Genomic DNA, 274,667 nt, shown 5'->3' on the forward strand with positions numbered 1-274,667 from the left:
GAAAGTTTATTTTTGACTTATGAGTTTGAATGTCCCTATGGTATCTTTTGCCTCTCTTTTCATAGACACTAATATACTGCTTTAATTTTTTTAAGGGTGTCCACGTCTATTGCATAATAGAAAAAATGAAGTAAGTGAGTTCTGATAATCAATTTTCTACTTCTTCTATAGAAAATGAAGGGTGCGCCTGCTATTTTGATTTTAGTTGGTAAGGATTTTCCCCCAACACCATTAAGCAAGATATTTGGAAAGTTTATTTTTGACTTATGAGTTTGAATGTCCCTATGGTATCTTTTGCCTCTCTTTTCATAGACACTAATAAACTGCTTTAATTTTTTTAAGGGTGTCCACGTCGACGAATGTTTCCAAGACCAAGGAGCTTTCCTATATCATGTATACAGATTTAAGGATATCAACAAAGATATAATCGGCTTTTTTATACATGCTATAATACTGTATAATAAATCACTGAATGGATAATGTTTTTTATTAACAAGAGTGCACACGCTGAAATGTCTCGCCTACTATACTGACCATTGATTTTATGTTGATAGTCCTACATATAAAGTTTTACTACAAGTATCACATTAACATTTATGATCCAAGAAAATGAGGCCAAGGTCAGATAAACCAAGCCTGAAATACATTTACACTTTTAATACAATCATTCCATACACAGAATATAGATGACCTATTGCTTATAGTATAAAAGAAACAGACAAAACCATGGAAATTCTATACTGACCAATGAACCATGGAAATTAAGTCAAGGTCAGATGAACCCTGCCAGACAGACATGTACACCTTAAAATCATTCAATGCATTAAATATAGTTGACCAATTGTTTAAAGTATCTAGGAAACAAAGTACTAGTAAACCAGGAAAACTGAACATTGACCAATCAACAATGAAAATGAGGTGAAGGACAGATGATACCTGCCAGACAGACATATACACCTTACAATCATTCCATACACCAAATATAGTTGACCTATTGCTTAAAGTTTAAGAAAAACAGACCAAAACACAAAAACTTAACATAAGCAATGGACCATGAAAATAAGGTCAAGGTCAAATAAAACCTGCCAGACTGACATGTACATCATAAAATATTTCCATACACCAAATATAGTTGACCTTTTGCATACAATATTAGAAAAAGACCAAAACACAAAAATTAACATTGAGCAATGAACTGTGAAAATGAGGTCAAGGTCAAATAAAACCTGCCAGACTGACATGTACATCGTAAAATATTTACAGGATAAGAAAAACAGACCAAACACAAAAACTTAACATTGAGCAATGAACCGTGAAAATGAGGTCAAGGTCAAATAAAACCTGCCAGACTGACATGTACATCGTAAAATATTTCCATACACCAAATATAGTTGACCTACTGCATACAGTATTAGAAAAACAGACCAAAACACAAAAACTTAACATTGAGCATTGAACCGTGAAAATGAGGTCAAGGTCAAATAAAACCTTCCAGACTGACATGTACATTGTAAAATATTTCCATACACCAAATATAGTTGACCTATTGCATACAGTATTAGAAAAACAGACCAAAAAACAAAAATTAAACTATGACCATTGAACCATGAAAATGAGGTCAAGGTCAGATGACACCTGCCAGTTGGATTGTACACCTTACAATCATTATATACACCAAACATAGTAGACCTATTGCTTATAGTATCTGAGATATTGACTTGACCACTAAAACTTAACCTTGTTCACTGATCCATGAAATGAGGTTGAGGTCAAGTGAAAACTGTCTGACAGACATGAGGACCTTGCAAAGTACGCACATACCAGATATAGTTATTTTATTACTCATAATATGAGAGAAATTAACATCACAAAAAATCTTCACTTTTTTTTCAAGCAGTCACTGAACCATGAAAATGAGGTCAAGGACAATGGACATATGACAGACAGAAACTTCATATCATAAGGCATCTATAAACAAAGTATGAAGCATCCAGGTCTTCTACCCTCTGAAATATTAAGCTTTTAAGTTAGTTAACGCCACCGCGGATCACTATCCCTATGTCGAGCTTTCTGCGACAAAAATTGTCTGCTCTGAACTACTGTCAAATCTTTAGATATTCTCTTCTAGTTAAAACCTTTTTAGGCTCTGCCTTTTTCGGAAATATGACCTTATGATATTCCAGTAATTTGTGAAACTTAAAGTGTGGTTTACATAAATGCCAACCTAACTTGTACTTCGTAGTAAAAGTTGCAGAGTCGGTTTCACTCACCTGGTTTTTATGCTCAATGTCAAGAATTGGACAATCCAAATTATTAAAGCCTCTACATCTGCTATTCAAAAATTCAGTCGATCTTTTATAGTTTCCTAGATAGTAGGTAAAATCACTATTTACTATTTACTAGTTTCTGTCAAAACACAAACAAGAGTGATCATGCTGAAATGTCTCGCCTGCTTTACTAGCCATGATTGATTTTATGTTTATGGTCCTAAAGATAAAGTTTTACTACAAGAATCACATAAACTTGACATTATCAATGAAAATGAGGTCAAGGTCAGACAACAAAATATGACAGACATGTACACCTTACAACAATCTTTTCATTCACCAAATATAGTTGACGACCTATTGCTTATAGTATACATGAAACAGACCAAACAATGAAAACGTAATATTGTCTAATGAAACATGAAAATGAGGCCAAGGTCAGATGAACCCTACATGACAGACATGTACACCTTGCAATCATTCCATGCATCAAATAAAGTTAACCTATTGCTTATAATATCTAAGAAACAGACTAAATAAGGAAAACTTAACTTTGACGAATGAACCATGCAAATGAAGTAAAGGTCAGATGAACCCTGCCAGGCAAACTTGTACATATTACAATCATTCCACACAACAACATTTATGTGATCTATTGCTATAGTTTCTGAAAAAAAAAACAATATAGGAAAATATTTCTGAAATTCAGGAATTAATTATAACTGTTCCGATGTAAGATAATGCAAAAGAAGTAAATCGGAAAGTCCGGCTTTTTTGCAATTTTTCAAAAATCTCCACCATTGGAAACCCATACCACATGGCTAATATGATGTTCTGTCGTGATGTTAGAAAGTCCATTAAACTTAAGAAAAGCACTTTGTTTTGTAATTTGTGATTTAGATAAAGAGAATAAAATGCTTCGCTGTGCGAAGCTTGATACGACCGCAGAGGTCAAACCCTGAACAGTTGGGGCAAGTATGGACACAACATTCAAGCTTGATACAGCTCTGAATTTGGATTGTGATTAAATATTTGACACAGCATAGGTTTCTGAAACAGAAAGAATGTGGTCTAAGAACTTCATTTTTTTTAATTTACCTATTATGGTCCAATGTCCAAATTCAAAATACATGGTTAGATTCAGCATATCAAAGAACCCCATATATTCAATTTTTGTTGAAATCAAACAAAGTTCAATTTTGGACCCCAACTTGGACAAACTTGAAAACTGGTCCCATAATCAAAAATCTAAACACATGTTTAGATTCAGCATATCAAAGTACCCCAAGAATTCAATTTTTGTTAAAATCAAACTTAGTTTAATTTTGGACCCTGTGGACCTTAATGTAGACCAATTTAAAAAACGGGACCCAAAATTAAAAATCTAAAAACACGGTTAGATTTGGCATATCAAAGAACCCCAATAATTCAATTTTTGATGAAATCAAACAAAGTTTAATTTTGGACCCTTTTGACCTCAATATGAACCAATTTGATAGCGGACCCACAAATAAAAAATCTAAATACATGGTAAGATTCAGCATATCAAAGAACCCCATATATTCAATTTTTGTTGAAATCAAACAAAGTTTAATTTTGGACCCCAATTTGGACCAACTTGAAAACTGGGCCAAAAATCTAAAATCTAAATACATGTTTAGATTCAGCATATCAAAGAACCCCATATATTCAATTTTTGTTGAAATCAAACAAAGTTTAATTTTGGACCCCAACTTGGACAAACTTGATAACTGGGCCCATAATCAAAAATCTTAACACATGTTTAGATTCAGCATATCAAAGAACCCCAAGAATTCAATTTTTGTTAAAATCAAACTAAGTTTAATTTTGGACCCTTTGGACCTAATGTAGACCAATTTAAAAAACGGGACCCAAAATTAAAAATCTAAATACATGGTTAGATTTGGCATATCAAAGAACCCCAATAATTCAATTTTTGATGAAATCAAACAAAGTTTAATTTTGGACCCTTTTGACCTCAATATGAACCAATTTGATAGCGGGCCCACAAATAAAAAATCTAAATTCATGGAAAGATTCAGCATATCAAAGAACCCCATATATTCAATTTTTGTTGAAATCAAACAAAGTTTGATTTTGGACCCCAATTTGGACCAACTTGAAAACTGGGCCAAAAATCTAAAATCTAAATACATGTTTAGATTCAGCATATCAAAGAACCCCATATATTCAATTTTTGTTGAAATCAAACAAAGTTTAATTTTGGACCCCAACTTGGACCAACTTGAAAACTGGGCCCATAATCAAAAACCTAAACACATGTTTAGATTCAGCATGTCAAAGAACCCCAAGAATCCAATTTTTGTTAAAATCAAACTAAGTTTAATTTTGGACCCTTTGGACCTTAATGTAGACCAATTTAAAAAACGGGACCCAAAATTAAAAATCTAAATACACGGTTAGATTTGACATATCAAAGAACCCCAATAATTCAATTTTTGATGAAATCAAACAAAGTTTAATTTTGGACCCTTTTGACCTCAATATTAACCAATTTGATAGCGGGGTCCACAAATAAAAAATCTAAATACATGGTTAGATTCAGCATATCAAAGAACCCCATATATTCAATTGTTGTTGAAATCAAACAAAGTTTAATTTTGGACCCCAATTTGGACCAACTTGAAAACTGGGCCAAAAATCAAAAATCTAAATACATGTTTAGATTCAGCATATCAAAGAACCCCATATAATTAATTTTTGTTGAAATCAAACAAAGTTTAATTTTGGACCTTAATGTAGACCAATTTGAAAACTGGACCAAAAATTAAAAATCTAAATACACGGTTAGAATTGGCATAACAAATAAATAAACGTGGTCAAAGATTTTACAAATCTAATGCACCATACTGGTCTTCCTTTATAAATATGCATTTCTTTAAACATAATTCAAAAGCAGTGCAAGGGAAGTAACCAAAACGTTGTTTTTTGGATTACCTCCCTTACACTGTTTTAAATTATCTTAATTGTTCATTAACCATTACTTTATACATAATTTAAAAGCAGTGTAAGGGAGATAATTTCAATGATGTATTTGATTTATCTCCCTTACACTGCTTTAAATTATGTTTTGTACTTAAGTATTGTCCATTAATGAGGACAACCTTGTTTTTCCCCCTTTTTTGCCCCTAATTCTTAAACGGTTTGAGCAATAACCCCCCCCAAAGCAAATCCTAACCATCCCTTTGTGGTATGGAAACTTGTAGTATAATTTCAGAGAGATCCATACACCGTTCCACAGTTATTGTCTGGAAACTAGAAAATGCTTATTTTTTGCCCCTTTTTGGCCCCTAATTCCTTAACTGTTGGTACCATAACCCCCAAAATCAATCCCCACCTTCCTTTTATGGTATTGAACCTTATGGTAAAATTTCATAGAGATCCATTCACTTAAACTAAAGTTAGAGTGCGAAAACTAATGCGTCTTCGGACGACGACGCCGGACGAAGACGACGACGCCAACGTCATACCAATTTACAACCACAAAAATTTTTTAGCGGTCGTATAAAAACTAGAAATAGCAAAAATTATCAGCAAAAAAACAAAGATCAACAAATAATCTGACATGAACAAAATTGTCAGTGGACTCCTTATAGAAATTATTATTTTTGAATGATGATCTTTTTTGCTATTTAATTATAGCCTTTCTCTATATAATTAGCAAAAAAACATTGTTAAATACGTTTCAAGGACAATAACTTTTTTAAAAAATTTCCCTCAAGATATGGTCATAATCTCAATTCAAATTTCCAATGGAGTTTGCAACCATAATTACCCATTTAAATACATCATAAAATTCTTAAAATAGAAAAGACATACATAATCATGGCTAAAATTAATATTCCTTAATCAGCATTTTTAATAGTAACTTCTAAAAATAAATTGATAGTAAATCACCCCAAGACAATACAACATTTCTTTAAACATAATTTAAAAGCAATGTAAGGGAGGTAATCCAAACATAACAATGTACTTTTAAGTAATTGTCCATTAACCAGGAAACCCTTGTTTTCCCCTTATTCCTAAACATTTTGAGCCATAACCCCCCAAAGCCAATCCTAACCATTCCTTTGTGGTATGGAAACTTGTGGTCTAATTTCAGAGAGATCCATACACCTTTCCAAGTTATTGTCTGGAAACTAGAAAAATGCTTATTTGGGCCCCTTTTTGGCCCGTAATTCCTAAACTGTTAGGACCATAACCCCCAAAATCAATCCCAACCTTCCTTTTGTGGTTATAAACCTTGTGTTCAAATTTCATAGATTTCTATTAACATATACTAAAGTTATTGTCCGGAAACCAAATGTCTTCAGACGACGACGTGATACCAATATTTTTGCGGTCATATAAAAATGAGTAGAATCAAATGTAATTGGCGGTTATGCATAATTTGCTATAAAATGTTGGTCACTGAAAATTTTTAATTGCAACAGGAAAGGGGAAAAATGTTCTTTTTTAGGCAGTATATGTGCAATCGCTGTCTTCATGGCATATTTGACTCAATTTCCTTCGATAATTTGAAGGAATTGTATAAATCAGCATGCATTGCTTATTACTTACTTAAATGACAAAAAGAAACCTGCTTCTGGTGCCTCACATGAACCTGAGGCTGATGCTGCTTTTCAAAAGCTAACAGAAAGCATTTTTTCTAGGTCATTCTTGCTAGATACATATTGTTCCTTTCTTCCAGAAAAAAATTATAGCATGTATACAACTTTCCTCGGAGTTCAGTATTTTTGTGATTTTACTTTTTTTTTCAAACTGCAAGTACAAACTAGAAAATCATTATGGACGACAAAGACAAACTCCAAGTGATGGCATAAGCTCACATGGCCCAAATTATTTTTAACTAGGTATGGTAATTGCTGAACACTAATAAAGGCAAATTGAAAAAGATATATTATCATTGCTGAAGAATTTTATTTCTAACATGGGAATCCATGAACTTCAAAACATAATTACATGAGGTCCAAACCCTATTTAAACTGATCATATCCGTTAAAACAAATTCCAGGTTACAATACATTATCTTATCACACTTATGTATAATCATCGTTGATTGGCACAATCTAGCACTTATTTCCATAACAAATATCTTTATGTTAATCATTCTTAATAAAAATGTTAGTATTTCATATGCTATAATAATTACGATTTTGATCTCATAATTCTAAAAAATTTACAAACCAACTTTTTTTTTAATATTTTGTCTTTGCTAGTATTAAAAAATAAACAAGGGTATGAAAACAGTTACAACCTTATACATGTACATCTATTCTATTTTTTTTTGAACTTTTACCATGTGATAATATCAAGTTATAAAAACATGTTTAATGTACAAATTGATATTCTATTTATTAACAATTAACTTTTTTACTTGATGTAATGGACTATTTCCAGGAATTTTAATCCTGGGAGATTCAGACTCCAGAACTAGCCAAACTTAAATCCCTTTCCAAGAAACCATGAGAGTTCATTAGGTGCTTATTTTATATTGCAATCCCACTATCATTAGACTTAGAATCACTGTATTTTGATCCCTGTCTTATTTCTGTTTGTCTTTATTATACAATGTAATATCAAAACTTGTACTCTTCTAAATAAAAAAAATATCTTATCACAAAATTCAATTCTTAAAATTAATACATAATAACCTTTTAAATACAGACTTACTTATGGAAAACAAAACATATCATACAACAACACAATGTATAAATGAAATGACACTTCAAAGGTCAACAAATATGAATTTCAAAAGTGCAAAGTTTTAACATGATAAACTATTCATACCAACAAAATAAATCTGAACACGTAATTCTGGCTTTGTGGATTTTCTTTAAAAATTCATTGTAATCACACAATATCTGACAATTTTATGCATTAAAATGCATAAAACATACAGAAATATATAACCTGACCAAAAATTTGATTATTTTCCCAATTATCCTAACCACAAGTAATACACTCTTTTCTAGTGACCATTAGTTGACACAGAACATAATTTCCGTTTTAGAGAACAATTTTGTCTTGGTCTTTATTACTAGAGTGTCATGGGTTATTTTTTAATGGAATGTAAAACAAATCGTTAATTTAATGAGACAAATGTGAGGTGCATCTAATTAAAATGGTCCTAGAGAAGAACAATAGTATGATGTATAAAGATTTAACAAATAAAAATACAATGCAAATAAACACATGCAAACATTTAGTCTCTTATGGGGGAAAAAAACTTGTTTTTAAGTAAGAAGGCATATTTTTCAATTATTTCTCATATTGATTTAATAAATTCACATACTTATAATGTAAAATCAGAAATTATTGTGAGCATTTATTATTGCGATTTTGACATGATCAACCAAAATTTAGATTAATTATTGTGATTTCAGGAAAAATTGCATACAGATATATGTAACAGATATCAAAAATGTAATTCTCAACCAGTTGCATTATTCGCATTAATAAATTACAGTATATAATTATTAATTCAAAGAAGTTGTCTTTATAAGTAACTTCTCAATCAAGTCATTTCTTCAACATTTGAAAATTGTGTAATTCTATGACTTTTAACATCCTCATCTAAATACATGTCAAACATGTTATAAAGTAGATTGAAACATAAACAACAATAGCACTATATAAAACCAAATATACTGATTTACATCACAATCACCTAGAATCTTCTTAAGGATGTTCGCTCCTCTGTTCCAAAATAACCAGCTTTTTAAAAGACTGTTATAAATTCATAGTATAAATAAGGGAACTTAAAAAGCATAAAAAATGAAAGGTCTGTGTCCTTGTTTTTTCATTTCTTCTTTTTATAGATATAACCAGTTGAAAATTTGGTGGGAAATGATTCTCTCTATATTGTTCATACATTTAACATTGGTACCTTTTATCTTCCTAAAACTATGAAAAAATAAAAAAGATATTATAAGATTTAAATAAAAGAAGAATGTGTCTGAGGACATGAATGCTCCCACTCAAGCCTTGCAACGATAATGGGACGGACGAACAGAAAGATGGAAGGACGGAAAGACCGACGGTCAAGGGTCACACTCAATGCCCCCGTCGCGAGGATAAAAAATGGCTTTTTAAACTATACGTCATAAAATTATGGAAAGAAAAGTTGGGGTTGGCAGGAATTATTTTATTGGCTTTACAAACTAGAGGATTCTGAATTTCTAATAAAAAGTCAAAAACAAGAGTAGCAAACATCCTTATAATTGAAATTTTTATCTTAAATTGCATTTTCAAAGGAAACACCTTATATTTTCTATGGAAACAGTTGTTCTGTCATATATACCTACTTAAGGTAGCACAATACAAATATTTTTTTACTTCCAATCTCCAACCTTTAAAATGATGTTACTTTCTTATGACTGCATACAAATTAATAAAAGAGGTATATATAGATAGATAAAAGATTAATCTTTTAAATGAATGCAATATTTTTGTTATGCAATCATTATGTGATCAATTATTATGCAATTAATGGCAAAATCTTGGTCAGTTCACTTGAATGAATTTAGCTCTGACATCTCTATAACTACACAAGAAATTTTAACGTTATCTTAATCAACACAGCAGGAGCTACAAAAGGGTGTCTCAAATTATCGCTATCATATTCCATTCTCTCATAAATCTGTAATTAGTGTAAACATCCTTACCACATAAAAGTAGAGATTATTTGATTAGGTGTAAAATTTGATCTATACATTCTATCCAAAATCTGAGACACCCTTTTGTAGATAATGGCTCTAGGAACAACATATTATAAAATCAACCCTCTCGGGGTATCCATGAAGAAGCTAATTTCAATTGAAAGTGGAAATTTCTTGTAAAATTTTGTAGACACAGTTAAAACTATAATTAATTACATAATTGTTGTATAATACTAACATTGCATTAATTTGAAAGAGTAATCTGTTAGCTATCCATAAATACCACTTTTATAAATTTTCAAGCATTATAAAGAAAGTTACAGCATTTTAAAACTGGGGAGTTGAAGGTATAAAATCTTTGTATTGTGCTACCTTAAGTATTCTACAATCTCAAAACATACTGAAGTTTGAATAACAAGGTTTTGTGTATGTACATCAAGTGAAAACAATTTCACAAATAAACATAATAAAAAAAAATAAACAAGAGTGCACACGCTGAAATGTCTCACCTGCTTTACTGACCATTGATTTTATGTTGAAAGTCTTAAAGATAAAAGTTTAACTAAAATTATCACAGAAACTCAGGTCAGATAAATGCTGTCAGACAGACATATACACCTTAAAAATTTTTCATACACAAAATATAGTTGACCTATTGTTTATGATAATTGAAAAATAGACCAAAACAAAAAAAAACTTAGAACATTGACCAATGAACCATGAAAATGAGGTTAAGGTCAGATGATATCAACCCAAGACATATACACCTTACAATCATTCCATACACCTAATATAGTTGACCTATTGCTTATAGTACTTGAAAAACAGACCAATACACAGAAACTTAAAATTGACCAATGAACCATGAAAATGAGGTCAAGGACATATGATACCTGCCAGACAGATATGTACAACTTATGAACTTTCCATACACCAAATATAATTGACCTATTGCTAATAGTACTTGAAAAATGAGGTCAAGGGCATTGGACATATGACAGACGGAAACTTCGTAACATAAGGTATCTGCATACAAGATATGAAGCATCCAGGTCTTCTGCCTTCTGAAATATAAAGCTTTATATAATAGTTTACGCCACCTCCGCCGGATAGTAATATCTATGTCTCGCATGGCGAGACAAAAAAGAAGAATTGAAAATCTAAATGTTTGCAGTAGTTACATAGAATCCTCTTAGAAATTAAACATGATCTGATAACAATCTGTTCATTAATATGATGTATTTACTTGTGAAGTCTTCAAAATGACAACAACATGATGCTGTGCTTCTTCTGAAATCATAATAATTACTTTAATAGTTATGTTACTATTACAGAAAGAATATCATATGGCTTTTTCAATATCACACCTATATCAACCCAAAATTCTTTGTTTGATGTTGCCTCCCCGTGCCTTGAATGGTTTGGTAGGTAGGTAGGGAAATTTTTTTTTTTTGGCCAACAACATAAGTTCATAAGTTACATGTTTTAGACAAAAAAAACGACATTAGAGCAGGAAAAAATCTTTAAAAAAAACTTGAACTAATTTGTCTCATAAAATTTTTCTGGTTGGCTGCTTTTTAGGTGGGTGGGTAGGCAACATCAAACAAAAAAACGACATTAGAGCAGGAAAAAATCTTTAAAAAAAACTTGAACTAATTTGTCTCATAAAATTTTTCTGGTTGGCTGCTTTTTAGGTGGGTGGGTAGGCAACATCAAACAATCTAAATTTCATTTTTAGCCTTATGTCCAGAACTGTCATCTGTGATGTCATTGTACCAATATCAATATAAAATTCATAAATCTCACCTAAACTGGCCTTTATACACATACTTTTTGGGTGAATTTGGATATGAGCAAAAGTGTCATCCAAAAAAAAGATATGTCAATCATACCTATTTTGGAGAGGCTGTTGATTATGTCTATATATTACATATTGAACCCCCCTAAAATGAAGTTATCTTTAAAGCTTTTCCTTAAGCACAAGAAGTTTGAAGGCATAAAAAAGTGACATCTGACAGGTTAATGTCTTGTGAAGGATTTTATTTTGATAGATTTAATACTTTCTGTTTTGTTTAATTCATGGGACGGACATTTACCTTACTATAAACTACGGTAGTAAACATGTTACCAGGAAAATGTTGTACTTTCATTTCTATTCAGAACGAGAACATGTTAATGTAATATGAAATTTAGCCCTGCTTTGTACTAGACCGACACACTGAGCTGAATTTTTAACGTACTAGTTCACAACAATCCGCAGGAAGACATGTCACCTTACCCGGACACATTATTCTGACTCGGAGCTAACCAGTCTTTGCTCTTACTCCTTAATGCCAAGTGCTTAGCGGAGAAGCAGCAAATAGATATAAGAAGATGTGGTATGAGTGCCAACGAGACAACTCTCCATCCAAGTCACAATTTGTAAAAGTAAACCATTATAGGTCAAAGTACGACCTTCAAATACCAATTTTAAAGTCTTTGGTTTGACCTGGCCGGGGTTCGATCCACTACCTCCCGCACTCTAGGCAAACACGCTACCAGGAGACCACCAATGCGATCATTCAGAATTGAAGATAAGAATATTGTACATAGGAATTGTTCTTATTTGTCAAAATTTCGCAATGTACATTCAATGCTAGAAATGAACTCCCTGAAAATTCACCATCCCTTTATATTGCATTGTCAATCTTTGTTAATCTTGAAATATAAACTAAACTATAAGATAGCCTTAATAACACAATTATATATACAATGAACTGTTGACACAGAGATTTGTCTCGCCTCTTTGAAATTTTGATAGAATAATGCAAATATTGAATCCAAATGGCAATATTTAGTCATATAAACTACTGTATGCAAAACATCTAAAGTCAATGAACCATGGCTTAAGGTGCAGGACCAAATAATCTCCATGGAAATGAGAAATGCCAATGCTTATAAAACTGCATACCAAATACCATTAACTTATGATAAGTAGTTCCCTAAACACTAACCTAAACACCAACTTTAACTTGTAAACAATGTAAAAATTTCAAAATCAATGAACCTTGATAAGGGGTGGGCCAAATAATCTCCATGGAAAAGAAGACTTTCAAATGCTAATACTATCATTGACTATACATGAGTGGTTCCTCTTAAACTGATCTAATCACTAACTTTAACATGTAAACTATGCAAAACATTTCAAGTCAATAGACCATGACTGAAGGGTTGGAGCCAAATGATCTTCATGGAAATGAGATGTGCCAATGCTTATGCATCTGCATACCAAATATCATTAACCTACCACTAGTGATTCCCTTAACCTGACCTAATCACAAACTACATGTACTGTAAATTCAGAAATTATTGCGATGTTTTTATTATTACGAAAATGCGACAGGGTAATAATCGCAATAATTTAAACTCGCATTTTGAAATTTTTTTATATGAATTAAACAGGATTTTTCTCAATATCGCAAAAATTAAAATTGCATTTTAGTCTAAAATAACAACATCACAATAATAAATGCACGCAATAATTTCTGAATTTAAAGTAATACATGCTAAGTAGGCAAAAGTTTCAAAGTCAATAGACCATGACTGAGGGGGGTGGGGCCAAATTATCTCCATGGAAATGAAATGTGCCGATGCTTATACAACCGCATACAAAATATCATTGACCTACCACTTATGGTTCCCACGAAAACTGACCTAATCACAAAATAATACATTGAAGCTGCCAACGCTGTCAGAAACAGCATACCTAAGTCTTGCTTTTTCACTGTCAAGGCGAGACAAAAATGATGTGATATTCTTAATGCTTGTCCACAGATCTTTGGTACTGACATTTGTATGAAGTTATTAGCCAGTATAATGCCTTATAAAGCAAGCTGACTGTATGTATAATTAGTATATATTGTTTACCTGTTATAATGGTACATGACTAAACAAATATGAGACAGATTCTCCATTGTGTGTTCTTCTCACAGCCTCAGCTAGAATGATGGATATATCTATACACTGAAGAAAAACACAAATAAGTTTAAACAAGCATTCTGAGAGTATTGCATGGCAATACATAGTCCCCTACCGGGTAAAAATTCATTATACTGGAACAAAATGCTAACTTGTTATATAACTTGTCATGGTGTAAAACTGTAAACAATAAGAAAATATCAAGTCAATATCTTCAAGCATGACTAAAAACAGTGTGGAAAACTGATTAAATGAGTGAATTTTTCAAATCTAAGGACCATAACTCTGCACAAAATTATCAGACCGAAACAAAATTTCAAACTTGATCTGTATAACTTGTCATGATAAAACTCTATACCTATTATCAATCAATATCTTCAAGCATGATGAAAAAAAATGTGGAAAACACTATAACATTAGATATAATTAATAGTTCTCGAAAATTAGATATGATGTAATACAGTGTATATCTATTTTCAAATTATAATCAAATATAATTAATAGTTCCAAATATTTTTTCTTTTCTTTTGTCACAAACTAATATAGATTTGTAACTTATCTATAAAATGAAACTAATATAGATTTGTAACTTATCTATAAAATGTCAACAATTTTTATCTACACAATGTAATGTAATATATACATTAATAAAAATAGATTATTATCTAATTAAAGGATTTCACTTCATAATTTTATATATATATATATATAGCATTCAGAAAATTAGTTTATACAAAATAACAAACAAACCTGCCAAAAAATTCTTCAAATAATTTACCAAAGAATGTCTTTTAAAAAATGAGTTATCTCCCTTTGTACAGAAATATGGTTTAACATAGTATTCTAACATTAGATATGGTCCAGAGTTATGGTCCATAACTCTGGACTAAATCATCAGACCAGAACAAAATTCGAACTTGATCTATAACTTGTCATGGCAAAACTATATACCAAATATCAAATCAATATCTTCAAGAACTAAGAAAAAAAGTGTGGAAAGCTGATTTGCCGGACTGACGGATGGACAGATGGACGGACAGACAGACGGACAGAGTGCAAACCTAAAGTCCCCTTCGACTTCGTTGGTAGGGGACTAATAAAAACAAAATATGTGTACACTCATGACAGCCTCAAGCCCTCAACTCAAATAATTGATATATCTGTACTCTGACATAACTGACATACAACCAAAAATCTGTTTCACTTTTTGACTATCTTACAATTTTAATGCATGAATCTATTATGAGTTTATTTACCTAGAGTTATTGATATATATGTGTGCTCAAGTATAACCAAATGGTGTCACATTCTTGACATAAGCTTGAATACTGGATATTAAGCTATACATGTACACAAAATTGACTGATATTTATCTTGAAAACTATATGAGGATAATGAATGGGAATTATAATAATATATTCATGTAAAATATTCAGATAACTACCCTACCTGTCATGCCTGTTATGACTACTAAAATAAAAGGTAGAGATACCTTATGGGGTATTTTTTTATTATTGTGAAAATTACATTGGGACATGTGTCACAAAACCATAAACTCACATTTTTAATTTTGATACTGTGGATTCATTTATTTTCGTGGGTACCAATTTTTGTGGATTGAGGAAAAAATGTCTTTTCGTGGATATTTGATTTCATAGTTTTGTCAAATATTGCCTACAAGCCTATAGAAAAATTTTTCTTCATTGGACATTTGAATTCGTGGTTCACATTCACAAATGAAATCAATGAAAAATTGGTATCCAACAAATAGTAATGAATCCACCAGGCATGGGGTAATGCAAATTTGTAATTGTAATGCATGATAATGCATTACATTTTTCCAAGTAATTGCATGTAATGTGTAATGCAGCAATTTGTGCATTACATGTAATTGTAATATAATGCATTACTTTAGCAAAAAGTTGTGTAATTTCATGCATTACATGGCATTACATGTCATTACTTTTTTCACATACTACATCTTTAACATATTGTTGGAGTTTTAACTAAACCAAATTTAAGATTTCTTGATTAACTAAGAATATGTTAATCATTAGAATATATTCTTTATTTCATCTTATTTCATACATTTTCCTGCATAAAAAGATTGATATTTGAAAAGCATAGCTGTATTGTTGTCATAAGATCAAATAATATCTTTGTTTTGCTTAAATAAAAGATAATTAAACTTTGTTATAAAACACTAATTAGTTTGTTTAACAATCAATATGTTCACCATTTAGACAATTGTTCATTAATTAAGGTCTATGTTTATTTTATAATTAGGGAAGTAATTCACAGTAATTAAATATTTCGTTTAAAATTAAAAAAAAAAACAACAAAAAATATATTTATAAAAGTAAAGTCAACATTAAGTTAAAATAATTAAAAATTGTAAAAGTCAAATTAAATAGACTTTTTACATGTATACTTATATTCAATTCATGGAACAGTTACTGCATATGCTACAATCTTTTGTGATTTCTAGTTGTTTTTCAAAATGTTTAATTTTTCTATTCACTAATAACATTTTCAAATGTAATGTGTAATTCAAGGCATTACTTTGCAAAAGTAATTGTAATATAATGCATTACTTTGATAAATGCATGTAATTGTTATTGTAATATAATGCATGGTTTGGTCAAAGTAATTGTAATATAATGCATTACATTGCAATGTAATTCGCCCCATGCCTGGAATCCACAGTAGCTTAATTTGAGTGTAGCATTTGTGTCCAGTGCTCAACAATCAAAAATACTAAAGCACACACAACTTTCTTTATTTAGAGATTATTACAAACTCACAAAGTAACAATCAGCAAAATTTGTTTCACACATATACAACAAGCACAGATTTGAATAGTTTACAAATGGTTGTATGTTGCGGTGACTGTTTGTGAATTGTTGACCTTAACACACTATGTAACTCTAGAGCCAACAAGCCTACTCTAAATTGAAGAGTTTTCAAGGTTTTTCAAGAATAGAAATCTGTTCAAAAAGGAATCAAAATTAAACAATTATTTTTCTAATTTTATACTGTACATGTGTACCTGAATTTTTGGTGCTTGTTTTTGCCTTTCTTCCTGAGGTATTGTATTGGTTACAACTACAGCTTCAAACACAGATTCATTGATGCGTGTAATGGCTGGACCAGAAAATATTCCATGTGTACAGATGGCATATACTTTGCTGGCTCCAGCTTCTATCAATCTAAAAACAATCAGAAAAACCTAATGATTATACCCTTGGTCAATACTGATGACTATTTTGTAGTTAATATATGTGCACGACATTTTAAAGATACAAGTTTTAAGCAAACAGAAATTAGAGCATTTAAGAAACTGAAAGCATGAAATGCAGTATATGATCTGAATTCCTCCAAAAATGCTAAAATCATCATTGATACCTTTATCTAACGAGAATAATTTCTTGAAGAAATAACGGGAAGAGCAACTTAAACCCAATCATGCTTATAAAATGTACACAGATTTTACATTTCTGTCTTGGGTCCGTGTTTTACTTTGTCAAGTCAACATCCAGTTCTACGAAAAAGTGCTTTTAAAAAAACGAAAGTAAAGTTTTTAACAACGTAATTTTGCACAAATAAAGAGTCTTAGGCAGATATTAATATGCTGATGTTGCCCACTTCGATTGATGTACTGTCAAATGTACTGTCAATTTAACAGTTTATGTCAGAACATCGATTTCATATCAAAGTCAAGTTTAACATCGTTTTTATGTCAATCATTGTTTATATGAATCAACTGAGTACCATTATTTTCTTTTGTTACGAAGTCTTAAGGGATTAAAATCTGCATACCATAAGACATACAATGTCCGGTTGGCTCAAATATTTTTTGGAAGCCCTGGACATAACCAGATGAAGCTTGTTGCTGTATATCAAGAAAGCTACGACTTGTAGTTGCTGGGAAAAATTGAACAGAAATGTGATACAGCGCTAATTGAGCAACTCTCTCCTTTGGAGCTGTATAAATTTTTTTACAAAACTGTTAATCTATTTAACTAAGATGATCAAACATCAAATGAATGTCTAAACATCACTTTTTTATGTGTACTTATTATATTAACCATTAAGAAACCTTGGTATAAGGTCAGGAAAATCAAGCACTGGAATATTGTATCAACTCGGTAATATATACTCTAATAATAATATATGCAAGTGCTGCTTAAATGTTCATAAAAAAGCTTCTATCCAACTTTCATATCATTCAATGAAGGTTTGACAAAGTAATTGATGTTTTAATAAAGAACAAGAAATGATTGTAACAGGATGCTGTTACGAAGTCTCCCAAACGAAGCTCCCATAATTCGTAATTCCAAGGGTCGCCTGACATTGGGCAACGTCCAGTGAAAATTGGTTTGGTCCAGTAAAGTTATATGCATTAGTGATACCTGGGGACTAACCTTGTATATCATTCAAATCATCTTGGCATGACAAACCAGAATATATATGGTTTAGGGGTGGGGATCTCGACCATTTACAAGATACAAGAACATTGGGGGTGGGGGGAACCCCTGGGGACTGACCCTATACGTCATTCGAATGTTCGTTACATGACGATCAGGAATATATATGGTCTAGGGGTAGGGATCTCAACCATTTACAAGATATTGGAACATTGGGGGTGGGGGGAACCCCTGGGGACTGACCCTATACGTCATTCAAATGTTCGAGACATGACAAATAGGAATATATATGGTTTAGGGGTGGGGATCTCAACCATTTACAAGATATTAGAACTTTCTCAAATGGCAGGGGGTCAGGATGACCCCTGGGGACTAACCCTGTATATCATTCAAACCATCTTCGCATGACAAACCAAAATATATATGGTTTAGGGGTTGGGATCTTGACCACTTACAAGATATTAGAACTTTCTTAAATGGCAAGGGGTGGGGGTGACCCCTGGGGACTAACCCTGTATTTCATTTGATGTGCTTTATCATGACAAACCAGAATATATATGGTTTAGGGGTGGGAATCTCAACCATTTACAAAATATTAGAACTTTCTCAAATGGCAAGGGGTCAGGATGACCCCTGGTGACTAACCCTGTATATCATTCAAACCATCTTAGCATGACAAACCAAAATATATATGGTTTAAAGGTGGGGATCTTGACCACTTACAAGGTATTAGAACTTTCTTAAATGGCAGGGGGTGGGGGTGACCCCTGGGGACTAACCCTGTATTTCATTTGATGTGCTTTATCATGACAAACCAGAATATATATGGTTTAGGGGTGGGGATCTCGACCATTTACAAGATATTAGAACTTTCTCAAATGGCAGGGGGTCAGGATGACCCCTGAGGACTAACCCTGTATATCATTAAAACCATCTTAGCATGACAAACCAAAATATATATGGTTTAGGGGTGGGGATCTTGACCACTTACAAGGTATTAGAACTTTCTTAAATGGCAGGGGGTGGGGGTGACCCCTGGGGACTAACCCTGTATTTCATTTAATGGGCTTTATCATTTAGAACATTTTCAATTAAAAAGATTGTGTCTATCACAAATGGTTTTCATTTTCAATTAAAAAGATTGTGTCTATCACAAATGGTTTTCAATTTATAATCATTTGAAAATTTAAAAAAATAAAATCCCATAGGGTTCTATAGTAAAACCCTCTTTTCTTTTTGCCCCTCAAAGTACCCCGTTATAAACCCCATTGCACAAACAAAACCCTGATTGCACCACTAGACATGTTAGTCTAACATATTGTGAAACCCTAAGTTAATCTGACAAGCGGTTTTGGAGAACGGGTGCGGACAAGTTCAAATTTAAAAGCGGCGGAAGAAGAAGAAGAAGAAGAATAAGTCTTCCCAAACTTCGTTTGGGAACCTTAATGAATGGGGAATGTGTCCAAGGGACACAGAAGATGCCCACGCTTGCAAATAACGTTATAAAGGGACAAAACTCAAGAACTGTAAAAGTGACGCTACCCACAGTTGTACTTGATCTGAGTTTTGTGGTAGTAAGCATTGTGTATACGTTTCATAACATTTAGTTGAGGCAAACTTAAGTTAGAGATCAGAAACGAAAAATTCAGCAATTTTTCCATTTGTAAAGGGGCATAACTCTAGAACGGTACAAGTGACACCTCCAAAATTCGAACTTGATCTGTGTTTTGTTGTAATTAAGCATTGGGTATAAGTTTCATAACATTTGGTTGAGGCAAACTTTATTCTATTCTTTAACCCAACCATATTTGGTTTTGTTTCATTTAATTTACATTTGTATATATAGTTTTTTGTAATTATGACTAACAGATTCAGTAATAAACTTTCATGTTTGCAACCAAGAAACACATTCTCTTTGTTAAGAACAAAGTTTACAAAAAAAAGTTTTACTGCATTTGAAAAAGACTGCCACAATTGAAAAGTTATTGGGCATTCAAAAAAAAGGTGTTCGATGGTTTCTTCACCAAGTTTACAAAAAGTACACATCTTGGTGTCTTTTAATTTAATTTTGTATAAAATTAGATGCTGAAACATAAATTTTTACACAAGGATCAAACCATTTGTAGCAGTTTTTTATTGGGAATTTTTGAAATTTTTCAAAGATCATTTTTCATGGAAAAGTTTTTCTCTGCAAGTCCTATTCCAAATGCATGCTCATCCCTATTCCCAGTTTCTAAATGTAGTTTTTTTGTTTGTTAGTTTTTTCAAAGACATTATATTTTGCACTATAAATAAATGTCCTATAGTAATTATCTTACAACCTACTTTTCAGCAGCATGACAGAATGTACCACAAGTATCAGCCATATCATCCAACAAAATAGCTACTTGGTCCTTCACATCACCAACGAGCACCATTGATGCCACCTCATTGGCTCTTTTACGTTCTTTGTGAATCAAAGCAAAGTCAACATTGAGACGATCTGCCATAGAAGTTACCCTGTAAAAATAAATGGCTTCTAAATTATTCGTAAAAAAATCAATTACAAACACAAGCGACAGAGACTGATGAATATAGCATTCAGCCAATTTATTATTTTAATTTTTGTGATCATTCAATAATTTGAAGAAAATGTGTAATGGTTCAGTGTTCTTTACTAGAGTCATTTTATTGAAAAAGCAGCTTAAAACAACAGCAGCAGGTGGGGTAACTTTTTCATCATCCCTTATAATGCTATTCATATAACAAAAAAAACTGGAATGCATTAAAAGTTCTTGTTTGTGCTATTAAATGCAGTACTGGCAGTTTATCATATACAATAGTTGATATATATATGATGCTATTTCCCCAAATCCTACCTTTTTGCACCTCCAGCATCAGGGGAAACTATACAACTGTTTCTCCAATCTTGAATATTTTCTTTAATCCATTTAATGACAGCTGGCTCTGCATATAAATTGTCAACTGGAATGTCAAAGAAACCCTGTAAAGAAAATGATAAAACAAGTAAAATAAAAGAAGAATGCGTCTGACGACACGAATGCCCCCTCTCAAGCTTGCTTTTCAAACGAAAATAGGATTGACAGAAAGACAGAAGGTCAAGGGTAACACTTAATGCCCCCTTCCCCTTGCGGCAAGGGCATAAAAATTTCACATCTTTTCAAGAGAAGAAAGTACTGGAGTTTGATATGCACTATATTTCACCATATCTACAGATAATTTAAAAGTTCTGTTCTGTACTTTTTTTTATTATTTTAATAAAATGCTTGGCAGAGCGAAAATAAATGAAAAAAATTTAAATTTCATAAATTTTGAAGAAAAAAATATGAACCCCCAAAAAAAATTTGAAAAAATAAATGTGGACACAGATGATGCCCCCGCTTGCATATCATATAGTTATAAAGAGACATAACTGAAGAAAGGTAAAAGTGACGCTACCCAAATTTGAACTTGATCTGAGTTTTGTGGTAATAAGCATTGTGTGTAAGTCTCGTAACATTTGGTTGAGGCTAACTTAAGTAGAGAAAAAGAAACTAAAAATTCAGAAATATTTCTATTTGTAAACACGCATAACTCTAGAACGGTTGTGTATAAGTTTTAATACATTTGGTTGAGACAAACTAAATAAAGTTAGAGAACGGAAACGAAAAATTCAGCAATTTTTATGTTTATAAAGGGACATAACTCAAGAATGGTAAAAGTGTCGCCACCAAATTTCGTACTTAATCTGTATTATGTAGTAATAAGCATTGTGTATAAGTTTCATAACATTTGGTTGAGGCAATCTAAAGTTAGAAAACGGAAACAAAAAATTTGTACTTGATCTTAGTTTTGTTGAATTGAATATTGTGTATAGGCTTCATAATGTTTGGTTAGGGCAAACTTAAGTTACAGAATGGAAACTAAAAATTTTTGCAATCTTTCGATTTATAAAGGGGCATAACTCAATAATGGTTAAAGTGACGCCACCACAATTCAAACTTGATCTGTGTTTTGTGGTACTAAGCATTGTGTATAAGTTACATAACATTTGGTTGAGGCAAACTTGTTAGAGAAAGGAAACTAAAAATTTTGCAATTTTTCCATTTATAAAGGGGCATAACTCTAGAACGGTTAAAGTGACGCTACCAAAATTCAAACTTGATCTGTGTTTTGTGGTAATAAGCATTGTGTATAAGTTTCCTAACATTTGGTTGAGGCAAACTCAAGTTAGAGAACGGAAACCAATTTTGGGACGTACATACGCACGTACAGACGGACAAGGGTAAAACTTAATGCCCCCCCGCTATGGCGGGGGCATAAAAAAAAATCCTCACCCAAACTTTTTGAAACCCCCCTCAATTTTTTTTTGAAATTTTGAAGATTATTTTCTCTTCAGGAAAAATGTACAATTTCAGAGACTAATTCCTAAACTGTTGGTACCATCACCCCAAAAATCAAACCCAACCTTCCTTTAGTAGTATTGAACCTTCTGGTAAAATTTCTTAGAGATCCATTCAATTAAACTAAAGTTATTGTCCGGAAACCAAATGTGTCTTCGGACAACGACGGCGACAACGATGACATGATAGCATTATACGAACGCAAATTTTTTGCGGTCGTATAAAAATAATCTTATAAACAAATACACCCACATGTCATAATGACCCCTTAAACATAGTCCCTCTTTTCATATTTGCCATAAGCAATCACCAATAAATGTTACAAAAAATGTGTCCAACCTGAATCTGAGAAGCATGTAAGTCCATAGTGATGATGTGATCTGCACCTGCTACTGACAACATATTGGCTACCAACTTGGCAGATATAGGAGCTCTGCTCTGAAATACAAGGATAAATGCATACACAATGAAAGTTAATATCATAGCATGAGTAACTTTTTTGTAGTTTCAAATTTTTTTCATCATAAAATTGAGAATGGAAATGGGGAATGTGTCATAGAGACAACAACCCGACCATAGAATAGACAACAGCCGAAGGCCACCAATGGGTCTTCAATGCAGCAAGAAACTCCCGCACTTTTTCATGGCTTTTTTGTCGGTGTTAATACTATTCTATGTATTTTTCAGCATTAAAGGTTGTAATACCATTCCATATTATATTTGAGATTAGGAGTATATATATGTACCAGTTATCAGGTTATCTGCATATTGATATTTTACAATATAAAAATGATGAAAATCTGATGATCAATTTATCGGATTATATATGTCCAGGTCAAAGTTATTTAGGCTGAGTTAACGCATTTGATGTCACAAAGCCATGATATGCAATTTTATGAAGAGCTGAGCAGATAGATACAGACAGTGGGAACACCGATACACCCAAATACAAACCAATAACAAGGATTCATGTGAAATTGTCTCAACAGTAATTATACCATATACCATACAATGTCTAAGTATAGTGTCTCTTAGACACAGACACAGCCTTTAAACACTTGGTGATCACAGTAAACCAAATGTTGTTAAACAGTGTTGTACAAAACAAAAAGACTACATGTTGAAATATCATTGAGCTACAAGATGCTCCTGGGAAATGGATCTAAATGTTAAACTTAACAACAGGCATTTTACCAAAAAATCAGAAATACAGGTACAGGCCATTGTGACCAAACTTTTGCTGAATGGGGCCTCCATAACAGGACTACTATAGTGATGGAAAAAACCTTAATATATTTTTATAATTATTTATTAGTACAGCATTATTTCTTAATGTTTCAGTTTCACAAATTACTATATTGTACTAGTTATACATGACTTTTTTTCATGTTATTATCAAATTATTATAAATATCTGTAAAACTTGTCATGAAATTGCTTCATAATATAAGTTCCAAGTGGAAGAAATATTCTGTAATGTTATTTCCACTGGAACAAATAATTCAGTATTTAATATAGAATACTTGTTCCAACATAACAAGATATTATAGCATTGTCTATAACAAAATTTCCAGAGGAACTTCTGTTAGGTGACACAAATATTCGTTAACAAAACTGACCATTTAATGTAGCAGGTACATAAAAACTGTCCACTAGATAATATTTGTCTTCTCAATTCATAATGAAGTACAGGTAAGTGATATATTATTTCGTTCACTTTAACTTTGGGAGAAAAAACCTTTATAACTTAACATAGTCTTTGAATGAGTTTCCCATTTCCATGACTACCATTTTTTTTTAAATTTTGCTACCATCCTTCATCCTTATAATGATAAAATAAAGATCTTTCACATTTCAAAGGGGGTCTCATTCGGGGGGGGGGGGGGGGGGGGGGGGGGGGGTCTGATCCCGGATCCCTCTTATTGTTTTGTCAGAATCCTGTATCCCGTTTAGCATTGTAATAATTGCGCTTGTAATTTCACATGTCCCGCCCAACTTCGTTTCCCTTTTTCACGCAAAATAATTTGACTTTTCATGTGTCACGCTTACAAAAAATCTGTCAATCCCGCATCACACTTACAACTCAATGAGACCCACTTCAAATCAATCTTTCAACTGTCTCCTAATCCGATTGGGATGATTATCCTTTTTCAATGGTCAAACTGGAAAGTAAAATATCACTTCACGAATGGGTCATCTAAAATGGTAATCTCATCACAAAACAAGTATGTGGTTAGAATGTTAAAATTTTCAACCATTTATCAAAGTCATTTAAAAAATTTTGTCACTTTATTAGACTTTTTGAACGATGTTCATAGAATGCCAGGAAATAATTCATTTAAGTATTCCATTCAATGGAAATACTACTACAAGGATAATCTTCTACTTTCCCAGAATGAATAAATATGATTGATTGTTACTGTTGACACCACTTTCATCACTCTTCACTATTCCATGGCAGCCGGTTTATATTAGTAAAGAAAACCTGAGTACCCAGGTATCTCACTAAGGATTTTTGGCAGGCAAGTCCAAGGACTTGTCATTTTTGGCCATGGCGAGTCCCAACAGTCAGAAGAAGAAATTTGATTGCAATATAATTTATTAATTCAGTCTCCATGACAAAATAGAGCAAGGAAATGACATTAAATTTAGATTACTTTATAACTTTTGCTATATAATTAAGATAAGTGTGCTTAGTTGATACAACATTTTTCAATCTTGATGCATCTTTGGACTCACCAGTTTTGAAAATGATGAGTCCAGGCAAATTTTGATGAGTCCAGGACTCATGGACTTGCCTTAGCTAGAACCCTGGTACCCATAGAGAACCACTGACCATTGGGCAGGAAAAAGGTCAATCATTTTAGACAAAAGTTTTTTAAGTCTAAAGCACATTTCCACACAGCAGATCTAAGTGTTGACAGGCTGAAGCTAGTAAGCACAGTAGATATACTACCGGTACTTAGACAACTCAGGCACCCAGGCCCAAATAAATACACTGTATGTTCAGAACTTATAGTAATGAAAAACTGATTTATTCCTTCCATTTGAATTAAACTTTTCAGAAGTAATAAAATGCTCCACTAGGCGCAGCTTGATACGACCGCAGAGGTCAAACCCTGAACAGTTGGGGCAAGTATGGACACAACATTCAAGCTTGATACAGCTCTGAATTTGGATTGTGATTAAATATTTGATACAGCATAGGTTTCTGACACAGAATGAATGTGGTCTAAGGACTTAAAAAATTTTAATTTACCTATTCAAACCATATCATTATTATTTGCTTTTATATATAAATCAGAAATAACCAATTTAAAATGGAAAATTTTAAAGAAAAAAAAAGGAAAAAAAGGGGAAAAAAAATCCCCCCCTAAATTTTTTGAACCCCCTTATGATTCATCACCCCCAAACTCAATCCCAGCCTTCCCTTTGTGGTATGGTACCTTGCAGTACAATTTCAGAGAGATCCATACACTTGAACACAAGTTATTGTCTGGAAACTAGAAAAATGCTTGTTTTTTGGCCCCTTTTTGGCCCCAAATTCCTAAATGTTTAGGGCAATTACCCCCAAACTCAAACCCAGCTTTCCCTTTGTGACATAGTACTTTGTAGTACAATTTCATAAAGATCCATACACTTACACACAAGTTATTGTCCTGAAACTAGAAAAATGCTTGTTTTTTGCCCCTTTTTGGCCTCTAATTCCTAAAATTTTGATGCAATTACCCCCAAAATCAACCCCAGCCTTCCCTTTGTGGTATGGTACCTTGCAGTACAATGTAAGAGAGATCCATACACTTGAACACAAGTTATTGTCTGGAAACTAGAAAAATGCTTATTTTTGGCCCCTAATTCCTAAACGTTTTGGGCAATTACCCCCAACTCAATTCCAGCTTTCCCTTTGTGATATGGAACCTTGTAGTACAATTTCAGAAAGATCCATATACTTACACACAAGTTATTGTCATGAAACTAGAAAAATGCTTGTTTTTTACCCCTTTTTTGGCCCCCATAGCTAATTCCTAAAACTTTAAGGCAATTACCCCCAAACTCAATTCCAGCTTTCCCTTCGTGATATGGAACCTTGTAGTACAATTTCAGAAAGATCCATACACTTACACACAAGTTATTGTCATGAAACTAGAAAAATGCTTGTTTTTTGCCCCTTTTTGGCCCCTAATTCCTAAAACTTTAAGGCAATTACCCCCAAAATCAATCCCAGCATTCCCTTTGTGATATGGAACCTTGTGGTACAATGTCAGAGAGATCCATACTCTAACACACAAGTTATGTCTGGAAGTTACAAAAATGCTTATTTTTGGCCCCTAATTCCTAAACTGTTGGTACCATAACCCCCAAAATCAATCCCAACCTTCCTTTTGTGGTATTGAACTTTACGGTAAAATTTCATAGAGATCCATCCACTTAAACTAAAGTTAGAGTGCGAAAACCAATGTGTCTTCGGACGATGACGACGACGCCAATGTCATACCAATATACGACCACAAAATGTTTTTGCGGTCGTATAAAAATTAACACTGAATTTAAAATTCATACTTTATCTTTTTTATCCTGTCTTGCGTATGGGAAACATGGAATGAGAGCTGTGACACGACATGCAGATGCTATCTTACAGGCATTTATCATGATCAACAATTCCATCAACATATCATTCACCTCGTCACAACCACTCTGTACAATGTACACATCTTCTCCACGGACAGATTCTCCGATCTCAACACTGAAAAAAAAGGAAAAATAAATACTGCTACACCATGGACAGATTTTTAAATCTCAACAGTTACACTGTGGAAAAAAAGGGTAAAATAAATACTGTTTCTGAACAGACAGATTCTCCTATCTAAACACTGAAAAAAATAAATTAAATATGGCTTCTTGACAGACATTTTCTAATCTCAACACTTGAAACAAAAAGGATAAAGTAAATACAGCTTCCCAACAGACAAATTCTCTAATCTCAACAATAGAGAAAAAAGCATTAAATTAATACTGCTTCACAAAAGACATATTCTCTAATCTCAACACTTAGAAAAAAGGATAAAATAAATACAACTTCTCAACAGACAGATTCTCAAATCTCAACACTGGAAAACTAGAGGCTCTAAAGAGCCTGTGTCCCTCACCTAGGTCTATGAGCATCTTCAACAATGGACCTTCTCATACATTGTGGATTAGAATATAATTCATGACAAAATCTTTTTTTTGTGTTGATCTTGTATTGCTGATGATTATTTCTGTTTGCAGTTTCTCTCTATTTTCTTTAGATTTTACCCCAAACACAAAAAAGGTAAAAAAAAAAAAATCAATTGAGGCAATCATTCCTGTTAACATGGTTAAGAGTAAACCAATAATTCGGCAAATTTGTTTACTGATTCGTAGATCTTGTCTTGCTGATCGTTTTTGCTATTTTCAAAAAGTGTTTATCTATCTTTTATAGTTTTTAAGATAGTAGTCAAAAGAGTAAAATATTGATACAAGAGTGCACACGCTGAAATGTCTCGCCTTCTTTACTAATCATTGATATTATGTTGATAGTCCTAAATATAAAGCTTTATTACAACTGTCACATAAACTTAACATTAACCAAGTAAACTAAACATTGACCAATGAACCATGAAAATGAGGTCAAGGTCAGATGAACCATGCTAGGCAGGCATGTACAGCTAACAATTCTTCCATACAACAAATATAGTTGACCTATTGCTTATAGTTTAAGAAAAACAGACCAAAACACAAAAACTTAACTATAACCACTGAACCATGAAAATGAGGTCAAGGTCAGATGACACCTGCCAGTTGGACATGTACACCTTACAGTCCTTCCATACACCGAATATACTAGACCTATTGCTTATAGTATCTGAGATATGGACTTGACCACCAAAACTTAACCTTGTTCACTGATCCATGAAATGAGGTCGAGGTCAAGTGAAAACTGTCTGACGGGCATGAGGACCTTGCAAGGTACGCACATACCAAATATAGTTGAACTATTGCACATAGTATTAGAAAAAAAGACCAAAACTCAAAAACTTAACTTTGACCACTGAACCATGAAAATGAGGACAAGGTCAGATGACACCTGCCCGCTAGACATGTACACCTTACAATCATTCCATACACCAAATACAGTAGACCTATGGCATACAGTATAAGAAAAACAGACCAAAACACAAAAACTTAACTATAACCACTGAACCATGAAAATGAGGTCAAGGTCAGATGACACCTGCCAGTTGGACATGTACACCTTAGTCCTTCCATACACCGAATATACTAGACCTATTGCTTATAGTATCTGAGATATGGACTTGACCACCAAAACTTAACCTTGTTCACTGATCCATGAAATGAGGTCGAGGTCAAGTGAAAACTGTCTGACGGGCATGAGGACCTTGCAAGGTACGCACATACCAAATATAGTTATCCTATTACTTATAATAAGAGAGAATCTAACATTACAAAAAATCTGAACTTTTTTTTCAAGTAGTCACTGAACCATGAAAATGAGGTCAAGGACATTGGACATGTGACTGACGGAAACTTCGTAACATGAGGCATCCATATACAAAGTATGAAGCATCCAGACCTTCCACCTTCTAAAATATAAAGCTTTTAAGAAGTTAGCTAACGCCGCCGCCGCCGGATCACTATCCCTATGTCGAGCTTTCTGCGACAAAAGTCGCAGGCTCGACAAAAAATCGTCATTAAAGAGCAAGTCCTCCTACAAGAGGTCGACTGATGATTTTGGCTATTTGACTTATTTGTAGATCAAGTCTTGCTGATCAATTTTGGTGATTTAATTTTCTATCTACACATGCATCTATATGTATTGTAGTGTTTTCAGATATTAGGCAAAAACGCAAAAAATTAATAATAATCATCATTAAAGGGCATATCTTATTATAGTTTTTCAGATATTAGTCATACATGAAAAAAATTGGTAAAATTCGTCATCTTAGGGCAATAACTCCTATCAGAAATCATCTGACAGATTGAAGTAAATAGACAATATGTAGATCTCCTAATTCCGAAAATTTTTGCCTCAGACAGATTTTCTCCATTCATATTGGTTTTCAAGATAATAGACCAAACTTGCATTTTACCCCTGTTCTATTTTTAGCCATGTCGGCCATGTTGGTTGGCAGACGAGGTCATCAGACACAATTTTCAAACTTGATACCATAATTATGATTGTGGCCAAGTTTGGTTAAATTTGGCCCAGAAGTTTCAAAGGAGAAGATTTTTGTAAAAGTTAACGACATTGGACTCAAAGTGATGAGAAAAGCTCACTTGGCCTTTTAGGCAAGGTGAGCTAAAAAGGATTAAATTAATACTGCTTCTCAAAAGACAGATTCACCAATCTAAACACTGGAAAAAAGGATAAAATAAATACTGCTTCTCCATGAACAGATTCTCCAATCTCAATGATATGCTAGAAAAAAGGATAAAATAAATACAACTTCTCAACAGACAGATTCTCTAAACTCGACACAGAAAAAAAAAAACAAAATAAATACTGCGTCTCCAAGAAAGAAGGATAAAAAATAAATGTGGATAGTGTCCACATGTGGACACAGATGATGCCCCTGCTTGCATATCATATAGTTATAAAGGGACATAACTGAAGAACGGTAAAAGTGACGCTACCCAAATTTGAACTTGATCTGAGTTTTGTGGTAATAAGCATTGTGTGTAAGTCTCATAACATTTGGTTGAGGCTAACTTAAGTAGAGAACAGGAACTAGAAATTTAGCAATTTTTCTATTTGTAAACACGCATAACTCTAAAACGGATGTGTATAAGTTTTATAACATTTGGTTGAGACAAACTAAAAAATTCAGCAATTTCTATGTTTATAAAGGGACATAACTCAAGAATGGTAAAAGTGTTGCCACCAAATTTTGTACTTAATCTGTATTATGTAGTAATAAGCATTGTGTATAAGTTTCATAACATTTGGTTGAGGCAAACTAAAGTTAGAAAACAGAAACAAAAAATTTGTACTTGATCATAATTTTGTGGTAATGAATATTGTGTATAGGTTTCATAATGTTTGGTTGGGGCAAACTTAAGTTACAAAATGGAAACTACAAATTTTGCAATCTTTCGATTCATAAAGGGGCATAACTCAATAATGGTTAAAGTGACACTACCCAAATTCAACTTGATCTGTGTTTTATCAGTGGAAGTCAAAATTAAACAATGCATTGTATAAAGCATTGATTGTAGTTGATTCAACTATAATCATGGACAAAGGAAGATAACTCCAATTTTAAGAATTACTTGATATTAAGAAGAAAATAAAAATTTTGCAATTTTTCCATTTTTAAAAGGGCATAACTCTAGAACGGTTAATGTGACGCCACCAAAATTCAAACTCGATCTGTGTTTTGTGGTAATGAGCATTGTGTATAAGTTTCATAACATTTGGTTGAGGCAAACTTAAGTAATACAGTCAGGGGTACTACTTGAACAAGTAATTTTTATTTACTTGAAGAAGTAATTATAATATACTTATATAAGTAAATTTGAAGGATACTTATACAAGTGTATTTTATTTACTTGTATAAGTAAATTATTTTTTGGCCTAGTTATGTCCCTTAGACATTCAGATTTTTTTACTTATACTAGTAAAAAAGTCATCCTATCTTCTTTTCTTGAATTCTTAGAACTTCTTTGCTCTAACAGAATTTTGAATTGTCTGTCCTTTGCAGATGGCTTTACTATTCATTTAAGTGTAATTTCATGGACAATGAAAATCTCATTTGTCTGTTATCTTTAGAACACTGCTCATTTACAAGCCCCCAAGGAGCAATTTTTGAAGGCCTTGCGCAAATACTTAAGATCTTTGCTCAATCAGTTTCTTTGTTGAATTAATGAGATGAAACATTGAACTCTTATCAAAAATTATGAGCTAACCTGAGAAAAATTGTTAAAGGCATGATTTTACATCTCAAAACTTGAAAATTTTTGTGGGATTGTAAAAAAAATTTACTTATACAAGTAAATTTTTTAGAAAATTAAGGGGAGATTATTCTAACAATATAATTAACTTGTATAAGTATATTTTATTTACTTCTTCAAGTAAATAAAGATTACTTGTACAAGTAGTACCCCTGACTAAGAGAACAGAAACTAAACATTTTGCAATTTTTCCATTTATAAAGGGACATAACTCTCGAACGGTTAAAGTGGCGCAACCAAAATTCAAACTTGATCTGTTTTTTGTGGTAATAAGCATTGTGTATAAGTTTCATAACATTTGGTTGAGGCAAACTTAAGTTAGAGAACGGAAACTAAAAATTTTGTAATTTTTCCATTTATAAAGGGACATAACTCTAGAACGGTTAAAGTGACGCCACCAAAATTCAGTCTTGATCTGTGTTTTGTGGTAATAAGCATTGTGTATAAGTTTCATAACATTTGGTTGAGGCAAACTCAAGTTAGAGAACGGAAACCAACTTTGGGACGTACAGACGGACAAGGGTAAAACTTAATGCCCCCACCGCTACGGCGGGGCATAAAAATAGGCTTCTCAACTGATTTCATTTTAATCTGTTCCTACACAGTTTTTTGCTTTTTTCTGTGGCTTTGACTTTCACTTTTGTACACAACTGTTTCCTGCATTTTGTAGTGCAAAATATTTATTTCCATCTTATCCAATGCTTTGTTATTTATTTTCAGCTCAAACCGACGTGAATATTCATTTGCAAAATCCTCCTGGCCCACTTAAAAAAGCTAACTGTTGTCTTATCAAATTTGTATTGACCAGTTTTAGCAGGTATTTACCACAGGCCTTGTCAATATACTGGTATTGACAGGTTTTTTGACAACCTTGAATTGGTCACCCACAAGTTTTTTTCCCTGTAAGCATGGTAGCCACAGGTCCAAGTCACGCTTTCATGTTGATCTGTTCCCAAGTCAAACCGTCCCAAGTAGATCTGGCCCCAATTTAAAAAATATTTATAAGGGATGAAAATATATAAATATATAAATGAATTGTAATACATAACTTTTATGGATTTTATTATAATATAAAAGGTGGACGGTAAAAAAGTGTGCCCTCAACGATTATTTAAATATACAATTTTCATAAGATGAGACATTTATTGGAATATTTTTTTTGTCAAATATTTATATTAAGATTTCATATAGAAATATAATATTATTTTGATATGATGAAATATTTGAATTCAAATCAATCATGCCAGTTTATCACATAATTATGATTACGCAGTATAAACAATTATGTTGATAATGTTTCTATAAATTTTATGAATCATGATTTTGATTGATTTAAGTGATTACGAATGGTGTTACTTTGGTTTATAATCCTCAGACAATTATTGAATAAACAAACCAATTATAGACATTGATTTGATTTACACAAGTCATTATGATGATTGCATACATGTTTGTAAATATCTATTTATCTCTTCAATGTGTGAAATAAATAAAAAGAATTTGTTTCCATTATATTCCAAGTTATCATGGAAAAAACTTCATACATGTAATTCTATTTACATGCAGATGCTGCTTTACAAACAAAACCAATCATTCTCCTTTTCGTATAGATTTTAAAACAAGAGTGCACCCACTGAAATGTCTCGCCTTCTTTACTAATCATTGATATTATGTTGATAGTCCTAAATATAAAGCTTTATTACAACTGTCACATAAACTTAACATTAACCAAGTAAACTAAACATTGACCAATGAACCATGAAAATGAGGTCAAGGTCAGATGAACCATGCTAGGCAGGCATGTACAGCTAACAATTCTTCCATACAACAAATAGAGTTGACCTATTGCTTATAGTTTAAGAAAAACAGACCAAAACACAAAAACTTAACACTGAGCAATGAACCTTGAAAATGAGGTCAAGGTCAAATAAAACCTGCGTGACTGCCAAATAGATCATAAAATATTTCCATACACCAAATATAGTTGAACTATTGCATATAGTATAAGAAAAACAGACCAAAACACAAAAACTTAACTATAACCACTGAACCATGAAAATGAGGTCAAGGTCAGATGACACCTGCCAGTTGGACATGTACACCTTACAGTCCTTCCATACACCGAATATACTAGACCTATTGCTTATAGTATCTGAGATATGGACTTGACCACCAAAACTTAACCTTGTTCATTGATCCATGAAATGAGGTCGAGGTCAAGTGAAAACTGTCTGACGGGCATGAGGACCTTGCAAGGTACGCACATACCAAATATAGTTGAACTATTGCACATAGTATTAGAAAAAAAGACCAAAACTCAAAAACTTAACTTTGACCACTGAACCATGAAAATGAGGTCAAGGTCAGATGACACATGCCCACTAGACATGTACACCTTACAATCATTCCATACACCAAATATAGTAGACCTATGGCATACAGTATAAGAAAAACAGACAAAAACACAAAAACTTAACTATAACCACTGAACCATGAAAATGAGGTCAAGGTCAGATGACACCTGCCAGTTGGACATGTACACCTTACAGTCCTTCCATACACCGAATATACTAGACCTATTGCTTATAGTATCTGAGATATGGACTTGACCACCAAAACTTAACCTTGTTCATTGATCCATGAAATGAGGTCGAGGTCAAGTGAAAACTGTCTGACGGGCATGAGGACCTTGCAAGGTACGCACATACCAAATATAGTTGAACTATTGCACATAGTATTAGAAAAAAAGACCAAAACTCAAAAACTTAACTTTGACCACTGAACCATGAAAATGAGGTCAAGGTCAAATGACACCTGCCCGCTAGACATGTAAACCTTACAATCATTCCATACACCAAATATAGTAGACCTATGGCATACAGTATAAGAAAAACAGACCAAAACACAAAAACTTAACTATAACCACTGAACCATGAAAATGAGGTCAAGGTCAGATGACACCTGCCAGTTGGACATGTACACCTTACAGTCCTTCCATACACCGAATATACTAGACCTATTACTTATAGTATCTGAGATATGGACTTGACCACCAAAACTTAACCTTGTTCACTGATCCATGAAATGAGGTCGAGGTCAAGTGAAAACTGTCTGACGGGCATGAGGACCTTGCAAGGTACGCACATACCAAATATAGTTATCCTATTACTTATAATAAGAGAGAATCTAACATTACAAAAAATCTGAACTTTTTTTTCAAGTAGTCACTGAACCATGAAAATGAGGTCAAGGACATTGGACATGTGACTGACGGAAACTTCGTAACATGAGGCATCCATATACAAAGTATGAAGCATCCAGACCTTCCACCTTCTAAAATATAAAGCTTTTAAGAAGTTAGCTAACGCCGCCACCGCCGCCGGATCACTATCCCTATGTCGAGCTTTCTGCGACAAAAGTCGCAGGCTCGACAATAAAAATCATCAGAATGTTACTTCAATATTATGCATACTTTGTGCAATTTCCATTTACCCTGAATCAAATATGTCACCAATTCCTCCGATTTATTCATTATTTCATAGACCTTATCGCTACATTAATGTATTTTGAAATCTGCACCGCTTGACCCAAGAATCTGCGCCTCTTGAACCATTGACGTCATACAACAATCACTTTTCCATTGTGGCGTCAGATATTTTCTATTGTGACATCAAAATTTTACAGGAACTTTCGTGATGTTCAGTAATGGCGGACAAATAGCGATAAGGTGTATTATATATCGGGCTGGATCAACATGGGACAAAACAACTTGGGAATGATTGACTTGGGGACGGAACGACCTGATGCCTAAGCCACTAGCATGACTAGGCCACATAGTTATATAATGCGGATTATGCCAAGTATAAAACATGCAAAATCCAATAGTTTCAGAGCTCATTATGTTGCACCTGTCTCATATCAGAAGTATCAACATGAAAACATAATTTTCAATTAATGTCACTATTCAGATCAAAAGACTCTGCCAGCGGCAGTGCCCCATGGCTTCAACATAAAATCACTCATGATCACCTGCATTCTCCGTTGCTGAATTTCTTGGTAACAACTTTGCCTTGTTCTATTCCAAGACGATCGCATATTTTCTGTGCAAGATCAACATGAGAACTTCCACTAAAAACCTTAATGTTAGGCATTCTACCGAAGTCTTTCAAGCTTTTTGATTCAGAAATTTGTTTACGAATACCCAACATTAAACACGTTCGGCCTCACTATGCATGTGAGTATTATCGTTTCTGTGCTTGACTGTTACCTGGTTACGGGCGTTACTGTAAAACGTGAACTTGATTTGGACAACTTGACCCCTTAATTTGACCTTATGTGACCCATATATTTTAAAGAAACGTAGAAAAATAGTTAACCTTAATGAAACATAAGTGGAATCATATATCATTCCTATTAATTCTGTTGTAAAAAATATTAAATGCAAAAATTTCCGTGTATAAAGTAAAAATTTCAGTTTTGTATTCAATGCGCAACTTTCCATGTGCTCACTTCCGGAACAAGCACTGTTGAAAAAAACATAGAAAGTGTTACTCATCCCGTTAAGAATTTCATTCTATTGATTTATTTGCCCCTTACTTGTAATATATGTAACATTTTGTCTTGTAAATATGGCTAATATTGCTGCTGCTCGAATACAAAGAGAATTCAAAGAAGTGGTTAAAAGTGAAGAGGTACAGACTGAGACTGCTATGTTATCTGCAGAAATATTCAGGGCTATATTAAACTGCAGATTTATTTCGTTGTCACACTAACTCCAAAAGCCAAACTTGGTCATGTTATGTTTTCAAATCTAGAACAAGATATATACCGATTTCATCTTGGGCTATTCATTTCCTGTGTGACAAAGAGTTGAAAGACATTATGAAAGATGTTTATTAGTTTAAACAGGTGGGGGAATATATCCTATTTATTGTGAAATATCCTAATTGATGGGTCCAAATTATAATAAACAGCGATAAAAATTAGAATTTTATATTTCATGTACAAGTAATTGGCCGTCTTGGCACACATATTCATTTTAATGCAAGGATTACGTTTTGCTTTGCAAGTGTCGCAAAAAGTTGTTAATTCCATCATCTGATGATATTTTTGCATCACTATTATCCCTAGGTCAAAGTTCATGCTTGACTAACTAATAAAATTGATAGTAGACAGGGGCGGAGCCAGGATTTTGGAAAGGGGGGGCGTAGTATTTAAAGTTTGCCGAGCAGAGCGAGGCGAAATTTTTTTTAGACCTTTTTGGGGCTAAAAAACATAAAATAACTGTAAAATGCACATTTTTAACGGTTCCTGACGTGGGGCATGTATATTTTATAGTTAAAGTGTAAGCTAGGGTTGGACACTTTTGATGCCGCATTCTCCCCATTAATTAAAATTGAGAATGGAAATGGGGAGTGTGTCAAAGAGACAACAACCCGACCATAGAGCAGACAACAGCCGAAGGCCACCAATAGGTCTTCAATGCAGCGAGAAACTCCCGCACCTGGAGGTGTCCTTCAGCTAGCCCCTAATTGTCTATTATAAAATGATTGAATGGATCCAAAGCTATGTACTAATATATTTGATGTGGGATTTGTCAGTAAAAAATGGACATGGAAAATTCTCGTTTGTTGTATGGTTAGTTAGCATAACCTCACAGATTTCTTTTGTAAACATGTATGATGATATACGGCTATTCAATGAAGTTTATAATACGACCGACACGAACAAAGACAAACAAGCATTTTTTATCCAAATGTTTGGTTGAAATGTTTCACCCAACAAGGGAAGTGAGGGATCCCAAATCAACCAAAGGCTACGAATGAGTCTGAAAATCAAATGACAACGAAGTTGTGAATGACGGTCGACAAATGGAGACATAAAGGCCACACCCAGCAGGCAGGTTGCAGTTGGGCCTTGAAAAAAGTATTCAGTATATCAGTTCGGCGAAACAGACATTTCGGTCAGATATGGGATTTACATGCAAACCCCCAAAAAAATTTACGCCCGTTTTTTTAATCACCATGTTCATTTAATGCTGAATAATTCTATTGGATTTTTTTTTCTGATAGCAAAAAAGGGGACACGAGAATTGTTTTCAATACAGATACGGCCAGAATTTTTGTTTAAGGCAAAAATCAGGGTCAAAAATGTTTCACTAAAATATCTCAGACTGCCCTATAAAATCAAATGGTCCGTACCTTAGACTTTAATCTATCTAGAGCTTACTGACTAGGGATCACTATTCAGCAATGTTATTAATTGGCTGGGGCGTCTGGGGTTAAACATATTTTCGAAGGTAAATAATATTGCTGTGGAATTTTTTTTTCATGAGAGTGTAATAGAGTATTACTTTCTGTTGAGTGGAATTGTGAAATAGAAGTCAATACGTGGTTCTTGTTCAATCCTGTGTCGCTTTGAAAGAGTCATGCTTGTCATCCTCCGCCGTAAGCAATGTGTTACTGTAATTTGAATTTCAAAATGACTGAGTGACGTTTTTTTCGACGTACTGATCAACTCCACCGTAGCGAATCACATGACTTTGACATAATCAATAATATATTACAGTAAATACGAGCGAAAAATATCTTTATAAGTAAAGAATAGTCGCATAAAAATTAAATACACGGCCGGGTAATGGCAAAGTTCACGAAGTCTAGTCTGATTAATCATTTTACAAAAAAAAAAAAAAAAAAGTTCAAGTAAAGGGGGGGGGGGCATACGCCCTCTACGCCCCCCTCTGGATCCGCCACTGGTAGAAACTAATATATATAGGAAAATTGTGTCGTCAATATCTGCAATAATGCATGTGCCTAATATGAGGGTAGGAATGCCCTTTACCGTCAGGCGTCAAACGGTCATTTTCCGCTACCGTTAGCATCAAATTGTTTAAAATTTACTGTGATTCGTCAAAATATCCTTATGATTCGTCAGAGGTCTCAAATAATCATCGTTACCGTTATTTTTGGAAAAAATTTAACGTGATTCGTCAAAATCAGTTGATTTTTTTATTGTCTTAAAGAAAGTACATTTTATCATCATGCACCAAAAATTACCATTAACGTCATTTGGCAAGAATCTTTACCATTATTCGTCATGAAGGTACCCCGATTACGACCCTCTAATATGAGGCCTATGAAAGAATACGGGTCCGTTCGCCCAAAACCATGTTGCTCCCATTCACGTTAGCCCCCTTCCATGCTTGCACCCTGGGTTCCTCCACACCGGACAAAGTCATCAAACCCTAAGATACTCATGAATATCCTATTAATTAACAGCAGATTTATATTATATATAAACATTAGTTGTTAAAAAATTCCCAGCATAATATCTGGTGAAAAAGTAACTGAATTACGATAACGTATCCGATGTTGGTCCTATTGTAAGGAATTTCATATATGACGTCATTTTCAATGGTAGCCTTTATTCCCCTCGTTTATAAAGTAAAGTTTAATTAAGAACATAATAGTTTATACCTACATGTAGAAAACAACGAATATACAAAGTCGGCTTATCATTTATCGATCTGTGGTGACCTTGATTCATGTTCGCGCTGGGTCTGCTAACCTGGATACATATTTTATTTTGTAGTCAATATCATGTCACAAAAATGGCAGTATTTTGATTTATTTAAAAAAGATCCAAGTATTAAATTTCTATTGTTAAAGTGGAAAGTTTCTTTTCCCTGCCACTAGGCAACTGGGGCAGTAATGTTTACCCTTGTCCATCAGTACAGACATTTGTACATACTACATCCATCTGTATGTCCAAAAATTAGTTTCCCCATTCTCTTCACTTTAGTTTGCAATAACCAAATGTTATGAAACTTGTACGTACACAATGGTTTTTACCACCAAATACAGATCAAATTTGAATTTAATTGGCTTAACTTTCACAGTCCACAAGTTATGTCCCTTTGAATAAAGAAAAATTACTGAATTTAATGTTTCTTTGCCCCCTGCGACTATATATATACATGTAGGCAAGAGAGGGGTAGTAATGTTACCCTTGTCCATCAGTACGTCTGTATGTACTACGTCCATCTGTATGTACAATAATTTCCAGTCTCTAACTTTAGTTTGCCTGAACCAAATGTTATGAAACTTATACACAATGGTTATTACCACCAAACACAGATAAACTCAAATTTGGATGGCATCACTTTCATCGTCCACGAGTTATGTCGCTTTACATAAATAAAAATTGCTGAATTTACTGTTTCTGCACTCTTTCTTTACTTTGCCTCAACAAAATTATATGAAACTTCAACACAATGCTTATTACCACCAAACACAGATCAAGAATTTGGGTGGCATCACTTTCACTGTTCTGGAGTTATGTCCGCAGTTAATACAAAAATTTCACAATTTGCTGTTTCCACACTCTAACTTAACTTTGCCTGAACCAAATGTTATGAAATTTATTCAAAATGCTATTACCACCAAACACAGATCCAGTTCGAATTTGCATGATTTGGCTGTCGTCACTTTCACCATTTGTGAGTTACAGTGTATAAATAAGAAGATGTGGTCCCTGTAAATGGAAAATTGCTGAATTTACTGTTTCTGCACTCTAACTTTACTTTGCCTCAATCAAATGTTATGAAACTTACACATAATTGTAATTACCACCAAACAGTTTTCACAGGTCAAGTTCAAATTTGGTTGGTCACTTTCACTGTTCTTGAGTTACATGTATGTCCCCTTAAAGATGCTGAATTTTTTGTACATTTACAAGCGGTGGGCATCTGCGTCCAATGGACACATATTTGTTTTATTTTTTCAGTTTCACATACACTTCTGTGCAGGTGGACATTGATAATTAGTAGATTTAAATCATTTTACCTTCTTAGTTACAGATATAACCAAATATGTTTTTTTCTTTTTCAATCCAGGTGGAGCGGTGTAAAATAAAAGTAGCACTCAAAAATGATATGTATAATGAGTTAGAAGGGACGATAGCAGGACCTCCCGATACACCTTATGCTGGGGGAACATTTAAACTAGAAATAAAAATACCAGAAACATATCCATTTAATCCTCCAAAGGTAAGCTGAAATGTTTACTATTTAAAATTGCAATTGGTAAATTGTAAAACATGTTCATCTTGATTCTTGATTCTTCCAATTTATAAATTTACTAGACGACTGGTTAACATAAGTTACAATACTGGTACATGTACCTGAAATTTTATTATTTGAGAAATTTACTTTGTAAATTCATTCAGAGCTGTTGTTAAATATAAAATTAAGAAGATGTGGTATGATTTCCAATTAAACAACACTCCACCAGAGACCAAATGACAGAAGCTAAAAACCATAAGACACCATGCAGCCATAAACAATGAGCAAAACCCATACTGCTTAATAAGCTGTAAAATGCCCCAAAATGACAAATGTAAAACAATTCAAACAAGAAAACTAACAACCTAAAGTCTTTTTTAAACTTAAGTTTAATTATGTTATGATATTATTTTTACAGGTAAAATTTACTACAAGAATATGGCACCCAAATATAAGTTCAGTCACAGGAGCTATTTGTTTAGATATTTTAAAAGATCAGTGGTAAGTATTTGTGATTAATAGACCTTTCTCCAAGAGTGGTCCTTTTATGATAATATACAAAAAGCGTTTGACTTACATGTACATGTAAAGGTGATTATGTTTTCTGTGCCTTTTTCCATTATATCGTCGTTTGACTGATTGTATCAAGTTAATGTTTTTGGTTAAGTAGTTTACCATGAAGTTGTGGTCACTCTGAACTCAATCACATGTCCATTATGATGTGAACTTTTAGATTATATCCCAAAGTACATTTTTGACCCAAATTCAAGGTTCAATGAACATTGAAATGTGATAGTGTAAAACCATAACATTCTCAGGTTAAAGTTTTCAGATAAGTGTGTTTACCATTGAGTTGTTTTCATATCAACTTGAAATTTAGTACAGATGTTCTTTATTTTGTGAACTTCAAAAATTTTATACCAAATTGCATTTTTTTATTCAATTTTACACAGTTGCGTACCCCTTCATGTCATTAGGTCACGTTTAAAAATTGCCTCAGGTCACCACAACATTTTTCAGCAAACTATACAGAACTGATTCTTGGTTTTGGACGTTTTAAAAGGTCACAAGTCCTTTTAAATGAGACATCTGGTTGCAAGGTCACATGCTAAACTCCCAAGGTCGTAGGTCAGATTTGATTATGTTGGAACCACAGCCGGCAAGGTGTTCTATGAACACATATTCTTATTTTCTTTTATTAAAGATTTAAACCCCTAAGTTTTATTCTGAAGGAATCTAATTTTTTGCAGGGCTGCTGCTATGACATTAAGAACAGTTTTATTATCGTTACAAGCTTTATTAGCTGCAGCAGAACCTGATGATCCACAGGATGCAGTTGTAGCCAAACAATATAAAGATTGTCCAGAAATTTTTATAAAAACAGCCAGACATTGGACAAATATATATGCCGGTGGTTTGTATATATATCTTTTTCAAATTTAAAAGTGACTAGATCGAGATATAAACTATTGGAAATAATGTCAATGCTCATGTGAATATTAAGTGTGCTGTGCTGGTGAATCAAGTTCTCAGATCTGCAAGTTCAGATATTAATATCCCTTGCTACCAGATTACTTTCTTTGTTATCTGTATCCCCTTCTTATTGATTTTTCATTAAAAACAAAATTTTATAAAGTTTCATTTCCTTAATACTTTGATAAGTTTTTGATAACATACAACTATATATAGATATTTTAAGTATCATATCAGATTAATTAAACACTACTTAACTATTTGCATTTCACAGTTATTGACAAGTTAAATTTTTTTAAACATGTACCATGAAAACAATACTCAGATAATATGATTTAATTGATCATGAAAATTAACTGATGTATCTTAAATAGTCCTGCATCAAAAGAAGGTCACTATGACTTACATTTTGATCATGATAAGTTAAGTACTCATTGCTTTGGTAAAGCTTATTATCAGAGTTGAGTTCTTTGATACTTAATAAACTATTGGTTTTGAGGTGGGCTTATATTTATGACACCATAATGGGAACTTGTAACTATAATGGTTACTGGCATTTTTTTACATGCTTCAACCAATATGGTAGGGCTTACAACCCAGTTGAAATTAAAGGGGAATCACTAATGGTAATTCAATGATATTTGATTTGTAATTGTTCAGCATTAACACATCTCTATTTTTACCCCACCCCCTTAGTCATGGTCTATTGCCTTTGAAACATTTACATAGTTGACATACTTAAAGTATGTGATTACGTCAGTTTTAAGGGAACCACTAATGGTAAGTCAATGATATTTAATATGTAGTTGTATTAGTATAATCACATTTCATTTCCACGAAGATTATAAGCCTCGGTCCCCTAGTCATTGTTCATTGATTTTGATCAATTAGAAAAGATGCAAGATCTCCTCTGTCTGTCCATTCTTCATAAAAGTATCACAAGTTCTCGTACTGTTTACATAGAAATGGAATGAAACTTGGCAAAATTTACCATCTGTAGTTGTGCACGGCAATATTTTTTTAATAAGCCTATGGTGAATTGGTTATTAAAAATAAAGATAAAAGAGTTCTGGTATACTGAAACAATAATATGCATATTCAGGAAGAGCATATTTACAGGGATTGAATCTCAATGTATACTGCAACCATTTCAAGTCATATGAAACGAGTTACAGTTGTTAAAATGATTTGTTGCTTTAATTTTGTTTTTATGCCCCTGCCGAAGCGGAGGGGGCATTAAGTTTTACCCTTGTCCGTCTGTACGTGCGTCCGTCCGTACGTCCCAAAATTGGTTTCCGTTCTCTAACTTGAGTTTGCCTCAACCAAATGTTATGAAACTTATACACAATGCTAATTACCACAAAACACAGATCTAGTATGAATTTTGGTGGCGTCACTTTAACAGTTCTAGAGTAATGCCCCTTTATAAATGGAAAAATTGCAAAATTTTTAGTTTCCGTTTTCTAACTTAAGTTTGCCTCAACCAAATGTTATGAAACTTATACACAATGCTTATTTCCACAAAACACAGATCAAGTTTGAAATTTGGTGGCGTCACTTTAATTGTTCTAGAGTTATGCCCCTTTAGAAATGGAAAAATTGCAAAATTTTTATTTTCTTCTAAATATCAAGCAATTTTTAAAATTAGAGTTATCTTCCTTTGTCCGTGATTATAGTTGAATCAACTACAATCAATGCTTTATACAATGCAATGTTTAATTTTGACTTCCACTGATAAAACACAGATCAAGTTGAATTTGGGTAGTGTCACTTTAACCATTATTGAGTTATGCCCCTTTATAAATCGAAAGATTGCAAAATTTTTAATTTCCATTCTGTAACTTAAGTTTGCCCCAACCAAACATTATGAAACCTATACACAATATTCATTACCACAAAATTATGATCAAGTACAAATTTTTTGTTTCCGTTTTCTAACTTTAGTTTGCCTCAACCAAATGTTATGAAACTTATACACAATGCTTATTACTACACAATACAGATTAAGTACAATATTTGGTGGCGACACTTTAACTGTTCTTGAGTTATGTCCCTTTATAAACATAAAAATTGCTGAATTTTTATACGCCCGTTTACGGGACGTATTATGGTATACCGTTGTCCGTCCGTCGTCAACATGTCGGACATTAATTCAAATACACTTTAACCAATATGCATGAAACTTTAGTAAATTGTTTATATCTATTGATGTGAGCTCCCTTTCGTTTTTTATAAATTTTGGATTACCGTTTTTCGAGTTTTGGGGTTTTATTCATTAAAAAAGGGGGGATTTTCCAGTTTTCGGACAATAACTCGAAAACAATTTCACCAATTTGCATGAAACTTTTGTAAATTGTTTATATCTATTGACATGAGCTCACTTTTGTTTTTTTTTAAAATTTCAGATTTACCGTTTCCAAGTTTTGGGGTTTTATTCATTAAAAAAGGGGGGATTTTCCAGTTTTCGGACAATAACTCAAAAACAATTTCACCAATTTGCAAGAAACTTTGGTGAATTGTTTATTTCTATCGACATGAGCTCCCTTTTAATTTTTATAAATTTTAGACCATACGTTTCCGATTTATGGGTTTTTTTTTCATTACAAAAAGGGGGATTTTCCAGTTTTCGGACAATAACTCAAAAATGCTGAAAGCATTTTTTATGAAACTTTCATAAATTGTTTACATCTATTGATGTAAGCTCCCTTTTGATTTTTATAAATTTTCGATTATACGTTTCCGAGTTATAAGATTTTATTTGTTTATAGTCTGACAACAGATTTACTAAGTATTGCGCAACAGCACAGTGTATTGTACAACAGCAAGAAATCTTTAATTGAATATAAATTTAATTCATATAACCAATTTCAAGTTCTTTGACTACATTTATTCAGAAACCTATAATATGTCAAATATTTAATTACAATCCAAATTCAGACCTGTATCAAGCTTGAATATTGTGTCCATTTTTGCCCCAACTGTTCAGGGTTGGACCTCTGCAGGCGTATCCAGCTGCGCTCAGCGAAGCAGTTTATTTAGTTTGTCTCAACCAAATGTTATAAAACTTATACACAAACGTTCTAGAGTTATGCGTGTTTACAAATAGCAAAATTGCTGAATTTTTAGTTTCTGTTCTCTACTTAAGTTAGCCTCAACCAAATGTTATGAGACTTACACACAATACTTGTTACCACAAAACTCAGATCAAGTTCAAATTTGGGTAGCATCACTTTTACCGTTCTTCAGTTATGTCCCTTTATAACTATTATGATATGCAAGCGGGGGCATCATCTGTGTCCACATGTGGACACTATCCACATTTATTTAAGCATCAGTTATTACTATTTACCTTCCAGTGCACGTTTATTTACATTCTTTCATTCACGGTTTTTCCCCTTGCACTTGTGCTGTGTGGTGGCCAAAGTTCTAACGAGAGATCTTGTAGTTAAGGTCACTTCATACGTGGAAATATTGGTGAATCAGTGTACGGGAAGACAATAATTCAATAGCAGTACATTTATGAAGATTTTGATAATATAAAGGATTTTCTTTTACAAGAAAGTTTGCGTACACTTGTTATATAGTGAAACTTATCCATTCAAGTATATAAAACATATTCAACTTTTTTTTTTAATTTCAAGGTTTCATATGACTTTAAAGAGAGTTCCAAGCCTTCAAAGTATTTCTTTATAAGGGATTATACTTGATTATGGAATTGTACAATTGCTTGTCTTGTTGGATTATAATCGATATCAGAACATCACTATTTTCAATGATAGTAGAGAGTGATATAAACAGCAAAAATATGATAGAAAACAGAAACTTATTTAAGTACTGTAAATTCAGAAATTATTGCGTGCATTTATTATTGCGATTTTGTCATTTTAAACTAAATTGCGATTTAAATTTTTGCGATATTGAGAAAAATCCTGCTTAATTCAAATAAAAAATTTCAAAATGCGAGTTTAAATTATTGCGAATATAACCCTGTCGCATTTTTCGCAATAATAAAAACATCGCAATAATTTCTGAATTTACAGTAAACAAAAACAAAATGAAATGTTGTATGTTATATGAAATTATACGTTTTTTGTAGGTCCCCATAGAGAATTGGATTTAGAAAATAAAATTACACAAGTAATGGGAATGGGATTTGATGAGGTAAATATTATGTAGAAAGTGCTATTACTTTTGAATTGGCAATGGGGGTTCTGTTCAATAAATGTGAAAGCCCCTAAGTTTTCAGTTCTTAAATTCAGTTATAAATAAAAATAAATGTGGGGATACACCAATAAGACAAACAACAAATATAACCAAAAGACATCTAGAGGGCAACAACAGACAGGTGTCTATACAATATGTCATACTCTAAATCATTGATTTTATGAAAAGTGGTATGTTATGAACGTTAAATTACTCAGTGATATCTTTGTGTGAACGTAACGTACCTGGCAAGTTTTGACAGTAGCCAATTTTGTGTCACAAAATTCCACCAATTTGTGGCATACAAATGTTTTCATATTTGTTGTTATTTTTATGCCCCCGTCGTAGTGGAGTGGGCATTAAGTTTTACCCTTGTTCGTCCGTACGTACGTACGTCCGTCCCAAAGTTGGTTTCCGTTCTCTAACTTTAGTTTGCCTCAACCAAATGTTATGTAACTTATACACAATGCTTATTACCACAAAACACAGATCAAGTTTGAATTTTGGTAGTGTCACTTTAATTGTTCTAGAGTTATGCCCCTTTACAAATGGAAAAATTGCTGAATTTTTCGTTTCTGTTCTCCAACTTTAGTTTGCCTCAACCAAATGTTATGAAACTTATACACAATGCTTATTACAACAAAACTCAGATCAATTACAAATTTGGGTAGCGTCACTTTTACAGTTTTTGAGTTATGTCCCTTTATAACCTTAAATGCAAGTGGTGGCATCAGTGTTTTCCATTCGGCATTTAAGCCAGGTGTGCCGACCACCTTCTTTTGAAAGCCGATCCACCTTTCCATTTTAGGAGGTGGTCAGCTTTTTTTTTTCAAATTCTGTATTTTTTTCGGTTCTGCACCGTAAAAGTTTAAATACTAATCGCGTCTCGCTGTTTGTTTTCATTGACAAAAATGGCGGATCGTCAAATTTCAATGTTTTCTTTTATTAATCGTGGGAAGAGAAAGGCAGATGACGATGGTGATAAGGAAAATTCTAGGCCAAATAAGTCAACTAAAACGGATAGTTGTATTGTAATTGTTGAATTTGAAAAAAAAGTATCAAAACAGCGGAAAAGGCACGCAAGCGATCGCGAAGATGAACAGGTTGGGAACAATCCCCCAAATGAGAGATATCCCTTAAATGAGGGACTGTCTGTCTGGCAAGAGGTCATGTTAATACTGTTGAAGAAAAGAAAAGAGAGAAACTTAGATTTTTTAACTTAAAAGTGGGAAAAATCGTTATGTTGGAACAACTTTTTTAAAAGAGGGTCCCATTATTTTTAATGTCATAATGATAAAGATAGAAGTCCAGGAATATTACAAAATTATTGGACATGTTTTGACCATATAATACAAAATAGATGTATAGTTCTTTGGGAAAGTTTCTGTAAATAAAATAAATATGTGTTCATTTGTATCTCGTGAAATGTACCCCTCATAAATGGGATATTTATTACATTGAGAGGTTACCCCTCATTTGAGGGGTTGTTCCCAAGCTGATAAATATGAATAGGACTTTAAATGGCTAATCAGCACAGAAGGAGGATATTTCTGTTCTGTGTGCCAAAAATACAACACTAAAGCGAGGAACAGGACAGAAACTTGGATCGATAAGCAATGCATATGCAGGAGAAGGGAGTCCTGCAAAAGCCATATCTGCTATCCGGGATGCGAAAAACTAATTTGTCAAATGAAAGGCTAGCAGTGATAGCAGAAGAATGGTTCAATTTTATTAAATGTGAATACAATACTAATCCTTCTTTTTGTGTCCCCAAAAACAGTAAAATTAAACCAGGTTGGAAATGTTAAAACAAAAAAAAAACCAACCGGTTGCAAGTGATTTTTTCATAACACCCACCTTACCTTAGTGAAAAATGGAGAACACTGGGCATCATCTGTGTCCCATGGACACCATTCACCATTTATTTCTACATTTCCTTAGTAACTTGTATTTATATGCTTTGTATTGCTGATTGGTGTCAAGACAAAATCATACCTGCTTTCTAAATTATCCTATATTTATGTACTTGCTGACAGTACTACACATGATTAACCTTGAATATTAGCAACCTATTTCTTGCACGCAACATTATTGTGTGATTTGGCATATAAAAAGGTGATTTGCCATGGAAAACATGATTTTGATTTAAATTTCGAACTGAGCATCAGAGAATATAGGTAAATATTTTGACATACAAACACATATACCAAAAAAACCTTTGAAACATAATTATTGTACTTCTATTTATTGTATTGAATTAATGATAATATTATTTCTATTTCCTGAAAATAATTTAGTTATTATTTTGTAAGAAAATAGAAAATTAACATGGATGTGTATTTATACATCTCATAAACCATTCGAAAAGAATACAAATTTAGTTATGTTTTAATTTGTTGATACAAAATCGATGTTAGTGCCAATGTAAACAATATTCATTGCTATAAGCAATAAATCTACTATATTTTGTGTATGGAATGCTTGTAAGGCCAAAAATAGAATTAGAATTATTTCATGTTGCCTACCTACCCGAAAAATTTTATGACACAAATCGTTTCAATTTTTTTATGGCCCGCATCAAAGTTGTTGGGGCCATATTGTTTTACCCTTATCCGTCATTCTGTCATTCTGCAACAAACATTTTTACAGATTTTTTTTCTAAACGCTTTCACATATTGAGCTGATTTTTAGCATGTGAGTCTACTACAACCATTTAGACTGAGTTTACATTTTGCTTTTTTGCAAACAAGGCCATTCGTGTCATTCAGACACATCTCTTTTTTAAAAAAATGTCATGCTCTCATGTCGTTTTCTTGTCTTAAACATGTAACTTATGTTGTTTGCCAAAAAAAACAAAATCCCAACCGACCTACCCAACCATATAAGGCATGGGAAGGCAACATCTACAAAATATTTGTTAAGGGTGGCCTAAGGTGAACATGTCTGTCTGACAAGGTTCATCAGATGTACCGCCTTGATGGAGACATACATGTATGTATGCTTCTTCTGGCATCGGCGGCAGTATCATCGTCAACAATGTATTAGTTTGTGATAAGGTCTAGTTTATGGTGAACTGCTAGTGGAAGATCAGTGATATTTAGTATGCAGTAGTCTTAGCATTCCCAGTCTCATTTCCAAGGAGATTATTTTGCCCTGCCCCCTCAGTCATGGTCTATATTGACTTTGAAACTTTTGCTTAGTTTACATGTATTAGTTTGTGATTAGGTCAGTTTATGGGGAACCACTAGTGGTAGGTCAATGATATTTGGTATGCAGTTGTATAAGCATTAGCACATCTATTTTCCATGGAGAATATTTGGTCCTTACCCCTTGTTAATGGTCTATTGACTTTGAAACTTTTGCTTAGTTTACATATATTAGTTTGTGATAAGATCAGTTTAAGATGAACCACTAATGTTAAGTCAATGATATTTGGTATGCAAATGTATTGGCATTTGCAATTCTCATTTCCAAGGAGATTATATAGCACCACCCACTCATCATGGTTCATTGACTTTGAAATTTTTACATAGTGTACAAGTTAATGTTTGTGTTTAGGTTTGTTTAATGGGAACGACTTATGATAAGTCAATGGTATTTGGTATGCAGTTGTATTAGCATTGGCATATCTCATTTCCATGGAGATTGTTGAGCCCTGTACCTGCAGTCATAGTTCATTGACTTTGAATATTTGCATAACTTCCATGATAAAGTATTGCTATTTTAATTTCAACATTTGCATGATCAAAATAACAAAAAGGTGAGACATATCTCTGTGATTACAGTTTATTTCATTTTTAATATAACAAAAACTAGGTCACTATGACCTCAAATTCACATGCTACCTATTCAGTGCAAAAACACAACAGTTTACTAATACTGCTTGTTCTCTGAGAAACAAATGAGTTCAAATTTCAGTTTTTATACGACCGCAAAAATTTTTAATTTTTTGGTCGTATATTGGTATGACGTTGGCGTCGTCGTCGTCGTCGTCGTCGTTGTCGTCGTCGTCGTCGTCGTCCGGCGTCGTCCGAAGACACATTGGTTTTCGCACTCTAACTTTAGTTTAAGTGAATGGATCTCCATGAAATTTCACCATAAGGTTCAATACCACGAAAGGAAGGTTGGGATTGATTTTGGGGGTTATGGTACCAACAGTTAAGGAATTAGGGGCCAAAAAGGGGCCAAAAATAAGCATTTTTGTAACTTTCAGACAACAACTTGTGTGTAAATGTATGGATCTCTCTGACATTGTACCACAAGGTTCCATATCACAAAGGGAAGGCTGTAATTGATTTTGGGGGTAATTGCCTCAAAATTTTAGGAATTAGGGGCCAAAAAAGGGGCAAAAAACAAGCATTTTTCTAGTTTCATGACAATAACTTGTGTGTAAGTGTTTGGATATTTCTGAAATTGTACTACAAGGTTCCATATCACAAAGGGAAAGCTGGAATTGAGTTTGGGGGTAATTGCCCGAAACGTTTAGGAATTGGGGGCCAAAAAGGGGCCAAAAATAAGCATTTTTCTAGTTTCCAGACAATAACTTGTGTTCAAGTGTATGGATCTCTCTGAAATTGTACTGCAAGGTACCATACCACAAAGGGAAGGCTGGGATTGAGTTTGGGGGTGATGAATCATAAGGGGGTTCAAAAAATTTTGGGGGGGGGGGATTTTTTTTTTTTTTTTTTTCTTTTTTTCTTTTTTTTTTTCTTTTAAAATTTTCCATTTTAAGTTGGTTATTTCTGATTTATATTTAAAAGCAAATAATAATGATAGGGTAGGAGATACACACCAAACAGGATGTGTAAATTATTATATAATAAGTATTGTGCAATAGCAAGAAATTTTCAATTGCACAGTATTGCACTATAGCAAGAAATCTTCAATTGCACAGTATTGCGCAATAGCAAGAAATCTTCAATTGCACAGTATTGCGCAATAGCAAGAAATATCCAATAGCACAATATTGCGCAATAGCAAGAAATTGTCAATTGTACAGTATTGCGCAATAGCAAGAAATATTCAATTGCACAGTATTGTGCAAAAGAAGATACTTCGTATAAATTGCTTATTTCTTGATCAATTTCAATGGGGTTTTATTCTTGAATTCTTGGGGTTCTTTAATATGCTGAATCTAACCGTGTATTAAGTTTTTGGATTTTGGGCCCCGTTTTTAAATTGGTCCACATTGAGGTTCAAAGGGTCCAAAATTTAACTTTGTTTGATTTCATCAAAAATTGAATTATTGGGGTTCTTTGATATGCCAAATCTAACCGTGTAATAAGATTTTTAATTTTGGGTCCCGTTTTTTAAATTGGTCTACATTAAGGTCCAAAGGGTCCAAAATTAAACTTAGTTTGATTTTAACAAAAATTGAATTTTTGGGGTTCTTTGATATGCTGAATCTAAACATGTGTTTAGATTTTTGATTATGGGCCCAGTTTTCAAGTTGGTCCAAGTTGGGTCCAAAATTAAACTTTGTTTGATTTCAACAAAAATTGAATATATGGGGTTCTTTGATATGCTGAATCTAAACATGTATTTAGATTTTAGATTTTTGGCCCAGTTTTCAAGTTGGTCCAAATTGGGGTCCAAAATTAAACTTTGTTTGATTTCAACAAAAATTGAATATATGGGGTTCTTTGATATGCTGAATCTTACCATGTATTTAGATTTTTTATTTGTGGGCCCGCTATCAAATTGGTTCATATTGAGGTCAAAAGGGTCCAAAATTAAACTTTGTTTGATTTCATCAAAAATTGAATTACTGGGGTTCTTTGATATGCCAAATCTAACCGTGTATTTAGATTTTAATTTTGGGTCCTGTTTTTTAAATTGGTCTACATTAAGGTCCAAAGGGTCCAAAATTAAACTTAGTTTGATTTTAACAAAAATTGAATTTTTGGGGTTCTTTGATATGCTGAATCTAAACATGTGTTTAGATTTTTGATTATGGGACCAGTTTTCAAGTTGGTCCAAGTTGGGGTCCAAAATTAAACTTTGTTTGATTTCAACAAAAATTGAATATATGGGGTTCTTTGATATGCTGAATCTAAACATGTATTTAGATTTTAGATTTTTGGCCCAGTTTTCAAGTTGGTCCAAATTGGGGTCCAAAATTAAACTTTGTTTGATTTCAACAAAAATTGAATATATGGGGTTCTTTGATATGCTGAATCTTACCATGTATTTAGATTTTTTATTTGTGGGCCCGCTATCAAATTGGTTCATATTGAGGTCAAAAGGGTCCAAAATTAAACTATGTTTGATTTCATCAAAAATTTAATTATTGGGGTTCTTTGATATGCCAAATCTAACCGTGTTTTTAGATTTTTAATTTTGGGTCCCGTTTTTTAAATTTGTCTACATTAAGGTCCAAAGGGTCCAAAATTAAACTTAGTTTGATTTTAACAAAAATTGAATTCTTCGGGTACTTTGATATGCTGATTCTAAACATGTGTTTAGATTTTTGATTATGGGACCAGTTTTCAAGTTTGTCCAAGTTGGGGTCCAAAATTAAACTTTGTTTGATTTCAACAAAAATTGAATATATGGGGTTCTTTGATATGCTGAATCTAACCATGTATTTTGATTTTGGACATTGGACCATAATAGGTAAATTAAAAAAATTGAAGTTCTTAGACCACATTCTTTCTGTGTCAGAAACCTATGCTGTGTCAAATATTTAATCACAATCCAAATTCAGAGCTGTATCAAGCTTGAATGTTGTGTCCATACTTGCCCCAACTGTTCAGGGTTCGACCTCTGCGGTCGTATCAAGCTGCGCCCAGCGAAGCATTTTATTTATCACTTGACTGACACAAAACCTTTCTTCTTATAAGAAAAGAGATCTTCGATCAACATGAAACAAAAAAATAATGTGTACCGGTTTAAAAATGTCTATCATATTTGCCTACTATCTAACTTAGAATGATAAAGTTGCAATACAAGATTAATAAAAACTACAATTTGCTATGGTGAAGTAAGCAGTAAGTCTTGCTTAGTGTATACAATTATGTATTTATTCATAAACATTAAAATAAACGAAACACATGTGCTTTATGCCACATTAAAGTTATGAATTTTCTAATCTTTTTCAGGGCAAAGCTAGAGTAGCACTATCGTCACATAATTGGGATATAGAAAGAGCGACAGAGAATTTACTCAGCTAATATTCATGTGTTATAGACATTTTAACAAATCTACGTCCTTTTGTTATTTATGTTGATGATGAAACTCATATGTGATATTGTTATGCTGGAGGGCAAGGAGAAGGGTAACGCCAATACTATGGATGACTTCATTGTTATAAATCGACCATTTGTCAGCAAAATCAATAGTTATCATTCTGTACGGATGTAAATCAACAGGCTGTTCCAAAATTATTCATGGTAGGGTGATGGAAGGCACTCAATTATTTGTGGGCAATTGCATTTTCTTAGAATATGTAAAAGTTAAACGTAAAAAAAAATTTTACATTATGGGTAGTTATTGTCTAAAGAAAGTGCCTCTCATGCCCCCCTCCCCCCATGAGTTTAATTCTGGAACGGCCCCTAAAGGGATTTTCAATGATTCATAATTTTTTTTTGTTATGGGCTATATTTATAATGGCTTCTGAAGTTGTCTAATGCACATGATGTACAAAGATGATAATGCTTGTAATATAAAAGTTTTATTTTTCTTTATAATTTCTGTCTTGATGTTAAAGAAGAAAGTTCCATTTGAGGTCAACTTGGCCAGTAAATTGTTTTACTAAATTTCCTTACATTGCCGAATTGAATATTGAAAATCTATGCACTTGGAAAAACGCTGCAGTTTTTTGTTAAAAGTATTTCCATTTCACAATTAATACAGCCATGCAACAACATCAAATTAAATTAGATGACAAATTATTTCAAAATCTTGACTGTTTGATTCTTACATTCTGTGAAACAATAAAGGGCCTAAATCATGCCCAAAAAGAGGAAATGTGTTTTCTGTTTATTACCTGGAGGCATGTGCTCTATGTTAAGTCAACCACAAGGAACTTTGTGTATTATTGCTGAAAATTGTTTACCAATCTTCCTTATGATATTACTTCAATTATGTTACAGGCCAAATGTATCATTACGTTTAAGTTTATACTAACATTTTCTGAAAATTTTTATTTTGACATGTGATTAAATGTTATTAAAGTGTGAAAATTGTGATTAATAATTGTATCATACAAGTTTTGGTGAATTTGCAGGCCCAAGAAAACTAAAAAATGTACCATCTCCTTTTTAAAAAAATGACAATAGTTATTGACCTTGGTATGAACTTGTAAAATGTTAATTTTTTTCAAAATTTGATTAAAAGAAAATTATATAAAGTTTTTTTAATAAAATTTATTACTATAAACACAGTTTCTCAGATTTGCTTTGAAAGTTATTGACCTTTTTAACATTGCACAAAAATTTCGATGCAATCTCTGAAATTACTAAGAAGATACGAAAGGGATATGGTAGAGGAATCAGGAAACTTTTCTTTGCATAGGAAGTAGAATTACAAAATAAGGGAGATAACTGACATGACAAAGTAGTATTAACCTATAACTCTGGTCTTGCCCTCCATAATATCACCTCATTGTATGTTATACCTACTTATATCATGTGATCAAATATCATTATGTCAACAGAGACTTATGGCTTGTATGATTACTGTTTTATTGAAGTTTAAAATTGATTGTTTTTGTTAGAACATTATATTACATTGATCTCCACAGACCGACATTTAAATTGTTTGCACACAAAAAATCTATGACTACATCATGTAATATTAGATTACTAGACTAACTTGTTCATGGCTTTTGACTGATTGTTGTTTTTTTGTTTAAAGAACAAAAGTTTTCATTGTCATCATTATGGAACTATTTGAACATTATTTTAGTGTTTCGCCTAGTATGAATTATAATATTAAGGCTTAGATGAGGAAAATAGAATATTGTTCGGTAAGAAAGAAATGATGTCAGTTCAGTTTCCACCAATTGTGAATACAGAGTAGCCTCCCCTGATGATATGATTTAGATTTATTGTTATACCTGTTTAAGGATCAGACAGGCAGTGTATATATAATAGGAAATGAATTGACATTATAGGCTAGGAATGTGTTTCACCTAAAAACTTGAAAATTGGATTGGTTTCAATGTTAGTAACATTTTTTCTTCCAAACCTCTTTATTTGAACTAAGGCATCTTTAATATGTGTAGATATTGAATATATAGTCAAAATCTATGGAAAAAAATTGAGGTAATCTGTCTGAAAGTTTTTCCATTGCAGAGTTTGCAAAGGACTAAGATTTGAAAACCATTGAAAGTTGATCTTATCAGTAAAATGAGATTTTTCTGGACTAAATTTAAATTAAAATTAAGAATATTTTATAGTTATATGATAATGAATCAGTTAAGAGGGTCTGTTTTGGGTCACTTCATCATATTTTTCCTATTTGCATATATTTCATTCTTATTCTTATAAAATATATATCAGTTTTTAAAATTTGCATATATGGCAAAATCTGTTTGCATTATATAATCAATGCACTAACATTTGCTTAAAAAATCCTTGACAAGTAGGGAAGCAGATTTGTGATAGTGAATATACAATTCTTTGTATAGAATGAAAACACAAAAAAAATTTTTTTTTAATAAACTTTTTTATGCTCCACTTATTAAGTAATATATAAATATTTGTAAGATTAAATAGGGAAGAATCCATATTTATACCCAAAACATTTTTCAGTTTCAAATTGAAGAGGTCATTGGGAATTGTTATTCAAATAAAGCCTGTGATTTTAATGTCTTGAATGGATGATTGTGAAGTATGACTGTACTCTTAGATGCAACAAAATGGTAACCAATCTTACAGATCTCTTGTTATTTAAACTGTCTTAAAGTATTTATAAGTCCATCGTAGAAGGGATTTATTATGGTATACTGTTGTCTGTCTGTCCTTCCAGGTATCAGACCACTATGTTACTTTCTATGTTAAATTCACCAATTTCAGGTGTTCATAGCTATTTTGTGTTCAGTTTAAATAAAGTGACGGTATTATTATGTCAAAACAATACCTTGTCTGGCTTGTGCTGAAAATTGAACATTCCTTTAACTTCGTATAAAAGCCCACTGGTTCTGTGAAGGCAGGAAATACAAACACAGGTACTAATCACCTGAGAAACACGCAAAAAATACCCTTCTATTTCAATTTCATATAACTTTTATATTATTGAAATTAATCATTTAAAATGGGTTCAATAGTGATCCCAGGTCCTTAATCTTTCATTTCATACCAAAATTACCCAAATATTTTACATAATTATTTTCAAAGTTCCAGCTATGCGTAGGAACTATTTTGTCTGAAATGTGTACTACTTTCTTACATGTTATTCTTGACCAGGCCCTGAATTAGTGGTTTTGTACCTGTACAGGTCATACAAAAGCAAGAGAATTATTTGATCGAATTTCATGTAACTAGTATTAAATGTTTGAATTGGTGGAAAAGGTCCCTTTTGTTTTTGTTTTTTTTTTAGGTTTAGTCATTCCAGAGTTACAGGATATAAGGCAATATTTCACATAAAGTGCACTAACTCGAGTATATGATTGAATTATTTAAAACTTAACACTGTTGTTGGAATTGGTAATGTTAGGTCACTTTCAGTTCTGAAAATTATCTGGTTTGTTATTCAAGAGTCAATGAACTTTACCAATCAGATTCAAGTAAATTTTTCTGCAGAGCCATTTTACTGACTTCCTATTAAATGTCTTCTACAGTATTCCATATTATTCTTGTGCGTAAGATGGGTGTACCATGTTCTCCAGGTGCAGCTGTTTATTCAGTATTACTAGATTGTAATCACAACTTTAAAACATTTCTGTGTTTTGAACTGGTGTTTACTGGAACTAAATTGAACAATACCAGAACCAAATGAACATGAAAATATTTAAAATCATTAGAAATAAATGGTATTTGTTCTTTTGTCCTTTTAACTTTTTTGATTGAATGGTCACTGATGAGTCTTTTGTAGACAAAACGTGCGTCTGGCGCACAAAATTATAAGCCTGATATCTTTGACGAGTTTTTATAGTTACAATATGTAATCTTTATGAGATAAAATAAGTTATTCTCACATGTTAGATATTTGGCATATGAATGGCTGTGGGTCAGTATATAAGTAGAAATCTGCTAAATCATCAAGTGATTGGGATTAAATATAGGTTTAGATAAAATAGAAACTATGTTTTAAAGCCATTCTATGTTAATGGATATTTACCAGAAGTAATGTCAAATTTCACCATAATTATTTAGACATGTAATTGATTAAATTATTAACAGATGTTAAATTCAACTGAGCAGTAATTTTGCAGTTGTAAATAGATTTTAAGTAACATGTTGAGCTTTATCTAAATATATTTAATGTATAACACAATTATTAATTTGCAAGACCATTGCAGGAGCATGGAAAATGAAATTGAGATGAGTACTGTAAATTCAGAAATTATTGCGAAGTTTTTATTAATGCGAATAATGCGACTCGGTTAGTATTGCAATAATAAGAACTCGCATTTAGATAGCTAAACCATTGATCTATATGTAGATTTTTCTATAATCGCAATAATTGAACTCGCATTCTTGTCCATTTTTGAAAAATCGCAATAATAAACGCACGCAATAATATCTGAATTTAAAGAAACACCTGTACTAATTTCCATTCTTTCTTTAGATTTAAAGTTTTGAAAGAAAACAATATAAAATGTTTGCAATTATTAGAAACGAAAAAAACCTTACTAGCACAGCCAAATAGTCTACCTCATTTTAGATCATGTCTAATTGTCAAGTAGTAGAAACATAAGATAGAGAAAATGTAAAGAAACCTTACTGTCTCTTTTTTACAATCAAAAGCTGCATTTATTAACATAAGTCAATGAAAAGTCAAACTTTCCATTCCACAAAACTTGTATGACCTAATAGAAATTCAAATTTTCAAATTCATAAGAACTAAAAAAATAACAATGATAAAAATTCTAGATTATGGCAGTAATGACAAATTTAAGTTGCTGAGACAGAGTTTATAATCCTGCTTGAATATATTTATGTCATAAAATGTTGCTATATTAGAAGCATCATTTCTTGATTATATCTGAACCCTTTTTTCTTGTGTCCTAAACCAACTAGATAGCGAATTTCACGCAAGGCTTATGTCAGCATCAAAGGTTCTGCAATTTGTAGATGTGAAATACGAATTTGACCTTGACATTTGCAATTAAACTCTGCATCAGGTTTTAGTCCCAAAAAATTATGAAAATGGAAAACCACTCATTTTCTAATTCACTTTCGAAAAAGAAAGAGTGGTAATACAGGCATTTTAAGTCATTTTGAAATGCTATCACTTGGATGTGTGAATTAGTTTGAAAAAGATACTATTTAGACAAGTATTTAAATCCTGAGGTCTTGACTTCATTTTTGTTTGTTTGTAATATAATTATGTTTGCTTCATTGTGTATATTCCTGAATGAATGACATCTCACTGGGCACAAGGTTTGTTTTAATTTTAGATTTCCTTGAAAACATACCTGAATTATGATTATGGAATGTGAAAGAATCATTATAAATTTCCCTATATATTGATTTTTTTTAATATAATTTATTACAGAAGCTGTTTATAGACAATTTAATCTTATTTCCAGAACATTACAAAATTCTGTGTAATTTACGAAATATCCTTTTTTATTTAGCTACAAAAAGTTCAGTTCACACAGAGAAAAGCACTTAAAACCAGCATATGATGTAAATCAGTCGTTTATTAAATAAACTTTTTTTATCAAGCTGAAAATCTTATTCTTTTCATTAAAAGTAGACGAAGAGTTTTCTTTCTGAATTTTTGAAATCATGTCATATTTGGACACTATTAACAGCCTTGAGGAAAATGATTATTGAATTTTTAAAAAAAATCGAAATTTGGTTCATGCTTTAAATAGGACTTTTTTGTGTTATTTTTTTGGAAGATAATCGTTTAAAATAATGAACATATACAGCAGTTCATAAAGGGACAGGGAAACAGCTGCCAGTGTTAGACAGCACATTACCAATGACACAATAAAGTTAATAAGATTTGATCATACAAGAAATTCAATTACAGCACTAGAGAGCCCTTTTTGTTTTTGAGTGGATTATAACAAACTGTTTGACCTCGGAAGATACCAAATGGATATTCAAACTCACAAGTCAAAGACAAACTGACAACGCCACGGGAAAAAAGGAAAAGCGACAAAAAGACAAACTGACAACGCCATGGGAAAAAAGGAAAAGCGACAAAAAGACAAACTGACAACGTCATGGGAAAAAAGGAAAAGCGACAAAAAGACCAACAACAGTCTACAAAACATAACATACAAAACTAAAAACTGTGATTGTGCAACACTTAAACCCCACCAAAAATAGGGTGTCATTTTTAAACTGATAAATACAGAAATACTACAGCAACCCACTGATTTAAAACTACCAACAGGAAGTCATCATAAAAGTTCACTGATGAACAGTCATATACACAACTGTATACCCAGGGGCTGATCCAGCCATTTATAAAAGGGGGGTTCCTAACCCAGGATAAAGGGGGGGTTCCAACTATATGTCCCCATTCAAATGCATTGATCATCAAAAAAAAAGGGGGGGTTCCATTCCCCGGAACCCCCCCCCCCTGGATCAGCCACTGATACCTTTCATCACAATGAAACTAATTTTAAACTCATCTGGCCTAAATTGTCAGGATGAGCTATTGCCTTCATTTGGTGTCTATTGTCATCTGCTGATTGTATGTTAATCTTTCAACATTTTAAACAGGTTTTCCAAAGGAATAATCCTGTTATTAAAATGGTGAAGAACCCCAGGCTGCCAACAGTTTCAGTGCAATAACTAATATGAACTGTTCAACCAATTTTTTTGGAAGTTAATATGTGGTTACTGATGACAAAATGGAGATCAAGTTCAATATTAACTTTTTTCACTTTTACTGTTCATTAAACATGAACTAAGATAGCTAGAAAATAGACACAGAAAGTGGTAGGTCAAATAAGCCTGAAAGTGCCCTACATTAGAATACATCAAGTTCATTCTTACAAGGTGCCTTCTTAAATTCAATAAAGGGTACCTTCTAAATACAAAAAACCTAATTTGCTGTCAATTTGACAGCTCATTTCTTGTATAAAGTTTAATCCTTTCTAAATCTACAGAGCTGATGTGGACAAAACTGGATAGAAATACTGTAATTGAGGTCAAAGTATCTCATTTCTGTCTAATCAAATAAAAAACATGGCTCCATTGGCAATTATTTGTTTTCATTGGTCAATTTTCAAATTCTTTTCTGTAACTGCAAGGCCAAATATTTTGAAACATTACAGGAATGATGATTTTGAGACCTTTTACAGTGATTCCTCATGTGATTATAATTTGCCGACATGATGACAAAGTGGCACATATGATCATCCCATTGAACCCTAGTGAACATCACATTCTGAAACATGGATAAACTGAAAAAAGTGACCAGAAAAATGTATAAAAACTCTATATTTTCCTTTCAACCCCTCTCTAGTAAAAAATGGCAGCCAAAGGCAAAAATAGATTCTAATTTGTCAATTTTCAATTTTATTCCACTTGGAAACTGCATGGCTAATTTAAATAAACATTTTCTTATTCTGTACTTTCCAGTTCTCAGAGGAATCCCCAATTCTCTTTTTAAGCTCACCTGGCCTAAAAGGCCATGCAAGCTTTTGCAGTTCATTTGCATCTGTTGTCTGTCTGTTCTTAGACGCTGGGAAACTTTTTCAAAGATCTCCTCTGAAACCACATGACCAATTGTGACCAAAATTTGGCTAAATGATCCTTAGGATATCTAGTATAAAGTTTGTGTTTTTTATGCCCCCGCTGTAGCAGAGGGGGCATTAAGTTTTACCCTTGCCCGTCTGTACGTCCGTAAGTACATCCCAAAGCTGGTTTCCGTTCTCTAACTTTAGTTTGCCTCAACCAAATGTTATGAAACTTATACACAATGCTTATTACCACAAATTACAGATCAAGTTTGAATTTTGGTGGCGTCACTTTAACCGTTCTAGAGTTATGCCCCTTTACAAATGGAAAAATTGCTGAATTTTTCGTTTCCGTTCTCTTACTTAAGTTGGCCGCAACCAAATGTTTTGAAACTTATACACAATGCTAATTACCACAAAATACAGATCAAGTTTGAATTTTGGTGGCGTCACTTTAACCGTTCTAGAGTTATGTGCCCCTTTACAAATTTTCCTTCCGTTCTCTAACTTTAGTTTGCCTTAACCAAATGCTACGAAACTTATACACAATGCTTATTACCACAAAATACAGATCAAGTTTGAATTTTGGGGTGTCATTTTTAATTCTTGTCCATCGATAATCATAATCGCCATGGTTAAAAATAGAACAAATGGGTAAGATGCAGTTTTTTGCAAATTAAGATTTTTCTGCCACGAAATTTTCGAACCAATCTGACAACCTTTTTTGGAATTATTGCCCTTGAAATAAAAATAAATTTTACGAAATTTCTGTTTAGGGTTATTATCTTGAAAACTATTAAGGATAAAGAGAAAAATTTACGAGCAAAAATGTTCCGAAAGTTAAGGAATACAAAAAAGACAACTGACCAAAAATGTAAATTGATCTCTTATAGGAGTTATTGACCTTGAAAGACAATTTTATTAAATTTTCAATTTTTTGCAGAAATTATGAAAGAAACTTGAAGGGGCAAAAATTTTCTGCAAAGTAAGATCTACTAATAAGTTAACATGACCAAAATCTTAAACTTTATTGGAGTTATTGCCCTTGAAAGATTTTTTGGAGAAAGTTTGATAGATACAGCTAAACTTAGTACTTAGTAAACTATAAGTAAAGATGTTCAGCGAAATAAGACCTACAAATACAAATGCAAGTTGAGCATGAACGAAATTGTCTACAAATAAGTTAAAACTTGATCTGTCTGTTGTAAACTTTTTCAAGATTTTCTCTTCTAAAACTACAGAATGATTTTTAACCAAAGTTTGTGTGATTGATAAATGATTGCACCAAATATATAAATATACGTAGCATATTTATACAAGATGAGTGATACAGGCTTTCGGGAGTCTCTTGTTATTTCACACGGGCCATTTTCAAAATGTCTCCCAATTATCTAGAAAAAGAGCAGAAATCAAAGAAATAAAAATAAATCATATAATAAATAAACTGACAATAACATCTCAGGTGCTCCGGAAGGGTAAACAGATCCTGCTCCACCTGTGGCACCTACTATTTTCCTCATGGCCAGTAAAAATTCGGAGAAACGTCTCATTTGTAAGAAGTCACAATCGAGGAAACGAGGAAGGGTTGTGGCTACAGTTGGAAACTATCTGTGGTCATCTGTGACACAGATTTTCCATAAATTCAACCAAATCATGATGGCGTACGTAAAACTATCGAAGGGATAACTTCAACTTTACTACTAGGAAACCTCGGTTTATATTTTGATACCTTCTTTGTGAGCAGCAAATCTCTATCAAGAAATGATGATCGTTTCCTTAAAATAACACAAGCTCTGCACTATCCAATCAACTGTGCATGCACTTTTGGAATGTGCTTCATAGAAAAGGAAAAATAACAATGGGAAAGCTGAAATCATCTCATTTGTCGTAAATATTAGTTCTCAACCGATGTTCCCGTTCAATTTCTAGATGTAAGTTTATTTCGAGTTGGATGGGATAACGTGTTCAACATAGTCAACAAACCTTGAATTATTAAAGAGGGGACATCATCTATATAGCGAAAATTGAAGTTATAGGATAATCCAAGCTTCTTTCCATTCTCCCTGAGACGCTTCTATATGAATCTGCCTCATGTGAAAAAAGGGAAAAGTCGATAAGAGGAGCACAGTTGATTCCAAAAGGAATGCCGATTGTCTGTTGAAAAACACGTCCTCACAAGTGTATATAACAAATATATTTTTATTTAGAATGTCAGTTTTAGAGAATATTTTGTTTTAACTTAGAGTCATTTTACAAAGTATTATTTATCCCTTCCTAAAGCAAGATCTTTGCATCTACGTTGGCTGTTCTTTTTGATGAAAAAAAAATCTGGCTTATTCTTTGATTTGACTCGTTTAACAAAGTGTATATAATTGATGATAACTGATGTATAGAGTGAAGATGTCCAATGTTTTTTTTTATATTATTGCGCAAGGATTATATACTCCAACAGATCTAAGGAAGTTTTAAGTATCTACAACTGGTGGCAAAATTGCCAAACTGTATCAAAATGGTCTTCGACAATATGAATAGCATTGCATACTATTTTGATTTTTAAGGAAATATGATTGATTGATTGGCTGTTTGCTTAACGCCCGGTCGCAAATATTTCATGCATGTTCAGGACTAAAACAAATAAACACACAATCCAATTTCTGCAAAGTGGTCGACCTGGATAGCGGGCAGAACTTTTTCAACGGGCACTGGAAAATGAGGGTATTTTGGATAGTGGAAGTTTTACCTTGCAACAGGCAACCAACAGACCACTCCAAGAGTTGTTGTTGCAAGGGTTTGAGCATGTGTTTTACTGTCAAATGGGATATATATATATATACTATCTATCTAATAATTGTTCTAAATATAGTTCAATCTGATTAAGGACAACCTTTTTGTAAATATAATTTCCGAAGTGACATAATTTTTAAATCGGTATACTCACACTAAGACATCATTTGTGTATTGGTAGTTCCCGAAAGAAGATGAGGTTACCTTGGTATAGAAACTAATGATTGTTTCACCATAATCGATTGAAGAGTTACTTTATTATTGTTCTCGACTCACTAGTTATCCTTTGGGCATGCAGGTGCCAGGTAAACGATACAGCTTCATGGTACTAATTATTCGGCTCTCAATGATAGATAAGTGTCCATACCATATTTAGTCTTGCTGAAAATACCACCGAATGAGTTAATTCAACAGACTTTATAGCCCCTAGATGAACAAAAAACATTACGAAATATCGACAAGTCTATAACGAAAATCTTTACTTGTGACATTCTCATTACATTTCGTTTAAAAAGTCCATTGGGTTATTGATAAAAGAAGAATTATAGCATATATTAAAAAAAAAACATAACAAACGGGATTCAACAATAAAAAAACTGTAGAGACGATCCTATGAAACTATAAAAGAACTCCCACCAGCACCAAATTGGTTGAAGGAATAATATCTAGAGGCTTTAAAGAGCCTGTGTAGCTCACCTATGTATACTTCAACGATGGACACTGACAACATTGTAAGCTAGAATAGAATTCATGACAAAAAAATCGTTTAGATGGGCGGAAACATCTGAAATTCTGTTATTTTTTCAAGTCCTCACCTTAAAGAAGGTAAATAAATTCAGGACCCCCTTCCAAAGAAATGCAAACCTCAGCCCCCTTCCCCAAAACACGTTTCAATACTTTTATTCTTTAGAAAAAAAAGTACATGCATACAATTTCTATTTATATCATTAGTATTCAATAAAACAGTGCATCAGTATTGGAAATTAAAAAAAGCGGGGAAGTTATTTGTGACTACAGGGGACTTTATTTAGATAAGCCTGTTATGGTCTCATTGATATTTACCACACCTTCATTCAATTTCAGCACATTGTTCCTATCCTTGATTATAGAAGTTAGTAAATTTATTTCAGATGAAAATATTTTCCTGTTGAAACTTAGGATTTTTTTCTGAACAATTGAGCCGAGTGGAGCGATGCAAATTATTTTTAATGTTTTTCCTTCCCCAAAAAAATATTTTATTTATTTAGGGGAAGCGTTGGATGTGGTTCGTCTGACTCCATATCTCCAGGTCATAAATAAAAATTATTCACGTTAAGGCATATTAAAAATGCCACACTTGACTCCTAAATTAATCATCTTGGACCATTGAAATATATGCTCAATCAAGATTTTTTTCGATTAATCATCAAAGGAAACAACTCTTAATATTATCAGTGCTTTTATTATGTGGAAAGGGGTATACTATTAAGAAAACCTGCAAAAACCGAAAGACATTATTCCCTATTATTGTCATTCATCATGTCCAACAAACAAACAGAAGATGGTCATGACTCAAACGAATAAAACATTTAACATTGAAATGAAGTTTGAAGCCAAAAAATATGACACTATAGTTATAGATATGACATCTGAATCAGGTGTTAGACACTTAATTCTGTTGAATAATCAGATACTGATTCAGAGTATTCATCAAATTAGCTATAGTTTTTGCATATATATTTTGAAATAAAGAATTGCTAAACTCTTGTAAAATACTTTTGATGCCCCCATCTGAAGTATTGATAAATTGAAAACCCCCTTTCCATTCCCAAAAATTTTCAAGCCCCCCCCCCCCCCCGGATTTAATCCCCCCCTTACAGGTTGCAAATGACCGGTTCCCTAAAGAATAAAGAAATGGGGGACTCCCATCCACACATTGCCAAGAATCTGTCCGGTTTAAGGGAGATATATTTTGAATTTAAGAAATTGGGCTTTTTAGATATTAGTAATAATCAAATCAAATCTAATCAAATCAAATATTTTATTATTCCAATCAGGGTCCCACAGGGGGCATTCACAATAAACAATTATGATAGTATAAGCAACAAACATGAGACATTGTACAGTATATAATGTGACAGATATTATAATAGACAATGAAAATAGCATTAATAACAAAAATACATTAAAAGTACTCTTGAGTATTAAATTATTATCTATAAAGATGGAAATTTGTTCATCTGCAGGAGACACCAAGGGACGGTGCTCTAGGATATACTGTTGATTGCGATAGGCAATAACAGCTATCCTCCCCGTGTCAGAAGCAGATGAACAAAATAAATAAAGAAATTGAATCCGGTCAATTAACTTTTTTTTTTTTTTAAATAACAACAATTGCTAATTATGAGAAACATGTCATATAAATCTGCTATTTGCAGTGTTTAACCAGGAATATACACAACTCTTTTAAGACAGTTAAGTTCTCACAAGACAGCAGCCATAGCAATTTCTCTTGGGAATTTAAGTTAATGAAATTGTGACATGATTCCGAAATAATGTGATATAAATGGTGTCTGTCTTCGTTGTATTTTGTGCAATAAAAGAGAAAATGAACTTCATCTTCAATATTACCAGAGTTACACTGCTGACATAGTCTAAGGTGTGGAGGAGTACCCTGGTATCGTCCTATTTCAATCTACAAATGGTGAGATGACACCCTAAATTCTGTTAATGATCAATTATTCAAAATTGGACATGATATTTAGATATTTTTCGAAACCATTATTATTCTTAAATTTTACATAAGTGCGGAGCTTCCCTTCTGAATTCTTGGTCAGTTGATCCTTCCAAATTTTTATGCATGTCTCTTTCAATATTATCCTGATGGTATTTTTTGAAATATTTTTTCCATCATTTAGGTTTGCAAACCCAGGAAGAGTTTTTAAAATTTGTTGGAGAGAGCCATACCATGACGATTTATGCTGAGAAAATAAATTAAGTTTTAGTGAATGCTGGTATCTTGTAATAAAGGAAATGAGTCTAAATTTTCTAGTCTAAGCCAATAATTCAAAATAGATTTGACTAAGTCAAAGTACAGTGGAAACCGACCAAGTTCAGATAAGGCTGCAAAATTTGTGTTTTTTTTGTGCACACCCAGAATAAATTTACAAAATTTACTGTGTAGCTTTTCACAAGTTAAATTCGAATAAATTTTATCTAATGTTAACTGGTTTCCAGATCTAAATTTTGCTATAAAGGGATTAAATGAGCTCCAAATTTCACTTCCATAAAGAAAAATAGGCTTAATAGTATGATCAAAAACAAGTATACTAGTTTTTAAGCTAGGATTTAGAGATAATAAATCTTTTCTAAGTTTAAAATATGCTTTTAAAGCTTTCTTGTATAATTCATTCTGAGCATAGGAGAATGTACCTGAAGCACTAAAATACACACCTAGATATTTACAATGTTGTACACATTCTATATCATATTCTTTGTATTTAAATTTGAGGCGGATATGTCTGCCTGCCTTGTTGAAAATCACAATTTTTGCTTTATTTGGCTTGAGAGTAAGACAACAATCTTGACAATATTTTCCCATAATATCAAGTTTTGATTGAAGACCAGTAGCTGTAGTAGATAGTAAAATGATATCATCGGCATACATCAGACAATGGATAGATCGCCCATTTATATTTACAGGGTCTAGAGGTAATAGAGTCAAACAACTAAGACTCAATCATGTTTTCAACATTTTTAACAATATATGCCCAAATTATTTACATACTAATTTTGTTAGAAATGACTTGAACATCTTTCAATACAAGATCTAGTAGTAAAATCTTTTATAGACAAGGAATTAAAGGGTGTGAATCCACCACTTTCTTTTATCATGGAATAAAAGACTGGAATTCGTTACCAGACATGATTAAAAGTTGCTCTAAAAAATATAATTTTAAAGTACAAGTGAAAAAGTTTTTGATGGATAAATTTAAATCCATCTTTAATAGTGAATTTGTTTTTTATTAATTATACTGGGCTTTGACCATTCTCTGTGATAAATTCTAAATGATTTGTGTTTGTATTTCTATGTGTCAACCCTTGGTGTAAACTGGAAGTCTCGTCATAAAAGGACCACACTGGAAATAAGTTTTAATAACTTTTGTGGGTCATCCTAAGATATTAGGCTACAGTGAAAATCTAGTCAATTTAAAGTTCACTCATTATTTAATCTAGTCTATTCATATTATCAAAATATCATGAAAATTTTCATAATTTTATTTTTTAAATTAAAATTTTTAGTAAACACGTAAATCATTTTAGTGTCTATAAACTATGTCTAGTGCTATATCTGTGTCATTGTAATATATTGTATCTGTCAAATTTATGCCTTTTATCTTGAATATATTAACCAGTCTAAAAGGGTACAACATCACCAAAAAATGACAATAAACGAACAAATGTAACTATAAATATTTCGGATAACAGATATCCTTCATCAATATGAGCACGATGTAAAATGAATCAGATAAATCTATTCTGATTATTAAACTATAGCAATCTTGAATTCCATACAATAAAAAAAGTGAAACAGTTTCACCCGAACATCATATGTAGAGACGCTAATAAATTTTTAAAATTTCCAAAAAACGACTCAAAGACATGCCTAAAATGAAAATAGTAATTATAGATATGAACTGGCACAACTTTAAAATTCCAAAATGACGTCAGTTAAGATGTTACAACAACTGCGTGTAAATACATTCCCAAAAGAACAGCACTGATCGATTTAAGCTGGTAAAATATGACAAACAGAGGCTGCGTATTTATCATTCCAAATAAATAGCAGTTTTATAATGAAAAGAAACAATAATAGTAAATTTGGGCTAAGGTTAAAAGTTGGACGTGGATGCGTACTTGTATATCCCTACCAAATGAAAAGAACCCTGGTATTTAAACTAGTAAAATTCCAAAAATTCCAAAAGAATCCTTAAAACTGTAAGAGTCAAGTAAGGAAGCCGGAGTAACTGGAAACAAATGATGTCAGGAAAATGAGTGATGGTAGGCAAAATGAGTGACTCATTCTATGTTTTTTCATTTATGCCCTCTGGGGAAACTGTCCTTAGCTTTCTTATCCAAAACCTTTCCCGAGCAAGTCTTTCGGCCCTTGACCAACCCTCGTTGTGGTCTATGATTGTGATTGTAAGGTTTTTGAGATCAGCTTGGGCGTGCCCAGGTGATCTCAGATGACGACTTACGGGGAGGTCGGGCTTGCAGGTGTAGTCACTTCGATGACCATTCATGCGTTTGTTGAAAGGCTGTTCTGTCTCGCCAATATACTGCATGCCACATCGACACTGAAGAAGGTATACAACATTCTGTGTTTTGCAAGTTACATTACAAAATATAGTGTACACAGACCCAGTGGAGTGGCAAGTAAATGTTTGAGTATTCAGTATTTGTTGGCAAGTCAGACATCGTCTGTTACCACACGACTTGCACCATCCTGCAGTTGAACAGCTTTTATTAGAGGAGACGTCAGCTCTCACAAATAAGTCTTTCAGACTTGCTGGTCTCCGAAAAGCTAAGACAGGAGGATTGGGAAAGATCTTGGATAATTTTGGTGATTGGCAATAGTTTGCCAATTGGCACGGATCAAACGTGAAAGGTTAGTGAAGGCGGGATTGTATGTTAAGACAAACGGAACTATTTTGTTGCGCCTCTTCTGTTTGTACTGTAATAGGTCATTGCGGCTGTTGTTATTAGCACGCGCAAATCCCTTATCTATGTCCAATTTCTTATAACCTCGTCGTTTTTTGGAAATTTTAAAAATTTATTAGCGTCTCTACATATGATGTTCGGGTGAAACTGTTTCACTTTTTTTATTGTATGGAATTCAAGATTGCTATAGTTTAATAATCAGAATAGATTTATCTGATTCATTTTACATCGTGCTCATACTGATGAAGGATATCTGTTATCCGAAATATTTATAGTTACATTTGTTCGTTTATTGTCATTTTTTGGTGATGTTGTACCCTTTTAGACTGGTTATATATATATATATATATATATATATATATATATATATATATATACAAGTCTAAATTGAAAACAACGTTCAAACCTATGATTGCGTTGGATAAAAACCGCAATTTTTATACGTGTGCATGCAAAACAAATTTCTTGGTAGAGGGGTCTAAATACAGCACAAACAACATTTTCCAAAAGACCAAAAAAGTGAAAAAGTATATTTTAACAAAACGCATTTGACTAGCAGGTCGAACAACTGATGTTCTTAAACCCTGCTGACTGCCATTGGCGATTGCCAAATAAACGGATCACCAGATGTAGCAAAATGAATCTTATAATAATTTATTACCAAACAGAAAACAATAAACTTGCGGAAAAGATGGTATACCGCAAACATGGGTGCAAAAATTTGTACACCATATCCGGATTTCGACAATTAATGTCTCTTCAGTGATGTTAGGAATCGAAACGGTATTTGGAAGGCCATATAATTTACCTCAATTTAGGAATGACTCTCGAATTTTGAAAGAGTCGAAATAGGATGAACGGATCATATAAACCCGAAGGCAAATATAATACAAGCCCAAACGAAAAACATATAAACAAGTCTAAATTGAAAACAACGTTCAAACCTATGATTGCGTTGGATAAAAACCGCAATTTTTATACGTGTGCATGCAAAACAAATTTCTTGGTAGAGGGGTCTAAATACAGCACAAACAACATTTTCCAAAAGACCAAAAAAGTGAAAAAGTATATTTTAACAAAACGCATTTGACTAGCAGGTCGAACAACTGATGTTCTTAAACCCTGCTGACTGCCATTGGCGATTGCCAAATAAACGGATCACCAGATGTAGCAAAATGAATCTTATAATAATTTATTACCAAACAGAAAACAATAAACTTGCGGAAAAGATGGTATACCGCAAACATGGGTGCAAAAATTTGTACACCATATTCGGATTTCGACAATTAATGTCTCTTCAGTGATGTTAGGAATCGAAACGGTATTTGGAAGGCCATATAATTTACCTCAATTTAGGATAGACTCTCGAATTTTGAAAGAGTCGAAATAGGATGAACGGATCATATAAACCCGAAGGCAAATATAATACAAGCCCAAACGAAAAAAATATAAACAAGTCTAAATTGAAAACAACGTTCAAACCTATGATTGCGTTGGATAAAAACCGCAATTTTTATACGTGTGCATGCAAAACAAATTTCTTGGCAGAGGGGTCTAAATACAGCACAAACAACATTTTCCAAAAGACCAAAAAAGTGAAAAAGTATATTTTAACAAAACGCATTTGACTAGCAGGTCGAACAACTGATGTTCTTAAACCCTGCTGACTGCCATTGGCGATTGCCAAATAAACGGATCACCAGATGTAGCAAAATGAATCTTATAATAATTTATTACCAAACAGAAAACAATAAACTTGCGGAAAAGATGGTATACCGCAAACATGGGTGCAAACATTTGTACACCATATCCGGATTTCGACAATTAATGTCTCTTCAGTGATGTTAGGAATCGAAACGGTATTTGGAAGGCCATATAATTTACCTCAATTTAGGATAGACTCTCGAATTTTGAAAGAGTCGAAATAGGATGAACGGATCATATAAACCCGAAGGCAAATATAATACAAGCCCAAACGAAAAAATATAAACAAGTCTAAATTGAAAACAACGTTCAAACCTATGATTGCGTTGGATAAAAACCGCAATTTTTATACGTGTGCATGCAAAACAAATTTCTTGGTAGAGGGGTCTAAATACAGCACAAACAACATTTTCCAAAAGACCAAAAAAGTGAAAAAGTATATTTTAACAAAACGCATTTGACTAGCAGGTCGAACAACTGATGTTCTTAAACCCTGTTGACTGCCATTGGCGATTGCCAAATAAACGGATCACCAGATGTAGCAAAATGAATCTTATAATAATTTATTACCAAACAGAAAACAATAAACTTGCGGAAAAGATGGTATACCGCAAACATGGGTGCAAAAATTTGTACACCATATCCGGATTTCGACAATTAATGTCTCTTCAGTGATGTTAGGAATCGAAACGGTATTTGGAAGGCCATATAATTTACCTCAATTTAGGATAGACTCTCGAATTTTGAAAGAGTCGAAATAGGATGAACGGATCATATAAACCCGAAGGCAAATATAATACAAGCCCAAACGAAAATAATATAAACAAGTCTAAATTGAAAACAACGTTCAAACCTATGATTGCGTTGGATAAAAATCGCAATTTTTATACGTGTGCATGCAAAACAAATTTCTTGGTAGAGGGGTCTAAATACAGCACAAACAACATTTTCCAAAAGACCAAAAAAGTGAAAAAGTATATTTTAACAAAACGCATTTGACTAGCAGGTCGAACAACTGATGTTCTTAAACCCTGCTGACTGCCATTGGCGATTGCCAAATAAACGGATCACCAGATGTAGCAAAATGAATCTTATAATAATTTATTACCAAACAGAAAACAATAAACTTGCGGAAAAGATGGTATACCGCAAACATGGGTGCAAAAATTTGTACACCATATCCGGATTTCGACAATTAATGTCTCTTCAGTGATGTTAGGAATCGAAACGGTATTTGGAAGGCCATATAATTTACCTCAATTTAGGATAGACTCTCGAATTTTGAAAGAGTCGAAATAGGATGAACGGATCATATAAACCCGAAGGCAAATATAATACAAGCCCAAACGAAAAAAATATAAACAAGTCTAAATTGAAAACAACGTTCAAACCTATGATTGCGTTGGATAAAAACCGCAATTTTTATACGTGTGCATGCAAAACAAATTTCTTGGTAGAGGGGTCTAAATACAGCACAAACAACATTTTCCAAAAGACCAAAAAAGTGAAAAAGTATATTTTAACAAAACGCATTTGACTAGCAGGTCGAACAACTGATGTTCTTAAACCCTGCTGACTGCCATTGACGATTGCCAAATAAACGGATCACCAGATGTAGCAAAATGAATCTTATAATAATTTATTACCAAACAGAAAACAATAAACTTGCGGAAAAGATGGTATACCGCAAACATGGGTGCAAAAATTTGTACACCATATCCGGATTTCGACAATTAATGTCTCTTCAGTGATGTTAGGAATCGAAACGGTATTTGGAAGGCCATATAATTTACCTCAATTTAGGATAGACTCTCGAATTTTGAAAGAGTCGAAATAGGATGAACGGATCATATAAACCCGAAGGCAAATATAATACAAGCCCAAACGAAAAAAATATAAACAAGTCTAATGCTGCGTTCACACGTAATTCGAATTCGATTCGCATTAACTAATTCGAATTAGTTTAATTCGCATTCGAAACGTTTAACGTCCAAACGTAAATTCTAATTCGAATTGCAATGCGCGTCAAATTCGCTGTACTGTCCTACCGACGTTTACCTTTAATTCGTATTAACAAAGACGCATTTCTAATGCGAATTGGATAATGCGATTTAGCCAATTCGAATCAATTCGAATTAAAAAGAGAAGAGTGTGTGAACGCGATTAGCGAATTCGATTCGCATTCGATTCGAATTCAATTCGAATTAAATGTATGTGTGAACGAGGCATAAATTGAAAACAACGTTCAAACCTATGATTGCGTTGGATAAAAACCGCAATTTTTATACGTGTGCATGCAAAACAAATTTCTTGGTAGAGGGGTCTAAATACAGCACAAACAACATTTTCCAAAAGACCAAAAAAGTGAAAAAGTATATTTTAACAAAACGCATTTGACTAGCAGGTCGAACAACTGATGTTCTTAAACCCTGCTGACTGCCATTGACGATTGCCAAATAAACGGATCACCAGATGTAGCAAAATGAATCTTATAATAATTTATTACCAAACAGAAAACAATAAACTTGCGGAAAAGATGGTATACCGCAAACATGGGTGCAAAAATTTGTACACCATATCCGGATTTCGACAATTAATGTCTCTTCAGTGATGTTAGGAATCGAAACGGTATTTGGAAGGCCATATAATTTACCTCAATTTAGGATAGACTCTCGAATTTTGAAAGAGTCGAAATAGGATGAACGGATCATATAAACCCGAAGGCAAATATAATACAAGCCCAAACGAAAAAATATAAACAAGTCTAAATTGAAAACAACGTTCAAACCTATGGTTGCGTTGGATAAAAACCGCAATTTTTATACGTGTGCATGCAAAACAAATTTCTTGGTAGAGGGGTCTAAATACAGCACAAACAACATTTTCCAAAAGACCAAAAAAGTGAAAAAGTATATTTTAACAAAACGCATTTGACTAGCAGGTCGAACAACTGATGTTCTTAAACCCTGCTGACTGCCATTGGCGATTGCCAAATAAACGGATCACCAGATGTAGCAAAATGAATCTTATAATAATTTATTACCAAACAGAAAACAATAAACTTGCGGAAAAGATGGTATACCGCAAACATGGGTGCAAAAATTTGTACACCATATCCGGATTTCGACAATTAATGTCTCTTCAGTGATGTTAGGAATCGAAACGGTATTTGGAAGGCCATATAATTTACCTCAATTTAGGATAGACTCTCGAATTTTGAAAGAGTCGAAATAGGATGAACGGATCATATAAACCCGAAGGCAAATATAATACAAGCCCAAACGAAAAAAATATAAACAAGTCTAAATTGAAAACAACGTTCAAACCTATGATTGCGTTGGATAAAAACCGCAATTTTTATACGTGTGCATGCAAAACAAATTTCTTGGTAGAGGGGTCTAAATACAGCACAAACAACATTTTCCAAAAGACCAAAAAAGTGAAAAAGTATATTTTAACAAAACGCATTTGACTAGCAGGTCGAACAACTGATGTTCTTAAACCCTGCTGACTGCCATTGACGATTGCCAAATAAACGGATCACCAGATGTAGCAAAATGAATCTTATAATAATTTATTACCAAACAGAAAACAATAAACTTGCGGAAAAGATGGTATACCGCAAACATGGGTGCAAAAATTTGTACACCATATCCGGATTTCGACAATTAATGTCTCTTCAGTGATGTTAGGAATCGAAACGGTATTTGGAAGGCCATATAATTTACCTCAATTTAGGATAGACTCTCGAATTTTGAAAGAGTCGAAATAGGATGAACGGATCATATAAACCCGAAGGCAAATATAATACAAGCCCAAACGAAAAAAATATAAACAAGTCTAATGCTGCGTTCACACGTAATTCGAATTCGATTCGCATTAACTAATTCGAATTAGTTTAATTCGCATTCGAAACGTTTAACGTCCAAACGTAAATTCTAATTCGAATTGCAATGCGCGTCAAATTCGCTGTACTGTCCTACCGACGTTTACCTTTAATTCGTATTAACAAAGACGCATTTCTAATGCGAATTGGATAATGCGATTTAGCCAATTCGAATCAATTCGAATTAAAAAGAGAAGAGTGTGTGAACGCGATTAGCGAATTCGATTCGCATTCGATTCGAATTCAATTCGAATTAAATGTATGTGTGAACGAGGCATAAATTGAAAACAACGTTCAAACCTATGATTGCGTTGGATAAAAACCGCAATTTTTATACGTGTGCATGCAAAACAAATTTCTTGGTAGAGGGGTCTAAATACAGCACAAACAACATTTTCCAAAAGACCAAAAAAGTGAAAAAGTATATTTTAACAAAACGCATTTGACTAGCAGGTCGAACAACTGATGTTCTTAAACCCTGCTGACTGCCATTGGCGATTGCCAAATAAACGGATCACCAGATGTAGCAAAATGAATCTTATAATAATTTATTACCAAACAGAAAACAATAAACTTGCGGAAAAGATGGTATACCGCAAACATGGGTGCAAAAATTTGTACACCATATCCGGATTTCGACAATTAATGTCTCTTCAGTGATGTTAGGAATCGAAACGGTATTTGGAAGGCCTTATAATTTACCTCAATTTAGGATAGACTCTCGAATTTTGAAAGAGTCGAAATAGGATGAACGGATCATATAAACCCGAAGGCAAATATAATACAAGCCCAAACGAAAAAAATATAAACAAGTCTAAATTGAAAACAACGTTCAAACCTATGATTGCGTTGGATAAAAACCGCAATTTTTATATATATACAAGTCTAAATTGAAATAAACGTTCAAACCTATGATTGCGTTGGATAAAAACCGCAATTTTTATACGTGTGCATGCAAAACAAATGTCTTGGTAGAGGGGTCTAAATACAGCACAAACAACATTTTCCAAAAGACCAAAAAGTGAAAAAGTATATTTTAACAAAACGCATTTGACTAGCAGGTCGAACAACGGATGTTCTTAAACCCTGCTGACTACATATATATATATAAAACGGGTACCTCGAGAATTCGGAATGTCTGTCATCTGTAGCAAAATGGATATACACTTTTTATTTAATAACAAACAGAAAACAATAAACTTGCGGAACAGATGATATACCGCAAACAAAATGTGCAAAAATTAGTACACCATATCCGGATTTCGACAATTAATGTCTCTTCAGTGATGTTAGGAATCGAAACGGTATTTGGAAGACCATATACCTCAATTTAGGATAGACTCTTGAATTTTGAAGAGTCGAAATAGGATGAACGGATCATATAAACCCGAAGGCAAATACAATACATATATGGCTCTGGTTAAACCATTATTTATGAAGGAACGGGGGGTTTAAAGCTTTTCATACATTATGATAGCCAATTTATTCAGTTAAAGCTGACAGAACCCTCTATTATCTTGTGAATTTTGTGGGTTAAGGGTAGGTCATCTCGTGGATATTTACCTAATATCTCACATTATATCAACATCTACGACGCAAGCAATAGAGAAGTTAAACAAGAAACAGAAAACATACAAGCTTCCAGCATCGTTTCCACCATATATCCACAGGTATATACATGTACCCTGAAGCTGACATGTTAATTGTCATACAAGTACCTGTACCTGTTCAAAGCTAACAATCTTTATCGTTTTGTGAAAAAATTATTGATTTTTTATTTAATATTGTTTCGATTCAATAAATATTAATTGAGATGAAAAGCTATTTTTATACACTTTTCGTTTTGATTATTTTTGTCATCAACAAGTTTCTTTTTGACGGCGAATGTATAATTTAAGTAATGAATGTATTTCAAAACTACAAAACTATTTAACGGGTCTTGAAAGGTGCAAACTTTCCAATTTATTGTGCGCACATATTATTATTCGTGTATTTAGTTTCAGGCAAGAAATTAAATAACGGAAACTCGGTTTGATGTAAAATATATTATTAGATTTCATCTTGCCGTATCAAGTGGTCGAATTCGTGGAGTATGCTAAATGTTGTTTTTATGCACTCTTTAAAGTGCGACGAAATGGAATTGTTCTCCTATATGATTGTGTATTCAAATCGTGTTAAAATTGCCTCAAAAAAGATTATCTAGGGATTGTCAAGAAAACGAGCCAGTTGTCTGATTGACAATCATACAACATCTTCTTCTTCTTTTTTTTAAATTAAATGTGAATAGAAACCATTTGATATCACTGTAAAAAATCCAAATTTGTTGCAAGAATTTCAAACTTCATTTTAAAATAATTTATATCATTAAAAAGAAGACACATTAAGGATTCTGGGGATCGCAGCAGTTAAGAAAACCACTGAGAAGAAAATTGAATATCGTCTTGTAAAGATTATTTTCCATATAACTTCTATATAACGATTTTATCCATGTAGGGTATCTGAATTCACGCATGCTCAATATTGACCGGACTGATTCTTGACAATGAGTTGTAAATAGTCGGACTGCTATTTTCTTTCAAAGTTTAGAACAACTTGAATTTGTTTATAGGATTTCATAGTGCAGAATTTTTTGTTCATTTAATGTCTGCACGTAACGTCCTTGAACCTGACTTTCCCGCCATTTCCATAAGCTACCTGTCACGTGATGTAAACAGCATCAGAACTCCTGTGAGATCACCACTGTCGCATGTGTTCAAAATGTCCACAGACAACAATAATAATGTGCAGAGTTTTAAACTGGAGTCCAAAGGACGAGGGAGTATTTTGCAAGAAGCGAGAAGATTTATAAGCATGAGATCACCTGAAAAAGAGATGGTAATAATTCCTGAAACCTGTAGGCTGTAGGCTCATGCATGCATTTGTATCCCGGTTTGTTTATAAAATTTTACCTAAAATTTGTGGCCTCCGATACATTCATCTTTTTGTACTAATGTAGCTCATCTTTTTTCACACTATGAACTGGTAAGTTCTTAATAAACTTTTACACAAGTTCATGTATGATATTGTTGAAAAGATCCTTATAAACTGGTACCATCAAATGCTACCCCTTCACAGCTAAAGCAGCCATATTGAAATTTTTATAGGGGGCAGATTTTTTGGATAGAGGTGGAAATAGTTTGAAAGTTCAGTAAATTTTATGCATGTTTCTAAGCAACTGTTCTGTTTCAATGATGTTTTCCCGTATTTTTCAAACCTCTTGCACCTCCTGATTATGAAAATCTGCCCCTTATTTCAATGGCTGCAATAACCGTGAAAGGGCCTATTCGTTCCAGATTTGGTCAATTAGTTCCAACTTTTTTTGTTCATGAATAATGAGGCAGGTGTTACCTGTGAAAGGGGACGCAGTCAGTATAAATTATTTTTTTTGGAATTCAAGCATATTTTAACTTCAGAATCTGTTGAAAAAGAAATGGAAATGCGGAAACGTTTCCGATGTTGGTCCTGTTGTTAGGGATTTTAGTTGTGATGTCATTTTCAATGTAAACGAAGAAATGCTATCATCATTCATGTAACGTTTTTTTGTTAACTGGTCAGTTTTTTTCCGATATCAAAAACAACAAAGTTGCGGGAAACAATATGATGCTCCTTCCTATATTTTACACCAAGTCCCGTGACATACGAGACTGGAAGAAAAAAAGACATTTCTGCACAAACGCAGGAAATTGAAAAAGTTAGATAAAAAATTAACAATCTTGAGTTCATTAGTAATTGATTTTTTTTTTTTTTTTTTTTTACTGTGCTTGGGGACTTCGCCCCTTATTTGGTTTTTGAGCTCACATGTCCTGACACAATGAAAACTTCTTAAAAACAAATTTTTGAAAATTTGTTGATAAAAGTAAATGGGGTGACCCTATTACTCTTAATTTGAAGACACATCAAGAAAATAATTATGAGTTTTTATGACCTGCAGAAACTTTATACACCATTTCAATCATCTAATGCCAACTTTTGAGATGTTATAATGCCCTTAAATTAAGAAAATATTGGTCAAACAGCTACTTTATTTCATATAAAACTTGCATATAGTTCCTTTGTAAATTAAAATTTATAATAAATTACTATTTATGAATTAATAAGAAAAAGTAATATATGAAATCAGTGTGTGAAACCTTTTTTTTTCCTTAATTGCCAAATTGGCAAGCAGCTTTTCATTTCAACTCGCCAAATTGAAATTCCACTTGCCAGCTTGGCGAATGATTTACTTTTGGAACTCGCCGTAATTTACATACATAATTATTAAAACATATTCCATTCCACTTACTAAATGCATGTTCTTTTGCTCATCATTTAAATCTATATATAACTGGTACATGTAACTTGACAATTTAAATTACTATTTACATATAGTAGTTTCAGTTATATAAGGGAGCAGTCAACATATCTTGTGATTACCTTAGGAGAGGGGTTTCAAATACATTTTTACCACAACTGACAAGTCAAAATTTTTTTTGTCATAACCAGGCTTCCTTATTCCAATGATTATGGTTAAATATTAGTACAAATGCTGAAGTTATTGAACAGCCCCTTCTACTATAATTATCACATTTTTTATTTAAAAAAATATAAATAATTACACTATTCTGCACCAAAGGCCTTTTTATGTTTAGTTTCTAGTTTTGCTTTTTTGTTTAGTTCCTTTTGCTTATTTAAATTATTTAGCCTTAAAAACTATTCCATTTTGAAATTACTATTTCGTAATTTGCCTCCTGATTCAACTTGTTGAACATTCAGAAAAGTATAAAAAATGGCTTTCAAATCTGGTCTACATATACAATGCCCATCCTGTATTTTACTTAAAATAAACATACAGTAGTGTTCGGTAATTCCGCCCGTCCGGTAAACCCGCCCACTACCATTTACTTTCGTAATTGTCACTTCAGTGAATTTTTAGTCTGCTATTTTATTCATAGGAACTGTACTTATCATCACTGCATGTCAAATTTTAAAGAAAAAATCATTTATTAAGAAAATATCTAGTGATATATATAATACAGTTCCTAAAGCTAATGATAATCATATTATTGCTTATAAAACTCATTTCTGACTTGAAATTTTTTTTTGGATTATCTGGAATAAATTTATAAATTTATAAGTGGTCAATTTATAAATAGATCACCCTTTCCTTGCATAAATTTGTGATAAACTGGCCCTCCATACATATTTACTGTGCGTGGGCGAATTTACCGGACAAACACATTTCCAATAAAAACACGGATGACCCACTTGTTTTGTTGATTTAAAAATTTATGTCAGATATTTTTTTGGGAAATGAGATAAACTAAAAGTTCATTTGTCAGTGAATCGATTTATATGAAATTTGATACAATTTGTATATAATTAAGCAGAAATACATACGATCAAAGCCTTGTATGGGCGGATTAACTGGACTGCATCGTACATGGACCATAGGAAGGTAAAATAAATATTAAATGTTTTATTTGTTTTGATACCCAACTGTATGCATAATGCGTTTATTTCAGTCATGTCAAGAAATTAAAATCTGAGAGATGGGGAATGTATAGTAGGTTTTAGCATGCTGATTAAATGAAGTGTCAAGGTCATCATGAATTGATAATGTTTAAGTTTGCCAATCGTGATAAATAAACTGTTTGGGAGCTAGGAATATCATATTTAGTAACACTGCACATTGAAATTAGTTCAACAGACTTAAAATTCATGGACTTTTGACAATATAAGGTCTGACAACGAATTTTTTTTATTGGCCAGTTGAAGTATTTTATATCACTCGCCACATTGGCGAGTTACCAAGTATCAGTGCTCGCCAAATACGGTTCTTACTCACCTTTTGCAAGTTAGCGAGCAGAGGTTTCACACACTGTGAAATTTAAACAGTTGATGAAAGTATTTTATCAGTATCTTGTGCTTGCAATTGTGTAATTATAGAGTTATTGAATAAAATTTGGTACAAGATGTGTATTGATATCAAATATGATTCCCACACTTTTATAAATTGCTATTATTAAGGCAAGTAAGAGTACTGATACAATATAGTTTAATAGACAACTGTCATTATTTACAAACAATTTCACTCAAAGGTGGGAGTATTAATTGGAATCACCTCCACTTTAATGCCAATTTTAATTGAACACAGTTAATATCTCTTTTATTACATAATTTTATTGTCTCGCCTTGACGGAGTCAAAAAGCGACACATAGGTATGCTGTTTTCAGCGGCGGCGTCAACAATATATTAGTTTGTGATTAGGTCTAGTTCATGGTGAACCACTAGTGGTAGGTCAGTGATATTTGGTATGCAGTTGTATTAGCATTGTCACATCTCATTACCATGGAGATTATTTGGCCCCGCCCCCTTAGTCAAGGTCTATTGACTTTGAAACTGTGCTTAGTTTACATGTATTAGTTTGTGATTAGGTCAGTTTATGAGGAACCACTAGTGGTAGGTCAATGATATTTGGTATGCAGTTGTATTAGCATTGGCACATCTCATTACCATGGAGATTATTTGGCCCCACCCCCTCAGTCATGGTCTATTGACTTTGAAACTCTGCTTAGTTTACATGTATTAGTTTGTGATAAGGTCAGTTTATGAGGAACCACTAGTGGTAGGTCAATGATATTTGGTATGCAGTTGTATAAGCATTGGCATATCTCATTTCCATGGAGATTATTTGGCCCTGCCCCTCATTCATGGGCTATTGACTTTGAAACTTTTGCCTATTTTTAATGTGTTTGTGATTAGGTCAGTTGAAGGGGAACTGTTAGTGGTAGGTCAATGATAATAGGTATGCAGTTGTATAAGCATTAGTACATCTCATTTCCATGGTGTATATTTGGTCCTTACCCCTCAGTCATGGTCTATTGACTTTGAAACTTTTGCTTAGTTTACATGTATTAGTTAGTGATTAGGTCAGTTTAAGATGAACCACTTATGTTAAGTCAATGATATTCGGTATGCAAATGTATTGGCATTTGCAAGTTTCATTTCCATGGAGATTATATAACCCCACCCCCTAATTATGGTTCATTGACTTTGAAACTTTTACATAGTTTGCAAGTTAATGTTTGTGTTTAGGTTTGTTTAAAGGGAACGACTTATGAAAAGTCAATAGTATTTGGTTTGCAGTTGTATTAGCATTGGCACATCATTTTTATGGTCGTATATTGGTATGCCGTTGGCGTCGTTGTCGTCTTTGTCCAAAGACACATTAGTTTTCGCACTCTAACTTTAGTTTAAGTGAATGGATCTCTATGAAATTTTACCATAAGGTTCAGTACCACAAAAGGAAGGTGGGGATTGATTTTGGGGGTTATGGTACCAACAGTCAGGGAAAAAACTTAACGGTCGCCCAGTCGCCCATGGCGACCAGAAATTGACCTGGGCGACCTTTTTATTCAGTTGTGGTAGCCCAGGTGGCGAATTGAAAACAAAGTACTCGACAGACGGAAATCCGCTGTTTACCGTGGCTCGAAGTGCCGGCTACTTCACTGACAATAATATAAATTCAAAAAGAAAAAAAAATCTTTTTATAATGTATACAGGCAAGTGTCGAGAGTCGTATTGTCGCAAAGTCGCGGTCGCGATAAACAAGGATGTAAAATCAGTGTTTACCTTTGACTAAATATAGTTCACGTTAATTCAGGTCACTGATTGGTCGTCTATTTAAAGTCCGGAAAGTATCGTATGTTTGTAAGGATAACAAGAGAGACGTTCCGATGGTCATTTACAATATGAAGCGATCAAATACCCTGTTCGGTTTGGTTTTAAGAAAGCGAAGAAATTCAGAGAAGATGACAATAGCATGTTATGAAATAATATCAGTCAAATAAAAGAACGTATAATATATAATGTTGTTAAGAATCTGGAAAACAGTACCTTTTGTAGTTCCCTTTTCAAAGCCCATGTGGTGTCCAGAGAATGAAGGTCAAAAACGAAAGTAGAATCAAATAAATAACATTAGTTCAAAATGATTTTAGTTTCCTACTTACTGAACAGTTAACAAAAAAGAGAAAATCAGAGGAGATATCAATTTTATGACAATGCTTTTGTAATACGTGTACAAGTCTTTTGAGAAAAAAGGGGGGTCATTTGTTTACAAATGTACGTAAGTTACGCAAAATAAATCGATCAAGATATTTAATAAATTAGATTATTAAAGAAATTAAATTAAATATTTCATCGATCATCTACATGTATTTAAGGACAGAGAATTCTTTAGTTGTCTTAAAAAGATATTAAAAAAAAACTGGTACACAGGGTATGAAGATTCCCATTTTGTAAATGATTTTTTTTTTATTAAATTTGATTGAAGTCAACAATAAAAATAAGACAAAATTTACATTTTCCCAAGCATCTAAATCACCTCCAGGTATGCTCAGAATGCAGGGTTTTGAGTCTAAAATTTCAAAATTTTCTTGGGGGTCATGCCCCCAAACCCCCCTAGCAAGTTCAGCCCGCTTTGCGGGCTTCACCAGTGATACTCATAGTGAAACAAAGTGGGCTACTAACTTTTTGTCTGGGCTAACTGATTTTCAAGTCTTGTAGCCCAGCTGGCTACTGGCCTTACAAAGTTAAGTTTCACCCCTGACAGTTAAGGAATTAGGGGCCAAAAATAAGCATTTTTGTAACTTCCAGACATAACTTGTGTGTAAGTGTATGGATCTCTCTGACATTGTACCACAAGGATCCATATCACAAAGGGAATGCTGGGATTGATTTTGGGGGTAATTGCCTCAAAATTTTAGGAATAAGGGGCCAAAAACAGACAAAAAACAAGCATTTTTCTAGTTTCATGACAATAACTTGTGTGTAAGTGTATGGATCTCTCTGACATTGTATCACAAGGTTCCATATCACAAAGGGAATGCTGGGATTGATTTTGGGGGTAATTGCCTCCACATTTTAGGAATTAGGGGCCAAAAAGGGGAAAAAAACAAGCATTTTTCTAGTTTCATGACAATAACTTGTGTGTAAGTGTATGGATCTTTATGAAATTGTACTACAAGGTTCCATATCACAAAGGGAAAGCTTGGTTTGAGTTTGGGGGTAATTCCCTCAAAAAGTATAGGAATAAGGGGCCAAAAATAAGCATTTTTCTAGTTTCCAGACAATAACTTGTGTTCAAGTGTATGGATCTCTCTGAAATTGTACTGCAATGTACCATACCACAAAGGGAAGGCTGGGATTGATTTTGGGGGTAATTCCCTCAAAATTTTAGGAATTAGGGGCCATAAAAGGGCAAAAAAACAAGCATTTTTCTAGTTTCAGGACAATAACTTGTGTGTAAGTGTATGGATCTTTATGAAATTGTACTGCAAGGTTCCATATCACAAAGGGAAAGCTGGGTTTTAGTTTGGGGGTAATTGCCCTAAATGTTGAGAATTTGGGGCCAAAAAACAAGCATTTTTATACGACCGCAAAAAAATTTTGTGGTCGTATATTGGTATGACGTTGGCGTCGTCGTCGTCCGAAGACACATTGGTTTTCGCACTCTAACTTTAGTTTAAGTGAATGGATCTTTTTGAAATTTGACCATAAGGTTAAATACCACAAAAGGAAGGTTGGGATTGATTTTGGGGGTTATGGTACCAACAGTTAAGGAATTAGGGGCCAAAAAGGGGCCAAAAATAAGCATTTTCTAGTTTCTAGACAATAACTGTGGAACGGTGTATGGAACTCTCTGAAATTATACTACAAGTTTCCATACCACAAAGGGATGGTTAGGATTTGCTTTGGGGGGTTATGGCTCAAACCGTTTAGGAATTAGGGGCAAAAAAGGGGGAAAAACAAGGTTGTCCTGGTTAATGGACAAATACTTTAGTACAAAACATAATTTAAAGCAGTGTAAGGGAGATAAATCAAATACATCATTGAAATTATCTCCCTTACACTGCTTTTAAATTATGTATAAAGTAATGGTTAATGAACAATAAAGATAATTTAAAACAGTGTAAGGGAGGTAATCCAAATACAACGTTTTGGTTACTTCCCTTACACTGCTTTTAAATTATGTTTAAAGAAATGCATATTTATAAAGGAAGACCAGTAAAAATACCTGCAAATGTTGCATCTTTTTTTTTTACAAAAAAATCCATATGAAAGATTTGACACTATATTTTTAATTCTATTATAAAATAGATTAAGTTAGCACTATGGTAAATTTAAATGGGTAATTATGGTTGCCAACTCCATTGGAAATTTGAATTGAGATTATGACCATATCTTGAGGGAAAGAATTTTTTTGGGGAAAAGGGGGGGGGGGGGGAGGATAAAAAGAAATTACGGGGGGTCAATTTTTTCTCATTTCAGATTTCAGAAATTAAAAAGAATTATTCTTCAAATATTATTTTTTTTTCAAATTTCCAATATTGAAAAATTTCAAGAAGTAATCTTTAATTGCACAGTATGCAGAGTTCGCGAAAATGGTCGGTCCTGTCGGTCAAAATGAGGCTCGGACCAGTATTTTGAAGGCTAGTGCCGGTCCCGATGACCGATGTAAAAACGACCGTTGTAGTGCATATTTCGGCTCTTTTTTACATCGGTTATTAGATGTACCGCAACTGTTTCCAATAAGTGTTTACATCGGTTATCAGATGTACCCGCTGCCAATTTCCGGTACTGGTTTACGGATTTATTATAAACAAACCAAAGCGGCGATCTACATGTGGCCTACTTAATTTGTTCATAGAGCCATCCCTGGCAAACAATCGGCGATTGAACCCTACAATGGAGCAAACAAATACTGTAACAGCCGAGAAAGTGATTCAGATGATGAAATGGATAGTGAAGATGACTTTAAATAAGAACAATCAGAATACCTGAACTGGTCCTTCATTGTTAATTTGCCTGTGGGTGCGAAGAATAAAACTAATATTAATAAAGTTATTTTTCGATAAAATATGTTATTAATTTTATTTCAGGATAAAATTGACAGGTTTTGTAGGACTGGCTAAAATTTTGTAGGACTGACAAATAATCATGCTTTGTCGGTCCCATGACCGACGGGTCAAAATAAGTTTTCGCGAACTCTGAGTATGGCGCATTAGATTTGTAAAATCTTTGATCACATTTATTGGAAAATGACGCTATCAGCGGCATGTTTCCGATACCATTGACCAGAACTTACGGAAGTCGATTATTGCCTCCGCCTACCGCACTCGGTTTCATATTTACTATTTTACATACTTACTTGAATCTGCTTGTATTACGCTACACTCGAACAAAGTGTTGTAGTCGGACGGGAACCAGTTTACATACTTTATTTTATTTACCAAAAAGATATCTTGACCTGTCCATATGTTTTTTGTTATTAAATGGTATTTGGAGCTATCCCTTTTGTTATATTTTTCATATTTATTCGAGCTTTCACTTTTATGCACTACAATCGTAAACAATCGGTATGTATACATGATAAATAGATCCGTTTTGTTATGGTGTTGGACTTTTTACCTTCCAATGATCAGCATTCGCTAGACAAAATAGTTCTCCTAAATAATGTCAGCCTTTCATGCCATTTCAACTTTACAATCATTAAAAAAAGTGAAAATCAGAATCATTTTGATATCCATTGGATAGAAACTGGTCTTTATCCAGATTTAAGAAGATTTTTTTAAATCGGAAATTAGTAATACGGTTATACCCACGCGGTGCGTATGAATCTTTGTTTACAAAACAGGATTTCGGAACGTCTCTAGTTTTTAGATCGTAAGTCACGATAAACTCAAACTGAAAGTAAACAGTTGTTTGTAAGACGCAGGTTTACTCACCATAAACAAGCCGAAACGTTCAGTATGGCATATATTTTAGGTTAAAGACGGTCCCATTCATTTAAAAAGCATTTTGAAAGTAGACGATGGGATTATTTCAAGTTTGGGGAACGAGTAAATTATCACAAAGTTCATTTCTTGACGACCTCATAATTTCATCATGTCGATGGTACAAATCGATTTTTACTGTTTACTGTCGCTTCTCATGTTTTGTATTTAAACGGTCGTTTATTTTTAAACCCGAACCAGGCATATGCATTCTGTAATTGTGCAAATCTTCGTTCTTTGGTCAATTGGCTTATGGATAGTTGTATCAATTTCAACTCTTACATTATTTTTTTTTTAAATATATTTGCATTACACATGCAATGGCAGTACCTTTCCAATTACTATTTATGTGTTGTGTCTAAATTAAAGTTGTAACACTTTATAGTGACTGGAAAGGGTAGACAAATTCACCAGATGAGAAAAGGCTGAAGATACTTCAAACGGCACCGAATCATTAGATATTGCATCTTATAAAAGAAACTGAGATTTGGGTAGTTCCACTTCAAGGGTAAAAATGTTTATCTCTTGTGAAATGAAATAAAAAAAAATATTGTAACACTGTAGTTAATTAATAAAGATACTAGTACGTGTATTTCTGTATTGGCCTTATAATTGGTTCTCGGCCAGCAGTCAAACGGCACCGAATCATTAGATATTGCATCTTATAAAAGGAAACTGAGATTTGGATAGTTCCACTTCAAGGTAAAAATGTTTATCTCTTGTGAAATGAAATAAAAAAAATATTGTAACACTGTAGTTAATTAATAAAGATACTATTACGTGTATTTCTGTATTGGCCTTATTATTGGTCCTCGGCCAGCAGTATTGGCTTTCCGCTTCGCCTCAGACCAAAACACCCAAGACATGGACCAATAACAAGGCCAATACAAAAATACTTACCCAATGATATTATAGAATGACAGTATGGTTCAATAGCGGGAATCAGCCCCTCAACTACTTTTTACATAAATATTAACTTCTTGCTTCAACGCTTTGTTTGTCTTGTCTGGAGATCTTGCTGTAGTTCCAGTTCTGCAAGCATTTTAGAGACGTATCCCGTCCATCCTCTTTTGACTTGTAATCTCTAGTGATAGATTTTGCCGCTTGACATCGTATCCTTTCAAGCTTGTTTTTTTTTGTTACCGTGTAGGGGTCCCATACTATGGCTCCATATTAAATTATAAGATCCATTCCTAAAGATCTAGATCATTGTTCTAATCTGACACAAATTTCAATAACTGGAATGCTACCCAAGTTGAATATATGGTGACCCACGAGAACAACATTATCACTATTGAAATTGTGTTTAATACCATGATTGTTCAATGTCATTAACTTAAATGGAGACAGACCTGAAAGACATGAAAGGTGGTGTGGGAGTGCAAAATCAAAAACTAACTGACTATGATATATGGTTAAAGAATGAATATCAATTACATGGGTCAACATGGTCAAATGGCAGAGTTGTTATAAAATAACAATATGGCAGAGAAGCGGTTTCAAGTTTCATATAAAGCGACCTGACTGACATGAAATAAAAAATCGAAGGAGTATCCCTATTTGTCTAATCTTCAAGGTGAAATAAAACTAGTAAAACAATATTATACTATTGTCTAAATATACAGAAATATAATTTGCTTCAACTAACAGAAATAACTAGGTCACTAGTAACTTATTTAATGAGTATGTGGGGTATAAGAGCTTGCTAACAACAGGCTCTTCATAATCATTTGGTCTGAAAAGGATACTAGTAGTCTATATTCTTGATTTAGAAAAATGTAATTGCAAGAAAAAAATCACATTACTTAGAATACTTTAGATCATTCAGGTAGTCTTTATTTATATGTACAAAAGAACAGCCAGTAGTCATTGGATATTGTAGATCATTCAAATAGTCTTGACCTTTTTATTAGTACAAAAGAACAGCCAGTAGTCATTGGATATTGTAGATCATTCCGGTAGTCTTGACCTATTTATTTATACAAAAAAACAGCCAGTAGTAATTGGATACTGTAGATCATTCAGGTAGTCTTGACCTATTCATTTGTACTGAAAAAAACAGACACATATACGAATATCAATTATATACTTACGAGACATGTTGCAATGTTAAACTTATTACGGTATGTGAAAATCAAGACTTGCATAAAAAATATCACAATATTAGAGACAGTGGCGTCATTTTTCCTCAGAGCTTTCAGCTCTTTGATTTATTTGTTATGCCGAATCTAACAGTGTATTTAGATTTTTAATTTTGGGTCCAGTTTTCAAATTGGTCTACATTAAGGTCCAAAGGGTCCAAAATTAAACTTTGTTTGATTTTAGCAAAAATTGAATACATGAGGTTCTTTGATATGCTGAATCTAAACATGTATTTAGATTTTTGATTTTTGGCCCAGTTTTCAAGTTGGTCCAAATTTGGGTTCAAAATTAAACTTTGTTTGATTTCAACAAAAATTGAATATATGGGGTTCTTTGATATGCTGAATCTAACCATGTATTTAGATTTTTTATTTGTGGACCCCGTTATCAAATTGGTTCATATTGAGGTCAAAAGGGTCCAAAATTAAACTTTGTTTGATTTCATCTAAAATTGAATTATTGGGGTTCTTTGATATTCCAAATCTAACCGTGTATTTAGATTTTTAATTTTGGGTCCTGTTTTTTAAATTGGTCTACATTAAGGTCCAAAGGGTCCAAAATTAAACTTAGTTTGATTTTAACAAAAATTGAATTCTTGGGGTTCTTTGATATGCTAAATCTAAACATATGTTTAGATTTTTGATTATGGGCCCAGTTTTCAAGTTGGTCCAAGATAGGGTCCAGTATTTAAACTTTGTTTGATTTCAACAAAAATTGAATATATGGGATTCTTTGATATGCTGAATCTAAACATGTATTTAGATTTTTGATTATGGGCCCAGTTTTCAAGTTGGTCCAAATTGGGGTCCAAAATTAAACTTTGTTTGATTTCAACAAAAATTGAATATATGAGGTTCTTTGATATGCTGAATCTAACCATGTATTTAGATTTTTTATTTGTGGGCCCCGCTATCAAATTGGTTCATATTGAGGTCAAAAGGGTCTAAAATTAAACTTTGTTTGATTTCATCAAAAATTGAATTATTGGGGTTCTTTGATATGCCAAATCTAACCGTGTTTTTAGATTTTTAATTTGGGTCCCATTTTTTAAAATTGGTCTTCATTGAGGTCCAAAGGGTCCAAAATTAAACTTAGTTTGATTTTAACAAAAATTGAATTCTTGGGGTTCTTTGATATGCTAAATTTAAACATGTGTTTAGATTTTTGATTATGGGCCCAGTTTTCAAGTTGGTCCAAGATAGGGTCCAGTATTTAAACTTTGTTTGATTTCAACAAAAATTGAATATATGGGGTTCTTTGATATGCTGAATCTAAACATGTATTTAGATTTTTGATTATGGGCCCAGTTTTCAAGTTGGTCCAAATTGGGGTCCAAAATTAAACTTTGTTTGATTTCAACAAAAATTGAAAATATGAGGTTCTTTGATATGCTGAATCTAACCATGTATTTAGATTTTTTATTTGTGGGCCCCGCTATCAAATTGGTTCATATTGAGGTCAAAATGGTCTAAAATTAAACTTTGTTTGATTTCATCAAAAATTGAATTATTGGGGTTCTTTGATATGCCAAATCTAACCGTGTTTTTAGATTTTTAATTTGGGTCCCATTTTTTAAAATTGGTCTTCATTGAGGTCCAAAGGGTCCAAAATTAAACTTAGTTTGATTTTAACAAAAATTGAATTCTTAGGGTTCTTTGATATGCTAAATCTAAACATGTGTTTAGATTTTTGATTATGGGCCCAGTTTTCAAGTTGGTCCAAGTTGGGGTCCAACATTAAACTTTTTTTGATTTCAACAAAAATTGAATATATGGGGTTCTTTGATATGCTGAATCTAACCATGAAGTTAGATTTTTTATTTGTGAGCCCCGCTATCAAATTGGTTCATATTGAGGTCAAAAGGGTCCAAAATTAAACTTTGTTTGATTTCATCAAAAATTGAATTATTGGGGTTCTTTGATATTCCAAATCTAACTGTGTATTTAGATTTTTAATTTTAAGTCCCGTTTTTTAAATTGGTCTACATTAAGGTCCAAAGGGTCCAAAATTAAACTTAGTTTGATTTTAGCAAAAATTGAATTATTGGGGTTCTTTGAAATGCTGAATCTAAACGTGTTTAGATTTTTGATTATTGGCCCAGTTTTCAAGTTTGTCCAAGTTGGGGTCCAAAATTAAACTTTGTTTGATTTCAACAAAAATTGAAAATATGGGGTTCTTTGATATGCTGAATCTAACCATGTATTTTGATTTTGGACATTGGACCATAATAGGTAAATTAAAAAAATTCAAGTTCTTAGACCACATTCTTTCTGTGTCAGAAACCTATGCTGTGTCAAATTTTTAATAACAATCTAAATTCAGAGCTGTATCAAGCTTGAATGTTGTGTCCATACTTGCCCCAACTGTTCAGGGTTCGACCTCTGCGGTCGTATCAAGCTGCGCCCCAGCAAAGCATTTTATTCTAGTTTCCAGACAATAACTTGTGTTCAAGTGTATGGATCTCTCTGAAATTGTACTGCAAGGTACCATACCTCAAAGGGAAGGCTGGAATTGAGTTTGGGGGTGATGAATCATAAGGGGGGTTCAAAAAATTTGGGGGGGGATTTTTTTTTTTCCTTTTTTTTTCTTTAAAATTTTCCATTTTAAATTGGTTATTACTGATTTATATATAAAAGCAAATAATAATGATATGATTTGAATAGGTAAATTAAAATTTTTTAAGTTCTTAGACCACTTTCATTTTGTGTCAGAAACCTATGCTGTGTCAAATATTTAATTACAATCCAAATTTAGTGCTGTATCAAGCTTGAATGTTGTGTCCATACTTGCCCCAACTGTTCAGGGTTCGACCTCTGCGGTCGTATCAAGCTGTGCCCCAGCGGAGCATTTTATTAAAATTGGAGTTATCTTCCTTTGTCCATGATTATAGTTGAGTCAACTACAATCAATGCTTTATACAATGCAATGTTTAATTTTGCCTTCCAATGATAAATTAAAGCAATTTTTACCCTTCATTTCTAAAAATATTTTAAAGTCTTCTTTGAAAATTGGAGTTATCTTTCTTTGTGCATAATGGTAGTTGAATCCACTACAACCAATGCTTTATACAATGCAATATTCAATTTTACTTCCTACTGATAAATTAAAGCAATCTTTACCATTCAGTGCTTACAAGCACTTTGATTACTGTTCTAGGGTTATGCCCCTTTACAAATGAAAACAAATTGCTGAATTTTTCGTTTCCGTTCTCTAACTTGAGTTTGTCTTAACTAAATGTAATTTCTAAAAAATATCAATGTCATTATTCAAGTAATTTTTAAAATTGAATTTATCTTCCTTTGTCCATGATTATAGTTGAATCAACTACAATCAATGTTTTATACAATGCAATGTTTAATTTTGCCTTCCACTGATAAAACACAGATCAAGTTGAATTTGGGTAGTGTCACTTTAACCATTATTGAGTTATGCCCCTTTATAAATCGAAAGATTGCAAAATTTTTAGTTTCCATTCTCTATCTTTAGTTTGCCTCAACCAAATGTTATGAAACTTATACACAATGCATGCTTATTACTACATAATACAGATTTGGTGGTGTCACTTTTACCATTCTTGAGTTATGTCCCTTTATAAACATAAAAATTGCTGAATTTTTTGTTTCCGTTCTCTAACTTTAGTTTGTCTCAACCAAATGTTATAAAACTTATATACAACCGTTCTAGAGTTATGCGTGTTTTCAAATAGAAAAATTGCTGAATTTTTAGTTTCTGTTCTCTACTAAAGTTAACCTCAACCAAATGTTATGAGACTTACACACAATGCTTATTACCACAAAACTCAGATCAATTTCAAATTTGGGTAGTGTCACTTTTACCGTTCTTCAGTTATGTCCCTTTATAACTATATGATATGCAAGCAGGGGCATCATCTGTGTCCACATGTGGACACAATCCACATTTATTGTTAATTTAAGTTAACAATTATAATTAATTTGCTGGAAACAATAAACAAATATGCATAACTCTGAACTGGGCATTTTGTTTATTCCCCATTATATTGCTATTTAACAGTGTAAGGTATTTGAATACAAAGGATTATTTTTTTTGAATGAACACCAATTTAAATAAAAAAATCAGTTATTTAATTTTTGTTGCTGAACATGCTGAAAAGTGCATTTTCGATGCCTCTTTCTGGAAATTAATAAGTCAAACTTAAATAAAAAAAATATACTGTACTTTTTTTGAAGATTTCTATTTCCAATCATGTCAAAATTATTTATTTGCAAAAAGAAGATATTAAAAATCAGTACCCCCTTCTACATGTTCTAAAAATTGAAATATCAGATATTAAATTAGTACCCATCTAAAGATTGATATTAATTACAACTTTTTTAGTAATAGCATGAAAATGAAATAAAACTGTTCATCTTCAGTGTCATATAATTTTTTTTTTATATATCAAAAATCAATAAGTGATCCTAAGATGAGTTAAGAAAAATTGCATACCAATGTTGAAACAAAGAAATACTCCGAAAAAGCAACTATTTACAAGTAAATTTAGGGAAACAAGCTTGTTTTATCAACTCATAAAAACCCAATTATCTTTCTGAATTTAATGCAAGACTGATACATCTTTTTTTTATTGGTTCACCACGAAACCAGAGAATAATTTTCCAAATAGAAATAAAATGAATAAAACTGTGCTATCGTTGTGTAAAACAAGTTGTTACTGATTGAAATTGACTTTTGTCTTCGCTTGCACTTTGTTTAGGTGTTCTCGTCGAAGTTCGTGTTATAATATATTTATAGATTCTCGACAACGTTACGAAGATGGATAAGGAACGAGACATCCGATATGATTTTTAATGCGATCATATGTACGCTTTATAAAAGGATAATTCTACATCTTAGTAAAGCACCCTTTTGTCACAGAGAGAAAACATATGTTGACCCAAGATGACAAGTAAACAAGCAAATAGAAAATCGACTTTGCATGATTTCTTTACAACCCCCATAAAGAAAAAAGAAGCTGGTGAAAACAGAATCACATGTTGTGCAATTTACGCATGAATATCGATAGTTGTTATGACTGACAATTCTTTAATAAAGATCATAATAATATTAGGAACCATTCAACTGTTCAACCCTGATATGGTTGTCAAGTATATGTATAATTATTGACGCAGAGCTCAACGAGAACACACAATATGTCAGTGTAACAACAGGTCAATGTACATGTAATTGTTATCCTGTTTCTAGTTTCTGTAATAATTTTATAGTCTTACCTACTCTGGAAATTTCGATTATAAAAAAATAATCACATAAATTTCATAAAGGTTGGCCTGCAATTTTTGTTTTTATGCATGTTATTTTTTTCAAGTTTTCATTTCTTCACAAAATTTAAATGTATGTTTGGCTAGACTAGGAAAAATACTGCCTTAATTTCTTCATGGTAAGAATCGATTATTTGTGTGTGTTTTAACTGGTAACTTTTATGATCCAGGTTTTGAGGTTGTTTCTTGTTTACTCAACTTGATTGCATTGAATTCTTGGTAATGGTTGATTATGACCCATCAGCTGATTTCTTACCTTTTTAACTCACCTGGCCCAAAGGGCCAAGTGAGCTTTTCTCATCACTTGTCTTCCGTTGTCGTCGTCGTTAACTTTTTACATTTCGAACTTCTTCTAGAGAACCACTGAATGGAATGAAACCAAACATGGCATGAATGTTCCTTATGAGGTGCTGACCAAGTGTTGTTACTTTGTAGCCGATCCATCATCCAAGATGGCCGCCAGCTGGGGACTTAGTTTAACACAGGACCCTATGGACAATACATACAAATGTCTTCTTTTAGAGAACCACTGAATGGAATGAATCTAAACATGGCATGAATGTTCCTTATGAGGTGCTGACCAAGTTTTGTAACTTTGTAGGCGATCCATCATCCAATATGGCCACCTGCGGGGGGCTTAGTTTAACATCTTTTAGAGAACCACTGAATGGAAGGAAACCAAACATGGCATGAATGTTCCTTATGAGGTGCTGACCAAGTGTTGTTACTTTGTAGGTGATCAATCATCCAAGATGGCCACCAGTGGGGGACTTAGTTTAACATAGGACCCTATGGACAATACATACAAATGTCTTCTTTTAGAGAACCACTAAATGGAATAAAACAAACATGGCATGAATGTTCCTTATGAGGTGTTGACCAAGTGTTGTTACTTTGAAGCCGATCAGTCATCCAAGATGGCCGCCAGAGAGGGACTTAGTTTAACAAAGGACCCTATGGGAAATACATGCAAATGTCTTCTTTTAGAAAACCACTAAATGGAATGAAATAAAACATGGCATGAATGTTCCCTATGAGGTGCTGACCAAGTGTTGTAACTTTGTAGGTCATCAATCATCCAAGATGGCCGCCTGCGGGGGACTTAGTTTAACATAGGACCCTATGGACAATACATACAAATGTCTTCTTTTAGAGAACCACTGAATCGAATGAAACCAAACATGGCATGAATGTTCCTTATGAGGTGTTGTTACTTTGAAGCCGATCCATCATCCAAGATGGCCGCCAGAGAGGGACTAAGTTTAACACAGGACCCTATGGACAATACATACAAATGTCTTCTTTTAGAGAACCACTGAATGGAATGAATCTAAACATGGCATGAATGTTCCTTATGAGGTGCTGACCAAGTTTTGTAACTTTGTAGGCGATCCATCATCCAATATGGCCACCTGCGGGGGGCTTAGTTTAACATATTTTAGAGAACCACTGAATGGAAGGAAACCAAACATGGCATGAATGTTCCTTATGAGGTGCTGACCAAGTGTTGTTACTTTGTAGCCAAGCAATCATCCAAGATGGCTACCAGAGGTGAACTTAGTTTAACAAAGGACCCTATCAAGTTTGACCTATAATGGTTTACTTTTACAAATTGTGACTTGGATGGAGAGTTGTCTCATTGGCACTCATACCACATCTTCTTATATCTAGATAACCTCATATCTGCATGAAGGAAGTTAAGTTAACCGTTGCTAAAGTGTCCCTTTTATACAAATGTGCCCCTTTGCCCTTAGTTTCTAGCTAGAACACTGATAAGAGAACCCTATGATATGGGTAGTGATGCTGATTGAATCCATTATAAACTTCACACATGATAGTGTTATTGAGTCAGAGAACTTGCTTTGGAATGGCTAATGTCCAGTTGATTTCTCAAAGCCTTGGGAACCACTGTATAACACAACAAATTACTCCCTTCATCAGGTTTGTTTAAGTGTCACTGTGCACATTATCAATACGTGAAATTTGTCTCTTTGGATTGGGGCAAGTGAGTTAAGAGGTCGGACAAATTGATTTTCTTGCAACTTGTCTGAGTGGAGTGGACAAGTTAGAAAAAATTATAATGTAGAGGCCTGTTATTTACTCAAACTTCAATAAAAAAGTCTAGGTAGGCTGCTTTTTTAGGGAGGTAGGTTGGCAACATCAAACAATTTTAATTTTATTTTTGGCCTGGACATAAAATTAATTGAAAAGGAAATCTAGCTACAAAATTGGCTGGATCGAAGCTCTGATGATGCTTTGATTCAACAATTTGACCATCTAGATATCATAATTTGTAAACAGCAAAAGTACTCAGCAATTCAATGTTAAATACAGTTAAACATCATTAGAAAAGGTTTGTCTCACCCGAGGTCAAGTGTGTTGTGACTCGTCATAAATTTGGAATGCATGAAATTATATCTTTTTTTCTACGAGTGTTCAAGCTCCATATTTTTTGGTTCAGTATTATAATTAAATGCACAGTACAGAGACAAAACTTTACAAATAAAATCAATACACAAATATTTACAAAGTTTGGTCAGTTTAAATTATCGAATCACTTAGCTTGAAGATCGAAATTAGTCCTCTGATCACTGATGAGGGTTGTCTACTTCACATTCAATTATTGGAAATTTATAATAATTGTCTTAATAACTTCAATTACTTAATTTTGAATTCTAACCATTTATTTAATCTTGGCTTGTGTCATTTAAATTTGTTGGGTTTTTATATCAGGTGAAATATGTTCAGCACTAAAGTTTAGCTGGGACAATCAACACTGGAGCCAATATACAGTCAACATAAACATGTCATTTTAACTGTTTACAAACAAATTGTTTACACAGCTTTAATCACTTATAGAAATGATTAAGTTACAGAAGAAAAAAACATTTGATTTTAATTTTTATATTTAAATCTGCATTTTTCAAAAATTTATACTTTCAAACTTCGAGACATCGGGGTCAATTAAGTTAATTTTACATGGACATGACTATAAAATTAACTCGTCTTTTTTAAACTCTGAATTTGAATCAACTGAGTTCGACTCATTAGAGGTTAAATTGCATTGATGAAACAGGAATTTTACCAAAAAATTACCCTGACTCATCTGAGTTTTTGACACAACCAAGTTCAACACAGGGCAACAGTATATACTAATACGACCGAAACATTGAATTGACTCATTATAGGAGTTACAACCCCTAAATGTGTATTTTATAAAACCAATTTTTGTGAATTGCTTCGTATGGTCCTTGATCGATTCTTTAAGTCTGTTAATTATACGATAACAGATATGTAAATGAAAATTTCTGTAGACAGTTTCATGTGATTCAAATGGGAAAAACTTGGGGAATGTTAAGTGTAATACAAATTTTTACTCTCACCAATCAGGTATTAAGGGACAAACAGTAGTATATTGTTATTAAGGACATAGGTTCATGTAAATTGTTTATATTTTCAGTTGTAAAGAAGAAACATAAATTTTGTACAAATTTACAAATTAATTTGTTTGTATTTTACTTCTATTTTAACAGAAAATACAACCAGCAAATGAATGTATCTGCAACAGAAAACTAATGGGTATATTATGTCGGTCTTGTGGAGGTGTTTTCAGAGGGAGAGTCAGACAAATATGTATATATCATCCTAACAGTAGATACTTAATGGACTATGAGGTCTGTCCTTCCTGTAAGGCTACACAGCTTAGAGAATTTGAAGAGACGATCAGCAATGTTGACATGGAGTGTGAAAAGGAGAGGAATGCTTGAATTCCATGTTCATCTTTTAAAATTGTGATAAAAAAACCAGTGCCAAAGAAATTGGAAGTGATTGCATACATTGTGTGCTGCTCAGAAGAAGTTTATGCTTTGACCAGGAGATGTCAGATGAGATTATTCCATGTATATAGTTTAAAGTTTTTTTTTTACTAAACTTGATCATTAAGCATGTTAAGTGCACTTTTAGCCTTTTATGTTTTAAGGAGCTCTCCACAGTAATTTGCATTGTAAATATATTGTTATCATCAGTTTAAAAAATCTTTTTATAGCTCACCTGGCTGACAGGCCAAGTGAGCCTTTCTCATCACTTTGCGTCCGTCGTTGTCGTCCGTCATTGTCTGTTAACTTTTACAAAAAACTTGTCCCCTGAAACTACTGGGCCAAATTTAAACCAACTTGGCCACAATCATCTTTGGGGTATCTAATTTAATTGTCAGATGACCCTGCCTGCCAAACAAGATGGACGACAGGGCTTAAAATAGAACATAGGGGTAAAATGCTAGTTATGTCTATTATTTTGAAACCGCTATAAATAGAGAAATTCTGACAGGCGCAAAAATGTTCAGAATTTTGAGCTCAACCTATTGTCTATGCTATGTCAAAACTGTCAGTCACCTTCTTATAGGAGCTATTGCCCTTAAATGAATTTTACCATTTGGTTTATTTCCCTATTATCTCAAAAATTATAATAGATAGACAGAAACTTTAAATGGCAAAAATGATCAGCAAGATAAGTTCTACAAATAAGTCAAACATGAACAAAGTTGTCAGACTACTCAAAATTAGAGTTATTGCCCTTTAATGACGATTTTTACCAATTTTTTCTAATATCTTAATTGATAGATAGAAACAATACATAGAAAAAACTGATCAGCAAGACCAGATCTACAAATAAGTCAACATGACCAAAATTATTAGTCGACTCCTTAATGAAGTTATTGCCCTTTTATGACAATTTTTCCCATTATTGCCTTTATCTTGAAAACTGAAAGATAGATAGAAACTTTATATAGCACAAATTATCAACAAGACAAGATCTACAAATGAATTTAGATTGCCATAATCTTCAGTTGACTCGTTTAGGAGTTTAATGATAATTTTTGACATTTTTTTTGCATTTTTGCCTATTATCTTAAAAACCTTAATAGATGATAAGAAACTTCAAATAGGAAAAAATTGTCATTGTAGAATTTACTTATTTACTGACTCCAAAATATATGTCTAAATGATATAAAAAAAATGATTGATAATTGATAAATAAACAGTCAGGGGACTTATTGAAATCATTTAAGTAGCAAATTCGAAGTTTTGTCACAAATTGTGATTTTGTAGTTTTACCAAAATTTTAAACACATAGGTTTAGATAATATCTTTTCATTAGTAAAATTGAAAAAAATGAACTTTTTGCTTCTTTTAAGCAGCAAGGTTTATGCCTTTGATGCAATCATTTAGCTTCAAATTCTATTTTAGTTGAAAAAATGCTATAAAAATGGCTTTACATAATGAACTGATACTTTCTTAACAGATTTTTCCCAGCAGTGGGAGTATTTTTCCTGTAAAATTCAAGGTTTCATCTTATAGACTATGTAATAAAATTCTACTGTTCGCGATAAAAATTTCACTGTTCGGGGATGTTGAAATTAGTGGGGGTTATTAAAATAATGATACTTAAAGAAGTGATTTTTTGGAAGGAAATTGAGGTATGATACTTAAACAAGTGAGTTTTATGTCATTATCCTAGATTTAGTACAAGGTCATCACCTGACATGACCCGGTCATCCTATCAACACAGATGTTGGTTCTGATAATTTTAGCAACATAATTAGTCCCTGGATCATTAGTATTCTATATTTAAAGCTACAATAAAATTAAATCACTAAGTCTAGTGATTAATTTGTACTACTTAAATAGGTGATTATTTTAAGAAAGACAACCCTTACTTCCAACCTTTATGGACATAATGTTACTTGAATCAGTGATTTAGAAAATCACTCATTTAAGTAAGTCCCCTGACTGGTAAAGCAGATGCGGATTTGTGGGGAGTGGGTTGTGTCCCACCCCTGATGGAGCTTCATATATGATAAATGTATAAACTTTTTACAATGTTGGCTTGACAGCCCCCCCCCCCCCTTTTTCAAAGTCCTAGATCCGCAGCTGCAATGCATATTTGAATAAGTTCTAGTTGGGAAATTTTCCAGATGGTCAATTTTCCAAGATAGATATGATATCTCTGTCCAGTATTCATTATAGATGCAACAGCTAAATCCTGCAGGTTGGAAAAAACAAAATGAACATTTACACTCTAAAATACATTTTTTCTGAAAACATGTTTTATTTAAGATATGCAAAAAAAATAGGAGTCATAAACCATTTTTATGCTTTTTAGAAATTAATGAGAGAGTTGGTCCAATGTTTGAATTGTCTTTTTGTGAAGCCTTTTTAATTTTAAAGTCATGGTCGGAGCTTAAAAATCTATAATTTTTAAAACATTATATACATTTTGTTTTGAACCATTTTCAGAATCTGCAGTTATTTATTTAGATTTTGTAACTTCAGTGCTTGTGTATTGTAAGCAATACTTACTGTAAATGAGAAAATGTCATGGGGTTAAAAAGGTTTTTTTACACAGTTTTTGTTCTGGTCAGATTTCATTTGACCAAGGTTTGGTTACTGAAGGAACAAAAATTTACACTTGTCTTTGCTTTTTTCATGGTTTTCCTTTAAATTCTTACCAAAATCTTCCTTTTCTGTCTGAATTAATATGACCTTTATAGTTGAAAGCATTTATAAAAGACAGATTGCACACATAACTAATATTGAAACTTTGGCATGTTTTCATAGTATGAACAATTAAAATTCTATTTTTTATTTGAATGGGATATGATTATTCTTTGTAGGTCTGACTATGATATAGATGCTCTCTTGAAGATCTCTTAATCTTGATGTTGTAATATATGCTGCACCCAGTGTAGCACTTTATTCAGTTAAAAACAGTGTAGTATTGTATTATGCTGAAGATTGCATTTGAAAGCATGAGCCATTTTATTGTACATTATATGTAAATAATTGTCAAATATGTTTTTTGTAGAGAAGTCTTGTATAGGATCAATGTTTTTCAACTTTTAAAGCAAGATATATATTCCTTTGTCAAAAGTCATTTATGAAATGTGTTATGTATGTTGGTCAATCTGTCCAGAATAACGTTTTTAGGATGAGAAAATACCATGTCTGTTAAGGTTTTCCACAACTTACCCCAATTTTAGTACTAGCCAGATTCAATTTTTATTGGATTTTTTTGTTCATGTAATGTTAAATTCTAGATTGTTCCCTTACACGGTCCGTAAAATATTTTTGAAAAACCAATTCCTTACTTTTTCTCTATTTTTGTGAATTTATTACTCTAAACAGATATATTTTTTTTCTCGGCCTTATTATTATATTTTTGTTTGTAGTTCAGTTGGAGCTGAAATATTCAAATAAGGCTTTTTCGTAGATGTTAAATAACTGTTAACAAAATGCAAGTGTTTTGGACATTTAAGAAAAGTATTCTATACGAAACCCTTGATTATAAATAATTACATATCACTACTAGGGTTGCATCTAGGATAAGTGAATTAGAAATGTCCTTGAATTCTGGAAAAATTATTGAAATATTGGATGCACAAAATATTGGTTTTTCAATTCAATTCAATTCACAAAATATTGGATTTACTTCAATTTAATTCAATGCTCAAAGTATCAGTTTTACTTCAATTTAATTAAATTCAATTCAATATATATATTGTCATTTTAAAGTGTGTAATAAGGTTTGTGACCAAAAAACAAACAAAGATGATAAAATAAAATAGCCCTAACATGTACATGTACATTTTGTATACTCTAATTAAACCAGAGACATACATTTTTCTAAAGATTGGAAAGTAGGCAAAATCTCATCAGGTGGCCAATTTCATTAAAAAAGTTAAAATACCAATAAAAAATTTATTTTCCAAAATTTCATTAAAGATACTTAAATAATCATGATAACACTATCAGGTAATTATTAAGATTTCCATGTTTAATGCAAAGAAATAACGAGCATACCGGTACTATTTATTTTAAGTTTAAATTTTACTTTTGAAATTAAATGTTATACAGTATGTGTTATTTAGCTACAGAATTACAAGTAAAATGCATTGTTTGTCCTATTTTCTTTTTGAACCAGCCTATATTGCTGTATTATACCACTGGATTTTAAGATGGGACAGCATTTTGAATTTATCACAATAAAGTTATCGTCACCTTTAGAAGGTACATTTGTACGTAAAAGAAAGTGAAAAAACACCATTTTATCATACTAACGTATTATGACATCTTGCCTCTGTTGAAAAAATCGCCCCTTTGAACTTATTTGCCCAATATACTACTGCAACCTTTTGTCATCGCAACTCCTCTCAAACCACACAACAGAATTTCGTGAAACCTTTTCAGATAATAAGGACATTCTACGTAGATGTGCATATCGACAGGAAATTACGATTCAATTTTTTTCCAGGAGTTACGCCCCTTTGAACTTATTTGCCCAATATACTACTGCAACCTTTTGTCATCGCAACTCCTCTCAAACCACACAACAGAATTTCATGAAACCTTTTCAGATAATAAGGACATACTACATAGATGTGCATATCGACAGGAAATTACGATTCAATTTTTTTTCCAGGTGTTACGCCCCTTTGAACTTATTTGCCCAATATACTACTGCAACCTTTTGTCATCACAACTCCTCTAACCACACAACAGAATTTCATGAAACTGTGTAGATAATAAGGACATACTATGTAGATGTGCATATTGACAGGAAATTATGATTCAATTTTTTTTTCTTACACTTATTTTATTTCTCCAATGACAATGTGGGGACGTGGGGTATGTGAGCGCGCTCACTAAGGTTCTTTAATTTAGTATATTTTTAAATTGTCCTAAATCCTGTGCAAAAACTATAAGGTCAGTTTTTGGACATCATATTTAATGTTAGGTTCACCTTAGGTCATGAGTTTGAAAGAAAAAATAATGGATATTACATTACCAGGATTTTTAAGAATACACAAACCTTTAACAAGTACAATTGGACGAAGCTACAGCTTCATACATACATGTATATTACATACAGACATTAAATTAAATATTTAATGAATTGTTTTCACTTTTATATACTGACACCATAAAATATAGAGGCCTGTTGAGATTGGTTAAAGTTTGAAATTTTTTAATCCCTCTATATTTTAAAAGTAATTGGCGGTTAAAGCCTAATTCTTAGATGCAACCTTGAACTATTAACATGATATGGAAATTTTATGCAATTAAATCAGTTATGTTTTGTTGACTGCAATAGTGATTATTCTCTGCCATGTGTATAGTTTTAAAATAATGATATGGTTGTCTCATTGGCACTCATACGGTACCACATCTTCTTATTTCTATAATCTCTCTTGTTGTTGCTGTAAGGGTTGTTCATAAATTGAATGGATCTAACAGAACTTGAGAGTTTGTTGTTGGTAAGAAAAAGCCAAGCTGTCTTGAAGGTAAAAGTAAATAAAATTATGAGGAAAATTGCCAGTTCCTTTTTATGCTCCCTGAAATTTTTTTAAGAGCATATAGTAACAGCTTTGTCCTTCCTTCCATGTGTCTGTAACAAATGGTTTCAAGATGAAAAATGATTACTAGAGTTTCCCTTACTTAATGGGTATAGACCGATATACAGATGGATGAAATAGGAAAGCTGATGAAGCCAGTTGATTTTAGGGTCAAAGACCAAGGTCACTATTACTAAAAATAGGATGAAAATAGAAAAAAAAGGTTTCCAGATGGTAATACTAGTCTCCTTCGCTTGATTGAATGAAACTTGTACAGATGAAAGATAAAAGGAAGAGGAAGAAGCCGTTTGATTTTAGAGTTAAAGATCAAGGTCATTGTTAATATGAATTGAAAAAGTTTGAAAAAAGTGGTTTCCGGTTGGTAACTTGAGTTTCCCTTGCTTGATTGGGATGAAACTTATACAGATGGTAGATATAGGGAAGAGGACTTTTCATTTTGTAGTCGTTAAGTCAAATTCACTGTTATATATATATAGTCCAAAAAATGATAGATTTAAAAAAAAATTTCAAATGAGGAGATCTAGTATGATTGGCAATGAGACAACTATCCAACAGAGTCCAAATGATTTTTAGTGGGTTTCTACATAGTATCCTATTATGAATTGTAACACATTTATAAAAGCGAAAAAATTACAATTATAGTAGATATTTATTTGTCCCTCCAAACATACTACTTTTTTCAACCCTTGAAATAAGCATGTTTCTCTCAAAAGAGAGGTGAAAGATATCAAAGAGAAATTCAAACTCACAAGTCGAAAATAAACTGATAACGCCATGGCTTAAAAAGAAAGACAAACTGACAAACAATAGTACAAAAAACACAACATAGAAAACTAAAGACTGAGCAACACGAAACCCACCAAAAACTCGGGGTGATCTCTGGTGCTCAGGAAGGGTAAGCAGATCCTGCTCCACATGTGTGCAGTTCGAGGAGCATCGCTTAGCAGTGCCAGATTTACTTATAAAATTTACTTGTAAAGTAAATTGTCAAGATGAATAATGTGCTGTACATGTGTTTGTTTTTGTGGCTGTAGTGTTGTCTCTAATACTTCACTTTGGATCTACTGTTATTCATAAACTGTGATAGCGTTAAGGGTCCCTTTCTGTTATAACATCATTATTTGTATGCTAAATGTATAATAGACTTTTGCCGACAATCGTGGTTCTCTCCAGGCACTCCGGCCTTCTCCACTAATAAAAGCTGACCGCTACGAAATAGCCAAAAGTGGCATTTAACAACAATCGATCAATCAATATATATATGTAAAAGACTTTCATCTACTTTGTCAAATGAAGATTGGATTGGCATACTTCATTTAGGCTCTGTGGTTCACACACCACTGGTGAAAAGTTTTGATTTTCATTTGTTGTGTTCCGGGCCCAGAAAAGTCCTTGAAAATGTAAAAAATTTAGAATTAGAGCAGGCATGGTGAATGTTATGTGTAGAAGTCAAAGGAGTAAATACCCCTATATATTGTCGCAAAGCTTTGAGGAAAGCCGCTCACTTACTAGACAGACTGGTACCATGTTCCATTACCGTGTTTGTGATAGATCCATGATAGCAGTTTTTATAACGAAGAATTTGGAATCAAAACTATTTTTTTTCACCAAAATGAAGAAATGGGTAAAGAAACATATTTTTCTTGACTTCTCCATTCTGCTAATAGGACCTTTTTGCTGTGTGGGTTACATCAATACGCTAATATAATTGATTTATATTTCATAGTGCTGAATATCCTGTGGCAAATTTTGCATCAACTTGATAAACGTCTGGCAAAAAATTTGCTGCATAGTTTTGTACGAACATTAGACCATGGTTGAGAGAGAATCTACGAATATGCAAACATTGAGTGATTGTTGCTATGTCTAACCTCTAGTGGCAAATATTTCACAGATTCAGGATGCGAATAAGACCCATGCTGAAGGGGTGTCTGTTTTGCTATGCTATGCAAATATCTAATGAGGGTGTCTGTCCCCCTTTTGGAGCTTCATTTATGATAAATACAGACTTTATCAAGTATCGCACCGAACGTTGGCTTCCCAGCCACACACCATTTTTTCAAAATTCTGGATCCACAACTGATTTAGATTTAGATTTAGGTAAGAAAATAAATTTGGTATGAGAATAATACATGTGCTAAGCGGGAGCCGCCAATTGGGTGTGCGCAATTTATAAAAACGCAAGTCATTTGAAGGACTGCTTCCAAATGTGAGAAGATTGACCATAAACGCCATCATATATGGAAACTTGTTATAAAAAGCGAGAATTTGTAGTTAGCTTAAAAAAGAAAAAAGTGTCCCGAACGAAAATTGTAAATTCAGATCCGGTGTGGGACACACAGAATCGTCTGCAGGATATTTACATGAATCTTCAAATATGACAAAATGAAATGCATAGACTTCTTACAAGTATCACTCCAAACATTGGCTTGCCAGCAACAGCATTTTTCAATACAACTTCCAAATTATTAAAGGAGAGGGTTTAAAAATAGTTTTGGGCAAATATATGGAACGCCATGACTGCCTTATGTTGATGATCAGCATTATATGCAGTGGTCACAGCATTATATGCAGTGCTCACACCATTATATGCAGTGGTCACACCATTATATGCAGTGCTCACAACATTATATGAAGTGGTCACAACATTATACGCAGTGGTCCAAACATTATATGCAGGTGTCGGGACATTATATGCAGTGGTCACAACATTATATGAAGTGGTCACAACATTATACGTTTTTCGTTGATGAAGGTGATGATCAGTGATGGTGATGATGATGATTGATGTATGTGATGGTGGTGGTTCATTCGGTAAACTTCGGAATTTTTTATCGGAAATTACCGAATACAGTCATAATTGATAGTGCCCCGCAAACAAATTGAAACAGTTGTTGAAGTCATGTTATCAAGGCAATTCGACTGAAAACTATATCAGAAAAAATAACGCCTGCTATTGTCTGCAATTGGACAGACATAATTTTATTAATTTATTGGAAGTTCATTCTGAGGAAAAGATGAAACTAAGAGGTGAACGAATGAACTAATTCTATTCGTCGTAAGAAATACGCATGGCATAATGTAAGTTAAATTAATAATGAAAATTTTAGCTAATGAAATATCGAAGGAAAATTTGTATGATATATGCCTCGAGTTCATTTCTTACTGAAGAACTTTAGCAAGGTGCCACTTTACAGTGCGGACGCATTGAAATTATTAAACGTGTTGTTTTCAATTTTTTATAGTCGGTACTCAGTTTTAAAAAGCTTAATTACATTTTAAATAAAATAGTCAGCTTTCTATAAGACCTAAGTGCCATATTACGCTAGCTTATATATGTCTTGATAGAGTCATTATTTGGCATCGATTTTCAGAATTTGGCATTTTTACATGAATAAGTATCTAACAGATATGGAAAATGCAGTTTAAAGCATTTCATTGTAGGTGTTTAACATAACTTTACATCAATTATTCCAATTTTTTTACAAGCTTTTTAGCACGTCAAGCAGTTTGTCTTCTAAATATAAGCAACAGCCTTATATAGAGATATAAACTTTCATAAAAAAAAATTACCCTTTCAAGACCCAGTTTAACATTTTCATTTATAGTTATCATCTCTTATGAAAACTGAGTTTGTGGGGGTGAATAAAACGTTTACTACGTTTGTTCGTCAGTCTGCACGGTTAATATATGAAAAAAAGTGGTATGCTTGCCAATGAAACAACTTTCCACAAGAAACCAAATGACACAGAAATTAACAACTATAGGTCACAGTACGGCCTTCAACAATGAGCAAAACCCATACCGCATAGTCAGCTATAGAAGGCCCTGAAATGATAAACGTAAAACATTCCAAACGAGAAAACTAACGGCCTAATTTATGTACAAACAAACGAACGAAAAACAAACATGTAACACATCAACAAACGACAACCACTGAAATACAGGCTCCTGACTTGGGACAGACACATACATACAGAATGTGGCGGGTTTTAACATGTAAGCGGGATCCCAACCCTCCCTCTAACCTGGGACAGTGGTGTAACAGAACAACATAAGAACGAACTATGAAAATCAGTTGAAAAAGACTCAACTCATCAGATGGATACAAATATAAATACATCTAACAAAAAAACAGAGTGGACGTGGCCGGATACTTGTATATCCCAACAACAAAAAGACACTAAGTACTGATCTGAGAGTACTCGCAGTTAATGACAGCTAGTTCAAAGCCAATAACAACTAATAAAAAAATCATGCATCTAAGTTTTGCATTTAGGTAAAGATTGAAACAAACTGTGATTAAAAAAAGAATGATTTACTATTATTGGATAGTAACGATTGTCCATGAAAAAAGAGTAATCTTGACCTAATTAATTCTGGTTAAGATACATTAAGTCATAGAAGAATGATATCTTTTAGATCGCACTTCTTTGATAACAATGGACCTTGAAAAAAGTTGGTCGCCTCGACCTATATTTTACGCACGATTGGTTAATTCTGATTACAATTTGTGTTAAGGTCCAGATGATAGCAACAACACATAAAAGAGGAATGCTATTTGTTACTGAGCACTTCTTTGATTTTATTGAATGTCCGCACAAAATTTTTGTAACCATATCAGAAGCACAAAAAAAAAACGACACTCGTTATTATGTCAATATATAATTGTAATATAATTATATTAATGGAGAACTACTAGTTTTGTGTTACTGTGAATTCTTCTCGTTGTTGTTATTGGCGTTCTAATTCTTCTCACATAAAAGCTTGTCTATAGTCTGGGGATTTCTGTTATTTTTGCTAACAATTTTTTTTCCATATCCCATGTTTGGATCAATGTAAGAGGTTGAAAATTTCATATCTGAATATTTTTCTTTATCTGGAAAGGTACTTTTGACGATGGATCTTGATTGTTTCTGTGGGGCTTCTTTCTCCTGTATATGGATCACTCACGGGGTAAAATTGGAAAATTGTCGAAACTTATTTGACTTTTATTATGTATAGCATAGTCCGAATTATATACTTAAAAGGATTAAAATTCACAAATTGTTATTTTGTACTTAAAATTGCTGAGCCATGTCTTTTAAAATAAGATTGAAAATCGTATATGTTTAAGTAAAAATCTATTTCGAATAACATCGATGACCAACATTAATAAAAAACAAAATACAATGAACAGTATACTTCTGACAGATATTTGGTTCTCCTTGAAAAATACTGGGTCATAACACATAAATTGCAGTCCCGAGTAATCTGAAGATATTTATTAAGAGTTAAATGATCAGAAATGCACAATTATATATGTGTATAAATATATATATTTTAATACGACCGCAAAAAATAAAAAAAAAAATGGTCGTATATTGCTATCACGTTGTCGTCGTCGTCGTCGTCGTCGTCGTCGTCAGCGTCCACCGAAGACAGATGGTTTCCGGATAATAACTTTTGTATAAGTAAATAGAAATCAATAAAATTTTAACACAAGGTTCATAACCACTAAAGAAAGGTTGGGAGTGATTTTGGGGGTTATGGTCTCAACTGTTTAGGAATTAGGGGCCAAAAAAAGGGGGCCCAAATAAACATTTTTGTAGTTTCCAGACATTAAATTGTGTTTAAGTGTATGGATCTCTCTGAAATTATACCACAAGTTTCCATACCACAACGGGATGGTTAGGATTGGCTTTGGGGGGGGGGGGGGGGGGGGGGGGTGAGAGGTTATGACTCAAACCGTTTAGGAATTAGAGGCAAAAAAGAGGGAAAACAAGGGTTTATTGGTTAATGGCCAATTAAGACAATTTGAAACCAGTGTAAGGAAGGTAATCCAAATATATTGAGGTAATCCAAACATAATGTTTGATTACCTCCCTTACACTACTTTAAAATTATGTGTAAAGAAATTTTTTTCTCTAATTTTTGTGCTATTTTCACATTTCCTGACCGGTGTGAGAAAAATATTTCTCTAATTCTTCGTCAATTTATCCCTTTTTCTGCACCCATTGTATAAAAAAAATTTAATCAACGTGTGGTTCGTTTGATCTCAGTTCATCATTGGTTAAAATCCGATTATGACGTCGAATTTTCTTGCTTTCCTCTGAATTTTCTATTTTGACGGCATGAAAAAAAGCGACCATGTCTGATGACGTCACATAGAAAGAACACATCTTTTTGCAGATCATTCGAAAAGAAGGAATAACTTTGCCTGCATATTGTTAGAAAATCATTAGAGAAACAGATTCCACCACCAAATCTCGTGTAATACGATATTTATCCACTCTCGACAGTTAAATTTTAAATATTTAAAACGCTCGGCGAGCCTCGCGTTTTAAATTTGAAAATTTAACTGTCTCGAGGGGATAAATATCGTATCACACTCGATGCAGTGGTAGAATCTATATTTCTCATATCAGATTTCAGATATTAAAAAGAAAATTTCTTCATATATTTTTTTTTTGAAAAAAAAGTGTGGGATACATTTTTCTTTTATTTTTCGGGTTGGGGTCAATATGCAACAGCATAGTGTATTGCACAAAATCAAAAAAAGGGGGGATATTTTTTTTTATTTTTTGGAGGGGGTGGGGCAATTCGCAACAGCGTAGTGCAAAAGCAAAAAATTAAGTGTAAATTCAAATTATATTACCAATTCTAAGTTCTTTGACTACAGTTATTCTGTGTCAGAAACCTATTATGTGTCAAATATTTAATTACAATCCAAATTCAGACCTGTATCAAGCGTGAATATTGTATCCATTTTTGTCCCAACGGTTCAGGCTTGGACCTCTGCGGTCGTATCCAGCTGCGCTCGGCGAAGCAATTTATTAAATACTTAAAGTATATACATATTAAGTTGTGAATTTGATGAAACTGATCATCAAAATAAGTTAAAAATGCCCTGGTGTGGAATAAATGTGTGGTAAATTGATCATACTCCTTAATTTCCTTATTTCAATCAGTTTTAAATATTGTATACTGCCTTACTGATAACATGACTTTAATAACTGTTTCAATTTGTTTGCTTGGCAACAATAATTATGGATTCGGTAATTTCCGCTAAAAAAAACCCGAAGTTTACCGAATTTGAACCACCACCATCACTCACATACATCAATCATCATCATCACCATCACTGATCATCACCTTCATCAACAAAAAACGTATAATGTTGTGACCACTGCATATAATGTTGTGAACACTGCGTATTATGTCCCGACTACTGCATTTAATGTTTGGACCACTGCGTATAATGTTGTGAGCACTTCATATAATGTTGTGAGCACTGTATATAATGTTGTGAGCACTGCATATAATGCTGTGAGCACTGCATATAATGTTGTGAGCACTGCATATAATTTTGTGAGCACTTCATATAATGGTGTGAGCACTGCATATAATGGTGTGAGCACTGCATATAATGTTGTGACCACTGCATATAATGCTGACCATCAACATAAGGCAGTTACGGCGTTCAATACAAATACTTGAGTTTTGTTAATTATATCATGAAGCTACAACTGGACTGATCATACCGTTAGGTAGACTGTAAATATCTCTTTCATAACATTCGTTCATTTATATATTCGTATCGGGACAAATTAACAATAAATCCAACACGTGTATTTTTATCTTCATAAGTGGTATATCGGAATGAAGGGTTTTTCTTACTGTCACTGAAAAAGAGGATATTTTTAGAGCTGGTGCTGTTTCAACGTACTACAGATCCCTGCATTCCGACCTGTTTTTTAGCTCACCGGGGCCCGAAGGGCCCCATGTGAGCTTATGCCATCACTTGGCGTCCGTCGTCGTCCGACGTCTGTCGTCTGTCGTCTTCTGTTGTCGTCTGTCGTCGTCTGTTGTCGACTGTCGTCGTAAACTATTTCAAAAATCTTCTCCTCTGAAACTACTGGGCCAAATACCTTCAAACTTTAACTAAATGTTCCTTAGGGTATCTAGTTTATAAATTGTATCCGATGTTTTGATCCATCGACAAACATGGCCGCCATGGCAAAAAATAGAACATAGGGGTCAAATGCAGTTTTTGGCTTATATCTCAAAAACTAAATCTTTTAGAGCATATGTGAAATGGGGTAAAATTGTTTAATTGGTCAAGATCTATCGGCCCTGAAATTATCAGACGAATCGAACAACCCATTGTTGGGTTGCTGCCACCGAATTGGTATTTATAACAAAATTTTGCAGTTTTTTGTTATTATTTTGAATATTATTATAGATATATATATAAACTGTAAGCAGCACTAATGTTCAGCAAAGTAAGATCTACAAAAAAGTTAATATGACCAAAATTGTCAATTGACCCCTTAAGGAGTTATTGCCCTTTAAAGACAATTTTACACAATTTGTTCATCAAGTTTGCTAACATTTAAAAATCTTCTCCTCTGAAACTACTGGGCCAATTACCTTCAAACTTTAACTAAATGTTCCTTAGGGTATCTTGTTTATAAATTGTATCCGAAGTTTGTATCCATCGACAAACATGGCCGCCATGGCTAAAAATAGAACATATGGGTCAAATGCAGTTTTTGGCTTATATCTCAAAAACTAAATCTTTTAGAGCATATGTGAAATGGGGTAAAATTGTTTAATTGGTCAAGATCTATCGGCCCTGAAATTATCAGACGAATCGAACAACCCATTGTTGGGTTGCTGCCACCGAATTGGTAGTTTTAACACAATTTTGCAGTTTTTTGTTATTATTTTGAATATTATTATAGATATATATAAACTGTAAGCAGCAATAATGATCAGCAAAGTAAGATCTACAAAAAAGTTAATATGACCAAAATTGTCAATTGACCCCTTAAGGAGTTATTGTCCTTTAAAGACAATTTTACACAATCTGTTCATCAAGTTTGCTAACATTTAAAAATCTTCTACTCTGAAATACAGGTGAGCGATTCAGGCTCTTGAGAGCCTCTTGTTTATACATCACACAATACAAAGTCAACGGACGTATACGAATGGATTTTTGTTTAGGAGCCATATAAGGGGTTTTCAAAAAAAGACTCACGAAGATAAATCAAATTTAATTGTGTACATAAATGCCAATAACAGAAACAAAATCAGTCACTGCAAAAGAATAGAGAAAAAAGGAAATATCTGTAATTTTGATAAACATTATCAAATAACAGCTTTATCACATAGTTTGTGTAAATAAGAAATAATAATACTAATGTTGATATGTCATGCGAAATAAATATATTGATATTAAAAATCGATAAATAAACATAGATTTCTACAGATTTCATTAACAATTGTGCACATATATTAAAGTGTCCATATTGTAATTAAAAAATTGAAAATCTGTTATCACATTGTTGTACAACCTTTATGTTGTTAATAAAAAAAAGGAACTCTATAGTTTTATTATCAATTGTTAATAATTAGCGAGATCCAAATAAGAAACGATATATGGGTTAAAATATTTATATATATCAAGGTGTTTGTTTCAATGTTGAAGTAAATCAAGATGAACATCAGCTGACCTCCCAGTTTCATTATCCTTTCCTTCCACGATTAATTCTGTATCACCAAAAGTTAACGAGACAATGACTTGTCGATTCATTCCTTTAGAAGTATCTGGCATTTCTACTCTAACCTTTCCTATTTCTTTACAACCTTCATCAGTAGTATATCTCGGATCTTTCTCATTTGTTTGGTAAAGATTTAGAGTCATTTCTTTCATGTTTGGACGAAGTGGAAAGACATCGTGGGCAACTGTCTCGCCAAGCATGAACTCTGACCCAGCTTCACAAAGTGTGTGGAAAATATCTTTGCAGTAGGGAACTCCACCTTCCACCATTTTCTTGTCTTCAGGGTCCATCTCTTTCATGAAGTATCTCAGGTTTCGTAACCCAATTGTCTTACTAGCAACTCGACAAGAAACGATCCTCGGATGGTGTCCGTAAAGAACAGCTCCTTTTAAAACAACTAATCCGGCTTCAGGTGGAATAACGATGTTTTTGGTTGGAAAAGCCTTTTTTACAAGTAATTGCATTATTGTTGATTCGGCAAACCCGCCAACCATGATGACATCTTGCACCTTATTAGCACCAGCAAGATCTAGAACTGTTCGACAATGTTCAATTATACTTTGAATGCACGGAGAGAAGAAATTTGCCATCACTTCTTTCGGAAACTTAAGCTTATCTTTCTTCATTTCTGTATTGGTTGTTGCAAATAAACTGATGTTAGCTTCTGAAGCTGTCTTCTTCATTGCTTTCGTGTAGCGATCTCGGAGGTCCATTGGTATATTAAGAGTAAAACGACCCTGTCCATCGGTACCAAGTTTACGTTTGACCATTTCGATACCTCTTTCAAGGTCAAGATAATCAGAGGTAGATTCGGCTTTAAATTCTCCAAGGATTTTCGGGGTAAAGATTTTCTCGAGGAATTTGTATATCTCGTCGTTTACATATAAGCCTCCCCATGCCCCACCACTAGCCTTTGTAACTTCTTTCAATGTTCTGTCTGGCATTACTTCTCTGACGGTAACGTCTACCGTTCCTCCTGCAATAGATACCCTAAACAAGTTACTTTTGAAATAGTGCTACATAGTAAATAAAGTGTACATGTCAAAAAAAAAAAAAAAATCAAGACAGATAGTTAGCACCAAAAGAAAAAGTCTATTAGATTTGGAGCTATTTTACTTCCTTTCAGATACACATTCATTTTGTTTACTGACATCATTGAAAAAAAAACATTGTAATTTTGCAATATTGTATCACCATTTCTTAGTATTCACAGCAATTAATAGAGCATGCAGAATAACATTTTTAATTTGATGGATACATGTAAAAAGTAAATATAGGTATATTTTTTAGATTCTTTAATGTGCAAATTTAACTTGACGTACAATTTTTCGAATTTTGACCCTCTGTGTAAAATGAATTCAAGGGAAATAAGCTCAACCTCCTTCTTAATGAAGTTAATTGTATTACCTCCTAAGTCAAGCACCATGTATCTTGTCCCTGAGTCATATGGTGACAGGGTAGGACCTTCATCTTGGTCTCGTTGAACATTTACATTCATATGTTTAATGAACACTGAAGCAGCCTCTGGTTCTAAAGCTAAAATTAACTGTTCGGTTGGTATTCCTGCCTGAAATGACATTTCACAGTACAGTCAATTTGAAGAAAGTTTACAGCAAAATCTATTTTCGTTGAAATGTCAATCATGCCTTCTAAATATATTGTGACAGTTTTTTTAATTTGATTTTGTCCCTGCATATATATTTATGTATTCATATATGAATGAGTACTGAACATACATTTGGATATTTGTTCACGAGTACAAACATTTTGTTGAACCATCAGACAAGACAATTATTTTGTGTTTATTTCGTAAACCACAATCATATAAGTTCATATAAAATACCCCCAATAAATTGTTTAAAAAATGTTTTCTTCATCATTTCAAATAAAAAAAAAAAAACAGGTCTCTCCTACAATTAACAGTTTTTCTGGTATTAATAAAACTGGAGAGAATACTTTATAGACATATCAGAATAGAAATATAAATAATTCAACTCAATCAACAAATTAACCAGCTGATAACTTTGTATTATCAAAAATACATAAACCTCTTTTATACGTCTTTTATAATCATCTGAAACTATTATCAATGTCCATAGTTTTAAAACATTGACCAATGATGATGACATGTTTTAACTATATTTTGAAATTTCCAATATACAAAATAGGAAGAATTCTGTCGTATGACCAGAGATCGTACATGACTGTTGTATACTCTCTTCACTTACACGTTTAGCTGCCTCTCTCATAAATTGTTTGGCAGTAAAATCCCATATTGCTGGTACAGTCAATACCCAACAAATTTCCTTTTCCATGACCGCTGTTTCCAACACTCCTTTATTCCGAAGTTCATCCAGTACTAATCCTTTGATGTACGATATCGAGTGCTTGAAAACTTCCAGTGCTGGGAGTTTAATTCCCTGGTCGGTTCGTAATGATATGGTGCGATTAATTTTCTGTAAAATAAGATATTCTGTTAGTATCATAATATTTCGATCATGTCGATGTCAGTGAAAAAATAGTCGCACATATCTCTGGAAAATTATCACATGTGGCATTGATTAGTAGTTTGCTTAAATTTCTGAATCCATGTTTGAAACACAACAAGCTTTATACCGAAAGCATTTAATTAGGTCTTTCCACTTTTCTGTGGAAAGACCTATTGTTTTTGTTCTGATTATTATTATTTTCTTCCGCCAAATTTTGTTCTCGCGTAAAATTTTTGTTTCGCAATATGTCGCTAAGATATTTCTTATATAGTATCATACAGTTTATGCGCTTTTTATTTTCACCCATACTAAGCCGAACAATTTTCTTTGTAAGAGTTATCTCCCCGAACACTGTTTTCCTTGTGACTACATCTCCTCCGTAACCGTAAAAGAAAGCGACAATTTTTTTTTTTTTATAAAATTGCTCGTTATATCCTTCGCATGATTTGTCCTATTTTGACCGAAGCGATATAAACACTCCATATGAGAGTTATTTCCCCTTATGTATTTGATCATTAGTGATATGCATTTCTATCTTGTAAACCATAAGTGATAGAGACCTAGGATTTTCTGATTTGAGGTCCTTGGTAATACAAAATGAAAATTAGGTCAAGGTCAAAGGTCAAGGTCATATTCTAAATTTTGATTTTGGCTTATTTTCACTTATTTCCAAAAACCGTTTAAGATATCGACAAATTAGTTTTACTAAACTGTTAGTTGCGACATGTCGTAACATGTAAATTTTGATTGCAAGGGTACGTTGGACGTAAAAGGGAGTTTTCTCCCCTCTTGTATTTAAAAATACACGTATGGTGATATAACTCATTAACCAAATATAATTAAGACCTATAGTCTTTTTATTTGAGGTCCTTGGTTTATGACCTTGAAATTGATCTCAAGGTCATAGCTTAATTTGACGTTCTAGATTTTGACCTTTACTTTTACCTCATATGTATACATGATAAAGCCATGAAACTTTTTGCAAGAGGTTTCAAACCATTTAACCTTGAAAAAAACAACCGGAAGTGACCTTGTGTTAACCGGAAGTAACTTTTTTTTGTACTTTATTGATATAAAAGTATATAGAACCAGATATTTTTGGAATCAGTGTCAAGTAAATATTCAAATAGTATCGGAAGTAAAATTTTTCTAACCGGAAGTAAGAAATTATCTCCCTTATTTAAAACAATATTGTATAGAAACCATATATTTTCGGAATCAGCGTACAATAAGCTATCATTTGACGTTTGAAATGACATTTTAAACCTAATTTTACTTCTTTCATATTAAAATACATGTTTTTTTGGTGAAAAGACCTTCAATTGTTCTCTGAAAAAATTGGTTTTTAATTTGTTCATATTTTTGTGTTCTGACTCTTGAATATTCATACCTAGAGCTCCGTTGATAATTTTTGAAATTAAGATATTTAGGTAACCCCTCTGGAAAAAGTTGACCTTATAATGGGGGTTTGGCTAATCTTTTTTTGGTCCATTTGATCATGTAGTTTTTGTCGACCTTGCGACTTTTGTCGCAGAAAGCTCGACAAAGGGATAGTGATCCGGCGGCGGCGTTAGCTAACTTCTTAAAAGCTTTGTATTTTAGAAGGTGGAAGACCTGGATGCTTCATACTTGGTATATAGATGCCTTATGTTACGAAGTTTCCGTCTGTCACATGTCCATTGTCCATGACCTCATTTTCATGGTTCAGTGACTACTTGAAAAAAAAGTTAAAGATTTTCTGTAATGTTATTTCTCTCTTATAATGAGTAATAGGATAACTATATTTGGTATGTGCGTACCTTGCAAGGTCCTCATGCCCGTCAGACAGTTTTCACTTGACCTCGACCTCATTTCATGGATCAATGAACAAGGTTAAGTTTTGGTGGTCAAGTCCATATCTCAGATACTAGAAGCAATAGGTATAGAATAACCGGTGTATAGAAGGACTGTAAGGTGTACATGTCCAACTGGAAGGTGTCATCTGACCTTGACCTCATTTTCATGGTTCAGTGGTCATAGTTTAGTTTTTTTGTTTCGGTCTGTTTTTCTTATACTGTATGCAATAGGTCTACTATATTTGGTGTATGGAATGATTGTAAGGTCAACATGTCTAGGGGGCAGGTTTTGTCTGACCTTGACCTCATTTTCAATGTTCAGTGGTCAATGTTAAATTTTTGAGTTTTGGTCTTTTTTTCTAATACTATATGGCCGGTTTTATTTGACCTTGACCTCATTTTCACGGTTCATAGCTCAGTGTTAAGTTTTTGTGTTTTGGTCTGTTTTTCTATTACTATTAGCAATAGGTCAACTATATTTGTTGTATGGAAGGATTGCAAGCTGTACATGTCTGCCTGGCATGGTTCATCTGACCTTGACCTCATTTTCATGGTTCATTAGTCAATGTTTAGTTTTCTTGGTTAAGTCTATATCATAGAAACTATAAGCAATAGGTCAACTATATTTAGTGTATTGAATGATTGTAAGGTGTACATGTATTTCTTATTTGGTTTATATGACCTTGACTTCATTTTCTTGGATCATGTTAAGTTTATGTGATAGTTGTAGTAAAGCTTTATATTTAGAACTATTAACATGATACCAATGATTAGTAAAGAAGGCGAGACATTTCAGCGTGTGCACTCTTGTTTAAGTATTCAACTATAAAAGTATTCATACAAACTTGATTTCAAATTTGTGGGTTTGAGCGCTTCTAATGAAGTTTAATCCAGAAAAGAGGTCCGAATGCACCAAATGTTATAAGGAGTTATTCTTGTTAAAGTTTTCTTCAATGTTCAATATACTTGATAGATCTTGTCACGCTTATCATTCCTACAATTTATGGTTTTCAAGAGAAGTAAACCTTGCCATTCCAATCTTATCTTTATTTTATTATCAATTTTCAATTCTAACCTAGATACTACAGTTTTCGACCCAAGAACTGCTAACAGAATAACATATTAATATTTCAGGAGCAATCACTCTAAAACGGGTTGTAAGATTTTTCTGTTTTGTTTTTAGGTAGTGTGTGTTGACCAATTCAACCATTTTGCAGGTTTTTCTTTCATTGCTATAGTTTTAGAGATACTAGCCCCAAACTGCAGTTTGACCCCTATGTTCTATTTTTAATCATGGTTGGCATTCGTTCTTAAACGATCTAAACAAAAATTACGGACTCAGTTCCAAGTAGACTTCTATATGTATATTGATAATTATTTCTGTGACTGTATCTTACGATCCTTTACGATAGATATTTAGCTAATCTGCAATCAATTCCATCTTCATGCCTAATAGATCATGTACTGTGTTACAACTCTAGATTCTACTGACGAGGAAAGGTAACACTAGGCCACCGAATGCTGAATTATTAGTTCAGTCTAGGTGGCCGAGTGGTCTAGAGCGCTGGACACAGTGCAGGCGGTGTTGTCTCGATAACTCAATAGCATGAGTTCGAATCCCGGCGAGGAAAGAACAAAAATTTGCTTCCAAATTTGCAGATTTAACATTGTTGTGCTGATATGTAAAGTAATGTGTTTTCAGCCGTGTATCACCTTCACTGGTGATCCAATGGATGGGTTTGTCGTACAGTTGTCACTTGTTTAACCTTGTTTAACGTACTTATTATAATAATATATATATAGAAACAGACACAATTTGATTGCGCTTTCAGAATAGGTGATTTGTAAAGAAAAAAGATTATGGAGGACATATGAATGGACGACATATGCAGTGATACCAATTATAACTCACATGAACCGCTGAGCCAGCGAATCTTTTCCCCAAACACATCTTACAAGTAAAAATGCAGGGGAGCTAAAAAATAGAATTTGGCTCCTTGAAGGCTAAATCTGAAGTCAATCTGGTTTCAGAATCTATCATAAATAATATAGCGTATGTGAACATCTCAGAATCTATCATAAATAATATAGCGTATGTGAACATCTCAGAATCTATCATAAATAATATAGCGTATGTGAACATCTCAGAATCTATCATAAATAATATAGCGTATGTGAACATCTCAGAATCTATCATAAATAATATAGCGTATGTGAACATGATTTCATATTGATGTTATTTTTATACCTCATGATAGAGTGTCATCTTGAAATGTTTAAAGTAGTACCATCCAGTATGTTTATCTTCTTGAGCAAGTTCACTGTATTTATCCTCGGCATCATAACCAAAACTGTGAAAGTTTTTATCTTGATCTAGCAGGAGAACGGTTGGTGTCTTCTCTGAAACTAAAGCTGGACCTCCACCAGAGGAACTCCAGTGTTTAGTCCATATTCTCAAAGGCTCTGACAGATAGGTATCACGCATAGAGAACCCAAATCCTGTGTATGTTGTACCGAAATCAATGGCCGCTACCATTAACTTACTAGGAACTTGTTTTTCAGGGGCAGCTGCCATTGTTCCCTATAGTTTCACAAAACGTGAGTGCCCTTTACTTCACTGCCCCAGCCATTCTGAAACATTTCAAAAACATTGATTCAGTCTTAAGATTTTTATAAAGTGTTTTGTGGACGTTTCGTCGCCTTTCGGGTTGTTTTTCCATTAGCTTCGACTTATTAGTTTTGAATGTCCCCTTGGTATTTTCCGCATCTTTGAACGAGGAAACCCTTTTATCATAACCGTGACTTAAAGGTAATGGTCAATGCCTTTTACAATTATAAATGAAAATTGTAACATTTTAATTTACAGACAAGTTGCAACCTATACGAATACTGCACGTTACAGTGAATTTTATTCAGATAAACTTCTGCAATTTCAATATTTGTCATTAAAAAAACACTGTAACTGTATATGATATGACGCATGTGACATTCGGACTGGTTTTACTAAAAGTTATATATAATTACGATCTTTAAAGGCTACCGAGCTGTGGTCATGATTTTGCTGAACACTGCTTTCCAAAAAATAAACTGAAAAAGTCAAGTATTAGAAATACTTTTCAGTCTATTATCATGAACACAAACTCTTTTAATTTGATCATATAGTTTTTGGCAAGTTTTGTATTCCCATTTGGATACAAACGAAAACAGGAATTTTCGGATATTAACAAAAAATAATCCGATCTTCCAGCATGGCTCTCCGTTGAAGTCTAAACTATAAAACCTCGTGCGCCTCAACATCTGTAGTAAAAATAAGCGTGTTTCTCTCTGCAATTTTTAATGCATATTTCACAAAACACAAATTACAAATCAATTAATTAGTTCATGCTTTATTTGGTATTCCAATAAATACAAACAAAAATTCCAACTTTAAGGGGTACATTATATGATAAAACGGATTCTTTTAGCTCATCATGCTCATGACTGACTGATAACTATACTTAAAATAATATGGTTCGATAGCTAAAAAGATTTATAATGAAATAAAAACCTTCGTCATTCTTGATTTATAATGGAATGACGTGTGTCCAATCTGGATATCGGATTGATTGGATTCCAACTCAAAATATCAAATTATAGACACTAGGAACATGAACATGATATTCTATATCAATTTGATATAAATCTTTTTGTATGTTAATTGACTTTCACAACTTGCATGGCATTCTGAGCTTGTCGATTAATTTTTCATATATTGGTTTTTGATGGCACAATTCCTTTTTAATATGGCTGTGATCATATAACCATCGGAATGGTAGTAAAAATAAAATTGTAAATGACTGATACTTACAACTTTGTCATGGTTATATTTACCTTCCTTAATGTTAACCAGGGGAGATAACCAAAACAGTTTTTACTCATGTATATATATATATAAATATCAATAAAATAAATATGTGATAAGAAGCATGAATTTCAGCAACGTAACCGAATTTGGCAGCATATTTTTTTATTTCTAAATTTTCTTATATTTTTAACATTTGAGTCCATGTAAAACTTTTTTTAAAATACTGTAAATAGATTAAAAATTAAAAAATAAGTTTTCAATGCTTCAGTATTGCTAATGGAGATATTTGAATAAATCCAACCTCATATCAATGCCGATATTTTATCGCTAAAAAAGGCTAGCTGCCGAATTGGCACCTGCACGGTCGCCGAAAAGCGACTGGAATATAGTTTGAATTGGAAACTATAGGCTAATCCTCATTATATAAAACACAAACTCGTTTTATGTAAATATATATGTGGATGCCCTGTAACAACAGGTATGGAAATTTCAGGTTCAGTAGTTTTATTCATTACTAAAACCGAATAGAGGGGAAGATGTTATAGCACTACAAGTGGAGTCAGAAAGTTTGTTCCCCTTTTACCATATATTTTCAAGCTTAACATTTATTCCGTTATATATTTACTACCCCTCACCCCTACAAACTACAGAAAAAAAATAATAACAAAAACAAACCAAAAAAAAAAAATAAATAAAAAAATAAAACACAATAAAAGCAAAAAACCTATAAACCACAAAACAAACCAAATCAAACACCCATATATGTTAATTTTATTTTATTACTTGATGAAAAAAAATTCATTTATCAAATTCACTACTATTTGATTAGATTATTATCTTGATTAATATTATTATCTGATAACTTTAAATACTGTTTTAGTATATTACGTCAATCTTTACCTATTCAAGCGGTTCATCTCACCCAGTAAATATATTAATCTATGTACAAAAATATTGAATATATAAATTGTCTCCCAACAGAAGGAGTTGCAACATATCGTTTGTACAAATATAAGAATTCGTGACCATGGCGATCAGAAACTTTTGTTGTGATGACATTAGTCCAAAGTGAGGGTAATTTGACTGTCTAGTGAGTAATTTGTGTGAGTGAGTTATTTATATGTGATTGTACTTGTGTTCTGTCTAGTGAGTTATTTGTGTGTGGCAGTACTCACAAGTTGTGTTCTGTCTAGTAAGTAATTTGTGTTCTGTCTAGTGAGTTATTTGTGTGACAGTATTTGTGTTCTGTCTAGTGAGTAATTTGTGTGACAGAACTTGTGTTCTGTCTAGTGAGTTATTTGTGTGTGGCAGTACTCACAAGTTGTGTTCTGTCTATACAGTAAGTAATTTGTGTGACAGTACTTGTGTTCTGTCTAGTGAGTTATTTGTGCGACAGTATTTGTGTTCTGTCTAATGAGTTATTTGTGTGACAGTACTTTTATTATATGTTCTATCTAGTGAGATATTTGTGTGACAGTACTTGTGTTCTGTCTAGTCTCGGTCATACGGGTAAATTTCTACGCAGATATATTTGATATTTGAAAACAGAAATTGTAACGTTTATAAGTTCTGTGTTTAACAGTTTCTTATTGACAAGTCTTTGATACGAACTCTGGTCCGTAGGTAGCCTGTTACAAGGTAAAATTTCTTTTCTTATTCAACATACAAAAAATTAATTGTTTTCCAGTGGCAGTCCAAATTTTCAACTCTTCATCACCGTCGTCGTCCCATCGAACAAGATGCAATGTATTTCTAAAAATTAAGCTTGAACGGAATTTTGCTACCATTTCATTTTCAAAAGATATTTAAAACATCCATGCAGATAAATACTGTATACATACTGAAATTCGGACTATTTTACAGACAAATTTTATTTTGATTTGAAGTACACATATAGAAAAGTACTAACGGAGGCGCCAGGTTTCGATCCTTGGGCTGCTACGGTGGTCATTTAGGAAGAAGTCTCTGTGTATACAGATAAACAACAAAATATGTCATGTTTTTCTCTTAATTTTTTTTAAAACCTTGGCATTCCATACATGTCCGTAGGTAATAAATAATTTGACAGGATATCGCCCGAATGAGCTAGGGGTTGGGCAGGTATAACGGAATACGGGAATGAGGGTGCGGGAAGCGAGGATCAGGGGGTGGTAATCGCGGGAAAAGGGAGGGACCGGGAGAAGAGAAGCATTAAAGAGAAAAGAGATATGCTAGGCAAGTCCAGAAGTAAGGATGGGTTATTGGGAGCGGGGGATGGAAGTGAGAATCAGGAACCCCTTGTTCACCATTCGTGGATTGGTGTTGTTTCTTTCAATTACATGAATAAATTAACACAATATTTCAAACTTAAACATGCAAAACATGACCTTGTATTTTGATAACAAACACTACCATATATATCGGTTCTTATCATATTGAACTGAAGTTATCCCCCTTAATAACAAGGAAGTACTTTATGTATTTTGAAAACTGAAACTGAATTCATATTTATTCATTACTTAACAGGAAAAATGAGTGAGTAGATTTTCTTTAAATGATTTAATGACACACATATATGAAATCATATGTTTTTGTAAGTTTAGTTCACACAGAAATGTATGTTTTATATCTTAACCTGTAGATATATGATCAGATACGGGTGTAATTGCACTTATATAAAAATAATATTACACAGTTTCAAATAAGCAGAACAAACCGAAAATGTTCACAGTTACTGTACAATACAGAGTACTGCAGTTTATTCGGAACCCAAAATTGAAGAACATTATAAGAATAAGAATAAGAATAAGAATATTTTATTTCCAATTAAAGGGCCCTATAAAGAGCTTTCATCACATTACATACAAGTACATAAGATTAGACATAAATTAGAGACATGTAAGAAAACAACATCGTTTAATACTATTAAAAAATATATTAATGTTTAGAAATATAGCATAGATGGAACTACATGAGGGTCTGGATGGGGGTCCTTTGTGTCTGTATTCTTTTAATTTTTTTAAGTCATTGTTATGTATTCTTTATTTGTTTTGCACATTATTATCTATTCTTTATATTATTGCCCCCCATTTTTCTCTATTCCTTTATTTTTTGGGCCTATTTTTCTCAATTAATTTTGTTTGCCCTTTATTCCTTTTCTGTTAATCCCATCCAAATCCTCATGTATAGAGTAATCATCAACACAAATATTACATTATGGGCTTAGGCCATTTATCTATGCCTTTGTTCAAAACCACATTCAATCATTTAGGTCGAACTGACCACAAAACAATGAGTGACATATCCGTGACATATCCGTGATTTATTACTTTTATTAAAATTTTCATGTTCACAGTAGTCACTGGCTGGACACACAAGGTAATCCTAGGTGTGGAGGTGGGGCTTTCTCGTATTTACTATCCCTTTTACTTACTTCCTCAACGTAATCCAAATTTCCCCTTTTTTATACTAGCCTCACACTTTTTATTGTCGAGCCCGCGAAATTTATTTCGTGAAAGATCCTAGATTCCGTCGTCGGCGTCAGTGTAAACATTTAGGTTCAGTCTGTGGTTAAAAATTTTTAATGGACATCAAATAACTTTGTCAAACCTACATGGAATTTTATGAAATTTGGACAGAAGCTTGTTTATGACCAAAAAACAGTATCGAGAGATAAATTTTGAAAATATTTATGTAATTATTTTTCCGTATTTTACTAATAAATGGACTTAGTCTTTTTACAGTTAATATTCAGATTTAGTCTGAGGTAAAAGTTTTTCAGTCATCAATAACTTTGTCAAACATTCATGGAATTTTATGAAATTTGGACAGAAGCTTGTTTATGACCAAAATACAGTATCCAGAGCGATTTTTTTCCTGTATTTTACAGATAAATGGGCTTAGTTTTTTTTTACAGTTAACACTCAGGCTCAGTCTGAGGTTAAAGTTTTTTAGTCATCAATAACTTTGTCAAAGCTTCATGGAAATTTATGAAATTTGGACAGAAGCTTTTTTATGACCAAAAGACAGTATCCAGAGCGAATTTGTTTCCCCCGAATTTTACTGATAAATGGACTTAGTTTTTTTTACAGTTAACATTCAGATTTAGTCTGAGGTTAAAGTTTTTTAGACACCAATGACTTTGTCAAATCTACGTGGAATTTTATGAAATTTGGACAGAAGCTTGTTTATGACCAAAAGACAGTATCCAGTGCGAAATTTTGAAAAATTTTATTTTCATTTTCCGTATTTTACTGATAAATGGACTTAGTTTTTTTTTACAGTTAAAACTCAAGCCAACGCTGAGATTAAAGTTTTTCAGTCATCAATAACTTTGTTAAACCTTCATGGAATTTTATGAAATTTGGACAGAAGCTTGTTTATGACCAAAATACAGTATCCAGAACGATTTTTTCCCTGTATTTTACAGATAAATAGGCTTAGTGTTTTTTTACAGTTAACACTCAGGCTCAGTCTGAGGTTAAAGTTTTTTAGTCATCAATAACTTTGTCAAATCTTCATTGAAATTTATAAAATTTGGACAGAAGCTTGTTTATGACTAAAAGACAGTATCCAGAGCGAATTTTTTCCCCCCGAATTTTACTGATAAATGGACTTATTTTTTTTTCCAGTTAACATTCAGATTTAGTCTGAGGTTAATGTTTTTTTAGACACCAATAACTTTGTCAAATCTACATGGAATTTTATGAAATTTGAACAGAAGCTTGTTTATGACCAAAAGACCAGTGCGAAATTTTGAAAATTTTTATTTTCATTTTCCGTATTTTACTGACAAATGGACTTAGTTTTTTTTACAGTTAACAATCAGGCCCACTCTGAGATTAAAGTTTTTCAGTCATCAATAACTTTGTCAAAACTTCACAGAAATTTATGAAATTTGGACAGAAGCTTGTTTGTGACCAAAATACAGTATCCATCTAGCTAAATTTAAAAAATATTTATTTTCATTTTTCCGTATTTTACTGATGGATAGATTAAGTTTATTTACAGTTAACAAGTAGATACAGTCCGGTGTTAAAGTTTGTTACACAGCAATTACTTTGTAAAACCTTCATAGAGTTTTATGAAACTTTGGCAAAAGTTTTTAAATGATTAAGAGATAATGTCTGAAGCAAACCTTTGAAAATATTTTTATTTTTCATTTTAAGTATTTTTTCTGATAGATGGACTTCGTTTCTTACAGTTAACATACTACAGACAGTCTGGGATTAAATTTTTTTACATGATAAATGTGTAAACCTTCATGGATTGTTATGAAACTTGGACAGAAGCTAATCTTCAAGACCAAGAAATAGCATCTAAAGAAAAAGTTTTAATTTTGTTTTTAAATTCTGTGTTTTTCTGATAAATGGACTCATTTTTTAAGTCAACATTACACTTTTACACTGACAGCAGCAATCGCAGGCGAGACACAGCGTTCCACAGAACCCCTTACGATTTTTTTAATTTTGCAAGCATTCATCTTTATTCTCCTTTCCTATCTTTCACGCCCCTCTCTCCCAATTTAAAGGGTTTATGATATGATGCGTTTTATGTTCAAATACTGTTTATAGCAAATGAAAAGTCAGTCATTTGAAATATAAGGAATATTACATATCAGAACTGAGTTAAAAATTGATCAATTAAAATTTCGAGATTTGTGATGGGTCAGCTTGACCGTTAATGCAATCGTAAGGCATAACTGCTGATGTTCATGCTACCCGAAGCTGAAGGCCTATTCATTTGAGCTGACCCATAATAAGACTAAAGGCATAAACATCATGACCAAAAACACCTGAATATATTTCACACTTGGGTCTTTTTCAAAAAGACTTTCAAAAGACTTTCAATCTGTAGAGTAAAACTTCAGATTCGTGTGTGTACGTTGATGTTGTTTCAACAATTTGTCGTATTTCTGAACATGTGACCAAGTCATACATGCTTAGAGATGGCTCAAACTGAATTTTGGAAATATTTTGGCAAATTTTGAGTAAAAACTCTTAGCAAGATGGATATTCTTAACCGTATCTAAAATTCAGTCGGAAATAAAGTAATCTTTTTCGTTTAGAAACTAATTATTCATTTTGGTTATTGATATTCTTCAATGCAAAACTTTACAAAAAACATGTAATATTTGCAATATTGTATTAAAATTGTCCGCAATAGCAACTTATAATGCTGAATAAGAATTTGATTTATGGATACATATGTAAAATTTCCTGAAAATCTTTAAAGTGAATCAATAAGGCTCTTTGATTTTCAATTTCCAAGAAATTTCAGCAACTTTAAAAGTTTGACTACGTGAGTGAAACACATTGCTCAAACATCTGTTGTCATGTTTGTTGCAAATTTTAAAATAATCTGCATTCGTTCATTCATTCAATTTAAAAATAAGGAGAATGTGGAAGGATTGCAAATGAGACAACTATCCGCCAGAGTTCAAATGAAATGGATGTAAGCAGTTATAGGCGGCCGTACGCCTTCAACAATGAGAAAACATCATACCGTCTATAGTCGGCTATAAAAGTCCCCGACATGAAAAATGTGAAACAATTCAAACAAAAAACTAACGGCCTTATTAATAATAAAACAATTTACGAAAAACAAATATGACAGACATAAACCAACGACAACCACTGAACTACAGGCTCCTGACTCGGGACAGGCATATAAAGAATGTGGCGTGGTTAAACATGTGTGTAAGCGTTAAACCCTCCACTAATCTGGAACAGTGGTGTAACAACACAACATAAGAACAAACTGTAAAATAAGGAGCAATTGGCTTAACTTAAAAGATCAGTACGAGGAACTAAAACAACTAATATAAAAACAATAGACACAAAGTACCGAAATAAGAGAAAGTAAGTGCAAAGCCAATAACTACTTATAAATAAATCATGTTCTCCCAGGCTAAACTACGTTTTGAATAAAATCTAGCATTTTGAATTGTTATGAGAGCAATATGTTTAGTTTGCTGTTTTGAATGTAAATGCACAAAGAATTATATTGAAACAGAAGTATGTTTTTCCATAGAAATGTAGAAGTATCCATGTCAGATGAGAACCCAAAGGCAACACCAACCAGAGGTGTATCACAAATATCTGATGGTAAGTGAAGTAAGACATGATACAAGAACGAAGTGTAGTATTCTTTTCTCGTTTTGTTAAATACTTTTCAAGTACAGTTGATGTAGAAAAAAAACTATGCATATTTTCTGTTTTTAAATTTATTTCGATAATACAGAAAAGTTAGTCTTTCATTACATTTCAATCTTTAAAAGAAATCTGATATTCTACAAAAACAAATTGACAGTTCCATTCACTTTCAATTACCCATGACATTTCTGTCACTTTAAATATGGTTTAAATTACAAATTTGTTAAGACTAGATCAATGTAGTCATTTACAGTAATTGTTTTTTTCTCAAATAAAGTTTTTTCTTCTAATTCTATGGCAACACCGCCTGGCATTGCGCAGCCGTCTTATCCTCTCTTCTAACTATAGCTTATTAAAATTAGCTTAATTTCGGTTCAGGAAGTGGTACCTTCTCGTTCACTTGGTAATAACGACTAATCTCAATACACGAAGTATTTTTAAAATACAGGAATAAACATCTACTCATCTCATTTATATGCAATACATGTCCTCGCTGGGTCCTCTGTTTAGTTTCAAATGTACACATCATTTACATACATATATTCATGCTAATTGTAGAAATGAGATGAGGTGATGTAATAAATACTGAGACAACTACAATGTAATCAATTAGGATAATTTTTAAATTTTAAATGTTAACCAATCGATTAAAATTATAATTGTTAAGTCGTTTTCTAATGACACTTGGAAAGGAGGCAAACATGTATCTAAAGTAACTCTTAACCTATAATTCATCATTTGAAACAAAATTAAGAGGAACGAAACAGCGGTCTAATGTAGAGAGGCAAAAATAATATGACAAATTGGAAGACGATAACAAGATTTGGACTACATATGCAGCTTCTGTTGCTATGAAAGTATGTCCAGTGGACGATCTTTCAATACGATATCTTGTAAAAAAGTTGGAGAATACATCTTGCATTTCGCTGATACGATAAACCGGATATGGTACTCTCTGTTTCTAAAATCCTCAGGTTGACTTGTCATCCCTTTGCGACATATTGTCTTAACTCTGAGCTACCAGTCCTTATAAAAAAAAAGTTGCGTATGATTTTACTTAGACAACTATTTACTAAAAAAGCAAGGAAGCAATAAATACATGTTCAGTAAAAGGCGGCCTTCGACAATGAACAAAGCCCATACCGTATAGTAATCCTTAAATGACTCCTGGATAATAGAATGTGAAACAATTAAAAAGAAAAAAAATGGCTTTAATATAGCTATGAATATTAAACAAAATGTTTTTCTACATACAAATTAAAATCAAACAACAATAAGACAGAACAAAACAAACAAATACATCGTCTGTATATGTCTATCTCTTAATCTGTTAATAGAGAGATTCTATGATTGGTAGACTATATATGACTTTAAAATCTTACATATGATTATCCTTTTATTGCAGATTCCGGGATTTTCAGTCTTCCGAATACACCTGGTATTATGCTTCACGTGTCTGTAATATTCAAAGGTATGTAGATATATTTGTCTGCGCAATCATATCTTCATCAGTTGTAATTTATTGTTGAAGTTCTGAAAATGTTAATATATAAATAACCATTTTATTTTTGTTTTCCAGAGAGAACTTGTCTTGAGATTATTTGTTATTAACCTTCCTAAACCTTTCCTGCACTAAATATGAGTGTCAATTGGTCAAAATATGAAAATATTCTTTAACTTAAAGTTATCACACATTACAAGCCAGTGCTATTATACAATTCTCACTTCGCATAGTCGCTTATTGTTATGATTAAATAAATTAACTACTAAATAAAAGTAATCATGAACAAAACAAACAAATTTACTTCTGAAAGTTAATAGATCTTAATAAATTACTACAGTCAGTGAACAAAACTGAGTTCCCACAAAAAAATGTCCTATCATTTCAACTAAAATCAATATTTTTTTCAAAAATATATTACCAAGTAACTTTATGGGCGATATTTATTAAATAATGCCATAAGCTGTAGAAATGTCTGAAGTTTTATTGTTTATTTGGCCATATTTTTTGTGAGGGTCGTTTTCTTTTTCTGATGGGTTAAACACGAATGCAAATTTTTACGATTTTTATTTGGTTAGAATGCATAGCAAACGTTTCCAGAAATATTTTTGTTTATGTTCACCTCATCAGAAAATTAAAATAAGCCGGAATTATATCATGGATAAATAAACAATGCAACTTTTAACATTTCTACATCTTGTGGTATTTATTTGATATAAATTGTCATTTGACCATGAAGTGACTTTGTAATATTTTTTTGAAGAATATTGAATTTAGTTGAAATGATAGGACATATTTTGAGTGGGAACTCACTTTTGTCCTCTGACTCTAAGGTGCCATAACTACTTTACCGGAAATGGTTTTAATTGTAAAGTATATATTCAAAGTGTTAAATTTTTTTTGTAAATTCATTCCCTGCCTTATTGTTTAGAAATTAATTCATTTATAAAAAACTATTAAATTTCAAATAAAATTTTATTTTCTTTAACGCAGGTGTATGTAGTAAAAAAATCCAACAAAATTTTGGTTATACAAAACGACATATAAATCCAGATTTAGTTCTCGAGGAAATACAGGCCATTGCGGTGGATATTTTCTCCGACAGCAAGTTAGCAGAGTTAAGCGAGACACGAGAAAGACATAGAAAAACAGACCGCCTCCTAAAACATATACTAAGAAAGGGTGAAGGAGTTTGCAAGTGTTTCCTGAAGTGCTTGCAGAGTGAGAGTATCCAAGCAACATTCATTCTTGAGGATCTACGAGTTTTCAAAGGTAATTCTATCTTCAAGTATCTAAACTATAAAAATCGAAGGGCATTGGCATTGGTCACTTGTAACACACAGCTGTATATACATGTATATTGCTTTCTGTGTTTGGTAGGATAGAAACAAGCTCTTTATGAATTCAATTAAAATTTAAAACTCTGCAATGAATACATAACTTTTAAAGTTCATGTTATCATTGTAAGTTTTATTTTAAATAGCTATAATTACAAATCCTTTTTTAATGTTTTACACTTATACTATGTTGTATTGTCTTTATTGTTATATGTTATTGTCATCATATTACAAAATGGGTGTTTTCATCCAAAAGGGTATCAGAGAAAAATCTCTTAGACTGATTTCACACAATGTAAACGGTGCCCACTGTGAAATGTGCCTTCGCGTTCTCGGTGTACTGTGACTTCCATTTTGCAACACCAAATGACAAGAAGACATTCATTTGGTTTGTTTATTTTGTTTTCTATATTGATCCTTTAATTTTCAATAACAAGATATATGACAGAATGAATTTTGCATGCATTAATTGCATATTTGCATAAAAATATTAATGCAATTTATAAGTATTTTTGTGTATTGCCAGAACGTCTGATTGCTCTCCAAATTTTTTATAATTTGTAAAACAATAGTTTGCAAATCCTTAATGATGAATTAAATCCCTCTTCCAAATAATTTATCTTTGATATAAAAGAAGCGTGATCCTTAATATTGCTGTGTTCTTTACGTGGAATGAATATACGTAGTAGGTTTAGTTAGCAAGTGTACTGTGACTTCGCGTTCATAATCTGAAAGACTGTACTTTATCTTCACGTTTGTAACTACTGTGACTTCGTGTTATAGTATCAACATCAGCTATCCGTTTTCTTATCGTTGGATGAGATTGGTTTGTAATTTTAGCTTCACCATATCCTAACCTTATAAGCTTTGTACGAAACTTTTTGTCGATGTATACACTGTCATTTTCTGACAAAATATCCTTAAACCGGAAAATTATAGTGTGTCTTTCTATGTTGTGATGTTACACTATTGTTTCAGGTAAGCCGGGTGAAGGCTGGTACCTGTTAAAACGTTTAAACCCGCTGCATTTGTTTGCACCTGTCCTAAGTCAGGAACCTGATGTTCAGTGGTTGTCGTTTGTTGATGTGGTTCATAAGTGTTTCTCGTTTTTTTTTATATAGCTTAGACCGTTGGTTTTCCTGTTTGAATGGTTGTACACTAGTCATTTTTGGGGCCCTTTATAGCTTTATGTTCGGTGTGAGCCAAGGCTCCGTGTTGAAGACCGTTCTTTGACCTATAATGGTTTACTTTTACAAATTGTGACTTGAATAGAGAGTTGTCTCATTGGCAGTCATACCACATATTCTTATACCTAAACACACATGGCTGTATTGGGTTCGCATGTGTAAAGTATCTCCTCTTGCAAACAATTTATCGGACATTTGTACCAGGCTGGAGGCTAATCCAATAATCAACTTTTAGTCTGTCATCCAAAGACACATCAAAGGGTAAGGCTATTTTAGTCCACTACCGACGAAGTCGAAGGGGACTTTAGGTTTGCACTCCGTCCGTCTGTCTGTCCATCCATCCGTCAGTCCGGCAAATCAGTTTTCCACACTTTTTTCTTCGTCCTTGAAGATATTGGTATGATATTTTGTGTATAGTTTTATCATGACATGTTACAGATCAAGTTCGAATTTTGTTCCGGTCTGATGATTTTGTGCAGAGTGATGGTTCTTCGACTTAGGAAATTCACTCAAATAATCAGTTTTCTGCACTTTTTTTCGTTATGCTTGAAGATATTGATTTGATAATTGGTATATAAATTTATCATGACAAGTTACAGATCAATTCGAATTTTGTTCCGGTCTGATGATTTTGAGCAGTTATGGTCCTTGTTTTACTTTTAGGTGTAATACCACCATTGATTTTCCCCTATTAGTCTTTGTTAAATTTGCACTTTTCAAAAAATTGTGCAGAATTTATCTTTGTTTCAAATAAAGAAATACTTGGCATGAGTAAAGTTTTATCCTCTCCAGTACTATAGAAAAAATTTCACATAACATTTCATTGCATATAAGAAAATAACCATCACTGGAAGTTAACCAATCAAATTTTCCCCCTTTTTTAACCTGTATACAAGCTTTAGTAACCATGTAACCTCAAGTTTCCAAAATGTTCTATAGAAACCCCAAATAAAAAAATAATGGTGCTTTGAAATACCCAAGATATATGTTTATGACCCAGAAGTGTTTTACTGCAATGAAATGTAGGATCAATTACCTACAACTGTCTAATTCAAGGGAATATTTCTTTTCGACCTATTTTCGTATGCAACCGGATGTGACGTACTATGATTTGGTGGTATTACACCTAAAGAAGACTTTTTTGTTAAATAAACTGAATGTGACTTTTTTCCTTTGTAATACTGGTTATTTCAAGCATTCCTGTCAAGTTTTGTCATAATCAGTTCAATAGTTTGAGAAAAATCTAGTATAATGTAAGATGACATCTACAGCGATTCGAGCAAAATTTCTTCGAAAAATCCAAACCAAGCCACATCATGATAGAATATAGTGTGGACCAATAAATGATCAAATATTTATCTCATGTGCCTACAAACAGTTGAATATGATACAAAAGATGACTTTAGGATGATAAATACTACTAATGGACCTCTTTGTCTTCCTTATAAGGTCTCTTATGGTCCATTTATACCTCTCATTTCTTCAAAATTTCTACTTTTTAGGCCAATAAATAAAAATTTTAGGGTAACTTTCACTCATTTATGATAGAAATGTTATAATAAATGATTAATTGAAGTATTCAATCTGAATGAACTATCCGTATAAAAGTTTACTGTCTCCAAGGTGGTTTCGATAAGTCCTTACGTAAAACTTAAATTTACGCCGCGTTCCAGAGAGGGACATAAAAAGCTTCTCTTTTGGTGAATAATTTGTTGTTACTGCTTTAAAAATAATTTCATTTACTTAAAACTATATATTTATTAAAGTATTTCTTAGGAAAATTTTTCTAGTATAGCAGAATATAAGAAATAAGGAGAAAAAGCTCCCCAAAGCTCTAAGTATGGCTTGTTCTGTCAACTAATATTCATGGTAAAGTCCTATTTCAAGGAAATTTTCTCATAAAATGTGTTTTGGAGACTCAATCTACTCAGAATATTTCATTATTTGTAATATTTCACTTAAATAGCAAGAAATTTTAACACATGAGAGTACTCACAAGGTCAAAGGTGCATGTACAGCTTCCCATAAAGAAGACTTTTTTGTTAAATAAACTGAATGTGACTTTTTTCCTTTGTAATACTGGTTATTTCAAGCATTCCTGTCAAGTTTTGTCATAATCAGTTCAATAGTTTGAGAAAAATCTAGTATAATGTAAGATGACATCTACAGCGATTCGAGCAAAATTTCTTCGAAAAATCCAAACCAAGCCACATCATGATAGAATATAGTGTGGACCAATAAATGATCAAATATTTATCTCATGTGCCTACAAACAGTTGAATATGATACAAAAGATGACTTTAGGATGATAAATACTACTAATGGACCTCTTTGTCTTCCTTATAAGGTCTCTTATGGTCCATTTATACCTCTCATTTCTTCAAAATTTCTACTTTTTAGGCCAATAAATAAAAATTTTAGGGTAACTTTCACTCATTTATGATAGAAATGTTATAATAAATGATTAATTGAAGTATTCAATCTGAATGAACTATCCGTATAAAAGTTTACTGTCTCCAAGGTGGTTTCGATAAGTCCTTACGTAAAACTTAAATTTACGCCGCGTTCCAGAGAGGGACATAAAAAGCTTCTCTTTTGGTGAATAATTTGTTGTTACTGCTTTAAAAATAATTTCATTTACTTAAAACTATATATTTATTAAAGTATTTCTTAGGAAAATTTTTCTAGTATAGCAGAATATAAGAAATAAGGAGAAAAAGCTCCCCAAAGCTCTAAGTATGGCTTGTTCTGTCAACTAATATTCATGGTAAAGTCCTATTTCAAGGAAATTTTCTCATAAAATGTGTTTTGGAGACTCAATCTACTCAGAATATTTCATTATTTGTAATATTTCACTTAAATAGCAAGAAATTTTAACACATGAGAGTACTCACAAGGTCAAAGGTGCATGTACAGCTTCCCATATTAGGTGTAATACCACCATTGATTTTCCCCTATTAGTCTTTGTTAAATTTGCACTTTTCAAAAAATTGTGCAGAATTTATCTTTGTTTCAAATAAAGAAATACTTGGCATGAGTAAAGTTTTATTCTCTCCAGTACTATAGAAAAAATTTCACATAACATTTCATTGCATATAAGAAAATAACCATCACTGGAAGTTAACCAATCAAATTTTCCCCCTTTTTTAACCTGTATACAAGCTTTAGTAACCATGTAACCTCAAGTTTCCAAAATGTTCTATAGAAACCCCAAATAAAAAAATAATGGTGCTTTGAAATACCCAAGATATATGTTTATGACCCAGAAGTGTTTTACTGCAATGAAATGTAGGATCAATTACCTACAACTGTCTAATTCAAGGGAATATTTCTTTTCGACCTATTTTCGTATGCAACCGGATGTGACGTACTATGATTTGGTGGTATTACACCTAAAGAAGACTTTTTTGTTAAATAAACTGAATGTGACTTTTTTCCTTTGTAATACTGGTTATTTCAAGCATTCCTGTCAAGTTTTGTCATAATCAGTTCAATAGTTTGAGAAAAATCTAGTATAATGTAAGATGACATCTACAGCGATTCGAGCAAAATTTCTTCGAAAAATCCAAACCAAGCCACATCATGATAGAATATAGTGTGGACCAATAAATGATCAAATATTTATCTCATGTGCCTACAAACAGTTGAATATGATACAAAAGATGACTTTAGGATGATAAATACTACTAATGGACCTCTTTGTCTTCCTTATAAGGTCTCTTATGGTCCATTTATACCTCTCATTTCTTCAAAATTTCTACTTTTTAGGCCAATAAATAAAAATTTTAGGGTAACTTTCACTCATTTATGATAGAAATGTTATAATAAATGATTAATTGAAGTATTCAATCTGAATGAACTATCCGTATAAAAGTTTACTGTCTCCAAGGTGGTTTCGATAAGTCCTTACGTAAAACTTAAATTTACGCCGCGTTCCAGAGAGGGACATAAAAAGCTTCTCTTTTGGTGAATAATTTGTTGTTACTGCTTTAAAAATAATTTCATTTACTTAAAACTATATATTTATTAAAGTATTTCTTAGGAAAATTTTTCTAGTATAGCAGAATATAAGAAATAAGGAGAAAAAGCTCCCCAAAGCTCTAAGTATGGCTTGTTCTGTCAACTAATATTCATGGTAAAGTCCTATTTCAAGGAAATTTTCTCATAAAATGTGTTTTGGAGACTCAATCTACTCAGAATATTTCATTATTTGTAATATTTCACTTAAATAGCATGAAATTTTAACACATGAGAGTACTCACAAGGTCAAAGGTGCATGTACAGCTTCCCATATTAGGTGTAATACCACCATTGATTTTCCCCTATTAGTCTTTGTTAAATTTGCACTTTTCAAAAAATTGTGCAGAATTTATCTTTGTTTCAAATAAAGAAATACTTGGCATGAGTAAAGTTTTATTCTCTCCAGTACTATAGAAAAAATTTCACATAACATTTCATTGCATATAAGAAAATAACCATCACTGGAAGTTAACCAATCAAATTTTCCCCCTTTTTTAACCTGTATACAAGCTTTAGTAACCATGTAACCTCAAGTTTCCAAAATGTTCTATAGAAACCCCAAATAAAAAAATAATGGTGCTTTGAAATACCCAAGATATATGTTTATGACCCAGAAGTGTTTTACTGCAATGAAATGTAGGATCAATTACCTACAACTGTCTAATTCAAGGGAATATTTCTTTTCGACCTATTTTCGTATGCAACCGGATGTGACGTACTATGATTTGGTGGTATTACACCTAAAGAAGACTTTTTTGTTAAATAAACTGAATGTGACTTTTTTCCTTTGTAATACTGGTTATTTCAAGCATTCCTGTCAAGTTTTGTCATAATCAGTTCAATAGTTTGAGAAAAATCTAGTATAATGTAAGATGACATCTACAGCGATTCGAGCAAAATTTCTTCGAAAAATCCAAACCAAGCCACATCATGATAGAATATAGTGTGGACCAATAAATGATCAAATATTTATCTCATGTGCCTACAAACAGTTGAATATGATACAAAAGATGACTTTAGGATGATAAATACTACTAATGGACCTCTTTGTCTTCCTTATAAGGTCTCTTATGGTCCATTTATACCTCTCATTTCTTCAAAATTTCTACTTTTTAGGCCAATAAATAAAAATTTTAGGGTAACTTTCACTCATTTATGATAGAAATGTTATAATAAATGATTAATTGAAGTATTCAATCTGAATGAACTATCCGTATAAAAGTTTACTGTCTCCAAGGTGGTTTCGATAAGTCCTTACGTAAAACTTAAATTTACGCCGCGTTCCAGAGAGGGACATAAAAAGCTTCTCTTTTGGTGAATAATTTGTTGTTACTGCTTTAAAAATAATTTCATTTACTTAAAACTATATATTTATTAAAGTATTTCTTAGGAAAATTTTTCTAGTATAGCAGAATATAAGAAATAAGGAGAAAAAGCTCCCCAAAGCTCTAAGTATGGCTTGTTCTGTCAACTAATATTCATGGTAAAGTCCTATTTCAAGGAAATTTTCTCATAAAATGTGTTTTGGAGACTCAATCTACTCAGAATATTTCATTATTTGTAATATTTCACTTAAATAGCAAGAAATTTTAACACATGAGAGTACTCACAAGGTCAAAGGTGCATGTACAGCTTCCCATAAAGAAGACTTTTTTGTTAAATAAACTGAATGTGACTTTTTTCCTTTGTAATACTGGTTATTTCAAGCATTCCTGTCAAGTTTTGTCATAATCAGTTCAATAGTTTGAGAAAAATCTAGTATAATGTAAGATGACATCTACAGCGATTCGAGCAAAATTTCTTCGAAAAATCCAAACCAAGCCCCATCATGATAGAATATAGTGTGGACCAATAAATGATCAAATATTTATCTCATGTGCCTACAAACAGTTGAATATGATACAAAAGATGACTTTAGGATGATAAATACTACTAATGGACCTCTTTGTCTTCCTTATAAGGTCTCTTATGGTCCATTTATACCTCTCATTTCTTCAAAATTTCTACTTTTTAGGCCAATAAATAAAAATTTTAGGGTAACTTTCACTCATTTATGATAGAAATGTTATAATAAATGATTAATTGAAGTATTCAATCTGAATGAACTATCCGTATAAAAGTTTACTGTCTCCAAGGTGGTTTCGATAAGTCCTTACGTAAAACTTAAATTTACGCCGCGTTCCAGAGAGGGACATAAAAAGCTTCTCTTTTGGTGAATAATTTGTTGTTACTGCTTTAAAAATAATTTCATTTACTTAAAACTATATATTTATTAAAGTATTTCTTAGGAAAATTTTTCTAGTATAGCAGAATATAAGAAATAAGGAGAAAAAGCTCCCCAAAGCTCTAAGTATGGCTTGTTCTGTCAACTAATATTCATGGTAAAGTCCTATTTCAAGGAAATTTTCTCATAAAATGTGTTTTGGAGACTCAATCTACTCAGAATATTTCATTATTTGTAATATTTCACTTAAATAGCAAGAAATTTTAACACATGAGAGTACTCACAAGGTCAAAGGTGCATGTACAGCTTCCCATATTAGGTGTAATACCACCATTGATTTTCCCCTATTAGTCTTTGTTAAATTTGCACTTTTCAAAAAATTGTGCAGAATTTATCTTTGTTTCAAATAAAGAAATACTTGGCATGAGTAAAGTTTTATTCTCTCCAGTACTATAGAAAAAATTTCACATAACATTTCATTGCATATAAGAAAATAACCATCACTGGAAGTTAACCAATCAAATTTTCCCCCTTTTTTAACCTGTATACAAGCTTTAGTAACCATGTAACCTCAAGTTTCCAAAATGTTCTATAGAAACCCCAAATAAAAAAATAATGGTGCTTTGAAATACCCAAGATATATGTTTATGACCCAGAAGTGTTTTACTGCAATGAAATGTAGGATCAATTACCTACAACTGTCTAATTCAAGGGAATATTTCTTTTCGACCTATTTTCGTATGCAACCGGATGTGACGTACTATGATTTGGTGGTATTACACCTAAAGAAGACTTTTTTGTTAAATAAACTGAATGTGACTTTTTTCCTTTGTAATACTGGTTATTTCAAGCATTCCTGTCAAGTTTTGTCATAATCAGTTCAATAGTTTGAGAAAAATCTAGTATAATGTAAGATGACATCTACAGCGATTCGAGCAAAATTTCTTCGAAAAATCCAAACCAAGCCACATCATGATAGAATATAGTGTGGACCAATAAATGATCAAATATTTATCTCATGTGCCTACAAACAGTTGAATATGATACAAAAGATGACTTTAGGATGATAAATACTACTAATGGACCTCTTTGTCTTCCTTATAAGGTCTCTTATGGTCCATTTATACCTCTCATTTCTTCAAAATTTCTACTTTTTAGGCCAATAAATAAAAATTTTAGGGTACCTTTCACTCATTTATGATAGAAATGTTATAATAAATGATTAATTGAAGTATTCAATCTGAATGAACTATCCGTATAAAAGTTTACTGTCTCCAAGGTGGTTTCGATAAGTCCTTACGTAAAACTTAAATTTACGCCGCGTTCCAGAGAGGGACATAAAAAGCTTCTCTTTTGGTGAATAATTTGTTGTTACTGCTTTAAAAATAATTTCATTTACTTAAAACTATATATTTATTAAAGTATTTCTTAGGAAAATTTTTCTAGTATAGCAGAATATAAGAAATAAGGAGAAAAAGCTCCCCAAAGCTCTAAGTATGGCTTGTTCTGTCAACTAATATTCATGGTAAAGTCTTATTTCAAGGAAATTTTCTCATAAAATGTGTTTTGGAGACTCAATCTACTCAGAATATTTCATTATTTGTAATATTTCACTTAAATAGCAAGAAATTTTAACACATGAGAGTACTCACAAGGTCAAAGGTGCATGTACAGCTTCCCATAAAGAAGACTTTTTTGTTAAATAAACTGAATGTGACTTTTTTCCTTTGTAATACTGGTTATTTCAAGCATTCCTGTCAAGTTTTGTCATAATCAGTTCAATAGTTTGAGAAAAATCTAGTATAATGTAAGATGACATCTACAGCGATTCGAGCAAAATTTCTTCGAAAAATCCAAACCAAGCCACATCATGATAGAATATAGTGTGGACCAATAAATGATCAAATATTTATCTCATGTGCCTACAAACAGTTGAATATGATACAAAAGATGACTTTAGGATGATAAATACTACTAATGGACCTCTTTGTCTTCCTTATAAGGTCTCTTACGGTCCATTTATACCTCTCATTTCTTCAAAATTTCTACTTTTTAGGCCAATAAATAAAAATTTTAGGGTAACTTTCACTCATTTATGATAGAAATGTTATAATAAATGATTAATTGAAGTATTCAATCTGAATGAACTATCCGTATAAAAGTTTACTGTCTCCAAGGTGGTTTCGATAAGTCCTTACGTAAAACTTAAATTTACGCCGCGTTCCAGAGAGGGACATAAAAAGCTTCTCTTTTGGTGAATAATTTGTTGTTACTGCTTTAAAAATAATTTCATTTACTTAAAACTATATATTTATTAAAGTATTTCTTAGGAAAATTTTTCTAGTATAGCAGAATATAAGAAATAAGGAGAAAAAGCTCCCCAAAGCTCTAAGTATGGCTTGTTCTGTCAACTAATATTCATGGTAAAGTCTTATTTCAAGGAAATTTTCTCATAAAATGTGTTTTGGAGACTCAATCTACTCAGAATATTTCATTATTTGTAATATTTCACTTAAATAGCAAGAAATTTTAACACATGAGAGTACTCACAAGGTCAAAGGTGCATGTACAGCTTCCCATAAAGAAGACTTTTTTGTTAAATAAACTGAATGTGACTTTTTTCCTTTGTAATACTGGTTATTTCAAGCATTCCTGTCAAGTTTTGTCATAATCAGTTCAATAGTTTGAGAAAAATCTAGTATAATGTAAGATGACATCTACAGCGATTCGAGCAAAATTTCTTCGAAAAATCCAAACCAAGCCACATCATGATAGAATATAGTGTGGACCAATAAATGATCAAATATTTATCTCATGTGCCTACAAACAGTTGAATATGATACAAAAGATGACTTTAGGATGATAAATACTACTAATGGACCTCTTTGTCTTCCTTATAAGGTCTCTTATGGTCCATTTATACCTCTCATTTCTTCAAAATTTCTACTTTTTAGGCCAATAAATAAAAATTTTAGGGTAACTTTCACTCATTTATGATAGAAATGTTATAATAAATGATTAATTGAAGTATTCAATCTGAATGAACTATCCGTATAAAAGTTTACTGTCTCCAAGGTGGTTTCGATAAGTCCTTACGTAAAACTTAAATTTACGCCGCGTTCCAGAGAGGGACATAAAAAGCTTCTCTTTTGGTGAATAATTTGTTGTTACTGCTTTAAAAATAATTTCATTTACTTAAAACTATATATTTATTAAAGTATTTCTTAGGAAAATTTTTCTAGTATAGCAGAATATAAGAAATAAGGAGAAAAAGCTCCCCAAAGCTCTAAGTATGGCTTGTTCTGTCAACTAATATTCATGGTAAAGTCCTATTTCAAGGAAATTTTCTCATAAAATGTGTTTTGGAGACTCAATCTACTCAGAATATTTCATTATTTGTAATATTTCACTTAAATAGCAAGAAATTTTAACACATGAGAGTACTCACAAGGTCAAAGGTGCATGTACAGCTTCCCATATTAGGTGTAATACCACCATTGATTTTCCCCTATTAGTCTTTGTTAAATTTGCACTTTTCAAAAAATTGTGCAGAATTTATCTTTGTTTCAAATAAAGAAATACTTGGCATGAGTAAAGTTTTATTCTCTCCAGTACTATAGAAAAAATTTCACATAACATTTCATTGCATATAAGAAAATAACCATCACTGGAAGTTAACCAATCAAATTTTCCCCCTTTTTTAACCTGTATACAAGCTTTAGTAACCATGTAACCTCAAGTTTCCAAAATGTTCTATAGAAACCCCAAATAAAAAAATAATGGTGCTTTGAAATACCCAAGATATATGTTTATGACCCAGAAGTGTTTTACTGCAATGAAATGTAGGATCAATTACCTACAACTGTCTAATTCAAGGGAATATTTCTTTTCGACCTATTTTCGTATGCAACCGGATGTGACGTACTATGATTTGGTGGTATTACACCTAAAGAAGACTTTTTTGTTAAATAAACTGAATGTGACTTTTTTCCTTTGTAATACTGGTTATTTCAAGCATTCCTGTCAAGTTTTGTCATAATCAGTTCAATAGTTTGAGAAAAATCTAGTATAATGTAAGATGACATCTACAGCGATTCGAGCAAAATTTCTTCGAAAAATCCAAACCAAGCCACATCATGATAGAATATAGTGTGGACCAATAAATGATCAAATATTTATCTCATGTGCCTACAAACAGTTGAATATGATACAAAAGATGACTTTAGGATGATAAATACTACTAATGGACCTCTTTGTCTTCCTTATAAGGTCTCTTATGGTCCATTTATACCTCTCATTTCTTCAAAATTTCTACTTTTTAGGCCAATAAATAAAAATTTTAGGGTAACTTTCACTCATTTATGATAGAAATGTTATAATAAATGATTAATTGAAGTATTCAATCTGAATGAACTATCCGTATAAAAGTTTACTGTCTCCAAGGTGGTTTCGATAAGTCCTTACGTAAAACTTAAATTTACGCCGCGTTCCAGAGAGGGACATAAAAAGCTTCTCTTTTGGTGAATAATTTGTTGTTACTGCTTTAAAAATAATTTCATTTACTTAAAACTATATATTTATTAAAGTATTTCTTAGGAAAATTTTTCTAGTATAGCAGAATATAAGAAATAAGGAGAAAAAGCTCCCCAAAGCTCTAAGTATGGCTTGTTCTGTCAACTAATATTCATGGTAAAGTCCTATTTCAAGGAAATTTTCTCATAAAATGTGTTTTGGAGACTCAATCTACTCAGAATATTTCATTATTTGTAATATTTCACTTAAATAGCAAGAAATTTTAACACATGAGAGTACTCACAAGGTCAAAGGTGCATGTACAGCTTCCCATATTAGGTGTAATACCACCATTGATTTTCCCCTATTAGTCTTTGTTAAATTTGCACTTTTCAAAAAATTGTGCAGAATTTATCTTTGTTTCAAATAAAGAAATACTTGGCATGAGTAAAGTTTTATTCTCTCCAGTACTATAGAAAAAATTTCACATAACATTTCATTGCATATAAGAAAATAACCATCACTGGAAGTTAACCAATCAAATTTTCCCCCTTTTTTAACCTGTATACAAGCTTTAGTAACCATGTAACCTCAAGTTTCCAAAATGTTCTATAGAAACCCCAAATAAAAAAATAATGGTGCTTTGAAATACCCAAGATATATGTTTATGACCCAGAAGTGTTTTACTGCAATGAAATGTAGGATCAATTACCTACAACTGTCTAATTCAAGGGAATATTTCTTTTCGACCTATTTTCGTATGCAACCGGATGTGACGTACTATGATTTGGTGGTATTACACCTAAAGAAGACTTTTTTGTTAAATAAACTGAATGTGACTTTTTTCCTTTGTAATACTGGTTATTTCAAGCATTCCTGTCAAGTTTTGTCATAATCAGTTCAATAGTTTGAGAAAAATCTAGTATAATGTAAGATGACATCTACAGCGATTCGAGCAAAATTTCTTCGAAAAATCCAAACCAAGCCACATCATGATAGAATATAGTGTGGACCAATAAATGATCAAATATTTATCTCATGTGCCTACAAACAGTTGAATATGATACAAAAGATGACTTTAGGATGATAAATACTACTAATGGACCTCTTTGTCTTCCTTATAAGGTCTCTTATGGTCCATTTATACCTCTCATTTCTTCAAAATTTCTACTTTTTAGGCCAATAAATAAAAATTTTAGGGTAACTTTCACTCATTTATGATAGAAATGTTATAATAAATGATTAATTGAAGTATTCAATCTGAATGAACTATCCGTATAAAAGTTTACTGTCTCCAAGGTGGTTTCGATAAGTCCTTACGTAAAACTTAAATTTACGCCGCGTTCCAGAGAGGGACATAAAAAGCTTCTCTTTTGGTGAATAATTTGTTGTTACTGCTTTAAAAATAATTTCATTTACTTAAAACTATATATTTATTAAAGTATTTCTTAGGAAAATTTTTCTAGTATAGCAGAATATAAGAAATAAGGAGAAAAAGCTCCCCAAAGCTCTAAGTATGGCTTGTTCTGTCAACTAATATTCATGGTAAAGTCCTATTTCAAGGAAATTTTCTCATAAAATGTGTTTTGGAGACTCAATCTACTCAGAATATTTCATTATTTGTAATATTTCCCTTAAATAGCAAGAAATTTTAACACATGAGAGTACTCACAAGGTCAAAGGTGCATGTACAGCTTCCCATAAAGAAGACTTTTTTGTTAAATAAACTGAATGTGACTTTTTTCCTTTGTAATACTGGTTATTTCAAGCATTCCTGTCAAGTTTTGTCATAATCAGTTCAATAGTTTGAGAAAAATCTAGTATAATGTAAGATGACATCTACAGCGATTCGAGCAAAATTTCTTCGAAAAATCCAAACCAAGCCACATCATGATAGAATATAGTGTGGACCAATAAATGATCAAATATTTATCTCATGTGCCTACAAACAGTTGAATATGATACAAAAGATGACTTTAGGATGATAAATACTACTAATGGACCTCTTTGTCTTCCTTATAAGGTCTCTTATGGTCCATTTATACCTCTCATTTCTTCAAAATTTCTACTTTTTAGGCCAATAAATAAAAATTTTAGGGTAACTTTCACTCATTTATGATAGAAATGTTATAATAAATGATTAATTGAAGTATTCAATCTGAATGAACTATCCGTATAAAAGTTTACTGTCTCCAAGGTGGTTTCGATAAGTCCTTACGTAAAACTTAAATTTACGCCGCGTTCCAGAGAGGGACATAAAAAGCTTCTCTTTTGGTGAATAATTTGTTGTTACTGCTTTAAAAATAATTTCATTTACTTAAAACTATATATTTATTAAAGTATTTCTTAGGAAAATTTTTCTAGTATAGCAGAATATAAGAAATAAGGAGAAAAAGCTCCCCAAAGCTCTAAGTATGGCTTGTTCTGTCAACTAATATTCATGGTAAAGTCCTATTTCAAGGAAATTTTCTCATAAAATGTGTTTTGGAGACTCAATCTACTCAGAATATTTCATTATTTGTAATATTTCCCTTAAATAGCAAGAAATTTTAACACATGAGAGTACTCACAAGGTCAAAGGTGCATGTACAGCTTCCCATAAAGAAGACTTTTTTGTTAAATAAACTGAATGTGACTTTTTTCCTTTGTAATACTGGTTATTTCAAGCATTCCTGTCAAGTTTTGTCATAATCAGTTCAATAGTTTGAGAAAAATCTAGTATAATGTAAGATGACATCTACAGCGATTCGAGCAAAATTTCTTCGAAAAATCCAAACCAAGCCACATCATGATAGAATATAGTGTGGACCAATAAATGATCAAATATTTATCTCATGTGCCTACAAACAGTTGAATATGATACAAAAGATGACTTTAGGATGATAAATACTACTAATGGACCTCTTTGTCTTCCTTATAAGGTCTCTTATGGTCCATTTATACCTCTCATTTCTTCAAAATTTCTACTTTTTAGGCCAATAAATAAAAATTTTAGGGTAACTTTCACTCATTTATGATAGAAATGTTATAATAAATGATTAATTGAAGTATTCAATCTGAATGAACTATCCGTATAAAAGTTTACTGTCTCCAAGGTGGTTTCGATAAGTCCTTACGTAAAACTTAAATTTACGCCGCGTTCCAGAGAGGGACATAAAAAGCTTCTCTTTTGGTGAATAATTTGTTGTTACTGCTTTAAAAATAATTTCATTTACTTAAAACTATATATTTATTAAAGTATTTCTTAGGAAAATTTTTCTAGTATAGCAGAATATAAGAAATAAGGAGAAAAAGCTCCCCAAAGCTCTAAGTATGGCTTGTTCTGTCAACTAATATTCATGGTAAAGTCCTATTTCAAGGAAATTTTCTCATAAAATGTGTTTTGGAGACTCAATCTACTCAGAATATTTCATTATTTGTAATATTTCACTTAAATAGCAAGAAATTTTAACACATGAGAGTACTCACAAGGTCAAAGGTGCATGTACAGCTTCCCATATTATAAAGAAGACTTTTTTGTTAAATAAACTGAATGTGACTTTTTTCCTTTGTAATACTGGTTATTTCAAGCATTCCTGTCAAGTTTTGTCATAATCAGTTCAATAGTTTGAGAAAAATCTAGTATAATGTAAGATGACATCTACAGCGATTCGAGCAAAATTTCTTCGAAAAATCCAAACCAAGCCACATCATGATAGAATATAGTGTGGACCAATAAATGATCAAATATTTATCTCATGTGCCTACAAACAGTTGAATATGATACAAAAGATGACTTTAGGATGATAAATACTACTAATGGACCTCTTTGTCTTCCTTATAAGGTCTCTTATGGTCCATTTATACCTCTCATTTCTTCAAAATTTCTACTTTTTAGGCCAATAAATAAAAATTTTAGGGTAACTTTCACTCATTTATGATAGAAATGTTATAATAAATGATTAATTGAAGTATTCAATCTGAATGAACTATCCGTATAAAAGTTTACTGTCTCCAAGGTGGTTTCGATAAGTCCTTACGTAAAACTTAAATTTACGCCGCGTTCCAGAGAGGGACATAAAAAGCTTCTCTTTTGGTGAATAATTTGTTGTTACTGCTTTAAAAATAATTTCATTTACTTAAAACTATATATTTATTAAAGTATTTCTTAGGAAAATTTTTCTAGTATAGCAGAATATAAGAAATAAGGAGAAAAAGCTCCCCAAAGCTCTAAGTATGGCTTGTTCTGTCAACTAATATTCATGGTAAAGTCCTATTTCAAGGAAATTTTCTCATAAAATGTGTTTTGGAGACTCAATCTACTCAGAATATTTCATTATTTGTAATATTTCACTTAAATAGCAAGAAATTTTAACACATGAGAGTACTCACAAGGTCAAAGGTGCATGTACAGCTTCCCATATTAGGTGTAATACCACCATTGATTTTCCCCTATTAGTCTTTGTTAAATTTGCACTTTTCAAAAAATTGTGCAGAATTTATCTTTGTTTCAAATAAAGAAATACTTGGCATGAGTAAAGTTTTATTCTCTCCAGTACTATAGAAAAAATTTCACATAACATTTCATTGCATATAAGAAAATAACCATCACTGGAAGTTAACCAATCAAATTTTCCCCCTTTTTTAACCTGTATACAAGCTTTAGTAACCATGTAACCTCAAGTTTCCAAAATGTTCTATAGAAACCCCAAATAAAAAAATAATGGTGCTTTGAAATACCCAAGATATATGTTTATGACCCAGAAGTGTTTTACTGCAATGAAATGTAGGATCAATTACCTACAACTGTCTAATTCAAGGGAATATTTCTTTTCGACCTATTTTCGTATGCAACCGGATGTGACGTACTATGATTTGGTGGTATTACACCTAAAGAAGACTTTTTTGTTAAATAAACTGAATGTGACTATTTTCCTTTGTAATACTGGTTATTTCAAGCATTCCTGTCAAGTTTTGTCATAATCAGTTCAATAGTTTGAGAAAAATCTAGTATAATGTAAGATGACATCTACAGCGATTCGAGCAAAATTTCTTCGAAAAATCCAAACCAAGCCACATCATGATAGAATATAGTGTGGACCAATAAATGATCAAATATTTATCTCATGTGCCTACAAACAGTTGAATATGATACAAAAGATGACTTTAGGATGATAAATACTACTAATGGACCTCTTTGTCTTCCTTATAAGGTCTCTTATGGTCCATTTATACCTCTCATTTCTTCAAAATTTCTACTTTTTAGGCCAATAAATAAAAATTTTAGGGTAACTTTCACTCATTTATGATAGAAATGTTATAATAAATGATTAATTGAAGTATTCAATCTGAATGAACTATCCGTATAAAAGTTTACTGTCTCCAAGGTGGTTTCGATAAGTCCTTACGTAAAACTTAAATTTACGCCGCGTTCCAGAGAGGGACATAAAAAGCTTCTCTTTTGGTGAATAATTTGTTGTTACTGCTTTAAAAATAATTTCATTTACTTAAAACTATATATTTATTAAAGTATTTCTTAGGAAAATTTTTCTAGTATAGCAGAATATAAGAAATAAGGAGAAAAAGCTCCCCAAAGCTCTAAGTATGGCTTGTTCTGTCAACTAATATTCATGGTAAAGTCCTATTTCAAGGAAATTTTCTCATAAAATGTGTTTTGGAGACTCAATCTACTCAGAATATTTCATTATTTGTAATATTTCACTTAAATAGCAAGAAATTTTAACACATGAGAGTACTCACAAGGTCAAAGGTGCATGTACAGCTTCCCATAAAGAAGACTTTTTTGTTAAATAAACTGAATGTGACTTTTTTCCTTTGTAATACTGGTTATTTCAAGCATTCCTGTCAAGTTTTGTCATAATCAGTTCAATAGTTTGAGAAAAATCTAGTATAATGTAAGATGACATCTACAGCGATTCGAGCAAAATTTCTTCGAAAAATCCAAACCAAGCCACATCATGATAGAATATAGTGTGGACCAATAAATGATCAAATATTTATCTCATGTGCCTACAAACAGTTGAATATGATACAAAAGATGACTTTAGGATGATAAATACTACTAATGGACCTCTTTGTCTTCCTTATAAGGTCTCTTATGGTCCATTTATACCTCTCATTTCTTCAAAATTTCTACTTTTTAGGCCAATAAATAAAAATTTTAGGGTAACTTTCACTCATTTATGATAGAAATGTTATAATAAATGATTAATTGAAGTATTCAATCTGAATGAACTATCCGTATAAAAGTTTACTGTCTCCAAGGTGGTTTCGATAAGTCCTTACGTAAAACTTAAATTTACGCCGCGTTCCAGAGAGGGACATAAAAAGCTTCTCTTTTGGTGAATAATTTGTTGTTACTGCTTTAAAAATAATTTCATTTACTTAAAACTATATATTTATTAAAGTATTTCTTAGGAAAATTTTTCTAGTATAGCAGAATATAAGAAATAAGGAGAAAAAGCTCCCCAAAGCTCTAAGTATGGCTTGTTCTGTCAACTAATATTCATGGTAAAGTCCTATTTCAAGGAAATTTTCTCATAAAATGTGTTTTGGAGACTCAATCTACTCAGAATATTTCATTATTTGTAATATTTCACTTAAATAGCAAGAAATTTTAACACATGAGAGTACTCACAAGGTCAAAGGTGCATGTACAGCTTCCCATATTAGGTGTAATACCACCATTGATTTTCCCCTATTAGTCTTTGTTAAATTTGCACTTTTCAAAAAATTGTGCAGAATTTATCTTTGTTTCAAATAAAGAAATACTTGGCATGAGTAAAGTTTTATTCTCTCCAGTACTATAGAAAAAATTTCACATAACATTTCATTGCATATAAGAAAATAACCATCACTGGAAGTTAACCAATCAAATTTTCCCCCTTTTTTAACCTGTATACAAGCTTTAGTAACCATGTAACCTCAAGTTTCCAAAATGTTCTATAGAAACCCCAAATAAAAAAATAATGGTGCTTTGAAATACCCAAGATATATGTTTATGACCCAGAAGTGTTTTACTGCAATGAAATGTAGGATCAATTACCTACAACTGTCTAATTCAAGGGAATATTTCTTTTCGACCTATTTTCGTATGCAACCGGATGTGACATACTATGATTTGGTGGTATTACACCTAAAGAAGACTTTTTTGTTAAATAAACTGAATGTGACTTTTTTCCTTTGTAATACTGGTTATTTCAAGCATTCCTGTCAAGTTTTGTCATAATCAGTTCAATAGTTTGAGAAAAATCTAGTATAATGTAAGATGACATCTACAGCGATTCGAGCAAAATTTCTTCGAAAAATCCAAACCAAGCCACATCATGATAGAATATAGTGTGGACCAATAAATGATCAAATATTTATCTCATGTGCCTACAAACAGTTGAATATGATACAAAAGATGACTTTAGGATGATAAATACTACTAATGGACCTCTTTGTCTTCCTTATAAGGTCTCTTATGGTCCATTTATACCTCTCATTTCTTCAAAATTTCTACTTTTTAGGCCAATAAATAAAAATTTTAGGGTAACTTTCACTCATTTATGATAGAAATGTTATAATAAATGATTAATTGAAGTATTCAATCTGAATGAACTATCCGTATAAAAGTTTACTGTCTCCAAGGTGGTTTCGATAAGTCCTTACGTAAAACTTAAATTTACGCCGCGTTCCAGAGAGGGACATAAAAAGCTTCTCTTTTGGTGAATAATTTGTTGTTACTGCTTTAAAAATAATTTCATTTACTTAAAACTATATATTTATTAAAGTATTTCTTAGGAAAATTTTTCTAGTATAGCAGAATATAAGAAATAAGGAGAAAAAGCTCCCCAAAGCTCTAAGTATGGCTTGTTCTGTCAACTAATATTCATGGTAAAGTCCTATTTCAAGGAAATTTTCTCATAAAATGTGTTTTGGAGACTCAATCTACTCAGAATATTTCATTATTTGTAATATTTCACTTAAATAGCAAGAAATTTTAACACATGAGAGTACTCACAAGGTCAAAGGTGCATGTACAGCTTCCCATATTAGGTGTAATACCACCATTGATTTTCCCCTATTAGTCTTTGTTAAATTTGCACTTTTCAAAAAATTGTGCAGAATTTATCTTTGTTTCAAATAAAGAAATACTTGGCATGAGTAAAGTTTTATTCTCTCCAGTACTATAGAAAAAATTTCACATAACATTTCATTGCATATAAGAAAATAACCATCACTGGAAGTTAACCAATCAAATTTTCCCCCTTTTTTAACCTGTATACAAGCTTTAGTAACCATGTAACCTCAAGTTTCCAAAATGTTCTATAGAAACCCCAAATAAAAAAATAATGGTGCTTTGAAATACCCAAGATATATGTTTATGACCCAGAAGTGTTTTACTGCAATGAAATGTAGGATCAATTACCTACAACTGTCTAATTCAAGGGAATATTTCTTTTCGACCTATTTTCGTATGCAACCGGATGTGACGTACTATGATTTGGTGGTATTACACCTAAAGAAGACTTTTTTGTTAAGTAAACTGAATGTGACTTTTTTCCTTTGTAATACTGGTTATTTCAAGCATTCCTGTCAAGTTTTGTCATAATCAGTTCAATAGTTTGAGAAAAATCTAGTATAATGTAAGATGACATCTACAGCGATTCGAGCAAAATTTCTTCGAAAAATCCAAACCAAGCCACATCATGATAGAATATAGTGTGGACCAATAAATGATCAAATATTTATCTCATGTGCCTACAAACAGTTGAATATGATACAAAAGATGACTTTAGGATGATAAATACTACTAATGGACCTCTTTGTCTTCCTTATAAGGTCTCTTATGGTCCATTTATACCTCTCATTTCTTCAAAATTTCTACTTTTTAGGCCAATAAATAAAAATTTTAGGGTAACTTTCACTCATTTATGATAGAAATGTTATAATAAATGATTAATTGAAGTATTCAATCTGAATGAACTATCCGTATAAAAGTTTACTGTCTCCAAGGTGGTTTCGATAAGTCCTTACGTAAAACTTAAATTTACGCCGCGTTCCAGAGAGGGACATAAAAAGCTTCTCTTTTGGTGAATAATTTGTTGTTACTGCTTTAAAAATAATTTCATTTACTTAAAACTATATATTTATTAAAGTATTTCTTAGGAAAATTTTTCTAGTATAGCAGAATATAAGAAATAAGGAGAAAAAGCTCCCCAAAGCTCTAAGTATGGCTTGTTCTGTCAACTAATATTCATGGTAAAGTCCTATTTCAAGGAAATTTTCTCATAAAATGTGTTTTGGAGACTCAATCTACTCAGAATATTTCATTATTTGTAATATTTCACTTAAATAGCAAGAAATTTTAACACATGAGAGTACTCACAAGGTCAAAGGTGCATGTACAGCTTCCCATATTAGGTGTAATACCACCATTGATTTTCCCCTATTAGTCTTTGTTAAATTTGCACTTTTCAAAAAATTGTGCAGAATTTATCTTTGTTTCAAATAAAGAAATACTTGGCATGAGTAAAGTTTTATTCTCTCCAGTACTATAGAAAAAATTTCACATAACATTTCATTGCATATAAGAAAATAACCATCACTGGAAGTTAACCAATCAAATTTTCCCCCTTTTTTAACCTGTATACAAGCTTTAGTAACCATGTAACCTCAAGTTTCCAAAATGTTCTATAGAAACCCCAAATAAAAAAATAATGGTGCTTTGAAATACCCAAGATATATGTTTATGACCCAGAAGTGTTTTACTGCAATGAAATGTAGGATCAATTACCTACAACTGTCTAATTCAAGGGAATATTTCTTTTCGACCTATTTTCGTATGCAACCGGATGTGACGTACTATGATTTGGTGGTATTACACCTAAAGAAGACTTTTTTGTTAAATAAACTGAATGTGACTTTTTTCCTTTGTAATACTGGTTATTTCAAGCATTCCTGTCAAGTTTTGTCATAATCAGTTCAATAGTTTGAGAAAAATCTAGTATAATGTAAGATGACATCTACAGCGATTCGAGCAAAATTTCTTCGAAAAATCCAAACCAAGCCACATCATGATAGAATATAGTGTGGACCAATAAATGATCAAATATTTATCTCATGTGCCTACAAACAGTTGAATATGATACAAAAGATGACTTTAGGATGATAAATACTACTAATGGACCTCTTTGTCTTCCTTATAAGGTCTCTTATGGTCCATTTATACCTCTCATTTCTTCAAAATTTCTACTTTTTAGGCCAATAAATAAAAATTTTAGGGTAACTTTCACTCATTTATGATAGAAATGTTATAATAAATGATTAATTGAAGTATTCAATCTGAATGAACTATCCGTATAAAAGTTTACTGTCTCCAAGGTGGTTTCGATAAGTCCTTACGTAAAACTTAAATTTACGCCGCGTTCCAGAGAGGGACATAAAAAGCTTCTCTTTTGGTGAATAATTTGTTGTTACTGCTTTAAAAATAATTTCATTTACTTAAAACTATATATTTATTAAAGTATTTCTTAGGAAAATTTTTCTAGTATAGCAGAATATAAGAAATAAGGAGAAAAAGCTCCCCAAAGCTCTAAGTATGGCTTGTTCTGTCAACTAATATTCATGGTAAAGTCCTATTTCAAGGAAATTTTCTCATAAAATGTGTTTTGGAGACTCAATCTACTCAGAATATTTCATTATTTGTAATATTTCACTTAAATAGCAAGAAATTTTAACACATGAGAGTACTCACAAGGTCAAAGGTGCATGTACAGCTTCCCATATTAGGTGTAATACCACCATTGATTTTCCCCTATTAGTCTTTGTTAAATTTGCACTTTTCAAAAAATTGTGCAGAATTTATCTTTGTTTCAAATAAAGAAATACTTGGCATGAGTAAAGTTTTATTCTCTCCAGTACTATAGAAAAAATTTCACATAACATTTCATTGCATATAAGAAAATAACCATCACTGGAAGTTAACCAATCAAATTTTCCCCCTTTTTTAACCTGTATACAAGCTTTAGTAACCATGTAACCTCAAGTTTCCAAAATGTTCTATAGAAACCCCAAATAAAAAAATAATGGTGCTTTGAAATACCCAAGATATATGTTTATGACCCAGAAGTGTTTTACTGCAATGAAATGTAGGATCAATTACCTACAACTGTCTAATTCAAGGGAATATTTCTTTTCGACCTATTTTCGTATGCAACCGGATGTGACGTACTATGATTTGGTGGTATTACACCTAAAGAAGACTTTTTTGTTAAATAAACTGAATGTGACTTTTTTCCTTTGTAATACTGGTTATTTCAAGCATTCCTGTCAAGTTTTGTCATAATCAGTTCAATAGTTTGAGAAAAATCTAGTATAATGTAAGATGACATCTACAGCGATTCGAGCAAAATTTCTTCGAAAAATCCAAACCAAGCCACATCATGATAGAATATAGTGTGGACCAATAAATGATCAAATATTTATCTCATGTGCCTACAAACAGTTGAATATGATACAAAAGATGACTTTAGGATGATAAATACTACTAATGGACCTCTTTGTCTTCCTTATAAGGTCTCTTATGGTCCATTTATACCTCTCATTTCTTCAAAATTTCTACTTTTTAGGCCAATAAATAAAAATTTTAGGGTAACTTTCACTCATTTATGATAGAAATGTTATAATAAATGATTAATTGAAGTATTCAATCTGAATGAACTATCCGTATAAAAGTTTACTGTCTCCAAGGTGGTTTCGATAAGTCCTTACGTAAAACTTAAATTTACGCCGCGTTCCAGAGAGGGACATAAAAAGCTTCTCTTTTGGTGAATAATTTGTTGTTACTGCTTTAAAAATAATTTCATTTACTTAAAACTATATATTTATTAAAGTATTTCTTAGGAAAATTTTTCTAGTATAGCAGAATATAAGAAATAAGGAGAAAAAGCTCCCCAAAGCTCTAAGTATGGCTTGTTCTGTCAACTAATATTCATGGTAAAGTCCTATTTCAAGGAAATTTTCTCATAAAATGTGTTTTGGAGACTCAATCTACTCAGAATATTTCATTATTTGTAATATTTCACTTAAATAGCAAGAAATTTTAACACATGAGAGTACTCACAAGGTCAAAGGTGCATGTACAGCTTCCCATATTAGGTGTAATACCACCATTGATTTTCCCCTATTAGTCTTTGTTAAATTTGCACTTTTCAAAAAATTGTGCAGAATTTATCTTTGTTTCAAATAAAGAAATACTTGGCATGAGTAAAGTTTTATTCTCTCCAGTACTATAGAAAAAATTTCACATAACATTTCATTGCATATAAGAAAATAACCATCACTGGAAGTTAACCAATCAAATTTTCCCCCTTTTTTAACCTGTATACAAGCTTTAGTAACCATGTAACCTCAAGTTTCCAAAATGTTCTATAGAAACCCCAAATAAAAAAATAATGGTGCTTTGAAATACCCAAGATATATGTTTATGACCCAGAAGTGTTTTACTGCAATGAAATGTAGGATCAATTACCTACAACTGTCTAATTCAAGGGAATATTTCTTTTCGACCTATTTTCGTATGCAACCGGATGTGACGTACTATGATTTGGTGGTATTACACCTAAAGAAGACTTTTTTGTTAAATAAACTGAATGTGACTTTTTTCCTTTGTAATACTGGTTATTTCAAGCATTCCTGTCAAGTTTTGTCATAATCAGTTCAATAGTTTGAGAAAAATCTAGTATAATGTAAGATGACATCTACAGCGATTCGAGCAAAATTTCTTCGAAAAATCCAAACCAAGCCACATCATGATAGAATATAGTGTGGACCAATAAATGATCAAATATTTATCTCATGTGCCTACAAACAGTTGAATATGATACAAAAGATGACTTTAGGATGATAAATACTACTAATGGACCTCTTTGTCTTCCTTATAAGGTCTCTTATGGTCCATTTATACCTCTCATTTCTTCAAAATTTCTACTTTTTAGGCCAATAAATAAAAATTTTAGGGTAACTTTCACTCATTTATGATAGAAATGTTATAATAAATGATTAATTGAAGTATTCAATCTGAATGAACTATCCGTATAAAAGTTTACTGTCTCCAAGGTGGTTTCGATAAGTCCTTACGTAAAACTTAAATTTACGCCGCGTTCCAGAGAGGGACATAAAAAGCTTCTCTTTTGGTGAATAATTTGTTGTTACTGCTTTAAAAATAATTTCATTTACTTAAAACTATATATTTATTAAAGTATTTCTTAGGAAAATTTTTCTAGTATAGCAGAATATAAGAAATAAGGAGAAAAAGCTCCCCAAAGCTCTAAGTATGGCTTGTTCTGTCAACTAATATTCATGGTAAAGTCCTATTTCAAGGAAATTTTCTCATAAAATGTGTTTTGGAGACTCAATCTACTCAGAATATTTCATTATTTGTAATATTTCACTTAAATAGCAAGAAATTTTAACACATGAGAGTACTCACAAGGTCAAAGGTGCATGTACAGCTTCCCATATTAGGTGTAATACCACCATTGATTTTCCCCTATTAGTCTTTGTTAAATTTGCACTTTTCAAAAAATTGTGCAGAATTTATCTTTGTTTCAAATAAAGAAATACTTGGCATGAGTAAAGTTTTATTCTCTCCAGTACTATAGAAAAAATTTCACATAACATTTCATTGCATATAAGAAAATAACCATCACTGGAAGTTAACCAATCAAATTTTCCCCCTTTTTTAACCTGTATACAAGCTTTAGTAACCATGTAACCTCAAGTTTCCAAAATGTTCTATAGAAACCCCAAATAAAAAAATAATGGTGCTTTGAAATACCCAAGATATATGTTTATGACCCAGAAGTGTTTTACTGCAATGAAATGTAGGATCAATTACCTACAACTGTCTAATTCAAGGGAATATTTCTTTTCGACCTATTTTCGTATGCAACCGGATGTGACGTACTATGATTTGGTGGTATTACACCTAAAGAAGACTTTTTTGTTAAATAAACTGAATGTGACTTTTTTCCTTTGTAATACTGGTTATTTCAAGCATTCCTGTCAAGTTTTGTCATAATCAGTTCAATAGTTTGAGAAAAATCTAGTATAATGTAAGATGACATCTACAGCGATTCGAGCAAAATTTCTTCGAAAAATCCAAACCAAGCCACATCATGATAGAATATAGTGTGGACCAATAAATGATCAAATATTTATCTCATGTGCCTACAAACAGTTGAATATGATACAAAAGATGACTTTAGGATGATAAATACTACTAATGGACCTCTTTGTCTTCCTTATAAGGTCTCTTATGGTCCATTTATACCTCTCATTTCTTCAAAATTTCTACTTTTTAGGCCAATAAATAAAAATTTTAGGGTAACTTTCACTCATTTATGATAGAAATGTTATAATAAATGATTAATTGAAGTATTCAATCTGAATGAACTATCCGTATAAAAGTTTACTGTCTCCAAGGTGGTTTCGATAAGTCCTTACGTAAAACTTAAATTTACGCCGCGTTCCAGAGAGGGACATAAAAAGCTTCTCTTTTGGTGAATAATTTGTTGTTACTGCTTTAAAAATAATTTCATTTACTTAAAACTATATATTTATTAAAGTATTTCTTAGGAAAATTTTTCTAGTATAGCAGAATATAAGAAATAAGGAGAAAAAGCTCCCCAAAGCTCTAAGTATGGCTTGTTCTGTCAACTAATATTCATGGTAAAGTCCTATTTCAAGGAAATTTTCTCATAAAATGTGTTTTGGAGACTCAATCTACTCAGAATATTTCATTATTTGTAATATTTCACTTAAATAGCAAGAAATTTTAACACATGAGAGTACTCACAAGGTCAAAGGTGCATGTACAGCTTCCCATAAAGAAGACTTTTTTGTTAAATAAACTGAATGTGACTTTTTTCCTTTGTAATACTGGTTATTTCAAGCATTCCTGTCAAGTTTTGTCATAATCAGTTCAATAGTTTGAGAAAAATCTAGTATAATGTAAGATGACATCTACAGCGATTCGAGCAAAATTTCTTCGAAAAATCCAAACCAAGCCACATCATGATAGAATATAGTGTGGACCAATAAATGATCAAATATTTATCTCATGTGCCTACAAACAGTTGAATATGATACAAAAGATGACTTTAGGATGATAAATACTACTAATGGACCTCTTTGTCTTCCTTATAAGGTCTCTTATGGTCCATTTATACCTCTCATTTCTTCAAAATTTCTACTTTTTAGGCCAATAAATAAAAATTTTAGGGTAACTTTCACTCATTTATGATAGAAATGTTATAATAAATGATTAATTGAAGTATTCAATCTGAATGAACTATCCGTATAAAAGTTTACTGTCTCCAAGGTGGTTTCGATAAGTCCTTACGTAAAACTTAAATTTACGCCACGTTCCAGAGAGGGACATAAAAAGCTTCTCTTTTGGTGAATAATTTGTTGTTACTGCTTTAAAAATAATTTCATTTACTTAAAACTATATATTTATTAAAGTATTTCTTAGGAAAATTTTTCTAGTATAGCAGAATATAAGAAATAAGGAGAAAAAGCTCCCCAAAGCTCTAAGTATGGCTTGTTCTGTCAACTAATATTCATGGTAAAGTCCTATTTCAAGGAAATTTTCTCATAAAATGTGTTTTGGAGACTCAATCTACTCAGAATATTTCATTATTTGTAATATTTCACTTAAATAGCAAGAAATTTTAACACATGAGAGTACTCACAAGGTCAAAGGTGCATGTACAGCTTCCCATAAAGAAGACTTTTTTGTTAAATAAACTGAATGTGACTTTTTTCCTTTGTAATACTGGTTATTTCAAGCATTCCTGTCAAGTTTTGTCATAATCAGTTCAATAGTTTGAGAAAAATCTAGTATAATGTAAGATGACATCTACAGCGATTCGAGCAAAATTTCTTCGAAAAATCCAAACCAAGCCACATCATGATAGAATATAGTGTGGACCAATAAATGATCAAATATTTATCTCATGTGCCTACAAACAGTTGAATATGATACAAAAGATGACTTTAGGATGATAAATACTACTAATGGACCTCTTTGTCTTCCTTATAAGGTCTCTTATGGTCCATTTATACCTCTCATTTCTTCAAAATTTCTACTTTTTAGGCCAATAAATAAAAATTTTAGGGTAACTTTCACTCATTTATGATAGAAATGTTATAATAAATGATTAATTGAAGTATTCAATCTGAATGAACTATCCGTATAAAAGTTTACTGTCTCCAAGGTGGTTTCGATAAGTCCTTACGTAAAACTTAAATTTACGCCGCGTTCCAGAGAGGGACATAAAAAGCTTCTCTTTTGGTGAATAATTTGTTGTTACTGCTTTAAAAATAATTTCATTTACTTAAAACTATATATTTATTAAAGTATTTCTTAGGAAAATTTTTCTAGTATAGCAGAATATAAGAAATAAGGAGAAAAAGCTCCCCAAAGCTCTAAGTATGGCTTGTTCTGTCAACTAATATTCATGGTAAAGTCCTATTTCAAGGAAATTTTCTCATAAAATGTGTTTTGGAGACTCAATCTACTCAGAATATTTCATTATTTGTAATATTTCACTTAAATAGCAAGAAATTTTAACACATGAGAGTACTCACAAGGTCAAAGGTGCATGTACAGCTTCCCATATTAGGTGTAATACCACCATTGATTTTCCCCTATTAGTCTTTGTTAAATTTGCACTTTTCAAAAAATTGTGCAGAATTTATCTTTGTTTCAAATAAAGAAATACTTGGCATGAGTAAAGTTTTATTCTCTCCAGTACTATAGAAAAAATTTCACATAACATTTCATTGCATATAAGAAAATAACCATCACTGGAAGTTAACCAATCAAATTTTCCCCCTTTTTTAACCTGTATACAAGCTTTAGTAACCATGTAACCTCAAGTTTCCAAAATGTTCTATAGAAACCCCAAATAAAAAAATAATGGTGCTTTGAAATACCCAAGATATATGTTTATGACCCAGAAGTGTTTTACTGCAATGAAATGTAGGATCAATTACCTACAACTGTCTAATTCAAGGGAATATTTCTTTTCGACCTATTTTCGTATGCAACCGGATGTGACGTACTATGATTTGGTGGTATTACACCTAAAGAAGACTTTTTTGTTAAATAAACTGAATGTGACTTTTTTCCTTTGTAATACTGGTTATTTCAAGCATTCCTGTCAAGTTTTGTCATAATCAGTTCAATAGTTTGAGAAAAATCTAGTATAATGTAAGATGACATCTACAGCGATTCGAGCAAAATTTCTTCGAAAAATCCAAACCAAGCCACATCATGATAGAATATAGTGTGGACCAATAAATGATCAAATATTTATCTCATGTGCCTACAAACAGTTGAATATGATACAAAAGATGACTTTAGGATGATAAATACTACTAATGGACCTCTTTGTCTTCCTTATAAGGTCTCTTATGGTCCATTTATACCTCTCATTTCTTCAAAATTTCTACTTTTTAGGCCAATAAATAAAAATTTTAGGGTAACTTTCACTCATTTATGATAGAAATGTTATAATAAATGATTAATTGAAGTATTCAATCTGAATGAACTATCCGTATAAAAGTTTACTGTCTCCAAGGTGGTTTCGATAAGTCCTTACGTAAAACTTAAATTTACGCCGCGTTCCAGAGAGGGACATAAAAAGCTTCTCTTTTGGTGAATAATTTGTTGTTACTGCTTTAAAAATAATTTCATTTACTTAAAACTATATATTTATTAAAGTATTTCTTAGGAAAATTTTTCTAGTATAGCAGAATATAAGAAATAAGGAGAAAAAGCTCCCCAAAGCTCTAAGTATGGCTTGTTCTGTCAACTAATATTCATGGTAAAGTCCTATTTCAAGGAAATTTTCTCATAAAATGTGTTTTGGAGACTCAATCTACTCAGAATATTTCATTATTTGTAATATTTCACTTAAATAGCAAGAAATTTTAACACATGAGAGTACTCACAAGGTCAAAGGTGCATGTACAGCTTCCCATATTAGGTGTAATACCACCATTGATTTTCCCCTATTAGTCTTTGTTAAATTTGCACTTTTCAAAAAATTGTGCAGAATTTATCTTTGTTTCAAATAAAGAAATACTTGGCATGAGTAAAGTTTTATTCTCTCCAGTACTATAGAAAAAATTTCACATAACATTTCATTGCATATAAGAAAATAACCATCACTGGAAGTTAACCAATCAAATTTTCCCCCTTTTTTAACCTGTATACAAGCTTTAGTAACCATGTAACCTCAAGTTTCCAAAATGTTCTATAGAAACCCCAAATAAAAAAATAATGGTGCTTTGAAATACCCAAGATATATGTTTATGACCCAGAAGTGTTTTACTGCAATGAAATGTAGGATCAATTACCTACAACTGTCTAATTCAAGGGAATATTTCTTTTCGACCTATTTTCGTATGCAACCGGATGTGACGTACTATGATTTGGTGGTATTACACCTAAAGAAGACTTTTTTGTTAAATAAACTGAATGTGACTTTTTTCCTTTGTAATACTGGTTATTTCAAGCATTCCTGTCAAGTTTTGTCATAATCAGTTCAATAGTTTGAGAAAAATCTAGTATAATGTAAGATGACATCTACAGCGATTCGAGCAAAATTTCTTCGAAAAATCCAAACCAAGCCACATCATGATAGAATATAGTGTGGACCAATAAATGATCAAATATTTATCTCATGTGCCTACAAACAGTTGAATATGATACAAAAGATGACTTTAGGATGATAAATACTACTAATGGACCTCTTTGTCTTCCTTATAAGGTCTCTTATGGTCCATTTATACCTCTCATTTCTTCAAAATTTCTACTTTTTAGGCCAATAAATAAAAATTTTAGGGTAACTTTCACTCATTTATGATAGAAATGTTATAATAAATGATTAATTGAAGTATTCAATCTGAATGAACTATCCGTATAAAAGTTTACTGTCTCCAAGGTGGTTTCGATAAGTCCTTACGTAAAACTTAAATTTACGCCGCGTTCCAGAGAGGGACATAAAAAGCTTCTCTTTTGGTGAATAATTTGTTGTTACTGCTTTAAAAATAATTTCATTTACTTAAAACTATATATTTATTAAAGTATTTCTTAGGAAAATTTTTCTAGTATAGCAGAATATAAGAAATAAGGAGAAAAAGCTCCCCAAAGCTCTAAGTATGGCTTGTTCTGTCAACTAATATTCATGGTAAAGTCCTATTTCAAGGAAATTTTCTCATAAAATGTGTTTTGGAGACTCAATCTACTCAGAATATTTCATTATTTGTAATATTTCACTTAAATAGCAAGAAATTTTAACACATGAGAGTACTCACAAGGTCAAAGGTGCATGTACAGCTTCCCATATTAGGTGTAATACCACCATTGATTTTCCCCTATTAGTCTTTGTTAAATTTGCACTTTTCAAAAAATTGTGCAGAATTTATCTTTGTTTCAAATAAAGAAATACTTGGCATGAGTAAAGTTTTATTCTCTCCAGTACTATAGAAAAAATTTCACATAACATTTCATTGCATATAAGAAAATAACCATCACTGGAAGTTAACCAATCAAATTTTCCCCCTTTTTTAACCTGTATACAAGCTTTAGTAACCATGTAACCTCAAGTTTCCAAAATGTTCTATAGAAACCCCAAATAAAAAAATAATGGTGCTTTGAAATACCCAAGATATATGTTTATGACCCAGAAGTGTTTTACTGCAATGAAATGTAGGATCAATTACCTACAACTGTCTAATTCAAGGGAATATTTCTTTTCGACCTATTTTCGTATGCAACCGGATGTGACGTACTATGATTTGGTGGTATTACACCTAAAGAAGACTTTTTTGTTAAATAAACTGAATGTGACTTTTTTCCTTTGTAATACTGGTTATTTCAAGCATTCCTGTCAAGTTTTGTCATAATCAGTTCAATAGTTTGAGAAAAATCTAGTATAATGTAAGATGACATCTACAGCGATTCGAGCAAAATTTCTTCGAAAAATCCAAACCAAGCCACATCATGATAGAATATAGTGTGGACCAATAAATGATCAAATATTTATCTCATGTGCCTACAAACAGTTGAATATGATACAAAAGATGACTTTAGGATGATAAATACTACTAATGGACCTCTTTGTCTTCCTTATAAGGTCTCTTATGGTCCATTTATACCTCTCATTTCTTCAAAATTTCTACTTTTTAGGCCAATAAATAAAAATTTTAGGGTAACTTTCACTCATTTATGATAGAAATGTTATAATAAATGATTAATTGAAGTATTCAATCTGAATGAACTATCCGTATAAAAGTTTACTGTCTCCAAGGTGGTTTCGATAAGTCCTTACGTAAAACTTAAATTTACGCCGCGTTCCAGAGAGGGACATAAAAAGCTTCTCTTTTGGTGAATAATTTGTTGTTACTGCTTTAAAAATAATTTCATTTACTTAAAACTATATATTTATTAAAGTATTTCTTAGGAAAATTTTTCTAGTATAGCAGAATATAAGAAATAAGGAGAAAAAGCTCCCCAAAGCTCTAAGTATGGCTTGTTCTGTCAACTAATATTCATGGTAAAGTCCTATTTCAAGGAAATTTTCTCATAAAATGTGTTTTGGAGACTCAATCTACTCAGAATATTTCATTATTTGTAATATTTCACTTAAATAGCAAGAAATTTTAACACATGAGAGTACTCACAAGGTCAAAGGTGCATGTACAGCTTCCCATATTAGGTGTAATACCACCATTGATTTTCCCCTATTAGTCTTTGTTAAATTTGCACTTTTCAAAAAATTGTGCAGAATTTATCTTTGTTTCAAATAAAGAAATACTTGGCATGAGTAAAGTTTTATTCTCTCCAGTACTATAGAAAAAATTTCACATAACATTTCATTGCATATAAGAAAATAACCATCACTGGAAGTTAACCAATCAAATTTTCCCCCTTTTTTAACCTGTATACAAGCTTTAGTAACCATGTAACCTCAAGTTTCCAAAATGTTCTATAGAAACCCCAAATAAAAAAATAATGGTGCTTTGAAATACCCAAGATATATGTTTATGACCCAGAAGTGTTTTACTGCAATGAAATGTAGGATCAATTACCTACAACTGTCTAATTCAAGGGAATATTTCTTTTCGACCTATTTTCGTATGCAACCGGATGTGAAGTACTATGATTTGGTGGTATTACACCTAAAGAAGACTTTTTTGTAAAAAAAACTGAATGTGACTTTTTTCCTTTGTAATACTGGTTATTTCAAGCATTCCTGTCAAGTTTTGTCATAATCAGTTCAATAGTTTGAGAAAAATCTAGTATAATGTAAGATGACATCTACAGCGATTCGAGCAAAATTTCTTCGAAAAATCCAAACCAAGCCACATCATGATAGAATATAGTGTGGACCAATAAATGATCAAATATTTATCTCATGTGCCTACAAACAGTTGAATATGATACAAAAGATGACTTTAGGATGATAAATACTACTAATGGACCTCTTTGTCTTCCTTATAAGGTCTCTTATGGTCCATTTATACCTCTCATTTCTTCAAAATTTCTACTTTTTAGGCCAATAAATAAAAATTTTAGGGTAACTTTCACTCATTTATGATAGAAATGTTATAATAAATGATTAATTGAAGTATTCAATCTGAATGAACTATCCGTATAAAAGTTTACTGTCTCCAAGGTGGTTTCGATAAGTCCTTACGTAAAACTTAAATTTACGCCGCGTTCCAGAGAGGGACATAAAAAGCTTCTCTTTTGGTGAATAATTTGTTGTTACTGCTTTAAAAATAATTTCATTTACTTAAAACTATATATTTATTAAAGTATTTCTTAGGAAAATTTTTCTAGTATAGCAGAATATAAGAAATAAGGAGAAAAAGCTCCCCAAAGCTCTAAGTATGGCTTGTTCTGTCAACTAATATTCATGGTAAAGTCCTATTTCAAGGAAATTTTCTCATAAAATGTGTTTTGGAGACTCAATCTACTCAGAATATTTCATTATTTGTAATATTTCACTTAAATAGCAAGAAATTTTAACACATGAGAGTACTCACAAGGTCAAAGGTGCATGTACAGCTTCCCATAAAGAAGACTTTTTTGTTAAATAAACTGAATGTGACTTTTTTCCTTTGTAATACTGGTTATTTCAAGCATTCCTGTCAAGTTTTGTCATAATCAGTTCAATAGTTTGAGAAAAATCTAGTATAATGTAAGATGACATCTACAGCGATTCGAGCAAAATTTCTTCGAAAAATCCAAACCAAGCCACATCATGATAGAATATAGTGTGGACCAATAAATGATCAAATATTTATCTCATGTGCCTACAAACAGTTGAATATGATACAAAAGATGACTTTAGGATGATAAATACTACTAATGGACCTCTTTGTCTTCCTTATAAGGTCTCTTATGGTCCATTTATACCTCTCATTTCTTCAAAATTTCTACTTTTTAGGCCAATAAATAAAAATTTTAGGGTAACTTTCACTCATTTATGATAGAAATGTTATAATAAATGATTAATTGAAGTATTCAATCTGAATGAACTATCCGTATAAAAGTTTACTGTCTCCAAGGTGGTTTCGATAAGTCCTTACGTAAAACTTAAATTTACGCCGCGTTCCAGAGAGGGACATAAAAAGCTTCTCTTTTGGTGAATAATTTGTTGTTACTGCTTTAAAAATAATTTCATTTACTTAAAACTATATATTTATTAAAGTATTTCTTAGGAAAATTTTTCTAGTATAGCAGAATATAAGAAATAAGGAGAAAAAGCTCCCCAAAGCTCTAAGTATGGCTTGTTCTGTCAACTAATATTCATGGTAAAGTCCTATTTCAAGGAAATTTTCTCATAAAATGTGTTTTGGAGACTCAATCTACTCAGAATATTTCATTATTTGTAATATTTCACTTAAATAGCAAGAAATTTTAACACATGAGAGTACTCACAAGGTCAAAGGTGCATGTACAGCTTCCCATAAAGAAGACTTTTTTGTTAAATAAACTGAATGTGACTTTTTTCCTTTGTAATACTGGTTATTTCAAGCATTCCTGTCAAGTTTTGTCATAATCAGTTCAATAGTTTGAGAAAAATCTAGTATAATGTAAGATGACATCTACAGCGATTCGAGCAAAATTTCTTCGAAAAATCCAAACCAAGCCACATCATGATAGAATATAGTGTGGACCAATAAATGATCAAATATTTATCTCATGTGCCTACAAACAGTTGAATATGATACAAAAGATGACTTTAGGATGATAAATACTACTAATGGACCTCTTTGTCTTCCTTATAAGGTCTCTTATGGTCCATTTATACCTCTCATTTCTTCAAAATTTCTACTTTTTAGGCCAATAAATAAAAATTTTAGGGTAACTTTCACTCATTTATGATAGAAATGTTATAATAAATGATTAATTGAAGTATTCAATCTGAATGAACTATCCGTATAAAAGTTTACTGTCTCCAAGGTGGTTTCGATAAGTCCTTACGTAAAACTTAAATTTACGCCGCGTTCCAGAGAGGGACATAAAAAGCTTCTCTTTTGGTGAATAATTTGTTGTTACTGCTTTAAAAATAATTTCATTTACTTAAAACTATATATTTATTAAAGTATTTCTTAGGAAAATTTTTCTAGTATAGCAGAATATAAGAAATAAGGAGAAAAAGCTCCCCAAAGCTCTAAGTATGGCTTGTTCTGTCAACTAATATTCATGGTAAAGTCCTATTTCAAGGAAATTTTCTCATAAAATGTGTTTTGGAGACTCAATCTACTCAGAATATTTCATTATTTGTAATATTTCACTTAAATAGCAAGAAATTTTAACACATGAGAGTACTCACAAGGTCAAAGGTGCATGTACAGCTTCCCATAAAGAAGACTTTTTTGTTAAATAAACTGAATGTGACTTTTTTCCTTTGTAATACTGGTTATTTCAAGCATTCCTGTCAAGTTTTGTCATAATCAGTTCAATAGTTTGAGAAAAATCTAGTATAATGTAAGATGACATCTACAGCGATTCGAGCAAAATTTCTTCGAAAAATCCAAACCAAGCCACATCATGATAGAATATAGTGTGGACCAATAAATGATCAAATATTTATCTCATGTGCCTACAAACAGTTGAATATGATACAAAAGATGACTTTAGGATGATAAATACTACTAATGGACCTCTTTGTCTTCCTTATAAGGTCTCTTATGGTCCATTTATACCTCTCATTTCTTCAAAATTTCTACTTTTTAGGCCAATAAATAAAAATTTTAGGGTAACTTTCACTCATTTATGATAGAAATGTTATAATAAATGATTAATTGAAGTATTCAATCTGAATGAACTATCCGTATAAAAGTTTACTGTCTCCAAGGTGGTTTCGATAAGTCCTTACGTAAAACTTAAATTTACGCCGCGTTCCAGAGAGGGACATAAAAAGCTTCTCTTTTGGTGAATAATTTGTTGTTACTGCTTTAAAAATAATTTCATTTACTTAAAACTATATATTTATTAAAGTATTTCTTAGGAAAATTTTTCTAGTATAGCAGAATATAAGAAATAAGGAGAAAAAGCTCCCCAAAGCTCTAAGTATGGCTTGTTCTGTCAACTAATATTCATGGTAAAGTCCTATTTCAAGGAAATTTTCTCATAAAATGTGTTTTGGAGACTCAATCTACTCAGAATATTTCATTATTTGTAATATTTCACTTAAATAGCAAGAAATTTTAACACATGAGAGTACTCACAAGGTCAAAGGTGCATGTACAGCTTCCCATAAAGAAGACTTTTTTGTTAAATAAACTGAATGTGACTTTTTTCCTTTGTAATACTGGTTATTTCAAGCATTCCTGTCAAGTTTTGTCATAATCAGTTCAATAGTTTGAGAAAAATCTAGTATAATGTAAGATGACATCTACAGCGATTCGAGCAAAATTTCTTCGAAAAATCCAAACCAAGCCACATCATGATAGAATATAGTGTGGACCAATAAATGATCAAATATTTATCTCATGTGCCTACAAACAGTTGAATATGATACAAAAGATGACTTTAGGATGATAAATACTACTAATGGACCTCTTTGTCTTCCTTATAAGGTCTCTTATGGTCCATTTATACCTCTCATTTCTTCAAAATTTCTACTTTTTAGGCCAATAAATAAAAATTTTAGGGTAACTTTCACTCATTTATGATAGAAATGTTATAATAAATGATTAATTGAAGTATTCAATCTGAATGAACTATCCGTATAAAAGTTTACTGTCTCCAAGGTGGTTTCGATAAGTCCTTACGTAAAACTTAAATTTACGCCGCGTTCCAGAGAGGGACATAAAAAGCTTCTCTTTTGGTGAATAATTTGTTGTTACTGCTTTAAAAATAATTTCATTTACTTAAAACTATATATTTATTAAAGTATTTCTTAGGAAAATTTTTCTAGTATAGCAGAATATAAGAAATAAGGAGAAAAAGCTCCCCAAAGCTCTAAGTATGGCTTGTTCTGTCAACTAATATTCATGGTAAAGTCCTATTTCAAGGAAATTTTCTCATAAAATGTGTTTTGGAGACTCAATCTACTCAGAATATTTCATTATTTGTAATATTTCACTTAAATAGCAAGAAATTTTAACACATGAGAGTACTCACAAGGTCAAAGGTGCATGTACAGCTTCCCATAAAGAAGACTTTTTTGTTAAATAAACTGAATGTGACTTTTTTCCTTTGTAATACTGGTTATTTCAAGCATTCCTGTCAAGTTTTGTCATAATCAGTTCAATAGTTTGAGAAAAATCTAGTATAATGTAAGATGACATCTACAGCGATTCGAGCAAAATTTCTTCGAAAAATCCAAACCAAGCCACATCATGATAGAATATAGTGTGGACCAATAAATGATCAAATATTTATCTCATGTGCCTACAAACAGTTGAATATGATACAAAAGATGACTTTAGGATGATAAATACTACTAATGGACCTCTTTGTCTTCCTTATAAGGTCTCTTATGGTCCATTTATACCTCTCATTTCTTCAAAATTTCTACTTTTTAGGCCAATAAATAAAAATTTTAGGGTAACTTTCACTCATTTATGATAGAAATGTTATAATAAATGATTAATTGAAGTATTCAATCTGAATGAACTATCCGTATAAAAGTTTACTGTCTCCAAGGTGGTTTCGATAAGTCCTTACGTAAAACTTAAATTTACGCCGCGTTCCAGAGAGGGACATAAAAAGCTTCTCTTTTGGTGAATAATTTGTTGTTACTGCTTTAAAAATAATTTCATTTACTTAAAACTATATATTTATTAAAGTATTTCTTAGGAAAATTTTTCTAGTATAGCAGAATATAAGAAATAAGGAGAAAAAGCTCCCCAAAGCTCTAAGTATGGCTTGTTCTGTCAACTAATATTCATGGTAAAGTCCTATTTCAAGGAAATTTTCTCATAAAATGTGTTTTGGAGACTCAATCTACTCAGAATATTTCATTATTTGTAATATTTCACTTAAATAGCAAGAAATTTTAACACATGAGAGTACTCACAAGGTCAAAGGTGCATGTACAGCTTCCCATAAAGAAGACTTTTTTGTTAAATAAACTGAATGTGACTTTTTTCCTTTGTAATACTGGTTATTTCAAGCATTCCTGTCAAGTTTTGTCATAATCAGTTCAATAGTTTGAGAAAAATCTAGTATAATGTAAGATGACATCTACAGCGATTCGAGCAAAATTTCTTCGAAAAATCCAAACCAAGCCACATCATGATAGAATATAGTGTGGACCAATAAATGATCAAATATTTATCTCATGTGCCTACAAACAGTTGAATATGATACAAAAGATGACTTTAGGATGATAAATACTACTAATGGACCTCTTTGTCTTCCTTATAAGGTCTCTTATGGTCCATTTATACCTCTCATTTCTTCAAAATTTCTACTTTTTAGGCCAATAAATAAAAATTTTAGGGTAACTTTCACTCATTTATGATAGAAATGTTATAATAAATGATTAATTGAAGTATTCAATCTGAATGAACTATCCGTATAAAAGTTTACTGTCTCCAAGGTGGTTTCGATAAGTCCTTACGTAAAACTTAAATTTACGCCGCGTTCCAGAGAGGGACATAAAAAGCTTCTCTTTTGGTGAATAATTTGTTGTTACTGCTTTAAAAATAATTTCATTTACTTAAAACTATATATTTATTAAAGTATTTCTTAGGAAAATTTTTCTAGTATAGCAGAATATAAGAAATAAGGAGAAAAAGCTCCCCAAAGCTCTAAGTATGGCTTGTTCTGTCAACTAATATTCATGGTAAAGTCCTATTTCAAGGAAATTTTCTCATAAAATGTGTTTTGGAGACTCAATCTACTCAGAATATTTCATTATTTGTAATATTTCACTTAAATAGCAAGAAATTTTAACACATGAGAGTACTCACAAGGTCAAAGGTGCATGTACAGCTTCCCATAAAGAAGACTTTTTTGTTAAATAAACTGAATGTGACTTTTTTCCTTTGTAATACTGGTTATTTCAAGCATTCCTGTCAAGTTTTGTCATAATCAGTTCAATAGTTTGAGAAAAATCTAGTATAATGTAAGATGACATCTACAGCGATTCGAGCAAAATTTCTTCGAAAAATCCAAACCAAGCCACATCATGATAGAATATAGTGTGGACCAATAAATGATCAAATATTTATCTCATGTGCCTACAAACAGTTGAATATGATACAAAAGATGACTTTAGGATGATAAATACTACTAATGGACCTCTTTGTCTTCCTTATAAGGTCTCTTATGGTCCATTTATACCTCTCATTTCTTCAAAATTTCTACTTTTTAGGCCAATAAATAAAAATTTTAGGGTAACTTTCACTCATTTATGATAGAAATGTTATAATAAATGATTAATTGAAGTATTCAATCTGAATGAACTATCCGTATAAAAGTTTACTGTCTCCAAGGTGGTTTCGATAAGTCCTTACGTAAAACTTAAATTTACGCCGCGTTCCAGAGAGGGACATAAAAAGCTTCTCTTTTGGTGAATAATTTGTTGTTACTGCTTTAAAAATAATTTCATTTACTTAAAACTATATATTTATTAAAGTATTTCTTAGGAAAATTTTTCTAGTATAGCAGAATATAAGAAATAAGGAGAAAAAGCTCCCCAAAGCTCTAAGTATGGCTTGTTCTGTCAACTAATATTCATGGTAAAGTCCTATTTCAAGGAAATTTTCTCATAAAATGTGTTTTGGAGACTCAATCTACTCAGAATATTTCATTATTTGTAATATTTCACTTAAATAGCAAGAAATTTTAACACATGAGAGTACTCACAAGGTCAAAGGTGCATGTACAGCTTCCCATAAAGAAGACTTTTTTGTTAAATAAACTGAATGTGACTTTTTTCCTTTGTAATACTGGTTATTTCAAGCATTCCTGTCAAGTTTTGTCATAATCAGTTCAATAGTTTGAGAAAAATCTAGTATAATGTAAGATGACATCTACAGCGATTCGAGCAAAATTTCTTCGAAAAATCCAAACCAAGCCACATCATGATAGAATATAGTGTGGACCAATAAATGATCAAATATTTATCTCATGTGCCTACAAACAGTTGAATATGATACAAAAGATGACTTTAGGATGATAAATACTACTAATGGACCTCTTTGTCTTCCTTATAAGGTCTCTTATGGTCCATTTATACCTCTCATTTCTTCAAAATTTCTACTTTTTAGGCCAATAAATAAAAATTTTAGGGTAACTTTCACTCATTTATGATAGAAATGTTATAATAAATGATTAATTGAAGTATTCAATCTGAATGAACTATCCGTATAAAAGTTTACTGTCTCCAAGGTGGTTTCGATAAGTCCTTACGTAAAACTTAAATTTACGCCGCGTTCCAGAGAGGGACATAAAAAGCTTCTCTTTTGGTGAATAATTTGTTGTTACTGCTTTAAAAATAATTTCATTTACTTAAAACTATATATTTATTAAAGTATTTCTTAGGAAAATTTTTCTAGTATAGCAGAATATAAGAAATAAGGAGAAAAAGCTCCCCAAAGCTCTAAGTATGGCTTGTTCTGTCAACTAATATTCATGGTAAAGTCCTATTTCAAGGAAATTTTCTCATAAAATGTGTTTTGGAGACTCAATCTACTCAGAATATTTCATTATTTGTAATATTTCACTTAAATAGCAAGAAATTTTAACACATGAGAGTACTCACAAGGTCAAAGGTGCATGTACAGCTTCCCATATTAGGTGTAATACCACCATTGATTTTCCCCTATTAGTCTTTGTTAAATTTGCACTTTTCAAAAAATTGTGCAGAATTTATCTTTGTTTCAAATAAAGAAATACTTGGCATGAGTAAAGTTTTATTCTCTCCAGTACTATAGAAAAAATTTCACATAACATTTCATTGCATATAAGAAAATAACCATCACTGGAAGTTAACCAATCAAATTTTCCCCCTTTTTTAACCTGTATACAAGCTTTAGTAACCATGTAACCTCAAGTTTCCAAAATGTTCTATAGAAACCCCAAATAAAAAGATAATGGTGCTTTGAAATACCCAAGATATATGTTTATGACCCAGAAGTGTTTTACTGCAATGAAATGTAGGATCAATTACCTACAACTGTCTAATTCAAGGGAATATTTCTTTTCGACCTATTTTCGTATGCAACCGGATGTGACGTACTATGATTTGGTGGTATTACACCTTTATTTGTCGTAAAATGTGTAATATAAACAGAACCATCACTATTTTCATGAAATGCAGTAGTTCGTTGTAATCTTTCGGACACTTTGATAGACATGCATGCAAGACAGCTATATCAAATTCATAGAATTTCATCAAAATATTTAGTCCGAGATTACTCTGACGTCCAACGGCTGTTTTGCCAGACAAGCTTGGGCCCCAGCTTGTCTGGCAAAACAGCCGTTGGACGTCAGAGTAATCTCGGACTACAAAATATTATACATTCGACTCACCATGGATTCGTATTTGCTTAATCTAGCTGTTCGGTTATTTGCTGCTGGCTTGTCTTCAAAACCAAACAGATCTATACCGTCGCAAAATGATCTGGAGGACGTTCAGTTTTTTATCGTCTACACAACTGTTAAATTTTCAGTCTGTAACAATATTTTCTGATTAAATAAGCAAAACTCTTGGAATGTTATCATGCCTTGGACAGACAATAGATACTCATACTTTTGAATTGTAGTATCATTCTAAATAACTTATGTTTGCAAAGTCCTTCTGTAATACAGCAGTTATTAAAATAGTCAAAATCATTATAGAAAAATAAAATTAACATATCAAACTGAATCTTTGGTATCATTTGGTGTTTCAAAATGAATGTCAGAGTATACATAGAACGTAAGTGAACATATCATAGAAAGACACCGTTTTCATAGTGTGGATTTCTTGTTGTTTAACATGGACATCATTTTTTTAATTGGGAAACTATAAAATGAATAAAAGAATGTTAAGGGTATCAGTCATTTAGACAGGAACGTAACGACACAGTAACTTGTAGTCAAAAGACAGCTAGAAGTCAACATATACTCTTCAAGAAAATACGAGTGTTTCAAGTATGCAATATGTCAATCTCTATCTTTTCTTGGGTCTTAAACTTTAATCAGGTAATTAGACAGAAAATACTAAAATATGCCATAATCATCAATTTATTAATACTTTTTTTTAATGTATTTAGATAAATTTGTCCCGCCTTTAACTACATATAATATTGACATAAAAGACATCCAGGAGCATTACGAAGATATTGTGAAAGAATTGGAGAACACTGATATACTAGACCCTCTGTTGGAATACTACGTCCTTAATTTGGATGAGCACGACACAGTTGTCTATACAGACAAACCAAACAGAGAGAGGAATTCTGATTTGGTTAAAATTCTTTGCAAGAAAGAATCCGCCGACTGGATTCCAGGATTTATTTTAGTACTACAAGATAAAAAATACGTATTGCTATTATCTTTAATTCAACACAAAGGAAAAAGGGTACCACAAGGTAGGACAATTTGAGAAAATTTTATTATGATACTGTCTTGATGTTCAAACATTTACTATATAAATCAAATTAAGTTAAATTGTAAATTAGAACCGTGAAGAGTTGATAAATACGCATCGTCTTTATCACATTGGATTGCATACACCATGATTGTAAACTGTTATGCTATGAAAGATCATAAACAATAACTTTAAGGAGACTTAACATTTTTAGCCTATCATGAACTATGACAATAATATGTCGCGATGTTTAAACACTTTGTTCTTTTTCTTCTAAACAGCAAAGTTAAAAAAAAAATAGTCATTCGATTCTTTGAATTTGAATTGCTTTGTAATAAAGCACTACAAACCAGTAAAAGTCTGAAATGGCCTATATCTGTACTCGACTGTACTGATTTTTACTCGATCAGTCTGAATTGGTCTGAATTTTACTCGACATTACTCGACCCCAGTCTTAACCATACTCGACTGTACTGATTTGTACTTGACCCTTATCTTTGCCGTGGAAAATAGTCTGAACTATTACTCGACCAGTCTGAAACAGTCTTAACTCATTCTCGACCTGAACTCGACCATTTCTTTCAGTCTAATCCATACTCGACCAAAGGTCTGAACAATATTCGACCAATCTGAACCATACTTGACCAAATAACCTCTACTTTTTTTTAATTTTAACTGTTAAAATATATTTCTTTGTAACTGACATGACAACAGCCACAATAAAATAAAGATACATATAAAACAGATTTTTACATCCTTACATGATTCTCAAATTTATCAAATAGAGATAGTTAAATCAAATTATCTTATATAATAATTTAATTATATTAATTTTAAAGTTTTAGAGTTATGTTAAAAAAAAGTTTTTCTTTTACCTAAAAACCACACCTATACTGAGGGTAATAAAACCTTATTAACACGATTAAGGTGCTTCGTGTTTGGCATGTGTTTTTTTTTTTTTTTAAAACTCAATTTTCCTAAATTCCTAAATAAAAACTACATAGGTTTCATGGTTACATACAATAGTTATATAATTATCTTTTTAATGAGGTTAACAACAGCCAAAAAACCACTGAAATTGTTTAACCTTATATGAGAAATATATCTATTCTTATTATAATTTGGGATATATTATATATAATATATATCAAAAAGGGATAAAAAATTAAAGAAATGAATACAATTTATCTTCTGATTAATGGTAATGTATAAAGTAATACCTCCTGCTTGGGGAAAACTCATTAAAAAGATCACACCTGGTCAGAGAGTATTAAATTCTAAATAACATTCATTAAAAATTGCAACATCCTGTAAAACTTAAATTGCAAGGCCTTTTGAATTCACTAGATAAGTAATACACGAGTTTAAGAAAAATAGGGCTTTCTTTTTACCTGTAAAACACACATGTACAGAGGTAATTAAACCTTATTAAAGTGCTTCTTGTATGCCATGTCTTTAATTTTGACAAAAATTATTTAAATTTAATTGAAATAAATTTTTACTGCAACTTTGGAACACATTTCCTTTTTTAAAAGATTATCAAGGATTGTTATTAATTCTATTATCATGATTATATTAAATTCTTTGTTTTACAAAACAAAGGTGTGATTATTAAAATTTATTAAGTTGCTTTATATACTATTTTAAATATATTTTAATAAAAAAAAATGTTCACTGCATTATTAACTGAACTAAACTGACACCATAAATCTATACAAGGCTTAAGTAAATGGTGAAAATTGTCCAGTAACCATAAAATATATCTGAAACATTCCAAAAATTTTGAATAACATTGAAAATATTAGTCACAATTCAGTTTTGAGATTATTTGATCAGCTTGTTTTATTTTTTATTTTAAAGGTGATATAAATATGTAAGTATCAATTTTTAGATTGTGACGTTCCCTTGTCACCATCTTATGGTGTTTATATATCTCAACTCGTACGATTCGCTCGTGTATGTAACAACGTATTAGATTTTAGCGAGAGAAATTTATGTATTACTGAAAAATTATTACACCAGGGTTTTCGATATCATAAACTAGTCAAAACATTTACTAAATTTTATCATCGGTATAAGGACATCATTCGTAAATATAACTCAACATGCAGACATCTTATACGTTCGGGTATTTCACATCCAATCTGTTTTGGTAATATTCTTTACAAAGCACAAAAATGTCAGTATTCACCTCAAAAGCTAACAAAACCTTTAAACAGACTTATTAAGAAGGGATATAGTTACGATACTGTTGTCAGGTCATTAAAGATTGCATATTTTGGCTTTAATATTGATTCACTTATAGGGTCTTTGCATCGGAATTAACACATTTATTCTAAAACCAGTTGTTGACATGACACGGGTTATGTTCTTCTCATATATTTTATGACGGTCTAATACTAAACCCCTAACAGGAGGGATTGTGCCTGATATTCATATGATGAAGACATAATCTTTCAATCAGTTTAATTGAGGTCTGGAGCTGGCATGTCAGTAACTGCTAGTAGTCTGTTGTTATTTATGTATTATTGTCATTTTGTTTATTTTCTTTTGTTTCCTATTCCGACATCAGACTCGGACTTCTCTTATACCGAGTTTTACTGTGCGTACTGTTGTGCGTTTGTTTTTTCTACATTGGCTAGAGGTATAGGGGGAGGGTTGAGATCTCAAAAAACATGTTTAACCCCGCCGCATTTTTGCGCCTGTCCCAAGTCAGGAGCCTCTGGCCTTTGTTAGTCTTGTATCATTTTTAATTTTAGTTTCCTGTGTATAATTTGGAGTTTAGTATGACGTCCATTATCACTGAACTAGTATACTTATTTGTTTAGGGGCCAGCTGAAGGACGCCTCCGGGTGCGGGAGTTTCTCGCTGCATTGAAGACCCATTGGTGGCCTTCGGCTGTTGTCTTTTCTATGGTCAGGTTGTTGTCTCTTTGACATATTCCCCATTTCCATTCTCAATTTTAAGTGTTGATGAATATGGTGTTGAAGTTATATTATGTTTATTGTGAAATTTTGGTTTTCATATTGAATACATTTTTAATTTCAAATTGTTGTTCAAATTTCTAGCCAGGGAAAATAGCTGGTAAAACAGTTCCTAAATTGATGAAATACAATAGATAGATACAAAAATAGGTCTAGGTTGGTTAAGATTTGGTCGAGTATGGTTCAGACTAGGTCGAGTATGGTTCAGACTAGGTCGAGTATAGTTCAGACTAGGTCGAGCATGGTTCAGACTAGGTCGAGCATGGTTCAGACGCAAACAAAATAGTTAAGTATTGGTTGAGTAAAGGTCGAGTGCAAGATCAAACTGTAAAGTATGGTTCAGACTACAGTCGAGTATTATCAAGTAACTTTCAGACCAATTCAGACTGGTCGAGTAAAAATCAGTACAGTTGAGTACAGATATAGGCCATTTCAGACTTTTACTGGTTTGTAGTGAAGGTAAAGGAACTTGTTTGAGTTTTCAATATTACTTGGATAGATTGGTGGGCGTTAATTCAAGTTGGATTATTAATCCAAAGACGTAAACTATGATGTAAGAAGATTTTCTTTGTACATAACTGTAAACAAATTGTTATACGTTAATAATTCCAGGTGATCATCTCTGTAAAATTAAAATAGTATGATAGTAGGCGAGTTTACACTTGAACTGAGAAAAATTAGAAAATAGTGAAAATTCCTATAAAAAGATACTATTTTTACTAATAAATTGATATATCAGTCCAGAAAAGAGTACTAGTATTTACAAACATTTTTTTAAAGATTAAAAATGAGCAAACTTTCTTGAAAGATATTTGATTTTTTTGGCGTTTTGTGGCAACATGTCTTCTTTGGTAAGGAGTTGCTCATAAATAAATATTAATATAATGATTTAAAAATTAGTCAGCTTTGACAGATGAACGAGCAGCCAATCCTGCATCCAAAATTCAATTTAGCCAAAAGATAAAAGATAGTTTCAGTAACTTAATATCAAGGCATCTAATTAAACTAGAAACTTTTGACCTGGCAACGAAAGAAAAAGCCAAAAACCTATCTTAAACTATCGGAATAAACTTTAACAATACCAAATACAGAGTACCTATATGATACTTTAAATCCAAATATTTTATATTAGTATTTCCAGAAAGAGTCCTGTATGACACCACCTATAAAATGAGCATAAGAGTCAATGGTATAAATGCAAGTGCGATAGAATTACAACTTGCCAGACACGCCGACATTGATAATTTGTGTCGCCAATTTGCAAAATTATCAGTGAGCAATATTAAACAAGGATCTGTGCTATTATTGGTTCATCCGATATCTCCAGATATATGGCGGAAGTCATCAGAGGAAGAGAAGCAGAAACTTTTAGAGGAATTTATATATCAGCTGATTTATCAATCAGATGTGAAAAACCTGATACAGAAGGAGATTGATGTTACCATTGAAGTTAATGAGATCAAGAATGTATTTGGAGATCCTGCATGGAGAGGTCAGTGTCACTTAAGACTTGGAAATTAAGATACGCCCCAGTGTCTCTAATTGAAAATAATTATAGTGTTGAAATTTTGTTGCGATTGATTGACAACGATGTTATTTAACTTGTACATAGCCTATAATTCGTAATTATTTTCTCAGTTGTGTTCAATGTCAAGCATGAATAAGAAAAATACACAAAGAAAGCTCTACTGTCTTGAAGTATACTACTTTGTTTCCTAAAACATGAATAAGCTATTGAAATTTTAGACTTAAAACAATAAGAAAAGAAATAGTTTAGATATGTCTCAATCATTATTCTCCATTACTCGTAAAATAATGTAGATGTGTTTATGTCGTTTCAGTGAAGAAATCATCAGACCTTACAAAAGAACAACAACAACTTGAAGATAACTGGACATATTTGGCTGAAGAAATGGAAGTGAAAAAGATAATCGAATATTTCATAGATCGTGATGCAATGACTGTCCTGGAAAGACAGAAAATAATGGATCTACCTGGAAGACGACAACAGGCAAATAGATTTCTTACTATCCTGAAGCATAAGTTGGGGGAAGTAACAATTCAAGATTTGATTGATGGATTAATGGCTACTGGACAGAAATTTATCGGCGGTAGATTGATGGAGAAGTTACTTTGTATAGGTACGTTTTATATTTAAAAATGGAATCATTCATTTATATATTCTGTTATTGAAACTAACTTTTTTGTTGTTTTGTTTTCCCTTTTGATAGTGACTATAGGTTTTCCCGCGCAGGTGGTTTATAAGAATCCCAGAATTTCAAAATGAAGTTATGAGAGATTGATAATGGATGTTTTTTTTTCACTAGAAGTACATGAAAGTTAAACAGCGTACATTCACAAACTGGTAGTAAAGTTTATTTTCATACAACGTTTGTTTTCTTCTTTGAACTTGTTAAATTAGACTGAATCATTTTTGTGTTCTATTAAGTCTTTGATTTCTAAATTCTCGAACAACACATGAGGGTCTGAATAATTAAGTCTTCGTTGCTGTGGTCTTAAATTATTTAGACCATTTTCTATATTATTTATTAGTGGGCCCATTATTTCCTTTTCTTTATATATTATCACGCTGTTTATTCTTTAATTTTTTGCTTACTATTATTTGCCCTGTAAACTCTATCAAGACCATTATAGATTATGAAAATATGCCATATCACGTGATAAAAGATCATAACCTGCAAACGCAACAGAAATTGGTAAATAATATCTTCATAGTAACTGATCGGATTGTTTGTGATGCATTGGTCAATGACAAATTAACGAAACGAAAAATAAACAAAAAACAAACATAAAAAAATTAGAATGCATGTAAAAGAAATATTACTCATCAATAAATATAAGTTATGTTGAGCGAATGCACTTAAGTGATATGCTGCAAATTATCAACATATATTGACTAGTGCTATCAGACATAAATTTTTACTCACAATTCAGAGACTTTGTCCATTGTAATTGTCTTGCACTTTATTTATATATATATATATATATATATATACAAGTCTAAATTGAAAACAACGTTCAAACCTATGATTGAGTTGGATAAAAACCGCAATTTTTATACGTGTGCATGCAAAACAAATTTCTTGGTAGAGGGGTCTAAATACAGCACAAATAACATTTTCCAAAAGACAAAAAAAGTGAAAAGTATATTTTAACAAAACGCATTTGACTAGCAGGTCGAACAACGGATGGTCTTAAACCCTGCTGACTGCCATTGGCGATTGCCAAATAAACGGATCACCAGATGTAACAAAATGGATCTTAACTATTAATTTAATACCAAACAGAAAACAATAAACGTGCGGAAAAGATGGTATACCGCAAACAAAAGGTGCAAAAATTAGTACACCATATCCGGATTTCGACAATTAATGTCTCTTCAGTGATGTTAGGAATCGAAACGATATTTGGAAGGCCATATGATTAACCTCAATTTAGGGTAGACTGTTGAATTTCGAAGAGTCGTAATAGGATGAACGGATCATACAAACCCGAGGGCAAATATAATACAAGCCCAAACGAAAAAATATAAACAAGTCTTAATTGAAAACAACGTTCAAACCTATGATTGCGTTGGATAAAAACCGCAATTTTTATACGTGTGCATGCAAAACAAATTTCTTGGTAGAGGGGGTCTAGATACAGAACAAACAACATTTTCCAAAAGACCAAAAAAGTAAAAAAGTATATTTTAACAAAACGCATTTGACCAGCAGGTCGAACAACGGATGTTCTTAAACCCTGCTGACTGCCATTGACGATTGCCAAATAAACGGATCACCAGATGTAACAAAATGGATCTTACCTATTAATTTAATACCAAACAGAAAACAATAAACGTGCGGAAAAGATGGTATACCACAAACAAAAGGTGCAAAAATTAGTACACCATATCCGGATTTCGACAATTAATGTCTCTTCAGTGACTTTAGGAATCGAAACGGTATTTGGAAGGCCATATAATTTACCTTAATTTAAGATAGACTCTTGAATTTCGAAGAGTCATAATAGGATGAACGGATCATACAAACCCGAAGGCAAATATAATACAAGCCCAAACGAAAAAATATAAACAAGTCTAAATTGAAAACAACGTTCAAACCTATGATTGCGTTGGATAAAAACCGCAATTTTTATACGTGTGCATGTAAAACAAATTTCTTGGTAGAGGGGTCTAAATACAGCACAAACAACATTTTCCAAAAGACAAAAAAAGTGAAAAGTATATTTTAAGAAAACGCATTTGACTAGCAGGTCGAACAACGGATGTTCTTAAACCCTGCTGACTGCCATTGACAATTGCCAAATAAACGGATCACCAGATGTAACAAAATGGATCTTAAGTATTAATTTAATACCAAACAGAAAACAATAAACGTGCGGGAAAGATGGTATACCGCAAACAAAAGGTTCAAAAATTAGTATATATACTAGAAGATGTACAATTGGACAAGTGTTGAAACGAAGAGTTTTTAAATTTCGCGGGGAGTACGTCGACTGATCATGCGCGAAAGCGTATAAGACAGGGATCGATAACGGTCTCCGAATTGGGTTATTTTCTAAAAAATTGGCGTTTTCTGTGGAAAAAAGATTATTTCAAAGACAAATTTAGGAAGTACAAAACACTTTATTAATACGTTATATCACAAATATTTCCGACTTTGTATGGTTTCAGAGGAGATGCGGCTCTTCCTTTAGTAGTATAGATAATTACATGTCATTCATTTAGAAGTTGAAAACATTCATCTGCATGAAATCTACCTGCAAGCGAAAAGTAATTGTTGCGATCTCAGTTTTGCCATACATAAACAGATTATTTGGTAGAATTTAATTGTTAATTTATTTCATAAAAACAGAACCAATAACATTTCAGGCTAGAATGCACTGAAATTTCATAAACAATTGGTTTCATCTGATACTTTTAACCATTTACCTGCATCTATACTGTCTTACTACTTCATGACAAATCTTTTTGGGAAATTGACATGTGTACCTTATTACCTTGTTCCATGAACAGAACCAATTGAGTATTTTGCTGAGCACTATGAAACTTTATGAGAAAAAAATCTGTGTGTACTAAATTCAATTTATTATGTTTTATTAAAATATTGAGTTTCATTTGATATAGATTGTTTGAGAGACACATACAAAGACCCTCAAAACTACGAAATGATCCTGGATGAGATGGTTAGTTCGACGATGCTTCAAACAGTGGCAAAATTTGACGACGAGAGGATCCCTCATCACATCCGGAATATATTAACACCAGAATGTGGCAAATCAAGGAGAGATAGAGCGCATCTTTTTATGCAGTATGTTTTGTTGAATGATGAAGTCCTTCGATCATTTGAAAATGTTTTTGCAACCAAAAAGTATGTTGTTTTAACGAAACATACATGTGATGATCACACACTAAGATCGTCGAAAGGTAATAAATTGAAATATTTTGTCATATTTTTTATACAAATTTTCATGCTAAATTTTGCAAGACAAAAATATTGCAATTAAAATCAGAAGGGATACTGTACGTTTATCAGCGTTTGTTATACTAATTATACGTATACCTGACAATTAGATAAAGAACGATTAGATAAAGGAAACCATTCAGAAACATATGACTATCCAGGCAAATTGCTCATTCTTCCTAAACAATTATGCCCACTTCTAAGTATCAGTGATTGATGTAATTTATGGTGTTTTGAAGTAGTTGATACAATTATCTAGATGTTGGATCGAATGAAACAGTAATAGATTCGAAGGTTTAGACTTGGTATTAGTTGACACGAAAGTAGAGGAATGTGGAAACGGTCAGTTAGATGAAAGACCAAATCACTTCATTATTAAAGGTAATGCAATGATTGGGTCTTTCATGTAATGATATGGATTTTTATAGAGAAAAGAGAAAGTACGTCAAAAGTCTGGGGTCTAGAAATGATTTGAACAGAGGTCTGGGGTGTCTGAGCTTTTTTTTATATAAAAGACCAGGGTGTCTGAAACAATAATACCGAATTCTCTGGAAGTGTGGAAGTGATTTAAGAAAATGTAATGAACAAAGTCGCAATTGCTGCGAAATCAGAAGATGGAGATGTGATGGATTGAAATTTCAGGTGTAAGGTAATGGTAAACGTAAAGGTTTCATGTGTGGGAATGATTGACAGAACTATAACTGATAAGGAAGCAATTGTTACGAAATCATAGGTTATGGAGGTGTTGATTGTAATTTCAGGTTTCAGGTTAGGGGTATTGCGGGGGTATCTGACGTAGGAACGATTGAGTAAAATGTGCTTGATAATAAGATCTCAGATGTAATAGGTACTGATTTATGTTGTGCAGAGGTTGTGTAATAATAGGAAAGACACGTTTGATTTCTATCGATGAGAAAGTACGTCAAAGTTGGCACTGTTGGAATTATGATTCGTACACCAGTGTTATGGTCAATACATAGGTCTTAGGTATTTAAGTGATGTTGCAAGAGTCTTGTAAGTATGAGTCATGATGTAACTATCCGTTCCCGAGGGTGACAGTAACTAGTGCTTCGGTATTTATATGATTAAAAGGTTGACTGTAAACTTCTTGTTTATAAAGTATGTATGTGTAATAAGGTTGCAACTTTCTCAGGCAAAGTTTATCTTAGATGATTTCAGATGTTCTGTTGAGACCCATCCTGAAGGTTGGGTTTAATGTCTGCAAACGTTTATTTTGACCTTTCATGACGTGTGATCCCTGTCATACATGATGAAAAGTATTTAAACGCGAAATACAACGTACAGCGTCAGTGCTACACCCATTTTACGAGGTTGGGGTTGGTGAAATGAGTACTGCAAAGATTTTGACTTTTAAAGAGTAAGTGATGTGATTATTTTGAGTAATCGGGGGATTTTTGAAATTCATTTTGGTGTGCAAATGAGACATAGCCTTGTCTTCAAAGAACAACAAAGACAGCACTTGAAGTAAAATCTTGTTAATCATTTTGAAACATTCATTTTCAGTACATTATAATTATTTGATATATTCTTTAATAAAACATGCTTTTTGGCTTGCTGTTCGATGAGAGCATAGGCTCCGTGTTGAAGACCGTTCTTTGACCTATAATGGTTTTACTTTTGCAAATTGTGTCTTGGATGGAGAGTTGTCTCATTGGCAATCATACCACATCTGCTTATATCTAATTAATACTCTTTCCGAAATAACTGGAATGTTTTATGTCAGTGTGGCAATGTGACAAGCTTTATAACTCTAATATGATTGTGAAGAAGACAAATATCAACCAGAGACCAAATAACATAGATATTAGCAACTATAGGTTATCAAACGGCCTTCAACTATGAGGACGATCCATACCGTATAGTTAGCTATAAAAGGCACATGCCAAAATGACCAAGAGCCTGTTTATATATAAAAAGTGAAAAAAACCCAAATATGACAGAAAGTAACAAACGACAACCATTATATAACAAGCTCCAGACTTAAGACAAGCACCTACAAAATGTGGCATTTATATGTTTGCTAGTGCTCATTCCTAACCCGGGACAATGGTGTAACAGCAAAATATAAGATGCTGTTTAAAAGGGGGTGTCTCATCAGATCGAAACAAAGCATAAAATACAGCAAACAAAAATATTGCAGACAAAAAGTACCGATCTAACAGTACTCGCTGTTATTGTTAACTTTATGAATAACGTCTGAATTTAGGACCGTAATTGTTCATTACTCGTATTTTCTTTTTTGCTAACCCTGCTTTCGGTAAACATTGCACTGTCTTTAATATATCGTTGAAGATATGCAATAATATACCTGATGTTTGGTCTCAACTCAAAGTTTAAATGAAATAGGGTGTAGCATCTGCTTGTTGTGTCCGTTAGTAAAAATATGTTTAGCATACAATTTGGTTGAGTCAAATTGTGATATTTTTAAAAGCTTCATAATAATATGAAATGAAATATACAAATTAAGATCTGAGAGAGGGATTTGTTTATTTGTTTTTTTTTATTGCAGATGCATCGTATTTTGAAACCAGTCTAGTTGAGGACAAAAACATGGTTCATTGTTCATTCACAGTTAGAATGGAAACTGATAGTAAGATATATGTTATAGCTAATTTGTTTAGATTTCGTCAGTTGAATTTCATTTAAGTGGTAGTTTGAATATTGTGGTAGTGTGAATATTAACATGCTAAAAAAAACGTGGAAAATATAACAGCGAACGACCAAACAATTTGTTTGTTAATTTAAAAAGAAATCGGAGTCTTTTGATAAACTTTTATTTTCATATCACCAGTGATCTCTGTCTTCCTTCAATGAACTTCAGAATGAACAGTCTTCTGACCTTTTCCACCATCGGTTTCTTTTCCTAGAAATATATAATTTAAACATTCTTTGAACATTTTATATTGAAAATTTGAAGCATAATGTCAAGCGAACATTAAACATTAAAACATTAAATGTTCATACTTAACTATAAAATTTAGGATCATTAAGAAATATTTCTTCTGTTGAAAGGAACAATTTGGTCTGACGAGTCTATCCCTTTCCGACTGATTTCTACATTTGGTCTTCGGTTATGGTGTTGAACAATTGTCTAGGTTAGGGTAGTGCTATACACTCACTATTATTATTAACCCGGTCTTGTCTTTTATTGACTGTCATAAGTCAGGACCTTGTAGCCCAAGGGTTGTCGTTGGTTGCTGTCTGTCATAACTGTTTTCCTTTTTCATCTATTTGCAAAAATAAGGCCGTTTTTTAATTGTTTCGCAATTTGTTATGCCGGGGGGTTTATATCTCTACTATATATAGATATAAGAAGATGTGGTATGAGTGCCAATGAGACAACTCTCCATCCAAGTCAAAATTTATAAAAGTAAACCATTATAGGTCAAAGTACGGTCTTCAACATGGAGCCTTGGCTCACACCGAACAGCAAGCTATAAAGGGCCCCAAAAATTACTAGTGTAAAACCATTCAAACACTTACGAACAACATCAACAAACGACAACTACTGAACATCAGATTCCTGACTTAGGACAGGTGCAAACAATTGCAGCGGGTTTAAACGTTTTAATGGTACCAAACCTTCACCCTTATCTGAAACAATAGTGTAACATCACAACATAGAAAAACACACTATAAAATATCAATTGAAATGGCTTAACTCAAACAAAAGACATATTAACACCAGTGAACATACACTGAACAAATAAATTTGATCTATGAAACAATGCAAATACAAAATAAATAAACTAAGGGAAGAATAATAAAAGTAGTATGCTGAAGGCAGTACGATGATCTATAGCTGTTTACATCCTCGCCATTTTGTGTCTGATTTATATGTATCTCGTTGATAATGTTACCACTTCTCCTTATTCGTATAGCTAGTAACTCTTTCGTGAGTCGACCACAGTTCCATACGTACCAGTTTTATACTTGTATATAAACAAGCCAAGCCAACATACATGTACTTTAATTTAATCGGATATTTAAGTTAGACGCCATATAAAACCAAGGCAACAGTAGTTTACCAATGTTCAAACATCATAAGTTGATTAAGAAGACAAAGCAGCAAAGTAAAAAAAAAATTGATTGAAAGAATCAAATGAACTGGTTACTTCGACAGGGTAATATATCTTGCATTAAGGTAAGTAATCAGTAAATCTGATTATGCAGTTAAATATTTGAATTTCAATTTTAGAATCACTAAGCATTATTTCTTTAAAAAGAAAGAAGGAAGTTTTTGAGGAAAAATATGTGAAAACAGACAGACCATTATATCGTCGACTTCCAAGCGAACCATACATCCAGGAGCTGACAGGTAACTAGTTTTTATAGATTCCGTCAAAGTTATACGTTAAATGTTCAGTTTTTAGCTATTGAAAGTTTTTTTTATCAATTATATTTGATATTGTTATGTTTACATTATACTTCAGTAAAATAGATAATTAAAGATAATCAGCTTTTATTGAGTGTAATAAGAAACTATTTTTTTTAACAACTTAAATAAAATAAGCCTAAATGAGGCAGATAATTGTAATTCAGCTATCCAAACAAAAACATGATTCACATTTTGATTCCTCCCTTTAGACAAACATGAATAACGGATGCTGATGAAAAAATATATATTTATATATTGCCTTTTTTCGTGCCCTTTGTTCAGACTTTCTCCCAGCAATATATATTTTCAGTAAGAATGAAATTCTAATTGTGTGTTAAAATTGGATTATTATAGAATAAATTTCTCTAATTCTTGCACGATTTATCCTTTTCCTAACCTGTTGATTATTTTTATTCAACCAACGTGTGGTTCTATTGATCTCAGTTCTTCGTTGGTCAAAATTCGATTATGACGTCAAGTTTTCTTGCTTTCAACTGAATTTCCTATTGCGACGTCATGAAAAAAGGCGACCATGTCTGATGACGTCACATAGAAAGAACGCATGCTTTTGCAGATTATTCGAAAGGAAGGATTGAATTTGTCTGCATATCGTTTAAAAATCATTAGAGAAACAGATTCTACCAACAAATCTTATGCAAAACGATATTTATTCACTCTCGAAAGTTAATTCTAAATATTTCAATCGCTCGGCGAGCCCCACGTTTTAAATTTGAAAATTTAACTGCCTGGAGTGGATAAATATCGTATCACACTCGATACAGCGGTAGAATCTATATATATATATATTGTATTACATTTGCCTTCGGGTTTATATGATCCGTTCATCCTATTTCGACTCTTCGAAATTCAAGAGTCTATCCTTAATTGAGGTAAATTATATGGCCTTCGAAATACCGTTTCGATTCCTAACATCACTAAAGAGACATTAATTGTCGAAATCCGGATATGGTGTACTAATTTTTGCACCTTTTGTTTGCGGTATACCATCTTTTCCGCATGTTAATTGTTTTCTGTTTGGTATTATATTAATAGTTTAAAAGATCCTTTTTTGTTACATCTGGTGATCCGTTTATTTGGCAATCGCCAATGGCAGTCAAAAGGGTTTAAGAACATCCGTTGTTCGACCTGCTAGTCAAATGCGTTTTGTTAAAATATACTTTTTCACTTTTTTGGTCTTTTAGAAAATGCTGTTTGTGCTGTATTTAGACCCCTCTACCAAGTAATTTGTTTTGCATGCACACGTATAAAAATTGCGATTTTTATCCAACGCAATCAAAGGTTTAAACGTTGTTTTCAATTTACACTTGTTTGTATTTTTTCGTTCGGGCTTGTATTATATTTGCCTTCGGGTTTATATGATCCGTTCATACTATTTCGACTCTTCACAATTCAAGAGTCTATCCTAAATTGAGGTAAATTATATGGCCTTCTAAATACCGTTTCGATTCCTAACATCACTGAAGAGACATTAATTGTCGAAATCCGGATATGGTGTACTAAGTTTTGCACCTTTTGTTTGCGGTATACCATCTTTTCTGCAACTTTATTGTTTTCTGTTTGGTATTAAATTAATAGTTTAAAAGATCCATTTTGTTACATCTGGTTATCCGTTTATTTGGCAATCGTCAATGGCAGTCAGCAGGGTTTAAGAACATCCGTTGTTCGACTTGCAAGTCAAATGCGTTTTGGTAGAATATACTTTTTCTCTTTTTTGGTCTTTTGGAAAATGTGCTGTATTTCGACCCCTCTACCAAGAAATTTGTTTTGCATGCACACGTATAAAAATTGCGGTTTTTATCCAACGCAATCATAGGTTTGAACGTTGTTTTCAATTTAGACTTATATATATATATATATATATGGTTTTTATCCAACGCAATCATAGGTTTGAACGTTGTTTTCAATTTAGACTTGTATAGGTTTGAACGTTGTTTTCAATTTAGACTTGTATATATACAAGTCTAAATTGAAAACAACGTTCAAACCTATGATTGCGTTGGATAAAATCCGCAATTTTTATACGTGTGCATGCAAAACAAATTCCTTGATATAGGGGTCTAAATACAGCACAAACAACATTTTCCAAAAGACCAAAAAAGTGAAAAAGTATATTTTAACAAAACGCATTTGACTAACAGGTCGAACAACAGATGTTCTTTAACCCTGCTGACTGCCATTGGCGATTGCCAAATAAACGGATCACAAGACGTTACAAAATAGATCTTTTAAAATTATTAATTTAATACCAAACAGAAAACAATAAACTTGCGGAAAAGATCGAATACCGCAAACAAAAGGTGCAAAAATTAGTACACCATATCCGGATATATATTATATATCATTTTTTCCCTTGGATATTCCGTTGATGACTAACGAACTACACGCACGAAATATTATAATTTGTACACGATTTGCCAATCCTACCGTTTCAAATCTTTTCGGATATTATTGTATTTAAATCTAAATTACCAGTTTGTTGAAACAGTTAATGAACAATGTTTTGTCAAATACTTCTAAAATTGACATTTTATTACTATCTGTTCTTACATATTAATGTCCTACTTAGGTTATTGTGCCAGATTGCTGCTATCTTTTCAGATTTTGAAAATTTTACTGGATTTATAAATAATTCCAATCACTGCAATTTTCAACCTGTTGACATTAATTATTTTGATAATATGTAATCTAAATAAAATTCTTGACATTTTGCATTAACGTTAACATTGTATGCTATGAAAATCTGATTCTGTTTGCTGTCTTAGGGGTTCTATTTAAATCATAGCTTTACTTTATAACAATCGTGAATTTTCAGAATGAAAAGTATAAGTTTTGAATTTGCAACGTTAATTCTGAAGAATCAAAGTGCCAGTGAGATATTTCTTATCCCTTACATGACTAAAATATTGATATCAAAATGAGAAAAATACAGTATATGACCTGGTTTATAAGGTGTAATACCACCATTGATTTTCCCCTATTAGTCTTTGTTATTAATTTGCACTTTTGAAAAAAATGTGCATATTTTATCTTTGTTTCAAATAAAGAAATACTTGACATGAGTAAAGTTTTATCCCGTCCAGTACTATAGAAAAAAATTCACATAACGTTTCATTTCATATAAGAAAATAACCACCACTGGAATTTAACCAATCAAATGTTTACCCTTTTTCTTCCTGTGTACAAGCTTTAGCTTTAGTAACCATGTAACCTCAAGTTTCCAAAATATTCTGTAGAAACACCAGATAAAAAAATAATGATGCTTTGAAACACCCAAGATATATGTCTATGACACAGATATTATTTTACAGCAATGAAATGTAGCATAAATTTCCTACAACTGTCAAATTCAAGGCAATATTTTTTTCGACCCATTTTAGTATGCAACCGGATGTGACATACTTGATTTGGTGGTATTACACCTATAGTAAAAAAAAATACTCCATGTCGAGATGGTACATACTTTGGTTATACTTGTTTGTCCTTTTTGGTTTAAATATAGCTCTTCATCTTTTTAATATGCTTTGAATTTCAAATATTTTGGCCTCGAGCATCACTGCAGAGACATTGATTGCCGAAATGCGCATCTGGTGCAGCAAAATTGGTACAGTTTATACTTTAAAAGTTTACAAATTTCATACTTTTAGACCCAACACCTATTATTGCCGCTATTGATTTTGGAACTACATATTCTGGATTTGCCTTCTCCCAAAAGAAGAAACACGCCAAGATAATAACAAAACAATGGCACAGTTCTAGTGGTAGTGCCTTACAGTCGTTTAAGACACCAACAAGCATACTTTTACAACCTGACGGCAACTTTGGCTCTTTTGGATATGAAGCAGAAGAAAAATACGATTTGTTAAGCAACGGAGGCGATCATACAAGATGGTATTTCTGCAGACATTTTAAAATGGAACTGCACTCCTCAGAGGTATGTAGATATGCATTATTGTTGAACACAGTTTTAATAAAACATCACAAATTTTAGAGAATTTTGTAATTTTGTTATTTACCAACATGGATATATTTTTCTGAAAATTGGTCAAAATGTAGTTACCATCTTTATGCATTTCTAGTATAGGAACATGTTCAAGAATTGATTGTTCTAATGTGGTTAGAAACTTAAAGTACCCATATGAAGCAGCAATACTGTGAAATGTAGTGTATATTTCATGAGGTTTAGAAAATTGCCATAACATTAACTGTACTAATTTTCAAAAACTGTCTATTAAGTGATGCTCGAGGCTTAATTATTTGAAAATAAACTTACTTAAAAAAATGAAGAGCTGTTAAATCCAAAAAAGGATGTGAAATATAATATATACAGATATTGGCTCTACGTCTTTTTTTTTCCTGATTGCCTGTCTAAGGCTATTAATTACCTGACCAATATATATAAGTTAGAATTTGCTATTCATTCTGCCACTATGCAGTTTTGAACGTATACATAGTCAAGTACAATTAATAATAAAACTTGGAGGTTCTTCAATTTTTGAATAAATATATACCGAGTGAACACAAATCAGTGTTCTTGTTGCCCCATACTGGTTTTGTTTCTATGTTTGCAGTTTCACGGTTTGGAAGCTCGAGTTACTGTGCTTTAGACAAACCATGTTTATGAAAATTCAAAATTTTGACAGTTTAGATGTCAGTAGAGAAAATACTTTATAGAACCGTTCATTTTGTCAATCAGCCTTGGGAAAATTTCTCGTTCGTGGTATAAAGTTCATATTTTTTTTTAATATTTACAATAGGTAAAAAAAAGTCTGTCTTTTCTTTTTTAGCTGTTATACTACCATGATATTAACAAAACAACTGAATTGTTTTAGATTTTGAAACGAGATACGATGATAGAAGATGTACTTGGCAAGAAAAAGACCGCTTTTGACATATTTTCCATGTCAATCAAATATCTGAAAAAAGAAGCAGAAAAGTTAATGCGTGAAAAAGGACAAAAAGTTGTAAAAGAAAACATAACCTGGATCATCACTGTACCTGCTATCTGGACCGATGCTGCGAAGCAGTTCATGAGACAGGCTGCCGAAGAGGTATATGTACTACTGAGAAGTAGTTTCTTTTATCACGACTATTTGTATATTTGTTATACCTCATGAATTCTAATGTAGCATAGTCGTTATTTCCCATTAAGCCAATTCAGAAAATTATACTTGGCATTTTCCGTAAATCATTAAAGAAAAGGATGCTATCGCTTGACCCCATTGACTAACAATTTCATTCCCAATTGATTTAAAAAAAAAAACTATAATTAACTGGATTATGTGGTAACGTCTGTAATTATGTCCGGACCATATGAGTATTTGGACCATACGCGTATGGTCATGACGTATGCGTATAATCGTATGGTCGGACCATATGAGTATTATACTCGTTTGGTTAATAACGGGTCGGACCATATAAGTATTTGGACCACATAGGTATTTTTTGAATAATAATATCTTCCTTTGCAGGAACACCCAATTCACAAAATACGACACAAGTCAGTGGCGGATCTAGAACTTTTTGTAAGGGGGGGGGGGGGGGGGGGGGGGCACTGACTGACCTAAGGGGGGCCCGCTCCAGTCGTGCTTCAGTGATTCCCTATATAATCAACCAAATTTTTTCCCACAAAAGGGGGGGGGGCGGTCCCCACAGCCCCCCCCCCCCCCCTCCTGGATCCGCCTATGCAAGTAAAACTATCTGAATTCCTTTATCTTTTACATATTGTCTGAATCGAGGTGTATCTGTCATTTTGCATTCGCTAGTGTTAAACAAATAGCTTGTATAGTGTCGATATTCGTCCGCAAATGAAACCACAGGTTTTTGTGGGAAGGATTTTTAACCGGATTTACGAAGTAAAAAATCAGTTATTGATTTGGGGATATACGGCGGGCGGCTGCAAAAAAGTGTTCGTGCATTTAATCATGAACGGTTCAACGAAATTTTAATATGTTGTTACTGATGACATAATGGAGGCCAAGTTCGATATTGACGATTTTCACTTTCACCGTTTAGTGGTAATGGTTCTTGAAAGATTGAAAAATGGTGTTTCCAGTCGTGTCCATGCTTTAACTCATAAATCGTTCAACCAAAGCTTTTAAAATTTTAATATAATGTTACTGATGAAAAACTTGAGGCCAAGTTCAATATTGATGATTTTCACTTTCACCGTGCATGAGTTGTGGTCCTTGTGGTATTGAATAATGCCAGGACACAAATACATGTTAAAGTGGATTTTCCATGCATAATCTATACAAAATCTGACAATTTTCCTCAACCTGTAGCATGAAAAATAAAATGCTTCGCTGAGCGCAGCCTGATACGACCGCTGTGGTCGAACCCTGAACAGTTGGGGCAAATTTGGACACAATATTCAAGCTTGATACTATCGATATTTGTGATTGTGATCAAATTTTTGCCATAATATAGGTTTCTGACACAAAATAAATGTGGTCAAAGATTTTACAAATCTAATGCGCAATACTGTGCAATTGAAGATTTCTTCTTGTAATTTTTCAAAAATTTGAAATTTAAAAACGTTGAAAAAAAAATATGAACAGATTAAAAAATATTGGACCCCCCCCCCCCCCCCCTTTCAAAATTTTTGAATCCCCCTTGGAGCATTAACCATCAAACTCAATCCCAGTCTTGCCTTTGTAGTATGGAACCTTGTAGTACAATATTAGAGAGATCCATACACTTAAACATTAGCTATTGTCTGGAAACTTTAAAAATGTTTGTTTTGGCTCTTTTTTTGCACTTAATTCCTGCATGTTTGAGACAATTACCCCCAAACTCAATCCCAGCCTTCCTTTCGTGATATGGAACCTTGATGTACAATGTCAGAGAGATCCATACACTTACACACAAGCTATTGTCTGGAAGCTACAAAAATGCTTGTTTTAGGCCCCTTGTTGGCCCTTAATTCCTAATCTGTTGGCACCATAACCCCCAAAATGAATCCCAACCTTGTACTTGTGGTATTAAACATTGTGGTACAATTTCAGAGCAATTGAAATACTTATACTCAAGTTATTATCCTGAAAGTAGAAAAATGCTTGTTTTGTGTCCCTTTTGGGCTCCTAATTCATAAACGGTTGGGACAATCATCTGCCAAATAAATCCCAAATCTTCCTTTTATGGTATTGAACCTTTTATAGAGATCCATTCACTTAAACTAAAGTTATTTTCGGAAATCAAATGTGTTTTCAGTTGACGACGATACAAACAATGACTACATCATAGCACTATATGAACCCATACTGAATTTTGCAGTCTTATATAAATTGCTATTCAAAAGATAATGGAAAATTAAGCGCTTATTTTGAATTTAAATTTGCTTTCAAAATTTCCAATGGACTTTGCAACCATAAAAGCCCATTTAAATACACCATAAAAGTATAAAAATAGAAAATGACATCATAGTCATGGCTAAAATTAGAAAACCTTAATCAGCAAAATTTAATAGTAATACTTAAAATAAAATTCCTTTGTCAACATTTAATATAACTTCAAAAAATAAATGTACAGCTAATCACAACATTTCTTTATAACAAAACCATTGTAAGAGAGGTAACTCTAATGCAAAAAATAAACCAAACCCATTTAAATAAATCATTAAAGTATTAAATAGAAAATTTAAATACATCATTAAAGTATTAAATAGAAAATGACATCATAGTCATGGCTAAAAATAGAAAACCTTGATCAGCAAAATTTAATAGTAATATCTAAAAATAAATTCCTTCATCAAACCAAACCCATTTAAGTACATCATAAAAGTATTAAATAGAAAATGACATCATAGTCATGGCTAAAAAAAGAAAACCCTGATCAGCAAAATTTAATAGTAATATCTAAAAATAAATCCCTTCATCAGCATTTAATATAAGTTCTAAAAATAGATTGACAGCTAATCACCTCAAAAGAATACAACATTTCTTTATAACAAAACCATTGAGAACTTAGAATTGGTTATAGGATTTGAATTTATACTAAATTTTTTGCTTTTGTGCAATACACTATGCTGTTGCGAATTGCCCCCTCCCAAAAATTAAAAAAATTACCCCTCCTTTTTTTTTTTGAATTTGTTCAATACACTATGCTATTGCATATTGACCCCCTCCAAAATAAAAAAAAAAAAAATTTTACCCTCACCCCCTCATATTTTTTTGCCAAAAAAATAAAATATGAAGAAATTTTCTTTTTAATTTCTGAAATCTAAAATGAGAAAAAATTGTCTCCCTCCTACAATTTCTTTTTTACCCCCCTTTTTTTCACCTCCCCCACCCTTTTTCCAAACAACCCTCCCAAAACAAAAACAAAACAAAAATTTACCCCCTTAAAAAAAAAAATTTTTACCCCCCCTTTTTTTGGCAAAAAAAAAAATATATGAGGAAGTTTTCTTTTTAATTTCTAAAATCTGAAATGAGAAAAAATTGTCCCCTCCCACAATTATTTTATCCCCCTTTTTTTCACCTCCCCCACCCTTTTTCCAAACAAAAAATTCTTTCCCTCAAGATATGGTCATAATCTCAATTCAAATTTCCATTGGAGTTTGCAGCCATAACTACCCATTTAAATACATCATAAAAGTCTTAAGGGTGTTCGCTGCTCTTGTTTTTGAATTTTTGCCAGATATTCAGAATCCTCTGGTTTTATCCATGTAGTGCCATTAAAAAAAATTTCCCACTAACCCCTACTTTTCTTTTCATAATTTGATTAAATATAGTTTGAAATGCCATCTTTGAAAATCTTATTAAATCCTTGTTATTTTTTCATACTTTTAGACAGAAAAAAGGTGCCAATGTTAAATGTATGAAAATTCTAGAGAGAATCATTTCCCGCCAAATGTTCAATGGCTTATATCTCGAAAACAAGCACACGAACCCTTCATTTTTTTCTGCTTTTTTTGTTCCATTACTTATATACTATCAATCTATAACAGTCTTTTAAAAAGCTTGTTATTTTAAAACAGAGAAGTGAACATCCTTAAAATAGAAAATGACATACATAACCATGGCTCAAATCAATAGTCCTTAATCATCATAAATTTAATAGTAACTTCTCAAAGTAAATTGACAGCTAATCACCTCAAGACAATACAACATTCCTTTATACAAAATTTAAAACATTGTTTGTGTTTGGATTACCTCCCTTACACTGCTTTTAAATTGTCTTAATTGTACATTAACCAGGAAACCCTTGTTTTCCCCTTTTTTGCCCCTAATTCCTAAACGGTTTGAGCCATAACCCCCCAAAGCCAATCCTAACCATCCCTTTGTAGTATAGAAACTTGTGTATAATTTCAGAGAGATTCTTACACTTAAACAAAAGTTATTGTCTGGAAACTAAATAGATGCTTATTTGGGCCTCTTTTTGGCCCTTAATTCCTAAATTGTTAGGACCATAACCCCAAAATCAATCCTAACCTTCCTTTTGTGGTTATAAACCTTGTTTAAATTTCATAGATTTCTATTTACTTACACTAAAGTTATTGTCCGGAAACCAAGTGTCTTCGGACGTAGACGACGACGACGTGATACCAATATTTTTGCGGTCGTATAAAAATTCGTTGACCCATACTTTTTATTATATTTTGGAAAAAAGCATTTGTAAAACTTCATTTTGACAAATTATTAAAAAATTGTATGGATTTTAATTAAGACCCCCTATCCACCATAAATGATTTGTACATAAGGAAACCAGAGGTTAGGTTTCTCTTATGAAAATGTGGTTTTAAATAATTTGCTCAATAAAACGCTAATGTATAGATGACGTATTACATTACAAACGTGAGCTTTCGATTACTTAGTCTATTATTGTCTATAATATATAAGAATTTTTTTTTTGAAATTCGATTTAAAGAATAAATCTTACATATTCAGATTTTTTGCCATTTATAAGTTTCATGAATGCCACAAATGATCAAATAATATATATTCTGATTTTTGTCTAAAAAGCCATGCATATATGATTATCAGAACAAAGAACAGTACTAACACATATCATTGTATGCATAACTGATCTTATATATTTTACAAAAAAAATCAGTTATTTCTAAGTGTGAATATTTGACCAACTCAAGATTATTAAGTGACTACTAAGGGGACGTTTACCTTGTCGACGCAAGCGGTCTAGTTCCTTTGGGAGCCATGCAATCTCCAAGATTATGTTAGTTATAAAAATAAAAGAAAAAAAAAACCAATATCGACCTCCGAGGAAAATTCAAAACGGAAAGACCCTAATAAAATTGCAAAATCAAAAGCTCAAACGCATCAAACGAATGGATAACAACTGTCATATTCCTGACTTGGTGCAGACATTTTCTTATGAAGAAAATGGTGGATTAACTCTGGTTTTATAGCTAGCTTAACCTCTCACTTGTATGACAGTCGCATAGAATTCCATTATACTGACAACGATGTTTGAACAAAACAAGCAGACATAATAGGTAAAAATGTCAAATAGTAACTTTATTTGTATTTTAGATTTAAGATTTAAATATCGAGAAAACTACTGTTGCCTACATTTGCTATGTCAGTCGGCTACACTTATAGTCATATTGAATATTGTAAGTCTGGTTTGTGGTCTCTAGTATCAACTGTTAATAAAGGCAACAGAAATATACCGGTGTTTAAACACCGGCTGTAACAACGGTTAGCCTTCAGTTGCATTATTAGATGTAAGAAATGGAAACAGCACTGTATAAGTTTCATTCGCTTTCTGGATTAACCTTCTTCAAGAAAGATCAAAGCCGAATATTTGAAAGCTAAGGATGTATCAGAACCGAAAAAATCGAAGAGCTATATGATCAAAACGGACGCAAACTACTAGCCAAAATTCATCTTATTCAACTTGCATGAGGAAATCGTTTATTTGGAATTTCGTACTTGCCAAGAGAAAAAAACTGCGACAATTTAATGAACTCGGAAAGGAGTTAGAAACTGGTGCGTCGACGTACGTGATTTATGTCTCCGACTTGCGACTAAAGACTGAAGCCGTGATAGGTAATAGGGCAGAAACGGTAAATTTCGGATCAAAAGACTTAAGCATGGACTTCTTGGTCCATAAAATTTTATCAGTTTTAGCAGAAACTGCATACCTTTTTGAAACATGCATTTTATTTTCTACAGGCTTCGATTCCGTCTGACAGATTGACATTAGCGTTAGAACCAGAAGTAGCCAGTATATACATAGGGGCACTTAATGTTGAGAAGAGTCAGGATGCCTCTGGTTCTGATGTTACACTGGTGAAAAGTGCTCCTGGTTCACGATTCATGGTTGTTGATATCGGAGGTATAGTTACACTGATGTTTTACTTGCATTATGCCTCAACCTTTGATGAATGACCTTATGAAACAGTATTAGCAAGATTGTTTTAATTGCTTTATAATTGCCATATAATTTAGTTCTTGAAATAGTAGACACTTATTGAAAATATTATTGTACTGGTAAAATATGTTAGTATATATGAACATTTATAGATACCACGCTGAAAGTTTTGTACAGCTTGAAATTACGGGCTAAGAATATTTGTTTCCACGTGAAACATATAAAAGTTTGTAATGAAGCTACTCTACTAAGGTAACTTACGTCTAGAAAACTCAGTATCTTCTATTATATTTTAATTCGCCAAACTCAAACGTTTAGAAATTATTTGATAAATTAAAAAACACATGAATATGATAAGTGTGCCTAGAGATGTAGAAATCATTAATATATTTATTCCAACAATAAATTTCTTTAAATTGATGTCAGGCATGAAATAAACTTATTGTTGTTTGCATTTATAAGGGTTATGTTCTCGTATATTTTATAATGGTATGATACTAAACCCCTAACAGGAGGGATTGTGATTAATTTTCAAATGATGAAGACATAATCTTTCAATCAGTTTAATTGAGATCTGGAGCTGACATTCCAGTAACTGCTATATGTCCTTTGTTTAAAGTATATATCATTGTCATTTTGCTTAGTTTCGTCTATTACTTATTCTTACATCAGACTAGGACGTCTTTTAAATTGAGTTTTACTGTGCGTATTGCTGTGTAATTGTTTATTCTACTTTGGCTAGAGGTAAAGGGGAGGGTTGAGATCTCACAAAACATGTTTAACCCCGCCGCATTTTTGCACCTGTCCCAAGGGAGGAGCCTATGGCCTTTGTTAGTGTTGTATATATATTTTTTTAAAATTTTGGTTCATTAATATGTTTTTCGGAGTTATGTGTGACGTCAATTTCCACTGAACTAGTACACATTTTTTTAGGGACCAGCTGAAGTCCGTCTCCGGATGCTGGATTATCTAGCTGTGTTGAAGACCCCTTGGTGGCCGTGAGCTGTTTTCTGCTCTTTAGTCAGTTTGTTGATTCTTTGACACATTCCCCGTTTCCTTTCTCAATTTAATATATGCACAGAGCAAAAGTGAATTTTAATTTAGTATTTGCTTACTTATTAAATGATATAATATATAGCAGAGTTCAGGCGGAGCATCACAATATCATAATGTTCAATGCTCTAGATCTAGATAGTATTATAATACTAAAGCACTCGCGATATTTATAAGTAAGGTACTCCTAAATGATTTAGTGTTTTTTTTTATTTATTAGGTGGTACAGTGGATATAACAGTAATGGAAATAGCTACAGAACAACGATTTAAGCAGATAAGTTTGGCATCCGGGGGACCCTGTGGTGGAAAGTATGTCAATGCCAATATCCTCCAGTACATTGCTTCACTTGTGGGGGAAGATGTCATGGAATCATATCGTTTAAAGAACATGAACGATTACCACGTGTTATCTAATGAAATAGAATTTAAAAAACGAAGTTGGAAAAGAGGAAGTAAGCTTCAGTTGGAGCTTCCTGTCTCATTGGTGGAGCATTTCGAAGATATAACCGATTTCACATTCTCAGATCATTTGAAAACTGCATCTCAAAAGAAAGTTGGTTTGAAAGGAAAACATAAATTAAGGATTCCAGAGGACATTGCCGAGCAGTTTACACTGTCAGTAGTTTCTGATATCATTTCACATGTACGCGAAACTCTTGTGAATGTAAAAGATATTTCATATATGGTAATAGTCGGAGGCTTTGCCGATAACAGTTTGCTGAAAGAAGAGTTTAATATTGCATTTCCAAAGAACAATATAATCATTCCAGACGAAGCTGGTCTTGCTGTTTTGAAAGGAGCGGTTTTATTCGGGCGAGATCCGTCATGTGTTATTACGAGGAAATGCGACAGAACATACGGAACGTTAGTGTATAGAGCATTTTTGAAAGACGATTTACGCGAAAAAAGGGTGAAAGAGATAGATGGTGACTATTGCAAAGACGCTTTCAATAAACTTGTTGGAATTGGAGAAAGCATTTCAGTAAATGAAAAACGATCAACAGAGATGCAACCAATACGTGAAGGCATGTCAAAGATGTCGATAAAACTATATGGATCAACCGAACCTAATCCCCGATATGTTACAGACAGGTCATGTACCTATTTAGGTAAAATAGTGGTTGACATCCCACATCAATGGAGGAACCGCGATGAAAATGTTATTGTGTCTATGACTTTTGGTCAAACAGAAATCGTTGTTGAGGGAAAGTCTGAGCATGGTGAACATGTTGTCACTACAAAACTTGATTTTCTTGTTTGACTTTTCGGACATGATATAAATTTAGGTTGGATGTTTACATTGTCCTCCAACCTGATCTGATCTCATTGAATTGATTAGATAACTATTGCTTTAAAATTTTATTCATAAACTATTTCTACACTATAGAATTGAAAAAAAAACAATGGTTAACTACCATTTAACTACTTCTTATTTGAAAGATTCAATTTTTCATTATACTATGTGCTTCTTTATCACTTGTCATTCGTTCTGCAGTTCGTCCTTTTAAATATCATGTTTCTTTTTATGTTGTAAGCCAAACCAAACCTGACCACAACCATTCTTATTATTTCCAGTTCAACAATACATCCGGTGTTCATGAAAAAAAAACCCAACTCTCATGCTTCCTATACTAAAATAGAAACTGATACATTCATGAAACTTGTGTGCCACCGGTTCCAAAAAATAGAAACTTTATGATAAATTTTAATATTCCATTGCTAATACATGTAGTTATTTTGACAATGGGGATTTTATGGTCATCTTTAAGAATTATAGTTAATGACTCTAACTTTCTCCAACCTAATTGCGGTAACAATACATTGCAGATTTCACACTAAAAATCACAACAAAACGTCTAACTGCAGAACTTTTGTTGAATATAAAATATATCCGATGATTATATAGAATGGTGGTCGATGACCCAAGCAGCTTTCCTTTGTAACTAAGAATGACATCAAATAAGTTAATAAAATATCCGGAAAAATCTTGGGGAAGACTTAATTGCAAACGAACTTTTGTTAAACAATTTTTTGTAAACCTCTGTGTAACTACAGATTTCATATATTGTTATTGGGTATCAGTGAAATTGTGCAATAAGATTTTTGTACCAAAAATACAAGCTTTATACATACAAGTCATGAATATAAGACTACCTTAAATGTTCCTATCATTTTTGTCTAATATATAGAAATGTATTGTATAGTCTTTATTTTTTAACACAATGATTTACTAGCTGTAGAATTGTATAACAATGTAACACATAAATTGTTCATAGATGGAATAATTTATATGACCAGAATTTAAATGTCAATGTGATATCTTTATGTGAAAATGTTTTTTTTTTATAGATAAACTAGTTTCTATTGTACATCTTTCGTTTTCTTTATTGCCTTAGTATAATTTTGCATGCATTTGAAATAGTACACCCATTGAGATAAACTACATTTACCTTATATTACCTATCATCCGTTGCTGATCTGGTCGTATTTTTGGAGAGCATAAACTGTTTTATCCAGATGATCAATTACTTGTTCTTCAGAGTAGGACTTTACAACACTGCAACATCACTGCCTTCCAGTAAATGCAAGATTCAAAATTGTAGCATTGAAGTATTCTGCGTGATAGTTTTGCTTTGTTTGTGTGTGGTTCAGGTTTTTTGAAATTTTTATATTTTTGTCAAAGGGTCAAAGTAAATATTTTGTCAAAATTTCATGAAAATTAAACGAGCCAAATTAATTTTAGTGAAGGTGTTTGGTTCCACCTTAATCAGAATATATCTTATAATTTGGTGGCTATACTATCTGCAAGAAAATGCGTCATCTTTGCCTTTCACTCTATTGTCAGTGTGCTGTTTGGGGAGCATCTGTTAAATTGGCTAAGCAAACTTTTAAATAGTTAACATTGCTTTTGTATCTATGGGGAAAATTCTGTTGAATCAAAACTGTTCATATCTATCATGAATCTAAAAAAAAAATTCATTAATACAATTACAGAAATTTGATATAATTGACAATAAATACTAGACACACGAGATTGTGTGTTCGGACTTAAGATTCGATCAATTAAACTAAATAGAACAAAGTTGCAGTACAATGAGGAACATCAATATTTCATGAGTCAACAAGTTATATCGGAATGAAAACGGTACGTGGGAAAATGGAGGGAAGCATTATAGTAATAACGGTTTTTTAAATTAGTTTATTGATGTGTAAACTGGGTCTACTTGTCCACAAGTCCGAAGGAATGAAAACGGTATTAGGTATGAATAGGAAAGCAAGTATATGGCAAGGGAATATTTCATATATTTCATATTTTAGCTATTGCAAACAGTGAAACACCTGTACAGTATCGAAAAAGAAACGAATTTTATTCTTCCCGTAATATCGTACACCAGCAGGCCTGTTGCACATCACTGAAAAGATGAATAATACATTTTGGAAGCCAAATAATCATTTTTTAAACCAATATTAAAATCATGCTAATGTCAATTATGTAGAAATAACAAGAAGCCTAATCTCCATCTCTTTAATACTAGCCGTGGGTCTACTCTTTATATCAAATATGAATGTAGCTTATGGTATAGGTTGATGTTCATGTCCCATTTCATTAGATTTCATGTGATGTCCTCTGTATGTAAATTAAGTAGCTAATCAATTATTCAATTGGTTAAGACTATCCCACGAGACATTGAACAAAACACTACATTCACCTCTTATTATAAACATAATATACCCCTCAGAACATCGTGTCTACCTGGTGCGACATACCAGCGTTGTAATGTTTTTTTTTCACAGCGAAACCATTGCAAGTAGCATTTTAAAACTTATTCCAGTCGAACAGACAAGACAGAAAAAAGCATTTAAAGGACATGTAATAAATCTTTAATTATTGATATACGATTTACGCCATGAATTTATAAAATCAAGGGGATGTAAGAAATTGCAGGTTCGTGAATATTGTATTCGCTGGGAGTCAAAGGAAGTAGTGAAATAACAATATTCATTACTCTTGTCGTAAAAAAGTCATATTTGAACATAGTAACATAGTAAAACACTCTTACAAAGCATCATCCATAAATTGGAGTCAGAAAGTTCGGTTCGCATTGGCAATGCAGTTTAGTAGACAATGTAACTTATCACTTTCAATGGATCGAATAAGACGTATAGCTATGTGGTACCATTATAGCCATGCAAACATACCAAATTTAAGATTCCTATTTTAGGATCTCACACTCACCCCTTAAAACTAAGACAACTTACATGGTTCGAATCAACATACATATATATGAGTATATTTATATATATGAGTATATTTTTACGCTCCAAAACAGTTGGTCCCCTGCGTACTTGATGAAAGTTATTCGAGAAATACGTGAAGGTTCGATGGTCCGACGATCTATTGCTCCAGAGGCAAATGAAATGACTTTACTCAAGTCGTGTATATGACCATCAGTTTTCGTTTTTTGTCCAGTGATTTTATCTTTTTTATATTTTGATACTACATGTAGTACCTTGAAGTAAAGCTGATTCGTATTTATTTTACCATTCAAATGTTTATTTGAATTGTTAGTTATTTAGGAATAAATTTTATTTTGCAACAACGGTCGCTAAATGAATGTACGAGTTCAATATGCCTTTAGTGCTAATTGCAAGGTAAATTTTACAAGAAAAGTAAAATTTTAAATCCTGAAAATAATTTTTTAATCAATGAGATTTGTCCGACAAATAGCTGATGTCAGATCCAATAGACATTTTCAATAAATCTTACACCAACATGTACTACATCTCGAGATATAGGAAAAAAGAATTCATCATTGTTTGTTAAAAGATAGTAGAGGGTATAAAAAGAAGATGTGGTATGATTGCCAATGAGACAACTCTCCACAATAGACCAGATGACACAGAAATTAACAACTATAGTTCACCGTACGGCCTTTAACAATGAGCAAAGCCCATACCGCATAGTCAGCTATAAAAGGCCCCGAAATGACAAATGTAAAACAATTCAAACGAGAAAACTAACGGCCTAATTTATGTACAAAATAATGAACAAAAAACAAATATGTAACAAAGCAACAAACGACAACCACTGAATTACAGGTTCCTGACTTGGGACAGGCACATACAGAATGTGGCGGGGTTAAACTAGTTTGAAGGCGCCACCCCCCTCCCCCCCTAACCTGGGACAGTGGTGAAACAGTACAACATAAGAACAAACTTTAAAAATCAGTTGAAAAAGGGTTAACTCATCAGATGGATACAAATAGAAATACATCTAACAAAAACACAAAGTGGACGTGGACGGGTACTTGTACATCCCAACAACAAAAAGACACTTAACACAGATCTGAGAGTACTCGCAGTTACTGACAGCTAGTTCAAAGCCAATAACAACTGCGTCATTTAGATTTGCAAGTTAAAAAAAACATGAATATCTTTATTTTCGACTTTTGTCCGGAGGCGAATGTAAATATCGCAGACTGAGAAGAAATGGGAATTTTTTCTATGTCGTTCCAGAGTTACGGGAACTTAACCGTTTGAATTAAGGCAACTTTTCACGTATCGCTCACTTACTCCAGTATGCCTTGATTAATTTCATCAAAACTGTACATTATTGTTTGGATTGATAAAAGGATGCATTACATTGCTTCGGATCGAGATCTGAAGAAACCGCAAATTCCCATTAAAAAAACATAAAGTAAAAACAAAATCAGTTATTATCTGAGGTTCTCGTTAAGCTTAAGAATTCAAATCTATAACAACTCGCTTGCTCGTATATATAAAAGAATAACGAAGTCGGAGATCTATATTCTAATTAGATTGGCTTAGGAGTAATAGTTTGTTTTAAATATCAACCGCTTGCTTTTAATTCTCATAAAATAAGGAGCAGCGTTTGGACTAAAATATGTTTAAACTAGTTTTTGTAAATATAATCAATGGACCAATTAAACAAATGTTTACATTATACAGACAATAGGCCCTACTAATTAACAAGTAGTCATTAGTGTTTTCAGTTGGATTCGAGCGCCCTTTAAAATTTGGAATGCTTGGTTAATGACTGTTCGACAACGGAACAAAATGCGTGACTTTATGACATAAAGTCTCCAACTGCGGTTTGAGGGAAATAACTGGATATAATAAACCTCGAATTCCTGACCTTCATCTTACTTGCGTTTGGTTGCCGCTTGCGAAACAGGTCATTGACGAAGCGTCGTTTAGGACGGTAATGTGTGCAATGAAACCACATAGTACATATAAGTATAATGTTGGTGCAAAATGTTGAAGAAAATTAAATTGGAAACACCAAAAAGAAAAGTCGCAGCGTGTCATTAGTTTACTTAGGTACGTAAGAAAATGATATTTTGCATATATTGCTTAACACACCCTAAACTTTTATGAACCATTCAACTATATGTCCAGGTATCATATATAACAAAACTAATAATATTAGTTTAACTTTTGCTCGCGTTGAAAAAATCGGACCCTACCAATGCGCATTTATTTTTTTAAGACTGAAAAATTACTTCCCTCTTTGGCTATGGTTCGTGTTGTATTTGAACAATTTGAGTCATCAACAAAAGTGGAAAATGAACTAAACAATTTTTGTCTATACATAACAGCTAAAAGAGATGCGAAATGGATATTCAAACTCATAAGTCGATGACAAACTAACAAAATACGAAAAATGACCAACAGACAAACAACAGTTTACAAAACACAACATAAGACAAGTAGACTGAGCAACTTGAACCCACGCAAAAACCCGGCGATGATCTCAGGTGTCCCGGATACTGCTACCCATGTGGCACCCATCGAATTGCTCATGAGAGTAGGAAAAATATATCATAAGATACATGCTGCATCTCGTTTATCATCAAGCTTTTTATGGAGATAATTGAATGAACATACAAAAAATGAAATGCATGGTTCACCTATACCAACGAAATCCACGGAAATTGGTATCCAACGAATAATAATGAATCCACAGTAGTCGATTTAGAACAAATAACAGTTAATACCCCTTGCATTTATTTTTTTTTTACAAAGAAGACTTACAGATACAACTTCTATGTATCATCCTAGTTTATTAAAAGCTAGATTGCTGCTTGATATTAAAGCAATAGCTTTCTTATAACATTTGTGTAGAAGATCAACTAAATTACCCAATAGGCCAATTGTCATTTCAATATATTTAATATTTTTAATTGATTTGCCTATATATATATAACAATGACAGCATTCAACTCTAGCATGACTACCGGATCATATGATTTACTCCGGATTGCTTTGAATATTTAAACGGAAATTCCCATTTCTATAAATAGCAACTGTATAACCAGTTATGGTGGAAAACAAAGGTGAGTCAATTCTTCTTCTTGATTTTGTATAACATGAAAGGTAAATAGGGTTCAAAGCAGATCAGCGTCTTGAAACAAAAATGCAAATCTTACTTCCTTAAAGCTTATTATATTGTACCAGCATGAAACTTTAAAAACTGAAAGTGAAAGTATCCATATTTGCAAAATTTCTCCTCGGGTTTCCGTTGTCATATATCTAATACATATGCTATTCATAAAAGGAGATGTGGAGTATAGATCGCCAATGAGACAGCAACCCAACGACAAAATTATCTTAAAGAAGATTGGTGGGTTCTTTTCTTTTTAGTTATAATTTGATAGGTATATAGGCACCAATGGCACTTGTCTCTGAAAAAAATGTCCTATAAACATTAATTTTAAGGTATATAGGAAATTATATTTTCCGAGAAAAGTGCCTGTGGTAGGCACTATATTTTCATATTGCACATCGTCCTGAACATCCATAACATATTTGCCACTGGACGAAAAGTAAACAACAATCAATGAATCAATCATATTGCATTAAATTCCTTTTAATAGTTTTCACGGTATTATATAACACAGAACCCATACATACAATAAAAGGTCTATAGAATAACCATGATCGACACAACTTTTAACAACCAATAGTATATCATAACCAAATGATAAAACATGACTTACAAATATGTGAAAGGTTATTTCTTATTTTAAATCAGTGGTCACATAGTTTGGTCCGAAACAATTAATCTGATAATTTCAAAAGGAGAATGGGAATAAGAGAATTCTTCTTTTCCTCGATTGTGACATCACCGAATGAGACTTTAATATCACCGAATCTGTACTTACCATAACCAATATGACTGGTACTACTAGTTGAGCAGGGTCTACATACCCTATGGGAGCACCTGAGAGCACCCCAGTTTTTGTTGGGGTTCGTATTGCTCAGTATTAAGTATATTAGTAACTAGGGATCTATTTTATAAACTTGATAACGTTTAGGTAGCGAGTTAGTTTTTGTTATCAACAACATATTAGGCAGGAATATTTACTTTTGAAAATTAAAAAAAAAATCAACGTATTCCTGTTTTGTAGTCTGGACTGCCGAATCTCGTATTGTATTCAGATATTGAGTTCTTTATAAAGATAAGAGATGCACAAAAATGCAGTCGTCCACCACTCATATCTTTGTTCCGGTATGTAATTCAGTAAACATAATTAGATAAAAAAGCAGTTTATCTTTACTTTTGTTTTTCAGATGGACACTCAAGTTTCATTCCAGAACGATATTGTCGATCCGAAGTCGAATCTTCCTATGCCACATCTATCTTTTCTCATCAATTTTTTGTTACCAAAGCGTCTGGTTGGTCTAAAAAGAACTGAGCGCCAACTTGAGTATTTAAAAAATTTTGTAGATAAAGATCCTGAAGTTGACAAAGAATTCTTTAAACTTATTTTGGTTGGAAGTGTATCAGAAGGTTACAATATCCCTGATGTAATGTTAAGGTCAAATCCGTTCAAAGTTGAAACACACGCTGATGCCGACATTTTACTTGAGATACCTGCTATGCTGGTTTCTGTAGATAGATCAGAAGAAATTCAGAAACTCCGTTTGGTCGTACTTGACGTTCATCCTGGATATGCCCGTATAGAAGTAACTAAGCCGAAAGAAGATGATGATTCATTCGTATTTTTGGAAAGAGAAAACAAATTTTACCTGAGTGGATCGAAAATGCAGACAAAAATATTAGCATCACTCCCTGCAGATCTGGAGCCACATGGTCCTGCAATTTCAACCCAAGTTCCAACAGCCCCTGCATGGCAGGACATAATGAAACACATAAAATCGGATAAAAAGTCTGAACTACATTCTCATGATTATGTTTATGCTTTGCCTTGCAATAAATGGCCAGATTGCGCAAAATTATGGATTGATAGGCAGGAAAGAGGGGATTGGTTGGACAATATAACAATTAATCAAGTGGTGGAGTTGGGTGTTCATGTAGTGGCAGTTCCACACAGGAAAAGTGAACTTCCAGATTTAGAATGGAGAATATCGTTTGCTGTAACAGAAAGATATTTAGCTCAGAAGATCATAACCGACGAACAAAGGCAGTGCTATGTATTCCTTAAAATCATTCATTTTCAAACATTGAAAAAATTAGACCTGTTGTCATCTTATCATTTGAAAACAGTGTTTCTGCACTCCTGTGAGAAACTTCCAATAAATGCCTGGGTTGAGAATTGTGGAGGATGTCTTTTATTTATGATAGACATGCTTGTCGAATGTTTGAGTAAGAAATTGTTACCTTACTTCTTCATACCAGAAAACAATCTCATTGACCATTTTACCGAAGAACAAGCAAAAGAAGTTCTGGATGTTTTGAAATCCATACGCGAGAACCCATTAAATCCTGTTTTACAGTTTACGGACAGTAAAGTAATGGGCTTACAAAGTTTGTCTACTCCATTTAGAGAGCTTGTGTCTCCAGTCTTAGAAGATGCCGTAGATTTTCTCGTCCATCGCAATCTCCAACAATCTGTAACAGCCGGGTTTTTATCGGCCTTATTTAAAATGGTGTACGTTTTAGTCATTGAAAGAAAGCCAGAAGAAGCTGTCCTGTATATTATTGATGTTTATCCAATTATAAACAAATTCAGCCCAGGTGCCATCAGTGTCGCACAAATTGTCGATTCTATTGGTATGAATTTCGTATCTGATATTCAACTGACAGTGAATCTTTTAGAAGAAGTTCTGAAATTTTCCGATGATCATCCAGATGTTTTACTGCTACGAGGAAACTTAGCTTGCATGTTCCATGCGTTAGCATACCAACACCAACCTGACACAGATGAACACATGTTAGCACTTGTTCAAGCCGAAACTCTTTTTAATACCGTGGTGGACGTGGAAGATATATATTCAGCTACAGCTGTAGACTTCAGCTGTCTTTTAATACGACAGGGTCGGTTTGACGAGGCAGCTGAAAAACTTGATCGTTTCATCGCTGAAGAATTGAAACATCCGAGAAGTACACATTGCTTTTATAAGAAGGAAATAACCGTACTTGACCAAACTCTTCAGAAGGAAGCCAACGTCCACGGAAAATTGTCAGTTAATTCTCTTTCCATGGCGTACTATCTTTTGGTAAAATGTATTATAAAGGATGATTTGACTTCAGCTGACCCAGAAGTTTATAATAAAATCTTGCAGTACTTCAGCCGACATTGTCATCTTATCAACGAGTCTTCTTCGTTTTCGCTTCTTGGCTATACGAACATTCTAATTGAGGACTGGCAAGCGGCAATCACAGCTTTTGAGATGGCAATGGAGACGTGTAACGGGTCTGTTCGACTGGTTAAAGATAATATTGCGTTTTGCAACTCAAATCTTCACCATAGTAATGACAAGTAAATAAAATGCTACGCAAGCGTAACAATTTTGTTATAGCTAATATAAATATAAAGACTTCGTCTTAAGTTTTACCCTTGTCCGTCTGTACTTACGTACGTACGTACGTCCGTCCATACGTCCCAAAATTGGTTTCCGTTCTCTAACTTGAGTTTGCCTCAACTAAATGTTATGAAACTTATACACAATGCTTATTACCACAAAACACAGATCAAGTTTGAATTTTGGTGGCGTCACTGTAACCGTTCTAGAGTTATGCCCCTTTATAAATGGAAAAATTGGAAAAATTTTAGTTTCCGTTCTCTAACTTAAGTTTGCCTCAACCAAATGTTATGAAACTTATACACAGTGCTCATTACCACAAAACACAGATCAAGTTTGAATTTTGGTGGCGTCACTTTAACCGTTCTAGAGTTATGCTCCTTTATAAATGGAAGAATTGCAAAATTTTAAGTTTCCGTTTTCTAACTTAAGTTTGCCTCAACCAAATATTATGAAACTTATACACAATGCTTATTATCACAAAACACAGATCAAGTTTGAATTTTGGTGGAGTCACTTTAACCGATCTAGAGTTATGCCCCTTTATAAATGGAAAAATTGCAAAATTTTTATTTTCTTGTAAATATCAAGTAATTTATATTAAAATTGGAGTTATCTTCCTTTGTTCATGATTATAGTTGAATCAACTACAATCAATGCTTTATACAATGCAATGTTTAATTTTTACTTCCACTGATAAAACACAGATCAAGTTGAATATGGGTAGTGTCACTTTTACCATTATTGAGTTATGCCCCTTTTAAATCGAAAGATTGCAAAATTTTTAGTTTCCATTCTGTAACTTAAGTTTACCCCAACCAAACATTATGAAACCTATACACAATATTCATTACCACAAAACTAAGATCAAGTACAAATTTTTGGTTTCCGTTTTCTAACTTTAGTTTGCCTCAACCAAATGTTATGAAACTTATACACAATGCTTATTACTAAATAATACAGATTAAGTACGAAATAATGTGGCGACACTTTTACCATTCTTGAGTTATGTCCCTTTATAAACATAAAAATTGCTGAATTTTTTAGTTTGTTTCAACCAAATGTTATAAAACTTATACACAACCGTTCTAGAGTTATGCGTGTTTACAAATAGAAAAATTGCTAAATTTTTAGTTTCTGTTCTCTACTTAAGTTAGCCTAAACCAAATGTTATGAGACTTACACACAATGCTTATTACCACAAAACTCCCAGATCAAGTTCAAATTTGGGTAGCGTCACTTTTACCGTTCTTCAGTTATGTCCCTTTATAAATATATGATATGCAAGCGGGGACATCATCTGTGTCCACATGTGGACACTATCCACATTTATTTTGGATAAATTAACTGCATTTTTACAATTATAGAATACGCTAGAATTTTTAACTCATTTTACTTGCTTAGTGAATATTGAAAGAAATGAAATACAAACGCATCTTCTATGTTATCGGTAGGGTTCGTTTATCAGTAAAATTATGCATATTGAATATGAATCATAAAACAAAGCAGTTAAAGAAATAGATATCCGTGCTTGTTCAAACTTAAAAGGGAATTTAACCTCCACAGAAAGTTCAGATCTCCTTGCAAAATTTCAACACCTGCTTTGCTTGGCGTATAAAATCATAAACAACGATATGGAAAACACGACTTCCTGTGCTATTTGACATCCCATAATACAATGTAAATGACTTTTGGACTTTTTAAATAGATTTTACAATTCGTCCGTTGTCTATACAGATGACTGGAATATGTATTTGCGGAAGAGTGAAATATTAAAGTTCTTTTTAAGGAATCAGAGATGTACGAACGGACTATAACTATTACGCAAACCATCAGTGACTACAGAAACAAAAGATATACTCTTGATGAAGTACACACTTTCAAGAGCATATGACTATTTTCATGTTAAACTTCACCGACTAATTATTATATTGAAATAGTGGTGTTTGTGAAAGATTCTATCACTATGGTAGTCATCAATTTTATTAACCACCCATTGTGCCACAGGAAGGCTTATCTACCTAGTATCTATAATTGATCAGGCAACAGACACAGACACTTTCTTTGGATTCTGTTATAACAGTTTACTTGACATATATAATGATATGGATTTCTTTGCGCATAGCACCTGCGTGTTATGTATCCTCGCGAACAGAAACATGTATTCAAATATCTTTATATAACATCTAAAGTGTCTTTCTTTTTATGGCATCAAAATTGATGTCAATGATTCAACTGACCCAATAAAAACAATGTGTCACGGAAATCGGGGGTAGCTGAAAAAAATCTGAAAGAGAACCACTACTATATAAATTCAGCAACATTTGGTTTCATACTAAAAGATTTATTATTAGGAGCACCTGAGATCACCCCTGGTTTTTGTGAAATGACATTGAGGAGTTATGGAACTTTATTCTTTGAAAAAGAGATGGGCGTATCATGCGCTCATGGCGTAGCTCTTTATTTATACTGTTGTTTGTCCTTTTTGTCTTTTTTTTTGCCATGGCGTTGTCAGTTTATTTTCGACTTATGAGTTTGAATGTCCTTTTGGTATCTCTCGCCTCTCTTTTTTATAGGTGTTTCTTATTTTTTTATGGTCCATAGATTTTGTTCTATTTTGACTGACTGTGGCGGCCGAGCATATCAACTATTGTTTGGTGCAATCAATAGCGGTAAGGGTCATCAATCACAATTGTTTTAATGGACCATAAATATATCATCGACGCAAAGCCATGTAGCAAATGTAATGGTAATGCGCGCAGATGTAATGCACCGGTAGCAATCAATTTTTGTCTCGCCTTGACTGAGTCAAAACACGAACCATAGGTATGCTGTTTCCGGCGGCGGCGTCAACAATGTATTAGTTTTTGGTTAGGTCAGTTTATGGGGGAAGCACTAGTGGTAGGTCGATGATATAATTGGTATGCATATGTATTAGCATTGGCACATCTCATTTCCATAGAGTACGTTTGTCCCTGTACCTTCAGTCACGTTTTATTGACTTTGAATGTTATGCATAACTAACATGTTAAAGTATTGCTATGTTAATTTCAACATTTGCATTTTATTATCAAAATAACAAAAAGGCGAGACATATCTCTGTGTTAACAGTTTATTTATAGAATTTAAGACTTTGTTGATTTTTTAGAATATTGATATTTGCAAAGTAGATTTGTTGATCAATCACAATTTATGAAGAAGAACATTGCCAGTGTATCCAACAGAAGTTTTTCAAGATGTTGTAATTTATATCCAAATATTATCTTAACATGATTACAGCTTCTTTGGGTGATTTGCTGAAACATAAAAAAACATGATAAAAAAAAACCCACCGTAAGTATGATGTTACCAAGAGCAGTTACACAGGTCAGAATATTTCATAGAATAGATTAAGTCTGAACGATATCAAAAGCGCCAATCGACCATTTAACCTGATATCTTAGCAATTGCAAATTATTTCATTTTTTCACTCTTTCATCAACAATTAAAATTAAGGAGACGTGGTATGATTGCAAATGAGAAAACTGTCCATCGGAGAGAAAGGTCAAAGATATGAACAGCTCCAAGTCATCGTCCAGCTAGTTTGACAACACAACATAAAGATAAACTATAAAAAATGATTGGAATCTCGATTAATTACATCGTTACTACGCACATAAATAAACCCATAAAAAATAAAAACACGAAGTATAGAACCGACCTAAGAGTATTCGTTGATATTAAAAGCTAAATTTTAAAGCCAAGTTTAAATAATAAGTAAACCATGTTTCCCAGAATAAAATATCAATTGGTACATATCCAACGGGTTTAGTATAAACACGTCATAAAACATTATAAAAAACCATAACCTTGTGCAATGCACAATGTAAGTTTTTTTTCCAGTCTGAAATCGGACTTTCTAAATAAATGCTCTATCGCGCTCATTTTCCGCATTAGATTATACCTACAATCATCAGATTGTTACGTATTCCAAATAATCAGTTATCACGTCAATCTGTAACTTTGTCCCTTGTAATATTTAGAAGGAGATAAAGATACAATCATAGATATACAAACATATATATATACAATAAAAACAAATAAATATCCGGTTTGCTGTATGGAATGTTTGTAAGAAGTCAAATATGAAAGCGGGACTAGATAATTGGATTGATATTTTGGTGCTAGTGATTTATTTTATTCTAGTACTTGCAGTCGGATTGCTGGTGAGTATAAAGTATAATATCATATAGCTTCAGACGATTAGTTCCCTTGTCAGTGATATTATAAGTTATCTACGTTCATATCCGTAGATATGGATATTTTAACACCCTGAAGTACCCAAGTACACCCTGAGGCGCAGCCGAAGGGTGTACAGGGTACTGAAGGGTGTTAAAATATCCATATCTACGGATATGAACGTAGATAACGAATTTATCCCCGGTCTTAGTCTAAATCTTGCGATTTTTAGAGAAATTCGACCACAAAGTTTAACGTGAAAGCAACGTTTTTTTCATTTTTTAAATATCTTTTATTGAAATCTGGGAATTTGACATATTTTTAACGGGGTGTAGGGTACTACCTTTGGTAGAACCCTACAGGTAGACAAATATAAGACGTTTTTAAACTAGAAACAGAGAAACTGAAATGGGTCGAATTTGGCGCGCAATGTTGTGAGAGTTACATCATAAACAGTGTGACGTCAACGTGGGTCATTTGCATAGCTAGGTCAGTAGTACCATTCATTGACAATGTGGCTGCATAGTGATGCATTTACTAAAATGAGTGCAAATAATCGATGTAATAAGATAAAATCGTTAGTGGATTACGTATTTAATTATATAGACATCATGGAAAATCTACAGAATTCGATATTTCATAAGGAACAACCATGGAACTAAGGAAAACGCGCGTGAAATTCCCCGATGTAATGGGTAGCAACGTCCGGGGATATGGGTTAGCAACACCCAGGGGCTATGGGTTTTGTAACGACGTGCGTTAACCAATCAAACTCCTAGAAATATACTAAGCCGGGGATAATGATGTATATATCAATTATATTTACCCGTCCCTGTATGCACAGGCATTTGTCTCTGACATTTGTTCCCCCTATATACCTTAATGTAACACAGGTATATAGGAAAAAAAACTTTTCAGAGACAAGTGCCTGTGCCTGTATGGTTGTGTTTGTGGTCGCCTCTTTAGTTATATTGCAATTATTGGAAGTATTAAGCATTAAAATCAGCATAACACCAAAGGAGAAGGTCCGGTAAGGGCTAATTTTGGCCTGAAATTCGAAGTACATCTGATGAAAGATTGTTTACATTTTTTTAAATACTTAAGTGTCTACTTCAGTCCATTCAATTAGTTTATGTTGAAAATTTGAACTGATATGGTCTTTAAAGACGCTCAAATTCAAGCTTATATATGGAAAATCTATCAAATATGCCATGAAACGTCACTTATCAGATGGTTTTTGTCTAAAACGTAAGTGGCCGCATTCGTTGAAATTCAGTCTCAACATTTATATATGTTATGTATTATCATTAAATACAAAATACATTTAAATATTAAGACTGAACACAAGTGCGGCCACTTCAATTTTAGACAAAAACCGTCTTAAAATTAGCACAAATGCTAAAATTGTGAAAATTTCAGTATTTTTGCATGAAATAATGATGCTAGTACCTGATGCATGTCCATTGTACTGTCGAAAACAACCCTTATTTATGTAACAAAAGTACTCTTCTTTCCAATAAGTAGCTTAAGTTTACATTTTTTACAACTTTGTAAAAACGTTATATTTTGGGACCAAAAAGGGGTCTTACCGGGCCTATTCCTTTCGTACCTTTAAAATCCATCAACATAGAGTATTTACTGGCATTTTCTTACATTTTTTTTGTAAACATATATTTTGCTGTTACTTGAATGTAAACTGTGTTTCACAATGCATTACTTTTCATTCAGTTTTTATTTTGAACAATTGACTACTGTATGATTGTGTAACGTCTTGATAGTAATGTAACATTTTTTGATAAGAAGAGTAAAATCAAGAAATTGCACGGACACGAAACAACACTGATCCAATGACCTGTTTACATATTTTTTTTTAATACATTAATTCCCGCGTCGTTGACACGTTCAGTTAGACTAGACGCTCTATTTTTGATGACTGCATTATGTAACAATTTTGCTATACGAAAGCTTAGTTTAAAACTACACCAATAAATACTGATATGTGTTGATGTTTTAAGGCGAAAAGTTATTAAGAGTGTAAGAATGCATGATGTATCATATTTTCACCTTGCTTTATTTAAAACGACAACGTATAAAAGAAAGCAAGGTACAAGTAAGTAAATAAATCCAGTTTGGTTCTATACTTGACGATTTATTACTTAAGTCGTATATGTAAGCTTTCGACGATCAATGCAATATCCCTATCCTTTAACTTTTCGACTATTTAGAGGATATCCTGTCAGATTCTTTTCACTGAGTAATTCAAAATTTGGTTGCTATCTTGTCAGATCGTGTCAATGCTCACACCCAATCAAATGAATACGACACAAACAGCCACACTAATGTCGGTTTCGTATCATAATTGACTTATACGCCCTAGAAATCGACATGGAGGGTCGGTTGAGAACTAAACTATGAAACAAATGAGACCATAAATTCCTATTGGAAACTATTTCTATGTAACAACATTCCAACAGTTTCTTCATATGAGGTATATATCTCTCAGTAAATACGATGTTTAGGAAGCTTGTGTTGCTAATCATGATGTTCTAGATCTTGATAGCGATTTAGTAATAAAAAGCATAACAAGAATCCCTAAAAATTTGATAAAACAACAAACCACAAAAACAACCAACAATTCACCTCGACGAAAATACAGACGCTCAAAGACAAACAAAAATCAAACAGTGGATGGTCCAGATAGCCTGACTTGGTACAGACACACACAACGATGGGGTTAAACCAGTTTAAAGTGTGCACCCCTCCCCTCTTTTGCTTATCCAGACCATCTGTCGTTAAACTAAAACACACAATAAAGACGAGTGCTTACAAGGATGCTACTAAACAAAGAGTTCTTAATCATCATGTTGAAGTCATTTCTTCGAACACAACAAGTTGGTTTGCGATGACCGTTGGGAATACTATATCTGTGTCGAACATGACCACTCATTATATTTCATTTGTTGTAGCCACAATACTGTCTTCCTTTCACCTAGCTTATTACATGATATTTTACCCCTCAGAATCAGCTTGCCAATTATCATTAGTAGAGCAGACACTGCTACTCTATCGGAGCACATGATTTATTTTGTTTCTAAATCTTTACTTTTAGTGTAATGCTTTATGGACAATTTCTTGTTTTTTCTTGTTTCCGTTTAGTCATGGTACTGTCTTTGTATCATTGTATTTTTGTGATAAACAATAAATATATTCAGTATATTCAGTGCTGCACCTTGTAACAAACGGTAAGTACCTTCATTGTTAATCAAGAGAGAGAGAAAATCGAATTTAAATTCCAATTCAAGCGTAAAATAGCAGAAAGAAAATGAAAAGAACTGAACTGTAAAACAAACGGACAAAATAAGAGTATTTTGTTCTGCATTCTGTTTTTTGTTGGATTGAATGATTGTTCTTCTGTTGTGTTGAAAATAAAGTTTTGAGTATTCAGTGTTGTCAACACTAGTACAGAATCTCGCCATATATTCCTAGTCGGACATCTCGTCGACACATTGCGCCTTTTTGATTAACGAAAATCTGATCAATGAACCAGCCTCGGTTATCTTAACTCGGATAGATTTAGAGTTTGGTTATGTTTACGCCAGTATAAAGTAACAATAGTTTTCTGTATTGTTGTTGAGCTAGCTCTTTACCGTAACCGATAATGATATTGAATTCGAAGCCAAAGTTAAATCTAGAATATTGGAGAATCTGTTAGCTTTTGGGAAACTAGACAGAATTTGCACTGTTTATGTTTTCCTGATAGTTCATAGTTGCACTACTTTACTTATAGAAAAATTAATAACAAATAGACAAAATGTGTAGTTTTGATTCTTGATTTTTGAACTTATATTTAAAAATCATTTTTTGCAGTCTGTATGTAGAAAAGGGCGAGATTCTGTTAAAGGATATTTCCTGGCTGGTAGATCTATGTTATGGTTTCCTGTAAGTATTTTCATACATTGAAATGAACCATATTAGTACGACAACATTGTACTGCCATTATAATACTAGTGGAGTGTTAAACAGAGAGCAGTAGAACTGCTGGAGTGCAAAGGTGTCAATCACAGAAAAAGAGACAGCATAAAATACTGTTCATGCAATTATTTTTACAATAGAAATCTAAATGTAAAATAAATGTTACTTTGATTCTCTCTGCATATTTCGAAATAGAATATACATCAAAGAAAGGAATGTTATACTCTCTTGCTAAATGTCTCACAGCAAACATGGATGATCAGTTTCTAAAAACAATAGATGGTTTTCCCTTTTATATTTCATGTATTGTTGCAGAAAATGTCAGGTAAGGACTGAAGTTAAGCAATAAATATTATCAAACCCATAACAGCTTAGATATAGCCATCCGTTGATCAATTGTGGCTACTCGTTTGCTGTGTCAGATCAGGCAAACGTTGGTTCGTTTTTAGGAAAAGAACTATTGTTTTATGAATGGAAATGTGTTTATATACTTGTAGAAATTATGTACATCCCCATTGAGAAACCCCTACCATACTGTTATTGCGTGAAATCAACCTTTGGCGACCTTGTGCGTTTAAATGTCCATGGTAAATACAACGTAATACTCATCTGACCCAGCCAACGGATGGCCACAATGGGTCAATGGATGGCCATATCTTAGTTGTTATGCATTTCATAACATAAGGCGTTCATTTTCAATGTTTCATTTTGCGAGAAATTTATTTGTACGTAACCATTATGTCAACAATTTAATATACATTTTCACTAGCAAAATAAAGACTACTATATCAAAGCCGTTTTATATAAAAAATATAAAAAGAAGAAAGCAATCGAATTATTACTTCTTTGAAATATTTAATTAATAATGAAACATCCGTGTTGTTGCAGATAGGTGCATCTTTGTTTGCTAGCAATATAGGAAGTGAACATTTTGTTGGTCTTGCTGGAAGTGGAGCAGCCTCAGGAATAGCAGTCGTAGCATTTGAATGGGGAGTAAGTGTGTGAATTAAAATCATTCCTTTATCTTACCTTATGACATTCGAAATTTACTATCCATATGAAATTGTTGACTATATTTATACTGTATAAAGAAAAGAAGGTGATGTTCAAGTCTGAAAATATTTTTAATGTAAGCAAATTTAAAACATGGAGGTAGCTGTTCTATTGTTTAAAAACGAATAATTAAAGGCATGATAGATGAAACTGACCTCAATGATATCAATTTGGAATTAACATTAGTTTACTGATGTTCGTTCATAAATCCGTTTTGAATATAAAAATAGGAAATTACATGAACACAAAAAACGGAGTCAGACCGGGTGAATCGACACCGTAAACCATTTAAATGAAGTGAATTTTTTTTTTTTTTTGTTGTTTGACGTATTTACAGCTGAACTTGTTAAATATAAGTGTTTCTTTGATACGTTTTACTTGTTTTTAATTGTCCTAAACATCCCAAAACGAAAATAACACTATAAATTGTATGCATCCGAAGCGCTTTTCTATATTAACCTACATCATGTTCATGAAGAAGGTTCAAGGCCATAAATTTGGAATCCAAGGACGTATCAGTCCCGAAACACTTGAAAATGTATGACCAAAGGGGACCTCAAAATGATAACCGCATCCATCTAAGTTCAACTTTGCCTGAGACACTGGCTACTGAACTGATGATAGCCTCGGGAACTAATAGTTTACCAGCTTCGAACGTGGGGATACTCAAATATTAACTAACGAAAAAGTGTTCAATGCTTCTCCAAAGTTTGGAACCAGTACAGTAATTGTTCTTTTTTAATTTAAAATATTGCTCATGTCTATCGAACTGGCAATACTAAGATTTTGTCCGTTTCTTTGAATTACTTTACAATTTTGGAGATCGTTTTAAATTAAGGAACATATCTCCTTCTTGTATAGCTCTGCTTCCTTGTCCTGCTTAAGCTTTACATTTGGTCTTGTTTGGTTTTATCGTCTCTTCAACGTTTGAATTAGATTGTGGATTTTCAAATATTTTGGCTTCGAGCATCACTATTGAGACATTGATTGTCGAAATGCGCATCTGGTGCAGTGAATTAAGTGCGGTTAATCTCATGACAACTTATCATAACTATATGAGTACAAGATAATTTACGGAAAACGTCAGTGACAAGGAAACCAAAAAAACAACAACATTGAAACCAAAAATACACCAAGAATTCAACACATTTTCGCCTTCAGAAATTTAATTTTAGCTTAATTTTTTACAACATGCTATGCAGACACAGAGATACAAACTGCAAGGCAGATAACAGTCCATTAGCTATGCCAGGGACCCAGTCGATATAAATCAGAATTAACATTACTTATCCTTTTTCGTTTGGATGCACTTTGAAACCTTATCAGAGATGTTCGGAGACAAAATATGAATATACGAATATAAAGATCAGTATTGATCAAATATATAATGTGTTTTCCCTTTCGCAGCCGGAACACCTCTTGTAAGGTAACTGTAACATACAAACACATACGTTTAGGTCAAATAAAGTCTCTCATCTTGAACATTACACACTTGTATTTTCAGGCTGCACTCTGTCTTCCTCTGTTAGGATGGGTATTTCTACCTATATATCTATCTTCAGGGGTAAGTAAACTTTTATGTAGTTTATTTTCTTTCAATGAAGTATCTTTAAAAATTAAAAATTAAAACATATGGATAATGAAATCTTAAAATTTAAAAATTTTTAAATTTAATGATGATGATGATGACGATGATGACGATGATGATGATGATGATGATGATGATGATGATGATGATGATGATGATTAGTATACATTATTTCGTTAGTCATGTTTGAACGGTCTTTAATTCCAAATTTATCGCCGCTAAATATAAACATTGAAATTAATTTCAGCGATAATATATCCAATTCGTTATAGAATACCATTGTACGTACTAAGATAAACTAAATAAATAATGACATAGTAACGGTTTTAACATCTAGGTATTTACAATACCGGAATACTTGTCCAAGAGATTTGGAGGGACCAGACTTAGAACATATCTCAGTATACTGGCACTGTTTTTGTACATAGCAACAAAAATATCGGTATGTATATTATTGTTATCTTCCATATTGTTAGACGACCAAGGGGCTAAACTCCATATCCAGCTAGGGTTCCCTATTATAGGATAATTTGAAGGATATATTGTATTACGTTTTTGTTTTATATACTTAAATGGCAAAGTTTTACTATAAAACACGTGTACATGGACTTTTTTCTAAACAAACGTGCTCCATAATTCTGTGTTGATTATTGATTAAGGTCACGTTTGGAAAACTTCGATAATAAAACACGACAGTTAAATTTATTTTCAGCAGGAAAGGTTTCACTGAACGAAATATTATTTGTAGAGTATATATTATGATTTAAAAAAAATCGTGCATAGAGGACTTAGTGTAGTATATATACATGCATTGGTTCAATAATTTCCTTAACAGTATAATTACAAGAAACTCATTGTATATGACTTAAAAAAAAACTTAATCTGGATTTAACATAACTTAGATATAGTCACTATCACTTCATGTTTAAAAGCATTGAATCTTGTAAACATTTCATAACATTGTGTAGATTATTTTTATATTGAAAATAATAGATTTTGCTCTTATCATAAATGCTCTTGCGCTTTCTTTAACAACATGTTCCTTTCATATCATTTTGTTTAATAAAAAGTGATTATCTTTATGACATTGATGTTACAATTCAGACATGATTGACTATATACTCCTCAGGTTGATGTTTATGCAGGTTCTGTGTTCATACAACAAGCATTAGGATGGAACACGTACCCATCAATCATTGGGTTACTGGTTATCACAGCAGTATACACAGTCATAGGTAATAACTTAGAGAAAGTATTTTAATCTATATTTTCGGTTGGCCTAACTTAAGTCTAGCAAATGTTTAATTGTAATATAAAACACTGCATTAAGCATGACGATAAAAAACCTAAATTTAAGGCAAAAAGAGTATTATACTGACTACCTTTTACTCCAAAGTTGTAGAACTACAAGAGTTGACTTAGGTATAGAATATGGTCATCCTTTGGACTTTTCCCGTTCCGGCAGTAAAACCCTTGTTAAAGCTGGACGTTCGTTTGGCTGTACTTGATGTATAAGTACGCAGTCACGTCTGGTTGGAATTGGGACGTGAAATCTGATGCCTTGTGTAGAGAGAGTGCAACACCCTTTGCACGTTAAAGAACTCGTGTTACAACTGTTCATGGGGTCCGTAGATGGCCTATTGCAAGGCAAAATTTCTGTTCCTATCTAACATACCATCCTTATCCAGTAGCAGTCCAAACTTTCCGCCTTTCATTGAATTAATTTCAATTTGTTCTCGTCCTAAACATGCATGAAATATTTGCCACTGGACTCAAAGTAAACAACAATCAATCCAAAATTGTAAATAAAATTAAAACCAGCACAAAAATAACCCAATATACAATACATTTTATCGAGGAAAAGTAGTCGCGTTAATATTTGTAAATGAAATATAATATATTCATATTGATGTTATCTTTAATCCTAAAGTTTTTCTTCGTTAACTAGACTATTCCCTTGACAGGAAATATAATTCTTTCTAATATTTAATATACACCAGTACTGCTCTATTGGTACATAAATGTCCTAACTATTTTAGGTGGATTGGCAGCTGTTATATTCACAGATACTTTACAGACAATTATAATGTTAACAGGAGCAATATCTCTTTCTGTTCTAGGTTAGTCAATATAAAATTTAAAAAAAACTATATCCGTATTTGCCTATACCAAATATTTTGTTTTATACGTCTATCGTAATTAAACTTAAAGCATATCATAAAGTTATGCTTTTTTATAACAGTCGAATAATGCTTTTGAGAGGAAATGAGATACTAAAGTACTATACTGAAATTTCCAAAGACTTGTAGGTCTACCTAAAAAATATGAAAGTAAAACCTTTAGCATCGATGGTGAAAAACATAAGATTTATTTTATTACAAAATATTTAATAGGGTAAAACGCAGGATACACTTCACAAGAAAACAAACACATTTGTTAATTCAATACAGTAAATGTTTTCTTTATACGCTAGGATTTATCAAAGTTGGAGGAATAAATGGATTAGTACCTAAATATATGGATGCTATACCCGACAGTTTACGTTACGCAGGTAGTTTCAATACATCGTCGAACATTACATCAAATTTAACAAGTCATTGTGGATACCCAAGGGTTGATTCTTTTCATATCATCCGTGATCCAGTAGACTCTGATCTACCATGGCCAGGACTTCTGATCAGAAGTACTTTTGTATCTACGTGGTATTGGTGTGCTGACCAGGTAATTAAAAATTAAGATTTGTTCCTATAAAACCGCTTTTTAAATGTCGAGAACCATGAAATATTCAAACGGTGTGTTCAAAAGGAAAACAAAATTCTTGTACCATTAAATGAATTAAAATAATATATATGTAGTGCGACGATATACACTATGGCCCGCACATGCAAAAGAAGTTTTAAAAAGCATATTTTTTATTCCGTTGCACACTGCCTCCACACATATTCCTGTGGTGTGCCAGAAAGTAGAGGATATTATTTGCAAGAAAGAATATGGCTTATGAATCATATGAAGCTCGTCACGTGGTCTTCACTGCTGAACGATGAGCATAAACTCACATCAACTTGATGTTACTTTTGAAGAACAGTTTACCTCAACGTTATCTGATATAGATCCGTTCCTTTGTCGGCTGTTTTACTACTAAGGACCATTAAATGATTTTAATTCTCCCAGTATTCGATTTTCAATATATGAGCTGCGTCGGATAGAAATCGACCTTATGCAAATGCACGTATACATGTATATGTTTAAAATTTTGATTGATTTTGGAAAATCAAATACAAAATAAAAGATGAATTTTGGTCTGTTTTGTAGATTTTCTTATAGCAGCTCAATTTTCAGAATTTCCATAGAGAATTTTTCAACCCAAAATAGGTTAACAGATGTATTGATATTCATTTGCATAAGGTCGATTTCTATCCGACGCAGCTCATATCTTTGTTGGCTTCGTTCATATGGAATCTGATAACATTAATGTTTTTGGTGCCTGATAACTTTTGTATCGGAGGTGTTAATGTATATACTTTTGCTTCCAAGCTTGTACTGTATTTCACAGGTTATTGTTCAACGAGCATTAGCTGCCAAGAATATTGGTCATGCCAGAGGTGCTACTTTAATGGCAGGATATTTGAAGTTTCTGCCATTGTTCCTGATAATAATGCCAGGAATGATAAGCCGTGTGTTGTTTACAGGTAAAGGATATGTTTCTCGAATCAGAATAATACGAATCGTTCTGCAGCGGTCATCACTAACGGTTATAATGAAATAAGCATGCGAATAAATGTAAATATATACTATGAAAAAGATTTATAACAACTTAAAGGTACATACAAATAGTAAAAATCCATCTACGTTCAACAATTAATAAGTCACTGAAAAAGATAAAAAAATGACGGCGCAAATGGCGACATTTTGACAACAGTTACTCAGTAAATCATTGTTCTTCTTCTTCCAGGTTAAGAGCCAAATTCAAATTATGCCAGAACGAAATTGGTCCCGCACGAAAGTTTCGCGCAATGTTGGGCAAAACGGAACATTCTCTCTTGGCTATTTCCATTTTTAGATAAAATTAAATTGATGGTATTGAATGTAAGAATAACGTCAAACGTTTTCTATTATACAAAATCAGCCCCAGTTTGTTCTCGAAATTTTAATTGCACCTTAACTTTAAACGCAAAATTTCAAATCAATATAATCAAGAGTCTATCTAAGATATGTAGTGTCAATATTTCGTTTTGTATTTACAGAGGATGTAGCTTGTCATGACCCGGAAACTTGTATTCGAGTTTGTGATAATCCAGTTGGATGTTCTAATGTTGCATATCCTAAACTTATTCTGGGACTTGCCCCGACTGGTAATATATAATTATAATCGATTTACCTCAACTTTTAATTATAATTTTGTACATATTACATGTATATAAACGTCATTTGCCTAACGTATCTTTCTAATCGTTGTACAAGATTTAAACACCGTTAAACAACTGTCGCCTTAATTTAAGGCCCTTTTAATGTACATGTCCATTCATATTCTACATTTTTAAAAACGTATGTCAAGCTCTAAATCAGCAGGAAAAATTATTAACGAATTCAAAGGAGAATGCATTTACATATATGAACAAAAGCAGATATTGAGTCTTCGTCTATACACCAACCCAACAACACAAACTAAAAACAATAACACCAAGAGACCAATAGATCTGCCCCGACTTGAAATTATTGGTCACCAACTCAAACACAAATAAGACCCAAAATAATAAGTAGTTACAGAAAATGAATATGCTGAAGATAAATAAAAATAATTTCTTCTTTTAAATATTGCAAACCCTAATTTAGATTAAGAAAGATTGAGGTATATGTCAATAACAACAATCCAACAACAACAAAAAAAAATTAAAAGAACATAGACAACTGGATGTAAATACATAGTCTCTTTGACGTAGTCATGTACCAAATGTCCCATCAATTGAATGTTATGGTTTATAGTAAAGATTTTTAAGGTTATCTATTGGTAATTATTTGCTTTCTCTGTCTTTATTTATGTGTACAAGTGTCTTGAATATTAAACGTAAAGAATCGAGAAAGGAATTAAATAACCAGAGAAAAAAATCACCAATCCCTTATCCGGTTTTGACTATACTGTATGTCCTTTATGGTGTGAACAGCTCTTCAACGTTTATATTTGGTTTTCGATTTTCAAATATTTCTGTCCGAGCATCACTGAAAAGACAGTAATTGTCGAAACGCGCATCTGGTGCAGTAAAGTTGGTAACGTAAATGTTTTTTATTGACATAAAGAAATTATGAAAGGGACAAAAACATATTATCACAAGGACACAAATGCTGAAGAGGCTCCTGATTTTTGACAGGTACATGACCATGTCCGCGCGGTGAAAACTTTTTCGAATATCCAACCCTTATGCATGTAATCTTCAATATAGGAAAAATCAGTTTGTCTTCGGCTTGTGGGTTTGAATATCCCTTTGGTATCTTCCGCCTCTCTTTTACTGAACTATCGATAGCTGTACTTCAGAATAGATGATCTAATATAATGCCTAGGGTAGAATTTGTAGAGTATAAATGTAATGTAAAACCCCCCCACCCACAAATAAAAAATAAATAAACCTATTTTAGTCTTTTTTCAACCTATTTATGTATTGGGTCCCTTCTTTATCTTCAGTTTCCCTTTTTCTTTTCCAAACTTATGTCCTTATGTGGATATGGTTTATAGGTATTCATTTGTTCGCCCTCCTAGAGGGATTGTTTAGGATGTTGTATAAACATTGATCACAAGACTTTGATGTACGTTTGTAGAAACAGTACCCCAAAACCTTGCGATTTAAATGGCAAATTGTTCCTAAAAATTGTGTGTGTTTTCAGATAGCAAACTAGAGGTAACATTTTGAATGAACAATTTCAGGGTTGAGAGGATTAATGATGGCTGTAATGATGTCAGCGCTTATGAGTTCATTAACATCCATCTTTAATAGTGCAGCGACGTTGTTTACGATGGATTTGTGGACAAAAATAAGAAAGAACGCGACTGACCGAGAGCTCCTTGTTGTCGGCAAGTATGTAAGCAAAATTAATTCGGTGTTGATGTTGCCTAACAAAATAACTCTATTAAGTGCATTTTTCTCTTTTTTAGTACATTACTTAAAGTCATATAAAACAAAGTTCTTGAAATCATAATGTTAAATAAATTATTAAACCAATGCATGTTTACATACTAAAAGAAGTTCTTTAAGGCACGATAGTTTTACATTTGTACGAATCCATAACGTATAATCGACAAAAATATTTCACTCATTAAAAATACTGCGTGCTAATTAACTCTCGGGAATTTATTGCCGAAGTTTACCGAAAGTGACCTTGATAATAAACAAAACAGAATCATGGAACACGTGAAAATTAAGTGAGGTAATAGACATGCAATATACCGATGTTTTTTTTTTTTTATATCTCCATTCATTTCCATTTGTTAATTAAACTTTGTCATAACAGTTGGTAAATGATTTGTTGTATTGAAATATTTCTTTTAAAATCAATTAACACTATCTTACTTCTACATTTGTTTACCCTTCCTTTTTCATGGTTTTTTCCTCGAACTAGCACTGAGCAGTTGCCGTAGTACTAACGAGAGGTCTCGTAGTTAAGGTCACTACATACGGAAAAGCTATCGGCTAATTATAGAACGGGAAGACAATAATTCTGAAGCAGTACATTTCTGAAGATTTTGATAAGACAAATGATTTTTTTTTATTACAAAGAACATGTACACGTGTTTTATAGTTAAACTTATCCATTTAAATATATAAGACGTATTCAATTTAAAAAAAAATTAAAGTATTATATGACTTAAACCGTTATACTAATTAATTGATTCCTTGTTTTAAAAATAGATTGAGTGATTGATTGGTATTTAACGCCACTTTCATCACTATTGGTTTGTTCGTGGCTATCATTTTTATTGGTGGAGGAGGCCGGAGTGCCCGGAAAGAATCACCGACCTTCGACAGGAAAACTGACACTCATAGTCAATTTTAGATTGGAGTCGAGCGCACCTGAAAATAGCTTGAAAAATGTTTTATAAATTTGATAAGTCAGTTGGAAAAAAATATATAAATATAACAAAAAAGCAATAACATAAAATTCTCTATGGAATTCAATTTATTGAAACAAACTTTTCTTTGACCAACAAAAGAAGAATACAACATGAAGTGATTTATTGTCGAAAATCAATGTATTTTATTCATATTTTATCTATGTATATCATACTTTTTATTAACAGAGTATTTATAGTCATCTTGGTTGGCATAAGCGTTGCATGGATACCTCTTATACAAAATTCTCAGGAGGGACAACTTTTCCTATATATTCAAGCTGTTACTGGTTACTTAGCCCCACCAATATGTTCCGTGTTCTTGTTGGCAGTCTTTGTACCTAGAATAAACGAAAAGGTAATTACAAAAAGTTAGTCATGACAATTGATACTTTTTTTAAAACATTTGAATATTTGATATTGAATGTAAGCACATTGATATTTATATCACTATTATGAAGAATGCAATATCAATATAACATATAACAAAAACAAAAACAAAATTTGATACTACACTGTAAAAATCGTGCTTAGATAATAAACCCTTGTATTACATGTTTACTTCTACATGTGTTTACGATTGTGTTAATACCTAAACACATTTCTCAGTAAATGTAAACATGTCTTGAATTTAAACACCTAAATGTGTTTTAGAATCGAAGTGTTTAGGAAATAAACACTAATTTTTAAGCTAAACACGATCCTAAACACAAGTCATTGTCAACCTAAACATCTTTAGAACTGAGACACGTTTAGACCAAAACGTGTAAACAAAAGTGCACAAAAGATGTGCTTAGAATTGTGTTTAGGATCTGAACACCATTTTTACCGTGTAAGTAAAGCAAAACTACAAAATACAATATGTAACATTAAACAATTCCTAGATATCAGGTTAAAACAACAACACACACGGAAAGTAATGCTAACTTCGCATTAAGAATTCGTATTCTTTATTTGGCATGTGGTAAACGATCACCTTTGGGTTTATGCAGAAGTAGAAGAATTAAGTTAGTTACGAGTACATGAACAACTTAAACTCTCGGTTGGGTTATGCGTGTAATTTCCTCAATACTGTTACAGCGATGAAAGCTATATAATATAAGTGACAGTTAGAACACAAACCAGTTAAATATTCGATTTTGACACAAGCTGCAGATTCCATAACGCTGTATACAAGAAATATGGACACATCAATGACCAAGCATCTATTATATTTGTCATTTCGGGGCCTGTTATAGCTTGCTCTACAGTATAAATGTTGCTCATAGTTAAAGGCCGTTCGATGACATATATTTGCTAACTTCGACGTCATTTTAGTTGTTTCATTGCCAATCATACCGAATCGTCCTATCTTTATATTGAAAATCAAAACCATCACATTTATTTATTCGCATTGCTATAAGACGTGTCACGGTACTTTTCTATCCAAAATTCATGTATTTAGTTTCGATGTTATTTTTGTAATTCTCATCGGATTTTGTCAAATGTCTTATCGTTTGTAGTTGTAAATCTTACTTTTTTTCTGTTGTATTCGTGTGTTATGGTAAATATAATTAATCACCCAGTTCATTAATTAGATTTTAGTTTGGGTCAACTAAATTTATACAATATATTTGGTTTACAGTTTGATTTAGAAGAAACACCGACATAGCTAGATAATACTATTAATTATCTAATTACTACCACATTTTATAGTAACTAGTATTGTAATTTTCATTGTTATTAATAAATGTTATATGAGTATTATAAAACAAATCTTGAATTCTATCCTAGTTCTATCCTATTTTGGGGAAATTTCGGAAATTCAAATGTGACGTAACTTTTTTGCGTTGATCTCTTTGGCTAACTCGGCTGTGAATTTTTATGTGCTGGTTTGTGTTGTTTTATGTATCCGTTTTTATTCTGTAGTTAGTCACCACTTCGGTGTTATCATGTATATCTATCATATAGTCATTTTTATAAATTTACTGTTTGCAAAAGTATGAATTATTCTAAATACTAAGGATTTTCTTATCCCAGACATATAACCTAAGCCGTATTTGGCATAACTTTTTGGAACTTTTGGTCCTCAATGCTCTTCAACTTTGTACTTGTTTTGGCTTTCGTACTTTTTTGATCTGAGCGTCACTGGTTAGTCTTGTGTGGACGAACCGCGCGTCTTGCGTATTAAATTTTAAACCTGGTACCTTTTGTTAGCTATTCTTCGTATGGTTCTCTGTCCTATATTTTCTCCCATTTATTTGTATTGTAGTCCTGTCATGTAATGTTGTCATTTTAATATTATATTTAACATTGCCATATAAGCGGGAGGTTTGGCTAGCCACAAAACCAGGTTCAACCCACCATTTTTATCGTACATATTGGATTCAAACTGTCTTCGGCGCTCTCAATATGAAGAACAAATCATCTTGTGAAGATGTACATATGTTGGTTCGTAATTCAAAGCTTAAAATGTATATTCATTTCCAGAATATTTCAACGACTAATAAGTCATTGTATGTCTAAAACTGCGTTGACTTCATAAGAGTGTTACTAAATGCAGTTTGGTCTATTCTAGTGGTAACTGTTGTCCATCCGTCGTCCAATTTAAACACTTTGAACTCTTTCTAACGACTGAAGCATGATAAGTAAACAAGATCAAACCTAGCAGCTATCTTTCTAAAAAGTATAGCACTTCGGTTCCAGTCGAACTAGAATATAGAACCATAGACATGATAAGGCTTTTCTGTTTGCCCGATGGCATATTATTAATAATAGGGTATTCCTGAGCATACAAATAATATCTAGACTGAAAGATCTTACAAATGAGAAATAAAAACTGGTAAACACTTTGACAATTAAAAACCTAGGCAGGACATTGGTGGTACGAAACGTAAAGCAGTTCCTGTTCCAGTAGTGGCACCCGTAGTATACATGGTATAGTTAATGGCAATATAAAGATATATAGAGATTTGACATAATTGTCAATAAGATAACTACTTATCAAAAACCACAGGACAAGAGTATAAGCTAATATATGTCTCCAAAAGCACTTCCGCAAAGTAAGCTATAAGAAACCCCGGATAACTAAATGTAAAAAAAACATAGAATAGAAAATAACGGATTGGTTGACATTGATATAAAGTTAAACGAAACAATTTCACTAATGGTAACCAACGTCAACCGATAAACTACTGGGTTCTGGCTTTGGACAAACACATACAAAATATTGCAAGGTTAAAGCTGTTTTTAAGCGCAAGACCTCCGCTAACCTGGGACAATGCTGTAAAAGAATAACATTAGAACGAGTTGCAAAAATCAATCATCAGAAAAAACTACGATTCTATTAGATATTTGTCTAAGAACAACATGAAGATGCCCTAATTTTACCAATCATACCTAAAAATTAAACCTGCTTTGTTAAAATTGTTTGTCTTTCAACAATCTTCGATTGCATTTAAGGGTGCATTTTGGGGTATGCTGTCTGGCCAGATCGTTGGGATAACAAGAATGGTATTAGATTTTGTGTATCCAAGTCCCAAGTGTGGAACTGAAGACACTAGGCCAGCTGTGATAGCGAAAGTTCATTTTACATACTTTTCGGCAGGATTGTTAGTCTTTACTGGAGTCATGGTTATCATCATAAGCCTTTTAACTGAAAAACAAGAATATATGGTGTGTATGTTAAGGAAAACATTAGCATTATCTGTTATGATAAGGGCTAGTACAGTTCTTAAAAAAGCGAAAAATAATAAACGCAAAGAGTTTAGATGATGTTTTAAACTTAAAAGTGATAAGAAATTCTAAAATTATATTAGACCAACAAATTCAGGCCATGATTAATTTACCAAATCTGCAATATGAATGTACAATTTTGTCATGATTTTAGAGAATAAATGTTCATGGTCGTAAGATGACAATGTTATCTACCTGTCTTCAAAATTTATTTGACTGGCATATAACTTTTTTATTACCAAAAAATTTAGTACAACCTATGCATGTTTCTTAATGTTTTAACGTCTTGAGAATAAGATGAAATTAAAGAAATTTGATACACACTTCATTGACAAAGATATGGTGGTGAAATTAAATGAAAACTATAAACTAAAATAATTTTGTGACCAGACCACACTATAGATGATTCTAATGTTTTACAGGGAAAATATCTAACGTTTTGGTATACACCAAGTATAAAAAGTCCGTCCGAAAAGATCAACTATCATACCCTTAAGTACAGCACGTCGAAGTATTCTAAAGATAAGATATCAAATACCAGAAGTTCTGTTCGTAAGAGATGGTCAATGACTGAAAAGTCACCTAACATAAATGAAGGTTTTGATATGCAGGAAATAAATGGTCCTCATTTGATACAAGATAAGACAAACATACACGAAAGCGTTGTGACAGAAGATTCTGTTAAGACAACCGTTGAAAACCACTACAATGAACTTGCAAACGAATCGATGAAAGTCGATGATAGTAACAGTCACACAATCACTGAGTATGAACCAGTTGATAAAGGTCATGGCACTGCTGAACCATTTGTAGGATATGAATCATTGAAAACAGATAACAGTACTAACGAACATACCGTTGGATACGAAATTAACGACGAAAATGTCAATGACACTGACAGCAATGAAAGCGAAGATGGGAAAACTAAGGTCAAATTTAGAGACGATGATGATGGAGAAAATGAACATGTTCACAAACCCTTAACTAAGAGAAACAGTAGAGTCTGGAAAAGAGAGGTAGAAAAACAGCCAGGATGGCAGAATTTTGTGCAAGAATTCACTAAAAAGTTATCTGAAGTTGACATTAAACGTACCAAATTTGAAAGAAATCAGATGAGTGGAAAGAATCTTTTGAAAACAACGCCAAAAATTATAAAACCTGTAGAAGAAGAAAACAATATAAAAGACCCTGATAATGAACAGAAAAAAGAAAATATAATAGACACACCACCAAAACTAACAGAACCAAATCTTCCAGATGAAACTAAAGATACAGATGAGAGAGACATACCAGTACAAGCTTCACATGAAAGTACGGATGGATATGCAAATATTAGGATAAATCAAAATAATCCAGTTCAAGGTAATTATTAAATATATAGATTAATTAACTCTCTCTCGCGCTTTCTCTTTTGGCGCCTTCTGTCAGCATTATTTTTTTTATACATGTGATCAAAAGTTTCAGATCCCAACTTCAAACACAAAGTGTAGTATCACTATAGACACTTTTTTTATATTTTAGTGCAACTTCATACTTGGAGGCTTACTCTTGTCAATTTTTAAAACAGTTGTTGATGAAATGTATTTATGTTTTATCGGTTCATTCAACCTATGCCAACATTTTGAAATTTAGGTATAAAATTGTATGAAAAAATGTAGGCATAGGTTGAACAATATGCAAGAGATTACGTGTTGTAAAAAACATTTATTGATTAAGGGGATAATCAATTTATAACCAGTTAAATTTAGCTTTTAAGTGTACTCAAAGCCGTTTTGTTATACATGTAAAGGTGAAAATGAAGGTAATTGTATGTGTTGATGATATCTTTTCTTTATGAATTGATATAAAAAAAAACACTGAAAAATAAGGATCTTTATAATTTAAAAGGAATAATCATCTGTTCATATATATAATATACTTCTTAAAAAAGGTTGGGCAACACAACTTCAAACTGAAAATAAAGTTTAAAAAAATCTCGATTTATTAGTGAAGTGTATGCTTTCGTAATCTACAATAATATGTGTATTTTTAAAAAAAGTACAAGTTATGTTGGTCAAATTCCAGACAGCTACACTGTTTGCAAAATTTGAGGGAAGTTGTCAAAATTGTAGGTCACAACTTTAAACAATTTTTTGGAAATGGTCTTGTTGAAATATGCATAAAACGACTTTGTTTGGGATACTTAAATATTGCATAATTTATCTGAATTGAAATTGCTAATATTTTTGGTTAAAGATTAGTATTTTTTGTAGGTTTTTTGTATATTTTGTTGCTTGTTTATAGTATTTTTCAAAATTATTAATAAAAATCCTCTTAAAGATTGACGCTAATAGAATAGCTTTTTAAATATATTTTTTTTGCAAGTATTAAGTGTATTTTTTTAATAATTAAGTATTTACTGCAACACAATTTTGAAAGTTTCAAACGTTCTATTCTATAATTTTTGTCTATTTTTTTTTATATTCCATTTTCATATTTACTGCCATACAAATTTGTAAGTATCAAGTGTTCTGTTTTATAATTTTTGTTTTTATTCTTATGATGATTTCATATTTACTGCCATACAATTTTGCAAGTATTTTATTTTTGTTTCTCATTTTTAAAGAGTAATTTTAATGCTTAAAATCACTGACTGTATTTTACCTGTCATTAATTAACGATTGTTATAACAACACCTATTGTATTTTGTTTGTAGGCATACCATTCTCAATTTTATAGGTTGAATATATATTTATCAAATGTTGGCATAGGTTGAAGACACCGTTTTATCAAGTTGTTAGCTTGTTAGCTTCGTCAATATCGTTTTAAATAAATTTTAAGGTAAAATAGCCATGGGCAAGTGCAATTTCTCATTTACCCAACAAGTTTAGATAAAATTAAAATCTAACAAAAATTTCTCCTTCAGCTCGAGACTGTGTAGATGTTCATTTAGTAGAGGTTATGAGGGAGAACGAATGAAATCGAAAATACACAAGTTATACTGGCATTATCACGAATATGTTACCCGATACTACTTGTTTGGGTCTTAAATAAATACTGACGTGGTTTTGCAGTCTTAGCTCTTTAGATACTGTTTCCTTCAACTAAAACTAAAGAAAATTATCATCAGCAACGAATGCAAGACAAAAGGTAGTTTAACTTCTAGTAAACACTTTTTTAAAGTATAGCTACAAAAATAATTTCAAGTATTTCATTTTATGTTTATAGGTAGCAGATATTCCGGGAAGTTGTCATTAGACATATTTAGAACACAGAAACCTGACGTCATAGAAATAGATATGAAAAATGTTGATACAGATGGTAGAGAAAAACTGTACATTAATGATAGTCTTAAATGGTTTTTGGACATAAATGCTGTCTTATTAGTTTGTGTTTTTGTATTTTTGTATTTCATTTTTCAATGACGCATATGACTGTTATTGGAAAGTAATAACTTTTCTTTCACTTTTGAACCTTTTTCAAACTCAACTTAAGTTCGAATAAGGACAAAACTGTTCAAATAAATGGTTTGAATCAAAGAATGCTAGATTGAATGAACTCATTTCAGTCATCCACAAAATGTCCAACTGTACAAATTATATATACTAGTATGACCTATTTAATTCACAATAATACCTTATATTGAATATGCAATAAAATTTCCATTGTCTCGAATTATTTTCTGCTTTCTACATGTAATTATAACAGACTTCATTATAGGGAAGATTTTCATTTGTACGTAATAAATGAAATAAGGGAATGTCCCCTTTTACGACAGAGAAGAAGAAGAAAAAAAAAAAAAAACACACAACAACTGTAAAACAGTAGCTAAGACTTAATTTACTAGGACATATTTATCTTTTTAACATGTGTGTATGATATTTAACTAAAAAGACATAGGAAAATGAATATTTTGTGGATTGTTGAAAAAAGATGATTATTTTTTTATATGTAAGTAGATGTCGTTGTCTGATTTTATATTGTACTGCCAGCGTACTCCTTCACGGTTGTAAATAATATTAATAAATCAATATTTATTTCAAGAGGATACATTCCCCTAATCTTCCCGAGAGTATTGAGATAAAACTTATAGATTAACAAAGTACATAACTTATTATATCTGCAAACAATATTACATATTAATGAAATAACATATCAATCTGCTGTTTTATGAGGAAACACATTTTTAAAGCTAGAAGAATATTATTTTTTTTTATCTCATTTGATTTAATATTTGGGATCCAGTATACACAAATGTGGCCCAAGACCACAATTAATGATCCCGCTTTTCGTTGTCAACGAATATAGTTCCTTTTAATTAGAGTGTATTTTTTCTTAATTTTTTTTCTTTCCTTTCCTCACTCATTTCTTAGTTTTTTTTGGGTGGAAATAAAAGAAGAGAGGTGAAATAAACTTTTGGATGTTGTATTTTAACTGATTTTGATATGGAAAGAGTGATTAGGCCAGGTGCAAAAAGGTGATATTTACAGTTTTCGGAACATCTCTTGACTTGTCCATAGGGGTATGGATGTGTATTGGCTAAATTTGTAAGAGTCATTGGTTCAATGTTTCTGAATTTTGTATATATTTTTGGACTAGTACTATACATTACACACACAAAAGATTTGACAAAAATGCATGGTACAATTTTTTTAATGAAACAAAACGTTATAAAGAACTAATAGGGGAATTTAATTGTGGTCTGTGGCCTAAGAGGTGAATTCAGGAAATATTGAATTTGTACTTTGACAACTTCCCTGAATGATCTATTGGTATTAATTTGTCAAACTACATGAGAATAAATAATTTCCACTTTTATTTGATAGAAATTTTGTAAAAAAGTGACATTTCAGCCTACATGCCAAAAATTGAACTTTTTCAGTTGTTTCAATATTTTTACAAAAGTAGCATGCTTACTTTCTCTCTGACAGATTTTTCTGGTTTCCTATTTGTGTTTGTGGTATCAAATGTAGATGTTTAACTCATTTTTGAACACTGAACACAAAAAAAAGTAGATAAAATCAGAATAAGAGTGCAAAATGTGCTGCTTTAATGGTCTTAGTCTAACGGTCAGTATGAAGCAAGTGAAAAATGAGGTTCTATGCACATACAAGTTGAATTCCTTTTAGCAGATTTCACTGAATCTGTATCAAAAGCACTTATTTCTGGTTGTTTGACCTTGTCTGTTTCACAGACTACCTTTATTTTCTTTTGTTTGATAGCTAGTGGTTAAAATATTGGCCTTTTGAGGCTGAAATTTCATGCCGGTTTTAAAAAGTAAAGTAAATAACTTTGCATCAAATCATACTGTCTACATATATAGTTGAAAATGACAGTCTTTTTACATCCAGGCTCCATGTTTTATCATATCTAAACAAAGATTTGAGCAAAAAGAAGCATATCTCTATCTCCCATATCATTTATATGCTTTTTAATATGCAAATGTGGGGAACGACCTAAATTGACAACCTGTTTTTTTAAGCTTGACATTGCTGAAGACCATTTTATTCACATGTGTTATGCTATTTGAAACTTATATTTCCATTAAAAGTACATTTATAACATGTAAAAGGTTTTTTTTATAACTTAACAACTTCAGAAAATTGTGGTAAGTGAAAAATATTACATTTCATATAAGGCCTCACTTCATTTGAAAACCTCTATTTTTTGGCACAGGCTCATATAAAATTTACTTCTGGCCATTTTTTATAAGTCTGAAACATGAAGTATGCTATCTGTTTCTTTTAATAGGTGATAACTTATACATAGAGACACTAAAAAGTGTAAGTTTTGGTATATTTTGGTTTTTAGAAGCCCAAACTTGATAGTTGAAATTGTTCCAATTCAACGCCACAATTCAGCACCCAAAGTTCAGATATAAAAAATGCCACATTTTTTATAATTGGTATCATATGGCTTTGAAACTTTGTAAACTGTTTTATAATACACTAAGCTTAAATCATGCCAAGTTTTATTAGAATTGGTCAAGTTTTAGACCCCTAATAGGCCCAAGACCACAATTAATGATCCCGCTTTTCGTTGTCCACGAATATAGTTCCTTTTAATTAGAGTGTATTTTTTCTTAATTTTTTTTCTTTCCTTTCCTCACTCATTTCTTAGTTTTTTTTGGGTGGAAATAAAAGAAGAGAGGTGAAATAAACTTTTGGATGTTGTATTTTAACTGATTTTGATATGGAAAGAGTGATTAGGCCAGGTGCAAAAAGGTGATATTTACAGTTTTCGGAACATCTCTTGACTTGTCCATAGGGGTATGGATGTGTATTGGCTAAATTTGTAAGAGTCATTGGTTCAATGTTTCTGAATTTTGTATATATTTTTGGACTAGTACTATACATTACACACACAAAAGATTTGACAAAAATGCATGGTACAACTTTTTTAATGAAACAAAACGTTATAAAGAACTAATATGGGAATTTAATTGTGGTCTGTGGCCAAATGTCTTCTAAAAAAATCGTTTTCGGGTTTTAAAGATGTTATAGTTTTTCATCAGCTTAATGTAAATCATAATATTGCAGTGCGAAGTGAGAACTCAATAGAAAACTATGTAATCGAGTATAAGCACAAGTATGTTGGAAGCAAAATGACCACAATAATAATTGCTTCATTTATTTAAACCAAATGTAATCTTTAAATGAACTGGATTTATAAAAAAAACACTAATCGTCGACTCTTCATAGGTGTTCATTGCCGCGATGCAATTCTACTGCCCAACAAAGAAAATAACCTGCTTAAATTATAATTTTAGAGTAAAATTCATGATTCCGGAAATAAGTTTATGGTAAGGGCTATCTATATGCATAGGCAAACACTTTCGTATCTTTTGTAATATAAAGCTAATTCTATTTCATTTGGTATAAGACTTTTTATTTATTTGTTCATTCCTGTTTAAGTAATTGTCAATATTTAAATCAAGAAGAATAGATAAATCCCAGTAGAACAAAGTCTCTGTTTTGATCCATTTACCATCGATTTACGTTTCATTGGATTTTATTTCGTAATAATTCAATACACAACTTTTCAATGACATTGTTATCTTTTTGAAGGTTTACATTAATGCATGTACATCATTACATAGATAATGTAATATAGAATAAGATACATATAAATTTACCTATAAAGTTCCAAATCATTAATGTAAAAAATGAATATTTTGTATCAGACATAAAATTGTTTTAACTAAGTGGCATGTTATATTCGTTCAAACAAATACGACTTCAACCCATCTAATGTAAAATTTGAAACATTGTTATATTGAAGTCTTCCCAACAAAACCTATATGATTTACCAGATCAAAAGCTTTCTTCAAATTTTGAAATATTACCCAATGTATCTGTCCAGTATATAATTTGGTAACACATGTTTGTCCAACATCATATCAAACAATTGCTTCATCAAGTTTTTTCTAAGTTGCTTAATCAAGTTTTTTTTCTAAATACTGTTTTACATCTAAAACACTCCTATGTCTGGGAAAGTTATTTTTTACTGCTTCTATTTGACTTTGATTGTATAAAACTGATATTTGTACCTTCATTTTTATTGCATATACCGGTACTAACAATACCTTCAGCAATCTTAGTGAAATGCTGATTAAATGTTTGCTATATCAATTTACTCTGTAATATCACAATTTTCATATTCTAAATACGTTATATGATAATGTGATTTTTTAAAATTAAAATTCTAACATACTTTGAATTTTTTTACTATCTTTAAATTTGAGAATAACATTATGAAAATTTTTCTTTTCTGTCGTTCCACTTAAAAATTAAACTTTGTTACGCCATATTTTATAATTATACATATCTCAAATTAGTCTGTGCATCGATCTTCAAACACAGAGATTCTTGCTATATAAGAGATTATCAGAATTGACAAGTGACAATTTCGTATACACACTGGTTTCAAAATTAGACGAGAGAATTTCTAGCTTTCTGCTTGGCAATCAGGAAGCTCTCTGGGACTTTTTAACACCAGAGCATTGTTTGGATGTCCTTAACCAAGGATTTTCCTTTCTAAAATACTGTAGACTGTAAATACTTTTCCATCTAAAATATAAAGTGACATTTCTATTTTTATTATTTCAAAACTTTATAATTGTACATAATATATACATGTTGACTTTTGTCAATCTCCTATAGGAGGAAATAAAGTATGATGATAATTGTTTTGTGCTGTGTTCATCAACCTTTTAATTTTCTTTGGAGCATACTTGAAATCTGTTGTAAGATAATATTTATAACCTCTCGAGCTATAAACTGTTATAAATTTTATTTGTTAACCACTTATGAAACAATAAAAAAATGTTCTTCCAGTTTTTATTCAATTTGGAAAGGTTCCGTTTCATCCAACCCGTTCCACCTTTATTTAAGGCTGGTTTAGAAAATAAATAGTTTTGGATTTAAGATAAAACCAATATACTAGAATGACAATTTATTTAATGAAACGCTATGTTAAAACTGCTTCAGACGAAGTTGTTCTAAAATGTGTTTGTTGTTAAATTTTCGCTCCTCTATATTGGAACGCTCTCAATGTTTTATATAAAATAAGGAGATATGGTGATTCAATTATCCACCAGACTCAAAGTGACGTAGATGTTAATTACTATATATAGATCGCCGTACGGCCTACAACAATGAGCAAAAGCCATACCACATACACAGTGTAGCATCATTACCGGATATAGGTACCCCCGAAGCTGTGGAAAAAACAAATGTGAAATCAGGTAAGGTAAAATTATTTTTATTTTCATAATACATGTATTCTACGTTTTGCTGACAAGTAGAGTTTTGTGACACTGATTCCTAAAAATAAAGTAACTATTTTCTATCATTATTTCTTTGCTTTGTGGTGGTTGATGCTACAGAGTGAAAGACTCCAATATAACTGAATCTAAAATAATTCAAATGAGATAACCAACGACCTGATTTATGTTCAAAACAACAAACGAAAAACAAATATAATATACAGCAACAAACGACAACCACTGAATTACAGCACATTAATAAGTGCCTACATTTAACTGGTTAGATAGCGCCAAACCATCCTGAACCTGGAACCTGAATGTATAAATACTTGATTAGTACAGGTCAAAAATGGACCAAAAATTGTCTAAGGTCAACTGTGCCACCGGGAGTTGGACCCTCAAATTTTTAATAGTTTAAAAATTTATCAAAGAAAAAAAAACTAAAAACCTAACATTTATAAAAAAAAAACAGGTTAACCAAATAACATTAATATTCCTGCATAATTTTGTCTCACGAACAACAAAAATTGTATAATATATATATATATATTGTAGAATATAAATACAAATATTACTATAATTTTCGATTATAAGGTGCATGTAACATTTTCTACATCCGTTATGTACTAATGAAGAAATAAGTAAAACTACACGGCAACATGATATTTTTTACTTTTTTCGTTCTGGTAACCGCTCTCAGTATTCGGAAGGGGTTATTATGATAAACATATCTAACAATAAACAGAAAACAAAATATGTCATCAGGTCAAAATATTTTAGCGTTCCCTCTATATATTGGGGAATTGGGGTATGTGAGCTTGCTTATCAATGAAGATTCTTAAATTTTAATATACTCATGTTGCTTATTATAAGTGGATTTTTTTTGTTTGTTTATATATTCCATCAGGTCAAAATATTAAGCGTTCCCCTATATATTGGGGCGTGGGGTATACGAGATTGCTTATCAATGAAGATTCTTAAATTTTAATATACATGTTGCTTATTATGTATCCTTACAATTTTGATTTGTATGACCCGTGGTAAACTCATATCATGAGACCGGCACCCTGTTGATACATCCTGTTTCTTTGTTTGGAATTTATGCAAATCCCTCGGTAAGTATTTTTTTGTTTGTTTATATATTCATAACGGATTAACGAGTTTTGAACATCTGTAAGCTACTGTTGTCTCTTATTATGTTTGACATTAAACAAGCAACAATCAATCAATTAATCCCTTATGATGGACCATGTAGTTCGAAATACAATATGCACCTCAATTCCGCTTTGGTCCATATGATATTTGGAACATGACCACCTGATTCATTAGCTGCCTCATGACCCTCAGTGACCATGAATAATTTTTTAAATTTTATTTCATAATCAACCTTGATTGAAATCAAATGTCAAAATATTTGTGTACCTACATAGAGGCTGATGAGCAATAACAAAGTTACGGACATTTATGATTGTCCGGTTAAAGACAAAACTTCTTGGTATGTCAAAAGAAAAAAAACCCGGGAAATTAGATGCCAAGGGAGCAATAAAAAACCTAAAATCGGATGAAAACAGACCACACCATGGCCAGAAAAGAACTCACTGAAAGAAAAGTCCACAAAACCCTACACGTCAAAACTAAATAGTCGGCAACACGATCACCATTAAAAACTATGAGTTTATTTTTTTTGTTTTATCAAGAATTTAAACATATCTGTACATCATACAACATTACTGAAGTTATATTTGCCATACTTAAGTCTTTATCGTAATACACATAAAAAATTTAGTAACATATAACATTCAAAATAACTTCCAAAATTTCCATTTACAACTTGCTTTAGCGAAAATAAATTTCTGGGGTCGTTTCAGTGCACACTAATCCAGTTCCCCAAATTTCTGTAATGTCAAGTCCAAAACGGTTCATTAATTTGGTTATGAAATTCGATTTTGTTTCCTGTCGATAAAAACAACGAATAATGACCTTTCCAGAAATCTCATGGGAAATCAATTCCCGCAGATGTAAATATAGATGTTCAGCTAAAGTTTCCCCAATACATCCATAAACCTCTATATTGCATACCAGTCCTGCTGTAGTATTGAAATAATTGCCAAATGTTAAAATTCTGGTACCATTTTCCAAATTAGAACCGATAACTGTTGTTCGTATTGTTTTGATAAGAAAAGCGTTCGATTTTATCAGTCGATAGGGAACCCAGTCAACAATGACCCGGCTTTCTGGAAAGAGATGACAGGAGACTTGTTGATTGGTTAGTATATCACCAAGTTCGATTGCATCGATTGGTTTAGCGGAAGAAGGTGTAGTGTTTCCAATAGTGTTAAGTATACTTTTCAGTTGATCTCCTGAGGTAATATAAGATCTGAATTCCTGAAATAAAAGATAAGAGATAAAATTGCAGAAAGTGGCTACGTTCGAATTCATTGCAACATTTCACATGCCTTAAACGGGGAGACGTATAATACAGAATCTTCTCAAAAGTTGACATTGGAAAGTTCAAGATGCAACGCTTGACAATATTATGTCAAAAATAGGTTACTCTGTTCAGAAATTAAAAACACTTTACCCTTATTCACATCAATGTTCAAAGAATACTTCCTGAATTAAGGGTGCATCATAGCTGCTAAATTCGAATTCATTCCCACCGAATTGACTCAAACTCTTAATTTGATTTATGAATTATTAAAATAATTACCATGATAACAAGACTTCCATTGGAAACAATAAGCAATGCATGACATCGTAATCAAAAATCAGCATTTCGTGCTTATTTAAAACTAGACGCCATCTAATTAAACGTAGAGATGACCCCCAAAGACTACCGATGATCATGTGACCGTTATAAATATAAGTATAACTATAGACAGACAAGCACGTGCAAAAGTAATATTAGAAAAACTCCTTAGATGTCTATCTAATTACTTAAATTGATCAGCTACAGAGTACATACCTTCTAAAAATGAAGGGAAAAGATATGTTCTGGTGTAGTCAGATACGTTACAAGTACAAAAGACGTGAAAAAGAAAAAAAGATTAAGAATTATATGGCAAAAATGTATTAACAAAAATACCGAACTCCGAGGTAAATTAAAAAAGGGGAAGTTCATTAAATCTGAAAAAAACCAAACGCTCAACTATATCAACCATAATCATTAATCACCATTAAAAGCTTCAATAAGTGGTTTTGTTTTCAGTAAATTAAAATCATACTAAATAGTTTTGTTATACACATAAACACTTAAACGGTACTACAACCTGTCGATACCTTTATTTTGGCATTGCACAAGGTCATGTTTTCTCTGACTGTTAATGACGTCTTTACACTAAATCCATTGGATGTGTACTGATTGATATTTTAGTCTTAGATACATGATTTTTTCATTAGTTGTTATTGGCTTTGAAGTAGCTGTCAGTAACTGCGAGTACTCTCAGATCTGTACTTAGTGTCCTTTTTGTTGTTAGGGATGAGGGATGGATAAATACCCTGCCACGTCCGGTTTGTGTTTATGTTTGATAATTTTCAGCTTTGTACCGATCTGATGAGTTGAGCCTTTTTCAACTGATTTTTATAGTTTGTTCTTATGTTGTGCTGTTACACCACTGTCCCAGGTTAGGGAGTGGATTGAGCGCTCACAAACATGTTTAACCCCGCCACATTATTTATGTGCCTGTCCCAAGTCAGGAGTCTGTAGTTCAGTGGTTGTCGTTGATTCATGTCTGTCATATTTGTTTTTCGTAAATTGTTTTGTTATAAATTAGGCCGTTAGTTTTCTGTTTTGAATTGTTTCATATTTTTCATTTCGGGGCCTTTTATTGCCGACTATACAGTATGGGTTTTTCTCATTGTTGAAGGCCGTATGGTTGCCTATAATTGCTTTATTTGAACTGTGGAAGATAGTTGTTTCATTGGCAATCATACCACATCTCCTTATTTGTATATCATACATCAGACATCAGAGCTTTCTCTTCAGTGAAAGCAATAACGAGAACCTTCAAGACTTGTGCTAGAAATACAAATTAGTGTTACAACCTTTATAAAAATAAAAGGCGAGATAAGCCTGAGTAAAATAAAAACGAAAACAAGTATTATCCATGGTTGATTCGTACTTTTGACTATAGTACACCTATAAAGAGGTATAGACCTACAAAATGTAGGTTAGGTAATAGCCATTTGATTTTTGAAGTCGGGATTTTCAGGCAGACCATTTTAACTTGTTGCTAGGACGGCTTTATAATTAATTTCTAGGGCGACCCCCCCCCCTCCCCTTTTTCACATTTATTTTGCAGCATTTTGTTGGTCATAGTATTAATTTCATCCTTTCTTGGGCCACAAGATTACTTCTGTTAGTCTTAATAATTGTGTCAACCATTTTCATCAACATACTCTAGCTTCTAAACAATTTTAATTCTGGATGACATGAATGCTTAAAAAGAGACTGGCAAATATAAACGCATTTCTGATTTAAAGTTATAACATTTACAATAAACCAGGTCTACCCTCTGAAATAGCTTTCCAAATTACAGGTCTTTAGTTAGTACAGAGATACAAAATGTAGCGAGAACACTGTTGGCCAAATAACTCTGGAAATTGAAATCTGTGTGTTCAGAAAGTTGTTTTGATTACCAGGCCACCATTTGTTAAATATATCAAGAAATAAATATAATATTTAAATTTGTTATGCTTATACCATCATTAGAATTTTCTCTCTTTTTCCCGACTTAATTTGATCTAATATTGCTTTAACGTGTGCTCCACTAGTTGCTGCCATTTTATCATATTTTCTGTCTTTTATTGTATTTCTCCTCATAACATCTTGTAATCCCATTCCTGCATACTCTTTGTTTGTCCTACCTGCTCTAGTTACCACAGTTCTCCCGTTATCAACTACAAAACTTAAGAAAAAACTAGCCTAAAAATAGAAAAATAAGTGATAATAACTTTGACGGGGCCCGATTAGGTGGTGTTGCATCTAACAAAGTCTATTCAAATTATTTTTGCAAAGAATTCCGCTCAAGCCGGTGCTAGGGGCGGTCTTAAACTTGCAGTGAGGTGAGAGTTAATTTGCTCCGTGTTGTAGGCCTCACTGTTACTTTGAGATGAAGAACATCAATAAAAGCGCTGTTTCTTTGCTTTTTGTGTGTTTTTTACTGTGCATGTATTGATTTTGTGTCATGGATGGATACCCCATATTCTTTGTTTTTCTATAATAATAACTTGTATGTTACCAAAACGTTGACTAAAATGTCTTCGAAATCAGGAAATCAGGAACACAGAGTATGAATAGAACCATCTTAATTTTGCAGTAAAACGAATATGAATGCATCAATTTTCTTAAGTATGGTATATTGAGTTCTAAAATTGTTTTAAAAAAATCCATCACAATTATCACCTATCGATAAACATAAACAAAAGTTACATTGGTTAGGACAAAACCATATATTATTATATATAAAGTCCACGACTGGACATGACAGACATGGGTTTAATATCTGTCCATGATTGTGAAATTATAAGGCATTTAAAACTGGCTTTCTGTGTATTAAACATTTTAGCGACAAAAATATCTTTCAGTGTTCTGTGTAAGTTATGGCAACTTAATGACTCCGTTTATTAAATTTCTTTATATGGAAAACAGATTCAATATTTGGTTTGATGTAAGCTGCCGCTGAAGAGTTATTGTGATCACCAGTGCAGAATACTTTTATACATACTCGTAAAGTTGAATATAGGTTTCTTAGTTCAGTACGTATATGTCTTTTTTTAAGTATATTATTCATACTTGAATTTTTCTAACTTATTTGTAAATTCCATCGACATCTGATGTAAAAATTGTCTACTATCCGGATAGAAATGCATAAGCAAACCATTTTTTTCCAACTTCGCTTTACTGCATATATTAAAAAAAACCTACTTACAAATTTACCATCAACAACAGCAGCATAGGCTTCGACATTTGACATATCAAGTAACATGTGAAAGTAATCAGGAAGATAGTCGGTTCCACTGTAGATTTGACCCGGTGGAGTTATGGCGCAAACTTGATCATAATCATCCTTTGTTACCCTGACAACTTTTATATTCCGGTTACTCATTTCCACATTGGATGACAATGAAATCTGAAAAAAAAGCAATATTAGCCAAAAGAAGATTAGGGATAGTTTATAACATATCATATAATCTAGTTTTATTATGTATTATCACTGAAGTACAAGAGGAAAGTGTTCATCACACTGTTACAATGCTACTTTTGTCGAAGGATCAGTGTTTTGTTATGCTTAACTATATTGTACTTTAGTTCCAATCTGCTTAAGAATGAGGCAGTGGTGAAAACATACAAAAACACAATCAAGTTTACATTAATCTATGTTCAAAATGTATAATGGTGCACGAATATAATATTCGTTTCCTTTTCCTGTTCTTGTATTTCAAGATATATTTTGGTTGAAATGCAATAGAAATTAACAATTAAGGGGAGCTAACTCAATGATTTACTATCATTCTAACCTAAAGTTATCTTTAGATATTTCTCGAATTATTAGAGGGTAACTTCAAAATAGGATGGTTAGGACATTAGGTTTTTTTTTCGGCGATGTTTTGAAATTATTCTAAATTGTCTGATTCTTACAAAGACTTGCACTTAAGAGATGCGAACTTTGAACAACACTACGTAAATAAAATATCACAGTATTGCGAAACTATGACATAGTTGTGGAAAATAAGTACACACAGACACATAGTTTCATGCATGTGATCAAATAATTGCATCGTGTGATTATGTTCCGTAACGGTATTTGAGGGATGTTATCAAAAGTAAAAAAATAAATTTGTGTATACCCTTACCGTCTTAAAAATACACACAGGTAATCGTTATGTCTACACTCATAAATCCATGTCAGTGAATACATGTACATATATTTATTCAAGTTATTGGTCACATGATAAAGTAACGGTAAAGTGATTGTTTTTATAAACACGTGTTTGTGTTTATATTAAGCACATGTTTTGTGCTTATGTCTGAAGATTGGATGGCATATACCAGCAATGCGGCTTTTACGTGCAGCTGATGAGATTCATGTATTAGATACAGAACAAAGGTAACACAAAAACAGGCTAGTAACAACCGTTGCCGTATAATTTTTCTGCACGAGTAGTCAGGCCAAGTCCGAGGCGATAGCCGAGGACCTTGACTTGACTGCAAGTGCAGAAAAAACTATACGGCTGGTTGTTACCATCCCGTTTATTTTGTTACTTTTGTTTTGTGTCTGACTTGTACGACGTTTTTAATAAGAAAGTATTGCATTTTGAATTTAAGACGATTGCATAATTGAAAAGATTGAACACAATTAGAAAGTAATACATTGTACATTTAAGACGATTGCATAATTAAAAAGATTAAACACCAAAAAAAAAATGCATACCGGTTTATGTACCACGATGTTTGGATATATTTAGTCTTATAATAAATAAGGGATTTTGCATTAACACTAGCGCTTCTCAATTATATCAGCTGTGTGTGAGTAAAATTATCGCTTATTCCTTTGATACATATTTTTGAAGTAGATGAAAATTCAATAGTTGAGAAAAGGGGATGGACTTCTTTAAGTGACAAGCAAAAAAAAAAGACGTTTAATATATATTTTCTATCATAATAGTCTAATAGTCTAGAAATAAATTAATGTCCTCTTTCGTAGCCACGTTACATTTTGAAAACAAAATAAATTGCCAAAGGGGGGGTTATAGTTTTGCCCCTCACCTATGGTCCCCTTTCCCGGCTCATACGTCCCTGCATTTATATATACCCCTCCACACCAAGAAAAAGCATACATACGTACAAACAAAGCCAAACAAAGAAATATGTTTTGCCTCCTCCATCCCTCATTTTGAAAGTGGGGGCGGCGGAAATTGCCCCCTTCCCCGGATCATAGCAACCCCCCTCCCCCCCCAAAAAAAAAGAAAAAGAAAAAGATAAACAACAAAAATATGTATAACATATTTAAGACATTTAAAAATTCAACGATGTATGCAAATGAAATAAAAAACGTAAATACAACATGTATACATATTGTCAAAATCATTAAAAAATAAAGAACAAAATATATAAATTAAAAAAAAGTTATTTGTCTTTTTTATTGGGAATACGATGCAATTAAAAATAATTTATTTTTTCTCGTTTTAATTTTTTTGATCCATTTATTTTGGAAATCATTTTTTTTGTTTGTTTAAGTTCATGCTCATTACAGTAATGTGATATTCGAGTAGACCCAAGTATTGATCACGTGACACAATATTTTTTTCATTTTCCATCCCTATAACCAAAATGGGTGGATGTTTATTGATGTTGAGACTGATTTTGTGCTATCCCAATTCGACTAAAGCAAATTCCTTGAACATGAAGAGAAAACGGGAAATCCGCCGTATAGTAAGACCCCGTTCACACTAGCATTTTTTTAATCGATCTTAATAAAACCAATTAGCGTTCACATTATCTTTAATCATAACGATCTCTGTCGGTCTAATCTGAACCACTGCGTTCACGGTCTTAAACCTTTTGTCTTTTTTGTTTTTCTTTACTAATAGATAATTGGTATAATTAAATGTGGGCAAACCAGGAGTAAACCCAATTAGCGTTCACATTATCTTTAATAATAAATAATAATAAATATTTATTTTATTATAGTGTCACATATTGATTGACAAATATTTACATATCACAGTATTCAACAAAACAATCAATACCCAGTCATAAATTTGACTTATGAGACACTTAACACATGCTATGTACATATCAATATAGTTTCACAGTTAAATTCATAAAATTATCATCATAAAAATTTAAACATTTTTATGCATTTAAAAGCATATACATTTTGAGCAAAAAAAAATAAAAATCTGAAAGGAATGTTGTTTAAAAAGTTTAAAAATAAATAAAAAAGATAAAAAAAAATATATATTTTAACATTTATAAACAATTTGCATATTTAATATTATCCTAAAATTAATCACAGTGACTTTAAAATCATAAAATAGACTCTTACTGATAGTGTGTTATTAGTAATAATTAAGAAAATAATTTTCGTCTCATAAAACTCTTGTGTAAACATTTGCTTAGACATTTTTGAATATCGGAACATTTCATTATTTCAACAAGCTTAACATCATCATTTAACATTGAGAAATTGTCAATATATTGTGAACATTCGAACAACAATTCAAACCTAATGTCATCATATAAGGAGCAATTTAAAAGAAAATGTTTTTCAGATTCAACACTATTTAAGGAACAAAATTTACACAGTCTATTTTCTAGTGCTGTAGGCGGCCTGGTGTACCTGCCAGTCTCAATGGCTAACGGGAGCGAACCGGATCGGAACAAGGCTAGAGTACGTCTGTACGAGCGTGGTATAATTTGGAGAACGTATGTCTCGGCATAATTGTTAGTTTTGAATAACCTGTACGTTCGAAGTTTGTTGCCATTTTGATGTCCACGATCATTAAATAGTTCACTTTGCCATTCGGTATTATCTAACACCTTTATTTTGTCCGTCACAAACTTCATAACTGTTTTTGTAGATAATAACAGATCATTTACAGTGTTTCGAATGTTTAATAAGTCGGTAATTTTATCCACCTCGCGGCACCAACCTTTACGTCTTCTCGCGGCCCACTTCCAAATTTTGAACACGTTTCGATTTTGGTCTGTTCTTGTTATTTTACACAACAGTCTGATACAGGATATACGCTGCTTATTTAAACATGAAATCCACCCCATGTCGCCCCGACTTGCGATATTGGACGTGTTTTTTCCTACAGATAAAAAGAATTTACAGGCTTTGTTTTGAACTGTATTAATGACATTAATTGATTTAGTTCCCCACACTGCACTTCCGTACATCAGAATTGGATCCACCATAGAATTATAAAGTTTAGTGTATACACTATGTGACATTCCACCAGATGATGCAAATTTACCAAAAAGAGCTCCTAAAGCTCGACTAGCGGACTTCGCGAGTTCTTTACTGTTTTTGATAAAAGTCAAATGCTCGTCTAGCCATATCCCAAGATACTTATATGAGTCAATGCATTTAATACTGTTTGCATCACATTCAAAATTACATCTGGTAAGGTTAAATGACTGTGGGCGAAAATGTACAACTTTAGTTTTATCTGCATTAATGGATAACTTCCAGTTAGAGCACCAGTCTGTCAACACATCCAACATAATTTGTAGACTTTCTTCGTTGGGCGCAATTAAGGCAATGTCATCCGCGTACAACAATATGCTTAACATAGTCTCATTTACAGTGATTCCACAATTCAACGCATTTATACGGTCTGCAAGGTCGTTAATATATACCGCGAAGAGCGTGGGCGACAGTATACAGCCTTGTTTTACTCCGGACGTCACACTGAACCAAGGGGTTAACTCATTATTCACACGGACAGTACATTGAACATCTTCATAAAGCGATTTGATTGCACCAAGAAACTTCCCACGTACACCAATAACTTGAAGTTTATACCAAAGTAAATCCCTTTTGACCGTATCGAAGGCTTTTCTCATATCGACAAAACACACATAAGTTGATTTCCTGGCAATTTTCCGGTCATTTAGAATTGAATAAAGTGAAAATAAATGCTCCTCGCAACTGCGGCCTTTTCTGAATCCGTTTTGTTCATCGCACAAGCAATCATTAACTTCTAACCATTTACTTAGTCGAAAATTCAGAACAGAACAGTAAATTTTACAAGGCACCGAGATTAACGCTATACCTCGATAATTTAAAGGGCATCTATTATCCGTGGAACCCTGTTTCAGAATTGGATTTATAATTCCACTTGTCCACTGACTGGGAACTCGGCCAAGTTCGAAACACCCACTAATTATTTGGTATAAAAGTTCTATCGCCACTTCATTTTTCAAAACCTCGGCAGGTATATCATCAATTCCAGCAGCCTTCCGGTTTTTTGCCTGAGTAACGGCCAACAGAATTTCATCTCGGGTAATTACGTCATTTAAAGAATCAACATTTATGTTAGAGTCGAAATCTGTTTCATCAAGATTGTTGTTATTCTCACTGTTATTCGTAAACAAAGCTTGAAACTCATCTTTCCATTTGTTTAAAACACTGTTCTTATCGGTTTTAACATTTCCTGTATCGTCGATAATGGCCCACGGAACGCGTGGTTTTCGTTCATTCGCTATTCCGGTCTTTCCAATCGATTTCCAGAATTCACTTTGGCTACACGCATTCAGTTGGTCTTCAAGTTTTTGTTGTTCCTGGTACACATACTTCCTTTTATATTTCTGGTTTATCCTATCGAATTGTTTTCTAACGTTACAAAACTCTTCTTTAAGTTTACGTTTGATGGTCTTTGATCCTTGAAATTTTAACCACTTTTTTTCTGATTCACATACTTTATCCCACTGTAGAGAAAGATTATCATTCCAATAAGGTTTATATAAGGATTTCTTACGTTTTTGGTTTCCATTTGTAAAATTCAAAACTGGCAATTTATTTTCCATTTCACTATGAATTAAAAGTTGAAATTCATTATACGCCGTTTGTACGTTTTGTGTGATTTGTATAGAATTTTCAATTCTGATGATAGTTTCATTCACTTTTTCGATAATTCCTATGTTTTTCAAAAAATCGGTCGGAACATTTGCCAATTTAAATTTGCGGTTTTGGACTTTCGGATCACTTTTTAAAACATCTATGTTCTCCGTATTGCATCCTCCAGGAATAATAACATCACAGACCAGTAATGAATGGTCAGGAATTTTATCCGGCATATAATTAATTTCATTTATCACAGTTGACATTGAAATTATCTTAAAATCTTTTATATACTCTATATCCTCATAAGGAACGCACATATAATCTACAACCGATTTGCCAGACGTTGAAATGCAAGTAAATTCATGATCCTGAAAACGGCCATTTAGCATAGCAAAATTTATATCACTTAAAAAATTAATAAATATATCTCCTTGATGATTTTCACTAAAATCGACAATATTTCGTGGTTTCACAATATCCACCCCCTCAACATAATCTGTATTTTGTCCTACACGTGAATTTAAATCGCCACAAATTATAATTTTTCCTAATTTCTGGTAACTATAAACTTGTTGAAGCAAATTTTGAAAATATAAATCCGAATCCATAGCTCTGCTTGAATCAGCTGGAGGTAAATAACACACTGCTACGATAACCGATATATCGGTAGATTTTGATTTAAATTTAATCCACTGTATTCCTTCTATTTCCATATCTAATATATCAGCATCGTAAAGGTTAAAAATTTCATTTTTCACAAGTAATCCTACTCCTGCAGACCCTCTGGTAGCATTTCTATGTAAAATTTTCCTGTTATGACCGAAGAATGTGTATCCGGGGATGTTTAATCTTTCGTCAACGCGCAAAAACGTTTCTGTTAGCGCAAGAATATCGCACTGAGAATAATCCAATACTCCTTTCCTGAATTGCGAGTTATCGTTCGTCTTTACTGACCACCCCCTGCAGTTCCAGACCCCAAGCCGCAATACATCCTAGTGCTTTTTTATAAGTCGATTACCCGAAAATCTGTAACTTTTCTCACTACCGATTTCTTTCAGAACAGTCCGGACGCTTGCTTGAAAGTTGCGTGTTTCTTGGGGTAAATCGTTTTCAATGTACACCTTGTTATATTTAGTGATATTTCTAAGGTTTTTCTTGTTTTTCATAATTTCTCTTTTATTGTCAAAATTGCCCACTTCTACAATAACCAGCCCAGGGGCTCGACCTTTACTATCCTTCCTTGTAACCGATTTCAACACAACGTTTGACAATGCTAGCCCGTCTTTCAACATAGCCTGCACTTTATTGGTAGTAATTATATCATTGTTCTTTTCATTTTCATCAAAGTCAAGATTTTTTATAATGAATCTGTTTTTTCGTGTATCATTTTCTTTTGTACTGTTAACCTCTGCCAAAGACTTCTCTAAACCGTCAATTCTGGCCTGCATAGCAATTATGTCAGATTTTACTTCTGTTCTAACCTCATCTAACTTTTCCTTTATTCTGTTGTCGATCATACCAGAAATTTTTTCTGACAGTTTTTCTGACACTCTGTCTTCGAAGTTTGTTTCTAACTCATCAAGTCTTTTTTCCAGTTTTTCACTCACACTATTTATATTTGATGATAGTTGACTACTAAGTTGTAATATTAGCGATTCGAGTCTATCTGTTTGGGTTGAGTTGATAGGTGCACTCGACATGTTACTTTGATATTGTTGTCTAAATTTCTTGTGTTCGTTTGCGTCTGATGCATTAATGTTTTGTTCTGATAATTGTCTTTTTCTAAAAGGTTGTTGAATATAATCATTACTTACAGTCGCTGTCTGACTATAAAACATTTGATCGTTGACCAGCTGATTGGCGCCATTCCCGTCAGACAAAGAATATTGGAGAAATTGAGCCATATCGCCCTGAAATTCCACTTCTAATCACGGAAAATGTCGCAAAATGTCAGTTACAAACTTTGAGCTTTGATAATCACACTTCAATCGAGATAAAGTAATCCTTGCTAACACAAAATCAAACTTTTTTTTCAGAGCTGTCACAAAATCAACACAGACATTTATCACGTGACCTGCTAAATATTTAATCATAACGATCTCTGTCGGTCTAATCTGAACCACTGCGTTCACGGTCTTTTAGTTTACTCCTGGTTTGCCCACATTTAATTATACCAATTATCTATTAGTAAAGAAAAACAAAAAAGACAAAAGGTTTAATGAGCATACAATTGTATAGTCTGTTCCAACTTAGGTATATAGATCATATATATATTCAAGTATTTTTTATTTTGTAACTCCATTTTCATTTGTATAGAAAAATAATAAATAAATCAAAAAAATGTTCTCTCAATAACTTAATATCATTTTAATCGATTCATTTAACATACATGTACAAAACAATGACATGCAGTTATAAAGGTGTCTTAATATTTCAATAGTTTCTGATTGATTTTAATGATTTAAATACACCAATATAAGTTCTCTTTTATTGAAAACATAATTTATATAATATATGAATCAAGTTTATAAATGCATTGCATACTAAAGGAAATGAATAAAGCAATAGGGTAAAATAGGTAATATGGGCACTTTATGTATAATGATGGGAAATACAATCAAAAGTCACAAATTATTATATTCACAAAGTCACAAACTACAATATTTCACTAAGTTGTTCAGTTCAAATGGAGAAGATGGGTTGCTACGTCAGAGTAGTCTATTACACTGATCCCCGAGTCTTTTTTTGGTATCTGTCTTTCAGCAGTTTGAACCTGGTGTCTATTTTTCTGTATCTTCGTCTTTTTGGTGGGTGTGCTCCTCCGCCTGCATACTGGATAATATAAAATTCTGTTAGGGCCTGGGTCTTCTTTAAAGTTTATAAAGATATATAAAGTAACTCAATGATTTCGAAGATGTTGGGATGGGCATGTGGGAGTCGCTTCTCAATTTCGTTGTGCCATCCTTCCAGGTGATTGGTAGTGCAAGGTCCTTCTATGTAGTAGTGGTTCTATAAAAAGTTGCTACTGAACAGTTGCATTTATATTCTATTTGTTAGAATGAATTGGATTTTTTTTATATTAAATTTCAGAACAGTGTATTTATTAATAACCAACAATTAAAAATATTTTTGATTAATTGTACAAATAATAAACCTTTTTTGTCTATTTGTCAAATTCAATACATTTTCCTGCTATAAACTAAATCAAATATAAATTATTTTTGCACATTTTCCTTGATTTAATAGCAGAATACAGTATCTTTTATAAAATTATTCAGGTAAAATAAAAGGTAAAAAATATGACTATAATTCATAAATAAACTATAATTGTTAAAACAACAATTCCCCCTATGTTTACATATGCATGTAATTAAAAGTGGGCAAACCAGGATGACACCGCGTTCACACTACATTTTGTACAATTAAAAATGCAATCGATCTGACCTAATTACCCGTAAAACTGTAAACATTGTGTATAAGTAGAAATTATTAATCAAATTTATGTGTTAATACACTGGTACACACACTTGGAAAAAAAAATTGGATGAAGTAATTGCAATGTTTCTCTTGAATCACAAGTTCAAATTTTGATACTGGTGTTCTTGCAGTTTTCTTTAATTTTGAAACAAAAAACTATAGCTAGGAAGTTACACCAAAGAGAAATACTGCGGTTCCTGAAAAAAAAAACTCAACAGAAGAAAAGAAGACACAGATTTCGCAAATATATGATACGGCGAAGACAACATTTTTTCAGTTTGCTTTTACTAGCATGTACACAGAGGTCTGTTAACAGAGAAATATGGGTTAAACAACGAACAACCGATATATATATACAGGGATGATTAGTTTTGCCGCTATACATGCGCATAAATTATTTGCGATTCAATTGTACTAGTTTAAATCGATCTCTGCGTTCACATTTAAAGAAAGATCGGTTCACGTAAATTTAGATCGATTCAAACTAAACTACCTCTTTTGGTGTTTTAGTTTAGACCGATTAAAGACCGATTCAAAGCGTTCACATTGGCCCTTAAATCGATCTAAAGTGAACCGATTTAGTTTAAATCGATCTAAATGTCCTAGTGTGAACGGGGTCTTAGATTTAGACGATTTAAAAGATTTCAGCTTAACTGCTTAGAAAACCCACGAGAGTTTTGTACTTTGAAACATTTTATGGTTGCATTTACTCTAACTTGCAGTCAGTAACTTCGAAGACACTTTATTTAATTTCAGCGTTTTGGGAAATAGTTAGCTTTTTAAATAAATATAATTTTTATGAACACTTTATATATAAATTATATTTATAAAACAAGGTAATTAGGTCACAAGGTTTACGATAAAGTGCCCATGAACTCACTGAATTCACGAGTGACTCTATTCCGTGTCCGTGTAACACCCATTATTGTACTGTTTTTCTATAGCTCTGCTGGGGGCAAAGTCGTACAATTGGAGGTATTCAAAGTTTGCCCACCAACCCACCTTTTTTTGAGTTGATTGCTGTTAATGTGGGTATATAGCTATATTAATGTGTATTTATATGCATTTTTCCTCTTTTGTAGATAGATTTTGATTGTGTATATACTTTAAATGCTTGAATACGTAGTGCATGCCTGAGTTTGTAGTGAAAAACTTTAGTTCGAAGAATATTTATTGCATTGAAGACCTGTTGGTGACCTTCTGCTGTTGTCTGTTCTATGGTCGGGTTGTTGTCTCTTTGACACATTCCCCATTTCCATTCTCAATTTTATTGTAATAAATATTAAGTTTCATGTGGACCCTATGACTAAAACGGCTGAGTTTACACCACAAAATTTACTCAGACATTTTGCATTATTGAGTGCCGACACAAATGTGCATCTGGAAAATTTTTAAGGCATAGAATGCTCAGATATATAAAATTCAAATGCGTTTTATGTTTAAGAAAATTGAAAACTAACTAAACTTTGCAAGACCCCATGCATGTTTGTCAAAACAAGACCCCGTACATATTTGTAAGAGCGTTTGTCAGAGCAAGATCCCATACATGTTTGTCAGAGTAATATCAGAATTGGGTTTCTGGGTTAAATGGACTGTTGTTTGACTGTTATGATTGGATTTAACCAACAGCACACCTTACGAACTATGTAAGGGCCTGAAAACAGTAATAACAAACACAGTGATGTAGGTTTTATATCTTGTATCTTCAAAAGCGCATGAGAAAGTCCTATATACAATTAATAACAGTATAATAGTATATAATGCAAATAATAGAAACATATAATTCATATAATTTTCCAATATAAATGATCAGTTAATATATTTTGAGTATACAAACTTTACGTTAATGCATGAGCATATGCATATTAATGACGAACACGTATGCTTATAATATTTCTTATAAATAAAAGCTTATTTAGCATTCAAATATATGAGCAAGATGCGGACTAAATCTTATATGTATGAGCATAATGCGTGACTTAATATTTGAACCTAAGAGAGCATAAAGCATATGCCGAAAAGCATAAAGCGTTGAATATATAATATCTTAACAATGGACATGAATAAACATGTTGAATTCTTTTATCCTTCGAATTATAATCATGGTAGAGCATATATTGCGCTTGTAAAAACTTAAACTATATAATTACCTATTAACCCAAAAATAATCAATTCCGACAATGAGCATTGGTTGAGAAATATTCGAAATCGAAACAAACTTAGCATTACGAAACTAATCGTGAATATTCAAATATTATGAATATGAAACAGTATCATGTGAAATGGGGAATATAGCTTTTTAAAATATACATGCTTGCTTTTATCAAAAATTCATGACTCGTAATAATATAGGGCTAAACGACAAGAATAGTTTACGATAAATAATTTCTTATTAAATTAGCCTACACATGTGGAAATTACTCATAAAGCGTTTATTAAAATAATCCACATCTTACCCTTGCAGAACTGACCTTAATTCTTATACAAGCGATAAGTTAAAATTATCATTTCCAACATGCGAGCGTAAAACTAAATTCTATAACGCGTTTAAAAATACCCTTGAGTACAGAAAGTTTGTGAAGAATAAACCAACCCTTTTTTGAACATATATATACATCTATTTACACTGATCGAGAAACAACAACTTGATCTTAACTTCTTTACGTGCAGAACTCATAGATATTTAACTTCAACTTTACTAAATAAAATGGAAACGAAACTTTACGAAGTTTCACGATTCATGAAAGAATAGATATAAGAAGATGTGGTATGAGTGCCAATGAGACAACTCTCCATCCAAGTCAAAATTTATAAAAGTAAACCATTATAGGTCACAGTACGGTCTTCAACACGGAGCCTTGGCTCACACCGAACAGTAAGCTATAAAGGGCCCCAAAAAATTACTAGTGTAAAACCATTCAAACGGGAAAACCAACGGTCTAATCTATATAAAAAACGAGAAACGAGAAACACTTATGAACCACATCAACAAACGACAACTACTGAACATCAGATTCCTGACTTAGGACAGGTGCAAACAAATGCAGCGGGTTTAAACGTTTTAATGGTACCAAACCTTCACCCTTTTTTCCTGAAACAATAGTGTAACATCACAACATAGAAAGACACACTATAAAATATCAACTGAAATAGCTTAACTCAATCAAAGGACATATTAACACCATTGAACATACACTGAACAAATAAATTTGACCTATGACACAAAGTAAATACAAAATTAATAAACTAAGGGAAGAATAATAAAAGTAACATGTTATATCGGTAAGAAATGTTAAACAATTAAAGAAAAACAATATGCTCGAACAAAAATACCATCCATTTGCAATAACTTTAAACACAGGTAAATGAAAATAATTTTGTTGTTAGGTATACGTGTACAGTACCAATAGAGAAAGGAAATATTATTACAAAATAAATAATTTTGATGTTCATAGTACGAAGTGAATCATATTAACATATTAACTTTGAATAAATAAAATACTTGACTCACTTGAAAACAGTAATAACAAACACAGTGAAGTAGGTTTTAGATCTTGTATCTCCAAAAGCGCATGAGAAAGTGCCACTTTTGAGACCGATATTCACTTGTTCAATTTCGCGTTACTGTTTCAGGTTCGACCCATCAGATTCGTTAAACACCCGAGCCACCTTAGTTACCCTGATATTTTGGGGTAAAAAGGGGCGTGGAAAGATCTTTGCTGGACAGGACAAAGAGCCCTAATTGACCAGGTTACCTAGACATATGTTGTTTACACAACAACTTGTTTGTGTTTAAAGGACAATGGACTTAGTAAAAAAAACATGTCTTATTGTGTCCACTTAGCTTGTCGCTAAACATCTTAAATTGATAAAAATAATTATTTTAGATTTGCAGCGCCATCTATTGGAAAAGGCTTAATTTCCAAAAAATTTCCACAAAATGTCACAATTTTGTGACTCTGAATATGCTAGATATGGTTATGTTTAGCTGATATTTGAGTGGATTTTTATAACAAGTATCATTCGTCCTTCGAAACTTGACAAAATGTTTTTGCTTGAGTATATAGCTATATTTTGGGCTGACCGGTCTAAAAAGGGCATTTTTGACATTTTTTGGATACTTCCTAAAAAAGTCAACAAAAAGACAGGAAATCTTGTAAACTACAATGCATTTTTAATGTTTTAAATTTTTCTATAAAGGTTTACATGTGTGCTACAAGTTTTATGATTTTTGAGCTGAGGTCTCCTACACCGTTACCATGGCAACGGAATAAAAATGAGTAATTTTCACATATTTGTCACAATAATCCGTGTATTTAATCATGAAAACTTATTTATCTTTTGACACTGGCTTATGATATTTGGCATGAAGGTGTATTACAATAAGACAGTGTATCTCATAAAAATTAAAACCGTCAAATGACCTTGACCTTTGACCTCAAGGTCAAAATACTTGATTTTTTTTTACATTTTCTTATCTGGAGCACACCTTTTCCTCTCCCTTGACAAAGTCTTTTCATACTTGACACACAAGTGCAGCACCTCAATATCATGTGTCACATACCATAGATGATGACCTTGATCTTTGACCTTCAAGGTCAATTAAAAAGTCAAGGTCAAATATTTAATTTCATATGTCACCCTAAAACCAAGCATATTCTTTCTTTCCATGTCAATATGAAAATGAAGAGATGTGGACTGATTGCTTATGAGGCAACTATCAACGTCAGTTAAAATGAAGTGGTAGTAAGCAATTCATAGGCCACAGAACGTGCAAGACCTTTTTTAGTACAGCTAAGGGTTTGTTCCTGGGGGTCATGCCCCGTCCCTCATAAACTAATGATGTTATTTAGATTTATCTAAAAAAAGGGTTCAGAACTCCATCCTTAACCCATATTTAATCTTAATTGCCTTTCTAGTTCATCATGAGGGACATGCCCTGCCCCCTACATACCATTGATGGTAAAATAGCTTGAAATATGTTCATATCCCTACCTTTAAATCATATATATATATATTCTCAATCAGCAAGACAACACCTTTGAGAACACCATATATGTTTTTGCTGTGGTTCGTGCCCCTTATATATCTGTTCAGATACCCATCCCTAATCCATGTACTCAAATAAATGTATCAATACTAGACAAAAGTGTAACATATATTGTGTCCCTCATGCCCTACCCCCTCGTTTCCGATGATAAATTGGTAAATATATGGAAAACAGTACATATTTCCATGCATTTACCATATATTCTTACTTGCAATGACAATCTTTTTTTTACCAGAATGATTTCTACAGTGGAGACATCAGTTTTAATTGACTAAAACGGTTCTACCTAGTTGTAATTAAATTCAAAGACAATTTGGTAGAATTCTGACTTTATGCAGAAAAAATTGAAATACTGTGAATTCAGAACGTAATGTGTGTAATATTATTATTACATATTCATGGTGACTGTCAAAAATGTGAGATTAATTAAAGCAAATTTAAATTATATTGAATATTGTACAAAAAATGAAATGTAACTTAGGTCATGTCACAGTCTGGGTCTTATAGGGGTAACTATGTGTTGTGGGTTTTCCTGTTTGTTGTAGATCGTGTGGCGACCTCTGGGTGTACGTTTTTGGTTAGTTAACTTCTGAGATGAAATATTGTCTCCTTGACATATACCCCATATCTGTTCTTGTTGTCCCCCTCAGCATCACATTGCGGCCGGGAATATATGAATGCTGTTCGTTCGTCTGTCCGTCCGAGCATCGGTCCGGATTGTAAACTTTCTAGCATAATTAATCGTTATCTAATTTGGATAAAATTTATGCAGTAGCTTTCTACAGACAACAGGTCAAGTTTGAAAATGAGCCTTGTACAAAAATTTAGTCGACGGGTAACATTGAAAATCTGTTGTGTTATTCATATTGCAATAATTTTTAAATTTACAGGAATATATTTTGAAAGTTTTTGATCAGAAAGTTTCGACATACATTGTACATGTAAACGTCAGCTTGTTAGATTTCCCAAATAAACTAAGAAAACCATGAAGATTTTGATAAATAAAGGCTGGGTTTTGAAAAGGTCCAAGAAAGTTGTAAAATTTCCCCAAAATTGTAAGAGACGTTATTATAAAACCACATCTTTTTATTTTTATATTGTATGCTTTTTTGAGCAAGGAGAAAAACAACGTGAAAAAGACCTCGTTATGAAGGCATTTGCGATCGCCCTAAAAACAACTCCATATAAAATGTTTCCACCATAAGAATGGTTATCATCAAATTAGATCAGAAGCTTATTTGGAAACTTTACTTTAAAGAAAACAAATGAATTGGTGGATAATTCTAATAAAGTGGAAACAATTGATGAAGCAGATGTAGGACATGATTAAGACTTCATTGAAGTACTACTGTCAAATATTGAATATATTGAACTCAAGATCAGTTAAGGACATAATAACGAGAAATTATTGCTTCTTCTTCTGTCTAATATATGTATTTATATATCAGAAGTATTTGTGAATGTATCAACCAGACTCAAGCTAGCGAACAATATGCCAACGAACAATAAGATGCATCAAGCTAGCGAACAATAAGCCAGCGAACAATAAGAAAACGTCCAACCTGATCATGCCTAAAAACCGAAAACTTGCAATAACACGAAACGTCCTTTGAAATCTGATGACAATCATTTCCAGTAGGAAGACGAAATGCAATTCCATTTTACCAATACCAACATGGCCGACAAGGCTAAAAATAGAACTTACGGGGTAAAATGCAAGTTTTTTCTATTATCTTGAAAACTGCTAAAGATAGAGAAAATCTGACAGGGGCAGGAATTGTCAAAATGTTGAGATTTCCCTACCATCTATTTACGTCAAAACTGTCAGACGAGCTTATGTTGGAGTTTTTACCCTTAAATGACATAATTTTTGCCTATTATTTTAATCTCTGCAATAGATAGATACTTTACAATACAAAATTCGTAAGGGGTTCCTCGTATTCTTGTGTCTCGCCCTTGATTGCAGCTGCCAGTGTTAAAGTATAATGTTGACCTAAAAAGTGAGTCCATTTATCAGTAAATACTAAATTGAAAAAAATCATTTTTTTAGATGCTATTTCTTGATCTTGAAGATTAGCGTCTGTCCAAGTTTCATAACAATCCATGAAGGTTTACACATTTATCATGTCAAAAAAAATTCAATCCCAGATTGTCTGTAAATGTCAACTGTATAAAACTAAGTCCATCTTTCTGAAAAATACTGAATTGAAAAAAATATATTTTCAAAAGTTTGCTTCAGACATTATTTCTTAATCATAAAATGGCTTCTGCCAAAGTTTTATAAAATTGTATGAAGGTTTGCCAAAGTAATTGATGTGTAACAAATTTTAACCCAGACTGTAACTACTTGTTAACTGTAAAAAGACCTATGTCAATTTATCAGTAAAATACGTAAAATCAAAATAAATATTTAATTAATGAAGATTTTTTACAATTTTTTGCATTTTTGCCAAGTATCTTAAAAACTACAATCTATAGATAGAAACCTTAGAAAGCAAGAAAAAATAGATTTACAACTATTTCGTAGAAAGAAACAGTTAAATACATGAGATGAGTTTAATTTTGACGAGTTAACTCTAGTAAAAATATGACAGCACAAATTATTTTAGAAGCCTGTTTTTATAATTAGATTTCTTTGTAATATCCCCTTGGTTATATAAAAATCAATGTTATGGTGACTATAATTTGTTAGCTGTCTACACCTTGTTAGATTATTGCTCTTTAAAAAAAAAAACGCTTTAAAACAACATGGATATACAGATTGATTTTATTAATTTTTTCAGAAATTGCAAATTTTGACATTTTTCTACAGAATCATAGAAAAAAATCACAATCAGTTTTTTTTGTCTAAACATTCACTTATTACACCTTGGTATGCTTTGTTTTATATTTTACTTTATGAAAAGAAAAGAAATATTGAAACACTTATAATGTATCAAGAGCAGAATGCTTAATTTGAAGAAAAAATAGATACTTTTTAAAGATTTTAGAAAATGCATTTTTTACTGAATTATCTCCCTTTGTACAATAGAAAATCAATATTTATGGCTTCATTTATTGTAATTGTATTATCTTCATTGTTAGTTTAACTTACATTTTTAAGTATAATAATGGTTTTTACGGACGCGTATTACGGCCATCCTTTTTATTATTTTTTTTTCAAATTGTCGACATTAATCTTGGAATTATCAACTTTAATCTTGGAATTATCAGCTTTAATCTTGGAATTACCAACTTTTATCTTGGGATTATCAACTTTAATCTTGGAATTATCATCTTTAATCTTGGAATTATCAGCATTTATCTTGGAATTATAAACTTTAATCTTGGAATTTCCAACTTAAATCTTGGAATTATCAACATTAAAGTTGAAAATTCCAACTTTAATTTTGGAATTATCAACTTTAATCTTAAAAATGACTGATATTTTACTTCTAGTCCATAGTTTATTGTGTTTCTCCGTATACTTAATCTAATTATAATTATTTTCTCGGCTACATTTTTTGTAAGGGGGGGGGGGGGGGGGGGGGGGGGGCTGGCTGTAACTTCCCAATAATGAGTATACGTGGATATGCCAAAAATATTGGCCATAATTTTGCGAGATTTTATATTTATGACGCTACTTTTTAATGACATTCTATATTGATATGCATAGTTCTTTCATAATTTTATATTGATTTGGGGTATGTTCTACATATCTTTTATAAATATGTTATGGAAATCTTATATTAATGGCCAATTGTGGTATTTGAATCAATCAGGGACTTTATATTTACATTAAAATATTGTACACAAGTAAAGGTCATTCTTTGTACATATTTTATTACATATATGTGACTAGCCATGACATATCCAGACTTATGGAGGTAGAACGTCATTGTGAGAAAAACGTGGTTAACTATATGTGACTAGCCACTTCCAGGCTAAAGAGGGTGCATTGTCTAAAATTTGCTTATTGTATATTTATCTAGAATATTCGAAACAAAACTCTCTGTCATGTTATTATGACATATTTGTTGTAATAGCAATGAAACGAGTCATTTCGAATACCAGTATGAAAATGAGACTGTTCTAAGACGACTTTTATTTATTGAAGGCACTAATTTATCAAATACAAAATCATTGTATTTATTGGCGCTTAGTAATAGCGTATTTGAATAAAATTCACAGAATTAAATTTACTACAATACAATTCTTAGCTCTATTTTAGAACATGTAATTTAAACAATGAAGTTAGTTTATAATTTGTCAAAGTAAGCCTTAAGATGTCCTTTTTTTAAAATGTCTTTTAATTTAGATTTATCATGCATGTCTCTACAGTTTATAAGTAGGTGTTCTCATATATGATTTGATACGGTGCATTTATTATGGATATATTTCAGACTCCATTTATGAAAGAAAATCTATAGAGCAGAGAATTTTGATTCTTTTGTAGCTCTATTTTAGAACATGTAACTTAAACTTGTTGAAATGAAGTTAGTTTAAAATTTGTCAAAGTAAGCTTTAAGAATTCCTTTCTTTAAATTTGTATTTTAATTTAGATTTATTATGCATGTCTCTATACATAGTATGCGACGCGTAACAGTTTATAAGTAGGTTTCTCTTATATGCATTTGATACAATGCATTTACTATGGATAAATTTCAGACTCCATTTATGAAAGAAAATCTATAGAGCAGGGATTTTTTTTTCTAACAATGACGTTCTACCTCCATAAGCCTGGAAATGTCATGGCGGGTCACAATTTTTATACATAAATAAAGGTACCAAATATTAGTTAATATTATATAAAAATGGGTACATTGTTTTAGACAAACATAGCACACCACTACCAAAAAAATCAACTTTAATCTTGGAATTTCCAACTTTAATCTTGGAGTTATCAACTTTAATCTTGGAATTATCAACATTAAAGTTGGAATTTCCAACTTAATGTTGATAATTCCAAGATTAAAGTTGATAATTTCCAACTTTACTGTTGATAATTCCAAGATTAAAGTTGATAATTCCAAGATTAAAGTTGGAAATTCCAAGATTAAAGTTGATAATTCCAAGATTAAAGTTGATAATTCCAAGATTAAAGCTGGAAATTCCAAGATTAAAGTCGACAATTTGAAAAAAATAAATAAAAAAGAATGGCCCTAATACGCTTCCGTAGGTTTTAAAAACGTAAAATTTATATATTTCCAAAATTATCTACAGATTGATATTTAAAATTCATTGATTCTGTAAGAGAAATTTTAAATTTGGACATTATTAAAGGAGAATTCTAAAAAGTACTAAAACAAGAGTCAACCAATCGTATATTCTAAAATGCGTTCTTAACTCTGTCACTTAAAATAACCAAATAGAGATATGTTTATATTTTAATGAACAGAGAGCTGGTAAGTTTAAAAAAATGTGATTTTAAGATTTTTAAAAATGCATTTTTACTGGATTATCTCTCTTTGTACCATAGAAATTCAATATTTATGGCATCATAAATTGTAATTGAACTATGGTCATCGTTACTTTGACTTATTTTGTTAAATGTTATAGTGCTTTTGAAAAAGAAACACTTACATTTCCAAAATTATCTACAGAATACCTTTCTTAAATTCATTGATTTATTGAGAGAAAATGTAAATTTAGGCATTTTTAGAGGAGAATTTTAGAATGTACTACAATGAGACCCCAGCAAGTTTACTAGCTAAAATGCATAATTAAGTATTCCAATTGATAAAACATAGGAAGTTATCTATATATTTTTAATGGACCAAAGGCTAGATAATTTTAAAAATACGTACTTTTTATGATTTTCTGAAAATATTTTTTTTACTTTTTTACTTGATTATCTCCCTTGGAATAATCCACAAACTGTTTCTCGTAAATTCAAGTACTGATGAGTTAATAAAGCTTTAACACTTTATTATTCAATTAATCATCGTACTTTATCTCGTTGTTTTCTGCATTCATAAGTTTCAGGGTGTTGAAATTGGTCATTTTCATAGAAAAATACTGCCTCCAACATGGGGAAACTGGTTACCGGTACATTACAGCATCTCCTAACTGAAAGGCATGGGAACCAGCTGAAATATTTGTTTTATGGGCTTCTTTCATAATGTTGTTTAAGCACACAAAGTTTCAATTAAATCTGATGACCCCCCTTGTGGACTGTTTTGCATGGTTTTATGGTAGACTGGGTGTTAAAGGACAATGAATGAGGAACACCAAATCTTACAATGACTTCTTCAACTATAATCTTAGCCACAGTTTTAGCTTCTATATTAGGCATGACAAAAGATTCCGTCCACTTTGTATAGTAGTCAGAAACTACCAATATATATTTGTTACCACCCTCTGTTTCGGGCAACTCACCAAGGATATCTGTGGCTATCCTTTCCATTGGCCCATTAGCTTCTACTAAAGCCATTGGAGCTTTTTTGGACTTTTGTGGACTTTTTTGTCATTTGTCACGTCCATTGATATAAGTTCTGACGTCATTTTGTAACCCAGGTCAATAATAAGATTGTCTAATTTTTGCCAAAGTTTTATGAATACCCAAGTGAGCAGAACATTTATCATCATGGGAAAATTGTAAAACCTTTTTGCGTTCTGATAAAGGAACAATAGCCTGCATTAAACAATTTTGGTTGCAGGGTCTTCGAACCGTCTGATGATAAGTCCGTCTCTTAACTCTAAGTTGTTCCATTGATTCCAAAGTGATCTTATAAAAAATCCCTTATGAGAAATATCTTTGTAATCAGGACGTTCATCTATTTCTACCCATTCTGTCACTATTTTCAGGTCATGATCATTTTTCTGAATTTCTTTTAAAGACAGATCATGATGTTCATTGTCATCATCTTTGTCATTACTATCACCAAAACGGGTGATAGCATTAACAGTATCATGTTGGTCTTCAGTCTCAGTCGAAACAGTCTCTTTTTCTAAACCGGAATGATAACCGCATTGTTTGCAGGGAATGCGACTAAGTGCGTCTGCATTCCTATGTTGAGTTCCTGTTTTCTATGTTGAATTTGCATTTCAAATGAACCAAGTGTTTCTATCCATCTAGCTATCTGTCCTTCTGGGTTCTTAAAATTAAGCAACCACTTTAATGAACCGTGATCAGTTCTTACTGTGCAATTTCTGCCGTATAGGTATGGTTTGAAATGTTTAACAAAACAAACCACAGCAAGCAACTCCTTGCGTGTCACACAGTACTTTCGTTCTGATTTTGAAAGAGTACGACTAGCGTAAGCAACAACATGTTCTAGCCCTTCATCAGATTTCTGAGTCAGGACAGCTCCGACTGCCAAATTGCTTACATCAGTATCCAAAATAAATTCTTTGTTGAAATCTGAATATCTAAGAACTGGTGCGTTAATTAATTTACCTTTCAATTGATCAAAAGATTCTTGACATTCTGAAGTCCAAACAAACTTAATTTCTTTCTCTGTAATTTTGTGTAATGGTTTAGCAATGTGGGCAAAGTTTTTAATAAATTTTCTATAGTACCCACAAAGACCCAAAAAGGAACGAACTTCAGTTATATTTGTAGGGGTGGGCCACTCTTTAACTACCTTAATCTTGTCAGGGTCAGTGGAAATTCCTTCCTCAGAGACAATATGTCCTAAGAAACGAACCTTGGTGGTACACAAGGTGCACTTCTTTGCCTTCAGCTTTAACCCAGCCGATTTAAGCATAGTAAAAACTTCTCTTAGATTATCAAGCATACCATCTAGTGTTTTTCCAAAAACGATTATATCGTCAATGTAAACCAGACATGTCTCCCACTGTAAACCAGCGAGTATGGTTTCCATCAATCGCTCAAATGTCTGTGTAGCGCAACACAACCCAAACGGCATGACCCGAAATTGAAATAAACCCCTTCTCGTTGCAAAGGCTGTTTTGTGTTTGTTATTGTCGGCCAGCTCCACCTACCAATATCCTGAACAACAGTCCAGAGTACTATACCATTTATTTCCCGCTAAATGGTCTAACGAATCGTCAATCCTCGGTAAAGGATACGCGTCTTTATTAAGGGTCACACTGTTTAAGCGTCTATAATCTACGCAAAAGCGATAACTGTCGTCCTTTTTCTTTACTAAAACTATTCCTGGCGCCCAGGGACTGTGGGAGGGTTCAATAATCCCTTTTTGTAACATTTTGTCAAGGTTGTCATTTACTACCTTGTTCAAATGATAAGGTGTTCTACGAGGTGGTTCTTTAAATGGCCTTGCGTTTCCCGTATTAATTTCATGTTTTAAAAGATTGGTCCTTCCCAAGTCAACATCAGAAGAAGCAAACAAGTTCTGATTTTCTATCAACAAAGATTTAACTTTTTGTTTGTCTCTCGAAGTCAATTCGTCTGATGTCCTGTCTAAAAGATCTTGTAGATCTGATCTAAGTCCGTCATGTTTTTGTTCATTTAAAGAAATATTTTCGTCTAGTACTTGATCAACGTCAGACATTTGGGCTATAGTAGTACCAGGATAGATTGTCTTAGGATCTAGATCTGTGTTCATTAATCTAACAGGGACTTTTTCGCCTGACCTTACCAACGTTCTAGCAGTCAAAATGTAGTCTTTTCCTGCATGATCATTTGCTTCTAACAAAGCATTGTCAGCAGGTAATTTTTGACCTTCTGCTAAGCAAACCGTTCCATTAATTAATTTCTGACCTTGGCGGTATGACAACCGCTTCTGAAGCAACCACTCGGTAACAGCCTATTGATCCCTGAAAACACAAATCTACCTTAAAATCACCAATACAAAAGAGCCCATTTTTAACATCAATTAAACAATTGTGTCGTTTCATGAAGTCCAAACCAAGTATACCATGAACTTGCAGATCAGCCACAACAGCTTCAGATTGCAACATGTTTGGACCGAAATGCAGATTGAAACTGCCTTTTCCACGAAGCTCTAACTTATTGCCACACACTGACCTAACAGTTGTCTTAACTTCGTTTAGATAGGATTTATCTAATGGAGTCAACTTATCGTATAACTTAGAAGATACTAATGTCAAAGTTGCTCCTGTATCAACCACAAACTTAGCTTCAATGTGTCCTATAATTAGTTTAACATACATACCAGCATCTTCCGATGCTGTTGTAACCGCACCTTCATTTGTCTTACGGTTATCTTGTTTCCCAGTTTTCATTAATGTTTTAACAGCCCCATCCCCCTTATTTCCATTATAATTGTTCTGATTTCTTCGGGGTAGGCGACAGTCCCTTGCTAAATGACCAAATTTGCCGCAATTGTAACAATTCTTATTTGTCCTCTTACTTTGAGTATATCTTGTCTTATTATAAGAAGACCCCTCGTTTGTACCAATAGTTTTTAATTTTGCCTTTCAGTCGTAAGAGTACTAAGACTTTTCTCCATTGTTTGCATCCATGATGCAATGTCTTTGTTTGGCGAGTCACTATTTGAAATCTTTTCTTCCTTATCTGACTCGTCATAGTTCATAGTTTGCCGTAAATAACCTCGTCCCTCTATTACTTTATTTTCGGCTTTATTGTACGCCCCTAATTCAACGGCAAGTCTAACTGCATCGTTTAAACCTTTCGGTCGCGATTGTTTTATTCTAAGCCGCATTTTCGAATCAACGAGCGCGTCAATAAACTGCTCTTTCCCGAGAGTTTTTCGTACGTCCAACGGGGCAGTAGGATATGCCAAGTTGGACAATCTCCGAATTGACTGGCCTAATTCGGGAAGTGATTCGCTAGCTTTTTGAAGTCTTTCTTTAAATTGAACTCTGTATAACTCAGTTTGACTAGAAGGCGCGAATCGCTCTTCAAGTGCACTGACTAAATCAGAAAACCGTTTTGTCTTTTCTCATTTGGTAAATCTCCAAGTACAGCCTGTGCTTGTCCCATTAACGATACCGCCAAGTATCACCCTTTTCGATTTTCAGACCAATTATTTACAAGTGCACACATTTCAAAATGGGACAAATAGTCTATCCATGGTGTGCTACCGTCATATATTTTACACGGTTTTATTTTTACACCAGAATTATCTGTGTTATCAGTATGTCGGTACATTGATTTGTCGATTTTGTCTTTTTCCCTAACATAACTATTATCTATAGGTAAAGGCAAAGTATCCCCTTCCTCTAAATCAATGTGGAAAAATTTAACAGTTTTGTGCGTATTCGGGTTGGTGAATGTTGGTAAATCACCTTTTTTTATTATCTCCTTTTCTTGACAATGAGGACCCTCTTGATCCCTTACCCGAACCATTTCTTGTTACAAAAACATCTATTGGACGAACACCTTGATCTTTTGGTGTTTACGAAACAAAACTATTTCTATACATTGTTCCTTCTTCCATATCTTGTCACGATTTGTTTTGTGTACTCGTCGATTGCCAATTTGTATCATCAAAATACATGTTTGTACTTTAATTTGCGATTTAACCATGCATACACCATATACTTTTAATTTCAACACTATGTCATAAATGTACAATGTAATAAATGTCAATCAATGTATTGCCTGTACCACTATCGATCGTTAATCCCTAATGTAAATAATATACGCAACTAAACTGTGGGAAATTTGAAACGTGAACAGGACATTTTTGATATACAATTTACAATTACGATCTGTGCAAAAGTGAACAGTTTGAACATATAAATTCTCACAAGACAGTTTGGATATAAGTTTATGAGATGATCAATTTGGATATTAACTTTCACAATGGATTTAAAAAGGAACAATTTGGATCCCACCGCTGCCACCGAATTGTGTACGTGTACACAGGGTAAGCGTGTCTATTTCTATTTAAGAATGAGTTCGTTACCAGTTTGATACTGGATCCAAAATGTTCTATTTACAAAACAAATAACAAATAATCTTTATTCATATATTAACGTCAATGAACCAAAATATGTACAACTGCTCTTTGCGTTCTCTAATAAACTACATATAACTATTCTACTTTAAATATATACAACTGGTACCAATTTGTACTCTTACAAATTTGTCCTGGGTCAGGAACAAACTTGTCCTTCTGGTACAATTATGTACCCTACAAGTTTACACACTTGTCCTTGTCCTCTTGGTACTATTATGTACCTTACAAGTTGGTCTAACAGACTCACACTTTTCCTATACGATACAACAATACGGTTCAGTTTGTAAACGTACAAGTCCGTATTTTTAACAGGCACCAACCTGTTCTTTATTACACTTAGCAATAGTATCTATTATATCTAATATATACGAGACAGCGATCTCGAATATCAACGTACCGTACCTTGGTCTTATGTCTCCGTAGACTTATGACACTACACCCTGAGCAAGGAATCTCTCCTGCTTATATACCCCAATGGTAACTGTACCATTCTTGAAGGAGGGGTGTTCTACCAAAGTGCCTCCTTACTCGTATTACAGTTTCCTTTGGAACACCCCTTCACATTTGACCTGACCCAAGGTTTACCCGCAAAACATATGATTCTTTTCTATGTTTAATAAAGTATTATAAAAATGTATAAAATAAGGCTTCTGCCGAACTGTAACTAATGTAAACAATCTAACCTTAGATAGAAAATCATCACACATGTATTTCTTCCGTTGGGGTTCAACTTCAATAATTTCAAGATAACTTCAAATACCCCTAAAAAGTATATGTATTATGATCATTATTGTTTAGTTATTTAGATATACAAGGAGAAGTGGAACATATAAATTATCATTTGTGCCTCAGATGGTACACAGTCAAACAAATCCTAAAGGCGTCCTAAAAACGTTCGAATGTTTCCATTTATGGGATCTTTGATTACATTGTCTTGCAAGCAGCATCGATGTATCGTGGAAACATAATCCCCAGAACATCGAATGAACTTCAAAGTGCAATTCGATGAAAGAAATGAATATCAGCAGAGCCTTGTCTTAGTTTGGTTCATTTTAACTTTTTGGCGGCCATTTTGAAATTTTCCGCAGTTTAAAAAAAAGTTTAAAAGTCTAATATACCGCCATGACTTACTAGAAACGTTGGATTACATTTTATATGCTTTTAAAAGAATTGATTTGAATATTATTTGCTCTAATTTATACATCGTGGTGAAATGTTGACTGATTGAAAGCCATCTTGAAATGACCGCCATATTGGATGTTTCAGAGTGGTTCCATAGCTTAAACATGTTAAATTGACTACCATATATAGATCTACAATTGTGCAAATTTTCATGCTTTATCATCAAACCCACATTTCTTCTAAAATATGCACGAATCAGCTGGACTAATATTTGGATACATGCAACTATACCATGTATTTCTAATATAATTGTATTTGATTATACACTTAAAGTTCAACGATGACACGCTGGGGGGAGGGGTAAACAATCCTTGTTTTGGTTGCACTCCCAATAAATAGATTCGTTCATTTCGAAATTCTATCTATCTCATACGCAGATTTGTCACAGGTATCATGTGTTGTACGACTTTGCCCCAGCAGAGCTATAGAAAAACAGTACATTAACGGGTGTTACACGGACACTTTATAGATGATACACGGACACTTTTTAGTTGTTACACGGACACTTTTTATGAATAGAATCACTCGTGCATGATCAGTGAGTTCATGGGCACTTTAAATTTCTATTAGATTTGAACTTTTTGTTTCACCGACATATTTCCTGTCTGTTTAAAATATTTACGTTGGCATCAAATAACTGTATTTTTTTCAAACAATTCCAGTATATTACTATTCATATCAGTACACTACGGAATTGACCATTTAACTTCAAAAGGGGGGTTATGGTTTTTTCCACAAAAAAAATATTCTGATCCCCAATTTTATGAGAAAAAATATAGTGTGGTCAAGCAGATGACAAAATAATGTTCTGATTCCTGATTTTCCGAGTACAGTATATTAAAATGCTAATTTCGAAAAAAATATTTGGTGATAGCGTTGAAAAGGTAATTAATTTTCTTACTCAGAAAAAAAAACATACCCCTTTTGAAGCTGAATGGTCGGACCGTAAATGTATTTTTTCAATATATGGGCATGAATAGTATTCTGGACAATGCTGAAAGTAAAGAAATGCTGGTACCGACGTTTATATTTCAATATAAAAGACAGTAAATATATATACATAAAAAAATCAAATCTAATCAAAAGATAAAATCCCTATCAACTCACCAATGCACGATTGATCCTATAAATAATAAGTGTCCGTGTAATACACGTGCAAATAGGCAGCAAATCTTGAAGAAAATCTTTCAACTTATGTCACCAATTTTGGACGGTAAGCTGCGATTGGATCATAATTGTGACACGTGTTTAATCCTGATCAATACTATTAGAGACCTACAAGCATG

At 32.4% G+C, this 274,667-nt stretch overlaps 7 protein-coding genes and 1 long non-coding RNA gene across 8 annotated transcripts in view; 5 read left to right on the forward strand and 3 right to left on the reverse strand.

Annotated features, from left to right (window-relative positions):
* Positions 1–482, forward strand: part of LOC127714485 (uncharacterized) — a 1,965-nt gene extending 1,483 nt beyond the window's left edge. The window contains exon 3 of the long non-coding RNA XR_007987750.1: positions 343–482. This is a non-coding gene — a long non-coding RNA (uncharacterized LOC127714485). The remainder of the gene's footprint in view (positions 1–342) is intronic.
* Positions 483–7,209: 6,727 nt separating this feature from the next.
* Positions 7,210–35,997, reverse strand: LOC127714480 (ribose-phosphate pyrophosphokinase 2). The gene is made up of 9 exons (XM_052220538.1): positions 35,756–35,997; positions 27,296–27,479; positions 23,076–23,174; positions 21,213–21,337; positions 20,680–20,853; positions 16,977–17,136; positions 13,877–13,972; positions 10,343–11,260; positions 7,210–9,615 (listed from the first exon to the last, which is right to left on the reverse strand). The coding sequence occupies exons 1-7, from the start codon at positions 35,932–35,934 to the stop codon at positions 13,880–13,882; spliced, it is 1,014 nt and encodes a 337-aa protein (XP_052076498.1). The 5' UTR covers positions 35,935–35,997; the 3' UTR covers positions 7,210–9,615; positions 10,343–11,260; positions 13,877–13,879.
* Positions 35,998–36,214: 217 nt separating this feature from the next.
* LOC127714482 (ubiquitin-conjugating enzyme E2-22 kDa-like) lies at positions 36,215–59,298 on the forward strand. Its single transcript, XM_052220541.1, has 6 exons — positions 36,215–36,417; positions 40,620–40,772; positions 41,206–41,288; positions 42,038–42,201; positions 46,357–46,421; positions 53,564–59,298. Exons 1-6 carry the CDS (start codon positions 36,355–36,357, stop codon positions 53,633–53,635), a joined length of 600 nt encoding a protein of 199 aa, XP_052076501.1. The 5' UTR covers positions 36,215–36,354; the 3' UTR covers positions 53,636–59,298.
* A 53,773-nt stretch (positions 59,299–113,071) lies between these two features.
* On the reverse strand, positions 113,072–121,800 carry LOC127714479 (heat shock 70 kDa protein 12A-like). Its single transcript, XM_052220537.1, has 5 exons — positions 121,767–121,800; positions 120,168–120,550; positions 115,824–116,051; positions 115,003–115,162; positions 113,072–114,571 (listed from the first exon to the last, which is right to left on the reverse strand). The coding sequence occupies exons 2-5, from the start codon at positions 120,492–120,494 to the stop codon at positions 113,511–113,513; spliced, it is 1,776 nt and encodes a 591-aa protein (XP_052076497.1). The 5' UTR covers positions 120,495–120,550; positions 121,767–121,800; the 3' UTR covers positions 113,072–113,510.
* Positions 121,801–124,209: 2,409 nt separating this feature from the next.
* LOC127714474 (uncharacterized) lies at positions 124,210–202,431 on the forward strand. Its single transcript, XM_052220528.1, has 14 exons — positions 124,210–124,277; positions 128,775–128,848; positions 130,302–130,367; positions 131,391–131,669; positions 174,470–174,787; positions 178,903–179,262; positions 179,612–179,911; positions 182,920–183,219; positions 185,787–185,867; positions 187,476–187,595; positions 191,321–191,607; positions 192,506–192,724; positions 198,809–198,971; positions 200,281–202,431. The coding sequence occupies exons 2-14, from the start codon at positions 128,791–128,793 to the stop codon at positions 201,321–201,323; spliced, it is 3,594 nt and encodes a 1,197-aa protein (XP_052076488.1). The 5' UTR covers positions 124,210–124,277; positions 128,775–128,790; the 3' UTR covers positions 201,324–202,431.
* A 4,939-nt stretch (positions 202,432–207,370) lies between these two features.
* Positions 207,371–213,044, forward strand: LOC127716719 (uncharacterized). Its single transcript, XM_052222964.1, has 2 exons — positions 207,371–207,420; positions 208,658–213,044. The coding sequence occupies exon 2, from the start codon at positions 208,658–208,660 to the stop codon at positions 210,812–210,814; it is 2,157 nt and encodes a 718-aa protein (XP_052078924.1). The 5' UTR covers positions 207,371–207,420; the 3' UTR covers positions 210,815–213,044.
* Positions 213,045–214,977: 1,933 nt separating this feature from the next.
* Positions 214,978–236,151, forward strand: LOC127716717 (sodium/glucose cotransporter 5-like). The gene is made up of 15 exons (XM_052222963.1): positions 214,978–215,058; positions 218,939–219,010; positions 219,932–220,036; positions 221,601–221,660; positions 222,022–222,126; positions 222,814–222,919; positions 223,724–223,804; positions 224,158–224,405; positions 225,238–225,373; positions 225,929–226,036; positions 227,602–227,752; positions 228,973–229,141; positions 232,225–232,437; positions 232,920–233,859; positions 235,705–236,151. The coding sequence occupies exons 1-15, from the start codon at positions 214,978–214,980 to the stop codon at positions 235,899–235,901; spliced, it is 2,772 nt and encodes a 923-aa protein (XP_052078923.1). The 3' UTR covers positions 235,902–236,151.
* Positions 236,152–242,903: 6,752 nt separating this feature from the next.
* Positions 242,904–248,183, reverse strand: LOC127714826 (histidine N-acetyltransferase-like). Its single transcript, XM_052220858.1, has 4 exons — positions 248,099–248,183; positions 247,174–247,374; positions 245,946–246,167; positions 242,904–243,628 (listed from the first exon to the last, which is right to left on the reverse strand). The coding sequence occupies exons 2-4, from the start codon at positions 247,348–247,350 to the stop codon at positions 243,080–243,082; spliced, it is 948 nt and encodes a 315-aa protein (XP_052076818.1). The 5' UTR covers positions 247,351–247,374; positions 248,099–248,183; the 3' UTR covers positions 242,904–243,079.
* Positions 248,184–274,667: the final 26,484 nt, after the last annotated feature.

Source organism: Mytilus californianus, unplaced genomic scaffold (genome assembly GCF_021869535.1).
Source record: "Mytilus californianus isolate M0D057914Y unplaced genomic scaffold, xbMytCali1.0.p SCAF_9, whole genome shotgun sequence".
Taxonomy (NCBI): Eukaryota; Metazoa; Mollusca; class Bivalvia; order Mytilida; family Mytilidae; genus Mytilus; species Mytilus californianus.

Bases quoted from the DNA above. Each gene is read 5' to 3' on its own strand.
- LOC127714480 (XM_052220538.1), bottom strand. From the start codon at position 35,934: ATGTTGGGTATTCGTAAACAAATTTCTGAATCAAAAAGCTTGAAAGAC. The intron at 27,480-35,755 runs GTGATCATGAGT...CTTTTTTTTCAG, and splicing joins TTCAGCAACGGAGAATGCAG to TGTTGAGATCGGAGAATCTG. The intron at 13,973-16,976 runs GTACACATGTAC...GTTTTTCTTCAG, and splicing joins AACAAGCACCAAAAATTCAG to TGTATAGATATATCCATCAT.
- LOC127714482 (XM_052220541.1), top strand. From the start codon at position 36,355: ATGGCTAATATTGCTGCTGCTCGAATACAAAGAGAATTCAAAGAAGTG. The intron at 40,773-41,205 runs GTAAGCTGAAAT...TTATTTTTACAG, and splicing joins ATCCATTTAATCCTCCAAAG to GTAAAATTTACTACAAGAAT. The intron at 46,422-53,563 runs GTAAATATTATG...AATCTTTTTCAG, and splicing joins TGGGAATGGGATTTGATGAG to GGCAAAGCTAGAGTAGCACT.
- LOC127714479 (XM_052220537.1), bottom strand. From the start codon at position 120,494: ATGGCAGCTGCCCCTGAAAAACAAGTTCCTAGTAAGTTAATGGTAGCG. The intron at 115,163-115,823 runs GTAAGTGAAGAG...ATGTCATTTCAG, and splicing joins TGAGAGAGGCAGCTAAACGT to GCAGGAATACCAACCGAACA. The intron at 114,572-115,002 runs GTAATACAATTA...TATCTATTGCAG, and splicing joins CATGGTGCTTGACTTAGGAG to GAGGAACGGTAGACGTTACC.
- LOC127714474 (XM_052220528.1), top strand. From the start codon at position 128,791: ATGTCAGATGAGAACCCAAAGGCAACACCAACCAGAGGTGTATCACAA. The intron at 183,220-185,786 runs GTAATAAATTGA...TTTTTATTGCAG, and splicing joins CACACTAAGATCGTCGAAAG to ATGCATCGTATTTTGAAACC. The intron at 198,972-200,280 runs GTATAGTTACAC...TTTATTTATTAG, and splicing joins CATGGTTGTTGATATCGGAG to GTGGTACAGTGGATATAACA.
- LOC127716719 (XM_052222964.1), top strand. From the start codon at position 208,658: ATGGACACTCAAGTTTCATTCCAGAACGATATTGTCGATCCGAAGTCG.
- LOC127716717 (XM_052222963.1), top strand. From the start codon at position 214,978: ATGAAAGCGGGACTAGATAATTGGATTGATATTTTGGTGCTAGTGATT. The intron at 222,127-222,813 runs GTATGTATATTA...TATACTCCTCAG, and splicing joins ACATAGCAACAAAAATATCG to GTTGATGTTTATGCAGGTTC. The intron at 229,142-232,224 runs GTAATTACAAAA...ATTGCATTTAAG, and splicing joins TACCTAGAATAAACGAAAAG to GGTGCATTTTGGGGTATGCT.
- LOC127714826 (XM_052220858.1), bottom strand. From the start codon at position 247,350: ATGAGTAACCGGAATATAAAAGTTGTCAGGGTAACAAAGGATGATTAT. The intron at 246,168-247,173 runs GTAAGTAGGTTT...TTCTATTTTTAG, and splicing joins CTGTTGTTGATGGTAAATTT to GCTAGTTTTTTCTTAAGTTT. The intron at 243,629-245,945 runs GTATAAGCATAA...CTTTTATTTCAG, and splicing joins GAGAGAAAATTCTAATGATG to GAATTCAGATCTTATATTAC.